The sequence below is a fragment of the Oncorhynchus clarkii genome, chromosome 13 (assembly GCF_045791955.1).
Source record: "Oncorhynchus clarkii lewisi isolate Uvic-CL-2024 chromosome 13, UVic_Ocla_1.0, whole genome shotgun sequence".
Classification (NCBI taxonomy): Eukaryota; Metazoa; Chordata; class Actinopteri; order Salmoniformes; family Salmonidae; genus Oncorhynchus; species Oncorhynchus clarkii.
In genome coordinates, this window is record NC_092159.1 from 34,172,730 (window position 1) to 34,461,087 (window position 288,358).

At 42.1% G+C, this 288,358-nt stretch overlaps 2 protein-coding genes across 3 annotated transcripts in view; both read left to right on the forward strand.

Annotated features, from left to right (window-relative positions):
• Positions 1-14,705: 14,705 nt before the first annotated feature.
• LOC139423892 (corticotropin-releasing factor receptor 1-like) lies at positions 14,706-170,293 on the forward strand. The gene is made up of 14 exons (XM_071175533.1): positions 14,706-15,431; positions 74,811-74,898; positions 88,933-88,986; positions 97,689-97,808; positions 112,791-112,873; positions 129,286-129,392; positions 147,544-147,664; positions 155,286-155,439; positions 155,558-155,618; positions 157,255-157,327; positions 158,432-158,517; positions 161,641-161,779; positions 162,044-162,085; positions 168,421-170,293. Exons 1-14 carry the CDS (start codon positions 15,408-15,410, stop codon positions 168,559-168,561), a joined length of 1,293 nt encoding a protein of 430 aa, XP_071031634.1. The 5' UTR covers positions 14,706-15,407; the 3' UTR covers positions 168,562-170,293.
• Positions 170,294-287,612: 117,319 nt separating this feature from the next.
• Positions 287,613-288,358, forward strand: part of LOC139364573 (cell division cycle protein 27 homolog) — a 24,621-nt gene continuing 23,875 nt past the window's right edge. The window contains exon 1 of one of the 2 annotated variants that reach the window (XM_071101415.1): positions 287,613-287,855. In XM_071101415.1, coding sequence (XP_070957516.1) covers positions 287,829-287,855 — 27 coding nt within the window. In that variant the 5' untranslated portion in view covers positions 287,613-287,828. The remainder of the gene's footprint in view (positions 287,856-288,358) is intronic. The other variant, XM_071101414.1, reaches the window with a different exon arrangement.

The window sequence follows — 288,358 nt, forward strand, 5'->3', positions numbered from 1 at the left end:
CATGTCTCAAGTTGTCCCAACACTTAAAAATGATTTAACCTGTCTCATCTACACTGATTGAAGAGGATTTAACAAGTGACATCAATAATGGATCATAGCTTTCACCTGGATTTACATGGTCAGTCTGTCATGGAAAGTGTTCCTAATGTTTTGGACCCTCACTGTATGTAAGAGTAGTAAACCAATTCAAAAATAGGCCATATCTAATGTTTACACACACTGCATAGCGTGTGTAACATTCAACCTGCACCTAAAGCTGAGAGAGCTTGTTAGGGTTAAGTTTAGGCATTCACTTTTTATTGCTGGATTTGAAGATGGACCATTTGGCACCTGAGGCAGATAGCAAGCTGTCACAGTCAGAACACATAGACACTATGGTTGCTAAAATGGAAAGAGGTCTGTCCACGACAGGGCGTTGCTCTGCCTTCTTGACATCTCAGTCAACCAGACAGGTCCTACAGGCCCTAGTGTAGTCGCACCTGGACTACTTGCCAGCTGTGTATTAATGTGCAGTAAAGGACATAGGTAAGTCGGTCCAGAACAAAGTAGCAAATATCGTACTTAGATATAGTGTCAGTAACATGCATGTCATTCCCTCCTGGCTCAAAGTCGCCTTACGGCGAGGATAGCTGTGCTACAGGCCGACAGAAACTTTCAACCGGTTTTCCCAATTAAGCAGCTAGTTGGAGTCAGAGGCCGAGCCTTCTCTTGTCTCTACTCCTCCTGTTACTGGGTCTGAGACGCCGAAGATTCCCACCATTAGCTCTGACAAATTGAAAACTCTAGTCATTGGCGACTCCATTACCCGCAGTATTAGACTTAAAACAAATCATCCAGCGATCATACACTGTTTACCAGGGGGCAGGGCTAAAGACGTTAAGGCTAATCTGAAGATGGTGCTGGCTAAAGCTAAAACTGGTGAATGTAGAGAGTATAGAGATATTGTTATCCACGTCGGCACCAACGATGTTAGGATGAAACAGTCAGAGATCACCAAGCGCAACATAGCTTCAGCGTGTAAATCATCTAGAAAGATGTGTCGGCATCGAGTAATTGTCTCTGGCCCCCTCCCAGTTAGGGGGAGTGATGAGCTCTACAGCAGAGTCTCACAACTCAATCGCTGGTTGAAAACTGTTTTCTGCCCCTCCCAAAAGATAGAATTTGTAGATAATTAGACCTCTTTCTGGGACTCACCCACAAACAGGACCAAGACTGACCTGCTGAGGAGTGACGAACTCCATCCTAGCTGGAGGGGTTCTCTCATCTTATCTACCAACATAGACAGGGCTCTAACTACTCTAGTTTCACAATGAAATAGGGTGCAGGTCAGGCAGCAGGCTGTTAGCCACTAGCACAGTCAGTGTAGTCAGCTCAGCTATCCCCATTGAGACCGTGTCTGTGCCTCGACCTAGGTTGGGTAAAACTAAACATGGCGGTGTTCGCAATAGCAATCTCACTAGGATAAAGACCTCCTCCGTTCCTGTCATTATTGAAAGAGATCATGATCTCACACCTCAAAATAGAGCTACTTAATGTTAGATCCCTTACTTCAAAGGCAATTATAGTCAATGAACTAATCACTGATCATAATCTTGATGTGATAGGCCTGACTGAAACATGGCTTAAGCCTGATGAATTTACTGTGTTAAATGAGGCCTTACCTCCTGGCTACAGTAGTGACCATATCCCGCAAAGGCGGAAGTGTTGCTAACATTTACGATAGCAAATTTCAATTTACAAACAAAAAAAAAGACCTCTTCGTCTTTTGAGCTTCTAGTCATGAAATCTATGCAGCCTACTCAATCACTTTTTATAGCTACTCATTGAATTCCCTGAATTCCTATCGGACCTTGTAGTCATAGCAGATAATATTCTAATCTTTGGTGACTTTAATATTCACATGGAAAAGTCCACAGACCCACTCCAAAAGGCTTTCGGAGCCATCATCGACTCAGTGGGTTTTGTCCAACATGTCTCTGGACCCACTCACTGTCACAGTCATACTCTGGACCTAGTTTTGTCCCAAGGAATAAATGTTGTGGATCGCAATGTTTTTCCTTATATTCCTGGACTATCGGACCACCATTTTATTAAGTTTGCAATTGCAACAAATAATCTGCTCAGACCCCAACCAAGGAACATCAAAAGTCGTGCTATAAATTCACAGACAACACAAAGATTCCTCGATGTCCTTCCAGACCCCCTCTGTCTACCCAAGGACGACAGAGGAAAAAAATCAGTTAACCACCTAACTGAGGAACTCAATTTAACCTTGCGCAATACCCTAGATGCAGTTGCACCCCTAAAAACTAAAACCATTTCTCATAAGAAACTAGCTCCCTGGTACACAGAAAATACCCGAGCTCTGAAGCAAGCTTCCAGAAAATTGGAACGGAAATGGCGCCACACCAAACTGGAAGTCTTCCGACTAGCTTGGAAAGACAGTACTGTGCAGTATCGAAGAGCCCTTACTGCTGCTCGATCATCCTATTTTTCCAACTTAATTGAGGAAAATAAGAACAATTCGAAATTCCTTTTTGATACTGTCGCAAAGCTAACTAAAAAGCAACATTCCCCAAGAGAGGATGGCTTTCATTTCAGCAGTAATAAATTCATGAACTTCTTTGAGGAAAAGATCATGATTATTAGAAAGCAAATTACGGACTCCTCTTTAAATCTGCGTATTCCTTCAAAGCTCAGTTGTCCTGAGTCTGAACAACTCTGCCAGGACCTAGGATCAAGAGAGACGCTCAAGTGTTTTAGTACTATATCTCTTGACACAATGATGAAAATAATCATGGCCTCTAAACCTTCAAGCTGCATACTGGACCCTATTCCAACTAAACTACTGAAAGAGCTGCTTCCTGTGCTTGGCCCTCCTATGTTGAACACAATAAACGGCTCTCTATCCACCGGATGTGTACCAAACTCACTAAAAGTGGCAGTAATGAAGCCTCTCTTGAAAAAGCCAAACCTTGACCCAGAAAATATAAAAAACTATATTGAATCTTCCATTCCTCTCAAAATTTTTAGAAAAGGCTGTTGCGCAGCAACTCACTGCCTTCCTGAAGACAAACAATGCATACGAAATGCTTCAGTCTGGTTTTAGACCCCATCATAGCACTGAGACTGCACTTGTGAAGGTGGTAAATGACCTTTTAATGGCATCAGACCGAGGCTCTGCATCTGTCCTCGTGCTCCTAGACCTTAGTGCTGCTTTTGATACCATCGATCACCACATTCTTTTGGAGAGATTGGAAACCCAAATTGGTCTACACGGACAAGTTCTGGCCTGGTTTAGATCTTATCTGTCGGAAAGATATCAGTTTGTCTCTGTGAATGGTTTGTCCTCTGACAAATCAACTGTAAATTTCGGTGTTCCTCAAGGTTCCATTTTAGGACCACTATTTTTCCTCTTGGGGATGTCATTTGAAAACATAATGTTAACTTTCACTGCTATGCGGATGACACACAGCTGCACATTTCAATGAAACATGGTGAAGCCTCAAAATTGCCCTCGCTAGAAGCATGTGTTTCAGACATAAGGAAGTGGATGGCTGCAAACGTTCTACTTTTAAACTCGGACAAAACAGAGATGCTTGTTCTAGGTCCCAAGAAACAAAGAGATCTTCTGTTGAATCTGACAATTAATCTTAATGGTTGTACAGTCGTCTCAAATAAAACTGTGAAGGACCTCGGCGTTACTCTGGACCCTGATCTCTCTTTTGAAGAACATATCAAGACTGTTTCAAGGACCGCTTTTTTCCTTCTACGTAACATTGCAAAAATCAGAAAATTTCTGTCCAAAAATGATGTAGAAAAATGTATCCATGCTTTTGTCACTTCTAGGTTAGACTACTGCAATGCTCTACTTTCCGGCTACCCGGATAAAGCACTAAATAAACTTCAGTTTGTGCTAAATACAGCTGCTAGAATCCTGACTAGAACCAAAATATTTTTTGATCATATTACTCCAGTGCTAGTCTCCCTACACTGGCTTCCTGTCAAGGCAAGAGCTGATTTCAAGGTTTTACTGCTAACCTACAAAAGCATTACATGGGCTTGCTCCTACCTATCTCTCTGATTTGGTCCTGCCGTACATACCTACACGTACGCTACGGTCACAAGACGCAGGCCTCCTAATTGTCCCTAGAATTTCTAAGCAAACAGCTGGAGGCAGGGCTTTCTCCTATAGAGCTCCATTTTTATGGAATGGTCTGCCTACCCATGTTAGAGACGCAAACTCGGTCTCAACCTTTAAGTCTTTACTGAAGACTCATCTCTTCAGTGGGTCATATGTTTGAGTGTAGTCTGGCCCAGGAGTGTGAAGGTGAACGGAAAGGCTCTGGAGCAACGAACCACACTTGCTGTCTCTGCCTAACCCTATTACAGGGGCTGAGTCACTGGTTTATTAGGGCTCTTTCATACCGTCACTTGAGTGGGTTGAGTCACTGATGTGATCTTCCTGTCCAGGTTGGCGCCCCCCCTTGGGTTGTGCCGTGGCGGAGATCTTTGTGGGCTGTACTCGGCCTTGTTTCAGGATGGTAATTTGGTGGTTGAAGATATCCCTCTAGTGGTGTGGGGGCTGTGCTTTGGCAAAGTGGGTAGGGTTATATCCTTCCTGTTTGACACCCCCGGACAGGGCCATCGGATGGGGCCACAGTGTCTCCTGACCCTCCTGTCTCAGCCTCCAGTATTTATGCTGCAGTAGTTTGTGTCGGGGGGCTAGGGTCAGTTTGTTATATCTGGAGTACTTCTCCTGTCCTATCCGGTGTCCTGTGTGAATTCTAATTCTCTCTTTCTCTCTCTCGGAGGACCTGAGCCCTAGGACCATGCCTCAGGACTACCTGACATGATGACTCCTTGCTGTCCCCAGTCCACCTGGCCGTGCTGCTGCTCCAGTTTCAACTGTTCTGCCTGTGATTATTATTATTTGACCATGCTGGTCATTTATGAACATTTGAACATCTTGGCCATGTTCTGTTATAATCTCCACCTGGCACAGCCAGAAGAGGACTGGCCACCCCACATAGCCTGGTTCCTCTCTAGGTTTCTTCCTAGGTGCTTCTACACCTGCATTGCTTGCTGTTTGGGGTTTTAGGCTGGGTTTCTGTACAGCACTTTGAGATATCAGCTGATGTACGAAGGGCTATATAAATACATTTGATTTGATTGAGTGTATCACTATTGGTCTTTGTGCTAGGCATTGATGTGTTTAAGGTACCGAAGTGTCTGTTCAAGCAGATGGCACACAGTTCAAACACTCATCGGTACAACACAGGACACGCAACCAGAGGTCACTTTACAGTCCCCGGGAAACAGTCCCCGCACAGTATTATGTAGAGCCATGACTACATGGAAGGCTCTGACACCCCAGGTAACTCAAGCTAGCAATAAAACCTTTTTTTTAAACACATAAAAGAACACCTGCACAAATGGGACTGTGATGAGACAGCCATTTTATATATACTGTATTGTCACATTCGATGTATGGAGGAGACCAAGGCGCAGCGTGAATTGAATACATGTTATATTTTAATGAAGACAGACACTAAACAAACAACATGACACTATACTGCAAACACAGGCAACTAGACATAGACAATAACCCACGAAATACCGAAAGAAGATGGCTGCCTAAATATGGTTCCCAATCAGAGACAACGATACACACCTGCATCTAATTGAGAACCAATCTAGGCAACCATGGACATATATAAACACCTAGATAGTAACCAACCCCAAAACCTACAAAACCCCTAGACAGAACAAAAAACACATACATCACCCATTTCACACCCTGACCTAACCAAAACAATAAAGAAAACAAAGAATACTCAGGTCAGGGCATGACATGTATTAAACCTAGATATTGTGTGTAAATCATAATCAAATCAAAAGCTATTTGTCACATTCGCTCGAAAACAGAGAAATGCTTACTTACAAGCCCTTAACCAACAATGCAGTTTTAAGAAAAACACCCCCCCAAAAAATAAATAAAAGTAACAAACAATTAAAGAGGAGCAGTGAAATAACAATAGCGAGGCTATATACAGGGGGGTATCGGTACAGAGTCAATGTATGGGGGCACCGGTTAGTCGAGGTAATTGAGGTAATATGTAGATTTAGGTAGAGTTATTAAAGTGACTATGCATAGATAACAGGGAGTAGCAGCAGCGTAAAAGGGGGGCGGGCAATGCAAATAGTCTGGGTAGCCCTTTGATTAGATGTTCAGGAGTCTTATGTCTTGGGGGTATAAGCTGTTTAGAAGCCTCTTGGACCTAAACTTGGCACTCCAGTACCGCTTGCTGTGCGGTAGCAGAGAGAACAGTCTATGACTAGGGTGGTTGGAGTCTTTTTTAGGGCCTTCCTCTGACACCGCCTGGTTAAAGAGGTGCTGGATGGCAGGAAGCTTGGCCCCAGTGAAGTACTGGGCCGTTCCCATTACCCTCTGTAGTGCCTTGCGGTCGGAGGCAGAGCAGTTGCCATATCAGGCAGTGATGCAACCAGTCAGAACCTTTTGAGGATCTGAGGACCAAAGCCAAATCTTTTCAGCGTCCTGAGGGGGAATAGATTTTGTTGTGCCCGCTTCACTTGGTCTACCTGCTGGGGTGGTAGGTATTCTAGTGGTTAGAGTGTTGGACTAATAACCGAAAGGTTGCAAGATCAAAACCCTGAGCTGACAAGGTAAAAACATGTCATTCTGCCCCTGAACCCCTGAACCCACTGTTCATAGGCCGTCATTGAAAATAAGAATTTGTTCTTAATTGACTTCCTAATTAAATAAAGGTAATAAAAATGTTAGTTTGTTGGTGATGTGGACACCAAGGAACTTGAAGCTCTCAACCTGCTCCACTGCAGTCCCGTCAATGAGAATGGGGGCGTGCTTGGTCCTCTTTTACCTGTAGTCCACAATCATCTCTTTGTCTTGATCACGTTGAGGGAGAGGTCGTTGTCCTGGCACCACACGGCCAGGTCTCTGACCTCCTCCCTATAGGCTGTCTTGTTGTTGTCGGTGATCAGGCCTACCACTGTTGTGTCATCGGCAAATTTAATGATGGTGTTGGAGTCGTGCCTGGCCGTGCCGTCATGAATGAACAGGGAGTACAGGAAGGGGCTGAGCACGCACCCCTGAGGGGCCCCTGTGTTGAGGATCAGTGTGGCAGATGTGTTGTTACCGACCCTTACCACCTGGGGGGCGGCCCGTCAGAAAGTCCAGGATCCAGTTGCAGAAGAAGGTGTTTTTGTCCAAAGGTCTTTAGCTTATTGATGAGATTTGAGGTCACGATGGTGTTTAACGCAGAGCTATAGTCAATGATTAGCATTCTCACATATGTGTTCCTTTGGTCCAGGTGGGAAACGGCAGTGTGGCGTGCAATAGAGATTGCATCATCTGGATTTGTTGGGGCGGTATGCAAATTGGAGTGGGTCTAGGGTTTCTGGGATGATGTTGTTGATGTCAGCCATGACTAGCCTTTCAAAGCACTTCATGGCTACAGACGTGTGTGCTACGGGTCGGTAGTCATTTAGGCAGGTTACCTTAGTGTTCTTAGGCACAGGCACTGGTCTGCTTAAAACATGTTGGTATTACAGACTCGGACAGGGAGAGATTGAAAATATCAGTGAAGACACTTGCTAGTTCGTCAGTGCATGCTCGCAGTACACCTCCTTGTAATCCGTCTGGCCCTGAGGCCTTGTGAATGTTGACCTGTCTAAAGTTCTTACTCACATCGGCTGCGGAGAGCGTCATCACACAGTCTTCCGGTACAGCTGGTGCTCTCATGTATGTTTCAGTGTTATTTGCCTCTAAGCGAGCATAGAAGTAGTTTAGCTCGTCTGGTAGGCTCGTGTCACTGGGCAGCTCTCGGCTGGGCTTCCATTTGTAGTCTGTAATGGTTTGCAAGCCCTGTCACATCCGACGAGCGTCAGAGTCGGTGTAGTACGACTCGATCTTAGTTCTGTATTGACGCTTTGCCTGTTTGATGGTTCGTCGGAGGGCATAGTGGGACTTCTTATAGGCTTCCGGGTTAGAGTCCTGCTCCTTGAAAGCAGCATCTCTAGCCTTTAGCTCAGTGCGGATGCTGCCTGTAATCCATGCCTTCTGGTTGGGGTATGTACGTACTGTCACTGTGGGGACGACGTCATCGATGCACTTATTGATGAGGCCAGTGACAGATGTGGTGTACTCCTCAATGCCATTGGAGGAATCCCGGAACATATTCCATTCTGTGCTAGCAAAACAGTCCTGTAGCTCAGCATCTGCATCCTCTGACCACTTTTTTATTGATCTCGTCACTGGGGCTTTCTGCTTTAATTGTTGCTTGTAAGCAGGAATTATGGTCAGATTTGCCAAATGGAGGGCGAGGGAGAACTTTGTATGAGTCTCTGTATGTGGAGTATAGGTGGTCCAGAGTTCTTTTCCCTCTGGTTGCACATGTAACATGCTGATAGAAATTTGGTATAACTGATTTAGGTTTCCCTGCATTAAAGTCCCCGGTTTATAGGAGCGCCGCCTATGGGTGAGCGTTTTCTTGTTTGCTTATGGTGGAATACAGCTCATTCAATGCTATCTTAGTGCTCACCTCTGGACTGATAAACAAATAAAAAACACAATCGGTCGGGGGCATGTAAAACGTCTGCCTTCTGCTCCGGTCCCATCTTAATCAATGATGTTCTGTACATTATATACCACGTCTAAGGGCTGTTCTTAGGCACGACGCAATGCGGAGTGCCTGGACACAGCCTTTAGCCGTGGTATATTGGCCATATATCACAAATCCCGAGGTGCCTTATTGCTATTATAAACTGGTTACCAACTTAATTAGAGCATTAAAATAAATGGTTTGCCATACCCATGGTATATGGTCCGATATACCATGGCTGTTAGCCAATCAGCATTCAGGGCTCGAACCACCCAGTTTATAATTAAGCAATAAGGCATGAGCGGGTGTGGTATATGGCCAATATTCCACGGCTAATGGCTGTTCTAAGGCAAGACGCAAAGCGAACCACCCAGTTTATAATATGTATTATGTCATGTGGACCTCATGAAGACTAGCTGATGCTTTAGTAGCAGCTAAGGAGGATCCTAATTATTTTTAAATACCGTCCACAACACCTTAGCAAAACCGAAAACTATTTGAAGGTAACAGCGCTCACTGTTGCTCATAGTGGCCAGTTTCCACAGCATTTCCCGACTTCCTGAAATATGAATGGACATCGAATACTGCCTCACAGGTGACCTGGTTGCCATGAGGGTTGGGGTGGCACAATAGGATCAACAACAGTGCCCCTGAGGGACAGAATGTCCTTCATTGTCCCCCCCAAAAAGTTCTAAAAACACTATACACAAAGAGACAATCATGATTCAGTCCTAGGTTAACAAAATGTGCAGATTCAGAGATACTATTAGGTAATGATGACCTTTACAGGACACACAAGTCAACATATAAGATATATTCTACCGACTGTGGTACAAGAAAATTATTTCAAAACCCTAACTTCTCCACAAGGTGCTTCTGGAAGTATTCTTATGATGATTATTGTGTTATTTTGGACATACAGTATACACAGTCACCTTATTCGCACCCTCGATAATGATGAGGAAAAAACACTACAAAATAAATAGTAACAATACTGAGCAATATTGTATGCTCATAAAAATTGGAAAATTATATTATTTTATACTAATACGGCATTCTTTTTCATAATAAAATAATACAAATGCATCTGGTTTCCAAGCCTTCTTCTCTTATTTGTTAAACTAACTTCTATTGTCCACCAAGAGTGGCTGAATATCCTCTTCTCTTCAGTTTGCTCCTCTACTGATGTTGGAGAGTGAGGTAGCAACGGTGTTCCTCTCCCCATGTCTCCATCTTTATATTCAGTGAGCTTCCCAATACCCTTGTAGAGTAGGCCATACATCATCACATGGGATATCATTGCTTTAGTGGTGCAATATGTCAGATGTCAGATAGACCTACTCTATTTGTTAAAAAAGGCTTTGTCATCTCATCAATCTTTCTAACTCCTCTAAGAAATAATTTAAGCCTGCCCCTTACTTTACCTCAGAGAGATAAAGGACAGGCTTGTGGCCAAAACTGTTGTTTGTGTATGCGGAGGCATAATGCCCATAGGGGGCACAGTGGCACATGCCCCCTCAGATTTGTCCTCTTTACATTTTTCTTAAATAATAATAATTTTTCCTCTCTGTCATACTACCAGCCCCCTATCAATTTCATGAAGTTGGCTTTAGCTAGCCCAGAGAGTTTCCCAACCTCATAACTAGCTACCAAGTAGCCATTTTAGTCAATCAATTAAATTAAATTTATATTTGTGCATTTTAGTCATTTAGCAGAGCAACTTACAGGAGCAATTAGGGTTAAGTGCCTTGCTCAAGGGTATATTGACAGATTTTTCACCATTTGCCGAGTACCTACAAGAGTAGCTAGCAAGAGAAAGAACAGTAGCTAGCTTGTCTAACTATGTTAGCTGGTATGCCTGCTGGCAAGGTTCGTATACTTTAGAAAAGTAAACAATAGCTAAATGTACAGAATAAGACTCCTATTCCTTTCAAACTTTTAGCCAGACTTTAGCAGAGATGCAGGCCTAGCCCCCTTCTGGACCAAAACTTTTCACGTGAAAATGCAATTTGGATACAATGGTGCCGGAGAAGATGACTACCATTTTACAGTCTCCTAACCAACTGTGCTATTTTGGGTGTTTCTTCACATTGTTTGTAACTTAATTTGTACATAATGTTGCTGCTACCATCTCTTATGACCGAAAAGAGCTTCTGGATATCAGAACAGCGATTACTCACCTCGAACTGGATAAAGATTTTTTCTTTAATGAGTTCGGCGCGAAGGATATACTGCTTCTCCGAGACCAGGCACAAATCCCTGTCATTCGCTTGAAGAAAATACGAAATACAGGGGGCAGAGATCGGGGTGCCTTGTGAGAATTCGTTGGCGAGTGTGTAACCCGTCTCTACCATCCATTCTGTTGGCCAACTTGCAATCACTGGAGAATAAACTTGATGATCTCCTATCCAAACTATCTTACCAATGGGACATTAAACATTTTAATATCTTGTGTTTCACAGAGTTGTGGCTGGACGATGACACGGTTAATATACAGTTGGCTGGATTTTCCGTTCATCGGCAGGACAAAACAGCTACATCTAGTAAGATGAAGGGTGGGGGTGTGTGTCTATTTGTCAACAACAGCTGGTGCGTGATGTCTAATATTAAGGAAGTCTCGAGGTATTGCTCACCTGAGGTAGAGTACTCATGAAAAGCTGTAGACCACACTATCTACCGAGATAGTTTTCATCTATATTTTTCATAGCTGTCTACTTACCACCACAAACTGAAGCTGGCACTAAGACCGTACTCAACGAGCTATATAAGGCCATAAGCAAACAAGAACATACTCATCCAGAAGCGGCGCTCCTAGTGGCCGGGGACTTTAATGCAAATAAACTTAAATCTGTTTTACCCAATTTCTACCAGCATGTTACATGTGCAACCAGAGGAAAAAACTGTAGACCACCTTAACTCCATACACAGAGACACATACAAAGCTCTGCCTCGCAAAATCTGACTATAATTATATCCTCCTCATTTCTGCTTACAAGCTAAAAACTAAAGCAGGAAGTACCAATGACTCGCAGATTACGGAAGTGGTCAGATGCTAAGCTACAGGACTGTTTTGCTAGCACAGACTGGAATATGTTTCCGGAATATGTTTTCATCCAATGGCATTGAGGAGTATACCACGTCAATCACCGGCATCATCAATAAGTGCATTGACGATGTCGTCCCCACAGTGGCCATATGTACATATCACAACCAGGAGCCATGGATTACAAGCAACATCCGCACCGAGGTAAAGGCTAGAGCTGCCACTTTCAAGGAGCGGGACACTCATCCGTACGCTTATAAGAAATCCCGCTATGCCCTCAGAGTAACCATCAAACAGCCAAAGCCTACATGTTTCAAGCAGACCACCACAGTACATGTGCAAATGAAAGTGAAGATAACCTGCTAAATGACTACCGCCACGTAGCACTCACGTCAATAGCCATAAAGTGCATTGAAAGGCTGGCTGCGGCTCACATCATCATCCCGGAAACCCTAGACGCACTCCAATTCACATACCGCCCCAACAGATCAACAGATGACGCAATCATACTCCACACTGCCCTTTCCCACCTGGACAAAAGGAACACCTATGTGAGAATGCTGTATATTGACTACAGCTCAGTACTCAACACCATCGTGCCCACAAATCTCATCACTAAACTAAGGACCCTGGGACTAAACACCTCCCCCTGCAACTGGATCCTGGACTTCCTGACGGGTTGCCCCCTGGAGGTGAGGTTAGGCAACAACACATCTGCTACGCTAATCCTCAACACGGGGCCCCACAGGGGTGCGTCCTTAGTCCCCTCCTGTACTCACTGTTCACCCACGACTGCATGGCCAAGCATGACTCCAAACCATCATTAAGTTTGTTGACAACACAAGTGTGGTAGGCCTGATCACCGACAATGATGAGACAGCCTATAGGGAGGAGGTCAGAGACCTGGCAGTGTGGTGCCAGGACAACAACCTCTCCCTTAACGTGAGCAAGACAAAATAGCTAATCAAGGATTACTGGAAAAGGAGAGCCGAAAACGCACCCATTCACTTTGACGGGGCTGTAGTGGAGTGGGTCGAGAGTTTCAAGCTCCTTGGTGTCCACTTCACCAACAAACTAACATGGTCCAAACACACCAAGACAGTCATGAAGAGGGTACGACAACACCTTTTCCCCCTCAGGAGACTGAAAAGAAATGGCATGGGTCCCCAGATCCCCAAAAAGTTCTACAGCTGCCCCATCAAGAGCATCCTGACCGGTTGCATAACTGCCTGGTATGGCAACTGCTCAGCATCCCACCATAAGGTACTACAGAGGGTAGTGCGTACGGCCCAGTGCATCACTGGGGCCAAGCTTCCTGCCATCCAGGAACTATATATTAGGCGGTGTCAGGAAGGCCCAAAAAATTGGAAAAGACTCATCACCCAAGTCACAGACTGTTCTCTCTGTTACCGCACGGCAAATGGTCCCAGAGCGCCAAGTCTAAGTCCAAATGGATCCTTACCAGCTTCTACCCCCAAGCTATAAGACTACTGAACAATTCATCAAATGACCACCCGGACTATTTACATTGACAGGAATGGGGGTTTTAAGTTACGTGGTACGCTTACCTTGAAAAAGGTGTTATAAAAAAGGTGTACAAATCAATAACAATATGATTACATTTGACATAATCACTTATTACTGAATTTTCAATATGATTCAACCTTGGATTTGAAATAAAAAAAACTCTGGATTTGGGTTACGCTGATCTATCTGCTGCACCACAAAGTCTGTAGCATTCTTAGAAGTCCCCTACAGATTCATTACCTATAATACATCTCTGCACTATTTTAGTTATCTGACTATTCTCTCATTGTTTATTTAATTTACTTATCTCAGCAAGTTGATGGTTTCTGTATAGTGTTGGTGGGGCATATCATTCCGTTTTACCGTACTCCTGAACCACTATGATAAATATAATAGTTTTTCTTGAACGTAATCTCAAAGCTGAGATTTACTATGAAGTCCAAATTGTGGGAATACAGGTGAAATCAGTCACTGGTGGTGTAGCAGGAAGATCAGAAAGCCATGAAGCAAGAAGTTATTCAAATCCCAGGTGAGTAAATGCTGAATAATAATGTTTAAATAAACATACATGTGTCTAATATGTACGTGTTAAAAACTGCAGCTATTTTGTGGCGTTCTGTGGACATCCTAATGACTTTTTGTTTACAGTGTATCATGGGAAAATGTTAATCCACATGAAACTTTATATGAAATCACATCACATGTAAAGGGTTCCAAAACCACATGTTTTCACATGAAATACAATTTTGCATGTGCAAAACATGTAGAAATTTCACATGTGAAATCATGTGTTTTTTCCGTAAGACACACATGCTGGGGCATCAGGAGAGATAATGCAGTGCAATGGAGAAAGAGAAGAAGGAGTAAGGGGATTATTGGAGTGGCCAGCCTAAATTACATTATAATTATTTATCTTTATGTTCCCATACAGTATATGACATGGGTATACCGCTTTCAATGGTGCTTCTGTGGCAAATTATTGCTTTCATTGAACCATATCACAGCTTCAGACACATTTTCCTGCTCCCTGGAGTTGTGTACCCTTGGCCATAAATCGAGAAGCATGTCTAACATGTTGTTTTGATAAAAGTGAAAGTAAGGTAATTTGCTCTCAGGAGGAAAAACAAAAGTGAAGAGAAGAGAGCCGTGAAGTGTGCAGTGACGTAGGATAGTCTATGCGATCGCATGCTGGAGTTTGTTCTATTTGCCTATGGAGGCTGAGAGAGACACACCGCAAACAAAATATTTCAAATTCTGAAAGCAGTCGGTCGGACTGAGTGAAGTGGAATCGGAGCTGAAACACCCCAAGAGCGATAAAGACTGTGGACCCGCACTGCGTTAAGAGGACACCGGTGTAGTTGTGCCAAACACATCATATTACGCGATTTCTGAAACTGAGCCAGCGAAGCACTCTTCCCTTTTCACTTTTTGGAGCGCAGCGGGCAGCTTTTAATTCATACTATATTTTCCCTCGGAGACAGGAGTGTGGTGTATGTTGCCTAGCAATTACAAGTTAAATGGTATTTTGGAGAAGTCAGCATTAAGAAAATAAATATTGGAGCACCGGACCAGTCGCACATCGGAAAAGCAATACTTGAGAGGACTGTTATGAAGAGGGGTTGAGAAAGGACGATGCAAAGGCTGTCAACGCTTTGAAGTTCGCGAGACCCGACCTCAATCTCTGACCGAATTTCAATCGGCCCACTGAATTAATTATTGGAACCTGTCATGTTCGTTTAATGTACACGGAGAAGAAGAGTTATTTACATGTAGGCTATTATTAAAACCACGCAAAACGCGGTACCCTGGAAAGTCCATTCACTGAAATATATAGCGTTGTAATACAGAAGGAAATAGACTACTGAACTACATAGTACAACCAATATTTCCGAAGAGACGTTTGAATTTCCTCTGAAATGGACTGACACCGATCAAACCAAACGTATCTCGATAAGATAATGATCGACAATTTAGAGGCTTATTGGGACTTCAGAGTTGAGAAAATGCATAACGATAAGTAACTGACTGACAGTTGGTGTTTGATGTGTGCAAGATTCATTCCAAAAGTGGTGTGATATCCTCTCTTGTGATTGAGTATCCCTACTCTGGTACCGGAGGCATCTCGTGGTAACACAGTAGCTGCGGCAAGGAAGGAGTGGAGTTTGGAGAAATCAGCAAATAAACGCACACAAAAAATGTGGCTGCGAATTCTTCCGCAGGTATGTCAGGTGCATGCGAGATGCTTTGAAAAGGATTGTTGTCGTTTCAGTTAACTGCTATGTTGTTTTGTTGGCTCAGCCGAGATTGTGTTTTAGACTCTCACTGCTTGGGACTTTGATTATTATTATTATTATATATATATATATATATATTCCCAGCGATGCAGAGTTTAGAAATAATAATACAAATAAAATAGTAACATGAGGAATAAAATAAAATACTCAAGAATGGAGCTATATACTGAGAGTAGGCTACCAGTAGGCCTACCAGATCAGTTTGCAGAGTTACGAGGTATTTGAGGTAGATATGTACATGAGAGAAGGGTAAAGTGACTAGGCATCAGGTTATATAATTATACGAGTGAAATAAAGAACAGAGTAGCAGCAGCAAATGATGAATGTAAAAGTGTGTGTGTGCAGTATGTGTGTGTGTTTTTCGTTTACTACTCCTGTAAAGAACAATATCTATTGAACAATATACTTTTTCAAATGCAGGTTATTTTGGCACTGGAGCTCTCGATCACTACTAACTATTATGATTAAAAGGGTTATTGCTAAATATTGTTATGTAATTATTTTGTTGATTCATTCACTTGGCTTGTATTCAAGAATCCCAATTCCAGGGTTCTTAAAATAGCCCAATGACAGAGAGAACTTGTCGTCACCTAAATCAAAGTTTAGCTATATTCTACAACAGCATTCTTAATTTAAAGAATGCTGTCAATTTAACAGCAACAGCATTCTTAATTTAAATGTATAGGCTAATAACAACAGATAATCCCTTTAAAAGCCCAACCCAGATACATTTCAGACAATCTTTCGGTGTTTTTGTGGCTCGCCTGATTTAGCCTAATTTAGGAGAAGATTATGCGTTGTCATTACACGTTTGAATGAGGGTCAAATCTAAATCGGTTTAATTAAATATGACTGTTTTCTTATACAATCATCACATCCGCATAGCCAACATTACCTGCGCAGATTGAAAGTGACGAAGGCAACAAAACACTTATTCAGCCCTTGCACAGGCCTACTTGCATGGGATTCTTCATTCTTGAATTCCAGGGGTGTGTATCTGGTGTATGCATATGATCATACCTTCTTTGTGCAGTATATTCAAAACAGTATCAACATAGACACCACAATGCATTGAGAATCAAACTCATGCAGGTGCAAGTAGGGGATTCATTTCTACACAGCCACGGCCTGTGAATCACACTAATCATATTGCTTGAGGTAAGTCTGGCATTTGTCCAATGGAGAGAGAGGAGGGAATGCTACCCAGGGCTATCAGGTGAAGGGATTGACAGTTTTAAATGCAGTGAGATTGGCATTCTAATTTAAGCAGAAAAGACAACCTGGACAATGACGAAGTGGAAATGCAAATAAAACCAACTATGCATATCTGATGGTAGATCAATCATCAACAGTAGCTAGACAACATGCACATTCTCAGATCACTTTTTATTTTTACTGGGCAACCATCCCATGTCTTTGATTTTCATGTTAAATTGAATCACCAACATAACATCATTTTTATACTCTAAATTTGCCAAACTGTCTGACCCTGTAGACATTATTTTCCTCTCCACCAAACAATACATTTTACGTTTTCGAATGAATCACCAACATAATGTTATTTTTATACTCCCAATTTGCCTTGCAGACAGACTCTGTAGGCCTACAACTTTTTTTCCAGTCTACCAAACTTTTAAGGACAGTCCTAAACAGGGCCCTCTTTCAGAGGCAAACAGATCCCTGTTCCTTCATCAGGTGTGAATGTCAGTGAGACTCCAGTCTGTTCAGCCTCTCATATAAACTCTTCCTCAATAAGATATCAATGTCTACTTCTTCAATTAAATATCTCAATGTCCTCCTATTTACAGTCTGGGTCTGTCTGTCCCCGCTGATCTAATTAACTCAACGCAGAGTCCTCAGATGGAAAGGACCAGACCACAGAGCGGACATTCCCATTAAATTCTACTTAATTCTAGTACATTACTTCTATTTCAATGGGCACAGAAGCTACAGAGATTTAAATCCTCCCACCCAACCATATCACATAACTGATCACCAATGGCTGCTTGGCTGACAGATGGGAAAATGGCTTTTGAGGAATAACAGTGTGTGCTAGCACTATACAACAAGGTTCCCCAACAGCCACCCCCATATGCCTCCCCATATTCGGCACGCAGGTGATTTTATTTGGCCCCCCAATTTTTCAGAGGAAAAAACATACAGTGGGGAGAACAGGTATTTGATACAGAAACCTTTGTTTGCAATTACAGAGATCATACGTTTCCCGTAGTTTTTGACCAGGTTTGCACACACTGCAGATCCTTCTCCAGATCCTTCAGGTTTCGGGGCTGTCGCTGGGCAATACGGACTTTCAGCTCCCTCCAAAGATTTTCTATTGGGTTCAGGTCTGGAGACTGGCTAGGCCACTCCAGGACCTTGAGATGCTTCCTACGGAGCCACTCCTTAGTTGCCCTGGCTGTGTGTTTCGGGTCGTTGTCATGCTGGAAGACCCAGCCACGACCCATCTTCAATGCTCTTACTGAGGGAAGGAGTTTGTTGGCCAAGATCTTGCGATACATGGCCCCATCCATCCTCCCCTCAATACGGTGCAGTCGTCCTGTCCCCTTTGCAGAAAAGCATCCCCAAAGAATGATGTTTCCACCCATGCTTCACGGTTGGGATGGTGTTCTTCATCCTTCTTCCTCCAAACACAGCGAGTGGAGTTCAGACCAAAAAGCTCTATTTTTGTTTAAGACCACATGACCTTCTCCCATTCCTCCTCTGGATCATCCAGATGGTCATTGGCAAACTTCAGACGGGCCTGGACGTGCGCTGGCTTGAGCAGGGGGACCTTGCGTGTGCTGCAGGATTTTAATCCATGACGGCGTAGTGTGTTACTCATGGTTTTCTTTGAGACTGTGGTCCCAGCTCTCTTCAGGTCATTGACCAGGTCCTGCCGTGTAGCTCTGGGCTGATCCCTCACCTTCCACATGATCATTGATGCCCCACGAGGTGAGATCTTGCATGGAGCCCCAGACCGAGGGTGATTGAGCGTCATCTTGAACTTCTTTCATTTTCTAATAATTGCGCCAACAGTTGTTGCCTTCTCACCAAGCTGCTTGCCTATTGTCCTGTAGCCCATCCCAGCCTTGTGCAGGCCTACAATTGTATCCCTGATGTCCTTATACAGCTCTCTGGTCTTGGCCATTGTGGAGAGGTTGGAGTCTGTTTGATTGAGTGTGTGGACAGGTGTCTTTTATACAGGTAACGAGTTCAAACAGGTGCAGTTAATACAGGTAATGAGTGGAGAACAGGAGGGCTTCTTAATTAAAGAAAAACTAACAGGTCTGTGAGAGCCGGAATTCTTACTGGTTGGTAGGTGAACAAATACTTATGTCATGCAATAAAATGCAAATGAATTACTTGAAAATCATACAATGTGATTTTCTGGATTTTTGTATGAGCTTCCGTCTCTCACAGTTGAAGTGTACCTATGATAAAAAATGACAGACCTCTACATGCTTTGTAAGTAGGAAAACCTGCAAAATCGGCAGTGTTTCAAATACTTGTTCTCCCCACTGTATATATATATATGCATTATCAGTCAAAAGTTTGGACACACCTACTCATTCATGGGTTTTCATGTTTTACTATTTTCTACCTTGTAGAATACTAGTGAAGACATCAAAACTATGAAATAACATATATGGAATCATGTAGTAACCAAAAAAGTGCTATACAAATCAAAATATATTTTCTATTGGACATCCTTCAAATGAGCCACCATTTGCCTTGATGACAGCTTTGCACACTCTTGGTATTCTCTCAATCAGCTTCATGAAGCTTCAGCTTCATCTCAATCAACTTCAGTCACCTGGAATGCATTTCAATTAACTGGTGTGCCATGTTAAAAGTTACTTTGTGGAATTTCTTTTCTTCTTAATGCTTTTGAGACAATCAGTTGTGTTGTAATAAGGTAGGTGTGGTATACAGAAGATAGCCCTATTTGGTTAAAAGACCAAGTCCATATTATGGCAAGAACAGCTCAAATGAGCAAAGAGAAACGACAGGCCATCATTACTTTAAGACATGAAGGTCAGTCAATCAGGAAGATTTGTGCAGTCGCAAAAACCATGAAACTGGTTTGATGAAACTGGCTCTCATGATGACCGCCACCGGAAAGGCAGACCCAGTTACCTCTGCTGCAGAGGATAAGTTCATTGGAGTTAACTGCACATCAGATTGCAGCTCAAGTAACAGACACATCTCAACATCAACTGTTCAGAGAAGACTGCGTGAATCAGGCCTTCATGGTCGAATTGCTGCAAAGAAACCACTACTAAAGGTCCCCAATAATAGGAAGAGACTTACTTGGGCCAGGAAACATGAGCATTGAATTTTAGACCAGTGGAAATCTGTCCTATGGTCCAAATTTGAGATTTTTGGTTCCAACCACCATGTCTTTGTGATACGCAGAGTAGTTGAACGGATGATCTCTACACGTGTGTTTCCCAACGTGAAGCATGGAGGAGGAGGTGTGATGGTGTTTCGCAGGTGACACTGTCTGTGATTTATTTTGAATTCAAGGCACACTTTGCCAGCATGGCTACCACAGCATTCTGCAGTGATACACCATCCCATCTGGTTTGCGCTTTGTGGGACTATTTTTTTTCTCCAACAGGACAACGACCCAAAACACACCTCCAGGCTGTGTAAGGGCTATTTGACCTAGAAGGAGTGCTGCATCAGATGACCTGGCCTCCACAATCACCCTGGCCTAAACCAAATGTAGATGTTTTGGGATGAATTGGACCACCGAGTGAAGGAAAAGCAGCCAACAATGCTCAGCATATGTAGGACCCCTTGAAGACTGTTGGAAAAGCATTCCAGGTGAAGCTGGTTGATAGAATGCCAAGAGTGTGCAGAGTTGTCATCAAGGCAAAGGGTGGCTACTTTGAAGAATCTAAAATCTAAAATATATTTGGATTTGCTTAACACTTTTTTGGTCACTACATGATTCCATATGTGTTATTTCATAGTTTTGATATCTTCCCTATCATTCTACAACGTAGAAGATAGTAAAAATAAAGAACAACCCTTGAATGAGTAGGTATGTTCAAACTTTTGACTGGTACTGTATATCCATTGATATCCATTAAAACTACTTTCAGTGCGCACCAATCCTGTGTCCCTGTCACTAGAGTAGTGAGTTCAACTAGCTTTGGCTGCCTTCTATTTGAAAGAATGGTAACGGCACTGAGCAGCTAGTTGGCAGAGTCAAAGTAGACTTGAATAAAATATGCCATTTAGCAGATGCCTTTATCCAAAGCAAACTGGGTACATGGTAGGGGAAACAGATCATAGAAACAGGCTTACATTTTTGATATCATGAATGGTCAGTCCTTGCATCTATAGCTCTGTCTATGAATTTGAAAGTGGTTACATTTCTCCAGCCCCATCCCTCAGTTTTTTACTGAAAGAGGAGCAGGCAGACACTTTGTTATTGTTTCTACTGCTGATTGCTACTTTAAGAAGTTAAGATGCAGATTAAATACACACCAAAATGTTACAGATACTATAAAAATGTCACTCAGACTGTTAGTGAATACACAGCATGCAGAACATCAAACAATCAAATATATTTTAGAAAAATATATTTTTACAACAGAATAATAACCACAGTGGTTATAGAGGGTGCAACAGTTCAACACCTCAGGAGCAAATGTCAGTTGGCTTTTCATAGCTGAGCATTCATAGGTTGAGAGAGAGAGAGAGTCGAAACAGCAGAACCGGGACAACGGGTAAAAATAAATCAGAGGAAAAACAATTCCACTTCGATTCCATTTATGGATAGGTGCATCTTTGAATTCGCTGTTGAATTGCCTGCTCCTTCTCCATTTTCGGGAACACCATCCCACTCCCCCAAAGGAATCGATAGTATATCTTGGCTCACACTGTGATTGTGATTCTGAGCTCTCAGGTTCATGGGTCAAAGTCAAATAAGGTTTTCAAAGTAACAATAAAATTAAACAGCAATTACAATTCCCTGAAATGCTTTTTTATGTTCATTGGAGAGTCACCTATGCCCTATTATTAGTTATAATCAAAAATAATAAATAATTTGTGATTCATATGAATGTACCTTAGTAAAATGTAATTCATAAAACTAAGTGTTATAATCACAAGGTTATATATCCATGCTTAGACGGGCAGAAATATAACTACCCAGAAAAACTGACATTAATTTATTTTGACTCCCTCATATTTGATGTGTCACAGGTTTTTTACAAAAACATCCTGCTAAAATCTATAAAAATATATTTCACTTAATCCTTTGAGATTTGTTTTTGTCTCTCTGAGTCAACAAAACAAAGTTATTGTGTTTTAATATAAAATACTGGTGTTATACTGTATGACAATGTTTTGTTACCCTGAATGACACATATCACTACGGGCCACAAATATGGATTAAATGTGATTCCTTTAGCAATAACAATAAGGATCCTATGAACTATTATTAGTAGCAGCAATAGCATTTTTCTTTTATCTATTTTTTAAGTTATAAAACTGTGTAAAAAACAGAACAAGATCTTTAAATTGTGCAAGCTAGCTGTACTTATAGTTGAAGTCGGAAGTTTACTTACACTTAGGTTGGAGTCATTACAACTAGTTTTTTAACCACTTAAAAAACTGTAATTTTGGCAAGTCGGTATGGACATCTACTTTGTGCATGACACAGCTATTTTTTCAACAATAATTCACTGTATCATAATTCCAGTGGGTCAGAAGTGTACATACACTAAGTTGACTGTGCCTTTAAACAGCTTGGAAAATTCCAGAAAATGATGTCATGGATTTAGAAGCTTCTGATAGGCTAATTGACATCATCTGAGTCAATTGGAGGTGTACCTGTGGATGTATTTCAAGGCCCGCCTTCAAACTCAGTGCCTCTTTGCATGACCATAGGAAAATCAAAAGAAATCAGCCAAGACCTCAGAAAAAAAATTGTAGACCGCCACAAATCTGGTTCATCCTTGGGAGAAGGTTTCTCCCAAGGCGTTCTGTCTCCTGGAGATGAACATACTTTGGTGCGAAAAGTGTAAATCAGTCCCAGAACAACAGCAAAGGACCTTGTGAAGATGCTGGAGGAAACAGGTACAAAAGTATCTATATCCACAGTAAAACAAGTCCTATATTGACATAACCTGAAAGGACACTCATTAAGGAAGAAGCCAGTGTTCCAAAACTGCCATAAAAAAAGCCAGACTACGGTTTGCAACTGCACGGGGACAAAGATCGTACTTTTTGGAGAAATGTCCTTTGGTTTGATGAAACAAAAATAGAACTGTTTGGCCATACTGGCCATCGTTATGTTTGGAGGAAAAAAGGGGGAGGCTTGCAAGCTGAAGAACACCACCTCAACCGTGAAGCACAGGGGTGGCAGCATCATGTTGTGGGGTTGCTTTGCTGCAGGAGGGACTAGTGCACTTCACAAAATAGGTGGCATCATGAGGACGGAAAATTATGTGGATATATTGAAGCAGCATCTCAAGACATCAGTCAGGAAGTTAAAGCATGGTCGCAAATGGGTCTGCCAAATGGACAATGACCCCAAGCATATTTCCAAAGTTGTGGCAAAATGGCTTAAAGACAACAAAGTCAAGGTTTTGGAGTGGCCATCACAAAGCCCTGACCCCAATCCTACAGAAAATGTGTGGGCAGAACTGAAAAAGCGTTGACGAGCAAGGAGGCCTACAAACCTGACGCAGTTACACCAGCACTGTCAGGAGGAATAGGCCAAAATTCACCCAACTTATTGAGGGAAGCTTGTGGAAGGCTACCCAAAACATTTGACCCAAGTAAAACAATTTAAAGGCAATGCTACCAAATACTAATTGAGTGTATGTAAACTTCTGACCCATGTGATGAAAGAAATAAAAAATCAAGTAAATCATTCTCTCTACTATTATTCTGACATTACACATTCTTAAAATAAAGTGGTGATCCTAACTGACCTGAGACAGGGAATTTTTACTTGGATTAAATGTCAGGAATTGTGAAAAACTGAGTTTAAATTTATTTGGCTAAGGTGTATGCAAACTTCTGTCTTCAACTATCGATCGGTTCTATGCTAGCGAGAGAGAGAAATTACCCATACGCCACACACATAAAGAAGATGGGATTTACTATGAGGTACAATTTAATTCACTTAGGATTAAATAAGAATTGAACATTTCAAACAAAGCATAAATTAAAAACATTCCATAAACATTCTGCAAAAAAATAGTTTTGCTTAAAATCATCATGAAACAGTGGATATCTTTCTCAAAGTAATATCATGGCATTTGAAAGAAATTATTCCACCAAAAAAACAAAAACATTTCCTTATTCTGAACATCAGAATATTAACCAAATCCATTGTCTGAACATCAAATGCAACTCTTGAATGTTCTCAAACTGAACTCATCATTCAATATCATCTTTAAAACATGGATTTATTTTATTGTGTAAGCATATGTAGTATTATGTAGCCTAACTGGTGTGTAACTTGTAATTTGGACTAATAAAGCTCTGTAAACTTTTCCCAGTCAGAGTTGCAGAGTTTTGAATTCCTTCGTTTTGTAGTAAACGGCTCTGGAATACCTTAAAATGCCATAAAATAGTTTAAAATGATGATATTCAGTATTCATAAAACAAGTAAATATGAATTGCATTATTAAATGTTGTAAACTAGTGAAAACATGGGATAACACAGCTACTGTCATTCAGTGTAATGAGTGACATTGTGGTATAACATGAAACTTTTGTTGTGCTGAAGCACAAAAGCGTGATACTGAAGGACGGATTTCATTCCTTCGTCACCTATATAAAGTAATGACCTTGACCTACAAAGATTATCCTTACTTTTCATATTTAATATAGCATTTTATAAAATAATAACATTAAAAGTATGTTTTCTGTGTTGTACTGAAGGACATGCGTTTTTTTACAAAGGTTATTTGAGGGTGAAAAGGTGAAATCATCAAATATTTCAGAGAGATTTACTCAGATTTGACCCCCGACAGAGATTTATGGTCTTCACTGATCTTACTCTCTGTCAGCTCCATCTGTGGCGTTTAGGGGCAGGACTCGGTTGTATACTGGTGGTCATGAGCGCAATCTAGATGGGCCCCGAGCTCTTTAGCGATGGTCTCGGTGGACTTCTTCTCCACGGCAGCACAGGCACCCAGGGGTCAGTTTGGCAAGCAGTACTAACCGTTCTTTCTTGTTGGTAGAAAACAATTATGGCATCTATTAGGCTATAGTTATATTCAAGAATCACAGCATATACTTGAAATAAACAATAGCCTTATAAATAATATGGATTTGCATGTACCACCTGCCTCCTGCACAGTCTCCCCCAGGATGAAAACGTTTTCAGGGATGAAGATGTCATCCTGAAAACAAACAAACGTTTTGTTAATACAACAGAACCCAAATATATCGGTTGGCATTAACAAGCTACCTGTCTTGTATGCTTTGTTAACACACACACACACACACACACACACACACACACGCACACACACACACACACACAGGGACATTTATTTTTCAGCAAACATTAGCTATGTCAACTTCAGTCTAGCTAAATGAGATGGACCTAACAAAACATTACAAAAACAAATCTGTCAGCAAAATGTATTACAGTACTTGACTATCTGAGGTGGAAGCTAACTACATTAACTAACGTTACCTAATAACAGGGGTACATGGATAAACTGTGTTGCAATTTTAGTTGCAGTTGAGTTGCTTACTAACGTTATTTGCTGGGGGGTGTTACACAAAGTTGTCCAGTGTCTGATACTAGCCTTGTCAACAAAAGTCATGACCGGTTAATGTTACCTCAGGCTCCATTGCATTGACTCGCATCACCTCCTCCGTTCAGTCGCTTTTGCTTGACTCCAAAGTCAGCGATTTTGATGATGGTCGTTCGGTAACCCCTACACCATAACATCGAAAGTGCCCTTCATCGCGAATTCTGCCTCCGCGAAATGCTGTATGCATATCCTGCTAGCTTGAGCTGGCACGTCCTTCCTCTTCAGGACATGGAGCCACTTCTATAAAAGTTGTAGGTCCTTGGGCAGCCAATGGTAGTTTACCGAGGGATTTTCTTTGAGCCAATTCATACAGCCTGGCGCTATACAGTTCATGTTTGAATCACTACTTGCTGTTGCCATCATCGTTGTCCACACCTAACCTCACTCTCTTCGATTCACTCCCCGCACGAAAACTCAATACCACAGACAATTTGCTGATTCCTGCCAGTGACGCACTGGCGTCAGTCTTTACTATGGCAATTTAAAATGGCGCTGACCTTAGCTCAAATAAACCTTGTCGGCGATCAAAATACTAAATATAGATATGTTTTTATGTTAAATGCACATGTTTAGTATTAGTGGATTGAATACATATCTTGCTTAGATATACTTCCTAAAGTGTTTCCATTCCCCTTTAATGCTGTGGGGAATATGATACATCTGTGTGACTGCGAACAGTTCCGGCGACCTTTACCACAGCCATGTGTCTCATTGACTACTTATATGGCATATGTGCATTTACACTATGGTTTGACCTTTCGAGACGCATGATGTGCGTGCTTCTCTCCCGACTCCCGTCACCTATAAAGCCGTCTATTGTCCATCACGGCTGCGTCTGAAATGTTACACTATTCCCTGTATAGTGCACTACACCAAGCGGCTGGCTTTACGTTGATGATAAAGTACAGTGGGGCAAAAAAGTATTTAGTCAGCCACCAATTGTGCAAGTTCTCCCACTTAAAAAGATGAGAGAGGCCTGTAATTTTCATCACAGGTACACTTCAAATATGACAGACAACATGAGAAAAAAAATCCAGAAAATCACATTGTAGGATTTTTAATGAATTTATTTGCAAATTATGGTGGAAAATAAGTATTTGGTCAATAACAAAAGTTTATCTCAATACTTTGTTATATACCCTTTGTTGGCAATGACAGAGGTCAAACGTTTTCTGTAAATCTTCACAAGGTTTTCACACACTGTTGCTGGTATTTTGGCTCATTCCTCCATGCATATCTCCTCTAGAGCAGTGATGTTTTGGGGCTGTTGCTGGGCAACACGGACTTTCAACTCCCTCCAAAGATTTTCTATGGGGTTGAGATCTGGAGACTGGCTAGGCCACTACAGGACCTTGGAATGCTTCTTACGAAGCCACTCCTTCGTTGCCCGGGCGGTGTGTTTGGGATCATTGTCATGCTGAAAGACCCAGCCACATTTCATCTTCAATGCCCTTGCTGATGGAAGGAGGTTTTCACTCAAAATCTCACGATACATGGCCCCATTCATTCTTTCCTTTACACGAATCAGTCGTCCTGGTCCCTTTGCAAAAAACAGCCCCAAAGCATGATGTTTCCACCCCCATGCTTCACAGTAGGTATGGTGTTCTTTGGATGCAACTTTGTCCTCCAAACACGACGAGTTGAGTTTTTACCATAAAGTTATTCAATTTTTTTCTCATTTTGTCTGTCATAGTTGAAGTGTACCTATGATGAAAATTACAGGCCTCTCTCATCTTTTTAAGTGGGAGAACTTGCACAATTGGTGGCTGACTAAATACTTTTTTGCCCCACTGTATATGTTCGACGCCGCAAGGCTGAAATCCTCGAAAGCGCTTGCATCAGCAGCTCCACTTGAACATATTAATCAATGGTAGCCAGGTTGCCAGCACACACATGTTTTAAAGCTCACCTTCCCCAAGCCAAGGTGACTGGACTGATTGCTGCTGATAGTGTGATGCTTGAACTTCAATCAGTCAAAGTTTGAAGCCCAGTAATGAACCAATATCCCACTATACAGTATGTCATATACTTTAGGTGAGGCTGCCAGGTGTATCAATCAGTGCAGTTAGGAGTCTATTACAGAAGATATGGGAATGCAGTGTTTGCACTCTGCAGGAGTGGAGTACAGGTTATCTCTGTTAAGGTCAGGATGGAGGAGTTAAAGGTCAGAGAGGGGAGCTCTTCTATCTGTTCAGGGTCATGTTCAGTAGAGCACATAGTTGCAAACCGTTTTCCAATGGAAAACAGAAATCAGCATTCTTATTGGAAATGTTCAGGTACAGTGGTACTTCTCAGTTTCACTCCATTTTGAAAAGTGTTCCCCCTAATGAACGGAAAACTGGTCATGCACAGCCCTGAACCTATCGCAGTGAAGGATAGCTCAATGTCAGGATTAGAGTGCTGCTGCAGATTTTATTAGATGTTTCCTCGTCTAGCCCATGAGAAATCTATGCCACTTCTGTGCAATTGGTCCCAAGGTATAGCAAGCAACTGGAGGAGAAATTCTAACCACTTGATTGATTGAGTCATAGGACATCAGGCATCTCTAGACCACCACATCTAAAATCCTTATATAAATAGATATAAAGTAGAAATTAGGATTTGGATTGCAATACATACATTCAGAGTTCCTCAAACCAATACAATGTGTAAAAAGAAATCGGAAAATGGTTTGAAACAAAAATATATGTTACGACACATCACATAGACTGATGGCTAGTTGCAGTCTTTGGTTAACTACATATTGGCTCCTTTGTAAATTCATTCTATAAAAAGATAACCAAATCGGAGAGGACAGTACCAAAGGTAATCAAATGCGGATGATAACAATAATAGTCGCTCAGGAAAGCCTTTGCTTTTCCTCTCCCTAAGCCCCTTACAACATGAGCCCTGTAAAATTCTCCGAAAATGGGTCTGATCAACTTCAAGTGAAACCTCATTACCTTGGCCTCATTACCGTGGCAGTGTTGACAGAGAGCTGGGTATTTAAAGGGGCAATCTGAGATTCAAACAAAAACAAAGTGGCCACCACTTTTTAAAATGTAAAAATGTATTCACTATTCCCAGATTGCCCCTTTAATAGAATGAAGGAAATAATTCCTGGCAAGCCAAACTGCGATCCATCTGCTGGCTTGCATGGCTGTTCTTTATTTTTCGACATCACACTATGCTCACAGACGCATGTATAGAAGCACTTAAAGACACTGTAGGAGCACTCACTGGTTGCGTCCCAAATGGCACCTTATTCCAAAAGGGTCCATAGGGCTGTGAAAAGTAGTGCACTGTGTAGGGAATTGGGTGCCATTTGGGACGCATTTTTCTCTCTCGTTTCCATAGGAGTGTTGTATGAAACTGATATGTCTGTCATAAGGCCAATCAGGGCTGTGAAAAGAGTTGGTGGTGTAATAACCCGGGTTACATAGAGATGATGGCTATACTGTAAAAATGTCTTAACTGTTGTTTGTAGGTATAGATTCATAGATTATACTGTATATGGGCCACACTGTATATTTGACCTTAGATACTGCAGCATTGGAAAATAACTGTTACATGCTGACCAGACCGGACCCGTGCACGAGCGCTGCAAAATAAATGTAGAAATCCTTGTTATTCAATTATTGCACCCACACTGCTCGCACGCGCCAACAAGTGTCTGGGCTAAAGGGCTAAAGTAGAACTCCTTTCTATTTCTGACGCAGATCGCGCTGCAAGTCCTGCCTCTCCCATCTCCTCATTGGTTTATAGAAGCAGTTACCCACGTGCCATCTCCTCATTGGTTATACCCACGTGGGTGATTGAAAGACAAACTGTTTTGCCGGTCATCGTGGTAATACTATGAAAGTGTAGATGCCAATCACCATATAAATTCAAAGATGAAAAAGCCTGGAAGGAGGAGAGATGACTAGAAACGATTCGGTTGACCGTTTTATGTGTGGATTAATTGTTGGAGTAGAGGACCCTGTGCATTTCAGGTAAAATAACAACTCAATGTTTATATCCCAGGACAAATTAGCTAGCAACAGCAAGCTAGCTAAATAGGACAAATTATCTAGCAAGTGCAAGCTAACTATCTAAATAGCCATACATCGTTAATGCTTTTCGAGCTGTCCCCAAATTAATGTTGGTTCAGAGTTTGTTTTGATATTTTAACCTGCGTATCGTGATCGCGTTTGGTGTAGGGGGACAAATTAAATTTATGCACGATGGCGCACACGTGCAGCCGGTTTGGGTTGCGTGTTAGAGATTGCATAGCACAGGGCTGAAGGGTATAATTCACAGACAGTGATATTGTAAGAACCGACGCTGGAGTAGAGAAGCAGGTACGGGGCGTCAACATTTAATTGGGAACAGACATGGAACAAAACTGGAACAGCGTCAGCACCGGGTAACATAACGACATACAAATATTAATCCTGAAGTGGGGAACAGAGCTTGGGAACAGAATGATATAGGGGAGGTAATGACACAGGTGATAGAGTCCGGGTGTATCCAATAATCGCGGATGCACGTGACGTGGGATGGCAGGTGTGCGTAATGATGGTGGCAGGAGTGCGTAATGCTGGGGAGCCTTGCGCCTTCAAACACCAGGGAGGGGGAGTTGGAGCAGGCATGAAAGTGCCTCCCCCCTCCCCCTTTAGGTGCGCCACCCGGCCCGACAAGCTGGCTTAGGCACCCCCGGTTCCATCGGCCCCCGGTTCCGACGTCACCACCAACTGGAAGGCCAGCACTCCCCGATGCTTCGTTTGATGGTTGCTGCGTTCTGTAAGAACCGATGCTGGAGTAGAGAAGCAGGTACGGGGAGTCAAGATTTAATTGGGAACAGACATGGAACAAGACAGGAACAGCGTCAGCACCGGGTAACAAAACAACATACGAACATTAATCCTGAAGCGGAGGGACAGAGCTTGGGAACAGACAAATATAGGGGAGGTAATGACTAGAGGTCGACCAATTATGATTTTTCATAAAGGACCAAAAACAGGATATACTGATTAATCGGACGATTTTTATATATATATTTGTAATAATGACAATTCTGTACAGCACTTTGAGATATCAGCTGATGCAAGAAGGACTTTATAAATACATTTGATTTTGATTTGATTTGAATTACAACAAAACTGAATGAACACTTATTTTAACTTAATATAATACATCAATAAAATCAATTTAAATAAATAATGAAATAATAATCTATTTGGTTTAAATAATGCAAAAACAAAGTGTTGGAGAAGATTGTAAAAGTGCAATATGTGCCATGTAAAAAAGCTAACGTTTAAGTTCCTTGCTCAGAACATATGAAAGCTGGTGGTTCCTTTTAACATGAGTCTTCAATATTCCCAGGTAAGAAGTTTTAGGTTGTAGTTATTATAGGACTGTTTCTCTCTATACCATTTGTATTTCACATACCTTTGACTATTAGATGTACTAATAGGTACTTTAGCATTGCCATCCTAATCTCGGGAGTTGATAGTCTTGAAGTCATAAACAGCGCAATGCTTGAAGGAGAGTGAAGAGCTGCTGGCAAATGCAGGAAAGTGCTGTTTGAATGAATGCTTACGAGCCTGCTGCTGCCTAGCACTGCTCAGTCAGACTGCTCTATCAAATCATAGACTTAATTATAATATAATAACACACAGAAATACGAGCCTTAGGTCATTAATATGGTCAAATCCGGAAACTATAATTTCGAAAACAAATCGTTTATTCTTTCAGTGAAATACGGACCATGCCTAAGTCTAAATATTGCTGTTACATTGCACAACCTTCAATGTTATGTCATATGGTCTTCACACAGTTTGCAACTAGCCAGGCAGCCAAAACCTGCTGCATATACCCTGACTCTGCTTGCAAAGAACACAAGAGAAGTGACAATTGATCTAGTTAAAATAAATTCATGTTATCAGGCAATATTAACTAAATATGCCGGTTTAAAAATATATACTTGTGTATTGATTTTAAGAAAGGCATTGATGTTTATCGTTAGGTACACATTGGTGCAACGACCGTGCTTTTTTCGCGAATGCTCTTGTTAAATCACCCGTTTGGCGAAGTAGGCAGTGATTGAATGATAAATTATTAACAGGCACCGCATAGATTATATGCAACGCAGGACAAGCTAGATAAATTAGTAATATCATCAACCATGTATTGTTAACTAGTGAATATGTTAAGATTGATTGTTTTTTCTAAGATAAGCTTAATGCTAGCTAGCACCTTACCTTGGCTCTTTGCTGCACTCGCATAACAGGTAGTCAGCCTGCCACGTAGTCTCCACGTGACGGGGGATAGGCAGGTGTGCGTAATGATGGTGGCAGGAGTGCGTAATGCTGGGGAGCCTGTCGCCTTCGAGTGCCAGGGAGGGGGAGCTGGAGCAGGTGGGGCCAAGCATGACAGATCTAATGTAAAGATAATTCTAACCTGTGCATTGACTATTACAGTTTAACTGGTAAAACTGGTAATCCAGAAACTCATGAAGTAACACGGACACGCTGCCCGATCATTGTCTGTCTCTTATCTATTCCTATTTTATTTTCCTATTTCTTTTCCTACTTTACTGTGACCGTCCCATAATCTGAATCTGATTGGTTTACTCTTCATGTTCTTAAGGTTTAGTGATGGGGTGTTGTCGGTAGATAGAATAATACAGAGATGATTTTGTCCAATATGGGCGTTGTGAAACTGGACATCACAGGATATTTGCTGTCTAGTCCTTACATAACTAAACATGACTAAATCAAATAAATACCAAAGCAATAAAGCGACTATTTCTGGACAAATATAATCCTTTATTTATTTTTCAAATGCCAGTCATTGTGTAGTCTATTTTCATTACAGTCCTCAATGGCTATAAACCTTAGAGTCTAAGGGATAACAGTCTCATAATGTCTGAATAGGAATCTATGGGCCAGTTTCCCAGACCCAGATAACCGCCTCATGCCTTTTTCAAAACAAAATTGCTTCATGATTCTTACATAGGTCTTGAGTTGGAGAGTGCGTAAACGCAATCAATTAGACGTTTGTTCATACTCTTGTATGTCCGTATCAAACCCTTCCTGCTTTGACAAAGCTATATGCAGTGTGCAGAGTGTATCGTCCAGTTTTTTTTTATCCCTTTAGAGACATACAGTTCCTTCAGAAAGTATTCACACCCCTTTACTTTTTCCACATGTTGTTGTGTTACAGCCTGAATTTAAAATGGATTCAATTGAGATTGTGTGTCACTGATCTAGACACAATACTCTATAATGTCAAAGTGGAATTTTTGTTTGTAATTGTTTGTGGATTTTTTTTTTAAAAGCTAAATTGTCTTGAGTCAGTAAGTATTCAACCCCTTTGTTATGGCAAGACTAAATACGCTCAGTAAAAATGTGCTTAACAAATCACATGATAAGTTGCGTGGACTCATTCAGTGTTTAGTAATAGTGGTTAAAAAGATTGTTGAATAACTACCCCATCTCTATACCCCACACATACAATTGTCTGTAAGGTCCTTCAGTCGAGTAGTGAGTTTCAAGCACAGATTCAACTACAAAGAAAGGCACCGATTGGCACACTTTGGTAGATGTGTAAAATAAATCGGGAAGTTATTAGGCTTTGGGTGGTGTATCGATACACCCAATCACGACAAAGATACAAGTGTCCTTCCTAACTCAGTTGCCGGAGAAGAAGGAAACTGCTCAAGGATCTCACCAGGAGGCCTATGGTGATTTTAAAAAAGTGATACTGATCTAAATGACAGACTGAAAAGAAGGAAGCCTGTACAGGATACAAATATTACAAAACATGCATCCTGTTTGCAACAAGGCACTTAAGTGAAACTCCTGAATACAAAGTGCAATGTTTGGAGCAAATCCATCACAACACATCACTGAGTATCACTCTTCATATTTTCAAGCATGGTGGTGGCTGCATCATTTTATGGGTATGCTTGTCATCGGCAAGGACTAGGGTGTTTTTGGGATGAAAAGAAACGGAATAGCATAGGCACAATCTTAAAGCAAAACCTGGTTCAGTCTGCTTTCCAACCGACATTGTGTGACAGGTGTGGAAAGCTATTAGAGTCTTAACCCAAATGACTCACAGCTGAAATCACCGCCAAAAGTGCTTCTACAAAGTATTGACTCGGATGTGTACATCTGATATTTCTGTATTTCAAAAAAAATTATCCACTTTGTTATTATGGGATATTCTGTGTAGATAGTTGAGAAAAAAAATCGATTTAATTCATTTCTGAATTCAGGCTGTAACCAAAAAAAGTGGAAGAATCAAAGGGTATGAATACTTTCTGAGGGACTTTTTTTTTTAGTCCCATGCAGCTTTGAAGCTTGTCAAGGTTTTTTATTAGTTGACTAACTATGAGAAGATTTCTTTCCCAACTACGCTTCCTTAGCCGATATAACTCAGGGGAGGACAAAGGCAGCGAATCTCCATACCTGCGCCGGGGTTTCACCTGAGCCAATTCTGTATGTTAATTCAATTCAACTGCACAGTCTACGGTGGTTTGAGAGCAGCAGGTACCGGGGATGGTGCCATAACAAAGCTTTGGGGAGCCAACCATGGTTTTGGTTGACTTTTCCGATGAGTTACTTAAATTAAGTTACTGTATGATTGTTTTGTTTTTGCAGAGTATATACTCAGTTTCCCGCTAACACAAACTCATCAAAGCAATTGTTTGCGGTTCCCAAAAGGGTTATCTTGTTTATTTCTCCTTTTTGTTTGATCAGAGGACTCGAGTGCAGTTGGGTTTATTTGTGGATATTTTGTATTCTTATTATCAGTGCAATTACATAGCCTCAAAGCAGCTCACAAACTAGCTAATTGGGAAAGGAAGTGGGAGATATCTATGATGTAAGGCGAAGAGACACTATAGCCGTGTCTCAGTAGTCTGTAAATAACAAGCCTTTTCACTCAATTGTTATTGATGTGAACTATATTGAAACAAAAATACAAATGCAACATGCAACAATTTCCAAGATGTTTTATTTAAATAAATAAATTAGGCCCTGATCTATGATTTCACATGACTGGGCAGGGGCGCATCCATGGGTGGGCCTGGGAGGGCATAGGCCCACCCACTGTGGAGCACGCCCAGCAAATCAGAAGGAGTTTTTTTCCCCATAAAAGGGCTTTATTACAGACATAATTACTCCTCCGCACCCCCACATACCCCTCAGACGATCCCACAGGTGAAGAAGCCGGATGTGGAGGTCCTGGGCTGGCGTGGTTACACATTGTCTGCAGTTGTGAGGCCAGAGGGACATACTGCCAAATTCTCTAAAAAGACGTTGAAGACAGTTTATGGTAGAGAAATTAACATAAAATTATCTGGCAACAGCTCTGGTGGACATTCCTGCAGTCAGCATGCCATTTTCACACTCCCTCAAAACTTGAGACATCTGTGGCATTGTGTTGTGAGACAACTGCACATTTTAAAGTGGCCTTTTATTGTCCCCTGCACAAGGTAATGTGTAATGATCATGCTGTTAAATCAGCTTCTTGATATGCCACACCTGTCAGGTAGATAGATTATCTTGGCAAAGGAGAAATGCTCGCTAACAGCGATATTAACAAATTTGTTCACAAAATTTCAGAGAAATTAGCTTTTTGTCTGTATGGAAAACTTCTGGGATTTTTCTTTTCAGCTCATGAAACACTTTACATGTTGCATTTATCATTTTGCTTAGTGTAATTGGGAACAACGATAGGGAGTAGCTAACAAGAGGTACTTTTACAAGTTCAATATGTTATTTTTGTTGTTCTTCTAAGTTACTTGCTTTTCAAATTTACTCCAACTTCTACTGTGGAAACCGGATGCACCTGAGCTCAGTTACGAGTCTCATAGCAAAGGATCTGAATACTAAATGTGATATTTCAGTTTAGATTTTTTTTATACATTTGCAGAAATGTCTGAACAGTTTTTGATTCATTCATTATGTGGTATTGTGTGTCCATTGATGATAAAAATAAAAACATTTTTTTTTAGAATAACGCAGTAACGGAACACAATGTGGAGAAAGTTAAGGGGTCTGACTACTTTCCGAATGCACTGTATATAGAATGGTTTATTTCAAATTCAACATTACAAAGTATCGATGGCAGCTGATGCTGAATTGTTTGACACAATTCATATAAATACAATGTGCACAAGAAATTCATCAACACAATTGAAACGGCAACTTTAAAATATATTTATTTTAGGTACTGTGTAAAGACAACGGCTTTCCCACACCACATGTCCCTGCAAGAATCACCTTAATGACCTTTTATATTAGTAGACAGCATTTTTACATTAGCCGAAATTGAAAATGAAAGGCTTTTAAAATAGCCACAAACGTTTGAATCGTTGCATTAATCAAGTGTGAAACATTATGTGGAATATGGTTTAGATAAGAAGCTCCTGTATAGTTTCAATTGCTATCCTTATTTTGTTTGTCTCTATACTATGGTATCTACAGTATGCTAGTAGCTGCAGTCACATACGAAGCAGGAATGTAGCTTTGGCCACACCACATCCAAGGCTAGTACAAACAGAAAAGTTGCAAATCTGATGTTGAAGAAAGATCTCACTAAACATTTTACTAATGTAAATGGCTCCACTATGCTACACATTCCCACCCTTTTGCTCTCTTTCTCTCTCCCTCTTTCCGCTTGTCCCCCCCCCCCCCCCCCCCCCCCTCCATCTCTGCTGTAATGTTTATGGTGCACTGTGGATTGTCCAGAGGCCTGATAACCCATGCTTGGCCAGGCTGTAAACACTGGCCTCCTTCCACGACAGAGTGACATATTTATGGTCCTGTGAGTGGGGACTGTTTTTATATCCCAGGTCTCCCGGTATCTGTCGCAGGCTCGAGGCGCCTGGGATATGCAGGAAGTCGAGTGGAAGCGTTTGACTCCGTGTTTCGTTCCCTCGTGTCACGAGCGTCTCAAAGAGACTGCAGCTTTCCAGATGAACGTCATCGTTTAGTTTCTCCAGAGGGAAGACATTAAAAATACAAAGGAGAGAATCAGTCTGTATGGGGCATGACCAGGGGATCTTATATCAACGTACCACTCCGACATCTGATTTATTTGAACATGTACTGGTACAATCACCTCCATTCCCAAACGTACAAATTCACCCATATGCAAGCACAAACGCAGACCTACACACACACACACACACACACACACACACACACACACACACACACACGACTGCCCGAGGGGCTGCACTAGAATTAGAGTAGGGAGATGTATGCAAGAGAGAGGTGCACTGTGTCGTTTTACCGCCATCCTTGATACAAGCCTGAGCATCCTCCATTAATTACCCACAGAGACAGCAGCTCCTCGCCGTGCCAGAGCTGGCATTAAATATATTGACTTGCTGGGCTACCGTAGGAGCTGGTGTCATTCTCATTTATCACAATTAGCAACCCTACAGCAACGATACCAGCCCAGAGTCAACCGCAACCGCAACCGCAAGGTCAAGTGAAAAGGCAAAGTCGAGAGGCATACTTAGGGTGTATCCCAAATGGCAACCTATTCCCTATGTAGTGCACTACTTTTGACCACAGGCCATAGGGGACGCATATTAATGATTTATCTGACAGTCCCCCCTCAGAGGGTATCAAAATTGGAAAAAATAGGGATAGGGTTCTCTCATAGCCATTTTTTCTCTCAGGGTTTTGATTCCCTGGTGTTCTCAGTAGCTATCCCACTGTGTGAGAGGACGTTTATTTTTGGACAGTAGTGTGTGTGGTGCAGTTTCCGCTGTCTCTCATGCTTGCACTCACTATCTCTCTCTCACACACACACACACACACACACACACACACACACACACACACACACACACACACACACACACACACACACACACACCCTCAGCTACTCTCTCATTCTCTCTCTCTCTCTCTCTCTCTCTCTCTCTCTCTCTCTCACCGACACACACACTCTCTCAATTCAATTCGCTTTTTTGACATGGCAAGTTCATTATTACTTACATTGTCAAAGTATACATATCAAAAAATAAAATATATTTATATATTAATATATTTATATATTAGATATATATATATAAATAAATGGTGGAACCAACAGCAATAATAATAGTAGTAGTGGACATGGGATTACAATTAACAACAACTACAACAACAATATTAATGAGAACAACAATACATTAAAGCAATGGTAGTGGACCAGTGTCAACATGACTGAGAAGACACATGACATGGTATGAAAGACAAAACAAAACAAGATGGGAAATATTATTGACATTACTTTGCACTTTTCACTTGCTGTCCCTCAGGTTGTGGCAGGAGGACACATATTTGGCTGCCAAAACTGCACATTTTGGCTTTTCACCCAATAAATATTTGATTTTTTCTTAATCTTTTATAGTTTCAAATTCTTTGTGTTGAATTATAATTTTGGGAAAGAAATATTATCTTAGGGCTGAGTATTTGCCACAGTGTAATAGGAAATGCAGCTTTGTCTCTACCTCTCCCTTGGAGCAGAGTGAGCACAGCCTGTCCTCTCTGGGCAGCCAGGTTTGTCTGTGACGACCAGTCTCTATAGCCAGACTGTGCTCACTGAGTCTGTACCTAGTCAATGTTTTCCTCAGTTTTCTATCAGTCACAGTGGTCCGATAGTCTGCCACCATGCACTGTCTGTTAAGAGCAAAATAGCATTGAAATTTACTTAGATTTTTTTGTGGTGTCTTTCCAATGGATGATTTGTTTTGTGATGATTTGGTTGGGCCAGATTTGTTGAGTGCTGTCCTGAGGCTCTATGGGGTTGGTTTGGGTTGGTGAACTGAGCCTCAGAACCATCTGGCTGAGGGGACTCTTCTCTTTTTTCATCTCTTGACATTGCAGAGCTGTGTGATGAAATGTTTTGGAGTCACTTGTTTTTAGATGGTTGTAAAATTTTATGGCTCTTTTTTCAATTCGAATGAGGAGGGGGTATTGGCCCAATTCTGCTTTACATGCGTTATTTCGAGTTTTTCTTTGCACTTGCAATACAGTCTTGCAAAACTCTGCATGCAGTATTTCGATTGGATGTTTGTCCCATTTGGTAAATTCATTATTAGAGATTGGACCCCATACTTCACTGCCATATAGAGCAATTGGTTCTATAACTGATAGAAAAATGTTGAGCCAGATTCTAATTGGAATTTCGATTTTGATGTTCCTTTTAAAGGCATAGAATGCTCTTCTTGCTTTGTCTCTCAGCTCATTGTCACGTTCTGACCTTAGTTCTTTTGTTATGTCTTTGTTTTAGTATGGGCAGGGCGTGAGTTGGGGTGGGTAGTCTATGTTCCTTTTTCTATGTTGTGGTTATGTGTTTGGCCTGGTATGGTTCTCAATCAGAGGCAGGTGTCGTTCGTTGTCTCTGATTGAGAATCATACTTAGGTAGCCTTTTCCCACCTGTGTTTTGTTCCACACGGGACTGTTTCATTTGTTTCGTTTATTCACGTTGTTATTTTGTATTTCAGTGTTCAGGCAAATAAACATCATGAACACGTACCACGCTGCGCATTGGTCCGATATTTCCTCAGACGAGGAGGACGACGATCATTACACTCATTCACAGCCATGTGAAAACTACCTGTGTTGCTGATATTTAGTTTATATTTGTCATCCTTATTTCCAGACCTTTTTTGGAATATCATTATATTTGGTTTTTTTAGGTTAACGGTCAGAGCCCAGGTCTGACAGAACCTGTGAAGATGATCTAGGTGCTGCTGTAACCCCTCTTTAGTGGGAGACAGCAGCACTAGGTCATCTGCGTATAGCAGACACTTGATTTCAGTGTTGTGTAGGGTGATACCAGGTGCTGCCGATTCTTCTAATGTTTCTCTCTCACTGACACTCTCTCTCTATCTCTCTCTCTCTCACCGACACACACACACACACACACACACACACTCTCTCTCAATTCAGTTCGCTTTATTGGCATGACGTAACAATGTACATATTGCCAAAGCTTATTTTGGATATTTACAATATAAAAATGAGAATCAAAATTGTCAACGGCACAACAACAACCAAGGGTCAAAATAAGCATACAGTAGAGTACATGTGCAGGTTGATTGGTCTGTCAGACACTGTCCCTCAACTTATGGCAGGCAGCAATGTAGTGCGCTGCCAACCCACAGCTCTCTGCGTCCTCCCCCAACAGGACGGGTAGCCTATCCTCATCAGAGAGGTCTTTGAAACCTTGAATAAGGAAAATTTGGGAAAATGACGCTCTCTAATTGTTTTATATTTTGTCAGGAAATGCAGCTCCGTCTCAGGTTCTGCTGTTGTGCAGTGGTTGCACAGCCTTTCCTCTACAGGGAGCCAGATTTTCCTGTGTCTACCCTTCTCAATACCCTTCTCTCTCTCGCTCACCGACACACACTCTCTCTCTCTCTCTCTCTCTCTCGCTCTCTCTCTCTCTCTCTCTCTCTCTCTCTCTCTCTCTCTCTCTCACCGACTCTCTCTCTCTCTCTCTCTCTCTCACCGACACTCTCTCTCACCGACACACTCTCTCTCTCTCTCACCGACACACTCTCTCTCTCTCTCACCGACACACTCTCTCTCTCTTTCACCGACACACACTCTCTCTCTCTCACCGACACTCTCTTTCTCTCTCACCGACACTCTCTCTCTCTCTTTCACCAACACTCTCTCTCTCTTTCACCGACACACATACTCATTCTCTCTCTCTCTCTCCTCCCTGCCTCCCTGTCTTCCCCTGTGATAATAAGGCAGGGTAAACAGTGGAGTGTCATAATGCCCTGTATGTGTAAACACCATTAGAGCCTTAAACAGAACAGAGCTGCTGCTGAGGCTGCAGCACCAGAGCATGCAGGCACAGTGCCCGAGACAACATGGCCGTCCTGCTGAGAAGAAAGGGAGGCAAACTCTTCATCCAGCACCCACCCTTATTGATGGGCATCAGTGACAAGGGTCCATCCTTGTTACTTACGCCCACGGAGCATCCTCTGTTCCTGTTAAGTTAGTTAGCTTGCCATGGCACTTGCAGGGCTGGTTGTTTATCTACCCTATAATTTCAGGTTGGTCGATGAACACAAATTACAGTACAGCCCAGCTTCGAGGGTGGAGGTAGCTGTTTTTTTTTTGTCAGGCGTCAAATTAATAGAGAGATGTGTGTGTGTGTGGTAGACAAAGGCCTACTAATAGTCTCCCTAAGTGTTTGACCATCATGGCCCCCATCATGGTGCTTGCCTGTCACTGAGGTCTGCCGAGACTCCATGGCTGAGGAGAACAGACGCTTGGCCAGTGAAATATGTACCCGGGAGAATGTCAGAACCCGGGTTCCACTTTCAGCTGGCAGTTTCAGGTTGTGTCTGCCATCCCCCGGCCCCAGCTTACCTCCAGATATCAATGTTGTTGTTTTTTGCAAGACAGCCGCCCTAGATTTACTCTAGCGTCCCTAGCTGTGCCTGTGAAAGCAATCATCAGTACAGGATGCAAAGCAGGCAACGTCTTTGCATTCTCCTGAAGCTCAAATACTTATGTGTGCTATTATTTCTCATTGCTGTGTGCTTCCTGTTCTGTTGGGGTACTCAACAAAACCTCTCCGAGGCTTGGGTTTGGAATGTGGGAAGTTGGAACAAACTTGGAGATATCTGATAGCTGAATAAACAAGGCATTCATCACGGTCTACTCGCATTGTTTTTCTTTCACTCCCTCCCCCCCCATTAGTTGTTATAAATTGTTTGTTGGGGTCTGGTAGAGGCAGAACAAGTTCTACATCCCATCACTCACATCGCAGGCCCGGCGAGGCTGCACGCTGTTTTTTTACGGGCTCGTTCACAATTTGTTGTCAGCGTAGTAGACGTTGTTGTCTTCCATATGTGCTGCAACGTGTCTGAATCTGAATCTCAAATGAGCCATTTGAAAAGCCACCACTGAGGCTGCACAACGCAACACAGAGATCACGGTGGGAAATGTATTCACGGGCGGTTGACTGTGCCGTCTTGTTCGGTATCCAAAAATTCAGTGTAATTCTTCTCCTGACTGTTGCATGATTGGGCCCCGAGTTCGCCTACTTTGTCACACACCATGGAGGAATTAACAGCTTACGTCCATGGCTAGCATAAGCCTAACGCTAGGCTGGAGTAAGATTTGTGCAGTGAACATGAAGATTTGATTATGTGCTAGGAGAGAGACAGAGAGAGAGGCAGAGATAGAGAGCGATGGAGGGACAGAAAGAGAGAGGGAGAGCGAGAGAGAGGCTGTTTAAAGTGACTGGAATGTCTTGTATTGTCAGGAGACTGAGACCAAGGCGGGAAGTTTTCATCCTTGTGGTAATTTGAAAGCACTTTGTCCCCTTCAGAGGTGTTTATAGTGGTTGTTAAAATCTGATCTGCCCTCACCATCACATCCTCCCCCAGGTGAACTTTCTCTCCCCTAGTGGGAATATCGACTAGGTTTTTTAGAATACATTTTGAGAAGATTTTTAGGAACCACAACCTCTTCCGGTTTGATTCATTTCAGAAGTTCTGCTGGTGCGCTGAATGTCAAGCAGGCACCCTTTTTCTGCTGGTCCCAGACTATCGACTCATTCACGGTGAGCAGCCTGCTCACTTTAGATAAGTGAAGCTCAGACACTGTAGCTAAAAAAACAGCCGCTCCTTATGGGCCACTAAGGCAGCCAGGCGCACCTTACCCTCAACAGCTGGAGGTAGTGGCTGTCAAGGTCTGCATCCCAATGGCCCCCTATTCTCTATTTATAGCACTATGGGCTCTGATTGAAAGTAGAGCACTATATAGGAAATAGGAAGCCATTTGGGACACAGCCATGAAGTCCCCCTCTCATCTCGTCTAATCCTTACCCCTTTGATACGAATGGAGAACAGAGTAAATGCTGAGCCAAGAGAGGAAACTAAGCTAAATGAAGGGAAAGGGTTGTCTGGGTTGATGGAGCCATTAGCCAGGGGTATGTGTTTGTGTTTGTTTGTGTGTGTGGGGGGGGGGGGGTCTCTAGCACCTGTCATCAGCCACTCAAAGATCTGCACAGTGACAGCAACATCCCCTTACAGGGGCCAACATTGGCCACGCTTTCACTCCCTATCAGAGCTATCAAGCTTCAAGAAGGCCCGGTCCCTGGCTCTGGAGATAAAGAAGGGGATAGAGGGTTTGCTGGGGGAGGAGGAATATGGGGATGGAAGGATAAGGGGGCTTAGCCGCCCTACAGCCACTGCCAGAGCGAAGACATATGGCGACAGAGACCTCCGTGGCCGTTTAACCAATTTGCTGCATCTTGAGTCCATTACCTTCCACTCTACAGCTGTATTGCATCGGCTTCCACCACTTTTTTCTCGCTCTCCTCATCCAAACATCATCATCCGGCATTACAGAGTAGTATGGCTGGAGGTGGTTGTTAAGACGTGTGCTCTTCTAAATCATAGGGTAAAGTGGAGATGAATCATAAAGGGTCTTTTGGAATCCTTTGTGGGTGGAAAGTAATTGGGTTCTAATGGGAAGATTAGGTATTTGGATTTCAAGTATATATATCAAAATGAGGTATTAAGTGTTTGGATGAATTGTACATAGCAACATATGCGACCATCACTGCCATTCGCTCTTCTACATCTTGGACTGTAGTGGAGCTGAGATATTTATTCAACAAAGTGCTTTTGGAATCTTTTGAGTTGGAAATGATTCTAATGGGAACATTATGTATTTGGATTTGAAGTGTACAGTGCATTGCAACATATAGGACTCTCTTTACTGCTGGTCTCCTAATGTCCATGTGAGGAAATTTATGAATTCCATTTGGGCAAATAAGGGAAGGGGGCATGGTTGCTACCAAACCCCATTGGTCGAAAGTTTGTTGCTACCACAATTGATCAGTGGAGGAAGATTTGTGCAGTGAACATGAGGAGCAATGGGAAACATTCAAATTCCAGACATATGCGTTGTTCGTGGCTATGGTGTAGGGTTCAGCCAGGAGTTGATGGACAGTCGGAAGAGAGAATGAAAGGGTAGGAGGGACATTCCAGCTTCAAGTGGTGTCAGATTTCACACAGGCAGAAGAATCAGGGTGTAACGGCTTTCTTCCGCTGAAGGAGAGGAGGACCAAAATGCAGCGTGGTTAGTGTTAAACATCTTTAATTTAGACGATAACCCGAGAACACTACAAAAATACAAAACAATAAATGTGTAAACCGAAACAGTCCTGTGTGGTGAAACAAACACAGACACGGAAACAATCACCCACAAAACAACAGTGAAACCCAGGCTACCTAAGTATGATTCTCAAAGACAACTAACGACACCTGCCTCTGATTGAGAACCATACTAGGCCGAACACAGAAAAACAACCTAGACACACAAAACATAGAATGCCCACCCAACTCACGTCCTGACCAACTAAAACAAACAATTAACACAATAACTAGGGTCAGAACGTGACAGTACCCCCCCCCCTCAAAGGTGCGGAATCTGGCCGAAAAAACCTGAACCTATAGGGGAGGGTCTGGGTGGGCATCTGTCCGCGGTGGCAGCTCTGGCACTGGACGTGGACCCCACTCCACCATAGTCTTAGTCCGCCTCTGTGGTCTCCTAGGAACGGCGACCCTTGCCACCGACCCTGACCTGGGAACCCTAAACAACAGGCCCACCGGACTGAGGGACACCTCTGGACTTAAGGAGTAGCTCAGGACTGAGGGGTACTCTAGCGGGAGACGGGAGACTCTAGCGGCTCTGGACAGACGGGAGACTCTAGAGGCTCTGGACAGACGGGAGACTCTAGCGGCTCTGGACAGACGGGAGACTCTAGCGGCTCTGGACAGACGGGAGACTCTAGCGGCTCTGGACAGACGGGAGACTCTAGCGGCTCTGGACAGACGGGAGACTCTAGCGGCTCTGGACAGACGGGAGACTCTAGCGGCTCTGGACAGACGGGAGACTCTAGCGGCTCTTGACAGACGGGAGACTCTAGCGGCTCTGGACAGACGGGAGACTCTAGCGGCTCTGGACAGACGGGAGACTCTAGCGGCTCTGGACAGACGGGAGACTCTAGCGGCTCTGGACAGACGGGAGACTCTAGCGGCTCTGGACAGACGGGAGACTCTGATGGCGCTGGGCAGTGCAAGGAACAGGACACACCGGGTTGTGAAGGTGTACTGGAGACCTGGTGTGTATAGCTGGCATCAAATCTTCCGGAACTCTAACACCAGTTTCAGGCTGAGTACGAGGAACTGACACAGGTGGCATCGGACAGCAAACACGCTCCTCAGGGCGAATGCCATGCATACTACGCCAAACCAACAGCTCTCTCTCTACTCTGTCCAATACCTCCTCAACATTCCCAGACGCACACCTCAACTTCGCCGACTGCTCTGATTCCATCCATGGCTCCATACGGTAAACAGGGGGAGTTGGCTCAGGTCTAACTCCTGACTCTGCCACACTCTCCCTTGCCCCCCCAATACATTTTTGGGGATGCCTCTCGGGCTTCCAGACGCTCTGCCGTGCTAGCTCCTCATAATGCCGCCTCTCTGCTTTCGCTGCCTCCAGCTCTGCTTTGGGGCGGCAATATTCCCCTGGCTCTGCCCAGGGTCCTTTCCCGTCTAGGATCTCCTCCCAAGTCCATTTTTCCAAATAGTGCTGCCTCTCTCACTGCTGCTGCCACTGCCGCTGCCGCTGCTGCTGCTGCCTCTCCTGCTGCTGCTGCTTACCACGCCGCTTGCTCCTTTTGTGGTGGGTGATTCTGTAAGCTGCCGGAGGACCAAAATGCAGCGTGGTTAGTGTTAAACATCTTTAATTAGACGATAACCGAGAACACTACAAAAATACAAAACAATAAATGTGAAAACCAAAACAGTCCTGTGTGGTGAAAGAAACACAGACATGGAAACAATCACCCACAAAGCAACAGTGAAAACCCAGGCTACCTAAGTATGATTCTCAATCAGAGACAACTAACGACACCTGCCTCTGATTGAGAACCATACTAGGCCGAACACAGAAAAACAACCTAGACACACAAAACATAGAATGCTTACCCAACTCACGTCCTGACCAACTAAAACAAACAATTAACACAATAACTAGGGTCAGAACGTGACACAGGGCTTCTGATCAATGTAAGCTATTTTCATCTACAGTGTCCACAGATACATTTATAAATGAAAATGTCAGTCAGAACCGATACCAGAACCACACAGGTCCCCTAAACAAGGGACTTTACATTTAAGATTCTTATTAATTTACTGCCACCGGGGCCCGCCAGTGTAACTGTTAAACTGCTTGCTGACTGTACACTGTACTGCATTATTGCATGAACGCGTTAGTTCCAGTAGCTATGTTGACTATGACGTCACCTAATATGGTGGCAACAATGTACTTTCATTCATAGGCTAGGTTGTAGCAGCCTCATGGTGTGTTAGGAAAATATGAGTATCATGTAGTAGGCTAAACCTATCGATGTTCCTTTGAGCTTGTCAAGTTCTGACCTTAGTTCCTTTGTTTTGTCTTTGTTTGAGTATGGTCGGGGCGTGAGTTGGATGGGCAGTCTGTGTGTTTTTCTATGTTGGGGTTTTGAGTTCAGCCTAGTATGGTTCTCAATCAGAGGCAGCTGTCAATCGTTGTCCCTGATTGAGAATCACTTTTGGTTTGTGGGTGTTTGTTTCCGTGTGAGTGTTTAGGCCACACGGTACTGTTTCGGTTTTCAATTTGTTCACATCGTTTATTGTTTTGTATTTCAGTGTTCAGTTCGTTTTGAATAAATCATCATGAACACTTACCACGCTGCGCTTTGGTCCGATCCTCCTTCCACCTCTGAATGCCGTTACAGAGCTGGGTGAATGGAATATGAATGACAGTCATCCAATATGCTGTAATAGAAATAAGGCCATTCTCATAAAAAAAATAATTGGCCTCCCTCATCTTAAACGGCACTGACCGCCACTGCATCTGGCGGAGGACAGAGACAATAGCAATCAATGTAAGATTGGCAGATCAATACCAAAGCTGAGAGAGACGTTTATCTCCATGACGGTTATGTCTAAAATGATCATTTGCCCTTAACCAACATCAGAGCAGAAAAACTGTAGACCGAAAGGAAGTCCTGTTTACCAGCGAACCAGAAATATCCATTTGAGCTTAGCTGGGGTATATGTAATATTGATGCCCTGTGGGCATTTCATCTTCGAGGAGGCTCTATTCGTCTTCGCTTTTCATTCTGCAGCCAATATATTCTTGTTACTTTAAGGTGCATCATCGGCAATTTGCCACTAGAGTGGATTAAGTGACTGCCCTATGCGTGAAACACTGACCCATATAAGCACTGAGGTTCTTTTAAGAAAGGCCTTAAACTGAGTTTGATACAATCGATCAAAAGTGAAATCCCCCTTTCATCTTAAAACCCTGTGCTGTCATTATTTTAGAAGGTAACAGATTATTTTACTTTAGTGGTTAAGATTGACTTTCATGGTGTTTATCGCCCCCTAGTGGAGCTTTCTGGTATTTATAAAGAATGCACGAAAACATGAAGTGGAGTAGAATAGTCATTCTGCACGCAGCCAGGCAGCTTAAAACAAAGCTACGGTACAGTTATTTCAGTGCAGCTATTTCTTATCACGCTTCAGCCTCGGAAATTTGTTTGTGAGTTCAATTCCAGCATATTGCTAGTGTTGATACTATTGTTATTGATAGAATTGCTTACTTATCAACGTTAGTTGGTTACATTTACTCACGCAAATTGCCTTGCCTTTCATGTACGCCGTCAGCTGTGTTAGTTTTCTCATGCAAATTGTTAAACATACTATACTATAGTTTTGTTACTGTTTCTAGTGTAAATGCTCTGTTATTGAACAGAGGTGTTTGCACATTATTAGAGTAATGAAAGGAGTTGGCTAGCAGCTACTCAAATGATTATTGTCTTCACGTGAGATACATGGTATCTTGGCACTTGCTTTGTATTTTTGCAACTTCAACTTGAAATGTATAATGTACAGCTACAGCAGCAATTCATGTGAATTGAATACTCAAGTACAGTGGCAAGAAAAAGTATGTGAACCCTTTGGAATTATCTGGACTTCTGCTTAAATTGGTCCTAAAATTTGATCTGATCTTCATCTAAGTCACAACAACAGACGAACACAATACGCTTAAACTAATAACACACAAACAATTACATGTTTTCATGTCTTTAAACACACCATGTAATTCACAATGCCAGAGTCTCCCGCCTGTCCTGAGCTGCCAGAGTCTCCAGTCTGTCCTGAGCTGCCAGAGCCGTCGGCCTGTCAGGAGCTGCCAGAGACGCCGGTCAGCCAGGAGCTGCCAGAGCCGTCAGTCAGCCAGGAGCTGCCAGAGCCATCAGTCAGCCAGGAGCTGCCAGAGCCATCAGTCAGCCAGGAGCTGCCAGAGCCGTCCGTCACGCCGGCGCTGCCAGAATCGCCCTTCACTCCGGAGCTGCCGGAGTCTCCCCTCCGTCCGGTGCTGCCGGAATCTCGCGTCCATTCGGGACCCGGGGCTAGAGTCCGAGGTCAGCAGCGAGGGTCGCCGTTTTTAAGAGGCCACGGAGGCGGAAAAAGAGGCAGAGAAAATCTATGATGAAGTGGGATCCGCGCCAGAGCCGCCACCGCGGACCCTCCCCTATAGGTTCAGGTTTTGCGGCCGTAGTCCGCACCTTTGGGGGGGGGGGGGGGGGGGGGGGGGTACTGTCACGTTCTGACCTTAGTTCCATTGATTTGTCTTTCTTTTAGTATGGTCAGGGCGTGAGTTGGGGTGGGCAGTCTGTGGTTCTCAATCAGAGGCAGGTGCCGTTAGTTGTCTCTGATTGCGAATCATACTAAAGGTAGTCTTTTCCCACCAGTGTTTCGTGAGTGATTGTTTTCTGTGTCTGTGTTCCACATGGAACTGTTTCCTTTTTTCCTTTGTCTTTCAATTTGTTATTTTGAATTTTCGTGTTCAGTGATTTTGTTCATTAAAAGATGACGAACGCGTACCACGCTGCATATTGGTCCGATCTCTCGTCGAATCCCGTTACACACAGTTAACTTAGTGTATGTCAACTTCTGACCCACTGGAACTGTGATAAAGTGAATTATAAGTGAAATAATCTGTATGTAAACAATTGTTGGAAAAATTACTTGTGTCATGTACAAAGTAGATATCCTAACCGACTTGCCAAAACTATAGTTTGTTAACAAGAAATTTGTGGAGTGGTTGAAAAACAAGTTTTAATGACTCCACCCTAAGTGTATGAAAACTGACAACTGTGTTTTGCAGTTTCACAACATAAATGTTTTCAATTTATTAATTCAAGAAAAGTCACACCTTGGGAGTTTTATTGAAGGCTCAGTTGTTAGCTATCTGTCTAGTTTTGCATGGGAACGCAATTCCAGGGCAGAATAAACCCCCAGAGTGTAATCAAAGTCTAAAGAAATATGTGTTTGTCATGCATGTCCTTTATTATAGACATCACAGACTCCACTTATCCCCCTAGCTTTGTCCCCATAGGAGAACCCTTTTTGGTGGTGAAAAATATTGTACCTTGCATTTGTGAAAAGGTTCCACTTGGATCCAAAAATAGTTATTTTCAGAGGGTTCTCCTGTGGCAACTATTGAAGAACCCTTCATGGTTCTAGGCTGTCCTTTTTTTTCTAAGAGTGTTTCATATCTACTAGATCCGGGACAGGGCAGGGGCTGAGCATCAGCTGATTTCTGTTCCTTAGTTCCTTCAACTCAATGACTGACCTTCGACAACCAGGTATGTAGGCTACACCTACTGAGCAATCATTGGCAGTAATGGATCACGATACCAAGGAAAGAAGAGATAGCCAGCAGACACTGCAGTCCCTCTCAGTTGCCAATTGTGGTCCCAGTTGTTTGGAAGCATGAAGCGAGATAGAAATCATGTAGGATGGTCCATTAATCACATCTCTCTAGCACCGCTTATAATTCAACATGTCACTTGGCCCTGATGCATTGATGTGTCAGGCTCATCTGCCATGCTAGCCTAATTGTAGCTAGCATGCATACTGGCGTGTGAAAGAAAAATTACACATTTAACTGATTTGTTGGATATTAATAGTTAGCAAGTAATACTTAACAAATAGGAAGACATTTCTGTATTTTCTGCTAATGCTGTGTTTTATGGTATCCACTCTAGTTCCCTGCAGCTAATCTGGGCAAATGGTCACTAGAGATGGCTTAAGATGACAAATTAGTTAAAGACTGCATTACATAGACAATAATGTGTTTTAGTAGAGATAGTTAGGAGTAGAACAATCTCTCATTGTCTCAAAATCATCCTTGCATCTGAGAAACTAAGACAGGGTGGGGTTAAGACAACACCCCCCATGCAGATAACGACATGATGAACCCAGAGTGACTTATGATGCCCCATGGGAGGGGTGTGACATTTTGTCACAGGGCAAATATGATCAGATATGATAAGGGTTTGTATGACGTCAGACTTTTTGCTGTCACATGCTCTCTGACAAACATCAAAGCAGTGAGTAAGCTGTTACTACAGGGTAGCTTAGTAAGCTAGCCATGGATGTCTGACCTTCAAGACTAGTAGCCTTTGCCATCACCAAGGACATTTTAACAACTACTGTAGCACTTGGCCCTTCTATTTTCATGTCTTATTGAATTTTGAATTGTTTTGGCTAATGACGCAAATAAGGCAAACAGCTTTGATTTAGTCTGCTTCTGAGCAGTGAACCATTTGGTAGTATGGTTCAAACTGGGCCCGGGACTCAGTTCTGTGTATTACAATTGCAAATATCTTCTAATAGGGAAGTAGTTCTGTTTGTATTGCAAATTTGCTTTCTTTTTAGCTATCAGATGGAGATGGAATACATTCTCAAAGCATGAGGCTTGTGTTGGTTATACACTTTAAATGCCTAAACAAAGGCAGCCTAATTATTCATAGGTTAATTTGTATTGGAAAGAGGCAAAAGCTCCATCTGTAATAGAAAAACTGATTAACACATTTGCTTTGATGTGCCTGACCTCGAACCAGCGGTAATATAATTACTGTTAGTCCACTGTAGATTTGGATGAGATCAAGGACAAAGACCTACCAAACTACAACAATGGCAACGCCAATACTGCTTTTGACAGTTAAGTTTTGAGCAATGGACATGAGGGCTTTATTTATATATAAAATATAACATGGGGCATCAGATTTGGTTTTGACCTTGACTAAACGATGCAGTATTTGCTCATATAATTTTTGTTACCTTTAATCAGGCTTAAAGTGGTGGAAGCAATTTAAAGTATTCATAACTCTGGGTCATATAGCACATTAATTAACATCAATATAATTCAATTGAGTCTCCGACAAATTAACTTATAGTGCCACACTAATAAGGTGTCTGTGATACCACTGAAGAAATCGTCGCTCGGGTGCTCCTTCAAGTGGAGGATCACACATGGGCATGTTACAAGTGAACACAACACACATACAACCACAAACACCAATGCAGTATACTGAGATACTAAAAAAACATTAAGAACACCTTCCTAATATTGAATTCTTAATTCTTCGGGCATGGACTCTACAAGGTGTCGAAAGCATTGAATAGGAATGCTGGCCAACGTTGACTCCAATGCTTTCGACAGTTGTGTCAAGTTGGCTAGATGCCTTTTGGGTGGTGGGCTATTCTTTATACACACGGGAAACTGTTGAGCGTAAAAAACCCAGCAGCATTGCAGTTCGTACCACAAACCGGTGCCCCTAGCACCTACTACCATACCCCGGTCAAAGGCACTTAAATATTTTGTCTTGCCCATTCACCCTCTAAATGGCGCGAACACACACACAATCCATGTCTCAATTGCCTCAAGGCTTAAAAATCATTCTTTAACCTGTCTCCTCCACTTCATCTACACTGATTGAAGTGGATTTAACAAGTGACATCAATAAAATCTTCTTGGGGGCAGTATTGAGTAGCTTGGATGAATAAGGTTCCCAGAGTAAACTGCCTGCTACTCTGTCCCAGATGCTAATATAAGCATATTATTAGTAGTATTGGATAGAAAACACTGAAGTTTCTAAAACTGTTTGAATGATGTCTGTGAGTATAACAGAACTCATATGGCAGGCGAAAACCTGAGAAAAATCCAACAAGGAAGTGTGAAATCTGAGGCTTGTAGTTTTTTAACTCAGCCCCCATTGTAGATACAGTGGGATATTGGTTATGTTGCACTTAAGGCTTCCACTAGATGTCAACAGTCTTTAGAACTTGGTTTGAGGATTCTGCTGTGAAGGGGGCCGGATGAGAGAGGAATGAGTCAGGTGTCTGGCAGATTGCCACAGGCTCTGAGGCGCGGTCATGAAAGAGTTAGCTCTCGTTCCATTGCTTTTCTACAGACATAGGCATTCTCCAGTTGGAACATTATTGAAGATTGATGCTATACTTAGTTTGACAAGTTTCTATGGGCTGTAACGGAACTTTTCCTCCAACGTTCGGCGGGACCTGAACGCGCTTTTGGATTTGTTTACCAAACGCCCTAACAAAAGAAGCTATTTGGACATAAATGATGGACATTGTGGAACTGCGATTCCTGGGAGTGCATTCTGATGAAGATCATCAAAGGTAAGTGAATATTTATAATGCTATTAATGACTAATGTTGACTACCCAATATGGCGGATAACTTTTTGGCTGCTTTGTTGTCTGAAAGCTGTACTCAGATTATTGCACGGTTTGCTTTTTCCGTAAAGGTTTTTTTAAAATCTGACACAGCGGTTGCATTAAGGAGAAGTATATCTCTAATTCCATGTATAGCAGTTGTATTTTCATCAACATTTATAATGAGTATTTCTGTAAATAGATGTGGCTCTCTGCACAATCACTGCATGTTTTAGAACTAAAGAACGTAACGCGCCAATGTAAAATGAGATTTGTTAATATAAATATGCACTTTATCGAACAAAACATACATGTATTGTGTAACATGAAGTCCTATGGGTGTCATCTGATGAAGATCATCAAAAGTTAGTGATTCATTTGACCTCTATTTGTGCTTTCTGTGACTCCTCTCTCTTTGGCTGGAAAAATGGCTGGGTTTTTCTGTGAGTTGGTGGTGACCTAACATAATCGTTTGTGGTGCTTTCGCTGTAAAGCATTTTTGAAATCAGACACTGTGGCTGGATTAACAAGGATTGTATCTTTAAAATGGTGTAAAATACTTGTATGCTTGAGGAATTTTAATTATGAGATTTTTGTTTTGAATTTGGCGCCCTGCACTTTCACTGGCTGTTGGCGAGGTGGGATGCTAACGTCCCACATATCCCAGAGAGGATAAGAGATCATAGATTTCACTCATCAAAGGGGGAGACTCTAGACCCAAACTGTTACAGACCTATATCTATCCTACCCTGCCTTTCGAAGGTCTTTGAAAGCCAAGTTAACAAACAGATCACCGACCATTTCGAATCCCACGGTATCTTCTCCGCTATGCAATCTGATTTCCGAGTTGGTCATAGGTGCACCTCAGCCACTCTCAAGGTCCTAAACGATATCATAACAGCCATCGATAAAAGACAATACTGTGCAGCCGTATTTATCAACCTGGCCAAGGCTTTTGACACTGTCAATCACCACATTCTTATTGGCAGACTCAACAGCCTTGGTTTCTCAGATGACTGCCTCACCTGGTTCAGCAACTACTTCTCAGACAGAGTTCAGTGTGTCAAATCGGAGGGCCTGTTGTCCGACCTCTGGCAGTCTCTATGGGGTGCCACAGGGTTCAATTCTCGGGCCGACTCTTTTCTCTGTATACATCAATGATGTCACTCTTGCTGCTGGTGTTCTCTGATCCACCTGTGTTAACTAACCTCCAGACGAGCTTCAATGCCATACAACTTTCCTTCTGTGGCCTCCAACTGCTTAATGCAAGTAAAACTAAATGCATGCTCTTCAACCGATCGCTGCCCGCACCTGCACGCCCATCCAGTATCACTACTCTGGACGGATCGGACTTAGAATATGTGGACAACTACAAATACCTAGGTGTCTGGCTAGACTGTAAACTCTCCTTCCAGACTCACATTAAGCATCTCCAATCCTAAATTAAATCTAGAATCGGCGTTGTATTTCGCAACAAAGCATCCTTCACTCTTGCTGCCAAACATACCCTCGTAAAACTGACTATCCTACCGGTCCTTGACTTCGGAAATGCCATTTACAAAATAGGCTCCAACACTCTACTCAGAAAATTGGATGCAGTCTATCACAGGGCCATTCGCTTTGTCACGAAAGCCCCATATACTACCCACCACTGCAACCTGTATGCTCTCGTTGGCTGTCCCTCGCTACATACAGTGCCTTGCGAAAGTATTCGGCCCCCTTGAACTTTGCGACCTTTTGCCACATTTCAGGCTTCAAACATAAAGATATAAAACTGTATTTTTTTGTGAAGAATCAACAACAAGTGGGACACAATCATGAAGTGGAACGACATTTATTGGATATTTCAAACTTTTTTAACAAATCAAAAACTGAAAAATTGGGCGTGCAAAATTATTCAGCCCCTTTACTTTCAGTGCAGCAAACTCTCTCCAGAAGTTCAGTGAGGATCTCTGAATGATCCAATGTTGACCTAAATGACTAATGATGAAATACAATCCACCTGTGTGTAATCAAGTCTCCATATAAATGCACCTGCACTGTGATAGTCTCAGAGGTCCGTTAAAAGCGCAGAGAGCATCATGAAGAACAAGGAACACACCAGGCAGGTCCGAGATACTGTTGTGAAGAAGTTTAAAGCCGGATTTGGATACAAAAAGATTTCCCAAGCTTTAAACATCCCAAGGAGCACTGTGCAAGCGATAATATTGAAATGGAAGGAGTATCAGACCACTGCAAATCTACCAAGACCTGGCCGTCCCTCTAAACTTTCAGCTCATACAAGGAGAAGACTGATCAGAGATGCAGCCAAGAGGCCCATGATCACTCTGGATGAACTGCAGAGATCTACAACTGAGGTGGGAGACTCTGTCCATAGGACAACAATCAGTCGTATATTGCACAAATCTGGCCTTTATGGAAGAGTGGCAAGAAGAAAGCCATTTCTTAAAGATATCCATAAAAAGTGTTGTTTAAAGTTTGCCACAAGCCACCTGGGAGACACACCAAACATGTGGAAGAAGGTGCTCTGGTCAGATGAAACCAAAATTGAACTTTTTGGCAACAATGCAAAACGTTATGTTTGGCGTAAAAGCAACACAGCTCATCACCCTGAACACACCATCCCCACTGTCAAACATGGTGGTGGCAGCATCATGGTTTGGGCCTGCTTTTCTTCAGCAGGGACAGGGAAGATGGTTAAAATTGATGGGAAGATGGATGGAGCCAAATACAAGACCATTCTGGAAGAAAACCTGATGGAGTCTGCAAAAGACCTGAGACTGGGACGGAGATTTGTCTTCCAACAAGACAATGATCCAAAACATAAAGCAAAATCTACAATGGAATGGTTCAAAAATAAACATATCCAGTTGTTAGAATGGCCAAGTCAAAGTCCAGACCTGAATCCAATCGAGAATCTGTGGAAAGAACTGAAAACTGCTGTTCACAAATGCTCTCCATCCAACCTCACTGAGCTCGAGCTGTTTTGCAAGGAGGAATGGGAAAAAATTTCAGTCTCTCGATGTGCAAAACTGATAGAGACATACCCCAAGCGACTTACAGCTGTAATCGCAGCAAAAGGTGGCGCTACAAAGTATTAACTTAAGGGGGCTGAATAATTTTGCACGCCCAATTTTTCAGTTTTTGATTTGTTAAAAAGTTTGAAATATCCAATAAATGTCGTTCCACTTCATGATTGTGTCCCACTTGTTGTTGATTCTTCACAAAAAAAATACAGTTTTATGTCTTTATGTTTGAAGCCTGAAATGTGGCAAAAGGTCGCAAAGTTCAAGGGGGCCGAATACTTTCGCAAGGCACTGTATTCGTCGCAAAACCCACTGGCTCCCGGTCATCTATAAGCATTTGCTAGGTAAAGCCCCGCCTTATCTCAGCTCACTGGTCACCATAGCAGCACCCACCCGTAGCACGCGCTCCAGCAGGTATATTTCACTGGTCACCCCCAAAGCCAAATCCTTCCTTGGCCGCCTTTCCTTCCAGTTCTCTGCTGCCAATGACTGGAACGAATTAGAAAAATCACTGAAGCTGGACACTCATATCTCCGTCACTAACTTTAAGCATCAGCTGTCAGAGCAGCTCACAGATCATTGCATCTGTAAATAGGCCACCTCATCCCCATATTGTTTTTTTTTATTTTCTCCTTTGCACCCCAGTATCTCTACTTGCACATCTATCACTCCAGTGTTTAATTGCTAAATTGTACTTACTATGCCACTACGGCCAATTTATTGCCTTGCTTCCGTAATCTTACCTCATTTGCAAACACTGTATATAGATTATTTATTGTTTGCTGAAACCAAACCTCTTAAGCCTTCCTCAAACCTGATGGTTAAGGGGATCATGACAGGGGGTGATGCTGTCTCAAGGGTTGGGGGTTGTTAGTCAGGGTTAGTGGAAGAACAACAATCCCTGGATATCAGTCTGTCCATTGCAGGGATCATCTGTCACGCCCTGACCTTAGAGCTTTTTATGTCTCTATTTTGGTTTGGTCAGGGTGTGATTTGGGTGGGCATTCTATGTTCCCTTTTCTATGTTTTTGTTTTGGCCGGGTATGGTTCTCAATCAGGAACAGCTGTCTATCGTTGTCTCTGATTGGGAACCATACTTAGGTAGCTTTTTTCCCACAGGGTTTTTGTGGGTAGTTAATTTCTGTTTAGTGTTAGCACCTTACAGGACTGTTCCAGTTATTCTCTTGTTTACTTTTGTTTTAGTGTTCAGTTTTAATAAAACAAGCATGAACACTTACCACGCTGCGCTTTGCTCCGATGGTTCCTCTTCTTCAGACGACGAATACCGTTACATCGTCTCCACTCTATTTGTATCCTCCAACTCTATTTGTTCTGAGAACCAACCCGTCAAAGAGCCAGCCAGGCACTGTATGATAACACTGATGGTTGTTCTTGCTGACTGTAGTCAGCAGCAGCGAACTCATTATTTCTACATGCTCCAGCCACTCGCTCCATGTCAGTGTCTCTGTGTGCCAGTCAAGCCTCTTGTTACGCAGCCTCTCCAAGATGGAGTTCGGCCAATCGTGGTGGATGGGGATGAGAATGGAGAGCGTGAGGACAGCATTGTCATTTGTAAGGGCCCAGCGTAAATATTGCATGTTGTTGGTGCCTGGTACCTAATTGTTAGACCTGGATTATCAAATTGTACAGCTGGCTGCAGTTGCTTCTCCCGCTGGTGTACTCAGAGAACCCCCTGTGTGTGGCTCAGTCAGTGACCACAGACACACGACGGAAACAGACACACACATACGTAGGCACGCACGCACACAGACATGCACACACACAGTAATTCTCTCCAATAAACACACACACACATGCATGCTATATCTAATTGAAGAGGATTTTATGAGATGCCATTCAACTTGCATGGAAAGGCTCTTGGCAAGGCATGTAGAACCCTGTCTGAAACTTTGGATAGGGTAATAATAGTCAGGGTTGTGCAATGTCAACGCCATTTTATGTAGTGCAATGTCAATACCATGTGCTAATGCTTTCTGGTATATAAGGAGGAACAATGTGAATCGCACAACAAGGCAGTTGAGATAAACTCATATTATTTGTCTCGAATTAAACCAAAAGTCCAAGAAAGTCTCCCCTGAAATCAGTAGAGACATTCTTGGACTCTCGGTTTAATTCGAGACAAAATGCACTTGCCTTCCAGCTTTGTCCCATTGTTTTCCGGATTTACTATCAAAAGTTTCCGGGAAGTCAGAGAGCCGTGAATTATGCTGAGAAGCCTGGGAGAGAGTCATGGGATTCCGTGGTGCAGCGGAGAAGGAGGGATTTCAGGCACTTGACTTCTCTACCCCAGCAGTTGTTCAGGCAGCTTAGAGCTGTGATACTCTGCCAAGACCGAATCACTTTCTTTTTTTCAAAACCTGTATCTGTATTCACTCACTAGAGTGTGTGGTCAGGTAATACATTTGTAGAACCCTGTTTTGTGTGAGACCTTTAATATTTTGTTGGGTTTTGATAAAGCCACAGAGTGATATCATGTTTGCACAGACAGTCAGACACTGTAAGGTGATCAGTGGTGGATACAGGAGTGAAGATTGCCTCTCCGGGTGTTCTTTCATGTCCTGATAGGCTGATTAAAAGGCTGTGACCTGGGCATGAACCTGGCTTCAGTCACCACACAGGTGCATTGCTGATTCGTTACGAGTGCCATGCCCTGAGCTGTAAAGGATGCCAGAGCTGAAATCCTACTTTATATTCAAATTAAGATACAATGCTGGTTTTGGTGTGATTCTAACCCTTTCTGTCCAAAGTGTACACTTGTACACTCATCCCACTCATGGAAAACAAGAATGGAAAGAATGGAAAACAACATTGTGTCAGTCACTCTGCCTTGATTGCAAGCCTGCTGCCAGCCAGTTGGGCCAGTGTTATCTGGTGAACTCCATTAGACAGATAGTCACCCCGGCACCAATACAATCCACTTTCATTCACAGTCAAAAGGAACTCGATAGAAGATCAAGAGCCATTTCCCTGTTGACCCCTTTCATCTTAGCAATTGCATTTTGACACGTACACTACCGTTCAAAAGTTTGGGGTCACTTAGAAATGTCATTGTTTTTGAAAGAAAAACACGTTTATTTTGTTGATTAAAAGAACATCAAATTGATCAGAAATATAGTGTAGACATGGTTAATGTTGTAAATGACTTTTATAGCTGGAAACGGCTGATTGTGAATGGAATAGGCGTACAGAGGCCCATTATCAGCAACCATCACTCCTGTGTTCCAATGGCACGTTGTGTTAGCTAATCCAAGTTTATCATTTTGAAAGGCTAATTGATCATTAGAAATCCCTTTTGCAATTATGTTTGCACAGCTGAAAACTGAAAACTGTTGTTCTGATTAAAGAAGAATAAATAGAATAAAACTGGCCTTCTTTAGACTAGTTGAGTATCTGGAGCATCAGCATTTGTGGGTTCGATTACAGGCTCAAAATGGCTAGAAACAAAGGACTTTCTTCTGAAACTCGTCAGTCTATTCTTGTTCTGAGAAATGAAGGCTATTCCAAGCTAGAAATTGACAAGAAACTGAAGATCTCATACAATGCTGTGTACTACTCCCTTCACAAACTGGATCTAACCAGAATAGAAAGAGAAGTGGGAGGCCCCAGTGCACAACTGAGAGGATAAGTACATTAGAGTGTCTAGTTTGAGAAACAGATGCCTCACAAGTCCTCAACTGGCAGCTTCATTAAATAGTACCCGCAAAACACCAGTCTCAACGTCAACAGTGAAGAGGCAGAGTTGCAAAGACAAAGCCATATCTCAGACTGGCCAATAAAAATAAAAGATGGGCAAAAGAACACAGACACTGGGCAGAGGAACTCTGCCTAGAAAGCCAGCAGATATTTCCCGCTGTTACGACTTCCGCCGAAGCCTCTCCTTGTTCGGGCGATGTTCGGCGGTTGACGTTACCGGTTTTCTAGCCATTGCCGATCCACCTTTCATTTGTCTTGGTTTCCTACACTCCTGGCTTCCATTCCCTCAGTATTAGACGTGTATATAACAGAGGGTTATGTCTGTGTGTGGAATTGTTTGTTGTTTCGTGTATGTGCACGCTAGACTGGTTTGCGCTGGGTTATGTCAACCCAATGTGTTTAGTGTTCTTAGTACCGTGTGTTTTGTTCGTCGAAATAAAAGGCTCCTTTCGCTACCCAACCTCTGCTCTCCTGCGCCTGACTCCCTTACTGCCAGTTAAGCATACCTAACACCCGCTACAATAGTCATTTACAATATTCCCAATGTCTACATCGTATTTCTGATCAATTTGATGTTATTTTAATGGACAAAAAAATTGATTTTCTTTCAAAAACAAGGACATTTCTAAGTGACCCCAAACTTTTGAACGGTAGTGTACATTTTCATTATTGAAGATTATTGTTAATTAATGGTTTCTGAAGCATCAATGCATGTTGTATACTGTACATGGTTTATAAAAGCTTCATTAATACCAAAGTTGTAGTTTGTTTAAAGGGAAACCAATAAGAATAGTTAATCACACGTACTAACTATGGACAGTCTGTCATGGTTGTCGTAAGAGCGGGACCAAGGCGCAGCGGATATTGAGTTCCACATATTTATTCCAAAGTGAAACTTAAGCCAAAACAACAAATCAAATAAATGAACAACGGAACGTGACTACGTGGTGCACATGCACAAATACAAAATAATATCTCACAAACACAGGTGGGAAAAATAGCTACTTAAATATGATCACCAATTAGAGACAACAATTACCAGATGCCTCTAATTGGGACTCATACAAAACACCAACATAGAAATTATAAACTAGAATACCCCCTAGTCACGCCCTGACCTACTACACCATAGAGAAACAAGGGCTCTCTATTGTCAGGGCGTGACACAGTCAGAATAAGATTATGTTTCAACCCTTCTGGCAACTGCAGAATGGGAGCAGGGCTATGGTGGCCTGTTGTATTACCATGTATTGTTCATTGTTTACAATTTTAGGCTAAGCTGTCAGGGGATTTGCTCATAAAATGAACACTGCTCTGCTGCCAATACAATCGTGCCTACAAAATGTGTTCTGTTGTTCTAGTTCTATTTTCCTTGCTTTGTGTAAGTTGATTTTACCCTTCTCTGTTCGATATTCTGTCGACTTAACCTCAGAATTCGCAACTCAGCATTTTCACACTTAAAACAGACCCTCACTCGTTTCACCCCCTGTCTGCAATAAGAAAACTGCAGAAAAGTCAAAGTGATCAGGACAGGACAGGGCACACCCTGTGATTGTGGATAATAGAACGGCCAAATAAAACTCCCCTAAATGAGGATGTGCAACAGGACCGTAACTTAGTCAGGGTCAGTTGAAACCCAAGTTTGCCTGATGATGAATCAAGGAGCAGAATTTTGTATTATTTTTATTGAATATCCAAAACAGACAATATACTTGCAGTGAAGCCGCAAGTCATCCAACAGACTCCTATTCTGAGCGACACACAGAATCATCCAGGGTCAACGCCCTGCTCAAGGGCACGTCGACAGATCTCCCACCAGGCCAAAAATGCAGGGACCCGAACCCTCCAAGACCCTCCCCCACAGTTCCCCAATATCTGTCCCTTAACCATCCGAGACCCCTGCCACAGTCCCCCCCCAAGAAAAAATAAAAAATACAATTAATTCCATTCCCCACCCCCAAGAACCCCCCCAATGCACCAACAACCAAGAAAATTAACTAATGAGAAAAAAGAAAACAGCAAACAACAATGCAAGAAAAAAAAAATTAAGGACAACTAACAGCAATGCCAAATGAATATGTTTGTGTGCATGTCTGGCACTATTACATGCGCGTGTGCCCGTGTATGTGAATATTTGAATGAGAGTGTGTGTATATGCATGTGTACAAACACCTGCATGGAATCAGCCTAAGGCAAACCGGCATTAGCTGTAAAAACAAACTTACTTTTTGTTTTATTTTGACTTTATTTTGGACTTTTATCTTTGACCATCATTGTATCTCCTGCACAGCAACTCCACTCCCATTTGTCTCTGATTCCACATCCAAACCCTCAGCCCATCCCACTATCTCTGCTGGCCACCCTCTTCGGAATTCTATGCAACATATATCATTCAACTATGCTGTGATGTTCAACGTACAATTTCAATCTATCTAATCGAATATAATCCACAGATTGCAAGTTGAAGATGAATACTTTTACAAAAAATATTAGTATATTAGTAATTGACTGACCTGGTCTCTCCAGATCTCCTAACAGTACTATTTCTAGGATCAATTTTAGATCAATGCTATGCATTTTCACCCATTCCTGAACCTGAGACCAGAAACAGGCTACCTGAGGGCAATACCAAAATAAATGGTCTATTGATTCGGTATACTCACAACAAAATCTGCAGAGATTCGATGATTTTATGCCCCAAGTATTAAACACATTTTTGGTGGCAAGAATTCTACATAATAATTTTAGCTGAAAAGCACAAAGTCTTGAATATTCCGTCATTTTATATATCAACTCATACACCCTGTACCATGGAATCGGTACATCGAAAATTGTAGCCAGCTCTGCAATGATTGTTTGAAAAAGAGAGATACTTTGAAAAAAGTATCATTTTCAATTAAACGTCAAAAAAAGGCAAAAAGGCCATTTTTAAACAATGGATGAGCTTTTCTTAGTAATCTACTTGAGAACCATATTGAGTTCAAGTAAAACTTTTGAGAAAGTGAAGCTTTTAGAGAGAGGTTTAGTGCTTTTATATTTAATAATCTCAACCCACCAATTCATATTCATTGTATAGATAGGCACGTTTTATTTTGTCTGGTTTAGCGTCCCAGATAAAGCAAAATATTTTTTGCTCAAATGATTTGAAAAACGAATCATCAGGCGTAGGCAGCTCCATAAGTAAGTGAGTTAACTGAGATATGACTAAGGAGTTAATCAGGGCAATTTTTTCCATAAATAGACAGGTATTTACCTCTCCATGGTTGCAGAATCTTGTCTATTATTACAAGTTTTCAAGGAGCAGAATTGGTACACGCAGTAAAACAGTCCATCACGAGGGAGACAAATATTAGCAATGGTATCTCACACAGACTTTCCAAAGCCTGCGAGAAAGCTCTCCCTGCTACCACATTTGGTTCATTGGAAGTTGTGGGAACGAAGCCATACAGTAGGTTTCCTGACGGGTAAAACATTTTTTAAATGTTCTGAGAACAGAAGTGAACATTTAGCCTGTTCTGGTTTTTAGGTTGAAGGCAGGTTTTGATAACATTTTACTCTGGTTCCTTGAAAGTTTTTATGGGAAGTTTTATTAAAAACACTCTTAGAATGGAAATGATAGGTTATTAAAAAAAAAGTTTATTGTGACTCGGCATCAGTGAGATTCAAACCTATAATCTTCTGTTCTTTATACATGGAATTAGTCCACTGCGCCACCAGGATGGAGCTAGCACGCCATGTTTTTTACGTATTCAAAACTTTTCAGTTTAGTCTATTCAAACAGACCCCATTTCATAGGATGCAACCTAAACAGGATAGAGAGAGTTTTGTTGATGCTAAAAACGGAATGCATATTTTTTTAAGTAACATTCTTCGAATGTTCTCTTGTGGTTTTTATGGAAGGTTTTCTTAACGTTCTCGGAAACAATTTCAAAACAATACTTTAAATAGAACTATGAGGAAACCTATAGGTAACGTTTTGCTGAAGTACTGAAATTCCCAAAGAAGAACTTTGCTTCTTAATGTTCTTGGAACAATTTGAGAACATTACTTTAAATAGAACCTAGAGGAAACCTGAAGGAACATGATTTCCTAAGTACTGAAATTCCTACAGTAGGACATTGGTTCTTAACATTCTCTGAACTAGTACATTCACAATTTTACATTCCTTAAACGTTACCAAATTGAAATACAACGTAACCATGTCTGAACTTTTAGGTAAAGTTCTGTTAAAGTAATGAAATACCAAGAAAAAATATATTTTTTGTCAAGTTACTTAATTGTGCAGAGAATGTTCCAAAGCCAAGCAACTATCCTGCACCATTCCCAGAAAGTTGTGGAAAGGTTGTAGCAAAATAACCATAGGACAACCACACTCTCACCATACGTTATGAAACATATGGTTCTCAGAACGTTATGTGCTAACTCAGTAGCTACCTTTAAAAAAAACTTCTCAGCCCGTAGAGTGTTATTTTGGTGATAGCTTTACTCATGGTTGGCGTATAGGTTCCATTTTCCCATAGAAAACTGCAGTCAGTTTCACTGAAGTGAACCAGAGCGAATCACATGAAGTCAGAGGTGACAACAGCCTCTGCTGGACACAGCACTTTTAGGTCATGAGTTGGACTCCCCCATGCCTCTGTTCTGCTCTGTTGAATAACTGACTGAGGGCAGAAGGCTGGCTTCCTGTGTTTTCCTTCCTCTCATCTCCTCTCCACTCTGCACTGTAGTACTCACTCTGGGCTATGTGTAACTCAGATGTTTGTTGGGGGAGTGTGTGTGTGTGTGTGTGTGTGTGTGTGTGTGTGTGTGTGTGTGTGTGTGTGTGTGTGTGTGTGTGTGTGTGTGTGTGTGTGTGTGTGTGTGTGCACGTGCGTGCGTGCGCTCGTGCCAGGGTGGAACCAAAAATTATTTGAATCGGTTCTAATAAAAAAAAAGTACAGGTTTATATTGATCCTTTCTGTTTCTTTTTTTAACCTATGAAATCAACAGTTTTTTACATTTAGCTCATTAAATTACTTCACTAATCAGTACGGATAGAGCAGGCAAGCTAGTTGTTTACATGCGTGATGGACAGATAAGTGTAGCCTATGGCGCAAGATGTGACTGAAATGTAGTGGGTGGGAAGAACGCAAGAGAGGGTTGGGGAGGAGGCTTGATGCGCTGTGCATCTTGTTATGACATGCATTCTCTGAATTAGAACCACAGAATTGTACCTAGGAGGAGTGGCTTCTATAGAGGAATTTTAAATCCTTTGAGCTAGTTAGCTAACAAGCTTGAGCTAGCTAGCTAACACGCTTGTGTGTGTAGACTGGCACCAGAATGAAAAGTCTTACCTATTTGTAGTTAATAAATCCAACGTGAAACGTTATAACTTGACCTATAGTAGTATAGTATCCTAAACTAGCTTTGAAAAAGGTAATCCATTCTTCTCTAGCTAATTTAAAATCTCTTTCTCTATTTTCTGAGTAAAGCTTGTAATGTTAGTACAGTAGCCTGTGCATTGGAGGGGGAGGGGCAAGTAGCCTAAACATGCACAAACACTGGCAAAGATATTCAGCTTGCAGGCAGACACCGGAATATGTTTCCGAGTGACAGAGTGAAGGCTTTGCAAAGGCGCTTTGTTGTGTTTTTTTGTATGGATCACTTTCGTTCCCGGTTCCATTTCTGTTCTTTGGATCACTTTCTGTTCCGGTTCTTGGTTCTGTTCCCTGAACCGATTCTAACCCCTGGTTTGTGCTCAAATTCATGAGTGATATGTGCCTTGAGATCTATTTGCTAGAGGTGCAGCTTGTGAGTGACAGAAGTTTCTTTACCCTTTACTTGCTGCAGCTCAGACATTCTTTCTAATTATGGTTTGAGCGTGATTGACAGATCATCATTTTCTGATTCAGCAAAAATCCCCTCTGGGATGGGTTCTTCTCAGGCTTTTGACATCACGAGTGGAGATTTCCATTCAACTCCACCCAAATTGAGATGAGCAGAAGTTATTTTTTTCAAAGCCAGCAGATAAGTGTCTCATTCAGAGTTGGCAGGAGACACTGTTGAAATATGAGGGAAAATTGAAAAATCGCAGTATTGAACCTTTAAACTGCCAACTGCACTTTTAAAAGTATACATTTTTAAACACATGCACACTCACTCCTGCCCACTTTGCTTTGGAGAGGAAGAGAGTGATATATGGGAATAATGAGTCAATGACCCCTGGATATATCTGCATGCCAACCTGCCCATGACCCCTAGGTATAAAGTATATCCGTGCCAACCCAAGGCTTTGGGGAGATTTACTTCACACTGTGCCACAGTGAGGCCTGTTGTAAAAATAGAAAAAAGACCAAATATCTCTCTCTCTCTCTCTCTTACCACCCCAAACTGCAATGTGTTGGGGCTTTGGGCAGAGACTTAATCATGCTTCTGGATCCTTTTCCAATCAGAGGATAAGGAAGGACAATGAATGTATAGGTACTCCAACAACTTGGGATATAGGGATAACAAAGACCACAAAGTCTTCATCATTTTGTCACCCTTACTTTTCTTTTTTCTTTTTACCAACCATGCACTTATTCAAATGGTTTATGAAGTGGGCATTGCTTAACACAGAAGTGTTATGCTTGGGAAAATATTCCTCATGTGTGAAAGATACCTGCTGTGCATCATCTTCACACCACACGGCTGTGTCTGAATTGGTTGAGTGAATTAAATGAATTGATGTTGTACTGTATTGGCCAGCTGCAGTGATGATGTGTGGTGATTATACGGCATTAGAGTGCATTACTATACAACCACGGCTAAGATGTTGCCAAACATGCCAATTATGTGAATGTCAGTCATAAGAAGAACTTTTCATGAATGTACGCTTGTGTTGCACTATCAAGGCTGACACAATTTTAGTGAAGACAGATTGGTCAAATATTCTGCCAGTTTATTACTATGGAAGACTGCATGCATTCTTAGAAAATTACCATGAAAAAGCAACCGGTTTTGTCAGACAGTTCCATTACTATCCACCGCAGAATAGTAATTTAACACTTGAGAAAGATTCCACATTTTGCTCATCCTGTGTTTAAGCTGAAGGTTATGCCAGAACATGCTTCTGACACAGAGTATCATTTTGTTGTGATAATGAATAACAGTTAAGAGACAGAGAGGATAAAGAATGTTTCAAGTGCAGCTCCGTGTGACACACTTTGAATTCTCCTTCCATCAACAAGGACACCAGCAAAGCAAACAAGCAAGCAGATGAGGTTACATAAAACCCCAATAATGTTCTTAGGCAGATGAGGCTATTTTGAGTGTACTGGCTCTACGCAAGATCAGGCTCCTGTGTGTGTTTTTTCTTTTAAATTCTTGCTTCTTCCTCTCTTCACGGAATATTGCTTTCCAATTTCAACACATTACGAAATGCAGGTCACAAATTTAGAGTGTCTCGTGTCGGAAACCTCAGAGGAGGGATGGGGGAGCGGGGTCTTAGATTAGTCTCCCCCTCTTCTCCTCTTCTCTGTGTGGGTGTGTGGGCCCTGAAATACCTTTTTTCCTCAATGAAGGGCCTCAGGGAGGACCTGCTGTGCTTTTCTAGTAGCCTGCAGGCTCTTCACACACAACCGATCACAGAAAGAATGGGCGGTTTGGGTTTTTGAAATACGGCCTGCATGAGTTTCATTTAGCCATCCTTGCAAAAAAAAATTCCGCCAACAATTTGGCTTGCGGGTGATTTTATGTGCCCCCCCACTAGAGGTCGACCGATTATGATTTTTCAACGCCGATACCGATTATTGGAGGACCAAAAAAGCCGATACCGCTTAATCGGTAATAATGACAATTACAACAATACTGAATGAACACTTATTTTAACTTAATTTAATACATCAATAAAATCAATTTAGCCTCAAGTAAATAATGAAACATGTTCAATTTGGTTTAAATAATGCAAAAACAAAGTATTGGAGAAGAATGTAAAAGTACAATATGTGCTATGTAAGAACGCTAACGTTTCAGTTCCTTGCTCAGAACATGAGAACATATGAAAGCTGGTGGTTCCTTTTAACATGAGTCTTCAATATTCCCAGGTAAGACGTTTTAGGTTGTAATTATTATAGGAATTATAGGACTATTTCCCTCTATACCATTTGACTATTGGATGTTCTTATAGGCACTTTAGTATTGCCAGTGTAACAGTATAGCTTCCGTCCCTCTAGTTAGCGCACGCTAACTAGCCAGCCATTTCACTTCGGTTACACCAGCCTCATCTCCGGAGTTGATAGGCTTGAAGTCATGAACAGCGCAATGCTTGACGCACAACGAAGAGCTGCTGGCAAAACGCACGAAAGTGCTGTTTGAATGAATGTTTACGCGCCTGCTTCTGCCTACCTCCGCTGAGTCAGATACTTAGATACTTGTATGCTCAGTCAGATTATATGCAACGCAGGACACGCTAGATAATATCTAGTAATGTCATCAACCATGTGTAGTTAACTAGTGATTATGATTGATTGTTTTTTATAAGATAAGTTTAATGCTAGCTAGCAACTTACCTTGGCTTACTGCATTTGCGTAACATGCAGTCTCCTTGTGGAGTGCAACGAGAGAGAGGCAGGTCGTTATTGCGTTGGACTAGTTAACTGCAAGATTGGATCCCCCGAGCTGACAAGGTGAAAATCTATCGTTCTCCCCCTGAACAAGGCAGTTAACCCACCGTTCCTAGGCCGTCATTGAAAATAAGAATGTGTTCTTTAACTGACTTGCCTAGTTACAGTGCCTTGCGAAAGTATTCGGCCCCCTTGAACTTTGCAACCTTTTGCCACATTTCCGGCTTCAAACATAAAGATATAAAACTGTATTATTTTGTGAAGAATCAACAACAAGTGGGACACAATCATGAAGTGGAACGACATTTTATTGGATATTTCAAACTTTTTTAACAAATCAAAAACTGAAAAATTGGGCGTGCAAAATTATTCAGCCCCCTTAAGTTAATACTTTGTAGCGCCACCTTTTGCTGCGATTACAGCTGTAAGTCGCTTGGGGTATGTCTCTGTCAGTTTTGCACATTGAGAGACTGACATTTTTTCCCATTCCTCCTTGCAAAACAGCTCGAGCTCAGTGAGGTTGGATGGAGAGCATTTGTGAACAGCAGTTTTCAGTTCTTTCCACAGATTCTCGATTGGATTCAGGTCTGGACTTTGACTTGGCCATTCTAACACCTGGATATGTTTATTTTTGAACCATTCCATTGTAGATTTTGCTTTATGTTTTGGATCATTGTCTTGTTGGAAGACATATCTCCGTCCCAGTCTCAGGTCTTTTGCAGACTCCATCAGGTTTTCTTCCAGAATGGTTCTGTATTTGGCTCCATCCGTCCCTGCTGAAGAAAAGCAGGCCCAAACCATGATGCTGCCACCACCATGTTTGACAGTGGGGATGGTGTGTTCAGCTGTGTTGCTTTTAAGCCAAACATAGCGTTTTGCATTGTTGCCAAAAAGTTCAAATTTGATTTCATCTGACCAGAGCACCTTCTTCCACATGTTTGGTGTGTCTCCCAGGTGGCTTGTGGCAAACTTTAAATGACACTTTTTATGGATATCTTTAAGAAATGGCTTTCTTCTTGCCACTCTTCCATAAAGGCCAGATTTGTGCAATATACGACTGATTGTTGTCCTATGGACAGAGTCTCCCACCTCAGCTGTAGATCTCTGCAGTTCATCCAGAGTGATCATGGGCCTCTTGGCTGCATCTCTGATCAGTCTTCTCCTTGTATGAGCTGAAAGTTTAGAGGGACGGCCAGGTCTTGGTAGATTTGCAGTGGTCTGATACTCCTTCCATTTCAATATTATCGTTTGCACAGTGCTCCTTGGGATGTTTAAAGCTTGGGAAATCTTTTTGTATCCAAATCCGGCTTTAAACTTCTTCACAACAGTATCTCGGACCTGCCTGGTGTGTTCCTTGTTCTTCATGATGCTCTCTGCGCTTTTAACGGAGCTCTGAGACTATCACAGTGCAGGTGCATTTATATGGAGACTTGATTACACACAAGTGGATTGTATTTATCATCATTAGTCATTTAGGTCAACATTGGATCATTCAGAGATCCTCACTGAACTTCTGGAGAGAGTTTGCTGCACTGAAAGTAAAGGGGCTGAATAATTTTGCACGCCCAATTTTTCAGTTTTTGATTTGTTAAAAAAGTTTGAAATATCCAGTAAATGTCGTTCCACTTCATGATTTTGTCCCACTTGTTGTTGATTCTTCACAAAAAAATACAGTTTTATATCTTTATGTTTGAAGCCTGAAATGTGGCAAAAGGTCGCAAAGTTCAAGGGGGCCGAATACTTTCGCAAGGCACTGTAAATAAAGGTAATACATTTTTTAAATCAAAATCGGAAATCGGCGCCCAAAAATACAGATTTCTGATTGTTATGAAAACTTGAAATTGGCCCTAATTAATCAGCCATTTCGATTAATCGGTCGACCTCTACCCCAAAGTTTAAAATAAATAAATACAATTGCATTGTTGGACAGCAAATCAGCTCCAAGGGATTTTAATTTTGGAAATCTGTTCCAAAGTATTCCTACTCATAACAGAGATACAGGTAACTTTTTTTAATTACATTTTTTATTTCACATTTGTTTAACCAGGTAGGCCAGTTGAGAACAAGTTCTCATTTACAAATGCGACCTGGCCAAGATAAAGCAAAAAAAATAAAATAAATAACAGCACAGAGTTACACATGGGATAAACAAACGTACAGTCAATAACACAATAGAAAAGTCTATGTACAGTGTGTGCAAATGTAGTAAGATTAGGGAGGTAAGGCAATAAATAGGCCATAGAGGTGAAATAATTACAATTTAGGATTAACACTGGAGTGATAGATGTGCAGATGATGATGGGCAAGTAGAGATACTGGGGTGCAAAATAGCCAAAAATAAATACAAATATGGGGATGAGGTAGTTGAGTATGCTATTTACAGATGGGCTGTGTACAGTCGTGGCCAAAAGTTTTGAGAATGACACAAATATTAATTTTCACAAAGTCTGCTGCCTCAGTTTGTATGATGGCAATTTGCATATACTCCAGAATGTTATGAAGAGTGATCAGATGAATTGTAATTAATTGCAAAGTCCCTATTTGCCATGCAAATTAACTGAATCCCCAAAAACATTTACACTGCATTTCAGCCCTGCCAGAAAAGGACCAGCTGACATCATGTCAGTGATTCTCTCGTTAACATAGATGTGAGTGTTGACGAGGACAAGGCTGGAGATCACTCTGTCATGCTGATTGAGTTCGAATAACAGACTGGAAGCTTCAAAAGGAGGGTGGTGCTTGGAATCATTGTTCTGCCTCTGTCAATCATGGTTACCTGCAATGAAACATGTGCCGTCATCATTGCTTTGCACAAAAAGGGCTTCACAGGCAAGGATATTGCTGCCAGTAAGATTGCACCTAAATCAACTATTTATTGGATCATCAAGAACTTCAAGGAGAGCGGTTCAATTGTTGTGAAGAAGGCTTCAGGGTGCCCAAGAAAGTCCAGCAAGTGCCAGGACCGTCTCCTAAATTTGATTCAGCTGCAGGATTGGGGCACCACAGGATTGGGGCAGGTGATTGGATTGGGGCAGGTGGGGCAGGTGTGAGTACATCTGCATGAACAGTGAGGCGAAGGAGGATAGCCTGGTGTCAAAGAAGCCACTTCTCTCCAGGAAAAACATCAGGGACAGACTGATATTCTGCAAAAGGTACAGGGATTGGACTGCTGAGGACTGGGGAAAAGCAATTTTCTCTGATGAACCCTTTCCGATTGTTTGGGGCATCCGGAAAAAGCTTGTCTGGAGAAGACAAGGTGAGCGCTACCATCAGTCCTGTGCCATGCCAACAGTAAAACATTCTGAGACCATTCATGTGTGGGTTTGCTTCTCAGCCAAGGGAGTGGGCTCACTCACAATTTTGCCTAAGAACACAGCCATGAATTAAGAATGGTACCAACACATCCTCCGAGAGCATCTTCTCTCAATCATCCAGGAACGGTCTGGTGACAAACAATGCCTTTTCCAGCATAATGGAGCCACTTGCCATAAGGAAAAAGTGATAACTAAGTGGCTCGGGGATCAAAACATCAATATTTTGGGTCCATGGCCAGGAAACTCCCCAGACCTTAATGCCATTGAGATCTTGTGGTCAATCCTCAAGAGGCGAGTGGACAAACAAAAACCCACAAATTCTGACAAACTCCAAGCATTAATTATGCAAGAATGGGCTGCCATCAGTCAGGATGTGGCCCAGAAGTTAATTGACAGCATGCCAGGGCGGATTGCAGAGGTCTTGAAAAAGAAGGGTCAACACTGCAAATATTGACTCGTTGCATCAACTTCATGTAATTGTCAATAAAAGCTTTTGACACTTGTGAAATGCTTCAGTATTTCAAAGTAACATCTGACAAAAATATCTAAAGTCACTGAAGCAGCAAACTTTGTGAAAATTTATATTTGTGTCATTCTCAAAACTTTTGTCCATGACTGTACAGGTACAGTGATCGATAAGCTGCTCTGACAGCTGATGCTTAAAGTTAGAGAGGGAGATACAAGACTCCAGCTTCAGTGATTGTTCCAGTCATTGGCAGCAGAGAACTAGAAGGAAAGGCGGCCAAAGGTGGTGTTGGCTTTGGGGATGACCAGTGAAGTATACCTGCTGGAGCGCGTGCTAGGGGTGGGTGTTGCTATGGTGACCAGTGAGATGTGATAAGACGGGGCTTTACCTAGCCAAGACTTATAGATGACCTGGAGCCAGTGGATTTGCAAAATAGGAAGACGATTCTAGATTTAATTTTGGATTGGAGATGCTTAATGTGAGTCTGGAAGGAGAGTTCACAGTCTAACCAGACACCTAGGTATTTGTAGTTGTCCACATATTCTAATTCAGAACGTCCAGAGTACTGATGCTAGTCTGGCGGGCGGGTGCGGGCAGCAATTGGTTGAAGAGCATGCATTTAGTTTTACTAGTATTTAAAAGCAGTTGGAGGCCATGGAAGGAGTGTTGTATGGCATTGCAGCTCGTTTGGAGGTTTGCTAACGCTGTGTCCAAAGAAGGGTCAGATGTATATACAGAACTGTGTCGTCTGCTTCCAAAACTTCCAAAATAAAGGAATCATAAAGTGTCTTAATGGAATGGTGGGCCACCACAAGCCATAACAGCTTCACTGCACCTTGACAAGTGTCTGGAACTCTAGTGAAGGGATGCGTCACCATTCTTCCATGGGAAATTCCCATCATTTGGTGTTTTGTTGACGGTGGTGGAAAATGCTGTCTCAGGCGCTGCTCCAGAAACTCAAGTGTTTAATTGCATTGAGATCTGGTGACAGAGAAGACCATGGCATATGGTTTACATCATTTTCATTTTCATGCTCATCAAGACCATTCATTCAAACCATTGACTTCCTATTGTGTTCCCATAGCCATGGTAGCCAAAATAATGGCCTGCCCAGCATGTTTATACATAATGGCATGTTAATTGCTTAGTTAACTCAGGAACCACACCTGTGTGGAAGAACCTACTTTCAATCAAATAAATGTTATTTGTCACGTGCCGAATACAACAGGTGTCAATCTTACAGTGAAGTGCTTACAAGCCCTTAACCAACAATGCAGTTAAGAAAAATATGTTTTAAGAAAGTATTTACTAAAATAAACAAAAGACAAAGAAAATGTGCAAATAGTCCGGGTAGCCATTTGATTACCTGTTCAGGAGTCATATGGCTTGGGGGTAGAAGCTGAAGCCTTTTGGACCTAGACTTGGCAGTCTCCCGAGGGGGAATAGGTTTTGTCATGCCCTCTTCACGACTGTCTTGGTGTGTTTGGACAACGATAGTTCGTTGGTGATGTGGACACCAAGGAACATGAAGCTTTCAACCTGCTCCACTTCAGCGCCATTGCTGAGAATGGGGGCGTGCTCAGTCCTCCTTTTCATGTAGTCCACAATCACCTCCTTTGTCTTGATCACGTTGAGGGAAATGTTGTCATCTCTGAGAACACACTGCCAGTTCTCTGACCTCCTCCCTATAGGCTGTCTCATCATTGTTGTTGATCAGGCCCACCACTGTTGTACCGTCGGCAAACTTAATGATGGTGTTGGAGTCGTGCTTGGCCATGCAATCATTGGTGAAGAGGAAGTACAGGAGGTGAAGAGGGAGTACCAGATGGGATTAAACACGCACCACTGAGGGGCCCCTGTGTTGAGGATGGAGGATGGTGGTCTGCTTGAAACATGTTGGTATATCAGGCTCGGTCAGGGACAGGTTGAAAATGTCAGTGAAGTGACTTGCCAGTTGGTCAGCGCATGCTCAGCGTAAATGTCCTGGTAATCCGTCACTGGTTAGTTTTTACCTGCTTTAGTTTTTGCTTTAGTTTTTGCTTGTAAGCAGGAATCAGGAGGATAGAGTTATGGTCAGATTTGCCAAATGGAGGGCGAGGGAGAACTCCCTGTGTCTCTTGGTAAATAGTTTGGTCTACAGCTTATCATGAGGTACTCTATCTCAGGCGATCAAAACCTCGAGACTTCCTTAATATTTGATTTTGTGCGGCAGCTGTTATTTACAAATAGACACAGACCCCCACCCCTTGTCTCACCGAAGCAGGTGTTCTATTTTGCCGATGCACCAAAAACCCAGCCAACTGTATGTTATCCGTAGTCGTTCAGCCACGACTCGGTGAAACATTTTTATTTTTGTATATATTTTTTTACCTTTATTTAACCAGGCAAGTCAGTTAAGAACAAATTCTTATTTTCAATGACGGCCTAGGAACAGTGCCTTGTTCAGGGGCAGAACCTTGTCAGCTCGGTGGTTTGAACTTGCAACCTTCCGGTTACTAGTCCAACGCTCTAACCACTAGGCTACCCTGCCGCCCCAAACATAAGATATTATAGTTTTTAATGTCCTGTTAGTAGGATAGTCTTGATCCATTTTATTATCCAATGATTGCACGTTGGCTAATAGGACGGATGGAAGATGCGGATTACTTACACACTGATGGCTCCTTACAAGGCACCCCGACCTACATCTCCAATATCTCCCTCTCTTCTTCGTGCGAATGACTAGGATTTAGGCCATGTCGGGGTCTGATGTAAATCCTTCGCGTCCAGCTCGTTAAGAAATAATCTTTGTCCAGTACGAGTTGAGTAATTGCTGTCCTGATATCCAGAAGCTCTTTTCAGTCATAAGAGACGTAGGCAGAAGCATTATGTACAAAATAAGTTACAAATAAAGTGAAAAAACACACACACAATAGCACAATTGGTAAGGAGCCCTTTAAACAGCAGCCATCTCCTGCGGTACCATCTCAGATATACAATACACTTTGTATCCCTCGTTTTCGCATGTTTCCATTATTTTGGCAGCTACCTGTATATGTGATTGTATACAAATGTAAGCAAGGTTTAAAATTGTGTTTTAGTCAAATATGTTTGGGCTTCTTACGGACAATTTGCAGTCTATAAATGATTTGTAATTATCTTCCGGCCCCCTGACCATTCGCTCAAGAACAAATTGGCCTGCAGCTGAATCTAGTTGATGACTCCTGGCCTATAGGGATATTTATGTGTCTACTGCATATGTTTCCCTAGGTATGTAAATAGCCAGGGTATTCAGAAGGGAAAGGGTGGAATACATGGGAATATATTCTTTATAGCCTACATGACATAATGTGCATTAATGTTTGTACTTCAGGTTCAATGGAACCAGTCCTGAAAGTTATAACTACGTTGGTTGTTCATTATACTGTACATCAGGGAATAGTGTATATAAATAACATGCAAAATATGTGCATAAAACCAACATATAAAATGAATGCAGTATTTTATGATGCTGAGACTGGGAGTATGTCTGATTGGTCAATTAATTTGATAAATTAACATCATTTTTTAAATCAGTGAACAGCATAGAAGGGCACTATTGGGAACTTGGGGATATTGTCAGCCTTTTTGTGTGGGAGGTAGGCTGACTGATGCTAGACACTAGATACAGTGTCTGCCTATGTTTCCCTCGTCTCAAGTCGACAGTGAAATTCACATCAGTATTAAACTTATGTCATCTGTCTTTCACATAACAATTGGTTTTACCCTAGTTCCAGAAATAGACTGACTAGACTTGTTTTCTCTTTATTTATTTCTCTTTTCCTGTTCAGGTGTTAACCATCTGGGCTGTGGTGATTTCCGGGACAACGGCTGACCTGACCTGCGATACACTGCTACTGCTGTCCACCAATCTCACTGGTGAGGCCCTCCTCCAATCGTATAAGGACAGTTTTCTTTGTGGGCAGGAAATATGGTGGAGGAACATTTTTGATGGTCTATCATGTTAAATAGGGAGTTTAATCATTCTGAGTTCTTCCCATCACAGAATAGGCACTGGTGGAATACTGTACATAGGCAACAACAGTCATTATTTGTCAGTCCACAGCATCAGTGGGAAACAGGAATGCAATTGGGCAAGAATGTGTTCCCAATCGAAGTCCATGTGCACTCTATTGTCCCAATCACCTATGATGACACAAAGCTTTCAAATATATATTTTTTTGGAATGGGGGGGCTGAACACACTGATTCTGCTTGTGTTTTTCTGCTTCTCATTAAGAAAAATAAGATTTGGTTCTTGTAGGTATGGTTTGAGGTGGAGGTGTTATGTTCACTATATTGTACCTTGGTAGTTATTGTTGTTTGTCCTTATTGAGTCATGGTAGCAAAACAATTCCCTCAGTGTAGTCTGAATTAATTAAGATAAATCAAGAAATATATAAGTAACTTAAAAGTTTTGGAGAAGAGGTCTTAGTCGCGCGATTTGACATCTAGCTAAGGTGTCTGGTGCAGTATTTGGGGCGGCAGCGTAGCCTAGTGGTTAGAGCGTTGGACTAGTAACCGGAAGGTTGCAAATTCAAAACCCCTGAGCTGACAAGGTAAAAATCTGTAGTTCTGCCCCTGAACAGGCAGTTAACCCATTGTTCCTAGGCCGTCATTGAAAATAAGAATTTGTTCTTAACTGACTTGCCTGGTTAAATAAAGGTAAAAAAAATAAATAAATCTCAAGTAGTGTTTTTTGCATGGAAACTAGAAGTGCACTGCAGTATCGAGTCAGCTGCTACTACGCTCGAGACTGATTTCTGAGAACATGTCTACAACTTCAGGAAGCTGTTGAACTATCGTGAAAAAAAGCACAAGCAACAGTACACACTGTTTACCAGTGCATAAAATCAGTAGCTAATTCCGTCTCTGTGGTTGTCTATAAAGCTAGCTAGTAGCTAGAAGGCACTTTGAGCAGGTAGGCAAAGTTAGCAAAATCAGCTTATCAAGCAAAAGCTTATCAAGTCACTGGCGAGTGTCAAAGTCTTTTAGTTTTTACAACTTTCTCACTATCTATTACCAGAGTGTGTGTCTCTCTGGCAGTGTTTCATAGGGAATCATGTTACTAAACATGTTGCGGTGGGACACAAGGTGCTCGCTAATGGGTTCTGAATTTTTGAATATTGAATCATGGCAGTTGGGATGCATGTGCGCATTGTCTCCATTTGTAATTTTGCCCAAAACAGTGGTAGACTCGAGTGATTACTATCAAACACATCAGCAAGTTTCCACACAATAAGTTTAGGGGCCAAGTGGTCTTTCAACATAACATTGGTGATGTGTTGTCTTATGTAAACAAGTCCCAGGCACTCTGTAATGTGGGCAGATCTGTCACTGTCTGTGGGTTCTATCAAATGATTAGATTGAGCGCAATCAGCATAGCTGTTTTTTCATGCATGACAATTCTCCGTAGGCGTTACTATCCGTGTGAATGGGCAAGTAGGCATGATCGAAATCAAAACCCAACCCTCAAATATCTAATACATCTAGGAACGTAACAGTTTCCATAAATCTCGCAAATCTCAGTTTTGGAAGATACTGACTTTATGACCATAATTATGCTATTTACACTTTGTAGTACATGTTTTGTACAATAATCAATGTTTCTGACTATTATCGATGCAACATAGGCCATTGTCAACCAGAGAATTTGTTTTATTTTTATTTCATATTTTTATGTCTAGTTGCTCTTTAAGACTTTCCTAGGGTGAGCTATACAGTATACAGTACAGTAGCTTTGTTCAGAGAGCACTTGAGATATTTCAGATGAAATTGTGTTGAGGTGAAAGGAAGACACTCCGAGATGAAATTGTGATGAGACGAAAGTACCCCGACATGCACTCAGATATAAGGGGTTGTTGTGAGATGTGCTATTACCTCTGTCAGTAGTGCCATTCTTATTGTACCCAGATGGTTCAATTGGCCCATCACAAATCGCAGTTCACCCTTCAGTTATAAAAATACATTGGATGTGTCTTCAATGGCACCCTATTGGCTTTAAAGTACACACATTTTGACTAGGGCCCATAGAGCTCTGGATAAAGTAGTGCATAACAGTATATGGGCTCCCAAGTGGTGCAGTGGTCTAAGGCACTGCATATCAGAGGCGTCACTACAGTACCTGGTTTGAATCCAGGTTGTACCACATCTGGCCGTGATTGGGAGTCCCATAGGGTTAGGCCGTCATTGTAAATAAGAATTTCTTTACTGACTTGCTTAGTTAAATAAAGATTACAGGAATAGGGTCAAAATTAGTGCACTATAAGGTGAATAGGGTACCATTTCGGACACAGGCATTGTCTGAAGTTGACTTGACTACATGACAAAGGTGTGGGCAGGAGATTTCCATAGGCTGTGGGATCTTTTTGCATGAACAGTTTATCAAGACTGTTTAATCGTCTGTGGTGGTGATGGGACTTAGAGTTGCACCTCAGTTACCCTCCATATCAATCTAGGAGTAGTCTGTGATGATTGCATATTATTTTCCATAAGGATTAGTCCTCCCACCCCTCGCACCCTTCACCCCTCACTTTCACCTCAAAGGCCAATCAAAAAGATTATGTGGAGTGATTGCTCTGTGCTGTATGTGTATACGCAGTGTGTTTGAGGACATTGGTGGAGCTCAGATCCGATAAGATCTATGATGGATTATCTCTAAGTTATCAGAGACTGCATGGGGAAGAGATGTCAGGTCATTGAGCACAATTCGTAGGCCCGTCTTTATGGCTTCCAACACTATGAGGGTTTGACTGACAAGATTCAAGACTCATTTGACCTGTAATGAAACAACAGTTTGACCTGTAGCACAAACCTTCAGACAGGTGTACAGTTGGCTATACAGAGGGCTATGAAAGGTGAAGAGCTTAAACATGGAAGCATCAAGAAAATCATGTCAAGCACATTATCCCGTCATATCAAGGATGAAATCATCCATATCTCTCACTCACCATGATAGTGTTTATAATGGGATTCAATGTGAATATTTATCTTTATCACTTCTTTGATTCCTTTTTACCCAGTCTGTTAAAAGATGGTTAGGAGAAAGGATGCCAAATATATTTCCTCTACAGTCGTGGCCAAAAGTTTTTGAGAATGGCACAAATATTAATTTCCACAAAGTTTGCTGCTTCAGTGTCTTTAGATATTTTTGTCAGATGTTACTATGGAGTACTGAAGTATAATTGCAAGCATTTCTTAAGTGTCAAAGGCTTTTATTGACTATTACATGAAGTTGATGCAAAGAGTCAATATTTGCAGTGTTGACCCTTCTTTTTCAAGACCTCTGCAATCCGCCCTGGCATGCTGTCAATTAACTTCTGGGCCACATCTGATGGCAGCCCACTCTTGCATAATCAATGCTTAGAGTTTGTCAGAATTTGTGGGTTTTTGTTTGTCCACCCGCCTCTTGAGGATTGACCACAAGTTCTCAATGGGATTAAGGTCTGGGGAGTTTCCTGGCCATGGACCCAAAATATTGATGTTTTGATCCCCGAGCCACTTAGTTATCACTTTTGCCTTATGGCAAGTGGCTCCATTATGCTGGAAAAGGCATTGTTTGTCACCAGACTGTTCCTGGATGGTTGAGAGAAGTTGCTCTCAGAGGATGTATTGGTACCATTCTTTATTCATGGCTGTGTTCTTAGGCAAAATTGTGAGTGAGCCCACTCCCTTGGCTGAGAAGCAAACCCACACATGAATGGTCTCAGGATGCTTTACTGTTGGCATGACACAGGACTGATGGTAGCGCTCACCTTGTCTTCTCCAGACAAGCTTTTTCCGGATGCCCCAAACAATCGTAAAGGGGATTCATCAGAGAAAATGACTTTTCCCCAGTCCTCAGCAGTCCAATCCCTGTACCTTTTGCAGAATATCATTCTGTCCCTGATGTTTTTCCTGGAGAGAAGTGGCTTCTTTGTTGCCCTTCTTGACACCAGGCCATCCTCCTTCGCCTCATTGTTCATGCAGATGCACTCACACCTGCCTGCTGCCATTCCTGAGCGAGCTCTGTACTGGTGGTCCCCCGATCCTGCAGCTGAATCAACTTAAGGAGAAGGTCCTTGCGCTTGCTGGACGCCCTGAAGCCTTCTTCACAACATTTGAACCGCTCTCCTTGAAGTTCTTGATGATCCGATAAATGGTTGATTTAGGTGCAATCTTACTGGCAGCAATATCCTTGCCTGTGAAGCCCTTTTTGTGCAATGCAATGATGACGGCATGTGTTTGCTTGCAGGTAACCATGATTGCAGAGGAAGAACAATGATTCCAAGCACCACCCTCCTTTTGAAGCTTCCAGTCTGTTATTTGTGTGCAATCAATCAGTATGACAGAGTGATCTCCAGCCTTGTCCTCGTCAACACTCACACCTGTGTTTACGAGTGAATCACTGACATTATGTCAGCTCGTCCTTTTCTAGCAGACCTGAAATGCAGTGGAAATGTTTTTTTAGGATTCAGTTAATTTGCATGGCAAAGAGGGACTTTGCAATTAATTGCAATTCATCTGATCACTCTTCATAACATTGTGGAGTATATGCAAATTTCCATCATACAAACTGAGGCAGCAGAGTCTTTGAAAATTCATATTTGTGTCATTCTCAAAACCTTTGGCCACGACTGTACACTTCATCATACTTAGGTTATAGGTTATTTTGTGTCTTTTTCAGAGGAAAAGGTCAGAAATATTGCTGGATTTAGAGTTCACAAATAAAGAAATGTAACGTTTTCTTTCTTCAACTGTCATTCTCATGTCATGGGGTCACCACCTTCTTCTAGAGAACTCTTGGGAAATCAATAATGAAAAAGTTCTGAGATGACACACGACGAATGGGAACATAGTCTGCCCGGCCCACCTCTGTCAGCCATCAGAGTTGTTTTTTCCTTGTCTTTTCAACTTCTACATGAAAGGGGAAAACACATCTTAGGGATGGGCATGAATGACAAATTACAATGACAAAATACTACTCCAAAATACCCTAAAAACCAATGTCTTAAAATAAAATATTATACTTTTGCAAAGTATTGTATTTAGTTAAAATACATGTATTCTGTATTTTTAAATACAAAATTACATCTGCAAGTAGCGAGCCAAACAGCAACAACATTCTCAGTAACAGTTACAGAAACGTCTTACTTGCTATGACTGTGATATGTTGGTGTTACTCTACCTTAGTTAAATGCACTGTTACTCTGGATAAGAGTGTCTGCTAAATGACCAAAATCTAAAAGGTATATGTGAAAAGTAACAACTGAAAAGCACACTGGGTATTGTCATAGGTCTAGTTTCAATTCGAATGTTTTAGATATACAGTGCATTCGGAAAGTATTCAGACTCTTTGACTTTTTTACACATTTTTGTTATGTTACTGGCTTATTCTAAAAAATGGATATAAAATCCTCATCTATCTACACACAGTACCTCATAATGACAAAGCAATTTTGTGGGGGGGGGGGGACATATCAAATGTTACTTAAGTATTCAGACCCTTTGTTGATGCACCTTTGGCAGCGATTACAACATCTAGTCTTTTTGGGTATGACGCTACAAGCTTTGCACACCTGTATTTGGGGAGTTTCTCCCACTGTTTTCTGCAGATCCTCTGAAGCTCTGTCAGATTGCATGTCGGAGCGTCACTGCAGAGCGATTTTAAGGTCTTTCCAGAGATGTTCGATCGGGTTAAAGTCTGGGCTCTGGCTGGGCCACTCAAGGACATTCGGGGACTTGTCCTGAAGCCACTCTTGCGTTGTCTTGGCTGTGTGCTTAGGGTCGTTGTTCTGTTGGAAGGTGAACCTTTACCCTCGTCTGAGGTCCTGGGCTCTCTGGAGCAGGTTTTCATGAAATATCTCTCTGTACTTTGCTCCGTTCATCTTTCCGTTGTTCCTGACTAGTCTCCCAGTCCCTGCCACAAAAAACATCCCCACAGCGTGATGCTGCCACCACCATGCATCACCGTCGGGATGGTGCCAGGTTTCCTCCAAATGTGATGCTTGGCATTCAGGCCATAGAGTTAAATCTTGGTTTCATCAGAGCATCTTGTTTCTCATGGTCAGGGAGTCCTTTAAATGCCTTTTGGCAAACTCCAAGCTGGCTGTCATGTGGCTTCTGTCTGGACACTCTGCCATAAAGGCCTGTAGAGATGGTTGTCCTTCTGGAAGGTTCTCCCATCTCCAAAGAGGAATCTGGAGCTCTGTCAGAGTGACTATCTGGTTCTTGATCACCTCCCTGACCAAAGCCCTTCTCCTCCTAATGCTTAGTCTGGCCGGGGGGGCAAGTCTAGGAACAGTGTTCTTGTGGAGCTTCAATGCTGCAGAAATGTTTTGGTACCCTTCCCCATATCTTTGCCTCGACACAATCCTGTCTCGGAGCTCTACGGACAATTCCTTCAACCTCATGGCTTGGTTTTTGCTCTGACATGCACTGTCAACTGTGTTGCCTTATATAGACAGATGTGTGCCTTTCCAAATAATGTCCAATCAATTGAATTTACCACAGGTGGACTCCAATCAAGTTAGAAACAGGAAACAGGATGCTCCTGAGCTCAATTTCGAGTCTCATAGCAAAGGGTCTGAATACTCATGTAAATAAGGTATTTCTGTTTTTAATTGTATTACATTTGCAAACATTAAAAAAACATGTCATTACACACTTTACACACTTTGTCATTATCGGGTTTTGAGTGTAGATTAATGAGAAAAAAAAGTAATTTCATCCATTTCAAAATAAGGCTGAAACGTAACAAAAGGGGTTTGAATACTTCCTGAATTTAGCAGAAAAAACATTTAGCAGACCCTCTTATCACACCATAGTGCCATCAGACGTTTGATACCAATGTAGGGTGAAAGGGGACAACAAATTGTGAACAGCTATATAAAAAATGGTATGGAAAAGTATTTTGAAAATAGAAATGACAGACTTCGAAAGTATCTTGTTAGAAAATACATTGGTGTGTAGTTCAGCCCAGTGTAATACAAAACGCAAAATACAAAATGTGACCATCTCTGACAAGACTAAAGCTTTGCAAATACATTGGGGTTCTAAAATTATTGACACGCTTGAAAAGATGTGCAAAAATGACTGTATAAAATAAATAATTGAAATACTGAGTTACATTGTATGTTCCAAAAAATGGTCGGAAATTCTATTATTGCTCAATTGCTCAGAGAAAGATGTTTTGTTTAAATATCTTCTTCTTTTTTTCAAAAACAAAGGTCAAAATTATTGACCCCCATGTTTTCAATACCTCACCTTGCGAAGATGATGACACTGAGCTGTTGTATGAGTTAGAGAACACACAGCTTAGACCATTCCTCCATACACAATCCTTCTCCATACAAACTCCTTCTAGATCCTTGGTACCCTTCATCTGTGTTTTTGCACCACCCTCTACAATTCAAACCACCAGTTTTCATTGGGTTTCAAGTTCGGAGACTGAGATGGCCAATGCAAAATGTTGATTTTGTGGCCAATTAAAATATTATTTGTGGATTTTGATGTGTGCTTGGGGAAATACAAAAAATGTATTACTTGTTAAACAAAATCTATTTCTATGAGTAATTGTATTAGCATAGAATAATATAACAAAATAAATGTTTGCACACAATATAGCTCAGTATTTTAATAACTTATTATTGCTGAAAGTATTTCTCTGCTACCTTAACTTTAGGTTATAGCCAGTTCAGCAGTTTACGTTGATACAGAAATATAGTACATCTGTGCAAAATTGCTGATGAAGCTGCAGTATTGATGTTGTCTCCCTTGAATAAGCCTGCTAATTGGATGGAAGCCATTCACTACTAATGCAATAAGCTATTTTATTCTCCCTTTAAAGATCAAAGGGTTCAGTAACAAGCACCCACACCCACACACCCACACACACACACACACACACACACAGTGCCCAGCTCTTTAATTAGCTACACGTGATTTTGAAGGGATATCGAAGTACGAGACACACATTAGCCACTATTTGGTTGCAATGAACAGCTTATTAGAAAGCAAGAATAATCCATATCCTTTTGATCCACAGGCTTTATGAGCACCCCTTTGACCTAGAAAGAGAAGATACTGTGATAAATTGTTATGAGCAGATAAAGGAGGTGTACATGGCGGTAGTGGCTTATAATTAAGGTTGTTGCAGTGCTGAGAAAGAACTCTCAGGATCTAATAGACAAGCAATTAATGCAGAGAAAACTCATCGACTTTGTTTAACACAATCGTCTCAGCCCACTTCAATAAACTGTTCTAAGAACTGCTGTTTAGAAGTCGGCGCATTGACGGGGGATGGCTGGCGTCAATAGACGTTGACATATCAAACTTGTGGGTGTGTGTGTGTGGGGGGGGGGACTTCAATGGGGTTATTTACAGCGGCACCCTCACATTATTACTTGCTGCTGTGTAAACGTAATGCATCCAGTAAGATATTAAACAGCCCCCATAATTGTATAATTGGTCATTTATTCTATAGGCTTTGTCATTCCATTCCCAGGATTCAGAGCATGTTTTCCTATGGATTTGATGTTCCTTTCCACCAATGCTCACCATGTATCCTGCTATCTGCAATAGAGGATGTTTCCTCCCTTTCACATGTCAAGAGAGTACTGGGTTGGCCTTTCTAGGGAGTTTTTCCTAGCCACCGTGCTTCTACACCTGCATTGCTTGCTGTTTGGGGTTTTAGGCTGGGTTTCTGTACAGCACTTTGAGATATCAGCTGATGTACGAAGGGCTATATAAATACATTTGATTTGATTTGATACTCTCTCTCTCTCATTCTCTCTCTCCCTGGCTCCATCCATCTCTGAAATGTGTGCCCATTAAACAGAGGGAAGCTTAGGGAAAGTATACGGATCAAACAGTGATTAACATCTCATCTCAGATTTCCTGAATCGGTGTCTACTCCCCTTAATGGGCCACTGAAGGCCAAGATGCCACCACAGCCATGATTTATCAATGCTATTACACCAACAAGTTGTTGAATTGGTTGTAGTATTGAACGTCCCCCTTAAAAAAAATCTGAAATGACCACCATAAGTAATTCCTACATTCTGGCCTATTTGTATTTATCCCTGATTTGTCTGGGTTAGATATCTTATCTTCAGAGCTTATCCTGTACTCATCACACAGTTACTAATACCTTTCAGTGTGTGGGAGAGAGCGAGAGCGGTACTGCCCAGCCTGCCTATCCATCAATCATCACAGTAAGCCAATTATTGAGAACAAAAAGCTTGATTTTACTTGAAATGGTGTAAAAAGATGATTGCAATTGTTTTAGGCTCTGTTTCTAACATCTGCGGTTTGCATGAGTCATGGTTTATTAATTGAGCTTTAAACTTATCAAATTGCATCTAGAACGTGTGTGTGGGTTAACCCGTCACATGAATGAATGCGTGAGCACAGCATGTATGTGAGTGGTATGTTTTTTATAACCAAGAAAGTTGACTGAGAACACATTCACAGCAACAACCTGGGGAAGTGTTACAAGCTGGGGATAATTAGGTGGCCATGATGGCAAGATTTGGAATTTAGCCAGAACACTGGGGTTAACCTCTTGAGTGTAGGGGGCAGTATTTTGATGTTTGGATGAAAAACGTACCCAAATTAAACTGCCTATTTCTCAGGCCCCCAAATCTAGAATATGCATAAAATTGTCAGATTAGGACAGAAAACACTCTAACCTCTATTTTGAAAGCTCCATGTTCCATAGCCTGCCTTTGCTCCATTTAAATGGATATCAACCAGATTTCATATGGCTTCCCCATGGTGTGAACAGTCTTTAGACATAGTTTCAGGCTTTTATTATGAAAAATGAGCGAGAAAGATCACATCGCGTCATTGTATGGCTGGGTGCCAGCAGCGTTTTGTATGCGCAACAGCTTGGAGCAGCCATTTTCTCTCTCTCTCCTATTGAAGAAGCTACATTCCCGGTTGACATATTATCGATTATAGATTGTAAAAACAACCTGAGGATAGATTATAAAAAATGTTTGAAATGTTTCTACGAACAATACAGATAATATTTGGAATTTCCGTCTGCGATGTCGTGACCTCTCGAGCCTGTGGATTTCTGAACATAACGCGCCAACCAAATGGAGGTATTTTGATATAAAAATAATCTTTATGGAACAAAAGGAACATTTATTGTGTAACTGGGAGTCTCTTGAGTGCAAACATCTGAAGATCATCAAAGGTAAGCGATTTAATTTATTGCTTTTCTGACTTTCGTGACCAATCTATATGGCTGCTAGCTGTTTGTAATATTTTGTCTACTGAGAGAGATGTCCTTACATAAACGCTTGGTATGCTTTCCCCAAAAAGCCTTATTGAAATCTGACACGCCAGGTGGATTAACAACAAGCTAAGCTGTTTTTCGCTATATTGCACTTGTGATTTCATGAAAATTAAATATTTTTAGTAATTTAATTTGAATTTGGCGCTCTGCAATTCAGCGGTGGTTGATGAAAATGATCCCGCTAACGGGATGGGTGCATCAAGAAGTTAACACCACTACTCTTACAATAGTTGCCATGGGATCTTTAATGACCACAGAGAGTCAGGACACCTGTGGGCTAGGTATTCCGCTAGCGTCCCACCTCTACAACATCCGGTGAAATTGCAGAGCACGAAATTCAAAATAGATAAATCGTAATATTAAGCATTCATGAAAATACAAGTGTCTTACATCGTTTAAAAGCTTAACATCTTGTTAATCCAACCGCTTTGTCCGATTTCAAAAAGGCTTTACGGCAAAAGCATACCATGTGATTATCTGAGGACAGCGCATACAACAGCATTAAAAACATTTTTCAAACCAGCAGAGGCGTCACAAAAATCAGAAATAGCGATGAAATAAATAACTTACCTTTGAAGATCTTCCTCTGTTTGCAATCCCAAGGGTCCCAGCTACACAACAAATGGTTGTTTTGTTCGATAAAGTCCTTCCTTATATCCCAAAAAAGTCAGTTTATTCTGTGCATTAGATTCTGTAATCCATCCGTTCCACTCGTTCAACATGCAGACAAAGGAATCCCAAATGTTACGGGTAAACTTCATCCAAACAAGTCAAACAACATTTCTAATCAATCCTCAGGTACCCTAATATGTAAATAAACAATAAAAGTTAAGACGCAATGTAGTATGTTCAATACCGGAGATAAATAACGAAGTGCGCGCCCTCAACCATGCGCGCCACAAGACTGGAGTCCTAACGAGGGACACGTTGGAAAAACTACAACTACTTGCTCATTTTTCAAAAAACAGGCGTGAAACCCTTTCTAAATACTGTTGACATCTATTGGAAGCCATAGGAACTGCAGTCTGGGAGGAATTCCTTTGAATATCACAGACTAGCTTTGAACTAGCCTGTGTTCTCAAAAAAAAATTCTAGATGGATTCTACTCGGGTATTCGCCTGTCATATCAGTTATTATTGTAACAGTTTTAGAAACTTCAGAGTGTTTTCTATACACTACTACCAATGATATGCATATCCTAGCTTCTGGGCCTGAGTAACAGGCAGTTTACTTTGGGAACGTCAGTCATCCAAACTTCCGAATACTGCCCCCTAGCCCAAAGAGGTTTTAACATCCCATCTGAAAGACAATAATAACTGTCCTGGGGTATTGGGATATTATATTTTAGACCAGAGGAAAGAGTGCATCCCACTGGTCCTCCAACACACTTTTAGCAGGAGCTGGTCTCCCATCCAGAGACTGACCAGGACCAAATCTGCTTAGCTTCAGAGGCAAGCAGGATGGTATGCTGTTGGCTATTGTTATGGTAGCTGGTTTAGAGGCAACAGTACCACCAGTGCACTGAGGAGTGGCGCCTGTCTCTCGTAGATGTGTGATGTTTGATTTCTTGATAGAGTTTTTGAGACCAGTGTGAAGTGTACACTCTGAGAGCTACAGTAGGGTGACTTTGACCTTTCTTCAGTTGCGTTCAGTCAGCCACACTGGTAGAATAGAGGGCATTGACCTCTGCTACTGTACAGAAGAACGTCATGAGATGGGGCTCGGTCTTTGGAGATGGGTAATCTATTAGATTTCCCATTGAATACATACAGTACTGTAAAATTGTTTACTGAGATGGAAAAGCAAATTCAATACTGTGTATCTCTATGGGTTTTCGATGTATCAGAGAGATCACAGGGATCAGCTTGCACTGTATTGGCTCTGAGCCTGTATAGGTTGCAGGGCATGTTATCTCATTGGCCTGGTCCTTTGACATAATTATTATCTACCCATGCAGAGATTCACTGAACCTGAAAGCTCCCTTAACCAAGGGGCCTGAAGTCTCTCTGGAATGATTGTCTGAATCCCAAATGGCACCCTATGTAGTGCACTAGTTTTGACCAGGGCCCATAGGGTGCAGCTTCTCTAATTATAACTATTTCTAAAGGATAGACTGTCACAAGCCATGTCCAGAGCCTGTTAGGGGAGGATGTTATGGTAATGTTTGTGGAGCGTGGACACAGTCAATACGAGTGAGTACGTCCCCGGGGAGTTCCTCTAGTATAGAATCATTCTGAGGATGGATTGTAGGACTTGTGTTATCAATGTAGTATCCCACATGCTGTGTGTGCTGTCTGTGTGACCTACCCTCTAACTAGTAGACCACATGTTCTCACAGTGCTCACAGCGTGTGTGCATGCGTGCTAAGTGCTTGGATACTTGTCTGCGTGTGTCTTTCTCTGAACATAACACAACCGTTTTATGCTGAAATCGTGTTCACGGGACAACTTGTTTTATGTCAGTGGATGGCAGCCACAGAGGCAGTTAGGGGGAACAGACTGAGAGCCTAAGAGACACCTTTTGGGGGCTGTGAAAAATGCATCATCCACCATCACATCAACATTTACGTGGCCATCTAGCAAGGCCAATGTACCAGACATGAACATGGACTCCCACCAAAATGGGATGTGAATACACCAAAGATACAGGATGTGTCATGGAAAACAGTTAGCGGAGTTTTGAGGATGAAATGGGTTGTGTGTTTGAGCCACTACGGTGTGCTGTGTGACCTCTATGTTTCTGCTCAGGACTTGAGGATGATCTAAGATGAAATGAAAGAACAGTCTGTCCATTCATGTGAGACTGCCTCTGACTTTTATCACCTTATTAAAAAACAGCCCAAACTGCCTGTACTTTATATATATTTGAATGTAAATTTGTTTCATTTACATAGACAGCGTCCAGTTGTCCTTTGATCTAAGTTTAGTGAGGGGAATATAGAAGGTAGACAGGCATGAAATTATGTTTGGAAGGAACTTTTTGGCAGTCATGAGTGCTAGGCTTCCTTCATGACGAGATGCGATGTGGGCCTGGCTCAAACGAAACATGCTCCATGGGTGCCAGGTACCCTGCACTATTTGAATAATGCAACTGTACATCAAAGCATATGCTGGAGAGAAAAAGGGAATATTTCCATGTATATATTATGCATAGCATGAAATGAAGTGCTGTGGAAATGTAAGGGGAGAGGAGTGGGATGAGGGTGTGGGTGAGGGATTAGGGGAATGGGGCGTAAGGAATGGTTGGTTACAGAGTGACGAGCATCATTTGCCTGCAGATGTTCATCTAAGACGATTCCGCTTTTTGTCTCTTGTGTTCCACCTTGTCCGACTGTTTAAATTATTTCACAAGTGTTGCGTTTTGGGTGCCAGTTGTCTATGTTGACTGGTAACACCTTTTTAAAGGTAAATGGGGGGCAGAATACAAAATAAGATCATTCCAAGACTTTTATGACATCAGTCTCTTTCTTTTTTTGTTGTCAGCATTGATCAGACACATATCCATCTTCGTGTCAAACCTGAATAGGACGATAAATGAATGGTAAATGTCATATGGTTTTATGGTTTTATTCATGCGTTTTCTGTATATTTTAGTGGTGCGTTAATATCTGATTTTCCTCTTGTGTTTCAGCACGTACGTTGGCACTGTGGAATCTGACCCTCACACCCAGCAATGTCACAGCCGGTGAGTACAGTAGAAGTGTTCCTGTGGTCCCAAAAGTGGAAGTGTGAATAGCCTGGTGTCGGTTTATGTGTCACTTTTTGATGCTTTCGCCAAAGATATGATTCACGATGTGTAACACCAAAGAGCTGCATTCATTTAGATAGAGAGAAAACGGGTGTCCGTCCGGGGCTTTATTTGCATTTTCGATCAGAATCCGTTTTGTTACATTTTGCTTTTGATTTTTTTGTAAAGAGTATAACGACAAATGTATTGATCATCGTGTTTCAACTTGAATCAAACTCTGGACATTTCATTTGTATCAGTCAAAACGATACAAATCAAATCAAATGTTATTGGTCACATGTTATTGCGGGTGTAGCGAAATGCTCGTTTTCATACTTCCACCACTCCCCATTGTGGCAAAATTATTAGGATGGAAATTGCATTGGGACAATTATATTAGACAATTTAGCCAGTACACTTTATTTTACGGTCCTATTTTTGTTTATATTTGGTTTAATGTCACAGCCCACTGTGCCCTTCCAAAAAAGAAAGATACTGTAATGACCTGGCTAGATCATAAAGGAAAAATTGTCCAGACAGAGGTTAGAGTTCACGAATTTACGTTTTTTTTAACCCAACTTCACACAGTTTGGCCGTAGCCCACGCCAAATAAATGAAAGATAAAACAACCGTGACATTCTCTTGTGAAGACCAGACGTAAGAGAGAGAACAATGGCTAAACATGGTCTTAACTTGCAATGCTCCATCGCCACTCCACCAACTGCCAGGATGCCCGGCATCAGAACATTTCAGGCATTCCCGTGATTGGCAGATAGCAGGTTGATTTGCATGTCAGACCCTGCGAACATTGAGTACTGGTAAGTACAACACAACCTATTAATAGCACAAGACATAACACACAGCTGTCTGTGCGGGTCACTACACAGCCCCCCCCCCCCCCCCACCACCACAACGTCCCTTGTCCCAGGGAACAAACAACGTTTCTGAACGAACTCGGAGGTCACCTTTGCCTGCGTTGCCGTGATGGTCACAGAGTGTCCAGATGTGAAACAAGGGGCTCAGTCTGTGGCAGGGGGCTGCCCCTCTGGGGCCCAGGGGATATAGGGGACAAGGATGTGGGAACGGGGAATGTAGTCTGTGGAACCACGCAGTGACACAGGGGGGGAGACTGGGGGAGTGGGCTTTCTGGAACCTTGTCTGCAGCATCTGGGGGTCGGTGCCTGGAGAATGTCATTGCCAGAGAGGGGAATTGTGGGGGTCCCTGGGGTTTGGGGAGAAGAGGCCCCTCTGTACGGGGCTAACCTGTCCCGGTGCAGTGCCACCTTTCTCCCACTGGGAGTACGCTGCACCCGGACACTGCAGGGCCCCACCCAGTGGCTGTCCAACTTGGGGCTTCTGTCTTAAGGGGCTGTAGACCTAGACCAGCTCCCCAGCCACAAAGTGCCTTCCCCGGGTGTGCACGTCATAGTTCCTCTTCTGCCTCACACCTGGTGAAGGTGTGGGCTGTATCCAGGCAGTCCTGGAGTCTCCGGGCATACTCCGGCCCGGGGGAACAGAAAGGCTATCCAGGGGCCAACCAAACGCCATCTCTGCAGGGGTGTGGATCTCTCTCCCAAACATGAGGAGGGCAGGCGTGCAGGAGGTGGAGTCTTGGACAGCGGAGCGGCATGCCATGAGGACCATAGGCAGGTGCTTGTCCCAGTCACGCTGGTGTTTGGCACTGACGATGGCCAGTTGCTGTCCATGCGTTTTGTTGAAGCGTTCCACAAGGCCATCACTTTGAGGATGGAGAGGAGTAGTGCGGTTCTTGTGCATACCCAGCCTCTCACACATGGTGACTCAAAGTTTCTGCCTTGGTCGCTGTGGATGGACTCCGCAGCTCAAAACCTGCTGAACATCCCCGCTGTCAGGGCGTCAACAATGGTTTCTGCCTCCTGGTCAGGCAGAGCATAGGCTCCGGGCCATTTTGTGAAATAGTTCATGGCCGTGAACACCCAGCGGTTTCCACTGTCTGTGGTGGGAACGGCCCAACTACATCCACTCCCACCCTCTCCATGGGAGCCCAAACTGGGATCTGTTGGGTGAGAGCGGCCTGGAGGGCCCTTTCTTACTGTGCAGTTGTCACAGCAGCTGCAAAAGTCCTCTACGTCCCTCTTGTGCTACCCCCAGTAAAAGCTCTGACGAAGGCAGTGGAGTGTTTATGTGACCCCAAAGTGTCCGCCCCCCCCCCCCCCCCCACATGAGTGCTCTGGAGCACAGCCTCCCGCAATGCTTTTGGGACCACCACCTGCCACCTCTCCTCTCACGTAGCTGACTCCTTCCAAGCCAGCCGCAGTCTCTCAAACTTTGACCCCCTTTGGTCGCGAGTGAGAGCGCTTGCGCCTTAACCCACTGTAGCACCGGCTGTAGGTCTGTGTCCCGTCCCTGCTGCCGTCCCCATTCAGCCACGTCGACACTCTGCAGCTCACAGCAGACAAGCCCATTCGCCCGACACACTGTGGTACTTTCCTTCCCTGCACACAGCTCTCTGTCACGGCCCTCTCTCCGCTCACAGTGGCGGCTCCGTTTGCAGTACAGGGCTGATGAGAGTGGCGTGCCCTTGCACTGTGCACCACTGTGAAATCGTATGGTTGAAACTCCCCCAACCAGCGTTGAAGGCCTCCTCACACTCCACTGTCCAAGTGAAGGCCTTGTTATTCGGTAGCAGGCGGTTCAGGAAGCAGCAACGCTTGAGAAGCCCCGTACAAACCTCCCGAGGCCAGGCCCAGGAAGCTCTTCAGCTAATGCTGGTCGGTGGGGGTGGGCCAGTCTCGGACAGCCCCCACCATGTCCTCCATGGTGCTGATACCCTCCTTCCCCACTCGGTGGCCCAAGAAGGACACCTCTCTCCTGATGAAGTGGCACTTCTTGGGGCGGAGCTTCAGGCCTGCGGCAGCCACCCTCTCCAGTACACGTCGTAGCACCCCTAGGGCTGATTGGAAGGAGCTGCCATGTGCGAGAATGTCGTCGAGTTATACCAGACACTGCTGTCGGGGGATTCCATCCAGCACGCTGTTCATCAAACGCTCAAAAGTAGCTTGAGCGTTGCACAGGACCTTGAACTGCCAGTGTCCTCTGTTAGTGGAGAATGCAGTTTTGGCTCTGGCCTCTGGGGAGAGGGGTACCTGCCAGTAGCCACTGCGGAGGTCTATTGAGGAGAACCAGGAGGACCCCCTAACCAGGTCCAGCGACTCATTGATATGTGGAATGGGGCTTGCACCCCTTCTTAGGAACCATGACGACTGGCGCCGCCCAGGGGCTGTCTAAGGGCTCGATGAAGTCTGCCCGCTGCATCTCGCCTCCTGGTGTGGCAGCGGGATACGGCGGGGGCATATCTTGATGGGCCAGCATCACCTGTGTCGATCTCTTGCTGCACCAGATGAGTCTGACCCACTTCTTCCTCATTCAGCGCAAAACTGTCTCAATTTCAAACAGTAACTGCCACAACTGTTCCTGCTGCTCGGGGTCAAGACCAACACAGTTCCTCACCCATATCTCCCTCACTGCAGACAGTGTCCTCTCCTCTCCCATCTGGGGTAGCTAGGCTGGGGGGGGGGGGGGGGGGCTCACGGACGGATGTGTCAGGGATGTGTCATGGAGGTAGCTGGGGGAATGTAACACACAGCCGCAGGTGACAGTGGGGCTGGAGAAAATTCACACACAGATGTTGGGAGGGGGGGCAGCCATGAGTCTCTGCTGCTTTAACTGTTGTAGTAAAGGGGTTGTTGAGTTGTGTGAATGTGACATTAGGGGGGGCCATGGTGACTGCCCAGTGTGCCCCCATTTAGGTCTCCTGGGATACAAGGTCCCTGCACAAACGCCACCCACACAGGATGACTCATAGTCCTGCCCCCTACTGTCAGGGCATTATTCCTTCCCTTTCATGTGTGCCAGCTCACCTGTGACTGTGTGGAGCTGCACAGTTGTTGGCTCAATCTGAATCCAACCTTGCACAATATACGGCCTCACCAGGGTTACTATGGACCCAGTGTCCACCAGGACAGAGCTGGGCACCCCTTCCACAGTGACAGGGACATGACAAAAGTCCCTAACACAGGTCTGGCCCACCACAACAACAGGCTCCATCCGCTTGCCCTCGTCTGCTTCTGGGGGACTTGGATCCTTGCTCCCCCATCTGTGTTGGTGGGATCCTCCTGAAGATGGTGGTGGTTGGGAAAGCGAGCCAGGGGTTCACACTGCCCCGTCTATGAGGACCCTGAGCCATTTCCCTGAGCTCTGGGGGACATGGGGAAATCCGGCGCAGATGGCCTGGCTGGCCACACCCCCAGCAGACCCTGGGACCAGGGCGTGTGACCTGGGACCAGGGCTCTCAATGTCATTAGCTAGCACCCTTAGTGGCTCTCCAGGCTTCCTGCGTCTATTACTCAGCTCTGAGCGCAGCAGCCCGGGCTGTACACACTGTCCAAAGCGCCTCCTCAGTGCTCCCAGTAAAGCCCCATAATCACGTCTGTCCACGGGGCAAATCAATATCAAACAGGACAGAGCATCATCCGTCAGGCATAAAGCCAACTGCAGTGCCCTTTCTTCATCCAACCACCCCCTAAATGAGCTAACAGTTCAAACTGAGCATGAAAAGCTTCCCAAACCACCTCACCGGAATACTTCTGGGTCTTAACAGATTCGGACACAGCCGGGAACTGGGTGCCGCCATGTTTGTTTACATCCTGAGCCCCAGATTCCTCTTCCCGCAGCTTCGACGTCACCCCTTCGGTCCGCCCACCAGAATCCTCACGAAGCACAGTCGACGAAGTACTCATGACCGCTTCAGCCGACATCATTCTAGCGGTCTCCCTCAAACGGCCTCTGTGCTCCAATGCCCTGGTGATCTCCTCAGCCAGATCCCCCGACGTCCATGCACATGCACCTCCTTGGCCATAGTCGTCCCCTACCTCCCCCTTCACTTTTGGATTCCCTCAAAGCATTTTCAACCCCCGATGTCACGTACGTTAGCTAGCTACCGGTAGTCAGCTAGCTAGGTGGCTAACTCTTATCTACGTTTTTACTTCTGACACCAATGTAATGACCTGGCTAGATCATACATGAACATTTGTCCAGACAGAGGATGGAGATTACGAATTTACGGTTACTGTTTGGCCATAGCCCACGCCAAATAAATTAAAGCTACCCTATAAAACAACCGTGACATTCTCTTGTGACGACCAGACGTAAGAGAGAGAACAATGGCTAAACATGGTCTTAACTTGCAATGCTCCATCCCATTGCTAACCCCCCATCCAAACACTCCACTACACCATCCACCAGGATGCCCGGCATCAGAACATTTCAGGCATTCATGTGATTGGCAGATAGCAGGTTGATTGGCATGTCGGACCCCGCGAACACTGGGTACAGGTAAGTACAACACGACCAACTAATAGCAATACACATAATACACATAGCCTGTGCTGGTCGCTACAAAACATTTGACCCCCCTCCGTGAAATTAAGGGGAGGATTTTCTCAAAGGCCAATCGCTATGCATCAGGGTTTTTTTTTTTGGCAGCCCATGATGCATAGCTGCCTGCAGTTGTAAAAATTGTGCAGGACAAATTACAGTCCCCTTTGTTTGATTAATAAGTAACACATTTTTCTCCCACAGCCCGGAGTAATGTTATCAGCTAAAATGAGGGCTGCCTGCTTGCCTCCTCCAATCTGACGTGCTCTAATTAGTTTTAAACTGCCTGCAGCTTCCCAACTTTGCGTTTTATCCCCGTTTTAGTTTATCAGAATCGTGTTTGGGGTTGTGCTAGGTTTTCAAATCCCTCCAGCATCTCTACCTCTCTCATTTGAGGATTGGATGTCTTCACTGAAGTTTTAAATCTTTGGGGAAGAAAAAAAAACATTAGAAAGTCTTCTCCCCTTAAGACTCATCGAATCACTAGCATATGTAGTCCGACAACGCTAAATGTACCCAGACAGACACCTCCTATTTTGCTTATGTGTTCCCTTCTCTTACTCCCATCTATTTATCCAACCATAACCCTTTACGGAAAAATCACATCATTTCATGTGAGATTTCACATGTGAAATCATGGTTTTGGAACACTTTACATGTAATGAAAGTTCACATCAAGTTTCACATGTGGATTTTTACATGTGATCACATATCCTTTCACATGTGAAACCATGTGGTTTTGGAACACTTCACATGCGATGGTATCTCACATGTCGTTTCACGTTTGAAGCATTTTCATTTTCATTTGAAAATCAAATTTGCAGTTCCACATGTAAGACAAATTCCCACGTGAAAAACTACCTCTCACAAGTATAATTGCATTTTCACAAGGGAAAAGCGTTCACGTGTGAAAATCGCATTTGCAGTTTTACATTTATTGTCACATTTATTCCACATGTGTATTTTTGTTGTTGGTATGATCATCATGGAAGGTCGCTGTGAGGTGTTAATCCCCAGGTACAGGTTTGCTCCTACCTGTAAGCATGTTTTCCACTAGAGTGTCGCTAGCACGTTAACACAGATGTTGCTAGTACGTCAGTGGCTCGCGCTGGATTACGGGTCCATAGACAGCCACGCAGATTGTGACTCACCTCTTCTGTGTATATCACATCTGCTTATTTTCCATGAATCGGAAATATTTGATTATTTTATCATGCTTTCATCTTTATGCACAGGCATGACAGGAATGAACAAACATCACAGGGGAAAACTGTCACCTAACCCTAACTGTAAATCCCTCTGCATAAGAGTGTATGCTAAATCACCAAAATGGAAATGGAAAAGACCCTAAAGGGAGACAGAGACCTGAGATGTACGCATGGTTATTGCTGGGATGATCTAAATACAACAAAAATCTAACCCAGTCACCTCCCACTATGTATCCAATGTACCGGCTTAACACGTAATGTCTGTGCGTAATAGAATGTCAGATTGTCATAGAGAAACTGCCTGCATCACTGCCTTCTTCACTTGTTGGCCACATACCCCATACACAAAATAGTGGCTAGCAAGATCGAGATCACAGAGGTTATTTTTAATGAGTGCATTTCGCAAGTGGCTAGTTTGCGTCAACTACCTTCACTAAAACAACTGCTGGCCTAGCAGGCTAGCATCCCGGATTCTCCTCTGCACTGTTGACATTGAGACTGGTGTTTTGCGGGTACTATTTAATGAAGCTGCCAGTTGAGGACTTGCGAGGCGTCTGTTTCTCAAACTAGACACTCTAATGTACTTATCCTCTTGCTCAGTTGTGCACCGGGGCCTCCCACTCCCCTTTCTATTCTGGTTAGAGCCAGTTTGCGCTGTTCTGTGAAGGGAGTAGTACACAGCGTTGTATGAGATCTTCAGTTTCTTGGCAATTTCTCGCAAGGAATAGCCTTCAATTCTCAGAACAAGAATAGACTGACGAGTTTAAGAAAAAAATCCTTTGTTTCTGGCCATTTTGAGCCTGTAATCGAACCCACAGATGCTGATGCTCCAGATACCCAACTAGTCTAAAGAATGCCAGTTGTATTTATTCTTTAACCAGACAACAGTTTTCAGCTGTGCTAACATAATTGCAAAAGGATTTTCTAGTGATCAATTAGCCTTTTAAAACGATACACTTGGATTAGCTAACACAACTTGCCATTGGAACACAGGAGTGATGGTTGCTGATAATGGGCCTCTGTACACCTATGTAGATATTCCATTAAAAATGAATACTTTTAAATTTAACCAGGCAAGTCAGTTAAGAACAAATTCTTATTTACAATGATGGCCAAAGAACAGCAGGTTAACTGCCTTGTTCAGGGGAATAACAACAGAGCTTTACTTTGTCAGCTCAGGGATTCGATCTAGCAACCTTTAGGTTACTGGTCCAACGCTCTAACCACTAGGATACCTGCCGCCCCAATCAGCCATTTCCAGCTAGAAAAATATGCCGTTTCCAGCTACAACAGTAATTTACAACATTAACACTGTCTACACTGTATTTCTGATCAAGCTGATGTTAATTTAATGGACAAAAAATGTGCTTTTCTTTCAAAAGCAAGTACATTTCTAAGTGACCCCAAACTTTTGAATGGTAGTGTACATTACTGCATAGTAACTGTAATCCTAGTTTGCACTTTGCACATTTCAAGTATTTGTAAACTTTCAATCAACATTATTCGTGTTATTTTAGGCATTTATAGATTGAGGGGTAGTCTAAACAAACCAATGAGTTTCTACTGTTTAGCTCAACTTCATATAAGAGGGATGGAAATGTCAACTGCAATGGGTAAACATGGTACAACTTTCCAAATTGTACAATGTTCAAACATGAGAAAAGTTAGGGGTTGTTATAATTGAAAACAGCTGGACAGGCCCTGAGGCTGTAGCTCCGTTGATGACTGGTGCCATAGTAATGACCTCTGTGACCATGTGTGTGTGGTCGACCCTACTGTCGCCAGGGCCAGTTACCTGTAAGCACTGCTAGGCAGGTTACGGTGGTCATGTCCTGTTCTTTATTTACCATTCTCGCTCTGTTAGACAGCTGCGACACTACGCTCTTTAACCTCTGTCCATCCACAATCACAGACAAAAATCCACTGGTTGTAATGCTGTATTTTTTTCTCTTGTCTTTCTCTCCCTTTCATTCCTTTTGTGATCCCCTTCTCTGTGTATGTCTCTCTATCTCCCTCCCTCCTTTCTCTGTTGCTCAGGCCTGTTCTGTAACATGTCCATCGATCCCATCGGTACCTGCTGGCCAAAGAGCACTGCAGGGGAGTGGGTGTTACGGCCATGTCCAGAGATGTTCTATGGCGTCAAATACAACACCACCAGTGAGTAGAGTCCCATTGACAATGCTTATTTGTGTGTGTCTGTCAATATCCAAGGTTGTACATTACCAGTCAAAAGTTTGGACACACCTACTCATTCAAGGGGTTTTCTTTATTTGTACTATTTTTAACATTGCACAATAATAGTGAAGTCATCAAAATTATGAAAGAACACATATGGAATCAGGTAGTAACCAAAACAGTTAAACAAATCAAAATATATTTTAGATTCTTCAAAGTAGCCACCCTTTGCATTGATGACAACTTGGCATTCTCTCAACCAATTTCACATGGAATGCTTTTCCAACAGTCTTGAAAGAGTTCCCACATATATTGAGCACTTGTTGGCTGCTTTTCCTTCACTCTGCGGTCCTACTCATCCCAAACCATCTCAATTCTGTTAAGGTCGGGTGATTGTGGAGGCCAGGTCATCTGATGAAGCACTCTCCTTCTTGGTCAAATAGCTAATTACACTGCCTGGAGGTGTGTTGGGTCATTGTCCTGTTGAAAAACAAATGATAGTCCCATTAAGCGCAAACCAGATGGGTTGGCGTATCGCTGCAGAAGGCTGTGGCTTAAATTCGAAAATAAATCACAGACAGTGTTACAAGACAGTGTTACCAGCAAAGCACCCCCACACCTCCTCTTCCATGCTTCACGGTGGGAACCACACATGCGGAGGTCATCCGTTCACCTACTCTGCGTCTCACAAAGTCATGGCTGTTGGAGCCCAAAAAAATCTCAAATTTGGAGGACAGATTTCCACCGGTCTAATGTCCATTGCTCGTGTTTCTTGGCCCAAGCAAGTCTCTTCTTATTGGTGTCCTTTAGTAGTAGTTTCTTTGCAGCAATTCGACCATGAAGGCCTGATTCACGCAGTCTCCTCTGAACAGTTGATGTTGAGATGTATCTGTTGCTAAGACTTTGTGAAGCATTTATTTTGGTGCAGTTAACTCTAATGAACATATCCTCTGCAGCAGAGGTAACTCTGGGTCTTTCTTTCCTGTGGCGGTCCTCATGAAAGACAGTTTCATCATAGTGCTTGATGGTTTTTGCGACTGCAATCTTCCGGATTGACTGACCGTCATTGTGATGTGGTGAGGTTGGACCCAGGTGCAGAGAAGAGACCAGATGAGAAATCAGTGGTTAAGGATAAACATAAATGATTTACTGAGAAACAGCCGCAGGATTACAGTACACTGGAAAAAACAACAAACACTAAGTCTTGAAAACTCACCCAGGAAACAAATGCACAGCTTAAACAAATCAAGCTTCTGCAAAGGAAACCATAAAACAACTCTTTTAACAGGGAAATCATAATGAGTAATTGGACGCACCTGTCATTAATGTCTCTAGGGCGGTCTCTGCCACCCTCTTGTGAAAGGTGGAACCATGGCATTACCCTCCCTTCTAGTAGCGGCTCCATCCGCGGAGCCAGGGCGACCACCACAGAGTTAGTTGAAAAGTCCTGAAAAGTCCCGGTTCCAAGATGTCCTGGGGCAGGCGCCCACGCCCACTCCTGGGGACCGTAGCCCTCGCAGTCCACCAGGTACTGCAGGGTGCCTCGGGCCCGAACCAAAACTGACATTCAACAGTCCAGTGCACGTGTTCGGCAGTGTGTTATGAGCATATTCCACCCAGACGAGGAACTTGCTCCAGTTGCTGGCCTGAGTGGAGACGAAACAGCGGAATAACTTATCCAGCTCTTGGTTGGCCATTAGACTGTAGGTGGAACCTCGAGGAGAGACTCACCGACGCTCCCAACAGGGAGCAAAATGCCTTCCAATAACGTGCGATGAACTGGGGCCCCACAATCTGAGACAATGTCCTGGGAAAGTCTGTGTAGCCGAAAGACATGGGTAATCACGAGATCAGTGGTCTCCTTCGCTGAGGTCAACTTGGGTAAGGAGGCGAAATGGGCTCCCTTTGAGAAACGATCGACGACCACCAGGATAGTGGTGCAGTGCCGTTGTATTTTGTTTGGCCTTTTTTTGTATGATATTTCTCCCCAAAGGTCTATTTTTTGTTTTGAATTCACCCGGAGGGAATTGGTAGTGTTTTTAAAAAAAAAATGAAAACCAGTTAGTGATGTAGTCATGGGCACGACAAACAGAAGGGGGTACATTATGTATGCCTATGCTCCACCTTTTAGCAAAATATATATATCCGCCTCTGGTTGTGTTTCTTTCAGTAGGTAGGGGATAAGAGGAGGACTGACTGGAAAGAAAACAGCCAGAGTTCTGAATATCCTTTAGTCCTACTTTCAGGCCACACCTTCACAGATTGTTATCTGAATATTGTTGAGGCATCAAAGCGGTACAGAATAGAAAGATGAGCCATGAATATTATTGCCTATATTCAATTCAATATGATTCGGCTGTTGGCCATGGGATATTTTATGACGGATCCTGTAAAGGTTTGAGCTCTCGTGTTCAGTTGGTTACTAAAGCCGACTGTTCACCAATTTCCCCCGTCATCATCCGTTTTCGGGGAGAAACACACTTAAGAAGTAAACGGAAACTGCAGTAACAGATACCTCTCTCTCTCTCTGAAAAATATTGTGGGAGCCCTCCCAAAAAGCTTGTGAACTTGAAGCTTCAATCTCAGGGCTCAGAGAACCAGTTGTCTTCCACACACAACCCCACACAGCACAGGATGAAACCAGTTAAGACCAACGTGTTACTTTCTGTGAGAGCTCTCTCTCCCTCTCTCTCCCTCTCGCTCGCTCTCTCACCAACACCAAAATCTGTTTTATTAATTTACAAAGTAAGATTTAGTAAACTCTTGAGACATCAGTGTGGATAGTTTAAGTAGCTGACGCTAGTTTGAAAGAGGACTGTCAATGATTTTTTTTTCACGTTGCTCCCATTCCAACAATAATCAACTATCACTATCAGAAACAAGCTTATCCTCCTTTTCTCAGAGGGTCAATGTGTGCTTCTCTGAAAATGATCAGTAGAGTGAAATTAATACTAGTGTTGTGTGGATGCACCCATTAAATAAATGAAAGTCTTCTGATTCTGTAGATAAAACATTTTGATGATTTTTTAATTGCTGGAGTAAGTGCTTAGGCATGTGTATGTGATATTCCCTCTAGCAATTAGTCATTAACCATTAAAGACGAGTGACGATGGCAAAGTGGAGGCCACACAAAACTACCCGCAGTACCACTATAGGACCAATTACTCTTGCTCTGTCCTCTTTTGCCCTAGGAAATTGACGAAAAAGCCATGTTAACTATTTAATACACCACTCTTAGAAGGCTACATTACAATATGAGAAACACACCACTCTAGAAGGCTAAATTACAATATGAGAAACACACCACTCTAGAAGGCTAAATTACAATATGAGAAACACACCACTCTAGAAGGCTGCATTACAATATGAGAAACACACCACTCTAGAAGGTTACATTACAATATGAGAAACACACCACTCTATAAAATTACATTACAATATGAGAAACACACCACTCTAGAAGGCTACATTACAATATGAGAAACACACCACTCTAGAAGGCTAAATTACAATATGAGAAACACACCACTCTAGAAGGCTAAATTACAATATGAGAAACACACCACTCTAGAAGGCTGCATTGCAATATGAGAAACACACCACTCTAGAAGGTTACATTACAATATGAGAAACACACCACTCTATAAAATTACATTACAATATGAGAAACACACCACTCTAGAAGGCTACATTACAATATAAGAAACATACCACTCTAGAAGGTTATATTACAATATGAGAAACACACCAGTCTAGAAGGCTGCATTACAATATGAGAAACACACCACTCTAGAAGGCTAAATTACAATATGAGAAACACACCACTCTAGAAGGTTACATTACAATATGAGAAACACACCACTCTAGAAGGCTGCATTACAATATGAGAAACACACCACTCTAGAAGGTTACATTACAATATGAGAAACACACCACTCTATAAAATTACATTACAATATGAGAAACACACCACTCTAGAAGGCTACATTACAATGGAAGAAACATACCACTCTAGAAGGTTATATTACAATATGAGAAACACACCACTCTAGAAGGCTGCATTACAACATGAGAAACACACCATTCTAGAAGGCTGCATTACAATATAAGAAACACACCGCCCTAGAAGGTTATATTACAATATGAGAAACACACCACTCTAGAAGGCTGCATTACAATATAAGAAACACACCGCCCTAGAAGGTTATATTACAATATGAGAAACACACCACTCTAGAAGGTTACATTACAATATAAGAAACACACCACTCTAGAAGGTTACATTACAATATGAGAAACACACCACTCTAGAAGGTTACATTACAATATGAGAAACACACCACTCTATAAAATTACATTACAATATGAGAAACACACCACTCTAGAAGGTTACATTACAATATAAGAAACACACCACTCTAGAAGGTTACATTACAATATGAGAAACACACCACTCTAGAAGGTTACATTACAATATGAGAAACACACCACTCTATAAAATTACATTACAATATGAGAAACACACCACTCTAGAAGGCTACATTACAATGTAAGAAACATACCACTCTAGAAGGTTATATTACAATATGAGAAACACACCACTCTAGAAGGCTGCATTACAACATGAGAAACACACCATTCTAGAAGGCTGCATTACAATATAAGAAACACACCACTCTAGAAGGCTGCATTACAATATAAGAAACACACCGCTCTAGAAGGTTACATTACAATATGAGAAACACACCACTCTAGAAGGCTGCATTACAATATAAGAAACACACCACTCTAGAAGGCTGCATTACAATATGAGAAACACACCACTCTAGAAGGTTACATTACAATATAAGAAACACACCGCTCTAGAAGGTTACATTACAAAATAAGAAACACACCACTCTAGAAGGCTGCATTACAAAATAAGAAACACACCACTCTAGAAGATGACATTACAATATAAGAAACACACCACTCTAGAAGATGACATTACAATATAAGAAACACACCACTCTAGAAGGCTGCATTACAATATGAGAAACACACCACTCTAGAAGGCTGCATTACAATATAAGAAACACACCGCTCTAGAAGGTTACATTACAATATGAGAAACACACCACTCTAGAAGATGACATTACAATATGAGAAACACACCACTCTAGAAGGCTACATTACAATATGAGAAACACACCACTCTAGAAGGTTACATTACAATATGAGAAACACACCACTCTAGAAGGTTACATTACAAAATAAGAAACACACCACTATAGAAGGCTGCATTACAAAATAAGAAACACACCACTCTAGAAGATGACATTACAATATAAGAAACACACCACTCTAGAAGATGACATTACAATATAAGAAACACACCACTCTAGAAGGCTGCATTACAATATAAGAAACACACCGCTCTAGAAGGTTACATTACAATATGAGAAACACACCATTCTAGAAGGCTGCATTACAATATAAGAAACACACCACTCTAGAAGGCTGCATTACAATATAAGAAACACACCACTCTAGAAGATTACATTACAAAATGAGAAACACACCACTCTAGAAGGCTGCATTACAATATAAGAAACACACCGCTCTAGAAGGTTACATTACAAAATGAGAAACACACCACTCTAGAAGGTTACATTACAATATGAGAAACACACCACTCTAGAAGATGACATTACAATATAAGAAACACACCGCTCTAGAAGGCTGCATTACAATATGAGAAACACACCACTCTAGAAGGCTACATTACAATATAAGAAACATACCACTCTAGAAGGTTATATTACAATATGAGAAACACACCACTCTAGAAGGCTGCATTACAATATAAGAAACACACCACTCTAGAAGGTTACATTACAATATGAGAAACACACCACTCTATAAAATTACATTACAATATGAGAAACACACCACTCTAGAAGGCTACATTACAATATAAGAAACACACCACTCTAGAAGGCTACATTACAATATGAGAAACACACCACTCTAGAAGGTTATATTACAATATAAGAAACACACCACTCTAGAAGGCTACATTACAATATGAGAAACACACCACTCTAGAAGGTTATATTACAATATAAGAAACACACCACTCTAGAAGGTTACATTACAATATAAGAAACACACCACTCTAGAAGGTTACATTACAATATGAGAAACACACCACTCTAGAAGGTTATATTACAATATAAGAAACACACCACTCTAGAAGGTTATATTACAATATAAGAAACACACCACTCTAGAAGGTTATATTACAATATGAGAAACACACCACTCTAGAAGGTTATATTACAATATAAGAAACACACCACTCTAGAAGGTTATATTACAATATAAGAAACACACCACTCTAGAAGGTTACATTACAATATAAGAAACACACCATTCTAGAAGGCTGCATTACAATATAAGAAACACACCGCTCTAGAAGGTTACATTACAATATGAGAAACACACCACTCTAGAAGGCTAAATTACAATATGAGAAACACACCACTCTAGAAGGCTACATTACAGTATAAGAAACATACCACTCTAGAAGGTTATATTACAATATGAGAAACACACCACTCTAGAAGGCTGCATTACAATATAAGAAACATACCACTCTAGAAGGTTATATTACAATATGAGAAACACACCACTCTAGAAGGCTACATTACAATATAAGAAACATACCACTCTAGAAGGTTATATTACAATATGAGAAACATACCACTCTAGAAGGTTATATTACAATATGAGAAACACACCACTCTAGAAGGCTGCATTACAATATGAGAAACACACCGCTCTAGAAGATGACATTACAATATAAGAAACACACCGCTCTAGAAGGCTGCATTACAATATGAGAAACACACCACTCTAGAAGGCTACATTACAATATAAGAAACATACCACTCTAGAAGGTTATATTACAATATGAGAAACACACCACTCTAGAAGGCTGCATTACAATATAAGAAACACACCACTCTAGAAGGTTACATTACAATATAAGAAACACACCACTCTAGAAGGTTACATTACAATATAAGAAACACACCACTCTAGAAGGCTGCATTACAATATGAGAAACACACCACTCTATAAAATTACATTACAATATGAGAAACACACCACTCTAGAAGGCTACATTACAATATAAGAAACATACCACTCTAGAAGGTTATATTACAATATGAGAAACACACCACTCTAGAAGGTTACATTACAATATGAGAAACACACCACTCTATAAAATTACATTACAATATGAGAAACACACCACTCTAGAAGGCTACATTACAATATAAGAAACATACCACTCTAGAAGGTTATATTACAATATAAGAAACACACCACTCTAGAAGGTTATATTACAATATAAGAAACACACCGCTCTAGAAGATTACATTACAAAATGAGAAACACACCACTCTAGAAGGTTACATTACAATATGAGAAACACACCACTCTAGAAGGTTACTTTACAATATGAGAAACAGCAAAGTGGTAATCCATCTGTCACAACCTGACCTAAGACATGTGATTTATTGCATGATCTGAGGTATCCTATATATCCTATTCAGTGATTTCATTTCTCTAGTCCTTCACTTTCATTGTAGAAAAGATAACTCCCAAACACATGAATGCTACATCTGCATGTTTATTGTGTTGACATTTAGGACAGAGAACTTTTTCAAGAAGATAGTACTTCCCCTCCTCTGTCATCCCACCCAATCCAAAGGGGTTTTAATTGAATCACTAATTGTCAGTGTTTTCATAAAACAAACGTAGACGTACTTGATGTTATAGAAGAGCTGGCTGACACCATCACGGAAATGATGTGCGCACACCGATGGGGCTGAAGGGTGTGTGATGTTTGGATTTCTGAAAGGTCAGACAGCTAGCAACTATGACATGAAGCTGCCATGTGGGGTATCGTAGATGGCTGGCTTCCGATAGTTTTATCTTGTTCTTGATGTCATGTCTTGTCTAGCCAACAACTGTGACAACGTACTTAAGAGACAATAAATGCTCATCGTGCAAACGTATTGATGTTTTCAATAAGTATTTGGGTGCAAAATATCGTTTCGGCCTACACGTCAGCCAACACAGTCTGTTTTGCCCATAGTTGTGCAGCCGTCGGTTTTATTGCTAAACAACCAACCTGTCTATAGCACTGACATATTTTTTGGCCTCTGAAGGTATTGGGAATTTTACATCAATTGAGCAGATAATTGTAATGGCTACAATATACTGTAGCTTCTTTTAATGATGATAAAGCTCCTGGTTCCTGGTTTCATTGGAAGCAACATTATCTTCATATAATGTAGAAATTATAATACAAAAATAAATAAAAGTTTACATACACCTTAGCCAAATACATTTCAACTCAGTTTTTCACAATTCCTGACATTTAATCCTATTAAAATGTGCCTGTCTTAGGTCAGTTAGGATCACCACTTTATTTTAAGAATGTGAAATTTTAAGAATAATAGTAGAGAGAATGATTTATTTCAGCTTTTTCTTTTTCATCACATTCCCAGTGGGTCAGAGGTTTACATACACTCAATTAGTATTTGGTAGCATTGCCTTTAAATTGTTTAAATTGGGTCAAGCCACAAGCTTCCCACAATAAGTTGTGTGAATTCTGGCCCATTTCTCCTGACAGAGTTGGTGTAACTGAGTCAGGTTTGTAGGCCTCCTTGCTCGCCCACGCTTTCTCAGTTTTGCCCACACATTTTCTATAGGATTGAGGTCAGGGCTTTGTGATGGCCAATCCAATACCTTGACTTTGTTGTCCTTGCCACAAATGTGGAAGTATGCTTGGGGTCATTGTCCATTTGGAAGACCATTTGCAACCAAGCTTCAACTTCCTCACTGATGTCCTGAGATGTTGCTTCAATATATCCACATAGTTTTCATTCCTCATGTTGCCATCTATTTTGTGAAGTGCACCAGTCCCTCCTGCAGCAAAGCACCACCACAACATGATGCTGCCACCCCAGTGCTTCCCAGTTGGGATGGTGCCCTTCGGCTTGCAAGTCTCCCCCCTTTTCCTCCAAACATAATGATTGTCATTATGGCCAAACAGTTTTATTTTTGTTTCATCAGACCAGAGGACATTTCTCCAAAAAGTACGATATTTGTCGCCAGGTGCAGCTGCAAACAGTAGTCTGGCTTATTTATGGCAGTTTTGGAGCAGTGGCTTCTTCCTTGCTAAGCAGCCTTTCAGGTTATGTTGACATAGGACTCGTTTTACTGTGGATATAGATACTTTTGTACCTGTTTCCTCCAGCATCTTCACAAGGTCCTTTGCTGTTGTTCTGGGAATGATATGCACGTTTTGCATCAAAGTACGTTCCTCTCTAGGACACAGAACGCGTCTCCTTCCTGAGCGGTATGACGGCTGTGGTCCCATGGTGTTTATACTTGCTTACTATTGTTTGTACAGATGAACGTGGTACCTTCAGGTGTTTGGAAATTGCTCCCAAGGATGAACCAGACTTGTGGAGGTCTACAAATGTTTCTCCAAATGATTTGTGATATCATTTCCCAGTGCATTATCAAAATTATGAACTATCTCCCGAGGGAATCAACGTTGGTCTGAAGCCAGCGCAAACACCATCGAGCTCCTCCAGTGGTATAGTCAGATGATCAGATCCCCCCCCCCCCGACACAGATTTTAATTTATGAAGTTTCCTGACAAGAATAGAACGATGATGATGGTCCCAAACCACACTTTAGCTGATATATTAGATTAGCAAAGGTAGATATCTGGACACATGCAATGGTCTGGTCCTGTTTTGTAATATTATCTACACACTGTCAAACATCTGTTAAAAGGGACATTTCACCCCAAAATCAAAGTTAGTCAGAACTCAAAAGTGGACTAATTGTCCCAGGTTGTTTTGTAACTAAAAAGTTGATAATTGAGTGTGCGTTTAAAAAGGCTTAGTGGTGGTTTGTCTTTTAAATGAGCCATGTGTAAGGGGTGCGTACTGGCGGCAGAGAAGTCAGACGCAGGAGAGCAAAAACTGTGTTTCCAACGGCGCAGTTTAATAATAGAAACCCACCGGAAACCAGAACAATCAATAAATGGCTACAAAACCCGACGCACACCAGACATAACAAGCACTTACATCAAACAATACCGGACAAGGACATGGGGGGAACAGAGGGTTAAATACACAACATGTAATTGATGGAATTGAAACCAGATGTGTGGGAAGACAAGACAAAACAAATGGAAAATGAAAGATGGATCGGCGATGGCTAGAAGACCAGTGATGTCGACCGCCGAACATCGCCGGAGGAAGTCGTGACACCATGGCAGTTCTGGAAGCACACCAGTAATCTCAATCTTTGTTGCAGAAACGTAAGAAGATCAACCTCCAGTTTCACAAAAATTTAACCACACACTCAATATTTATTGATGCTCATCAATGCTCATTAATGCTCATGAACACTGTTATTACAAGTTGATAAATGCCTTGATTACCCATCAGTGACATCGTAAATCAAATTACTTAAACTAAATGATGATTCATGTTTAGTTACTTAGAATCATTCTCCTGCCAATTTACATCACCATATTCTATTAACTAATCGATCCATGAGTCTGCCTTCAGCCCAGCACTTTGTCAGGAGCGTGTGTGTGTGTGTGTGAATGTGTGTGCGCGCGTGTGCATGTGAATGATCGTAGAGCTCTTTCATGGTTTGACAGGACCAATTAAGGAAACCCTTGGCTTTTATATGTCTAATCAATACAACTACCAAGTATAGGTAGCATTAGAGGCAGAAAAGAGTGGAAAGAGAGGGAGAAAATGGAAATTAGGGGAAATGGTGACAGGAACAATTACAACAGACATTGAGTTGTGTATGTGTGATCTAAATCACCTCAACCTCCAAGCAGGGAGGACTAGGAGGAAAAGGACAATAATAGTCCAGAAAGGATTCAAGTCAAGACTCCAGTAGAGTGATGGATATAAATTGGAAAGAAAGAGGTGGAAAGATGTCATCTCCTGGACTCTCTCTCTTCCCCCCCAGTCTCGCAGGTCTCTTCTATAACATGTCCATCAACACATGTCCATTTGGCCTACAGCGATGCCTATAGTCTGTCTGTCTCTGTCTCTCTCCTCTCTCACACACACCCTCTCTCTCTGTATTTCCCCCTTGTTATATCGACACAGTCAGTAGAGTCAGTTCTCCAACCCTGTACACCACCACCGCCACCCCTCAACGACTCAGCCCAACTCTCCAGTCACTGCTCTGTTGCATTCCACCTCTACATCCTGTCCAGAAACACTGTCTGGCCCCAATCTGCTCAGGCTTTACAGAAGCTGTTTTGGGGCCCTTCCTTAGTCCCTCTGGTCCAAGCTAGAGTGATCGACTAGCACAGTACTAGTCACATTACCGTTGGTGTCCAATGGAGCTTACACCTGCTAGGAGACAAACAGTTGGGAGGGAAGAGCTGAGACAACTGATGGCCAAAGTCCTTGACTACCCTCCAATTGCTTCTCTCTTGGCTAAGTGTACTCGTCATTATGGATAACCCAAGCGTGGATGATAGAAGGGTACAGGCCAGTCTGAAGCTGGAGAACTTTGGCAGAAAGTTTGGCAGAACGTTTCCTTCATACATGCTGCTGTATCATCATTTCAAAGCTGTGATTATCTTCCCAGATAGGTTACATTGGTATTATCGTTACACACCGCTTTAGATGTTTTATCCCTTATATTAGTGTTTCACACCCCTAGATCGAGTCTGGAATTATACCGTTCAATTGGGTCCCCACTCCTGTTCCTTCTTCACATATATCTCCTTTGTAGCTGGGTTTACTGATTGTAGGTGTTCAGTTCAGTTCAGTTCACTTTTTAACTGGGCTTCCCACTTTCTTCTTAGAGTTCCTAGAGCTCTTCAGACAGTGAAGATTGAACCCCATTCGTATTCACCAGATATATTCTTCCCTGTAACAAAGATTGTTCCTCAACGAATGGTAAACAGCATTCGCTATTCTGCGTTGCCATGCTTACTACATAGCCTGGCAGCTCGTCGATTAAGCCCACTTAAGACGTGCCGGAACACAACATACCCATCCCGTTTGAGGGGGCGAGAGAGAATGTTAAGCTTCTGGCGGGGGCTTACATGGGATTCAGCTAGATTTCGATTAATTATAGCTTAGAAGGTCGGCTGCGTTAATAGAGTGAGTCATCCAATACCAACGGGGGTTGCCGTGGCGGTTGGGAGGGCGGAAAGAGGGAATGAGATCACACTGAATAAGAATTGAAACTGCAGCAAAGCACAGGCACTCCGACGTCATTAAATGGCAATATGTCAGCTGTAGGTGTTGATAATTAGATAAGAGTTTAAGCATGAATGATCTTTGGAATTACTGTGTATTGAAAATGAGTGCCGGAGCATCTCAAGGTGGTTTCCTTGGCAAGAGTTGAAGTTTGGATTTTGCGCTGGCCTTTACACTGTTTAAATTATAGTCAGGAGGGGGTACATGGGAGCCTCTTCTTCAGGGTAGATATTGACACTGTTGGGAAAATGCAGAATGCAGATGCAGACTTTAAATCCTTCCCTCTCTTTCCTTTCCAATTTAAGTCTAGCTCTCAGCTGGAGCTCTACTTTAGTTGATGGAATTCCATTCTCCATTTTTATATTTATCCAGACGGTTGGAAGGAGAGGTGGCGACAGATGAGGGAGGATGTGAAGATTAGAAATTCCAGACTTGGAATTTACTGAACCTTCTAGACTCCATCTTGAGGAAGGAAGTTCTGGACCTGGGATCCCTGTCTCTGGAGAAAACGTCTACTCCTGAAATTGGAGTGTTCCCACTCCACCAAAATTCAGCATTCTATTGGGAGCTTTATTTGTGATATTAGTTGTTTACGATCGATACAGGGAATGATGGGTGTAAATGATTAGCCGCGGGAAAGTTGCTGTGAGTGAGTTAGCTTGAGTTCCTTGTCACATTGGCGTGATACTGGACATCATAGCGACCTCATTTTCAAACAAAGCTAAAAGAAAGAGAAACTATTCAGAAGGCTTAGAAAAAGGTCACCAATGACTGATTTTCAAAGTCAAAAAGATGAAAACTGTATTGTTTTTGTGGATCTTTTCATCCATGACAAATATGTCATCTTCTCCTCTCAGTTCAATGCTCTTTCCTCAATCTTTCCAAGAAAGCTTATTCCCAGGAACAGCAGTATGGCATTCTTAAACCTTCAGAGAAAGTGTACTATAGCTCAAAGTTCAGGGTAGAGTGAGGAAGAGGACCTTGCAGGGCCAGCTACTCTCAGCTGCAGTGGGAATGATTGAATCCCACTGATAATGCCTACTCAGCCTTAAAGATATTGACTTGAGGCCTTCCCCAATTCCCCCTACAACAGAACCCCACAATAGGGCTGATTCAGGTGGAAGAATGATATCATTCTGAAAGGTCCAGAGCAGGTGAGCAGAAATGTATTGTCAGCGGTTTGTTTCAGAAGACAATCCATCCTTTGCTTTCTGCAGGGTATGTGTGTGTGTGTGTACTGTCTCATTCTCTTTCATGTATGTACTGTATGCCATATGTTCAGTACAACCCAACCTCCAACCCAGTTCAAAGATCGAACCTTGTGTATGCTTAATTACATCATGTATACTGTCAACCAACTATTGTGGTGCTCTTGGCAGACAGTCATGGTATAATGGTAGCGACAAAGAACTAATCTGTCGGACAGATGTATAGGTTATTCCGACGGTGTTCAGTGATACAGACTATGAAGGTTAAAATGTTGATGTCAATGATCAATAAATGCGTGAGAGAGTGTGTTAACTAGTGTTTGTATTACAAAACCAACTCCCACGGATCAAGAACAGGTATGTATGTAGCCTACATAATGGTTGGAAATAACTACTTTAATACAGAACCCTTACAGCAAAAAAACATGACGTTTGAAAAATTCTGATAATCTCAAATATTTCTTATTTTGGGGCGGGGGGGGGTGTGTATAAAATGTCAAGAGTGTTATTGTTGAGATATCATGGCATCACACTTCTCTCGTTCAATTATAGTTATTGATTTCATACCTTTTCCAAACTTTTTATAATGATTCATCTAAGTCTATAAAAAAAATGTTTTTATCCTGTTACTTCGCGTTTGTACAGATCTCCATCTTGAGAGCATAGCAGGAAGTATACAACATTGTATGGCCTTTAGGTCGTGCTTACGTTTGATATGTTTTGTGTTTTGTCTGTAGGATTCATGTGATGTAACATAATGTAACATATTGAGAGCATGGCATGCCACCTACTCTGTGTCAATCAACTTAAGAACAACCAATTAAACCTGTCATGGGGTATCAACATGATGCTTCCTTTCTTGCACTTTGTCAGGTAATATTACGATGGTTCATTAGGTGTTAGTAGAGCGTAGCTGACAGTCTTTATTTTTAGGTTAGCTTAAGATCTGACTGCTTTTGATGTGTTTTCGGCTGTCTCCAACACTCTGTCGCTTACTCCGTCGCAACCTTGTGAACACAGCAGAGAGTCTTTTAGAAGTCTGTGCCTTTGATTCTCTGTTTGTCTCTTGCTTACTTCTGGAGTCACGTTACCTCCACCGTGTGCATGTAGCATGTACACCTGACATCAAATAAAGACACCTCTCAGCCGTGGGTGTTTTCTTTTTTGTTGCTTCACTTTATTCCTGGAGACTTTGTTGTATTTTTTTGTATTATTTAGAGAATAAAAAAGGGGCAGCACTGTCAAGAGTTCCAATACTTATTTGGAAATGGGTATGGCGTGCAACATTGCAACTTTGTCAAAGATTGGATCGCCCTGTGTGGTTTTTGCAGAATCTGAGTTTAAGGCTGCGGTTTATTTAATCCGCTTGTATGAAAGGAGAAATGGTGCATGTTTGCTTACTTTATAACATGGTTTTCAAATCTTTATTTCCGCAGACAATGTGTATAGAGAATGCCTTTCCAACGGGTCTTGGGCCGTGAAAGGCAACTACACCCAGTGTCAAGAGATTCTCAATGAGGTATGTACTGTATGTAGCATGGTTATTGGTGTATGGAAAGTTAACTGTTTAACTCGGAGAATACTGAGAATTTCTCTACAATGGATAGTAAAAGATATTCTTCCATTCCAGGATACAAGCACTGCTGAAAATATATTTACTATCTATTTGCAGAGAAATTCTCAGTATCCCTCAAACCGAAACACGCACATGATGGGCTGGATAGGGTCAGACACAGAGCAGCCCCCCTAAAGCATTGTGGGAGTTGTTTTTTAACAAACTTTTCATTTTTACAACCACATCTAATTTTTTAAAATGTAAATGGCACCTTTTCTATGATTTCACTTGTTTTTGAGAAACTTACCTCAAACAGCAAATCACTTCCTCACCCTCGTTGTGTAGTCTGGCATCCCGGAAAATACATGAGAAAAGGCTCCAAAAACAGCTCTCAATATTGTGACGCAGGTCATTAAGATGTTGGACACACAAAATTGTTTAATTCCAAACTTTATTGACAACGTTATATTCCCTTTTACTGCGACTCAAGCGATTCCTCTCCATCCATTCTACAAGTAACAGCCAAAATAAAGGAAACACTTGAGTAAAATATACAAAAGTATATTGAAAGCAGGTGCTGCAATACAGGAAGTTCCAGACTCTTGTGGAATCTATGCCAAGGCACAATGAAGCTGTTCTGGCAGCTCTTGGTGGCCTAACGCCCTATTAAGACACCTTATGTTCATTTTATTATAAATGCCAGTTACGTGTAGTAGCAAGCTACACAGATAATGGAACAGCTCGAGTTGCACAAAAGGGAATATAACATTGCGGTAATGTTCAGAATGACACAATTTCATGTGTACAACATCTGAAAATCTGCATCACTATACTGAGAGATGTTACTTTTCTAAAAGGACGTATGTGGGTGTTTTGGGAGAGTTTGTTCAAGTTTTTTTTCAGGGGCCCCATACTACACAACAAGGATAAGGAATTGATTTGTTGTTTGGGGTAAGTTTCTCATAAACAAGTGAAATCAAAAAAAAAAAAAAGGTGTCTGGACCCCTTCTATAACATGTAATTTTCATAAAAAATATAGATTTGATTGAAAAAACAAGGCTTCTCCTGTAAGTACCTTGCTCAAGGGCACAACGGCAGTAGCACCTGCGATACTGACGCAAGCAACCCTCCGGTACCAGCTCACATCACACCAGATTTTTTTCCCGTCGGTCCTGGTATTCGAAGCGAGTGGCTACCCTCAGGCTACTGGCCCTCTTCTCGAATCTTGAGGCTACAGCTGCCAATAGAAACATTCTGTGGTACAACAGAAATCAAACCAGCACCACCATGTGCCCTTCCAGCACACATTCTCTTAACAAAATTCCAGGACTGATGATGTGTCCTATAGAGTGGGTGTTCCAAGCTTCATCTCTCCAATTTGCTTTTCGTTGTCAATGAGCATCCTGTTGATGCTGGATGACTAAGCCGTCACAAGTGAATCCTTTAGGGCATACAGAGGTAACTGTATCCAAGATGGCGTAGCAGTGAAGACGTGTTTGTTTGTCCTCTCATGTACTTTTGTATTTTTCGTATTTTTTTGTATATATATTTCAATCTCTTTTCGATTTTTTATTTGATTATACCTTCCGGTAACCTGCCTCACCCAATGTGATACGGAATCGCTATTATTTTCAATTTTAGAACACATTCACTGCCGTAATCTCTGGACCACTACTTCTCACAGCTCACAGCTAGCTTGCACTCACCGTGGCACCCAGTACCGAAGCTATCCCTGAGGCCCACCTCCTGGCCTTCTCAGCTGTTCACCCGAACCCCATTCATACACGGCTAGAGCCCAATACTCCACCAGATCCTTGCTGTAAACTCAAATCAAATCAAATTTTATTTGTCACATACACATGGTTAGCAGATGTTAATGCGAGTGTAGCGAAATGCTTGTGCTTCTAGTTCCGACAATGCAGTAATAACAAGTAATCTAACTAACAATTCCAAAACTACTGTCTTGTACACAGTGTAAGGGGATAAAGAATATGTACATAAGGATATATGAATGAGTGATGGTACAGAGCAGCATAGGCAAGATACAGTAGATGGTATCGAGTACAGTATGTACAAATGAGATGAGTATGTAAACAAAGTGGCATAGTTTAAAGTGGCTAGTGATACATGTATTACATAAGGATACAGTCGATGATATAGAGTACAGTATATACGTATGCATATGAGATGAATAATGTAGGGTAAGTAACATTATATAAGGTAGCATTGTTTAAAGTGGCTAGTGATATATTTACATCATTTTCCATCAATTCCCATTATTAAAGTGGCTGGAGTTGAGTCAGTGTCAGTGTGTTGGCAGCAGCCACTCAGTGTTAGTGGTGGCTGTTTAACAGTCTGATGGCCTTGAGATAGAAGCTGTTTTTCAGTCTCTCGGTCCCAGCTTTGATGCCTTCCTGTGACATCGGGTGGTGTAGGTGTCCTGGAGGGCAGGTAGTTTGCCCCCGGTGATGCGTTGTGCAGACCTCACTACCCTCTGGAGAGCCTTACGGTTGAGGGCGGTGCAGTTGCCATACCAGGCGGTGATACAGCCCGCCAGGATGCTCTCGATTGTGCATCTGTAGAAGTTTGTGAGTGCTTTTGGTGACAAGCCGAATTTCTTCAGCCTCCTGAGGTTGAAGAGGCGCTGCTGCGCCTTCTTCACGATGCTGTCTGTGTGAGTGGACCAATTCAGTTTGTCTGTGATGTGTATGCCGAGGAACTTAAAACTTGCTACCCTCTCCACTACTGTTCCATCGATGTGGATAGGGGGGTGTGTTCCCTACTCTGGACCTTGGCACCGGATCACCGCTGCTACCTATTGGCTATAGTGGCTAACGCCACTGCCACGAAGCTAGCACCAGTTAGCCGTGAGCCAGGCGCATCTCCCGGCTAGCAAACTAAATTCTACAATACCTCTTTCCCCATCTGGCTTGGATTCTCTGTCGACACGGCATCCCACCGCACCACCATGACTGGTCTGCCGACGAATACTCCATCCGCTGTGCCTTCAACCGGCCTCCGTCGGAGCAGACTCTCCTACTAGCCCCGGGCTACTAACTTTAAACGCTGTGTCGCTAGCGTAGTGGCGGCTTCCCTGTTCCATCTACTGCTGCCCCCTGGACACTATGATCACTTGGCTACATAGCTGATGCCTGCTGGACTGTTGCCGCCTGCTACCGACCCCCCCCCCAGCTCCCAGCTGTGCCCTGGACACCATTTGTGAATTGATCGCCCCCATCTAGCTTCAGAGTTTGTTCTGTTAGGTGACCTAAACTGGGATATGCTTAACACTCCGGCAGTCCTACAATCTAAACTAGATGCCCTCAATCTCATACAAATCATCAAGGAACCCACCAGGTACAACCCTAAATCTGTAAACAAGGGCACCCTCATAGACGTTATCCTGACCAACTGCGAGCAGGCCTTTCTAATCGACCTGGCACGGGTATCTCATCCCGTCAGTTGAGGATGCCTGGTCATTCTTTAAAAGTAACTTCCTCACCATCTTAGATAAGCATGCTCCATTCAAAAAATGCAGAACTAAGAAGAGATATAGCCCTTGGTTCACTCCAGACCTGACTGCCCTCGACCAGCACAAAAACATCCTGTGGCGGACTGCAATAGCATCGAATAGTCCCCGCGATATGCATCTGTTCAGGGAAGTCAGGAACCAATACACGCAGTCAGTCAGGGAAGCAAAGGCCAGCTTTTTCAAGCAGAAATTTGCATCCTGTAGCTCTAACAGTTCTAAAAGTTCTGGGACACTGTAAAGTCCATGGAGAACAAGAGCACCTCCTCCCAGCTGCCCACTGCACTGAGGCTAGGCAACACGGTCACCACCGATAAATCCATGATAATCGAAAAATTCAACAAGCATCTCCAACCTCGGCCAACAGCTCCCCGCAGCTACTCGCCCAAGCCTCCTTTACCCAAATCCAGATAGCAGATGTTCTGAAAGAGCTGCAAAACCTGGACCCGTACAAATCAGCTGGGCTTGACAATCTGGACCCTGTATTTCTGAAACTATCCGCCGCCATTGTCGCAACCCCTATTACCTATTCAACCTCTCTTTCATATCGTCTGAGATCCCCAAGGATTGGAAAGCTGCCGCGGTCATCCCCCTCTTCAAAGGGGGAGACACCCTGGACCCAACCTGTTACAGACCTATATCCATCCTGCCCTGCCTATCTAAGGTCTTCGAAAGCCAAGTCAACAAACAGATCACTGACCATCTCGAATCCCACCGTACCTTCTCCACTGTGCAATCTGGTTTCCGAGCCGGTCACGGGTGCACCTCAGCCACGCACAAGGTACCAAACGATATCATAGCCGCCATCAATTAAAGACAGTACTGTGCAGCCGTCTTCATCGAGCTGGCCAAGGCTTTCGACTCTGTCAATCACCATAATCTTATCGGCAGACTCAGTAGCCTCGGTTTATCTAATGACTGCCTTGCCTGGTTCACCAACTACTTTGCAGACAGATTTCAGTGTGTCAAATCGGAGGGCATGTTGTCCGGTCCTCTGGCAATCTCTATGGCGGTGCCACAGGGTTCAATTCTCGGGCCGACTCTTTTCTCTGTATATATCAATGTTGTTGCTCTTGCTGCGGGTGATTCCCTGATCCACCTCTACGCAGACGACACCATTCTGTATACTTCTGGCCCTTCCTTGGACACTGTGCTATCTAACCTCCAAACGAGCTTCAATGCCATTCAACACTTCTTCCGTGGCCTCCAACTGCTCTTAAACGCTAGTAAAATTAAATGCATGCTTTTCAACCGTTCGCTGCCTGCACCCGCTCGCCCGACTAGCATCACCACCCTGGATGGTTCCGACCTAGAATATGTGGACATCTATAAGTGCCTAGGTGTCTGGCTAGACTGTAAACTCTCCTTCCAGACTCATATCAAACATCTCCAATCTAAAATCAAATCTAGAGTCGGCTTTCTATTTCGCAAAAAAAGCCTCCTTCACTCACGCCGCCAAACTTACCCTAGTAAAACTGACTATCCTACCGATCCTCGACTTCGGTGATGTCATCTACAAAATAGCTTCCAACACTCTACTCAGCAAACTGGATGCAGTTTATCACAGTTCCATCCGTTTTGTTACTAAAGCACCTTATACCACCTACCACTGCGACCTGTATGCTCTAGTCGGCTGGCCCTCGCTACATATTCGTCGCTAGACCCACTGGCTCCAGGTCATCTACAAGTCCATGTTAGGTAAACCTCCGCCTTATCTCAGTTCACTGGTCACGATGGCAACACCCACCTGTAGCACGCGCTCCAGCAGGTGTATCTCACTGATCATCCCTAAAGCCAACACCTCATTTGGCCGCCTTTCCTTCCTCTGCTGCCTGTGACTTGAACGAATTGCAAAAATCATTGAAGTTGGAGACTTTTATCTCCCTCACCAACTTTAAACATCTGCTATCTGAGCAGCTAACCGATCGCTGCAGCTGTACATAGTCCATCGGTAAATAGCCCACCCAATTTACCTACCTCATCCCCGTACTGTTTTTATTTATTGACTTTTCTGCTCTTTTGCACACCAGTATCTCTACCGGCACATGACCATCTGACCATTTATCACTCCAGTGTTAATCTGCTTTATCTTGGCCAGGTCGCAGTTGTAAATGAGAACTTGTTCTCAACTAGCCTACCTGGTTAAATAAAGGTGGGAAAAAAAATAAAAAAAATAAATACAAATCTGTACTCCAATTTAAATATTTCGAAGAGGGCTCAGCTCAGTCATTCACAGCAGAAGCTACCAGTCATACAGAGTCATACCTTTATATCTCAGTCCTCAAGCCAACAGGGCTTTTACCTAAACACTTTTCTTCCGTCTTTGGGAGGAGAAGAGAGTGGAAGGGAGCTTGAGCTTAATGTATAGGCTTATTTGTAGCTTGTATTTAACTAGGCATAAGTGGTTGTTTACGTCGACCAGATCGTTATGGAGCGTAATGGAGGTGATCTGGTTGGAGGGAAGGAAAGGTAGCGTGAGGTAATACTATATGCATAGTCTCCCAAGCATATACTGTACAGTAGCTCCAATCACTTGTTACACATACTGTACAGCGTGAGCTGAAAACACATTTTCTGTGAATTTTCTAACATTAAGCTATTCCAATGCCCATACCGTTGATTGTAAACTGGTCAATTAGATGACCTTATTATAACTCTTACTGTACATTGTCATTTTTCTCTGAAATACTTTTTAACCACAAATTTGACCAGTGACCTTTTTGCCCTCCTTTCCGTTCCCTGAAAAAAACACCAACCTTCATTTGAATGAGTCGGAAAGCTGCAGTATATGAATCACTTACAGGACTATGAATCATGTAAAAACAAATTAGCTCCCTTCCCAAAACCAATGGCACAGATTGATTGAGATGGCCATTGGCAAGCAGGCAGCTGATAGCTAGCAGCATTGTGAACGGGCGAACACGTGAGTCCTCTAAAGCTGGTGAGGACCCCCTTGCTACTGGGCAGACGGCTGCACACTGCCTGCTCTCCTCTCCCCGCCATCTGTTTCCTCAGGGACATACACATGCAAATTAATAAGTCCACTCACACAGGGGAGCACGCTGTTGCCTCGGACGCCCACTGCTTTGTGGTTTGGCTCATCCAGATCCAAGCATCGGGAAGGTTGGTGCTGCGCGTTTACAAAATCAAACCTTGTGGTATAGGGGAAATTAATAACAGTATGGGACTCAATGGCATGGTTATTCAAAGACTGACGACGGTGGCAAAGCAGTGCTATTTAAACAGTGTCACCTTGCAGACACAAAGGTCCGATGTACTTAATTAAAAGTAGTTCCAGTGACCTTTACTGATATTCAGAAAGTGTGCAATCCTTTAGGGCATAGCTTTTGCTTACAAATCTTTTTAACATCAAGTAGGGAAAAGGTTAGCTATATTACTCTTTCTTGGCATTCACTATATCTGACTACAGTGGTTATTTTGTTGGAGCTGTTTATGCCAGTATTTCACACATTTTTTGAGGTATGCAGTGACTGTTGAATTTGAACACTTAAGTCTTGGGTTTTATCACCGGTTGCATAAATAGTGGTAGACCAAACTTATATGACTAGGTTTTGTTGAGAAGGAATACAAGCCATCTGCTGCCAGTGTTGCTAGCATCAGCATTCAATATCACCTTTATGGAAAGACAGAATGCAGTGGAGCAAAGAAAAATCTGGCCTCATCTTAGAGCAGGAGAGTACAAAAGCAAGTTCATATTTTTTACCAGGAAGGTCTGTGCATTGAGCTGGCTCGTGTTGTAAATTATAATTTGCCCTTTCCACCTGTAGAACATTTTAATCCTCTTACAGCATAGTGGGCTACTGACAAGATGAGTCAACCACTTCTGTGTGGTTACAAAACGTTCAATTTGATCTCACAATTTGTTCCGTATACCAGCACAGCAGGAGGGGGCTGAGTAACTGCTTTCTAGGGCATCTTCCTGTCCGCAAAGCTTATAGCTGACGATAAACTATAATCTTCTCATTCCAATCACAAAGCTGCATTCCTTGAAATCCCAGCAACCCCTGAGTCTATTTTGGGTTTGCTCAGTTGGTAATGGTTGTTTAAGGAGGAATTGCAGTTGTCGCTAGAGTGCTTATTTCATTAAAATCATGTCTAGCTGTTGGTTTACGTTCTGTGGTAAGTCTCCTCCTGCCCAGGCTGGATGATTTGGGGTTATTTCCTCTTTAGTAGGCAGCCGAGTGAATGCTCCGCTCCTATGACTTTGCAGACTAAATCAGTGAGGAACAGATATGAGCTTTGACCCTGGAATACGTAGCTAGTTCACCCCTTTTAAGTTTCCTTTCCCTGGGCTAGGCTCCCTCTAGAAGAGAGGTCATGGGTTACGAGTCATGTTAAGGTTTCTTTTGTTTTAAAAGAACTTGGCAGAAGCAGAGGTCCTATAGCCTATGCTTTTCATGAGATTACCATGATCATGGACTTGAATGATTTATGTACTGTATCTGTTTATTCACTGCATGTGTTTGTAATAGAAAGAGGGAATTACTGTGAAATGTTTTTCATTCCAGTCCAGTGGCATATGTAGCAAGGATAATGAAGCCATGTCTTACAGACTTGACTACCCCAGTTTAAACGACCAATAGAAACGACCAATAGATGATTGCAAACAAACACCGGGAGAGTACATAGTGACAATTATTACAACTTACAACAATGAAGCCATTATGGGATACTTGTTTCTCATGAGGAGATGCATATAGAGTGGGGTCCGAAATTATTGATACCCTTGATAAAGACGTTAAAGTAGGTATGGGATCTTTTCTGGTCATGGATTCTCATTTTGATGCCATACCCAATACTGGTGTGCGTGGCCAAAGAGCTCTAAGTTCATGTCTATCATGTTTCAGGTAAGACCCAAATGCAGACAGTGTTGAAGTAACAATGTTTATTACAGCAACAGGGGCAGGCAAACGACAGATCAAGACAGGCAGAGGTCAGTAATCCAGAGTAGAGGCAAAGGCACAACATGGCAGACAGGCTCAGGTCAGGCAGAGGTCGGTTATCCAGAGTAGAGGCAAAGGTACAGGACGGCAGGCAGGCTCAGGGTCAGGTGCAGGCAGAGTGGTCAGGCAGGCGGGCTCAGTCAGGACAGGCAAGGGTCAAAACCAAGAGGGCGAGAAAAAGAGAGACTGGGGAAAAGCAGGCGCTAAGGCAAAAACGCTGGTTGACTTGACAAACAAGACGAACTGGAAACAGACAAACAGAGAACACAGGTATAAGTACCCAGGGGATAATGGGGAAGATGGGGGACACCTGGAGGGGGGTGGAGACAAGCACAAGGACAGGTGAAACAGATCAGGGCGTGACAATATAATCTGGCTAAAGCACCAGTTCCCATTCAAGTGCCAATACCGTTTAGCAAACTCAAGACGTCTGCATTTGTTGGATGAAATGAAAATAGAGCTCTTTGGCCATGCACACCTGTGGTGGGTTTGGCGTCCAAATGAGAATGCATAAGCAGAAAATAACGCCATACCTACTGTAAAATATGGTGGTGGATCTTTGATGTTATGGGGCTATTTTGCTTCCACTGGTCCTGGGGCCCTTGTTAATGTCAACGGCATCATAAACTTTACCCAGTACCAGGATATTTTATCCTTAAATCTTGTTGCCTCTGCCAGGAGGCTGAAACTTGGCCGAAAGGGGATCTTCCAGCAAGACAATAACCCCAAGCACACAAAATCCACAAAGAAATTGTTAATTGGCCACAAAATCAACATTTTTTAATGGCCATCTCAGTCTCTGGACTTGAACCACATTGAAAACCTGTGGTTTGAATTGAAGAGGGCAGTCCATAAGCGCAGACGAAGGATATCAAGGATCTGGAAATATTCTTTATGGACGAATGGTCTGAGATCCCTCCCAATGTGTTCTCCAACTCATAAAACATTTTAGAAAAAGGTTCTATGCTGTTATTCTCTCAAGGTAAGGTTTTGAAAGGTATTGAAAACAGGGGTGTCAATGATTTGCAGAAAATCTAATGGGCAAAGCTTATAGGTCCTTATGGGAAGCATGTTTCTCATCAGGGGGTGCATATATGTACAACATTTCATGCATGTAGCTTGGGCCAATCAGTGTAATTTTGTAAACGCATCATTCACCAGTGGTGTCTGCGATATCGTCTGCGACGAATGTACGGAGACAGATCCGTAGTCGCCCCCCCCCTCCTATTTCCTCATGGGGACAACAACTGGCTCAGGCAAGTTATCTTGTTGAATTACATCTTGCCTGCGTTGTCTGTTAGGGGGATGCTGCTTTGCCAGGAAAGAGAAAGCGATGCCTCAGGACAGAGTACTATCACCATGTCTCGTTATGCTGAGGCAGACGAATGAGCAATGAGGGATTCGTTTCCGAGTAAAAAAATACATCCCTATGTCTGCCCTACATGCCAGAGTTATTGTTTTGTACAGAACACAAGGTACTCGTTGGTTCATTTGTGAATGACAAAGCTAGCTCCCCCCAGTTAGAGCACAGCACAGAGAGAGAGAGAGACACAGGCACAGATAGCAGACAGGAGAGTGTGCTGTAGATTAAGCAGTGTTGTAGCCTGAGCTATAACAGACTCCCCCACCTGCGAGATCAAAATAGCCCTGCATGAAACAGCTGCTAGGGTGAATATAACATTTTTCACAAAGGGTAGTGGGGAAGACAGTTGGGCACAGAGCGAATTAAACTGTGAGTGTAACTGCTACCTCTGTATCTTAGAACTAAAACATTAAAGGTGGGGAGAGGTTAATGTTTTGCACATACTGTACTGCGGATTGTTAGCCTGCCCCACTAGAACTAGAGGGAAACTGCATGGAAACTGCATGGATAGTGTTTTAGTTTTTTTTCTCAAACCCACTTTTACTAATCATTACTGTATGTCCATGTACAGTTTCCAGGTGCTGGAATCTCCACTTGCAGATTTCAAGTCTATCAGTCAAATCTCAGCTCTAGAGATACTCTCTGCGATACTCTCTTGTGTACCAGTGGCACAAATGTTTTCTATAATCACAGATCATAGTCATCATCAGGAGTCATTGTACAACAGACGTAGTCATTCTTATGAATATCAAAGTAATATAGTAGTTGATCTAAACCAGCGCTGCACCGTTATAGGGTTAAGCAGAAGGAGAGTCAGGGGAGTCCGGAGAAATGAGACGAGGGCCCAGCCATCTCTACTGTTCACTGGGCTGGCGAGGCAGTCTGCTCCCTCTGTTTGGCTCTGCATGGCATACTGCTCCTCCATTCTCCCTGTCCTGTTTTATTGGCTCAGAGAGCTTTCACTGGCCTCCTTTAAGAGGGCAGGAGGAAATTGGTGACAGATTTGGCCGGCGGGAAGGCTGGCCTCTAAGAGTGGGAGGCGGCTGGGCACCGCCATCAAAAAGCATGTAATGTGTGTGTGTGTATGTGTGTGTGTGTGTGTGAAGCCTCCCCCTACCGTCCCCCTCCGCGGACCAGCTTTACTTGACAAAACATATGTGCCTTGTTCTTATCTATCAGGTTTCAGGGAGGTCAGACACACAACACAAGGCTCAAGCCTCCGATGTTTCAATAAACATTAACTATTGGACAAATACACAAACAACCTATTCTTACACACTGGCACATACACAATACACATGCATGTCCTGCTAAAGTGTGTAGATGGGTGGATAAATGGATACAAGCCTGTGTGCTCCATCGTATGCTAGGACTATCCGGTCTGTCCCTATTGCCTAATTAAAGAGATAGAGGCCAGGGAGGACATCCACAGAAGCACTTTGGATCCCTCACTGACATCTGTTTTCCTCAGACCCAACAAGAATATGAATATTTCTAAGAAACTGTAGCCAGTAGGAGAGTTAGGATCAGCGTTACCATGAGTGACACCCTATGAAAATTATCCTTATGAACCTGATAGTTGTTTTTACTATGGGTTGGTATGGTGGGATGAGTGTTGTCCTGTTGAGTTACGGCTTGCCTTCAATGTGTTCGTTTGGAGGCTTCTTCGAATGCTGGTACTGCTCAGCCAGGAAAGAGAAAGACATGACCTCAGTGCTGAGTACTATCACCACGTGAGTGACCACGTCCTGAGACCACCTTTGCTTGCTTTCCACCATTGACCTCTTGTGTCCGATGACTACTCAAGCCATGAACTTTCTCTTGGACCTTCCATCTCATGAATGACGTGGTTGTTTCCCAAATGGATTGTCTTTTTTGTGTTGCTTTTGTCACGCCTGTTGTAAGAACTGGACCAAGGTGCAGAGTGACGAACGTACATACAAGGGCTACCTAAGTATGGTTCTCAATCGGAGACAACGATAGACAGGTGTCCCTGATTGAGAACCCTACCCGGCCAAAACATAGAAATACAAATTATAGAACATAGAATAGCCACCCCAAATCACACCCTGACCAAACCAAATAGAGATATAAAAAGGATCTCTAAGGTCAGGGCGTGACTGCTTTAAAGCACTTGGAGATGTTTTATGTAATGAATAGCACTATAAAAGTTGTTTCGTTTGTGAATGACGAAGCTAGTTCCACCCAGTTAAAGCACAGCACAGCGAGAGAGACAGAGACAAAGGCAGAGATGGGAGACAAGAGAGAATAGATTAAGAGTCTCTAGGAGAGTCTTGGCAGTGTTTTCGCCTGAGGTAAAACAGACTCCCGCATTTGCGAGAGAGCCCTTGATCTCGCAAAAGTTGCGAGATTTTGGGGGCATGAGTTGGTGGGATTAGTGTGTTAGTGTATGTTTGTGCATGCTTGCGTATGTGTACAGCGTGTTCGAAAAGTTTTCAAACCCCTTTACTTTTTCCACATTTTGTTACATTACAGTCTTATTCTAAAATTGATTAAATGTTTTTTCCCCCTCAATCTACACACAGTAACCCATAATGACAGAGCAAAAACAGGGTATTCAGGCCCTTTACTCAGTAATTTGTTGAAGCGCATTTGGTAGCCATTACAGCCTCAAGTCTTCTTGCATATGACGATACAAGCTTGGCCCACCTGTATTTAGGGGAATTTCTCCCATTCTTCTCTGCAGATCCTCTCAAGCTCTGTCAGGTTGGATGGGGAGCGTCACTGCACAGCTATTTTTAGGTCTCTCCAAAGATGTTCGATTGGGTACAAGCCCGGGCCACTCAAGGACATTCAGAGACTTGTCCCGAAGCCACTCCTGCATTGTATTGGCTGTGTGCTTAGGGTCGTTGTCCTATTGGAAGGTGAACCTTAGCCTTAGTCTGAGGTCCTGAGCACTCTGGAGCAGGTTTTCATCAAGGATCTCTCTGTACTTTGCTCCGTTCATCTTTCCCTCGATCCTGACTAGTCTCCCGGTCCCTGCTGCTGAAAAACATCCCCATAGCATGATTATGCTCTGACATGCACTGTTGTCATGTATACTCCCTCTCCAGCCTCTAGGTCATCAGGCTGCTGATTATACCGCACACCTGTCACCATCGTCTCGCGCACCTGCGCCTCATGACACTCACTTGGACTCCATCACCTCCTTGATTATCTTCCCTATATCTTTCACTCCCCTTGGTTCTTTCCTCAGATGTTATTGACTCTGTTTTCATGTCGGTGCGTTGTTTGTATTTCGTGTTCATTGTTTGTTTTATTTATTAAAACACTCACTCCCTGAACTTGCTTCCCGACTCTCAGAGCACTCGTTACAGAATAACACCTCACCTAAAGGAAGCATCAGGGAGTGTTTAAAAAAAAATGTTTTGTGTCAGGGTAATGACGTCGGGTCTGAGAACTGCTTCAGGCTTTCATGCCTCAACCAGATCGTCAGGCTCCCCTGCCTCAGCCAGCTCGTCTGGCTTTCATGCCTTAGCCGGATCGCCAGGCTCCCCAGCCTCAGCCGGCTCGTCGGGCTTTCATGCCTCAGCCGGATCGCCAGGCTCCCCAGCCTCAGCCGGCTCGTCAGGCTTTCATGCCTCAGCCGGATCGCCAGGCTCCCCTGCTTCCACCAGCTCGCCAGGTTCTCATGCCTCAGCCGGATCGCCAGGCCCCCCTGCCTCAACCAATCTGTCAGGTTCCCGCGCCTCAGCTGACTCGACAGGTTCCCGTGCCTTAGCTGGCATGACAGGTTCTCGCACATCAGCAGGGGTGACCGGTCCGCTCCTGATCCCCGGGTTCGTCCCCTTTGTCGGTGTCCTGCGGCTGGAGCCGCGCGTCAGGGAGGGGGTACTGTCACGTATACTCCCTCTCCGGCCTCTAGGTCATCAGGCTGCTGATTATGCCGCACACCTGTTACCATCGTCAAGCGCACCTACGCCTCATGACACTCACCTGGACTCCATCGCCTCCTTGATTATCTTCTCTATATCTGTCACTCCCCTTGGTTCTTTCCTGAGGTGTTATTGACTCTGTTTTCATGTTGATGCGTTGTTTGTATTTCGTGTTCATTGTTTGTTTTATTTATTAAAACACTCACTCGCTGAACTTGCTTCCCGGCTCTCAGCGCACTCGTTACAACTGTCAACTGTGGAACCGTATATAGACAGGTGTGTGCCGCTCCAAATCATGTCGTAACAGTTGAATTTACTACAGGTGGAATCCAATCCTTTTGTAGAAACATCTCAAGGATCACCAATGGAAACAGAATGCACATGAGCTCAATTTCGAGTCTCATAGCAAAGAGTCTGAATACTTATGTAAATAAGGTATTTCTGTTTTTAATACATTTGCCCAAAATTCTAAACCTGTTTTCACTTTGTCACTATGGGGTATTGTGTGTCGATCGATGACGGAAAACGTTTATTTAATCTAAGGCTGTACCATAACAGACTGTGGTAAAAGGTGTGTGACCTGAGGTGGCTACAGATTGTTTCATGTTTTCCCCATCTGACTCATCAAGGCGTAGGTTTGTAATCTGCCAGTGGTAATCTATCAAAGTCACAGATTAGATTGGGGGATTACAGAGGAGATAATCCCATCAGGATGATCCGGATGGATGAAGATTCACATTTGTCTCTGGAGGGGGGGGGGGGTTGGAGTTTGATCTTTGTTTCTTTGTCTGTTAGTAGAGGTCTTAGAGGGGAGAAAAACAGGGAGATAACGGGAAGAGGAACATGTTAAAAGAGACACAACTAGAAGGTGCGCTCTGTGATGAAGTCATGAGAACAGGTACAGAACAACATGTCCAGAAAGAAGACAGGGAGGAACTGTAGAGAAGGAGGACATAAGACAGTTGAGAGACAGTTGCCCCAGAGGTGTTAACTGTACGGGAATGTAGTCGAATCTGAAACTCACATGGGTAACCACAATTTGTGCCACAATAAAGCTTCAAAATCAAAAGACTCGTCAGTTATCAAGAACACACTGCAGGCAGGGCAGCGGTCTGCTCCCCGCCGTCATTTCTAATTGACTTGTAATTTGCTGCTCCCACGTCGTACAGAGCAGCAAGTGCTGTGGAAGGCCGGGATTACAATACTCAAGTATATTCAGTTTCACCCTTGATTTCACATCCATTGAAGGAACACAAAAGTCTTCTGTTAAATTGGGGTGTGCTAAGTAGACCATTTAAATGCTGTAAAGTAAAAGATGTGATTTCAAGTACCAGTGACATATCATTTCCCTGTTTGATGTCAATGAAAATGACTAAATTACCAGCATGTGATATTTGACATCACAACAGTGATCGTCTTGTCCCCTGTGAAATGCCATCTGGTTTGGGTTATATGGGTCTTTTCCACAGATGAGGGGAACTCATATAATCCAGTGTCGACTCAAACCTCTGCACTTTGACTCTGTCTATCTATTCAACACCAGACTGTTCTAACAGTGCATAATACATGCAGACATATTAAACCATTTTTATAGATGAAATTCAATTATGTTACTTTTATAGATCCGTTGCAAAGTCTACTGTACATGATGACCTCATCAGTGAAGGCTGTAATGCATGAACTATTGACATATGTATGGACCACATCATCAAATGTAATTTTATTTGTCACATGCGCCAAGTACAGGTGTAGACTTTACTGTGAAAAGCTTACATACGAGCCCTTTCCCAATCAATGCAGATGTTAAAAGTGAGAAACATTTCCTAAATAACAAAAAGGAAATATTAACACAATAACGAGTCTATATACAAGGAGTGCAGGTACCGAGTCAGGGGTACGTGCAGAGGTACGAGGTAGTTTAGGTATTTTAGGTTATATATACACATGTAGGTAGGGGTAAAAGTGACTAGGCAATCGGGATAGATAATAAACAGAGTAGCAGCAGCGTGTGTGTGTGTGTCTGTGTGTGCGTGTGTGTGTGTGTATAGAGTCCGGTGAGTGTGCAGAGGGCCAGTGCAAGAGAGTCAGTGCAAAAAAAAGGGTCTCAATCCAAATAGTCTGGATAGCCATTTGATTAACTGTTCAGTAGTCTTATGGCTTGGGGGTAAAAAGCTATTCAGGAGCCTTTTGGTCCCAGACTTGGCACTCCGGTACCACTTCCCGTGCGGTAGCAGAGAGAACAGCTTATGACGTGGGTGGCTGGAGTCTTAGAACATTTTTAGGTCCTTCCTCGGACACTGCCTTGTACAGAGGACCTGGATGGCAAAGAGCTCGGCCCCATGATGTACCGGGCCGTACGCACTAACCTCTGTGGCGCCTTATAGTCAAATGCCAAGCAATTGCCATAACACAATTTATAGATGATGCGTTTTGCACTGTTTTAAACAGTAGGCAATAGCAATACGAAGGTGCAAGATATCTCTCATGAAGTTATTAGCTATCTTTTAACTTTGACAATGACGTACACTGCCAAGTATAGAATTGTGTGTCCATACTATTGTTTGCATATTACTGTAGTTTTTTTGTGTGGTATTATCTGGCTTTTTTTTGTCTCCATTCTGCAGAAAAAGAGCAAGCTGCACTACCACATAGCGGTGATCATAAACTACATGGGACATTGTATCTCTCTGGCAGCCCTGCTGGTGGCCTTCATCCTCTTTATGAGGCTGAGGTGAGTAGCACTGTCCTCCTTCTGTCATTCCTCCATCATGTCAACACATCATATAACAGAAACAGATAACAACACGACACCCGCCTGTCACGTTCCTCCATCATGTCAACACATCATATAACAGAAACAGATAACACCACGACACCCGCCTGTCACGTTCCTCCATCATATCAACACATCATATAACAGCAACATATAACAACACGACACCCGCCTGTCACGTTCCTTCACCATGTCAACACATCACATGACAGCAACAGAGAACAACACGACACCCACCTGTCACGTTCCTTCACCATGTCAACACATCACATAACAGAAACAGATAACAACACCACACCCGCCTGTCACGTTCCTTCACCATGTCAACACATCACATAACAGAAACAGATAACACCACGACACCCGCCTGTCACGTTCCTCCATCATATCAACACATCATATAACAGCAACAGATAACAACACGACACCCGCCTGTCACGTTCCTTCACCATGTCAACACATCATATAACAGATAACAACACGACACCCGCCTGTCACGTTCCTTCACCATGTCAACACATCACATAACAGAAACAGATAACAACACGACACCCGCCTGTCACGTTCCTTCACCATGTCAACACATCATATAACAGAAACAGATAACAACACGACACCCGCCTGTCACGTTCCTTCACCATGTCAACACATCATATAACAGAAACAGATAACACGACACCCGCCTGTCACGTTCCTCCATCATGTCAACACATCATATAACAGAAACAGATAACAACACCACACCCGCCTGTCACGTTCCTTCACCATGTCAACACATCATATAACAGAAACAGATAACAACACGACACCCGCCTGTCACGTTCCTCCATCATGTCAACACATCATATAACAGAAACAGATAACAACACCACACCCGCCTGTCACGTTCCTCCACCATGTCAACACATCCGATGTTCTGGTGTCACACCCACACAACCCCTTAGTCTCAGTTACGGCTAAGTGTTTCATACTAAATCCAATACAACATGAAACAGTATAGTACAAAACCGAGAAGAAAATACCATAAATCCATAGTTCATAACACTCTATAATAATCCTGCCAAGATTCATGTAACTTCATGGCTCAGTTGACAGGAGCCACATTCTTGTGCTCGATAATTGTCACTCACCGGGGGGAATATGTCTTGACGTATACCACCAGCCCGGCCCTCAACCCTGCAGACAGTGCATGGTCTGTCATGACCCATCAATGTCTAAATTGAATGAGGTGGTGAATATAGTGCAGCGCTGATTCGACCTAGGTGTGATGCAGCCCTGTTCGGTTCTGTCCTGTCTGTGTTAAGCATATTAGGGAAGTGTGTCCTGCTGGAGTGGGGTGTATTATTCAAATACATTCACACACACACACAGGCACGCACAAACGAACACACACACACGGAAACACACACACTGACACCGACAAATCCACTCAGACTCAAACCCGTGTTCACAAAAACCAACGTACGGGAATCAACGTAAGGGAATTTTGTATTTTTTTCCCAGCAATCTTTTAACCTCAATCCAATGACATGGTGATTTTTAAATTTTTATTTCACATTAAATTCACGTTAGTTGACAACTCAACCAAATGTAAACCAAAACTAGATGCTGAAATTACATCTGTTTGGGAAGGTGTTGATCAGTTAAGGCATTGTGTGGTGGTGGAAGCAGTAATAGGTGACAAACAGCATGTCGCCAAAAACCGCCCGTCTGTGTTTTCTCAAAGGCCACACCAACACAGATTATCTGGACTCTGAGATTAAACATATAGTGTAAGAGATTGTTTAGAACAGATTATCCCGGATTCATCTGCTCCGATTAATGTCAGCAAGATACTGTCTCACTGCTTCAATATCTCCAATCAGGAAGTCTCATTTGAGCTGAGACAACAGAGGCTCAATCTGGTTTGAATAGTTACATCTTCGACATCAGCTTCCTGTTTATTAACCTCTTACCCTCTCGGCTAATATAGCCAGCGCTGTGTCATGAAGATATTGTGATTGGTCGTACTGTATGTAGAAAATAGAGAGGAATGGCTAAAATCGTAAAGTAGCAGACAGGCCGGCCGGCGCTGGTCTACTGTTTACTTCCTTAACTGAAATGAAACAGCTAGCGGGAACAGATGTCTGGGATGGACACACACACACCCTGATACTTCATTACTCCCTCTCCACACATGGGCTGAACTCGCTGGAATCAGGGCCTGTTTTATATTTTCATTTTATCAGGCTGTGACAAAGGTGTCCTTTTTAATGTTTCATACACAAAAAATATATATATATTTGTCTCTAAAGCACCCCTAGCTACTTCATGGGTATAGACCTCTCACAGGAGAATGGTAGCTGTGTGAGTCATACATTGTACGTACTGTAACGACAGAAGAAAAGTCCCTGAAAGGAGTACTTTCTCATTCACATGCCTCGCTTTGATAGATTATAGGCCTTCAATGTCTTTTGGCGTAAAATCGAAAGACAAAGGGGCTGTTTTTTTTTCACACCCATAAAAACAGAGTTATTTTTATATATAATTTTATATCCTCTCTAATCTGCTCTTCAGGACTGATTACGGAGATTAATCTAAATAGCTTCACTGCCCGAGTGCATTGTACAGTTAAAAGACAATGCACATCATTGTCACTCATGAGTGTATAAACTCCTCTTTAATCATGGAAACCTTTGCTGTACAGTTTAAGTGCCTTCAATGCATGCAGATTGTTTGGGTAGCTCGGCCAAGGATGCCACATTTAAGAGGTTTTGTGTCTGCACATTAGCTTCGGTAACACTTTCGTTTGGATAGTCCTAAACCTCCTATTCAAACCCAGTGAAGACCCCAGGCCTAGTTTAGTGTGCGGACAAGTTTAGATTGAATGACTTATTTCCAGACAGGCAACACGACGGTAAGAAAAGGGTAAACACGTTGCCATGCCTACTTGTTCAAGCGTCACGCACTGTGAACAGTATTACTGAGTCTGAGTCGTAGGCAAAGCATCCACGGAAGGACCCTGATGCTTCACCTCTCCTTTTACTCACACTCGGTGACATTTTATTTGATGCTGCCGAGCACTGAAATATACGGACTCGTGTAAAAGAGGTAAAGGTGCTTTCGTATGGGACGAGGGCTTATAGTTGTATGTGTGGGAACTTCAGCGGACATTTATCTAATTATATAGAATTGGGGCGGACCTACATTACGTTCGGGTTACACGCATGGATATATAGTTGTGGAATTGCCACCACTTGGAGACTTTGTAAACTTCATCATTGGTCAATTATTTTAACACTTAAGTGATTACGAAAAAGGAGAAAAATATCAGGGAAACAACTCGCTTAGATTATCAGTGACTTTCCACTGATCCCTGAACTAGGAGGACCTGGTGGTTTCTATTCCCATCCATGCTGACGTAGCAGCAGGATGAAGAGACAGGGGATGTGAAGGACAGGAGGCTTACAGACCTCAGAGACACATGGTCTCAGTGTGAAGTGATGGCCCCTGGCCAGCTTCCTTCAGGTCCCCAGTGAACTGAGAAACGCACCGACAGCGAACAGACCCAGGATCCCAGCACTGCACTGGCAGGGTGTTACCAACGCAGTGATATGCCATTTGGACTGTGAAACACACCAGGGGGGATCTGCGTCAGTGGGAAAAGGACAAGCAGAGCAGCACTGCTGTCATCCACTAATGGAAAACCCCGTTGTGAAAACGACAGAGGCGTTATTCACGTAGCTAGCCAGTATCTTTGCCGGATCTTAACGGTAAAAGGAGCAGCAGGTGTTGATACAACCTGGTCTCTGAGAATTTCGTATTATGTTGTGTGTAAATCTGAGACTCTCTGTTTAGTATGATATGCTATAGTATGTATTCATTCGTCCATCACACATTTTGTATGATACGTTATGAATTACAAACAATTCTAGCTAGGTGGCTAATGTTAGTTAGCTCACTAACATTGCTAGGCTAGGGGTTAGGGTTAAGTTAAGGAGTTAGGTTAAATAATTAAACTAGGGTTAGGGGAAGGGTTAGCTAACATGCTAAGTAGTTGCAAAGTAGCCAAAAAGTAGTAAAACGCAAAAGTTGTACGTGATAATATTCAAACTCGCAACCTTTGAGTAGCTAGACATTCCCGCTATATGCCTACCTATCCACCCGACCAACCACCTTCCTTTCATTTTTGCCTTAAATAAACCCAACAGTCTTATGTAACCAAACCGAATAATACGAAATGCTCCAAGAGCAGGTTGGTTTGCAGCAAAATGCCCATGACGCTGTCCTAGTTCATTCACAGTGGGGAAGGGGTTTGAAGAAGAATAGTAACCGTCCTTGTGTCCTTAAACATTTCCCTCGGGCTGTGTAAAATTACTCTCGAGTTCCCAATGCTTTGGCTTTAAAATGGCATCCAAATCAAAGGATCAGTAGTAACTGCAAATGAAGGGAATGGACTTAAACAGTCTCTGCTGTGAAAGTGCCTAATTTCAAGCATGAAACAGGAAATGCTGCTGCTTTCAAGAATGTGCATAGTGAAGATACAGGACTCCCTGGTAGAGAAAAATTAACCAAGAGATAAGCCAGTAAGATGAAAGGCACTGGGGTGATGTGAAAGGGGTTTGCGGTCTACTGTACCACTAGGCCTTTGAGATCAAATGTAGTAAGGATCCACTCAGCACAGAGCCCAGGGCTGTACAGCAACTCAAACCCCCTCAAATATGCGATACTATTCATATAATAAAGTGTAAGACATAAAGCCACTGTTCTCCCTTGGAACAAACGTGGTGGAACTTTGGGATCCCAAAGCAGCTGCTCGCCCACTTTCAGAGCGAGCATCCTAGTGTGATGTGTGACAGTTGGAGTGGTGCCTGGCAGTGATTGTCACAGTTCACCTGGCGCTTGCTGGCATCCAACGCATCAGATGAAAAGTTGTCTAGCCTAGTGCCAATCAATGTTTCAGCATGGTCTGATTTTTTATATTAACTTTGCTTTAGTTCACTCCATTAGAGCCGGTTTGCAGAGGTCCACTCCATTAGAGCCGGTTTGCAGAGGTCCACTCCATTAGAGCCGGTTTGCAGAGGTCCACTCCATTAGAGCTGGTTTGCAGAGGTCCACTCCATTAGAGCCGGTTTGCAGAGGTCCACTCCATTAGAGCCGGTTTGCAGAGGTCCACTCCATTAGAGCCGGTTTGCAGAGGTCCACTCCATTAGAGCCGGTTTGCAGAGGTCCACTCCATTAGAGCCGGTTTGCAGAGATCCACTCCATTAGAGCCGGTTTGCAGAGGTTCACTCCATTAGAGCCGGTTTGCAGAGGTCCACTCCATTAGAGCCGGTTTGCAGAGGTCCACTCCATTAGAGCCGGTTTGCAGAGGTCCAAGTTCAAACACGTTGTTAAAGACCTTTGTTGCCACGGTGCGAGCATGAACATAACATCCGCGTTGAATCAAGCTGCAAATCATTGACATAAATACAGCTCCCTGTTAAAAGGGACAAAAGTCTGCTACCAAACAGGAAAAGCAAATAGCTGTAGAGATACTGTACCACAACATTTCTACCCAACTTAGCAATGTCCGCATTATAAACCAAGGCACTTTTGCGGTTACTTAAAGGGGACGATTACAGGCTCGTTTTAACAGCGAAATGGCATGTGTTTTTTTTCTCCAGAAGGGGGTCCCTGATCCTTCTTTCTTTTTTACAAAAGCTCAGAGATGTGTGAAAAGAGCCTTCAGCCCACTGCTTATTAGTACTTCAAAGGGCTTCCTGGGGTAGCCATGGTGCTATGTTCTGTCTTCATTTGGTTTAATGGATCTTAGCCAAGTGTCTGTCTAATTTCACTTTGCTTCACTAATGACTTTTAAAATTAATTCTACCCTGACCATAGTACTAATAACATGGTATAGGACTTCAAACTGTAGCACCTTCCAAAAGCGTAATGAATGTTGCATACAAACTACTTCAAGGGCAAAGCTGATGGCTAGAGAAGCGGAGAGGCTGAGGAGATTGAATTCATGCCTTTAATAATCCTTACAGCTCCATAAAGAGACTTCTTGATGATTAACGTGATGGGAGTAATTTGTGACAACCTTCAAGGCATCCTGGAACAACATGGGACCATTGATTATGCTACTTTGCTTCAATACCCGGGTACTCTTGCCCTTGAGGGCAAGGTAGTTTTGGGCATCGAGTCATTATAGAGAGACCATTTAGAGACCCAGTGACCCACCTAAGGCAAGTCATTATCTCAATGGGTAACCTGCACTCTCTCACACACACACACACACACACAAACACATGACTCACAGATACAATTCCCATGCCCCACGCACACTCCAGCGTTACCTCCTCCTGAAAAGGTCAAGTCCTATAGCCTGCTGTTGAGCAAGCAGATACACTAACCAATCACACAGATTGCTGACTTGAATCTAGTGCAAACAAGTGATGATTGTTCGTCAACGTATTTGACGTTGGGGGATTAAATAATACTTATTAATGGCTCAACAGACCCCGTATCTGCTATCTGGGTTAATGGTGTATATTGTAATACACATTAATAGAAATTGACTGAAAGAACCAGTCAATACTCGTTTATACTGATTCCATGATCACTTTATCAGGTAATGCACAATGGCAGAAGTGTGGTATATCATAAAGGACATAATTATTCTCTTCTTTACCAAGAAAATGGAACTTGCTGTAAGCCTAAATAAAAAAGCCAAGGAAGGGACAACTGCCTATATCTCTCTGCTGAGAACTGAACTCACATGTTCATCATCTCATTCTGCTGGAAGTTAGTGATTCAGAGAATTTCTGACCTTTAATTATTTGATTCCTGCCATGTAACACACTAGGGAATACATGTAGTTGTTCTACTTAAGTAAAAATACTATTATTTTTATTTTTTTATTTTACCCACTTTTTTCTCCCCAATTTCGTGGTATCCAATTGTTAGTAGCTACTATCTTGTCTCATCGCTACAACTTCCGTACGGGCTCGGGAGAGACGAAGGTTGAAAGTCATCCGTCCTCCGATACACAACCCAACCAAGCCGCACTGCTTCTTAACACACAGCGCGCATCCAACCCGGAAGCCAGCCGCACCAATGTGTCGGAGGAAACACTGTGCACCTGTTAACCTTGGTTAGCATGCACTGCGCCCGGCCCACCACAGGAGTCACTGGTGCGCGATGAGACAAGGATATCCCTACCGGCCAAACCCTCCCTAACCCAGAACAGTATGTTCTGATCTGGGTTTGAATGGTCTTGGTTTTACCACACTTGTGGCCATGCCCCCAAGTTTACCCAGCCCAGTGTGGCTTTAAACACTGCACTGCACCACACTCCAGTTCTTTTCCACGGTCCCCTTTAACTTCTTGTAAAATAATATTTTATTCTGCAGGTCCCTGCTGCTCAGCTATGCTTGGTGGTTAGAGCATGGAGGCTGGAGTTGGAAGTAAGAACGAGAAGTGTGTCCGATTTTGACAATGTGACAGTGGTTGTGTTGCCAGAGATTTGAACTTCGACTGAGCCCAGAGAAGAGAACTCAAGTGTGTGTGTGCAACCTTGTCTCAGGGCAATTAGTTTTATTCTGTGACAATCCATTTAGTAATATATGTTACGTTACGTTAAATTACATTATGAATGGAATAGCAGTCGTACAATATCATATGAATTAGAGGACCCATAGCAGGGTTCCCCAAGTTTTCAGACCCCAAACAAATATATGCTAGAATTTGCATTGTTGGACATAAAAAACACCAGCCAGTGATTTTAATTTGGAAAATTCTGTTCCCAAGCATAATAGAGAGACACATGAATGTATACAAATGTATGCATGGTTTGAAATTATTCTGTTTTAGTCTAATATTGCATCTGTTTGGGCTTCTTGCGGTCAATTTGCAGTTGCTGGTTAAATAAATCACAGACAGTCACCAGCAAAGCACCCCCACACCATAACACTTCCACCTCCATGCTTTAAGGTGTAAAATACATATGCAGAGATCATCTGTTCACCTCACACCACATCTCACAAAGACACGGTGGTTGGAACCAAAAATCTCCAATTTGGACTCCAGACCAAAGGAGAAATTTCCACCGGTCTAATGTCCATTGCTCGTGTTTCTTGGCCCAAGCAAGTCTCTTTGTCGGTAGTGTATATAGTACCATACGTCTTACCTGGTCATACAATAGCATCTGAATTGGATGATGTAAGTTATCATATGTCTTGGAGAACATATAGTATTATACATCTTTCTCTAAAACCAGGTTGCTTGTTGCGTCATAACAACAAAGGACATGTTAGGTGAACTAACTACAAAGGTTAGGATAAGTTCATTTACATTAAGGTTAGGGAAACTAAAGCGACAAAGGTTAGGTGAATTGACATAGCAGGTTAGTTGAATTGGGATAATTTTAGAGTAAGGGTTAGTGGAAGGGTTAGCTAAAATACTAGTTTTCCCTGACACGACTCGACACGCAACGTTTGGGTTGTGAGACATACGTAGTGCACTACTTTTTGGGGCATTACACTTACCCATCCTCTCTGACCAACCTCCCTACCTTTGTTTCTGTCGGAAGTAGCTAGACCATTAGTAGGTATCATATGTCTTGCAGGTGCTCAGAAATGGCTCTGAGGCCAGGCTGGTGTGTGTGTGTGCATGTTAATTCCACATTCTGAACCTCACCATGTAGCCTGGGACCCCATCCAGAAAAGCTTGTTTCTCCCAATCACCACTTAATTTAGATAAAGGCTACAGCACTGCTGGTGGTGTGGATGTGTCTGATGATTTAGTATGTAGAGTTACTCTCGTCATTGTGGCATATCGCACAAGCATCTCGCCACACCCGCCATAACATCTGGTAAATATGTGTATGTGACCAATACGATTGGATTGGTTCTTAATAGAGATAAATGGCCCCCATGTTCTGGTCAAAAGTACCTATTCCCTATATAGTGCACTACTACTAAAGAGGTTTGTTCGGATATGGTTTATATGGTGTTTTTATTCTCTTGAAGGCAAAAAAGGGGACTTATTGAAGTTGTAATATAGCCCGTTTAGCAGACGCTTTTAACCAGTCGTGCGTGCATACATTTGGTGTACGGGTGGCCCCAGTGGCATTGAACCCTCAACCCTTGGTTTTGCAAGTGCCATGCTCTACTGACTGGTCACACATAATCACTGTGTCACAGAATCAATGTGTGACCTAAAGTTACTGAAGCATCATATCTTTCTCCCTCATATATTTGTATACCCTGTAAATTGCTAGTGTGCTTACAGTCAGTACTCCCCAATGAATAAACCGTGCACTGGGCAGTCTGGCACATTCAAGAAACACTGTAAATATGTTTAGGCCCCTGAGATGAGAATCGCAAATTGAGTTTCTGCGTTTATTGTTCTTTTCATAATGTGGCTTCACTTTGTCCTCTCTCACTCCCTAACTCTCCCTTCTCCCACTTTCTCGTAATATTTATCTCTGTCACTTTTCTAATGACAAAAAGTTGAAATTGCCTGTGAAATGACATGAAGTGCCTTACTATTAATCAAATTAAAATTAAAAGAATAATGATAAAGTTCATCTTCAGGCCAATCTTTTGCTCTCACAGCTCCACACAGCACAGAGTTCCATCCAAGCCCTGTATTGCATTCCTCTTCAGGGCCATTCTGTTTCCCTTATTACCTACATTGATATGCAGAGGCAAATAAATCAAAGAATCACTTTGATGCCTCTTATATTCTAATTTGTTCCTCTGAAGCCTGCACTTTAAAATAAATAAATGTGCTTGCTCTAACGCAATCCCTCCGAGGCACTTCTGTATGGAGAGCTGTGACGACCAGGGGCTCTGCGTACAGTTTGCATGTGTGTATGCCTTTCAAGGTGTGTTCTATTTAAGATCATCATTTTGAAAGTATGTGTGTGTCTCTGTCCATGCCTAGATACTCTGTCAACAAGAGACTATCTACATATACTCCCCAAAAAAGGCACATTCTGAAACCTCAACCTCCTCAGTGTTTTGATTTCAGATTAAAAGTGACATTTCCTGTATGACACACACCAGATATTTTGGGTTTATGTGAGTGTCTATACTTAAAATATTAGTCCTCTAGAATGCTTTTAAGTCTCTTTAATTTAATAGGATTTGATGGGTCAGCCCCCGGACTTCTCAAATATCTACTTAATTGGAAACATAACACACTTGTATAACTCGGCATACCTACCAGCTATTCCAAAATGTTTTCTCCTCAAGAAGACCATCGCAGACCATCGCAGTCCAGGGCCCGTGGTCAAAAGTAGTGCACAACAAAGGGAATAGAGTGCCATTTGGGATCCTTGTTTTGGCTCTGAGATCTCCATGAAAGTGCATCTGTAAATAGAATTGAGGTAGATTTCTAGAGCTTCAGATCCTTTCTTTGGCTGACATATGAATAGTAAGACACGTAAGGTTATGTCTGAAGGGAACTGAGCCAGCAACCCTTGACTTGGACAACTCTTGTCCAGCGATACCTTGTCAGGGATAATTGCAAGAGAAGTGGGAGGATACGGAAACATGGGTCCGCTCTCCACTGCCTCCCGTAATTTAGTCCAGCCTGACGAAGAGAAAGGAAGAGTAAAAGAGACGGGGGAGGGGAGAGAGAGAGAGAAAAATAGAATGAGGTGGGTGACAGAAAGAGAGCGAGAGTGAAGAAGAGAGGAGTACAAAATGAGGAGTACAATTACAGTGGTCATTTTGAAAGAGGGAGAAGGAATGAGGGTGAATGAAGGAGAGGGTTAAAATGAAAGATGACACACAGGGGGGGGGGGGGGGGGAGTCAAAGGAATTAGTGAAGTTTCTTGTGAGAGAAAAATAAAGAGAGGGAAAGGTAGAGGACAATGTCTACATTGGCTGTACCCCAAACCGTCTCTGGTGGATTAGTCATTAATAATTTAGGAATGTTGTTTTTTCCCAAAGCTTAAAGGGCTTTGTTTTTGGCAGAACCTGTGTAGCTGTAGCTATGTCAGCCATGTGTGCATGCAATCGTGCTTACGTGCGCGCATGTGCCTCCGTGCATGTGTGTGCGTCTCTTGTACAACCACTTACTGTAACATGGTAAAAACAGGTCATCTAGCAGAGTGTGCATTCTGTCACATTTATTACATTGGTAGGAAAGGTTTTTGAATAAACACATGATGTAGTGAGCCATTCAAAATGTAGTATAAAGTGGGAGGAATGCTGTCAATACATGCTTTCAGAAAGTATTCACACCCCGTTACTTCTTTTCACATTTTGTTGTGTTACAGCCTGAATTTAAAATGGACAAAATTAATATTTTTTTGGTCACTGGTCTACACACAATACCCATAATTTCAAAGTGGAACAAAATTAATTAAAAACGAAAAGCTGAAATGTCTTGAGTCAATAAGTATTCAACCACTTTGTTATAGCAAGCCTAAATACATACATACAGGAGTAAACATTTGCTTAACAAGTCACATAATAAGTTACATGGACTCACTATGTGTGCAATAATAGTGTTTAACATATCTTTTTTTAACGACTGCCTCATCTCTGTACCCCTCAGTCGGGCAGTGAATTTCAAACACAGATTCAACCACAAAGACCAGAGAGTTTTTCCAATGCCTCACAAAGAAGGGTAATAAGAAGGGTTAGTAAATATAAAAAAACAAACATTGAATATTCCTTTGAGCATGGTAAAGTTATTAAAGTAAATCCCCTCCCAAAAACAATATTTGGGGGGGCGGAGCTAGCATGTTGGAGTGAACTGATGTGTGTGAGAGAGGCTCCTGCAACTTTTTTGCGAAACAATCTAACCTACTTTACAGCACTTTCTACAACAAACGTCTCTTTCTAATACAATATTAGTAACTTTCTATGTGAACATGCCGAGTAATAGGCGACCAAAGGACGACAATTCCTCATCGGAGGCCTCCTCCCCACCAAACAATGAGACGGACATGGCGGAAGGCACAGGTAACAACGTGACACTTGCAGAACTTACACAGGCTCTTGGAGAGCTACGTGTTGCTATAGCTGAGGATTTTAAGGCTACTATTGCTGAACTGGACACCAAAATCGAGAGCACCATTCGAACGGTTGCTTCACAGGGCCAGAGTATTGTGGACCTTGAGAAAGCTTCTGAATTCCACGCTGGTAGGATCGACGAGTTAGAGAAGCTATGCACGTCCTTTTGCACGATAGTGTGCAGAGGCTTTCTGAGAAAGTGATCGACCTGGAGGGCCAATCCAGACGTCATAACCTTCTCGTTGTTGGTCTGGCAGAGGGGGCGGAGGCTGGCTCTCGCCCCACCGACTTCTTCGCCAAGCTATTGAGGGATGCAATGGGATCGGATGTTTTGGCGTGGGATCCCCAGCTGGACCGTGCACATCGCTCTCTTGTCCTAGTGCTTCGCCAAGTAATCGTATGAAAACGTATGAAACTGTCTCAGCAAGGGATGCCGACTGAAGGTTTATTGTCGCTACCGAACATGTAAGATGCTGAGCCGACCAATGGACGGCAGTCAGAGCTCTTCTTTAACGTTCATTTCACTGTCATTCCAGCTGGACGACTGATCTCTCGTTGGAGTTCAGAGAGATACCTGTTTGAGTGGCCTTCCAGGTTTGATCATTGACACTTTCGGATGGATATACTTATATTCCCCCATTTTTGTTTAGTTTCGTTATTTATTTCTCAATTCTTACATTATTCTTGTTACCATACCATGTACAGTGCCTTGCGAAAGTATTCGGCCCCCTTGAACTTTGCGACCTTTTGCCACATTTCAGGCTTCAAACATAAAGATATAAAACTGTATTTTTTGTGAAGAATCAACAACAAGTGGGACACAATCATGAAGTGGAACGACATTTATTGGAAATTTCAAACTTTTTTAACAAATCAAAAACTGAAAAATTGGGCGTGCAAAATTATTCAGCCCCTTTACTTTCAGTGCAGCAAACTCTCTCCAGAAGTTCAGTGAGGATCTCTGAATGATCCAATGTTGACCTAAATGACTATTGATGATAAATACAATCCACCCGTGTGCAATCAAGTCTCCGTATAAATGCACCTGCACTGTGATAGTCTCAGAGGTCCGTTAAAAGCGCCGAGAGCATCATGAAGAACAAGGAACACACCAGGCAGGTCCGAGATACTGTTGTGAAGAAGTTTAAAGCCGGATTTGGATACAAAAAGATTTCCCAAGCTTTAAACATCCCAAGGAGCACTGTGCAAGCGATAATATTGAAATGGAAGGAGTATCAGACCACTTCAAATCTACCAAGACCTGGCCGTCCCTCTAAACTTTCAGCTCATACAAGGAGAAGAATGATCAGAGATGCAGCCAAGAGGCCCATGATCACTCTGGATGAACTGCAGAGATCTACAGCTGAGGTGGGAGACTCTGTCCATAGGATAACAATCAGTCGTATATTGCACAAATCTGGCCTTTATGGAAGAGTGGCAAGAAGAAAGCCATTTCTTAAAGATATCCATAAAAAGTGTTGTTTAAAGTTTGCCACAAGCCACCTGGGAGACACACCAAACATGTGGAAGAAGGTGCTCTGGTCAGATGAAACCAAAATTTAACTTTTTGGCAACAATGCAAAACGTTATGTTTGGCGTAAAAGCAACACAGCTGAACACACCATCCCCACTGTCAAACATGGTGGTGGCAGCATCATGGTTTGGGCCTGCTTTTCTTCAGCAGGGATAGAGAAGATGGTTAAAATTGATGGGAAGATGGATGGAGCCAAATACAGGACCATTCTGGAAGAAAACATGATGGAGTCTGCAAAAGACCTGGGACTGGGACGGAGATTTGTCTTCCAACAAGACAATGATCCAAAACATAAAGCAAAATCTACAATGGAATGGTTAAAAAATAAACATATCCAGGTGTTAGAATGGCCAAGTCAAAGTCCAGACCTGAATCCAATCGAGAATCTGTGGAAAGAACTGAAAACTGCTGTTCACAAATGCTCTCCATCCAACCTCACTGAGCTCGAGCTGTTTTGCAAGGAGGAATGGGAAAAAATGTCAGTCTCTCGATGTGCAAAACTGATAGAGACATACCCCAAGCGACTTACAGCTGTAATCGCAGCAAAAGGTGGCGCTACAAAGTATTAACTTAAGGGGGCTGAATAATTTTGCACGCCCAATTTTTCAGTTTTTGAAATGTTAAAAAAGTTTGAAATATCCAATAAATGTCGTTCCACTTCATGATTGTGTCCCACTTGTTGTTGATTCTTCACAAAAAAATACAGTTTTATATCTTTATGTTTGAAGCCTGAAATGTGGCAAAAGGTCGCAAAGTTCAAGGGGGCCGAATACTTTTGCAAGGCACTGTATTTATTGCCTGCAGGGGACTTGGGGTGATGGTTGGGGCGGGCCAGACGAAGACACCTGGATAGCAAGTTGGTGTTTTAGGCCGTTCTGCTTCTGTCATAGCCATGGTCCGCTCTCCCAATTAGATTCCCACCAGCCTTCTGTGGTGCTTGTGTCAGTGTGTGTACATATAATTATTATTTGTACTTTATTGTTATTATGTGTATATTTAAGTTAGTGTAGATTATTATTTTGGGGTATGAATGTTTGTGTATGTATATGGATGTATGTAGGTAAAAAAAAAATATATATATATACAGTATGTCACAAAAGTGAGTACACCCCTCACATTTTTGTAAATATTTGAGGTCATCTTTTCACGTGACAACACTGAAGAAATGACACTTTGCTACAATATAAAGTAGTGAGTGTACCTGTGCCTTCCGCCAAGCTTGTATAACAGTGTAAATTTGCTGTCCCCTCAAAATAACTCAACACACTGCCATTAATGTCTAAACCACTGGCAACAAAAGTGAGTACACCCCTAAGTGAACATGTCCAAATTGGGCCCAATTAGCCATTTTCCCTCCCCGGTGTCATGTGACTCGTTAGTGTTACAAGGTCTCAGGTGTGAATGGGGAGCAGATGTGTTAAATTTGGTGTCATCGCTCTCACACTCCCTCATACTGACTGGTCACTGGAAGTTCAACATGGCACCTTATGGCAAAGAACTCGCTTAGGATCTGAAAAAAAGAATTGTTGCTCTACATAAAGATGGCCTGGGCTATAAGAAGATTGCCAAGACCCTGAAACTGAACTGCAGCACGATGGCCAAGACCATACAGCGGTTCCACTCAGAACAGGCCTCGCCATGGTCGATCAAAGAAGTTGAGTGCATGTGCTCAGCGTCATATCCAGAGGTTGTCTTTGGGAAATAGACGTATGAGTGCTGCCAGCATTGCTGCAGAGGTTGAAGGGGTGGGGGGTCAGCCTGTCAGTGCTCAGACCATACGCCGTACACTGCATCAAATTGGTCTGCATGGCTGTCGTCCCAGAAGGAAGCCTCTTCTAAAGATGATGCACAAGAAAGCCCGCAAACAGTTTGCTGAAGACAAGCAGACTGACTTGCCTAGTTAAACTAAAATAAATAGCTCTGTCACCTTCCACAGATATCTGTAGATAAACTGATACATTTTTATTAGGATTTCTTTATTATTCTAAATATATTTCCGCGGTGTGCTGACAATTGACTCTAGGGGGTTTAAACAACTGCTTTTGTTAGCTTATTCTCTCACTGCATTGGGTTTAAGACAAGTGTTTAGTTATCTTGGAATTAAGTACATTTCCAAGACAAAATCCAATAATCTAATTTCTTCATAACTTTTTTAATAGGAAGAAACATAGGAAGAGCTAGCTACAAACTGGTTAGGGCTAGGGGTTCCGCTAGCGGAACATTCACATACACCAAATTAAAGCTTGACTTCTTGTTAATCTACCCACAGTGTCCGATTTCAAAAATGCTTTACAGTGAAAGCACACCATATGATTATGTTAGGGCAGAGCCTAGTCACAAAAACACATACAGCCATTTTCCAGCCAAAGAGAGTAGTCACAATAAGCAGAAATAGAGATAAAATTAATCACTAACCTTTGATCTTCACCAGATGACACTCATAGGACTTCATGTTACACAATACATGTATGTTTTGTTCGATAAAGTTCATATTTATGTCCAAAAATCTCAGTTTACATTGGCGCTTTATGGTCAGTAATGTTGTGCCTCGAAAACATCCGGAGAGCCACATCAATTTACAGAAATACTCATAATAAACTTTAATTAGAGATACAAGTATTATGTACAGAATTATAGATATACTTCTCCCTAATGCAACCTCTGTGTCAGTTTTTGGAAAAAGGACACCATGTAATAATCTGAGTACAGCGCTCAGATAACAAAACAAGCCAAACAGATATCCGCAATGTTGTGGAGTCAACAGAAGTCAGAAATAGCATTATAAATATTCACTTTCCTTTGATGATCTTCATCAGAATGCACTCCAAGGAATCCCAGTTCCACAATAAAATGTTTGATTTGTTTGATAAAGTCCATAATTATGTCCAAATACCTCCTTTTTGTTTGCGCATTTAGCCCAGTAATCAACATCCATGAGGCGCGATCACTAGGTGCAGACAAAAAGTAAAAAAGAGTTCTGTTTACAGTCCGTAGAAACATGTCAAACGATGTATAGAATCTATCTTTAGGATGTTTTTAAATCTTCAATAATGTTCCAACCGGAGAATTATTTTCCTTTTTTTTAGTCCTCCTCTTTAGAATTGCAATGGAACGCAAGCTACCGCTCATGTGAGCGCGCGTGACCAGCTCATGCCACTCTGGGAGAGACCTTACTCAATCCCCTCTCATTCGCCCCCACTTCACAGTAGAAACATCAAACAAGGTTCTACAGACTGTTGACATCTAGTGGAAGCGTTAGGAAGTGCAATATGACCCCATAAACGCTGTGTATTCGATAGGCAATGAGTTGAAAAACTACAAACCTCAGATTTCCCACTTCCTGGTTGGATTTTTCTCAGGTTTTCTCAGTTCTGTTATACTCACAGACATAATTCAAACAGTTTTAGAAACTTCAGAGTGTTTTCTATCCATACTAGTAGTAATATGCATATATTAGCATCTGGGCCTGAGTAGCAGGCAGTTTACTCTGGGCACGCTTTTCATCCGAACGTGAAAATGCTGCCCCCTAGCCCAAACAGGTTTTAAGAACATTTCAAATAACTTTACTGAGGAATAGCAACTTTTTGTAGTTTAAGTATAAGCTTAAGGAAAAAAATGGCGCTTACAAAGAAATGTATTCTTAAGAAGGTTTTGTGAATCCGGGCCCTGCTGGTCCTGGATGCTTTCCTTTGCTAGTGTCTTATTGCCTCCAAGTTTGTACACCAATTGTGTGAATTACAACCTTGACTGATCTAATAAACCATGCATTAGCTGGTCCAATTCGATCAGTCATTCCTGTGGGTTGAAGAAACTGCTGGGCTGCTAGTCATACTGAGGCCTGTGGAAAAGATTGATCAGCCTGCCCAACTGTACCGTTAGAGGGTAAAGGGAGATTATTGTGATGTGGTTTGCTTTGCCACTGGAGGTGGGATGAAGTGGTTAGAACAGAACAGAGAAAGTGATACACCACCTGCTGGAGGGAGGGGGTCTTGACTAGCTCTTCAGACTTACTGTAGGGAATATGTCAATTGTGGTACACACACAAAGCCACACACGGCCATAGTCCCACACACACACGCTCACAGACATACACATGCTGTACTAATAATGCCAAACACTCATCCAAAAACACTCACACACACAAACTTCCCCAACATCTCTTAACTTTCTCTCTTTTTATCATGGTCCTATTATTCATCATTCCATCATATGTATTAACAAAATTATACTGCATAGCATGAGGAATGTCGTGCTCGCCTCAAAATGTTGTAGTAAGAAAAAATGTTTTTGCACTAGGTCCAAAGGTCATAATTATACTGAAGTAGGAAAAACTGCACTCACTGCAAACACTGCAATAATTATACTACATACCACCAGCCCTTAACCTGGCCACTTTTCTCTCCTCTACCACCAGGAGTATTACAGTGCAACGTATTGACTTAGGCGTCAAGAACAGTGATACATATCTTTTTGCAAAAGATTCACAATGTGTTGGATAGCAATGATACAGTTGCACTGTACAGTATAATTAATAGGTACCAGTGCTTACCCTTTCCTCTTTTCCCCTCTCTTCCACCAGGAGTATCCGCTGCTTGAGGAACATCATCCATTGGAACCTGATCACAGCTTTCATCCTGAGGAACGCCACTTGGTTCGTTGTACAGCTCACCATGAACCCTAAGGTGCACGAGAGCAATGTGGTGAGTACTGGGAAGTTAACTGTACATCAATTTCAGGCCGCTTTATATGCAATAAACATATACAGTTGGGCAAAAAAGTATTTAGTCAGAAACAAATTGTGCAAGTTCTCCCACTTAAAAAGATGAGAGAGGCCTGTAATTTTCATCATAGGTACACTTCAACTATGACAGACATAATTAGGGGAAAAATCCAGAAAATCACATTGTAGGATTTTTTTATTTATTTATTTGCAAATTATGGTGGAAAATAAGTTTTTGGTCACCTACAAACAAGCATGATTTCTGGCTCTCACAGACCTGTAACTTCTTCTTTAAGAGGCTCCTCTGTCCTCCACTCGTTACCTGTATTAATGGCACCTGTTTGAACTTGTTATCCATATAAAAGACACCTGTCCACAACCTCAAACAGTCACACTCCAAACTCCACTATGGCCAAGCCCAAAGAGCTGTCAAAGGACACCAGAAACAAAATTGTAGACCTGCACCAGGTTGGGAAGACTGAATCTGCAATAGGTAAGTAGCTTGGTTTGAATAAATCAACTGTGGGAGCAATTATTAGGAAATGGAAGACATACAAGACCACTGATAATCTCCCTCGATCTGGGGCTCCACGCAAGATCTCACCCCGTGGTGAAAATGATCACAAGAAAGGTGAGCAAAAATCCCAGAACCACACAGGGGGACCTCGTGAATGACCTGCAGAGAGCTGGGACCAAAGTAACAAAGTCTACCATCAGTAACACACTACGCCGCCAGGGACTCAAATCCTGCAGTGCCAGACGTGTCCCCCTGCTTAAGCCAGTACATGTCCAGGCCTGTCTGAAGTTTGCTAGAGAGCATTTGGATGATCCAGAAGAAGATTGGGAGAATGTCATATGGTCAGATGAAACCAAAATATAACTTTTTGGTAAAAACTCAACTCGTCGTGTTTCCAAAGATACCTACTGTGAAGCATGGGGGTGGAAACATCATGCTTTGGGGCTGTTTTTCTGCAAAGGGACCAGGACGACTGATCCGTGTAAAGGAAAGAATGAATAGGGCCATGTATCATGAGATTTTGAGTGAAAACCTCCTTCCATCAGCAAGGGCATTGAAGATGAAACGTGGCTGGGTCTTTCAGCATGACAATGATCCATAACACACCGCCCGGGCAACGAATGAGTGGCTTCGTAAGAAGCATTTCAAGGTCCTGGAGTGGCCTAGCCAGTCTCCAGATCTCAACCCCATAGAAAATCTTTGGAGGGAGTTGAAAGTCTGTGTTGTCCAGCAACAGCCCCAAAACATCACTGCTCTAGAGGAGATCTGCATGGAGGAATGGGCCAAAATACCAGCAACAATGTGTGAAAACCTTGTGAAGACTTACAGAAAACGTTTGACCTCTGTCATTGCCAACAAAGAGTATATAACAAAGTATTGAGATAAACTTTTGTTATTGACCAAATACTTATTTTCCACCATAATTTGCAAATAAATTCATTAAAAATCATACAATGTGATTTTCTGGATTTTTTTTCTTCTCATTTTGTCTGTCATAGTTGAAAAGTACCTATGATGAAAATTACAGGCCTCTCTCATCTTTTTAAGTGGGAGAACTTGCACAATTGGTGGCTGACTAAATACTTTTTTGCCCCACTGTAAATACAGGTAACTGCCAATATAAAGGAAACACCATCATAAAGTGTCTTAATAGAGCGCCATCAAAAGTCGTTAAAACAGCTTCAATGTGCCTTGGCAAGTGTTCAAATCGGGTGACTGAGATGGCCAAGGCATATGCTAAACAACCATTCAGTTACCACTTGTGCTCTGTGGATGGGGGCATTGTCATCCTGTAAGAAACCACTCCCATCAGGATAGAAGTGCTTCACCATAAGGTTGAAGGTGATCATACGGAAGGGCTGCTGGCTGTGTATTTATTGATGTTTACCTAACCCTCTAAGGGGATGAGTGGACCTAAACCATGCCAGGAAAATGCACCACACACACACACACACAACTAATCCTGGTTCACTGTTAATTGCCCCTCAGCTCGCCTGCCTCGATGTTATTGCTTGTGCAAGCTGAGCGCGCTCAAAGCGACCCAGGGGCTTCCTGAGTGGAGCAGCGGTCTAAGGCACTGCAGTGCTACAGACGTCACTACAGATCACGGCTCGATTCCGGCCGCGACCGGGAGACTAATGAGGCAGTGCACAATTGTCTCAGCGTCGTCCAGGTTAGGGGAGGTTTGGCCGGCTGGGATGTCCCTTGTCCCATCGAGCTCTAGCAAGTCCTTCTGAGTCCGTACTGGAGTTGCAGCGATGGGACAAGACTGTAACTACCAATTAGATATCATGATATTGGGAAGAAAAAGGGGGAAAAGGTAAAAAATAAAAACAGTGATCCAGTCAGTCAGCCCTCCTCCTCCATCTATTCTTCTTCTATTCTGAGAAGAAACAAGATGGCTGCCGTCAGCTATTTGCCTTGAGAAGTTCTGCTTGTCAGTTGAAAGACGAAGGCTTGACGGCTCGTTTAATGAATTATTTGTGCTAGGTCGTGGAGCAAGTGACCTGCAGAGGAACACAGCATAGTACATAGTACATAAGTCAGGCCTAATATGTAAAGATCAATGACTTACTGATTAGGTTTCTTTCTGGTGTTTTTTCTTAGACCACATTCCATTGACATGAACATTTGGAAAATCCAAAATGTATGAAATGTTAGAAACTTTTTCCACATTTTGTTACGTTAGTCTTATTCTAAAATTAATGAAATAGTTTTTCCCTCATCGATCTACACACAATAACCCATAATGACAATGCAAAAACTAGTTTTTATAAATGTTTGCAAATGTATAAAAAATGTAGAACTGAAATATCACACTTACATAAGTATTCAGACCCTTTACTCAGTACTATGTTGAAGCACCTTTGGCAGCGATTACAGCCTCGAGTCTTCTTGGGTATGACACTACAATGCTTGGCACACCTGTATTTGGGGAGTTTCTTCCATTCTTCTCTGCAGATACTCTCAAGCTCTGCCAGGTTGGGTGGGGAGCATCGCTGCACAGCTATTTTCAGGTCTCTCCAGAGATTTTTGATCTGGTATCAAGTCCGGGCTCTGGCTGGGCAACTCACAAGGACATTCAGAGACTTGTCCTGAAGCCACTCCTGTGTTGTCTTGGCTGTGTGATAAGGGTCATTGTCCTGAGGTCCTGAGCGCTCTGGAGCAGGTTTTCATCAAGGATCTCTCTGTACTTTGCACATCTGTACATCTTTCCCTCGATCCTGACTAGTCTCCCAGACCCTGCTGCAGAATGGCTGCCGTCAGCTATTTGCCTTGAGAAGTTCTGCTTGTCAGTTGAAAGACGAAGGCTTGACGGCTCACTTAATTAATTATTTGTGCTAGGTTGTGGAGCAAGTGACCTGCAGAGGAACACAGCATAGTACATAAGTCAGGGCTAATATGTAATGTGTTAAAAGCAACAGCACAAGTCAACGGTGCCATTCTCTGACTCTCTCAATCCAAAGTAACTCCCTGTTTATCAGCTGTTGTCAGACACATGTGGGTCTCGAAAGAAGATTCTCGTCCTATTTTCAAAAGGGGAGTTGTCTAGGTCAAAAGCAACTCTCGAACCTAAGGAGAGTTATTTTTCACTTATGAAAGCTGTGATTGTGTTTTTTCTTGTCCTTGGTACACTGGGTTCACCCTGCGAAAATAGGACGGTAACGATATCACGCTACTACACTCGACCACGGCCCCACTTCACTAATCACACTGAGAGTCTCTCACCGATTAAAAATGAAAAAATTGAATGAACTGCAATCCTGATTTGACAGCTGCCCTGAAATGCCTTTAGACTACACAAGGGGTAGAGTGGAGGGAATTGGGATCTTAGCCCAAATACACTGAGATTGCTGGCTGTAGAGTCCCATTTTCTGTGTGATGATTTGATGGGTAGTACCGGGTCAGGGAGTCTTTCGGTATGTCCTTGAAGTAAGTGGGGAAGCAAGATAAAATGCGAGTCAAGATTTTTCAAACTCCTTACTATAGTACTGGGTACCATATGAATAACTACCTGAACAAATGCTAAATTCAAATATTTGTTCTTATTGTCGTGAAAAGCAGGTAAATAAGTAACACCTGATTGGGAAAAACTTATTTTGATTGTGACCCAAGACCACTCCCGACCTGCATGACAATAAGGAGTTCTCGTCTAAGCCTCTAGTCTTACGTTTGTTAGGGAATTTAAATGAAACTACTATAGTTCAACACTTAGACAACACATTCATCACAGGCCTTCAGAGGTGGACTTTGCTACTTTTGATCAAACGCCAAATGGGAGCATCTCCCCCCTCCTTCCGAACTGACATCATCTCCCAATGAGTTGTCTCTCGTCCGTCTTCAGAGAGAGATTAAAGACTGACAGATCTCCTGTCTTATCTCCCAGCTGTAGACACCTAGTCCAGACTCCCCCAAGTGCCATTCTCTGACTCTCTCAATCCAAAATAACTCCCAAGTGACTCTCAATGATCTGGTCTCATTATTTGTCAAAGAAGATAGGGATTGAAGTGTTAAAAGTGGCATACAGATGTGTACTATCTTAAATTGACTAGTTTCTCACAGCATGAAAATTATCCCGCAGAGAATGTGAATTATTATGTGGATTTTAATTCATGAACGTTTTTGTAGATGTTGATTACTGTTTCTTTAGGACAAATAGTTTTACATTTCAAAGTGGAAATTGCTAACTTTAGAACCATTTTTAATCCTCAAATACACTACAATTCGCATTTTCTGCTGCGCAACAGAGTGATTCAATTAAGATAGCTCATCTACATTGACTTTGGATTTGTTGAGAGGTACAGTGCCTTGCGAAAGTATTCGGCCCCCTTGAACTTTGCGACCTTTTGCCACATTTAAGGCTTCAAACATAAAGATATAAAACTGTATTTTTTTGTGAAGAATCAACAACAAGTGGGACACAATCATGAAGTGGAACGACATTTATTGGATATTTCAAACTTTTTTAACATTTCAAAAACTGAAAAATTGGGCGTGCAAAATTATTCAGCCCCCTTAAGTTAATACTTTGTAGCGCCACCTTTTGCTGCGATTACAGCTGTAAGTCGCTTGGGGTATGTCTCTATCAGTTTTGCACATCGAGAGACTGAATTTTTTTCCCATTCCTCCTTGCAAAACAGCTCGAGCTCAGTGAGGTTGGATGGAGAGCATTTGTGAACAGCAGTTTTCAGTTCTTTCCACAGATTCTCGATTGGATTCAGGTCTGGACTTTGACTTGGCCATTCTAACACCTGGATATGTTTATTTTTTAACCATTCCATTGTAGATTTTGCTTTATGTTTTGGATCATTGTCTTGTTGGAAGACAAATCTCTGTCCCAGTCTCAGGTCTTTTGCAGACTCCATCAGGTTTTTTTCCAGAATGGTCCTGTATTTGGCTCCATCCATCTTCCCATCAATTTTAACCATCTTCCCTGTCCGTGCTGAAGAAAAGCAGGCCCAAACCATGATGCTGCCACCACCATGTTTGACAGTGGGAATGGTGTGTTCAGCTGTGTTGCTTTTACGCCAAACATAACGTTTTGCATTGTTGCCAAAAAGTAAAATTTTGTTTCAAAGTTTCATCTGACCAGAGCACCTTCTTCCACATGTTTGGTGTGTCTCCCAGGTGGCTTGTGGCAAACTTTAAACAACACTTTTTATGGATATCTTTAAGAAATGGCTTTCTTCTTGCCACTCTTCCATAAAGGCCAGATTTGTGCAATATACGACTGATTGTTATCTTATGGACAGAGTCTCCCACCTCAGCTGTAGATCTCTGCAGTTCATCCAGAGTGATCATGGGCCTCTTGGCTGCATCTCTGATCAGTCTTCTCCTTGTATGAGCTGAAAGTTTAGAGGGACGGCCAGGTCTTGGTAGATTTGCAGTGGTCTGATACTCCTTCCATTTCAATATTATCGCTTGCACAGTGCTCCTTGGGATGTTTAAAGCTTGGGAAATCTTTTTGTATCCAAATCCGGCTTTAAACTTCTTCACAACAGTATCTCGGACCTGCCTGGTGTGTTCCTTGTTCTTCATGATGCTCTCTGCGCTTTTAACGGACCTCTGAGACTATCACAGTGCAGGTGCATTTATACGGAGACTTGATTACACACAGGTGGATTGTATTTATCATCATTAGTCATTTAGGTCAACATTGGATCATTCAGAGATCCTCACTGAACTTCTGGAGAGAGTTGCTGCAATGAAAGTAAAGGGGCTGAATAATTTTGCACGCCCAATTTTTCAGTTTTTGATTTGTTAAAAAAGTTTGAAATATCCAATAAATGTCGTTCCACTTCATGATTGTGTCCCACTTGTTGTTGATTCTTCACAAAAAATACAGTTTTATATCTTTATGTTTGAAGCCTGAAATGTGGCAAAAGGTCACAAGGGGGCCGAATACTTTCGCAAGGCACTGTATAGTGTAGGATCCTACAGTGTAGGATGATTCAGACTGCCGTAGGCCATGGGAAGTGAGAGCTATGATGCAGTTTAACAAGTAATGCAGGGGGTCAAATCTGCGTTTCTTAAACTGCTGCGGTGACCTTTGTTTGCCAAACATCTGCCTAAGAACCAGTTCCAAATTGGAAACATTCAAAGAGTCTTTTTGTCACTACTCAGTGCACGATAGAGACGCTCAAACAAGCTGCATATGTTAAATAAGGATTGCACGGTGGAGTTTCACTCGCAGGTTGAGTGTTTTTTAGAGAGACTACTAACTGGGCACACACTGGTTGAAATGTTGTTTCCATGTCATTTCAAATGAAATTCCATTGAACCGACGTTGAATTGACGTCGGGAAGAACAGGGTCAAAACTCACACTTTTCATATTTTTCCTAATTACTCAGAGATCGATAGAGCTAGAGATACCATATTTTATGACAAACAACATATACAGGTCCTCTACCGTTAGCAACTGTCATTTCATTTCTGTAGTAAATTAGTTTCAATTAAATAGACCAAGAATAGAAATACCAAAACGTTACTTTTTTCTACCTGCCCGTGGGAGTAACGCAACCTTGGGAAGGAAGTAACAGCTGGCGAGAAGTGCACAATATCTATCTTATCTCCATGTTTTTGGTTTGTAATGCTCATTACTTTCACCAAATGTATTATCAGACATTATTTATTGTTTGTGTCAATTTGAATAATTAATGCTGCAGGTTCATATTTTATGAAAATGAACCATGGGTCAACATCGCAATGTTGCACAACCACAATATTTTGCCCTACAATATTGATCAGATAATAGCTATATTAACCATAATTTTCTTAGCTCACTTTAATGGGAATGTAGTAGGAGATGTTCTTCACCATTTTCAAAGACTATTCAAGCTTAAATCAATGTGTCCATAAAGAACCAGGGCTGCATCCAGAATGGAACCCTATTCCCTATATAGTGCACTACTTTTGACAAGGGCCTACAGGGCACCATTTCAGACGCAGGCCAGATCGTTTTTCCAATAAGCAATAACCCCCTAAGGAGTCAGGAAAGGGAACCAGTGGTGCCTTTACTCTCACGTTTATATTTTTACTATCCTTAATCTTTTTTTGTTATTCTTTCCTTCCTCTCTATAAAAGTTGTGGTGCCGGCTGGTCACGGCAGCCTATAACTATTTCCACGTGACAAACTTCTTCTGGATGTTTGGGGAGGGTTGCTACCTGCATACAGCAATCGTGCTCACCTACTCCACCGACAAGCTACGCAAGTGGATGTTCATCTGCATCGGGTGGTGTGAGTAGCCTACACTTAGTTGATCGCAGGAAAGACGGATGTGCATTGATTTATTCATTCGACTGATCACAAAGAATGGAAGTCAACTGTAACAGAGACCATGTGTGATGTTTTACAGGCATCCCTCTTCCAATCATCATTGCATGGGCCATTGGCAAGCTTTACTACGACAATGAAAAGTAAGTACATTTTTTTTATTTCTCATTCTCTCCATCTCTATTTATGCCCCTGTGCAATCCATTTGTCTTTGGAATCAGGCAACAATCTTGTCCGTGTCTAGCTCCCCTCAGATCCATCAGAGTGATACTTGTAGTGGATGAGAGATGGATGTCACCCAATCATCTCCTTAACTTTCTGCATTAAACAATCAATTCATCCTCATTTTAAGGGAGTCTGTTACCTGTAACCTGTAATTGCTCTGCATACAGAATAGCAGGTTGACATTTATTGTCATGAGTCTTGTCTAGGTGGCAGAACATTGCAATTTCCCCTCAGATAGGCCAGCTGCAAAGTCAAAATTGGCTGTATTGTAAAAGTTTATGAAAACAATTGCCTTTTTGGTTTTAATTTTAGGTTAGGGTTAGGCATTCGGGCTATCAGTGTGGGTAAGGTTAGGATTAAGGTTAGGTTTAAAATCAAATTTTGGGAATTTGTGGCTGTGCCAGCTAGTGACCACTCTGCAGAGTTGCCTCCAGAACAAGATTCATGATGAAAAACACTATCCTGCTACAGAATATGGGATCCATTGACCAATGTGAATCCATACCCATTACCAATGTGAACGCTAATCTGAGAGTGACCTAGTGTGCCCAATAAATAATAGATGAATGTGTCGGTTATACCATTACTGTAGTAATGATCCATTGATGAGACCTTAGAAATGTACTATAGATGTGTTTTATGATGAGAAATAATGTCATTAGAGCATTAGTGTGTGAAGATCCCATGATGACACATCAGATAAGATAAATCATTTGCTCAAAAGATACGTACCTGCAGTCAAAGATATAACTCTGATTTAAATGCTTCTTTTATAGCAAGACACTTCATCATAACTCAGTGGCATTGTGGTTAGTGTCCACCCTTAGATTGGAAGGTTGGGAGTTTGATCATCAGCTGAATCATACCAAAGAGTTTAAAGATGGGACTTGATGCGTCTCTGCTTTGCACTCAGCATTAAGGAGATTTAACGGCCGTAGCCATGGGAAGTAGGGGTGCTGAGGGTGCTGCAGCACCCCCTGATAAGTCTGAAAAATAGTGCAGTGGGCCTTTAATAGTCCTGTATTAGCGGACCAATATAGCCAGTCTAACAGTCTGCAGCCTGGGTAAAAACGTGTCCCTCACCCCCGTCAAATAAAAAAATCGCAGCACCCCTACCCTACTTCCCGCTTCTATGGGTAAGGCCCTGCGACAGACTAGTGTTCTGTCCGGGGGTATATTTCATTATCGCCTCAACAGGAATCTGACAGTTTCCTCTTCATCACATCGGAGTGTCTCGCTTACACACGGGTTGCCGTGATACCCACCCTCCGAATCCTGTTAGTTTGTTTTTCATAATGCTCAGCGGGACAAAAACAAGCCTCTATCCAGACACAGTTCTCTCTCTCTCTCTAACAACAAGGTGAAGACAGAACAAATTAATAATTCACTCCACTGAATTGAGTCTGTAGAATGAGTGAATCTGGAGCTTCTCATCCCCTTGGAGTGTGTCTACTTTTCCAAAGCAGTCTGCTTTGTCATTGAAAAAATGTGATTGGTTGACCTTCTGACATCGTCCAGTATGATTGGCTCAATTCTCTGTGTTCTAAATTGCAGGTGCTGGTTTGGGAAGAAGGCAGGAGTGTACACAGATTACATCTACCAGGGCCCAATGATCCTGGTGTTGCTGGTAAGACAGTGTTACACAATCCTTTTCACATTTCTCCTCCTTGTATAGACATAGTGTTCTAGCCTTGTCGTTGAAAACTGCCAAAACAACATTACTGTTCACTCAAGAAAAAAATTGTGTTTCGAGGTCAAGTAATTGCTTCAAAACAAACAGTAGAAAGGTCGATGGTGTGTGAACTTTATACCGCAGCCTTCCAACGTACACCCTCACGCACATGTGAAGCTATTTGAATGACGTGACACCTACTACACATACGCAGAACTGACTGGGTCATTTGGAATGAATATGACGTATGAGGAATATATATGAATAGTATATGATTTGCAGAATGCTAAACTGTAACTGTTTTAGCTCAGCTTAACTATCTTAACACATATCCCCCCCTTAAGCAAGTTTAAATATGTGAGCTATTATCTCATGCCTTTTCCCTATATAACTCATCAGATACTCACACAGCGTTGGAACACGATTTAAAATATCGTACAACTAGCAGGCTATATTTCAATGTAAAAAAATGTATATGATTGATTTTCCCTTAAAACCACAGTCAATCATCCTAAGACCGTTACTCGTTGTTTGGCAGATGGTTTTCATTTGATATTTATTAGTTTGCTCAGAATTATGTTGGAGAATTCTGTTTGAGATGCAGCGCTCATTGCAAAAGTAGCACGATCAAAAGTTGAGACACCTACTCATTCCAGGGTTTTTCTTTGACTATTTTCTACATTGTAGAATAATAGTGAAGACATCAAGTCTATGAAATAACACATACATATATCATGTAGTAACCACAAAAGTGTTAAACAAATTGAAATGTATTTGAGATTGGAGATTCTTCACAGTAGCCACCCGTTGCCTTGATGACAGCTTTCCCCAAGTGTTTGTCTTTCCCATGCAGATTTAACAGATTTATAATCTATACCACTCAGTAAAAAATAAAAATAAATATTGATTTTATTTGGCACCGGTCTCCTTGCATCACTTAAAGCCCACTACAGTTATTTCCAGCGCAGACAAATATTGTTTTATTAAATGTTTCTCTCTCATAACTGACCAATTTAAATACTGACCAATTCTAAATTCTTATTTTCTCTCTGTTTCCAGATCAACTTCATATTCCTCTTCAACATTGTGAGAATCCTCATGACCAAGCTGAGAGCCTCCACCACCTCAGAGACAATACAGTACAGGTGAGCCAGAACCAGGGCTGCAAACTCCCTTTACAGTGCACTACTTTTGAACAGGCCAAAGTGGGGTTAACATGCATTTAATTGTTATTTTATTGTCAACTATCTAGACCATCTACATGTTAAAGGGGAATACGTTTTTTATTTTATAACAATAAAACACTAATATACCTTGATGAGATAAGTATTCCCCCCCCTGAGTCAATACCTGTTAGAATCACCTTTGGCAGCGATTACAGCTTTGAGTCTTCTTGGGTAAGTCTCATAAGAGCTTTGCACACCTGTACTGTACAATAGTTAACCATTATTATTTTCAAAATTCGTAAAACGCTGTCAAGTTGTTGGGGATCATGGCTAGGCAGCCATTTTAAAGTCTTGGCGCAGATTTAAGTCAAAACTGTAACTTTCCCACTCAGGAACATTCACTCTCTTCCTGGTAAGCAACTCTAGTGTAGATGTGGCTTTGAATTGTAGGTTACTGTCCTGCTGAAAGGTGAATTCCTCTCCCAGTGTCTGGTGTAAAGCAGACTGAAGCAGGTGTTCCTCTAGGATATTTTGCTTAGCTCCATCCCAGTCTTTGCCGATGTCAAGCATACCCATACCATGATGTAGCCACCACCATGCTTGAAAATAAGGAGCCAGTTATTGAGTGATGTGCTGTGTTGGATTTTCTGCAAACGTAAGGCCTTGCATTTAGGCCAAAAGTGTATTCCTTGTTTTGTATTTTTTTTTTTTTTATGACTTTTGTGCCTTGTTGCATACATATGCATGTTTTTTATATTTTATATTCTTTTCACTCTGTCATTTAGGTAATTATGGTGGAGTCACTACAATGTTGTAGTTTTTCTCCCATCACAGCCATTGAACTCTGTAGCGGTTTTAACATCACCAATGGCCTCATGGATGACATCTTTAAGCAGTTTCCTTCCTGTCCTGCACCTCAGTACAGAAGCACGACTGCGTCTTTGATGTGTCTGGGAGGTTTAATACATCATCCACAGCATAGTTATTAACTTGACCAATGCTTAAAGATATATTCAATGTCTGATTTGTTAGTGTTACCCAACTACCAATCATTGCCCTTCTTTAAGAGGCTTTTGAAAAGCTCCCTGGTCTTTGTAGTTGAATATGTGCTTGAAATGTAATACTTGACTGAGGGACCTTACAGATGCTGTATGTATGGGGACAGAGGAAGGAGTAGTCACAAAATATGTCAACCCCTATTAGTCCATATAACTTACTATACTATTTGTTAAGCCAAATTTGACTTATGAACTTATTTAGGCTTGCCTAAACAAAGGGGGTGAGTACTTATGCAATGACAATATTTTTATTATTACATTTTTATTAACTTCTAAACAGTATTTTCTGATCAGTATTTTCAATCCCACTTTGTAAAAGCAACAAAATGTGGAAAATAATTGAAAAGGGGTGTAGACTTTCTATAGGCAGTAGGGATTGGGATGTATAGCCAGGGTCAGCTGGGGCAGCCCCAGCTTTAAAGTAAACATCAATGGGCTGTTAATTAATGCACACCGAAAAAAAAACATCAATGGCCTCGCTGGAAGAAACCTAAGAATCGATACCTGTCTGGTTGAGTTGCAGTAATTGATTGTTGTGTGGAGGCAGGTGGGGTGGGAGTGTGTGTGCGTCTGCACGAGCACGTGTGTGTGCGTGTGTGTGGCTGCATCATCAGAAACCATCACACCCTTCACAGCTACTGTATACCAGCTCCTTAGATTTCCACAACTGGCTAACACACCATGCTGACTATTCATAAGCAATAATAACTTTCACACCTTTTATTGGTACAGTAAGATCAGACGGTTTGACTGACTCTTTGGATAATGAAACCAGAGTCACAGACACTGCATGGGGTCATCTGCCTGGAAAATAGCCAAGCAAACATCCTCGCTCATTGTTGTAATTTAATGGAGTCATTTGTCAATCACACTTCTTATTGCGCAAATTCAATTTGGCCTCAGCCTTCCTTACTCTTCAGTCAGGTTTCAGCCTGCCTTATTATCTTTATAGTGCAGTACTTTTAACCAGGGCCGGCCATGGTCAAAAGTAGTGCACTATGTAGGGAATAGGGTGCCATTTTGTGTCTCTTGTGCCATTGAGCCTCTGCTAGTGCTCCTCTATTGGACTCTGCTGGTCAGCACTTCACTTGTGATGAATAATATGCTGATGGATGAGAAGCCAGTGTGACCTAGAACATGACCTAGTCCTCATACATTAACCCCTTGGTGGGCCGTATCGCTGGTATGCACCACAGCAATGCACTTCCACTGTTATTCAACTGGGAGTTGGATGAGTTGAAAGAATTCGTCAGTGACACATTACTTTAGGCCATGTTAGAAATTGAAATTGTACATTCCTTTTGTGCCCAATTCGCATCAGTATAGATGAGATGGCAGTACGGCGACATGCTAGCTCTGACAGCGCTGGGTAACATTTTCAGCAGCTGACATCGGGGTCTTTCTGCATGCAGGTGATGGGCACAGCTGCCACGCACTCATTCACAGGTGCGAGAGCGCCATGGGGCGGCAGAGGATGACACACACGCACACAGGCGTTCACACGGCATACACATGGCATGCACGGCACGCGCACACACACAAAAGCCCAAAGAAAGCACAAAACAAACACACAGCACATCTATGTCTCATCATAGCAATTTTAAGAACATACATATGTTAACAGAATAATTAAATTGGGAGTTATTAATCTACCTGTTATAGCGGACTATGAGGTATTGCAATATGCATGTGAACTGGGAACTTTTGTCACGGTTTGAACATGTAATCCCACACCCAGTGTGGAATCAAAGTATTGAAGGAACTTGACAAACATTATCACTACCCTAGGTATGTTGACACCATAAATCCAAACTACACACGCCAGTATTGTGAGTGCTCTCATGAACCATACAATCACTGAACAGGAGAACCAAAAACTTGGCAGCCATTATCAAATTAGTATTGACTCACTAGTTGTCTGGCAGGTCTATTCTAGCCATCTATTTGTGTTGCTAGTACGACTCCGTGTCTGTGTCTTATTGACTCTAGTTGGCGGCCAAGTCTTTATTTAATAACGTGACTCTTGTGTTACTGTGTCCATCAGGAAAGCGGTGAAGGCCACTCTGGTGCTGCTGCCTCTCCTGGGCATCACCTACATGCTATTTTTTGTCAACCCCGGAGGGGAGGATGAGGTCGCCCAAATAGTCTTCATCTACTTCAACTCCATTCTGGAGTCTTTTCAGGTATGCCCAGGCCCAATGCAAAGTGTTATAAAGGGTTTGGGAACTTGTTTTACGCTGTCAACATTCTAAAGCGTACAACGATATATAAAACGTATAATGTGTGTGAAGGTGTCAAAGAAATATTTGTAGTACAATGTCGTGCTGCTCACACTGCTCATCTTTATCGTCAATGTTCAACACTCTTTCTCTCTCCTCCCCCTCTCCATCTCTTTATCTCTGTCTTCACCCCCTCTCGCCATCTTTCCCTCGGTCTCTGTCCTCCAGGGCTTTTTCGTGTCAGTGTTTTACTGCTTCCTGAACAGCGAGGTAAGCAGATTAACGTTTTGTCCCATGATCTCCCACCGCTCACACTGTATCCGTAAATGCTTTTTTCTTAACCAATCCCTTCCTCCCCTTATCCCCCCCTCCCTCTCATTCCTCCCAGGACTATTGGAAACATGTCCACTTGGCACCATTTCATGCAGAGCTAAAAAATGCCCTAAAAATGTATTGTGTCATCTAAAATGCAAGCCTTAGCAGCAGGGTTACCTTGGACATACAGATTGCCTCCACTGAACATCAGCATCAATAGGATCACAATGAGCTTCACCTCGGCCCAACTCATATATACACCCCCCATGTCAGAGGCTGCATGGTGCCCTGGTCAAAGGTAGAGTAGTATATTAGGAATAGGCTGCCATTTCCAATTTGCCTAAATGGATTTATCAGAAAATATTAAATCGGTGAGAAACCTAAATCTCGCATGAGTTACAAAAGATTGTTTGCCCTAAAACCTGACAAATCCTTTGGGAGAGCTGTGAATGTAGCCTTGCTACACAGCTTGATGTAAACATTGCAGTTACCTCCTTCTCAGCTCTCCCATTCTCCCTGGAGCAATCTGTCTCAACTGGAGACTGCCCGTGTCATGTCTCATGGATCACTCATCCGAGTATTTTGGTTTATAAATGCATTTATTTTACCTCAGCATTATATGGATAGTCGGGAAGGATGAAATGAAGCCTACACACTAACGCTGAGTAAAGATCAATGTACGTTAGCATGACGCCACTTAGAATGGCAGATATCTCCCACTGAGATGCAGTTACTTAGGGCAAAAGTGGCCACTCAATAGACGTGTGCTGGCAGTTTGCTTAGCCTATCAACCTCTGTGTCTCCTGTTGGGTCACTAATGTCGAGGCAGCTGCTAATTTGTTGCTCTCGATGGTATCATGGGAATACATCCAAAGGACAAATGGTGGAGTTCAGCGGTTGTTCAAATGTCATCATGAACAATCAGCGATCTGTGAAGCAAAGCCTGAGAGGACCGAATGTTTTTCTTCCTGCTTTTTTTTCATCAACGACAAGGTAGGGAGAACCAGAGTAGTGCTAACCTCAGACACACAAGCACGTGTTATTGACTAGCCTTCTCTGATGTTCTAGAAGAAGTGCTGTTACTCAAGCAGTAGGGATGAGAGTAGAAAGAAGTGCTGCTTTAACCGTACCAGTCAGCCGCGGCCGACTTTTAGCATTCCTATCTAGTACAGCTCTCCTTCACACTCACACAGTGGCTAATGACCTAACTGATATTAACCAACTGCACTGAAATCATGATGAGGGATTAACCTTCTCTCTTCTCCAAAATCTTATTTTAATAACTATGCTCCTATGCTGCTGGGAGACCCCTTGAAGCAATTACACACAACCCTGACTCGAATGACAGACTTAGAGCCTGCTGATAGGGGAAAATCTAGCCTAGCCAAAAACAAAGACGCACTCACCTTGTGCTAACCTCACTAGCAGGGAGAAAATGGATCTGTTGGGTATCTAAGCGTGTAACCCTGAGTAAAAACCCATGTGTGAAAAAACTTAAGCAATACCTGGATTGTGGTGGTAGTTATGGTGTATTTGTTGAATATTCCAGAGTCCGGACGGAGTCATTTTGTAGTGTGTTTCAAAGCCATTAGACCCCACAATCTGATGGACATATTGAATGTCATGACATGTATTGAATCCCATGGAAACTAAGTGGTGGTCAGAGTAAAATGTTCTCAGAACCTCCCTGCAACCTAAAAAAAATCATTCCCAGAACAGGCAAAATTTTCACTTCCATTCTCAGAACGTTTTAAAAAAACTTTAAGTTTTACCGGTCAGAAAACATATGGCTTCCTTCCCACAACCAGTGTGAAACCAAAAACATATATTCCTATAACACATGATTCCACATGTGAAAGGTTATGTGATCACTTATGAAAATCCACATGTGAAACATCATCACATGTGAAGCGTTCCAAAACCAGATTGAAATGTCACATTTGAAATCCTGTGATTTCCAGCGACTTCATAGCTTTACATAATTGCCTTCTCTTACAAAGGGGTTATTTTGAAATGTTAATGGTTTGACACTCATGGCAGGCTGTGTGTAAGATTGTCAACCTGTCAGGACAATAGGCTAGTTTATTTTTAACGCCCACCCACGCACAAGAAAAAGAGCAGGCCAAACTCCCAGCCTAGCCTATACTACAGTAATCACCTCTAACCTTATGGGAATAAATGTGAAACTCATATTTGCGTAGATCTGACATTTACCCACAGTAACCTGTGAATAATTATAGAGTAGAGCAAAACGGTACAAAGCCGCATACTGTTATTAGACCAACACGGGTTCTTAAACTTTTCCAGCCTAGGACCTTTTCCAAAGGGCTGGAGTACAGAGGCAAGACAAAACAAATGTGTAACTGTCCCAATACTTTTGAGCTCACTGTATGATATAAAACATGATTAGAATGGAAAGCACAGGAAACTGCAGTAATATTGAAAGTTTTATGTTCTACAAAATAACGGCATATCTCTTATGAAATTCTGGAATTGGTTACCTCAGTGAACTGAAGGTAGCAATTCATCTCAGTTTGTATCTGTTGTTCTGCTCATTTTCTTCTGAGTTATCGTTTATATTCATTCAACTCTACACCTTTTCACACATATTACCGCCTTCTTCTTTGTTGTCATTAAACTGACAACAGTAATAGACAAAAACACTCTGTGTTTTAGGCACTAGCATTGGAGTATACACAGTCACACACATTCACTTACAGATGCATTCACTAATGCCACAATCTCCGCCTTGGTTGGCATTTCTTTTAAATGGATCCATTTTCCATCCAATTTGTGACAGATTTTCATGCGGATATTCTAAAATCAACATAAAGATGCAAATTTTCCCATCAGAGCTGTGTTTCCATCAACGTGACTTGTTGCAGATAAAAAGCAATGCTTCTTGACATAGGGCACATAAAAACACATAGTCATATAACTTTTTATTTACAGAACAAAACCAAAAGTTCTATGAGTTTCCATCCTAGTTTTGGCACAAAAAGTGTGTGATAAACAGCAAATGTGCCCATGTGCCCATACACCTTAGCCAAATACGTTTAAACTCAGTTTTTCACAATTCCTGACATTTAATCCTAGTAAAAATTCCCTGTCTTAGGTCCGTTAGGATCACCACTTTATTTTAAAGTGGTGGTGCATTTTATGTAAATGTTAGAATAATAGTAGAGAGAATGATTTATTTCAGCTTTATTTTTTTCATCACATTCCCAGTGGGTCAGAAGTTTACATGCACTCAATTAGTATTTGGTAGCATTGCCTTTAAATTGTTTAACTTGGGTCAAACGTTTTGGGTAGCTTTCCACAAGCTTCCCACAATAAGTTGGGTGAATTTTGGCCCATTCCTCCTGACAGAGCTGGTGTAACTGAGTCAGGTTTGTAGGCCTCCTTGCTCGCACACGCTTTTTCAGTTCTGCCCACCAATTTTCTATGGGATTGAGGTCAGGGCTTTGTGATGGCCACTCCAATGCCTCGACTCTGTTGTCCTTAAGCCATTTTGCCACAACTTTGGAAGTATGCTTGGGGTCATTGTCCATTTGGAAGACCCATTTGCGACCAAGCTTTAACTTCCTGACTGATGTCTTGAGATGTTGCTTCAATATATCCACGTAATTTTCCTTTTTTATGATGCCATAGCATTTTGTGAAGTGCACCAGTCCTTCCTGCAGCTAAGAACCCCCACAACATGATGCTGCCACCCCCATGCTTCACAGTTGGGATGGTGTTGTTCGGCTTGCAAGCCTCCCCCTTTTTCCTCCAAACATAATGATGGTCATTATGACCAAACAGTTCTATTTTTGTTTCATCAGACCATCAGACTTTTTCTCCAAAAAGTACGATCTTTGTCCCCGTGTGCAGTTGCAAACCGTAGTCTGGCTTTTTTTTTTTTGAGCAGTGGCTTCTTCCTTGCTGAGTGGCCTTTCAGGTTATGTCGATATAGGACTCGTTTTTACTGTGGATGTAGATACTTTTGTACCTGATTCCTCCAGCATCTTCACAAGGTCCTTTGCTGTTGTTCTGGGATTGATTTGCACTTTTTGCACCAAAGTACGTTCATCTCTAGGAGACAGAACGCGTCTTCTTCCTGAGTGGTATGACATTTGCGTGGTCCCATGGTGTTTATACTTGCATACTATTGTTTGTAGATGAACGTGGTACCTTCAGGCGTTTGGAAATTGCTCCCAAGGAAAATCTTAGCTGATTTATTTTGATTTTCCCATGATGCCAAGCAAAGACACACTGAGTTTGAAGGTAGGCCTTGAAATACACCCACAGGTACACCTCCAATTGACAAAAATTATGTAAATTAGCCTATCAGAAGCTTCTAAAGCCATAACATCATTTTCTGGAATTTTCCAAGCTGTTCAAAGGGACAGTCAACTTAGTGTATGTAAACTTCTGACCCATTGGATTTGTGATACAGTGAATTATAAGTGAAATCATCTGTCTGTTAACAATTGTTGGAAAAATGACTTGTTTCATGCACAAAGTTGTTGTCCTAACCGAATTGCCAAAAGTATATTTTGTAAACAAGACATTTGTGGAGTGGTTGAAAAACTAGTTTTAATGACCTGTATGTAAACTTCCGACTTCAACTGTAGCTCTAGCCAACAGCTCACAGATACAGCTCGGAGGGTAGATTAGAAGGTTATGGATAAAACCAGGATCATTTTTGTTTTTCAACTGGCATCTAATTATGGATAATCATGTCCCTACCATACAAATTAAGACCATCAATAGTTATAGGAAAGGAGCTTCAAGCTCATTACCGTGCACTTTCACCACCCTGTGAAGTTCATAAACTAATAAACTGTGCATGCTTTGCCAAGTCGCAGTGGGAGGAACGCACAACATAGCATAGCGTGAATGCAAGTTTACTTCAAAATGATGGTAGTATGTCAATATGTGTGGATAAAAGCGTTTCTACTGCAATTATCACATTTTATTTCACAGACAAAAAAAAATATCCCACATATTTGGTTTTGTCAACAAATTAGATGTTTCCAGCATGCCTGACATTTTTTATCCAACAAACTTTACTCTAACAAAAAGTTTACATGGAAACCTGATTACAGCCTCTTATGTGTGAAAGGCTTCCAGTCTCTGAGAAAAGAGCGGGAAAGTGATTCCTTTTTCCTTTTTTCCATGAAATCACTCCAGCACTCCCACACTGTACTCCAACTGTCAGGCAGCTATTCTATCTATAATCATGAATATACAGTTATCATTATTCTGTACTCCCTAATAAACACTCAAGGCTCTATTCGCAGACATAAACAAATGTCTTTACTGTATTCACACCCCTACTGTACACAGTCCTCATCCTCTGTGACACAATTCCTTCAATTCCACAGCCAACTGTGTGAAGTGTTCCAAAGGACCCTGCAGGGTATCACATGATAAGATAAAGTGAAAAGATAGAGCTGCTTGTTACTCTAATTATTTATTATTTTGTTACTCTAATTCTTTAGAAGCGGGTGAAAAAACAAACACGTTGGCTTGAAATAAATATACTGGCATCTACACGCGGAGAGCTTCCCAGCCTGTGAGAATGTGATAGGCGTCTTACGTAATGCCTGCGTTTTAGTAGAATCATGGATACAAACATTATGCCTATGAGCGTTAATTGTCATAATCATAAACACTTTCCTGCTGAAGAAAGAGAATGGTATTCAAGATGTAGAAGCTCTATGGAGCACACCGTGTCATGAATATAAGTTTAGAAGGGGAACAACCCGAACTTAGATTTGGATCTTTTCAGCATACTTAAACCAGGGAGCCAAAGAACATAGTGCTTCTTCTCCTTTGTAAACTAAATTATTAGTGAGAAAAAGAGTCTGTAACACGTATCCTTTGATACATCCAGTCAAAGTTTAGGCTTCTAATGAGGTTAATAAGATCCGAAAGCAAATAAGGAAAGTAGTTCTCATCATGTCACTGACTTGCTATTCGAGAATACAGGGTGGTCCTCATGGTGTAGCACAAGTTTTAACCCCATGGCATTGTCCCAACACTGTCCTCCTCTTCTCCTTGGTTACCACAATTTGGAAGTATGGGATAAATATTTGAATTAGGTGAAAACAATGCAATGGAAACTCACTTAACCTGCCAGTTAACTTTAAGTGGTATTCAATCAAACTGACATTGCCGATTATGTAGTTTCTGCCCTGAAATGTTTCTTTAGTCAACAATTACACCATCAGACCAACCAAAATCCATTTTTATTTTCTCTCTTTTTCTCCTTCTCTCTCTTGCCCTCTGTGCTATCCTCTCAGGTGCGTTCTGCGGTTAGGAAGAGATGGCACCGCTGGCAGGACAAGCATTCAATCAGGGCTCGAGTGGCGCGCGCCATGTCCATCCCCACGTCGCCCACGAGGGTCAGCTTCCACAGCATCAAGCAGTCATCGGCTGTTTGAGGACCAACAAAACTCTTCTTTGGCTGAAAGCCCCCGTCTAACCTCTCACCGCCAACCACCCCTCCAACATGTCCACCACAGCAGAGCACCTCTTTCCCCTCTTCTCTCGAAACCAACCGAGGGAAACAGCTACCGCACCGTGATGGTTCACACAGGGTACACTTGGTCTGTAAACACCAACCTCACAGACCCCCTCCCAGGGGAGCGGTGACCTCTTTAGTCTCTCGCCTGCTGATATATTGAGGTACGTTCGCTCAGTGCGTTCCCTCCGAAAGCTACGGAGGCTCATGATGACAATGGCCAAACAAAGTAATATCAGGAGCTGACTTTTTGCCAAAAGGCAGCACAGGGTATTGGTACAATCCCTGTGGCGTTGGCAGATTCAGTTGAGAGGTGACGTTTGATGACAGATCTATTTTTTTCACCTGTTCGTCAGTATATTTAGTGTTCTCTTATTGTTTTTTTATTCTGCAAAATCCAGAAGTTGGAGTCCATATGGATGGAGTTGGAGTCCATAACAAGACTTTGGGGCACGTGCTTGTATCACTGTCAAATACATGATCCCTGTTGGACTGACCTGTTCAAGATCATAGACACAACCATTTGATTCTTGTTCCTTTGCATGTTTTTATTTTCTGTAGAAACATTTCTGAGCTTTGAGTTGGCTATGCTTGCTGGCGCTGCAAAGGGAATGACTGCCATGGACCATTCATTTCAGGTCTGTCCAGACTACTGTCTCTAGAAAACATTCTCCCTTTCCTTCCTGCTGTTTTTCTGATGGATCTTCATGGAGACCCTGTTCCGATGTGAAATCTTTGGCCTCCATTGAAGATGGATGCCTTTCCCATTATCCGTACAGCAACAACCAAGGCATTGTGCAAGCGGAAAAAGGGGACGTGACGTTATCCAACACTGTTGCTAATGTGAAGGAACTGTGAAAATTGGTACCCACCTGTCAAAGTAATGTTCTGTTGAGTGAGGTTGTAAAATGTGTTAATTTTCAACTGGATAAGCACTCTTTTATGAAAGCACTTTTATTTACTTCAAATTCCAAAATTACCAGCACCGTAGTAAGACACCGTCCACTTTAGCATAGCATTGTTAAAAGCCAGATTGGGAGAAATGCCAATTATTATATTTTTTTTAAAGAATTGGGCTAGATATGTTAAGGTCTGAGAGGAACGTGGATGCTTTGGTTGATTCATCTCTACAACTTGCGTATCTTATCTGTACTAAATCCAGTGGGTACTGGTAATACGTTTTCCTTTCATCTTGAGCCATCCATTATGAAGGACCATAAAAAAATCTGATCCTCATTCCAAATCATTCCAGAACATAAAATCATTTATCAGATATTGTCAGGCACATAGCACAACTTAATTTTTTAAATTACAAATTCATAAGTCAAAGTAACTAGGAAAAGATGAACACAAGGTCTGGAAGATGATTGAGTGAATGCTGACTTCTTGTGGTTTGTTCTGACTAAGGGGAAAAGTGTGATGCATATTCAGATAGACATTATCTAGACAGGACCTAGACAGGACCAGTCTCAAATATATTGCAGTAGGATGCAGTAGGAAAAATATTGTGGGAGCCCTCCCAAAAAGCTTGTGAACTTGAAGCTTCAATCTCAGGGCTCAGAGAACCAGTTGGCTTCCACACACAACCCCACACAGCACAGGATGAAACCAATTAAGACCAAAGTGTTACTTGGTGTTGTGAGGATAGCTCAGCCCAGTAGGTAGAGCTATGAGAGGACTGTGAGAGGACTGTCCCCACAGGGACTTCACATCTGCCCCCCCCTCTCTCTCTCTCGCACTACACTTCTCTCTCTCACCGCTAATTAGCTGTACCTGCAGGGAAGTCACAGCTAGTTTGGCTGACAGCTAAGAGCCAGGGACAATTCAGGAAAGAGAGAAGAGTACCAAAGCCTGTATCCTGACACTGTTCCCTGCTGTGCAACATCTCTATGAATGAGCAAGTGAATGGAAGAACTGGGAATGAAATGGAAAGGGGTTTTGTGGTATAGATAGAGGCAAGGATGGAAACTGGGACCAGCTGGGATTTGACTTAAAATGTTCCCCTGGCATAGCCTTGGGAAGTAGGGGTGCCCCCCCCCAAAAAAAAAACCATCTTCCTGCGGCCATGCCCCTGGGCCATAGTGCACAAACAGGGACAGAAAAAGGGATCGTTGATTCGCAGATTGTCAATCTTGTTGGTTGTGTTCGTTGTTTTGATGTTTTTCTTAAGGGTTTGAAAGGCATAGAGTGATGTTTTTCATGTATTTGTTCATACAGACCTTTGTGCTTTTTTGGAACACAACTATATACAGTATTTTCAACGTCATGTCAACCCAAAAATTTGGTGATGTTTAATCAACGTGGAAAACTGATTGGATTTACAAAAAGGGATTTATGTATTTTTTTCACCCCACTTCTTTTTTTTTTTTTTTTTTTTTTTTTTACCCCTTTTTCTCCCCAATTTCGTGGTATCCAATTGTTGTAGTAGCTACTATCTTGTCTCATCGCTACAACTCCCGTACGGGCTCGGGAGAGACGAAGGTTGAAAGTCGTGCGTCCTCCGATACACAACCCAAGCAAGCCGCACTGCTTCTTAACACAGCGCACATCCAACCCGGAAGCCAGCCGCACCAATGCGCCGGAGGAAACACCGTGCACCTGGCCACCTTGGTTAGCGCACACTGTGCCCAGCCCGCCACAGGAGTCGCTGGTGCGCGATGAGACAAGGACACCCCTACCGACCAAGCCCTCCCTAAATCGGGCGACGCTAGGCCAATTGTGCGTCGCCCCACGGACTTCCCGGTCGCGGCCGGTTACGACAGAGCCTGGGCGCGAACCCAGACTCTGATGGCACAGCTGGCGCTGCAGTACAGCGCCCTTAACCACTGCGCCACCCGGGAGGCTTCACCCAACTTTTAACCTAAATGATAGGGTGACATTTTTGGTTGATTTCACGTTGAATTCACGTTAGTTGACAACTCAACCAAATTAAAATGAAAACGAGATATTGAACTGACGTCAATACAGTGGGTATTCAGTTGAAATGCATCCTGAAGTGCTAACTGATATTAAAAACACCAAAAGAAACAAACTATTTGACACATGAACATCATGCTGGCAACTCATCGAAATCCAAAATGACGCACCCTGTCACAAGACGCTGTGATTATTTTGCAAAGTCATAAACAAAGCCAACCCTCCGTTGCCAGATATGTCTATAAACAACAACAAAAAATTGGTTGATCTGAATCCTTTTTTTCCTCCCAGACCCTTTTGATCATTGGCATAAAGCAGTCAGAATAAAATGTGTGATTTCATTGGCAATGTTGTTTACAGATCGCTTTCAGTGATAGTTATGAAACGTATTGTCAGACAGATGTATCCTATTCGCTGAAACGAATGATCACAAGAATCACAGACGCGGCTTCATCCATGTCTGCCTGTCACCTGTGGGCTCTGCTTTGTTACCCAGTCAGGGATGCTACAGTCATCTAACACATACCATGTACTCCTAAACAGCCAGGATACATAAGGTTATTACATGCATTAGATTGGAGGTTAGTCTGGAATGGAATTGCCAATGTATGATAGTGTTATGCATTCCAATTCCAGGTATCTGCCTCTGTCATGAAACTATGTTACCTCATACCAAAATGATTTACCTTGGAATTCAAAAGCCAGTTGGTTCTCTGTTATAATGTTACAAGGACCCTGTTCTACATCACTGTTTCCAGATTTTGGGGACTTGTACTCCAAACACAATGTAATTCTATTCTGAACACATATTCCAGTTATCATAACCAGATGCTATTGAAAACATTTTCAATCAAATGCAGTATTTGAGGAATTTTGTAGCAAATTGACTTTTTGGCTATTTTCCTTCCTTTTCCAGGAAACAGGAATATTTTCCTTATTATTATAGGTGTCTCTCAAAGTGTGTCGTAGTCAGCATACTTCTCTAATATAGTAATTACATTGAAAATGGCTCTCATTATCCAGTATACAGTACAGACGGCTTCATAATGAATTCCAGTTATTTGCACAAATGCTATTAGTGAAGTCAGCTGTCATACCACTGACTGTCAGCAACATCGGTGTGATCAAATGTTTTCTTGTTTTTCTTTGCCATTCCCCAAATAGTTTGTGGTCACAAACATCCTCCAAAGACACAAGCACAGCTATCTAGTCAATAGGCTGTTCTTATTTCTTCATTTCAATAAGAAATGCTGCTGCCCTTTCTCTTTTTTGATTGTTTGTTTTGTTTGATTTGTTTTCCTTAATTGTGCAGAGGGGTCTTGTCCGATTGCTCTCGATGCAGTTATAGTTACTATAACAACGATGTAAGTAAGTGTTCTTTCTCGGGTATGTACGTTGTGTTTTGTCTTTTGTGGAGGTCTAAGAAGCGAAAACATTTGTATTTATTTAAATGTCACAGAATTGTATATTTATCACATGATTTAAAGGGTACAGCTTTTGTTGAAGGACACATGCCAACATTACCTACAGTGCCTTGCGAAAGTATTCGGCCCCCTTGAACTTTGCAACCTTTTGCCACATTTCAGGCTTCAAACATAAAGATATAAAACTGTATTTTTTTGTGAAGAATCAACAACAAGTGGGACACAATCATGAAGTGGAACGACATTTATTGGATATTTCAAACTTTTTTAACAAATCAAAAACTGAAAAATTGGGCGTGCAAAATTATTCAGCCCCTTTACTTTCAGTGCAGCAAACTCTCTCCAGAAGTTCAGTGAGGATCTCTGAATGATCCAATGTTGACCTAAATGACTAATGATGATAAATACAATCCACCTGTGTGCAATCAAGTCTCCGTATAAATGCACCTGCACTGTGATAGTCTCAGAGGTCCGTTAAAAGCGCAGAGAGCATCATGAAGAACAAGGAACACACCAGGCAGGTCCGAGATACTGTTGTGAAGAAGTTTAAAGCCGGATTTGGATACAAAAAGATTTCCCAAGCTTTAAACATCCCAAGGAGCACTGTGCAAGCGATAATATTGAAATGGAAAGAGTATCAGACCACTGCAAATCTACCAAGACCTGGCCGTCCCTCTAAACTTTCAGCTCATACAAGGAGAAGACTGATCAGAGATGCAGCCAAGAGGCCCATGATCACTCTGGATGAACTGCAGAGATCTACAGCTGAGGTGGGAGACTCTGTCCATAGGACAACAATCAGTCGTATATTGCACAAATCTGGCCTTTATGGAAGAGTGGCAAGAAGAAAGCCATTTCTTAAAGATATCCATAAAAAGGGTCGTTTAAAGTTTGCCACAAGCCACCTGGGAGACACACCAAACATGTGGAAGAAGGTGCTCTGGTCAGATGAAACCAAAATGGAACTTTTTGGCAACAATGCAAAACGTTATGTTTGGTGTAAAAGCAACACAGCTGAACACACCATCCCCACTGTCAAACATGGTGGTGGCAGCATCATGGTTTGGGCCTGCTTTTCTTCAGCAGGGACAGGGAAGAGGGTTAGAATTGATGGGAAGATGGATGGAGCCAAATACAGGACCATTCTGGAAGAAAACATGATGGAGTCTGCAAAAGACCTGAGACTGGGACGGAGATTTGTCTTCTAACAAGACAATGATCCAAAACATAAAGCAAAATCTACAATGGAATGGTTCAAAAATAAACATATCCAGGTGTTAGAATGGCCAAGTCAAAGTCCAGACCTGAATCCAATCAAGAATCTGTGGAAAGAACTGAAAACTGCTGTTCACAAATGCTCTCCATCCAACCTCACTGAGCTCGAGCTGTTTTGCAAGGAGGAATGGGACAAAATTTCAGTCTCTCGATGTGCAAAACTGATAGAGACATACCCCAAGCGACTTACAGCTGTAATCGCAGCAAAAGGTGGCGCTACAAAGTATTAACTTAAGGGGGCTGAATAATTTTGCACGCCCAATTTTTCAGTTTTGGATTTGTTAAAAGAGTTTGAAATATCCAATAAATGTCGTTCCACTTCATGATTGTGTCCCACTTGTTGTTGATTCTTCACAAAAAAATACAGTTTTATATCTTCATGTTTGAAGCCTGAAATGTGGCAAAAGGTCGCAAAGTTCAAGGGGGCCGAATACTTTCGCAAGGCACTGTATAAACGTAGATTGATAAATACATCTAATTACGTCCACAATGTGTCTACTTAAGATTTTGTAATGATGAAAGTTAGGTTGATGTCATTTTTTCACTTTTGTTTGTTATGTTTGATAATGTTGCAATTCAATTTTCTTTCCTCTTTCAATGTCCAAGAAGGAACAATTATATTTATTATGTTTATGAATCTACTTGTTCCATGTTGGAAAGCGTTGAGGAGTTGTACAGAGTTTGTAAAATAAAATAAAATACATAGCAATCTAATCAGAGAAATGTGGAGAGAGTTCAAAATATATGGAACAGTGCTACTACATAAATTGTGCATTAAAATGTGTTTTTTAACAAACCAAAAAAATCTGTCCATTCCTCTCTTCCATATAACATAACTTCTCACTGAAATCATTGTGCAATAACATTTTACATAATTTTACATTTTTCACTTCAGAAAAGATACAGCAAGTTATTCTGAGTGACAATGAATGAGTGTTACCACACAGTGTAATGTCATTTAATAGAATATACTTGACACGAGTGAGACACAGATTCTTGTAGTGGCATACAGTGCCTTCAGAAAGTATTTACACCCCTTGTTGTGTTACAAGGTGAGATTCAAATGTAGGTTTTTGTCATCAATCTACGCAGAATACTCTGTAATTTCAAAGTGGAAGACAAATTCTAACATTTGTAAAAAATAAAAATAGAAGGAAAAAAACAAATATATCTTGATTACATAAGTATTCAACTCCCTGAGGCAATACATGTTAGAATCACCTTTGACCGCAATTACAGATGTGAGTATTTCTGGGTAAGTCTCTAAGAGATTTGCACACCTGGATTGTACAATATTTGCACTAAAAATGTATTCTTCAAGTTGGTTGTTGATTTATTGCCGTAGATTTTCATGCCTTTTTAAGTCAAAACTGTAACTAGGCCACTCAGGAACATTTATTGTTGTCTGGGTAAGCAACTCCAGTGTATATTTGGCCTTGTGTTTTAGGTTATTGTCCTGCTGAAAGATGCATTTTTCTGTTGGAAAGCAGACTGAAAAAGGTTTTCCTTTTACAGTAGCTCTATTCTGTTTATTTTTATCCTAAAAACAACTTGATAGTCCTTGCTGATTACAAGCATACACATAACATGATGCAGCTACCACCATGCTTGAGTTAGGAAGGACGTCTATCTTTGTCGTGACTGGGTGTTTTGATACACCATCTAAAGTGTAATTAATAACTTCACCATGCTCAATGTCTGCTTTTTTTATGTTTACCCATCTACCAATAGGTGCCCTTCTTTGCAAGGCATTGGAAAAAGTCCCTGGTCTTTGTGGTTGAATCTGGGTTTGAAATTCACTTCTCGACTGAGGGACCTTACAGATAATTGCATGTATTTTTGGTAGGACAGAACTACATACATGTGTGGGGTACCGAGATGAGGTAGTCATTCAAAAGTCATGTTAAACACTGCTATTGTACACAGAGTGAGTCCATGTGACTTGTTACAAAAATATTTGCTCATGAACTTATTTAGGTTTGCAAAGGGGTTGAATACTTATTGACTATGGACATTTCAGCTTTTCCTTTGAAATTAATTAGTAAAAAAAATTAAAAACATAATTCCACTTCACATTATTATGTGTAGGCACAAATTCGAATCAATTTGAAATTCAGGCTGTTACACTACAAAATGTGGAAAATGTCAAGGGGTGTAAATACTTTCTGAAGGCGATGTATCATAAAGATCCTATAATTAGGGCCCTGTGTTTTGTGCAATCATGGGAATTCCTGGATATGAACCTTTTATTTAGTTTTACTCAATTGAGAGACTTTTTGCCCCCTTTGTGTAACGCACTTCTATGAGTAGTGGGTGCGGAGTCAGGCGCAGGGAACAGAGGGTAAAGGACAATTGTTTTTTATTCTGGCGCAGGAAAACGGTCACGCCAAAACACCAGGTGCATAACAAAGACCGGCCCAAAAACAGGACCCAACCAGTCCGGAGAAAAACAAGAGAATCGCACAACCACCAACACGAACAGAGGAAATAAGCCCGCACAAAAGCAGGCGGGCATCACCAGCCTAAATATCCCAACTTTAACCTAAACAAGAAATAGGTGTAACCAATAAGACAAAACCAACAGAAAAGGGAAAAGGGATCTGTGGCAGCTAGTAGACCGGTGACGTCGACCGCCGAGCGCCGCCCGAACAGGAAGAGGAGCCACCTTCGGTGGGAGTCGTGACACTTTGCGTACACCTACGTATATATCGGTCCGCTAATACAGGACAATTGAAGGCCCCCTACTTATGTCAGAAGGAAATATATATAAACAATATATTTGAATTACTATTCTACATTTTTTTCAGGGGGTACTGCAGCAACCTCAGCACCCGTACCTGCAAAATGCCACCGAGTTTTGTTTTGTGGACTCTTTGTTCCAAAGAAATGCTTGCATGCAATTTGTCAGACGGTCAAACACCATCCTCAGACAAAATATTTCATTTTTTGGTGCAATTCTCATTACTGGATGAGGCTCAAATTACAGTATAAAATCTTACTATACCAAGGGATTGCGCGAAACACACGGCCCTGGCTATAATACATGCTCTATATGTTTACTGAACCAAAATATAAAACGCAACAGCTTCAATTGACTTCTCCTTTAATATACTTGTCCTCATTCAATCTCTTTGAAGAGAACCTGATTTCTTGATGGTAGATATATACTGTATAAATACAGTCAAGAGATAATTCTGTGTGGCATTAAGCCTTTTGTTTTTCTGTGCTGCCATGGTAACTGGTTGACACATGACACTTTATCTGTACTGTATGTACAGTACATTCATTGCTATCATCAACGCATGACTAAGAAGAAGATCAGAGAGTCTTTGATCCCTTCCACACGACAAGAAAAACATGTCTGTTGATATGGCAAGCCCATACATGCGGATTTAAAGCTAGAATCTGTAGTTGCTACATCCATTTGTGTACTTATAAATGAATGACATACCCTTTTGATTCTTGAAGAATATAACGTATGATGAATGCCTCATGAGCTCAGTTCAACTGTCGATCCCCGTCAGAACCCAAAATATAAGCGTACTCCAATGTTTGTAAACAACTTAAAATAAAAACAAAACACTGTATAGCCTCAAGACATAGTTAAAACTATCATTTTGATATCATAAATAGTCAGTCCTTGCTTCCATAGCTCTGTCTATGAATTTTAGAGTGGCTACGTTTCTCCAGGCCCATCCCTCAGCATTTTACCAAAACAGAGGCACGGTGTCCCTTTCTTTATTGTTTCAACTGCAGATTCTAGCTATAAGTAAGTAAAGTAATTAAGCCTTGTCCAAGCCAGAGCAATCCATACATGCACCTTTACAAATAAACAATACTTTGTTTTTGAAAGCCCTTTAGCTTTAGCTTGTGATCCCTCTACATGATTGCGATTCAAATGCTTTACTCAAACCCCCGGCAGCAAAATCCAGAGGGTTTAATGTGGATGAGAGAATCTCTGGCTAAGGAGAAGAATAGAAACTGACTAAACACACCTATCTCACAGCAACCCAGTTTAGAGAGCCATGGGTCAAGCCAACGACAAGTGAGAGCTTTACAAGTTATTAAAGTTGTGTGGGTGTGTTTTTGTTCTAACTAACACTTCATAGTTACTTAGAAGTTTGCTTAAGGCATTTTATCCTCATTGTGCTTCTTATTACAAACTATTCAGCCCAGATAAGGGCTGAGGGCTTAGTTATGTAGTCTGCTTTCATTGAGATCGCTCCCTTGCGTCACTGTGATTCTATAGAGCGAAATATGTCTTTCTCTGAACACATTACAGCTTCTTAGAAGAGGTCTCGGTTCAATAACACAGAGCATTATTAACTGAAAGCAGACATGTAAACAGGGAAAATAGATTACACTAAGAGTGTGTACCCCTGAAAGTTATGCTATCTTCAACCTCACCAAGACAATTTCCAAGTCAAACTTAATGGACTTGGCTCCTGTGTCTGTGGCAATGTTGTTCTGTCAGACTTGAATGTACGTTCATGCATGTGTAGACTGGTGTGTCCCTTAAGGAAAAAACATGTGTTTTTGGAACACTTCAAGTGACATTTCCTGAAGTTTCAAATATGGATTTTCACATGATCATAATCTTTCACTTGGGGATAACAATTTGTGATGCCCTGCAAACAAAAACAAGTCCTTATGATACACACATTATTTGTACATATTTGACATACATGGCTACATTGTGTATGTTTATTTCTACATAAATTATTATTCAGCCTGTGTTTACTTGGGATTTGAACTCACAACGTATTGGTTCATGGCATTCCGATATCCTTGCTACTCCCACCATGTCTGTGTCAATAACTGATTTCACCTGTATTCCTACACTTTGGACTTCAAAGTAAATATCAGTTTATTTAAAAATACAAATCAAGAAAAACTATTATATTTGTCATATGCCCCATTAGACAACTATACAGAAACCCCTAAAATGTCTTAAATAAGTCAATTAAATCAATGATGAGACAATAGTTAGATTAACTGATAACTAAAATAGCAATGCAGATGGAACTCTTTTGCTAAGTGCAGAGCTGTATTATAGGTAAGGGGACTTCTGCAAACTAACTCTCACGTGTGAAATTGCATTTTCACATGTGAAAAACTTTCACATCTGATAATCAAATTTTCAGTTTTACATGTAAAACAAACATTAAAATGGTATCACTTGTTGAAATTTTGCATCCCCATGTTGTCACATTTAACATGAGATCAGGTTTTCACATGTGCTCAAATGTGTAGCTTTATTTTATCACATGTTGCTTTTACATTTTGACATACAATGCCAGTCAAAAGTTTGGACACACCTACTCATTCCTGTTGTTACTATTTTCTACATAGCAGAATAATAGTGAAGACATCAAAACTATGTAGTAACCAAAAAAGTGTTAAACAAATCAATATATATTTCATTCTTCAAAGTAACCACCCTTTGCCTTGATGACAGCTTTGCACACTCTTGCCATTCTCTCAACCAGCTTCACCTGGAATGCATTTCAATTAACAGGTATGCCTAGTAAAAAGTTAATTTGCGGAATTTCTTTCCTTCTTAATGCGTTTCAGCCAATCAGTTGTGTTGTGACAGGGTAGGGGTAGTACACAGAAGATAGCCCTATTTGGTAAAAGACCAAGTCCATATTATGGCACGAACAGCTCAAATAAGCAAAGAGAAATGACGGTCCATCATTACTTTAAGACAGGAAGATCAGTCAATGCGTGAAAGTTTCTTCAAGTGCAGTCGCAAAAACAATCAAGCGCCATGATGAAACTAGCTTTCATGTGGACCGCCACAGGAAAGGAAGACCCAAAGTTACCTCTACTGAAGAGGATAAGTTAATTTGTCACACCCTGATCTTTCACCTGTCTTTGTGCTTGTCTCCACCCCCCTCCAGGTGTTGCCCATCTTCCCCATTATCCCCTGTGTATTTATACCTGTGCTCTCTGTTTGTCTGTTGCCAGTTCATTTTCTTTTGTGAAATGTGCCAGCATTTGTTCCTCTGCTCCTGTCTGTTCTTGCCCTTCCCGGTTTTGACCGTTCTGCCTGCCCTGACCCTGCCTGCCATTCTGGACCTTTTGCACCCTCTCTGGATTACTGACCTCTACCTGCCTTTGACCTGTCATTTGGGTCATACTGTCTGCCTCTGGGTCATACCTGAATCCTGATAGTGCGAACTGGCCATGACTGAACCAGTAGACCAGCTCCACAATGCTGTCTCCCTGCAAGGAGCCACCATTATAAGACACAAGGAGTTACTTCAAGGTCTTATGGAGGGACTCCATCCCCTGACAGAACGTCATGACCAGGCGTTCGATACCTTGGTGGAGCAATACTGCGGATTCCCCACTGGGTCACACCCGTGATCTCCCAGCCTACCCCAGTGTCCCGAGAATCCCGCTTACCTCCTCCAGAGCACTATGCAGGCCCAGACGGCATCCCCAGCCGCGCCCTCAGAGCATGCGCAGACCAGCTGGCCGGTGTGTTTACGGACATATTCAATCAATCCCTATACCAGTCTGCTGTTCCCACATGCTTCAAGAGGGCCACCATTGTTCCTGTTCCCAAGAAAGCTAAGGTAACTGAGCTAAACGACTACCGCCCCGTAGCACTCACATCCGTCATCATGAAGTGCTTTGAGAGACTAGTCAAGGACCATATCACCTCCACCCTACCTGACACCCTAGACCCACTCCAATTTGCTTACCGCCCAAATAGGTCCACAGACGATGCAATCTCAACCACACTGCACACTGCCCTAACCCATCTGGACAAGAGGAATACCTATGTGAGAATGCTGTTCATCGACTACAGCTCGGCATTCAACACCATAGTACCCTCCAAGCTCGTCATCAAGCTCGAGACTCTGGGTCTCGACCCCGCCCTGTGCAACTGGGTACTGGACTTCCTGACGGGCCGCCCCCAGGTGGTGAGGGTAGGCAACAACATCTCCTCCCCGCTGATCCTCAACACTGGGGCCCCACAAGGGTGCGTTCTGAGCCCTCTCCTGTACTCCCTGTTCACCCACGACTGCGTGGCCACGCATGCCTCCAACTCAATCATCAAGTTTGCGGACGACACAACAGTGGTAGGCTTGATTACCAACAACGACGAGACGGATTACAGGGAGGAGGTGAGGGCCCTCGGAGTGTGGTGTCAGGAAAATAACCTCACACTCAACGTCAACAAAACTAAGGAGATGATTGTGGACTTCAGGAAACAGCAGAGGGAACACCCCCCTATCCACATCGATGGAACAGTAGTGGAGAGGGTAGCAAGTTTTAAGTTCCTCGGCATACACATCACAGACAAACTGAATTGGTCCACTCACACAGACAGCATCGTGAAGAAGGCGCAGCAGCGCCTCTTCAACCTCAGGAGGCTGAAGAAATTCGGCTTGTCACCAAAAGCACTCACAAACTTCTACAGATGCACAATCGAGAGCATCCTGGCGGGCTGTATCACCGCCTGGTATGGCAACTGCACCGCCCTCAACCGTAAGGCTCTCCAGAGGGTAGTGAGGTCTGCACAACGCATCACCGGGGGCAAACTACCTGCCCTCCAGGACACCTACACCACCCGATGTCACAGGAAGGCCATAAAGATCATCAAGGACATCAACCACCCGAGCCACTGCCTGTTCACCCCGCTATCATCCAGAAGGCGAGGTCAGTACAGGTGCATCAAAGCTGGGACGGAGAGACTGAAAAACAGCTTCTATCTCAAGGCCATCAGACTGTTAAACAGCCACCACTAACACTGAGTGGCTGCTGCCAACACACTGACACTGACTCAACTCCAGCCACTTTAATAATGGGAATTGATGGGAAATGATGTAAATATATCACTAGCCACTTTAAACAATGCTACCTTATATAATGTTACTTACCCTACATTATTCATCTCATATGCATACGTATATACTGTACTCTATATCATCGACTGTATCACTAGCCACTTTAAACTATGCCACTTTGTTTACATACTCATCTCATTTGTACATACTGTACTCGATACCATCTACTGTATCTTGCCTATGCTGCTCTGTACCATCACTCATTCATATATCCTTATGTACATATTCTTTATCCCCTTACACTGTGTACAAGACAGTAGTTTTGGAATTGTTAGTTAGATTACTTGTTATTACTGCATTGTCGGAACTAGAAGCACAAGCATTTCGCTACACTCGCATTAACATCTGCTAACCATGTGTATGTGACAAATAAAATTTGATTTGATTTGATTTGATTCGATTATGCTGGAGATTCCCGGAACCTGTCAGGCTTTTCTCCCCCAGTGCTCCCTCATTTTCAAGCTGCAGCCTTCTTCCTTCCCCTTGGACCACTCGAGGATAGTGTACATCATAACGCTGATGTCCGGGAGGGCACTCGCCTGGGCCACGGTGGTGTGGGAGCAACAATCCGCCATCTGCCTCAGTCTAAAGTTCGCGGAGGAGGGTTGGAAGGTGTTTGATTCTCCATTGTCTGGGAAAGAGGCTACTCACAAGCTGCTCCAGCTACGTCAAGACTCCCGTAGTGTGGCAGACTATGCAGTGGATTTCCGCACGTTGGCAGTTGAGAGTGCTTGGAACCGGGAAGCGCTGTTCGACATGTTCCTACACGGAGTATCGGAGGAAGCAAAGGATGAGCTTGTAGCCCGGAACTACCAACAGACCTCGACTCGCTCATCGCCTTGACCATTCGGATCGATTGGAGACTACGGGAACGAAGGAAGGAGAAGAGCTTTGATTTCACTCGCCCATCCAAGGATTCCACCTCGCCTCCAAGGTATTCCCGGAAGTCCCTGATGTCTCCGTTGCAGAAAGAACCCAAGCCTACCCAAGATTTTCCGAGAGCCTCCGAAGACTGCCGATTCACCTCTTCCCAAGCCCATGCAACTAGGCTGCACACCAAGAGCTGGCTGTATTGCGGGACTAATGGTAATTTCTTCTCCACCTGTCCACTAAAATACCTGGCTCACAGATAGGAGCGAGTACTTTGGTGGGCCATACGGAGAACTTTTCCTCGCTGCAGGGAGTGTACAGATGGATCCTGGGAAGGTGATAGCGGTGGTGGATTGGCCCCAGCCTACGTCCAGAACACAGCTGCAACCTACTTTTATCACCGCTTTATCCGGGGCTACAGCACCCTGGCTTCCCTCCTGTCTGCACTCACCTCTCCCAAGGTTCCATTCATGTGGTCCCAAGCTGCTGACCGGGCGTTCCGGGATCTCAAACACCACTTCCCCACAGCTCCCATCTTGGTTCACCCTGACCCGTCCGGTCAGTTCGTGGTGGAGGCCGATGCTTCGGATGTCGGAGTGGGGGCTGTTCTGTCCCAGCAGTCTGCCATGGACCTCAAGTTAAATCCCTGCGCATTCTTCTCCCACCGCCTCAACGCCATGGCGAGGAACTACAATGTGGGGAATAGTAAGCTTCTTGCGGGGAAGATGGCATTGGAGGAGTGGAGGCACTGGCTGGAGGGGGTTGAACATCCTTTCCTTTGTGTGGACCGACCACAATAACCTGGAATATCTCCGCACCGCCAAGCATCTCAATTCCAGGCAAGCTAGGTGGCCCATACTGTTCACCTGGTTCAACTTCTCCCTCTCATACCTGCCGGTATCCAAGAATGTCAAGCTGGATGCCCTGTCACACCGCTATAGCCCCATGGCTACTACCCTGGAACCTGAGACCATCCTTCCCACCTCGTGCCTGGCGACGGCACTCAGCTGGGGAATAGGAAAGCAGGTTTGTGAGGCACAGCGTTCCCAGCTGTACAATGTGGGGTGCCCAGATAACCGGATATTCGTTCCTGATGCGGTCCACTCCTCGGTCCTGAAGTAGGCCCACTCCTCCAGGCTTGTCTGCTACCCAGGCTCCCATCAGACTTTGACAGAGTTTTTTTGTGTCCTACCATAGTTCCTGATGCCTCCGCATTCGTCGCCGCTTACACGGCTTATGCACTGAACAAAACTCCTCTACATGGGAGGCGTTCTGCACCCTCATTGGGTTGTCGGCCAGCCTGTCCTCCGGGTTCCAACCCCAGTCCAACGGCCAGTCGGAGCGAGCCAATCAAGACCTATAGACCACTCTGCACTGCCTGGTCTCCGCCAGCCCCACCACCTGGAGCCAGGAGCTTGTGTGGGTCGAATACACACACACCACCCTTCCCTGCTCTGCCATGGGCCTATCACCCTTTGAGTGTTCCCTGGGGAATCAGCCCCGCTCTTCCCTGAGCAAGAAGAAGAGGTTGACATACCTTCGGCCCAGATGTTTGTCCATCGCTGTCATCGTACCTGGAGGAGAGCCCGGTCGGCCCTCCTCAAGACCACCTCCAGATATCGACGACAAGCGGAAATCTTTCTTTTGGTCTGATGAGTCCAAATTTGAGATTTTTAGTTCCAACCGCTGTGTTTTTGTGAGACGCAGAGCAGGTATGATCTCTGCATTTGTGGTTTCAACCGTGAAGCATGGAGAAGGAGGTGGGTGGGTGCTTTGCTGGTGACACTGTCTGATTTATTTAGAAATCAATGCAGACTTAATCAGCATGGCTACCACAGCATTTTGCAGCGATACGCCATTCCATCTGGTTTGTGCTTATTGGGACTATAATTTGTTTTTCAACAAGACAATGACAAAACATACCTTCAGGCTGTGTGAAGGTGATTTTACCAAAAAGGAGAGCGATGGAGTGTTGCATCAGATGACCTGGCCTCCACAATCACCCGACCTCAACCCAATTGAGATGGTTTAGTATGAGTTGGACCGCAGATTGAAGGAAAAGCATCCAACAAGTGCTCAGCATATGTGGGAACTCCTTCAAGACTGGTGGAAAAGCATTCTTGGTGAAGCTGGTTGAGAGAATGCCAAGAGTGTACAAAGCTTTCATCAAGGCAAAGGGTGGCTACTTTAAAGAATCTAAAATATATTTCTTTAACACTTTTTTGGTTACTATATGATTCCATTTGTATTCTCTTTTTTTTCTACAATGTAGAAAATGTAAAAAACTAATAATAATAAAACTTGAATGAGTAGGTGTGTCCAAACTTTTGAATGGTACTGTATGTTATGTGTGTGTGTGTGTGTGTGTGTGAGAGAGAGACTAAAAGAGAGAGAGCGAGCGAAAGAAAGTGAGAAAGAAAGAAAGCACACACACAATGAGGCTTTGTTGGACCTTTATGCCCATGAGACATAGCAGGTTAATGCTTGTCCTGATTTAATCTAGGCCATACTCTCACCAAGCCGAGCCAGCACACCCTCACCCCAATATATCTGCTGTCTGCCAGGGCTGTTAGACAGTGATGCCAGGGGACATAGTAAAATGATTGGTAATGAAAGCAAGACACACTGTGCAGGGTTCAGAGAACTGACTTTACCTCAAATTAAGCACATGGGTATGACATGTACTGGCTCATGGGGGTGAATGAGAACGTCAAATATTCCATGAAATATTATATTTTGATTTAAAATAGAAAAGAGAAACTGCTATGATTAACATTACACATGGATTTATGAACCAATTGTTATTGTTAAACACATTTAAAGATCTTTAAGGTGAAAAAACAGTGTGTGTGAAAACAGTTTAATTGGTCAAAACAAGTGAAGGAAACGAATACAGTAACACGTAGCATTCATAGAAAGTGTGTACAGGCATGTTTAATATATTTGGGTCAAGTACAAAATTATTTGGTCATGTTTTGGCCCCACGCAACAAACATTTCTAAAGACATGTTTACACTGTTATTATGGGGTATTGTGTGTCGATGGGTGATAGAAAAATTATATTTAATCCATTTGGAATTCAGGCTGTAACACAACAAAATGTTGAATAAGTCAAAAGGTATGAATACTTTCTGAAGGCACCGTAGACGAACACAAAATATATAATTTGAGTGTTGAGTTGGATCATATGTGTGTGTGTGTGTGAGAGAGAGAGAGAAAACATGCATGTTTTATGTTGCAAAACCCTACCAAGTGCATTATCGCTCTCTGTGGAGTGTTTTGCAAATAGTAACTAAAAGGGTCTCAGATATAACAACAAAAACGATCAACAGCAATATGATGTAGCACAAACATGTTTCTATGAAACCATAGACGTTACCATTTGTAGAGCGTGTTCTTTGTGTCAACACTCTCACTGACAATAATGATGAGACTAATAGTATTTGGCATTATGTCATACCTGTAAACTGCAAATCACGTACCTTTTAACCTCAATTATTCGCTTTCACCATGATAAACAAACATCGATTTCCAGCTATCAAATCATGTACTGATCGTGTCTCACATTTATTGCTCTCATTCATGATTTGGGGCATCAGATCACTGCAGGCTAATGCATCGCAAACAGGAGAAATTCACCTCTGAAATACATTTAAAGTGCCATCGTTTTTAGATGAACCTGAACCGCTTTGTCAGTTATGGAGAAATGCCTTCAGGTTATTGTAGAATGAAGGAAAATGCCTTGATGCGTTGTGTTCAATCATGGTAGCTCTTGATGGCAGGTGAGGTCGTAATGGGAAGGTATGTTTCTGATCAAAGCTTGTTGGTTAAAGGCACAATCTTCAATTTCAACATTCTGACCCTGCCACTTTTTTTACTGTAGGTATGGCCTTTGAACAGCAGGATATTGTAGATTGTGTCTTTAACGTGCTTCAGACTGCTCACTGGCTGTCCCTGGTGTTTGGTAATGGCTATGACCTTACATTCCAGTTCTGCATTTTACCTCCAGTGTTACAGTATTCATGACTGGCTTGTTTGTTTAAAGGCAATTAAACGCTAAAATCCCTGTAAGCGAAATAGGGCAAAAAGTTAACGGATAATACATCGAACCAGGTCATTCGGAGTAGAAGCACCAGATGTATTTCAGATAGAAAGAGGATGATAAACCTGAACCTCCTGAGCACCAGTGATACAAGAACATAAATATTTTGTTCCCTAAATGAGATGCACACTGACAAAAACTTGAATGCACATTCTGTACTCATCCACTGATTTACTTTTTGTCTTCTGCTCACATTTCTTTTGATAGATACAAGGGAACTGATCTAACACCAAATCAGCAAAGTTTTCGAAGTCTTCGACGGTTGTGGAGGAGGGGATGAGAAAAAGACTTGGGTGGAATATTGAAATAATCCTTGCACATCTCACAGTGTAAAATACCTCGTCAGCCTTTTGACACATTGAGAAGATGTTGGAGATGCTTCCCTCAGAGTCGTCAAATGATGGTCTCTCTCTGTGAGGTCATTGGTGACAGACAGTGTGAAATGTCCTTCGTAATGATGAGACTTGAAGCGTTATGGGGCTCTCTCACTGACAGGTCTTCACACTTACATCCTTACAAAACCACACACACACAAATAGAGCTAAAACACCTGCTTTCTATAACAGAAAACTACATTCATATACTGGCCAGAAACTCTATTCTGTCAGCCAGTGGATGACTGTCAAATTTGTCAACGATGGCTTTTCCCAATAAAATCACAACCAATTCCCTTTTACATTAGTTTTATGCCAAGGGAGTGAGCATAATGTATACTGTAATGTAAAAAAAAGTGTTTTGGTCTGAGAATAATCCCAAAAGATGATCTTCTACACTAACATTAAAAAAGTATAAGCATGCCTGAATGGTATCATCAGTGGTAGAAAAAGTACCCAATTGTCATACTTGAGTGAAAGTAAATGTGCCTCAATAGAAAATGACTAAAGTACAATTCACACAGTAAAATACTACTTGAGTAAAGGTATAAAAGTATTTGGTTTTAAATATACTTCAGTATCAAGAGTAAATGTGATTGCAAAAATGTACTTAAGTAACAATAGTACAATAGTACAAGTACAAGTATAAATAATTTCATAATAAGCAATCCATACGGCACCATCTTGTTTTTTAATTTTACGGATAGCCAGGGGCACACTCCAACACTCAGACATCATTTACAAACGAAGCATGTGTGTTTAGTGAATCCACCAGATCAGACGCAGTAGGGATGACCGGGGTGGATCTCTTGACAAGCATGTACATTTGTCAATTTTCCTGTCCTGCTAAGCATTCAAAATGTAACAAGTACTTTTGTGTTAGGGAAATGTAGAAAGTACACTATTTTCTTTAGGAATGTCGAAGTAAAAGTTTTCAAAAAACATAAATAGTAAAGTACAGATACCCCCCCCAAAATACTTCAGTCGTACTCTCAAGTATTTTTGCCTAAGTACTTTACATCACTGCGTATCGTCCTGCTGAGAACTCCACCATCGGTGGAGCACTGAGGGAGGCGCCTCCACTAATAGTCATAGCATCGCAAAAGGTTGCGTGTTCATTGGTAATTTTAGCCCTAGAAAATGAACAGTGAGAGTTCAATTGTGACCGACCGCCTTGATTTGGTCTTTGGATAAAAGTAGAGACTAAGAGCTACAGGAGGACAAAGGAGCCTCTTAAAGAAGAAGTTACAGGTCTGTGAGAGCCAGATATCTTGCTTGTTTGTAGGTGACCAAATACAATAATTTGGAAATAATAATTTGGAAATAAATTCATAAAAAATCCTACAATTTCTCTCATCTTTTTAAGTGGGAGAACTTGACAATTGGTGGCTGACTAAATACGTTTTTGCCCCACTGTATATATACACACGTTACACAACTCACTTTGGACACGCACAACATCCCACTACATACACTTATGTTGGAGTCATTAAAACTCGTTTTAAACCACACCACAAATGTCTTGTTAACAAACTATTGTTTTGGCAAGTCAGATAGGACATCTACTTTGTGCATGAAACAAGTACATTTTCCAAAAATGTATTACAGACAGATTATTTCACTTATAAATCACTGTATCACAACTCCGGTGGGTCAGAAGTTTACATACACTAAGTTGACTGTGCCTTTAAACAGCTTGGAAAATTCCAGTAAATAATATCATGGCTTTTGAAGCTTCTGATAGGCTAATTGACTTAATTTGAGTCAATTGGAGGTGTACCTGTGGATGTATTTCAAGGCCTACCTTCAAACTCAGTGCCTCTTTGCTTCACATCATTGGAAAATCAAAAGAAATCAGCCAAGACAATCGTACACAAGTATAACCACACAGCTGTCATACCGCTCAGGAAGGAGACGCGTTCTGTCTCCTAGAGATGAACGTACTGTGGTGCAAAACAATCCCAGAACAACAGCAAAGGACCTTGTAAAGATGCGGCAGGAAAAGGGTGCAAAATTATCTATATCCACAGTAAAATGAGTCCTATATCAACAAGGAAGCAAGAAAGAAGCCATTGCTCCAAAACCGCCATAAAAAAGGCCTGACTAAGGTTTGCAACTGCACATGGGGACAAAGATCGTACTTTTGGAGAAATGTCGTCTGGTCTGATGAAACAAAAATATAACTGTTTAGCCATAATGACTACCGTTATGTTTGGAGGAAAAAGGGGGATGCTTGCAAGCCGAAGAACAACATCCCAACCGTGAAGCACGGGGGTGGCAGCATCATGTTGTGGGGGTGCTTTGCTGCAGGAGGCACTGGTGCACTTCACAAAATAGATGGCATCATGAGGACGGAAAATTATGTGGATATATTGAAGCAACATCTCAAGACATCAGTCATGAAGTTAAAGCTTGGTCGCAAATTGGTCTTCCAAATGGACAATGACCCCAAGCATAATTCCAAAGTTGTGGCAAAATGGCTTAAGGACAACTAAATCAAGGTATTGGAGTGGAAATCACAAAGCCCTGATCTCAATCCCATAGACATTTTGTGGGCAGAACTGAAAAAGCGTGGGCGAGCAAGGAGGCCTACACACCTGACTCAGTTACACCAGCTCTGTCAGGAGGAATGGGCCAAAATTCACCCAACTTATTGTGGGAAGCTAGCTACCCAAAACGTTTGACACAAGTTAAACAATTTAAAGGCAATGCTACCACATACTTATTGAACGCATGTAAACTTCTGACCAACTGGGAATGTGATGAAATAAATAAAAGCTGAAAAAAATCACTCTCTACTATTATTCTGACATTTCACATTCTTAAAATAAAGTGGTGATCCTAACTGACCTTAGACATGGAATTTGTACCAGGATTAAATGTCAGCGATTGTGAAAAACTGAGTTTAAATGTATTTGGCTAAGGTGTATGTAAACGTTCGACTTCAACTGTATGAGTGAGTCCAGTTTTTGATGGGCAGAGACGTTGCACTCTGTCACTGCTTGAGGGAGACTGCAAGTATTGTGTGACCTGTACAGTCAAGAGGATGGGCAGATATCCGACCTTCTAGTAACCTCCCTAGCAACCTTTCAGGGCACAGGTCATAGAGCATTTGAGAGGCAGGTTTATGCTACCCCATAGACTCTCAGGCTCTGGTCATGGGGGATGGGGAGTGGAGTGTGCAGGTAGCACTAATCAATAATTTGTGTCTTTGTAGCTAGCTAATGCATTTTTGGTTTGTCTAATCAACTCACTTTCAGTTATGTAAGCACAATGCCTCCTTTAGACCTGGTTAATCTTGCTTCATGGTATCATTAATATTAATTCAAACTAAGAACCCAGCTAACAAAAGGACGTCCTGGGGAAAATGGTAAGGGACCAACAAGAAACGTTGTGAACGTCCGTAGAATATCACTATCAGCTGGGTAGCTAGCTGGGCAAATTCCAACCATTTTGTAAATACCAATACTACATAACATAGCTAGATATCTAGCTAACAACTAAGCAAAAATTCACCCAATTGAAAATGTTGCTAGTTCCAAACTGTAGTTGCAATATTCAACACACCAGCAAGCATAAAAAAAACAAGTGGCCATTTTGTGCAACACAATCTCAAGCATGGGGAATCAATTCCTAGAGAAATGTCCAGAGCATTTGGTTTTGGATACACACAATTGTGCAAGCAAAGATACTATTACTATTGTCTGTACCATTGAGAAACTACGCACTTCTCAAATATCAAAAATATATCCAGGAAGTCATTGTGTTTAGAAAAACTGCTTAAAAATGCTAAAGCAAAGCCAGTCACAAAAGAGAGAAAGCAACTATTAGCATTCAAAAATGATTGTACACTTTTGAGACGACTTTACAATGCGAGGAAGTTCCGAGATGGAAACCTAGATTTGTTTTTCCTCTCGTGAGAATAACCCATGTCCTCCAGCCCATTCAAATAACATAATGCTTAACATGCAAACCCAAAAATCTGATCTCCTAGGCCTGATCACTGTAGATTCCTACCCACCTGTGCCCTCTTCTTTTGATGCCAAAATCAATGATGGAGCTGTCCTTGTCCATTCCTTGCCTACACACCAAGTTTCCACATTTGGCAAATATGGCAGTAGTGTAGAGCTAAAGTTGAAAAACTGCAATTGAATCGATAGTGTGTGACACATTCAAAGAAAATAGTCTAAAATACTCAATGAGAGAGAATCAATGAAAGTCTGAAAGAAGACAACCACGCTTCCATGTAAGTTCTCTGACTTTCTCAGAAATCATAACAACATACAGGAGCTTTTCAAAATGTTGACAAAGAAGGTGTCCCCCAATGGATTTGAAGATGGAAAAGAGAGCTCAAAGAGCTCTCCGACATCAATTACGGAATGTGACTACAAAGAGGCAGACACAGGAGTATGCCTTCATCTTAAAAATGCCCTTCAAAAGGGTGCATCAATCATTATAATTATGATCAGTGGACACAGACATTGTCCTCCTTGGGTTGTTCTTCCATCTTACCAAGGATTATCCTACCGTAAAGCTGTGGGTTGCTTTTGGTTTGGTTAAAACCTGCCAGCAGATTTCAATCAACGCAATCACAGGTTGTGATAGAACCTCAAAGTTTCATGGAAAGGGCAAAATGACAGCTTGAAGTGCATGGAAGTCATTTCCAGAGGTGACTGATGCCTTTGTTTCCATGGCAACAGAACCGTTTTAACAGCTTGATCTGGATTCATCCACTTTCACATTACTTGAGAGATACAGCTGTGTTATCTATGACAAGACAACTAGCCTAGATTGTTTCAATGATCTGAGCAAGGATCTCTTCTCTAAGAGGTCATTCTCAATAGGGAACATCCCCCCCAACACAGGCTGCACTGCTGCAACATTCAAACCAAGCACTGTGCCAAACCAACATTTGGTCAACAAGTCTGAAAACCATCCAATTGAAACCTTCACCAGAACGTTTTGGATGGGCTAAAACAGTTGATTGCTGGACACCTTTGTGAAAACTCTTACCAGAGACTGATAAAGCTTGCAGAGAACTCCTGAGGCATGGCTACATCCCAGGATGTTGGATTGTCATAAACATAACCATGGATTCATTACCATCTCCATAGGTGGCCATTTTGAATTACACTTCCTTTTAAATTTAAACTGAACACCCTAAAATGACATTTTGCTATAATCTCAGGAATGTTTGTACCATATTTCATGCTTTTATCTGCTTAACAGTTTTTCTGGTCAAATACCAGCTATTATGGCAGCCATTTTGAATTTTCACTATAACTCGCTTCCTGGTTAAGTTTGAAATGGGCACTTCTTATGAGATGTTTTCATACTGTATAACTAGAGGAATGTTTATTCCAAATTTCATGCTTGTATCCACAGGTAACATAGTGGTTAGAGCATTGGGCCAGAAACTGTAAAGGTTGCTAGATCGAATCCCTGAGCTGACAAGGTAAACATCTGTTGTTCTGCCCCTGAACAAGGCAGTTCCTAGGCTGTCATAAGAAGTTCTTAACTGACTTGCCTGGTTAAATAAAGATTTTGTTTATTTTTTCTGCTAAGGACTACTATGACAGTATGAAGTCTAACAGTACTGTATTTATTGTCTCCTCAATGGTTTTCTGCTGTCCTCCCTGCTGTGCCGAAATAGAAATGACATTGCCTTAAGGCATTACACTTCCTGGTTCCTGGGCAACCAGAGAGGAAGTGCAATTGTGTCACTTCCTGTAATCCTCATTACCCCTCCCCATTGGATCAATGAACATGGCTGTGAGCCATTAGGAGGATGCATTACTATCAGTCATTTCCAACTTCATTAGTGCTTGTTTACTTCAGTGGACTCGCCCAGTAAACTAAGTATCGCTCCAGGGGACACTCTGCTTCCTCATTATTAATATACTGTCACTTCTATTATCCATCACATCAACCAGTGGGTGCCTATGGATTTGACTATGCCCTCCTAAAACGTGTGCCTTCCCTTTGTAAACCTCCAAACATTGTGCCCCACTTGAAGAATTAGGACAGTTCACTTCCAGTGACATCCCCACTTTTCTTTCTACATAATCTCCATCCAGGGACAGATCAAGGTCCTGTTATTAATAGTAGCCCCCCCTGCTATCAGCATCTATATTCATGCTCCTCTGGCACCATCTATATTTATGTTGGAGTCAGACAGGCCCAGCCCAACAGGTAAGGGATAGAGGAGTCACCCCTCTAGGACACCTCAACCTGCCTTACTCAGGAGATGGGCAGCTAGAGTCCCTTTGAAATCAGTGCCAACTTCCATCACATCCTCACTGACCTAAATCATGTCCACCTGGGGAGTATAGAACCCAGCCACACCTGCGTTTCATTCAAAACACATCCTAACCTCCTGTGACTGGTTTGGCAATAATACGCCCCGTTTATCCCCATCCCGCCTTCACTTAAAACACAAATATTGCTACCCCACTGGTGCTCTGTTCTATCCGTCAACTGGTAGATGGGTTTGTAACCCCTGGGGCTGGCACTTAGGATGGGAGAGGATGGGATGGAAATGCACTGGGCACCGACACTCACACATTGACACAACTATACGGCTCCCACCAGGAGGTTGTTATTTACAGTTGTCTACTTCATCGATGGACAGCTGTGGCTGACATGGCACACAGAGATGAGAGGCTATTACACTCCATTGGATAGAGATTGTCCACGTATAGGGCCATGTGTGTGTGTAACAGAGAGGAAATAAAAAAGAAGGAGTGTGAGAGAGAGTGTGAGAGAGAGAGAAGGGAAGACCGAGAGAAGCGAGAGAACTTGATCGAAAGGCAGAGGTAATCAACTTTTCACTTTTCAGATAACAGTGAAGGCCACACACACACACACACACACACATACACCATGCTTCAGTTAAATTATATTAAACTGTGCTCTCTCCTGGGCCCAGAAAATTCCTCCCTCATGTCACTTCCATTATTCCACAGTACTGAGAGAAGAAAAAAATATGTTTAATCTCGACAGCAAGTGACACACTGATAATGTCCAGCGACCAGCTCTTTCACAAGGCTGGTGGCTCTATCTGTTATGTGTCTCTACGGCTAAGTCCCAAACGGAGCCCTACTTTTGACCAAGGCCCATAGGATGCAGGTCAAAAGTAGTGCACAATTTAAGGAATAGAGTGCCATTTAGGATGCACCGTCTGTCTTCTTTACAGGGCCAGGCTCTATCTGTTATGTGTCTACATCCCATCTATACAGTCAGGCAGGCTACTCCAGAAGGAGCTGTGCTGGTCTAGCCCACACATTAAATTACCCCTCCATACAGTCAATGACTATCGACGGGTAGAGATGTCACACAAGGCAGTACTGAGGGCTGGGCAGCAAAGGGAGTCTCACTTGGCTGCCCGGTGCAATTTGTTTATCCATCTCCCTTGCCCCTAAAACAGGGAATGTTAGTTTGAGGTTGTATGAGAGCAACACAAAAGGGGCTGACAGGGGCTTCCTTCCAGAGGAGGCTGGTGGGAGGGGCTAGAGGAGGATGGGCTCATTGTTATAGCTGGAATGGAATAAATGAAAACTGTCTGACTATTTTTTGAAACAAATTAACATATAGTAGAGAATAACAGGAAAAACAGCAGATGAACTGAATGAATAATGTAGCAAAAAAACAGGATAAACAACTTTTTTTTCTGTACAATGAGCTTGACATCCTATAGCTTCTCCTACCAGCCTCCACTGCTTCCAACTGGGAGATCTCCAAGGGCTTTTCTCTGACAGAGATTGGCTATTATGAAAACACTCTCTACTATATGTTAATGAGTTTCATAAACTCCTCAAACTAGTCAGACAGTTTCCAAAACATTATAACACCACAAGCATAAAGCATTTACTCCCACACTTAGTTATTTCCACGTTACCATTATCCTCCACTGTACAGTGCGCTAATGAGTGTCTTGCATGCCTCTTACCAGCAAACTATTTCCAAGTCAGTTTATAGTGTTTAATGAGGATAGACTCACTTCTACAATGCTAACTTTGGGTTCTCAAATGATCATGCACTTCAGCAGCCTATAGGTATAAATGGACCATTTGTAACATAAGGAAATACACATATCCAGGACAACGTTTGTCAACAAAATATAAGATCATTCAATGCATAACCTCTCTCACCCTGGCAGTAGGTGTTTTTTTAATGTAATTTTTTTTTTATGGGGTGGATCAGCTTAATATTGTGGAAGATCATTGCTTCCATCAATGCAACTGTCTGCCTCATTTCTAATCCCCCATATAATTTTTTTGGTAAATATATATATATATATATATATATATATCCATATACATACATATGAACATATATACATACTTTTTTTAGAATATGCCTTTATTATTCTCCGCAAACCCTACCACCCTTCCCCCAATTGGAGTAGACTAATAAACAATAACACTTAGGCTTCTACCTTCAGTTTATACATCTTATACACATTTTACAGACAATCTATTTTACCAAATGTCTGAACCTATATACATTTTACATACCCCGTATGTTTTACATTGGTTATCTTATTATTAGTCGCACCCTTCAGCGCCATTCAACCCCTCCCATCTATCTCTCAACATCATCCATTTTGGATTTCTATTTGCCATATATTTTTCAACTGTGCTGTGATGCGTCACAAAAGTACTAGGTGTTAGTACATACGTTATAGATCAAATTATATATCACTTGTAGATATTAAGATGTGATAAAACATAATGTGGATATGAATGATGCCTCCTCTGTCTACGTGTACAGAACAGCTTCTGGGGTCAAAGCTGACAGCAGTTTCCTGCCAAGGCAAGACCAGCTATCCATGACTCATCGTCCGGCCGGGTAGGAAGACAATACCATAAAAAAAATGTGACTTTGACTTCCTTATTTAGATTGGTTACTCTGTAGAGCAGAGGTGCTCGAATGACAAACAACGACGACCTCCAAAGTTTTTAGCCAGCATCTGAAATGCTGAAATAAGATACTGAGAAGATGGCAGAGTAAAGCTTCTTAATGTAGATGTTAGACTGTGAACCATGGACAACACTTGCCAGTGATATAATTTATCCTCCTTTTTTATTGATACTCAAACAAAATGCCAAGAAAGTGAGCACTCATACAAAATGGAGGGCTGCCAAAGCTAAACAAGTGGAGTCAGGTGTTTTAAGGCTTACCTGTACGATTACCTTGATTTATGGTCATAAAAAAACATGGTCATAACTGGGTTTCTAATTTTAAATGGAGGTGCTGTGAAGACAGGGAGGGTATTTAATCTTTTGGACCCTCTGAACTGCAGGTTAGCTGTTAAAATGAAGTGGGACTGTAACGTCTGCTTCCAACTCATAACCTCAAATACGTAGATCGCCTGAACGCAGCTCACTTTCCAGCCCACTTTCCAGCTCACACTCTCAAACACCTAGATCCCCTGAACGCAGCTCACTCTCCAGATCCCAATCACCTGAATTTTAATCACCTGTTCACACGCCTGTATGTCATCATCACACACTATTTAGTTCAGTTCTTTGCACCCCATCACTGTGAGGCATTGTTTGTTTTGTGACATGTTGTTAACTTCTTGTGGCTGAAATCCCGCTAACGGGATCGATTTGACAACAGCCAGTGAAAGAGCAGGGTGCCAAATTCAAACAGAAATCTCATAATTACAATTCCTCAAACATACAAGTATTTCACACCATTTTAAAGATAAACGTGTTGTTAATCCCACCACAGTGTCCGATTTCAAAAAGGCTTAATGACGAAAGCACACTAAACGATTGTTAGGTCAGCACCTAGTCACAAAAAGCAGAAATGGAGATAAAATTAATCAATAACCTTTGATGATCTTCATCAGATGACACTCATAGGACTTCATGTTACACCATATCTATATTTTGTTTGATAAAGTTCATATTTATATAGAAAAATCTCAGTTTACATTGGGAGTTATGTTCAGTAATGTTTTGCTTCCAAAACATACAATGGTTTTGCAGAGAGCCACATCAATGTACAGAAATACTCATAATAAACATTGATAAAATATACAAGTGTTATGCATGGAATTATAGATCCACTTCTCCTTAATGCAACTGCTGTGTCAGATTTTTTTTTAACTTTACGGAAAAAGCACACCATGCAATAATCTGAGTACAGCGTTCAGACACTAATACAAGCCATACAGATACCCCTCATGTTATGGAGTCAACAGAAGTCAGAAATAGCATTATAAATATTCATTTAACTTTGATGATCTTCATCAGAATGCACTCCCAGGAATCCCAGTTCCACAATAAATGTTTGTTTTGTTTGATAAAGTCCATCATTTATGTCCAAATACCTCCTTTTTGTTTGCGCGTTTAGTTCACAAATTCATGAGGCGCGAGCACTAGGTCCAGACGAAAAGTCAAAAAGTTCCGTTACAGTCCGTAGAAACATGTCAAATGATGTATAGAATCAATCTTCAGGATGTTTTTAACATACATCTTCAATAATATTCCAACCGGACAATTCCTTTGTCTTTAGAAATGGAATGGAACGCAGGTCGCTCTCACGGGCGCACACGAGACTGAGCTCATGGCATTCTGCCAGACCTCTGGTTGAAACAGCTCTCATTCTCTCCCCCTTCAAAGTAGAAGCCTCAAACAAGGTTCTAAAAACTGTTGACATCTAGTGGAAGCCGTAGGAAGTGCAATTTGACCAAATTTACACTATCTTGTATAGGCAAAGAATTGAAAAACTACAAACCTCAGATTTCCCACTTCCTGGTTGGATTTTTTCTCAGATTTTTGCCTGCCATATGAGTTCTGTTATACTCATTCAAACATTTTTAGAAACTTCAGAGTGTTTTCTATCCAAATCTACTAACAATATGCATATCTTAGCTTCTGGGCCTGAGTAGCAGGCAGTTTACTCTGGGCACCTTTTTCATCCAAGCTACTCAATACTGCCCCCCAGCCAGAAGAAGTTTTAAAAGCTGCGATTCCTGTGTTTTACGCCTCCCGTGTATGATAGTTTTTACCTGCCTCACAAATGATCCCTATTCCCTGCCTGTACTTTAGCCTATCAGGTTTCCTGTTATCTACTTATTGCCTGATCTCCCGGACTACGTCACTAGCCTTTTCCCTGCCTGTACTGTTGCCCTTTTGGACCCCCTGTGTATGACCTTCTGCCTGCCCCTGGACCCAGCTACCTGCCTCCTCCTGTGTATTACCTTCTGCCTGCCCCTGGACCCAGCTACCTGCCTCCTCCTATGTATGACCTTCTGCCTGCCCCTGGACCCAGCTACCTGCCTCCTCCTGTGGTCATTTGCAATAAACACCTGCTGCGCCCTGCGTTTGAAACCAGCTCTCTGTCTCTCCTCATGTTCATTACATGGACTTGTCATGGTTAAATCAATATCTTGATTAGTGATTCTACAGAAAAATATTGCCACATGAATACTGTAGGAAGTTTGTCCCTTAAGAGGTTTCAGTTAGATAGACATCTAGCTAAGTGGTACTTCGCCTACAGATTTTTTATATTTTTTTATCAGATTGATGAAAGTGTATGAAATTTTTATTATCACTTTAAAACAGGTGGTAATTATAAATTCAATCCCACACTTAGCGGCAGAGCCTGATCCATACTTTGACAAACGTGTGACATTAAATGACCTAAACGGTGTAACCAACCAAACAAGCAGGCTCTAATGAATGCTTGAGTTTTGACAACATTACTTAACTTAATTAACAGCACAGTTAGAAGTTAGAGGTTGGCTATTGAACATGTGGTTGTCGAAACACTTAGCAGAGGAAAGCTTTCAAAGATTTAACATTTGACACACAGTTCTGTTGTGGCTGCTCCTGTTTCATTGGAAACGCAAACAATGCATGACACTCTGGGTGTATACAGCGTACACATTATTAATATATTTTTTTAATGAACTCACAAGGTGAATCCAGAGTTTAAGTAAGCTCTGTTGATATTCTGTTCAGGGTGGTCTGAACAACAATAGATTGTGAAAGGTCCCAATGTCAGTCACAAGAGGACTGTTCAAATTTGAAACTGGACCATAGGAGATTCATGACTACACCGGCAATATAAACAGGGAGGAACTAATTCATTAATAATTAATATTGTTATGGTTGTGTTCTACCTAAGCCCTGACAATAATTTTCCAAGCCAAGCCACTCTGAAATACGTTGTTCACTAAATTACTATGTAGTAGAACATGGTTAATTGAATTCAGGGTTGAAATGGAATATTCCCTATGATTTCCTCCAGGTTTTTTCAAACACCATTAAATTGCTTTGGAGAATGAGTGTTTGACTCCACTGAGAACTTCTACCTTTCAAAAGTAAATTTTGCTAAGTAAATTTTCCTCTTTGAAGTAATCAACCATGCACGTTAAATGTAATAATATATCAACTTGTCACGTTTCTTGTAATGAGCGGATCAAGGCGCAGCACAACAATAAAGCCAACGAAACGTGAAGTCATGCCGTGCACACAGGCAACTAAACACAAAACACAGGTGGGAAAATGGCTACCTAAATATGATCCCCAATCAGAGGCAACAATAAACAGCTGCCTCTAATTGGGAACCATATTAGCACCAACATAGAAATAGACATACTAGAACACCCCCTAGTCACACCCTGACCTACTACACCATAGAGAACCAAGGGCTCTCTATGGTCAGGGCGAGACACAACTAATAATAAAAAAAAGCCAATTTAATGATGTCGGTTTTACTTTGAGACAGCGGATGCTTATCACAGGAAAACATCTGCATTAGTTTACAGAGAAGCATGGTTTGGCTTTGAGGAGAAGAAAAGGCAAAAAATGAAACATTGATTTCACGGTCAGTTTAGAGATAGAAGTCACAGTATAATAAGAACCAGGCCCTCAACTCTAACAGCCAGACTCCCGGGGTTGATTTTATTAACAAAACATAAAAAGCAACTACTGTCGTAATACCTTTTTAGTTTATGCCAGATTTTATTTAGCAAATCTTCCGAGACACACAGGGATGGCCTCCAATGGCTAAATGGCTAGAATGATAAATATCTTGCCATAGTGTGTCCTTGCATTGATATTCTCCACATCTCTGCCTTGGCCTGGTAACTCTTTGATAGCCTGGTTAAACCAAACACTGCACAGTGTTCAGTCTGGTTTACCCAAAATAGCTCATTGACACTAGTAATGCACCGGACAAGTGGAGGTCAAGGTTGACAGGTAGGCACTCTAAACCAACTTAAAGGGATAGTTCGGCCTTGTGTTAACTATATGGCGGAAAGTGTAGAGTTGCACTCGTTTAAATCAGGCTCTGGGTAGGAATTCTGAATGTTGGGTGGAATTTGGGTGGAATTGCTATTACTTTGAGTTGTGTCTGAAGGCCCATAGTGACAGAATCCACATTATAAACTGGGTGGTTCGAACCCTGATTGCTGATTGGCTGACAGCCGTGGTCTATCAGACTGTATACCATGGGTATGACAAAATATGTATTTTTGCTGCTCTAATTACATTGGTAACCAGTTTATGATAGCAATAAGGCATCTCGAGGGTTTGTGGTATATAAGGGCTTTGTCCAGGCACTGTGCGTAAGAACAGCCCTTAGTCGTGGTATATTGCCCATATTTGTATTTATTATGGATCCCCATTAGCTGCTACCAAGGCAGCAGCTGCTCTTCCTGGGGTCCAGCAACAAGACAGTTACATACAGTTAAAAATACTACATGACATTACATTTCATAACTCCTTACCCAAAACATTCAGTGTGTTCCTTCCCTCAGGCCACCGCTCCGCCACCAAATATTTACAATACAACATCCATGTGCACATGTGTTGGGGCTCCCGAGTGGCGCAGTGGTCTAAGGCACTGCATCTCAGTGCAAGAGGCTTCACTGAGGTAGTGGATGTTTGGTGTCTGGAGCAAGACAGTCGCCGTGAGGAGCGTGGGAATAGTCAGGTACCATGTTTTGCGGAGATATGCAATGTGTCTCCAGTGCGCATCCACAGCCCGGTGTTTTCTGTGCCAGCTCCTCGCACTTGCCGTGCGAAAGGGAGCACACAGCCAGGACGGGTTGTGCCGGCTCAGCGATCCTGGTCTCCAGTGCGTCTCCTCGGTCCAGGATATCCTGCTCCGGCTCTACGCACTGTATTGCCAGTGCACCTTCACAGCCCAGTGCGTCCTGTGCCAGCGCCCCGCACTTGCCGGGCTAAAGTGAGCATCCCGCCAGGACGAGTTGTGCCAGTGCTACGCTCCAGACCTCCAGTGCGCCTCCACGGCCCAGTATATCCTGCGCCGGCCATACGTACTGTCTCCAGTGCGCCTCCACAGTCCAGTACGTCCTGTGCCTCTTCGCAGCACTCACCCTGAGGTGCGTGTCATCAGCCCGGTCCCACGCATCAGGCCTCCAGTGCGTCTCCACAGTCCAGTACGTCCTGTGCCTCTTCCCTGCACTCGCCCTGAGGTGTGTGTCACGAGCCCGGTACCACCGGGTGCTGGCACAACGCATGAGGACTCCAGCGCGCCTCCACAGTCCAGAGCTTCCGGCGACGGTCGGCGGTCCGGAGCCTCCAGCTGACGGTCGGCGGTCCGGAGCCTCCAGCTGACGGTCGGCGGTCCGGAGTCTCCAGCTGACGGTCGGCGTTCCGGAGCCTCCAGCTGACGGTCGCGGTCGGCGGTCCGGAGCCTTCAGCAGGGGTTCTCAGTCCAGATCTTCCTGCGACGATCTACGGTCTGGTTCCTCCGTCAACGATCCACGGTCTGGTTCCTCCGTCGACGATCCACGGTCCAGAGCTTCCGACGATGATCCCTGCACCAGAGCCGCCATGGAGGAAGACGTATCTGCGAGCGGAGTGGGTACTTCGTCCCCACACCGGAGCCACCCCCGACGGTAGATGCCCACCCGGGGCATCTACCGTCGGGGGCGGCTCCGGAGGTGTTTTAATGTTTCACAGTAACAGATCTGATGGTGACGTGGGTGGTCACCGGGACATGATCTGAATTCCAATGAGATGAAAGTTAGACATTGTTTAGAGGGTAAAAGGGGACATTTGAACACTTCAAAAAATCAGTATCAAATCATTTCCAAGGGGTGGTTATGAGTTGATTAGAGATATAGTAATTGATATTTCATCAGCAAAATAAGTAAGTGTAAACAGCCGCTTTCCTATCTCCCTTTGACGTCCTTCTTAAAGATTAGATTATATTTTCTCAATGAAGATCGAAAGATAAGGATAATCAAGGTACTGAAGCTCAAATATATTCACTCTCAGCCTAAATTGTGCATGTTACTGCTGACATAATACTAATCTGAGTGCGAGTACCTTTTGAGCTCAACTAATTTACGCACCAGCCACCTACTGGCCTTGAAGCAGACCCTAACCCTGGTTCTCTAGTGGCTACATGGTGAAACATCCCCATCCACTCCTGTTGGCACATGTCCACTGCAGTCAGCCATCCTATCACCTCCATCCCATCAGCCATGTCAGCTCAACCATCACAAAAATTAGAGATTAAACTGTAAATAAACCTCAGCCCACTCGCCTGGAAGACTTTTAATCAAAGACACTGGCTAGCTCTCTACACCATCTCAAATGCTGCTATACTCCAGTGAATCAGTGATGTCAGGCTGCAATTGGACTGTGAGCTGTGGACGGCAGAGCAGGCCAGTTCTGATGCTGGATGCTGGAAGCATTCCTGGGTGGGAGAAGAGCCAAAAGTGGAGTCTCAATGACAAACACATGGCCATCTGCTTACCTCAATCTGCGCAGAATGAGATGAGAAAATCACTTCAGAATCGCATGAAGAAGAGAGCACTCTGGGAAATAAAATACACAAACTGATTAAAGTAATGTCAATAATGTCAAACGCTCAACCGGTGTCGCTCATTCAGCCGACAGAAACTTTCAACCGGTTTTCCCCATTAAGCAGCGGGTCGGAGTCAGAGGCCGAGTCTTCTCTGGTCTCTACTCCTCCCGTTACGGGGTCTGAGACGCCGAAGCTTCCCACCATTAGCTCTGACAAATTGAAAACTCTAGTCATTGGCGACTCCATTACCCGCAGTATTAGACTTAAAACGAATCATCCAGCGATCATACACTGTTAACCGGGGGGCAGGGCTACCGACGTTAAGGCTAATCTGAAGATGGTGCTGGCTAAAGCTAAAACTGGCGAGTGTAGAGAGTATAGAGATATTGTTATCCACGTCGGCACCAACGATGTTAGGATGAAACAGTCAGAGATCACCAAGCGCAACATAGCTTCTGCGTGTAAATCAGCTAGAAAGATGTGTCGGCATCGAGTAATTGTCTCTGGCCCCCTCCCAGTTAGGGGGAGTGATGAGCTCTACAGCAGAGTCTCACAACTCAATCGCTGGTTGAAAACTGTTTTCTGCCCCTCCCAAAAGATAGAATTTGTAGATAATTGGCCCTCTTTCTGGGACTCACCCACAAACAGGACCAAGCCTGACCTGCTGAGGAGTGACGGACTCCATCCTAGCTGGAGGGGTGCTCTCATTGTATCTACCAACATAGACAGGGCTCTAACTCCTCTAGCTCCACAATGAAATAGGGTGCAGGCCAGGCAGCAGGCTGTTAGCCAGCCTGCCAGCATAGTGGAGTCTGCCACTAGCACAGTCAGTGTAGTCAGCTCAGCTATCACCATTGAGACCGTGTCTGTGCCTCGACCTAGGTTGGGCAAAACTAAACATGGCGGTGTTCGCCTTAGCAATCTCACTAGGATAAAGACCACCTCCATTCCTGTCATTATTGAAAGAGATCATGATACCTCACATCTCAAAATAGGGCTACTTAATGTTAGATCCCTTACTTCAAAGGCAATTATAGTCAATGAACTAATCACTGATCATAATCTTGATGTGATTGGCCTGACTGAAACATGGCTTAAGCCTGATGAATTTACTGTGTTAAATGAGGCCTCACCTCCTGGCTACACTAGTGACCATATCCCCCGTGCATCCCGCAAAGGCGGAGGTGTTGCTAACATTTACGATAGCAAATTTCAATTTACAAAAAAAAAAATGACGTTTTCGTCTTTTGAGCTTCTAGTCATGAAATCTATGCAGCCTACTCAATCACTTTTTATAGCTACTGTTTACAGGCCTCCTGGGCCATATACAGCGTTCCTCACTGAGTTCCCTGAATTCCTATCGGACCTTGTAGTCATAGCGGATAATATTCTAATCTTTGGTGACTTTAATATTCACATGGAAAAGTCCACAGACCCACTCCAAAAGGCTTTCGGAGCCATCATCGACTCAGTGGGTTTTGTCCAACATGTCTCTGGACCCACTCACTGTCACAGTCATACGCTGGACCTAGTTTTGTCCCATGGAATAAATGTTGTGGATCTTAATGTTTTTCCTCATAATCCTGGACTATCGGACCACCATTTTATTACGTTTGCAATTGCAACAAATAATCTGCTCAGACCCCAACCAAGGATCATCAAAAGTCGTGCTATAAATTCACAGACAACACAAAGATTCCTTGATGTCCTTCCAGATTCCCTCTGTCTACCCAAGGACGCCAGAGGACAAAAATCAGTTAACCACCTAACTGAGGAACTCAACTTAACCTTGCGCAATACCCTAGATGCAGTTGCACCCCTAAAAACTAAAAACATTTCTCATAAGAAACTAGCTCCCTGGTACACAGAAAATACCCGAGCTCTGAAGCAAGCTTCCAGAAAATTGGAACGGAAATGGCGCCACACCAAACTGGAAGTCTTCCGACTAGCTTGGAAAGACAGTACTGTGCAGTACCGAAGAGCCCTTACTGCTGCTCGATCATCCTATTTTTCTAACTTAATTGAGGAAAATAAGAACAATCCGAAATTCCTTTTTGATACTGTCGCAAAGCTAACTAAAAAGCAGCATTCCCCAAGAGAGGAGGACTTTCACTTTAGCAGTGATAAATTCATGAACTTCTTTGAGGAAAAGATTATGATTATTAGAAAGCAAATTACGGACTCCTCCTTAAATCTGCGTATTCCTTCAAAAGTCAGTTGTCCTGAGTCTGCACAACTCTGCCAGGACCTAGGATCAAGAGAGACGCTCAAGTGTTTTAGTACTATATCTCTTGACACAATGATGAAAATAATCATGGCCTCTAAAAAATTCAAGCTGCATACTGGACCCTATTCCAACTAAACTACTGAAAGAGCTGCTTCCTGTGCTTGGCCCTCCTATGTTGAACATAATAAACGGCTCTCTATCCACCGGATGTGTACCAAACTCACTAAAAGTGGCAGTAATAAAACCTCTCTTGAAAAAGCCAAACCTTGACCCAGAAAATATTAAAAACTATCGGCCTATATCGAATCTTCCATTCCTCTCAAAAATTTTAGAGAAGGCTGTTGCGCAACAACTCACTGCCTTCCTGAAGACAAACAATGTATACGAAATGCTTCAGTCTGGTTTTAGACCCCATCATAGCACTGAGATGGCACTTGTGAAGGTGGTAAATTACATTTTAATGGCATCGGACCGAGGCTCTGCATCTGTCCTCGTGCTCCTAGACCTTAGTGCTGCTTTTGATACCATCGATCACCACATTCTTTTGGAGAGATTGGAAACCCAAATTGGTCTACACGGACAAGTTCTGGCCTGGTTTAGATCTTATCTGTCGGAAAGATATCAGTTTGTCTCTGTGAATGGTTTGTCCTCTGATAAATCAACTGTAAATTTCGGTGTTCCTCAAGGTTCCGTTTTAGGACCACTATTGTTTTCACTATATATTTTACCTCTTGGGGATGTTATTCGAAAACATAATGTTAACTTTCACTGCTATGCGGATGACACACAGCTGTACATTTCAATTAAACATGGTGAAGCCCCAAAATTGCCCTTGCTAGAAGAATGTGTTTCAGACATAAGGAAGTGGATGGCTGCAAACTTTCTACTTTTAAACTCGGACAAAACAGAGATGCTTGTTCTAGGTCCCAAGAAACAAAGAGATCTTCTGTTGAATCTGACAATTAATCTTAATGGTTGTACAGTCGTCTCAAATAAAACTGTGAAGGACCTCGGCGTTACTCTGGACCCTGATCTCTCTTTTGAAGAACATATCAAGACCATTTCAAGGACAGCTTTTTTCCATCTACGTAACATTGCAAAAATCAGAAACTTTCTGTCCAAAAATGATGCAGAAAAATTAATCCATGCTTTTGTCACTTCCAGGTTAGACTACTGCAATGCTCTACTTTCCGGCTACCCGGATAAAGCACTAAATAAACTTCAGTTAGTGCTAAATACGGCTGCTAGAATCCTGACTAGAACCAAAAAATTTGATCATATTACTCCAGTGCTAGCCTCTCTACACTGGCTTCCTGTCAAAGCAAGGGCTGATTTCAAGGTTTTACTGCTAACCTACAAAGCATTACATGGGCTTGCTCCTACCTATCTCTCTGATTTGGTCCTGCCGTACATACCTACACGTACGCTACGGTCACAAGACGCAGGCCTCCTAATTGTCCCTAGAAATTTTAAGCAAACAGCTGGAGGCAGGGCTTTCTCCTATAGAGCTCAATTTTTATGGAACGGTCTGCCTACCCATGTCAGAGACGCAAACTCGGTCTCAACATTTAAGTCTCTACTGAAGACTCATCTCTTCAGTGGGTCAAATGATTGAGTGTAGTCTGGCCCAGGAGTGGGAGGGTGAACGGAAAGGCTCTGGAGCAACGAACCGCCCTTGCCGTCTCTGCCTGGCCGGTTCCCCTCTTTCCACTGGGATTCTCTGCCTCTAACCCTATTACAGGGGCTGAGTCACTGGCTTTACTGGGGCTCTCTCATGCCGTCCCTGGAGGGGGTGCGTCACCTGAGTGGGTTGATTCACTGATGTGGTCATCCTGTCTGGGTTGCCCCCCCCCCCCCCCCTGGGTTGTGCCGTGGCGGTGGTCTTTGTGGGCTATACTCAGCCTTGTCTCAGGATGGTAAGTTGGTGGTTGAAGATATCCCTCTAGTGGTGTGGGGGCTGTGCTTTGGCAAAGTGGGTGGGGTTATATCCTTCCTGTTTGGCCCTGTCCGGGGGTGTCCTCGGAGTGGGCCACAGTGTCTCCTGACCCCTCCTGTCTCAGCCTCAAGTATTTATGCTGCAGTAGTTTATGTGTCGGGGGGCTAGGGTCAGTTTGTTATATCTGGAGTACTTCTCCTGTCCTATTCGGTGTCCTGTGTGAATCTAAGTGTGCGTTCTCTAATTCTCTCCTTCTCTCTTTCTCTCTCTCGGAGGACTTGAGCCCTAGGACCATGCCCCAGGACTACCTGACATGATGACTCCTTGCTGTCCCCAGTCCACCTGGCTGTGCTGCTGCTCCAGTTTCAACTATTCTACCTTATTATTCGACCATGCTGGTCATTTATGAACATTTGAACATCTTGGCCATGTTCTGTTATAATCTCAACCCGGCACAGCCAGAAGAGGACTGGCCATCCCACATATGCTCTCTCTAATTCTCTCTTTCTTTCTCTCTCGGAGGACCTGAGCCCTAGGACCATGCCCCAGGAATACCTGACATGATGACTCCTTGCTGTCCCCAGTCCACCTGGCTGTGCTGCTGCTCCAGTTTCAACTATTCTGCCTTATTATTATTCGACCATGCTGGTCATTTATGAACATTTGAACATCTTGACCATGTTCTGTTATAATCTCCACCCGGCACAGCCAGAAGAGGACTGGCCACCCCACATAGCCTGGTTCCTCTCTAGGTTTCTTCCTAGGTTTTGGCCTTTCTAGGGAGTTTTTCCTAGCCACCGTGCTTCTACACCTGCATTGCTTGCTGTTTGGGGTTTTAGGCTGGGTTTCTGTACAGCACTTTGAGATATCAGCTGATGTGCGAAGGGCTATATAAATAAATTTGGATTTGAAATTTGGAATAGCCATAACCCCTCTAGCGTTGTGTTACGAATCCCGTTTGGCCCGACAGTCTAGGGGAGATGGTAACGAGACCCGTAACATAACTCATGCAATTTATAATAGTGACAAACAGTGAGAACGAAATAACCACAGACAACTAAATTACCGTCAAACACATGGTTTATTAGAAAACACACGGTAATGGGGGGGGGCAGGAAAAGGGAAAGGGAAAGAAATAATAAATATTCAAAAACACCCCTAAGCTAGACTAGCCTATTTCAACAACAGCTAACTAACTAACCAAAAATACAGTGGGTGGTCTGCCCAGTTCTAACTAGTGTATTTAACAAAGTTTACCGACGGGTAGTGTATGCCCATGGGCGACTTGTCTTGTTTCCCCCTTTTCCCACCATCAAACAAACAAACACCATAACCAAAAACAATACTCACAGGTTAGGACAAAGTGATATGGAGGTGCTCAAACAAAAGATAGCTCAATACTTAAAGCACGATAGAGACATAGTAGGAGAGGGTGAAACAGCGCGATCTACAGACAAATGGCATTTTACAGAGAGATTGCGCTCTAGAGCAAACAACTGACAGGGTTTTTAAACCAAGGGAAAGGAACTGTGATTGGGTAGGAAACAGGAGGTGTGTCTTCTGATTGATGAGTGATTGGTGACTGATTGGGGAGTGATGATTTTCACCTGTGAGGGGAGAAGGAGAGAAAAGAACACAGGATACACACACACACAGGATACCTGTATTCGTAACACGTAATAATGCCGCTCTCACTACACTGGAAGTTAATAGGAAGATTACTTTTAGATCGCGAAAACGTCTATCATACATGTCAGATTTCAAAACTGATCGATGTCATAATGTGGGAATTTGTCTTCTCTCAAAAGAGCCATTGATCATATTTTAGCGATATCCCTACCTCAAGAAATTTGTAATTTAACAGAGGGTCCACCACATTTCTCCTATTTTTCTGCCGCTTCAGTCCGGGGTGCATAGCATGGTGCCGTTGCGAAAGTCAGACTCTCTCTGCAAAGCAAACAATCTGCAGGTTGATCATGGAGAGATTGTAGACTCCTAAGTTGATAGTGCAGCTTGTTTAGGTGATTTTACAGCTAACTAGCTACTTCACATGCTGATATTGACTTTGGTATTATTGTGTGTAACTACGCTTGCTAGCTAGCTATCCAGCTAGCCAGCCAGCCAGCTGCATTGCATTGTGGGTTTTGTAGTCGACTTGAGCTGCAACAGCTTTCCAAAACGATTTTCATATTGTTACCAACCGTATAACACAATTAAACATTTGTTCACAAAAAATATTGTTCTCACATATTAGCAAATTATAGCAATTAGTGCTTCTTTGTGGATTTTACCTTTTATATATCAGCCATTTTCAAAGTTTCCAATGATTCTTTTGTGAAGGCATTGTTATTATGTAGCATTAACAAAAGGCATGACACTAAATGCACACAAGGAATGGACGAGATTCAGTGTGTATGTGCTTATGTAGGTTGTGTCAATTTGAAAAGATAAAGTACAGTGTTTTGAAAGAAACCCTGGCCTTGTATTAAAGTTTCAATGGAGTAAAGGAAATTGAGACAATGCGAGGGTTGAAAAGGAGAACTGTTGTTTATTAGAGTAATTCTTTAATTTCATTAGTTTCTCTCTTTCATTTTTTTCTGCCTCTCAATAACTTTGCTGTCGTCTGCCCAAGAGTGATACTGTTGAATTCCTCACCCTGCTTGTCTCCACCCCCTCCAGGTGTCGCTTATTATCCCCGGTGTGTTTATCCCTATGTTTCCTGTCTCTCTGTGCCAGTTCGTCTTGTTTGTCAAGTCAACCAGCGTTTTTGTGTCTCAGCTCCTGCTTTTTCCAGTCTCTTTTCTCGCCCTCCTGGTTTTGACCCTTGCCTGTCCTGACTCTAAGCCCGCCTGCCTGACTACTCTGCCTGCCCCTGACCTCTAGCCTGCCTACGTCTTGTACCGTTTGGACTCCGACCTGGTTTATGAACTCTCGCCTGTACCCGACCTGCCTACCCCTTTGCTATAATAAATATCGGAGCTCAACCATCTGCCTCCTGTGTCTGCATTTGGGTCTCGCCTTGTGCCCTTATACACCCATAAGTTAATGTAGTCACAATAAAATAACATTTCCTGGAGTTGCATCCAAGAATCTCCATGTGACATTGTCTGACAATTTGACAAGTGTCTACATTCTTTCCACAAACAAGATGTGACAAGGTATATTATAATGTAAACTAAGCACTAGTACTATTCATCTTTCATGTTGGGTACATTTCAAACCCTGTTACTTGAGTCTTGTTTACAGTTTTCCAAGACCACAAGTATTTTTTCTCCCTTTTGACAGGCAGGGAAAACACACATGGTTGTGGAAAAGTGATATTCTGACAAAAAGTTTGATCCTCTGTGGCTTGACCCCACTTAAAATCTGCCAATTCTAATTTTAAAAAACATGGCCAAAGGACACATTATGCTCTGTTCTGAAGTATATCGGCCTTGTGTTAACTATATGGCGGAAAGTGTAGAGTTGCACTCGTTTAAATCAGGCTCTGGGTAGGAATTCTGAATGTTGGCCATGGGTATTCTGACACTACACTTGACATTATACTTGATCTAAAGTCAAGTATACTTGACTTTACAGTTGTATTTTTCTCTGCGTCAACAAACCTAAAATAGCAAAAGACTGACAAGATGTCAAAAAATATTTTCCTTTATGATCTGGAGTGAATAATGCACTGGGAAAATAAATCATGGCAGCTCAGTGAAGGTCTCTGAACAGGCCATAAAAACATTTTGGTAATGTATCTCTAAGATGCAATATTCCCACTGTTTGATAATTAGGGATAATGCCTCTCAATGGAAATATTTCCACGAATGAGCACGAACCATGACTGTTTTTCCCACATTTGAAAATGTTGAATAGTAGCAGATTCGATGCTGGGGATCTAGAGACAAACAATGACTGAAGCCAATGCTAAAACAACTTCCATATTGTTTTAATCTGCAAATGGAAGACAACAAAGAGATCCAAACTCCAATTGCACAACAGTACAGCTGGGCACTTAAATGTTAGAAGCAGCAGTTAGCGAGGCAGTATTAACTGGCTTGCCCTCAGGTTTGGAACAGAGAGAATGTTGTTTATTATGCTGTCAGCACGTAGCTTACAAATGAGACCATGTTCAACTGGAGGTTTGAATCCCATTGTTCAAGAACATATTTTTCTAGTGAAAAGAGAGAAAAGCGAGAAAGCATCTCTAGGCACACAACTGTCGACACCCACTGAGAGATGGACAAAAGCATACTCAGAGTAATGGAAAAAAACATGTTTCTGAGGACATCTGCAAAGGTTACGATTAAAGAACCCACTCATTAGTTTTGTTCACTGACTTTATCGTAGTTTGTGTGTGTGTTGTTCATGCAGACGCAGTAATGACGTAATGAGATAATGAACGATCACAAAGGAGAGAAGTTGATTTGAGGAGAAAATGAACAGTGAGAAGCAGCCTAGCTGATCGGTCTGGGCACAGGACCTTGACTGTAAGGCTATGACTAGTACTGTGTAGCAGCCTCAAACTCATCCAAAACTCTGACCGGACAGCAGTAGGCTGGAAAACAGACTCAAAATCAATGCTATAGGACAATTACAACTAAATTGCCATAAAATGAATTTAAGATTGGACATAATCAGGTATTTTGAACACAGATGATTACTGTTGTGAGAAAGTTTGTAATCCATTGTGAGACCTTTTGATCAGGGCGACTTAAAAAAAATGCAGAACTTCAAATGCTGCAAATACTATAGCTAATCAAGTTTTCAAAACTCATTGACATAATTCGCAAACAGCTTGCACACAAGGGACAAGTAGCATGACAGTGAGTGAATTAACCAGGCGTTTTCACTGTTTAAAGAGGCAATCTGCAGTTGCCACATCCATTTTTGGACTTATAAATTAATGATATTTACCCATTTGATTCTTGAATAATATAACTTATAAATGCCTCATGAGCTTATGTCAACTGTCGCACCCCTTCAGAACCCAAAATATATGCTAACAAACACTGTATAGCCTCAAAACATGGTTTACTATAATATAATTGTGTATCATGGATGCTCAGTCCTTGCATCCATAGCTCTGTCTATGAATTTGAAAGTGGTTACATTTGTTCAGCCCCATCAGTCAGTTTTTTACCGAAACAGCTGCGGGTAAGACGCTTTGTTATTGTTTCAACTGTTGCTTGCCCAGTTAAGATATTACATTACTGGAGTTATTGGGTGGGTTATTATTCTGTTGGGTGGAGCTGGAGCCTGGACGTCAACAGAAGAGGTGGACGTGGGCCAAGTTCTAATACTCTTCAGTGGCATCCTCTAGTATGTCCTGCTTCACGTTTCCTCCCTCTTGCCGGTCTGAGTGGAAGGACAGGTTAAAACAATATGGCAGCTACAGGAAGGTCTACTACATTACATAGCACGGGTGTATCAATAGACTCTTAAGGATTTAACTTTCATATATAAGCATGAGATAATCTGCCAAAATGAAGACAAAACGCTATGCAGACATATAATTATTATGATGTAGAAGAACAGCGTACATGCAGTGGTGTAAGTACTTAAGTAAAAATACTTTCATGTACTACTTAAGTCGTTTTTGGGGGGTATTTGCTTAACTATTTATATTCTTGACTTTTCCTTTTATTTCACTCCATTCCTAAAGGAAATAATGTACTTTTTACTCTGTACATTTTCAATGCTTAGCAGGACAGGAAAATAGTCAAGTGGTCCAATTCACGCACTTATCAACAGAACATCCCTGGTCACCCATACTACCTCTCATCTGGCGGAGACACTAAACGTAAATGATGTCTGAATGTTGGAGTGTGCCCCTGGTTTTCCGCAAATTAAAAACAAACCAAAAAATTGTGCCATCTGGTTTATTTATATGAGGAATTTGAAAAGATTTATACTTTTACTTTTGATACTTAATTATATTTTAGCAATTACATTTACTTTTGCTACTTAAGTATATTTAAATTAAATACTTTGACTTTGACTGAAGTATTATTTTACTGAGTGACTTTTACTTTTACAATTTAAAATGGAAACTTAAGAAATCAATTTTACATTTCGAATACACTATCAGTTTTGCAATTCCTGCAACAACAGGGTGATTTAAATTAAGAAACTGCATCTGTAGTCCTCTCATCTGAGATTATGAAATAAATGTAACAATTAGCTAATGGCCAATGTCAGACTGGTTCTGTAGCTCTATTTGGCACATTCCATAATACAAAATAATGTTCATTTGTAACAGTTAACAGGCTTGCTCGTAAAGTGGCTAATTAAAGTAGCCTAGATTTTTCCTTTCTAGCTAGCTAGGTAGTTTACAAAGCTCAAATTTTAATACAACTTTATTTATCTAGCCTTTAGTTTATCATGTGACTTTGACTTCATACATTTAAATTAAATAATCAACTTTGCCTGTGGTGACTGTGGTGGTGAATAAATAGATTTCTTTCTTTTTTGTTCCATACTCCTCATTCACTTTTTTTTCAGGTGGGGAAAAAGGCTGGGCCTAGTCATGCCAGGGATGGTGGTGTAGATGAGGCTGGGCCTAGTAATGCCAGGGATGGTGGTGTAGATGAAGCTGGGCCTAGTCAGGCTAGAGATGGTGGGGTAGCTGAGGCTGGGTCTAGTCATGCTATGGATGGTGGTGTAGCGGAAGCTGGGTCTAGTCAGGCTAGAGATGGTGGGGTAGCTGAGGCTGGGTCTAGCCATGCTATGGATGGTGGTGTAGCGAAGGTTGGGTCTAGTTAGGTTATGCTAGTGGATGAGGAGAGTATAGTGGGGAAGTGTAAGAGAATAAGGGGGAGGAGGAGGGTGTCAAGCGGAAAAGGAAAAGGGGTGTGGTCTAAGGCACCATGGAACCCTTGCCTGCTGCTGGGGGGAGGCCCTGACCAGAGAGGAAGGGCAGGTGGTCAGGATGGGATATGAGGAGGAAAGTGAGTCTGAGGAAGAGGACGTTGAGGAGTTATTTTTTTCAGACTCCTCTTCAATGGGTCCGGAGCTGACAGCCAGTCAAGGACAAGGGTCAAAGTACACGTTGAGGGAACTGACAAGGTTCCTGAATGAGACCAAGGGGAAAAAAGTTCATCTTGAGGCTTCTTTTTCTGATCCGAGAAAGTTTGTAAGATCAGCACAACATGCTATGAAAAATGAGGGGCATGGTGTCCTCTCACCCAGGAAACGATTAAAGTTGAGAAAGTGGGTCACAACAGTGTGTCTACCTTCAAACATTGTTTAGATGTATTGTTTCTTTCTGGCACTGGGGCCTTTTGAGCTTTGCTATTGGTCTCCTTCATTGCTGGCTTTTCTCCCTCTTCTTATGGAGACTCGTCGGGTAGGCTCACTCAATATAAATGGTGACAGAGATGTGGGAAAGAGGAGTGTGTTGGGTGAATATGTAAAACAAAAAAAGTACAGGTGTCGTTTCTGCAGAAGACGCATAGTGATGTGTTGAATGAAGTCCATCGGGGGCTCTGGTGGAAAGGGGCAAGTGTGTTGAGCCATGGGACAAATTTTAGTGCAAGGGTGGCAGTCCTTTTTGTACCGGGTCTGACTGTAAAAATGTGCTCCTCAAAGGAGGTGTGTAGGGGTAGGCTGCTTGTTGGAAAAGTAGAAATTAACAATATGGATTTTGTCTTTATACATGTCTATGCGCCTAACACAGGGAGAGAGAGGGGGGATCTATTTATGTGTCTTAGACTGAAACTCTCACAGGTAGCGCCTGAGGAGACGCTGGTGGTCAGCGGGGACTGGAACTGTACAATGGATTTTACGAAGGATAGAAATGGGAAAGAGCCTCATTCAGTGTCAGGGAAAGTGCAAATTCAAAAAACAGAAATCTCATAATTAAAATTCCTCAAACAAAGTATCTTATACCATTTTAAAGGTAATCTTGTTGGTAATCCCACCAAAGTGTCCGATTTCAATAGACTTTACAGCAAAAGCACCACAAACGATTGTTAGGTCACCACCAAGTCACAGAAAAATGCAGCAATTTTTCCAGCCAAAGAGAAGAGTAATAAAAAGCACAAATGGAGATAAAATGAATCACTAACCTTTGATGATCTTCATCAGGTTACACAATACATATGTTTTGTTCGATAAAGTGCATATTTATATAAAAAAAATCTCAGTATACATTGGCGCGTTACGTTCACTAGTTCCAAAAAAATCTAGTGATATTGCAGAGAGCCACATCATTTTACAGAAATACTCATTAGAAATGTCGATGAAAATACACTTGTTAGACATGGAAATATAGATACACTTCTCCTTTAATGCAACCGATGTGTCAGATATTTTTTTTTTTAAATAGCAAAAAAATTTAAAAAGCAAACCATGCAATAACCTGAGTACAACTTTCAAACAAAAAAGCAGCCAAAAAGATATCTACCATATTGGGTAGTCAACAGAAGTCAGAAATAGCATTATAAATATTCACGTACCCTTGATGATCTTCATCAGAATGCACTCCCAGGAATCCCAGTTCCACATTAAATGTTTGATTTAGTTTGATAATGTCCATCATTTATGTCCAAAGAGCTACTTTTGTTAGCACGTTTGGTAAACAAATCCAAAGTCATGAAGCGCATTCCCTAGTTGCAGACGAAATGTCAAAAAAATGTGTTACTGTCCGTAGAAACATGGTAAACGCTGTATGGAATCAATCTTTAGGATGTTTTTAACATAAAACGACAATAATGCTCCAACCGGAGAATGCCTATGTCTGTAGAAAAGCAATGGAACGAGAGCTAACTCTCTCGTGACCGCGCCTCAGAGCCTGTGGCTCTCTGCCAGACACCTGGCTCATACAGCCCTTATGAGCCCCCACTTCACAGCAGAATCCTCAAACATGTTTATAAAGACGGTTGACATCTAGTGGAAGTCTTAGGAAGTGCAACATAACCAATATCCCACTGTGTTTTCAATAGGGGCTGGGTTGAAAATCGACCAACTTCAGATTTCCCACTTCCTGTTTGGATTTCTTCAGGTTTTTGCCTGCAATATGAGTCCTGTTATACTCACAGACATCATTCAAACAGTTTTAGAAACGTCAGAGTGTTTTCTATCCAACACTAATAATAATATGCAAATATTAGCAACTGGGACTGAGGAGCAGGCAGTTTAAGAAGTTAAGGGACATCATTAATCAGTTTGACCTAGTGGATGTTTGGAGAACTAAACAGCCCGACTTGATCGGTTTTACATGTCCAGGTATCGGAGCAATAGGCTGTTGGGCACTACCACTATCTTGTCGGGTTTTTCGGATCACCACATAACCAGGCTAAAAGTTTAATGTAAAGCTCTTACAAGATGCCACTTTTTGCTCAGGTTTCCAGACCTTTTGGGAAAGGTGGTGGCAGCAAGGAGAGGAGTATGAGTCTCTGAGTCAATGGTGGGATGTGGGGAAAACTCCTCAGAGTCTAGGAGAGTATTGGGGGAACTAGAGCGTTATATTAGTGAGATGGAGGTAGAGATGGTGGGGCAAGGCAGTGTAGGCCTCCAGGCTAATTTAGCTGAATTACGTAGGGACCTGGTAGTTTTTTCCAGGTTAAAGCAAAGGGAGCCCTTGTAAGAGCTAGGTTCTCCATGCTCAAGGAGATGGATGCTCCCAGCTCCTTCTTCTTTGGTTTTGAAAGACAGAGTGGTGAAGTCAATGGTATGCATTGTCTACGGCTGTCTGGTGGGCAGGTGACCTCAGTGGTGGGGGAGATGCGAGAGCGGACTGTGGAGTTTTATACTTAGTTGTATAGGGCAGAAATGTGTGATCAGGTCTTGTTCGTAGGACTCCCTAAGCTCTCTCTGGCACAGAGGGATAAAATTGACATTCCTCTGTCGTCCCATGAACTGGCAGAGGCCTTAACCCAGATGTCCCCTGGTCGTGCACCCAGTGGAGTTTTCAAAAAAATTCTGGGGAATAATTGGACAGGACTTCTTTTGCGTGTTGCGTGAATGCGCCGGGGTAGGAGAGTTGCCGATGAGCTGCCATCGGGTGGCTCTGACTCTCCTGTCCAAAAAAGGGGACTTGCGTGAATTGGAGGCCTGTGGCATTACTCTGTGCGGACTACAAGATATTTGCCAAGGTCCTCTCTAACAGATTGAAGTCCCATCTGGACTCGATAGTACATAAGGACCAAACATTGCGTACCAGGACACTCAATCACGGACAACTTGTTCTTAATCAGGGAACTGTGCTGCGCATCAGGTTCTAATGTGAACTTTGGACTGTTCTCTTTAGATCAAGAAAAGGCTTTTGATAGAGAGGACCATGAGTATCTGTTTAATGTGAAATTGGGAAGAGTTTTTTTTGACCTGTGTGAAGCTGTTGTATGCTGGGGCGTCATGTATGGTCAAGGTGGGAGGGGGTTCAGTCGGCCAGTCTGGGTGAGAAGGGGAATTAGACAAGGATGCCCTCTATCAGGGCAGTTAAATACACTACCCATTGAGCCTTTTTTGGGCCTGCTACGCAGGAGACTGCAGGGAGTGTGCTGGACAGGCATGGGTGTGGTGACAGGCATAGCAGTGTCAGCATATGCAGATGATGTTACTGTGATGGTCAGGATATGCAGGCACTAGAGACCAGTCTGAAAGTGTACAAGGGAGCTTCGTCAGCTAAGGTAAACTGGGGCAAGAGCAAAGCTCTGTTATGTTCGACATGGGGGGGATAGGGGCCCTCTGCTCCCAGGGGGGTTGCAGTGGGGTTGTGAAGGGCTTCAAGTGTTGAGGGTGTACCTGGGCTCAGAGAAGTGGGTCAGGAAGAATTGGGAGGGGCTGTCACAGGCAGTGGTGTCAAGACTTGGCAGGTGGAGGTGGCTCCTGTCCCAAGTGTCATATATAGGGAGGGTGCTGATAATCAACAACCTGGTGGCATCTTCCCTGTGGCATAAACTGGCTGTCCTCAACCCGTCCCGTCCCCTGTCTCAACCCCCCGTCTGCACGCAGACCTGCAACGCAAGCTGGTGGACTTTTTCTGGTCGGGCCATCACTGGCTGAGGGCGGCAGTGTTGTACATGGCCGTCCACGAAGGAGGACAGGGCCTGGTGGAACTGGAGAGCAGGATGGCTGCTTTCTGACTAAAATCAGTGCAGAGACTGCTGTACCATACTGATGTTGGCTGGAAGGAACCGGCATGCGCGCTGCTGAGGAGAGCTGGCAGATTAGGGTTTGACTGCAGCTATTCCTCATGAAGCTGGAGAGGCTGAGTACAGCAGGTCTCTCAGATTTTGCTCTACAGTGCTGAGGGCCTGGCAGCTGCTAAGGCCCACATGAGAAGGGGGTTGTGGAGCCTGGGCTGTGGTTGTGGGAGGAGTCTATTTTCCACAACCCAGCCATCCCTTTGAGATCGGTTCAGTTGGCCACCCTGCAGAGGCAACTGATGGCAGCGGGTTTACAAAGGCTGGGTGACCTGCAACTGCTAGGAGAGGGGGAGTTTGAAGGGGTGGGAGGTAAAGCCCCCTACAACCTCTGCGTTAAGGGGAGGAACATTAGGAGCCTAACAGGAGTGAAGGTACATCAGTGGAAGGGGGTATGTGGTGCGGAGAGCATGGTGGGTTTTAGATGGAGGGCGCTCTACAAACCCCCAGGACCAAAGAGGTCAGGGGACCTCCAGTGGAGGGTTCTTCATGGAGCCCTGGCCACTAACAGCTGGTTGGCACGGGTTGAACTGGGAATCGGGCAGGGGTGTCCTTTCTGTGTTATGAAAGAAACTGTGATTGTGTTTTCAGTGTGCGCCAGGTTCATGCCATTAATGTCTGTGTGAGAGGTTGGGGGTGGTTTTTACTGTTGGGATGTTTATAATGGGGTACAGGTATTTGAATAAGGAGAAAGCCAAATTCAACAAAACACATTTGGCCATTTGGCTAACAAGGAGGAACAGGGTCAAAGTTGGGGATAACAGACCCTTTTCTATTATTTAATAGGATGGTCTCTGCGCGCCTTAGGGTTGAATTTGAGTTCTATAGAAAGATAAAAAGTGTGGAGATGTTTCAGGAGATATGGTGTGTTGGTGGGCTGTCTGTATAGCTGGGGAAGATGTTTTGGATGTACGGTCGTAGAAGTGGTGAGGTTTTTTGGTTATTGTGATGAGGTGATATTGTTTTGTATCGTGTGGTAGAGGGAAAGGTGAGTATGGTACATGTATGCTCTACAGAGTATATTTTGGTGTTTTATTTTTAAGGAGGGGGGGTTAAATTAAATGAGTGTTTCATTAAAGAAAAACCCAAAATTGGTCTCTTTCTCTCTCTAACAGGTGTTAACATTTGGATTTCTTCATGCTCAATGAATTTCCACTCTGACTAAGAGACGACTCTATGAGAATGTATATCTCTCTCTCTCGTTCTTTCGAGGAAAAAAGTATTTGATCCCCTGCTGATTTGCCCACTGACAAAGAAATGATCAGTCTATAACTTTAATGGTAGGTGTATTTGAACAGTGAGAGACAGAAAAATGCAAATTTTGTAAATTGATTTGCATTTTAATGAGGGAAATAAGTACTTGGTGGCAAAAACCTTGTTGGCAATCACAGAGGTCAGACGTTTCTTGTAGTTGGCCACCAGGTTTGCACACAACTCAGGAGGGATTTTGTCCCACTCCTCTTTGCAGATCTTCTCCAAGTCATTAAGGTTTCGAGGCTGATGTTTGGCAACTCGAACCTTCAGCTCCCTCTACAGATTTTCTATGGGATTAAGGTCTGGAGACTGGCTAGGCCACTCCAGGAACTTAATGTGCTTCTTCTTGAGCCACTCCTTTGTTTTGGGTCATTGTCATGCAGGAATAACCATCCACGACCCATTTTCAATGCCCTGGCTGAGGGAAGGAGGTTCTCACCCAAGATTTGACGGTACATAGCCCCGTCCATCATCCCTTTGATGCGGTGAATTTGTCCTGTCCCCTTAGCAGAAAAACAGCCCCAAAGCATTATGTTTCCACCTCCAAGTTTGATGGTGTGTATAGAGTTCTCGGGGTCATAGGCAGCATTCCTCCTCCTCCAAACACGGCGAGTTGAGTTGATGCCAAAGAGCTCCATTTTGGTCTCATCTGACCACAACATTTTCACCCAGTTGCCCTCTGAATCATTCAGATGTTCAATGGCAAACTTCAGACGAGCATGTATATGTGCTTTCTTGAGCAGGGGGACCTTGCGGGCGCTGCAGGATTTCAGTCCTTCATGGCGCAGTGTGTTACCAATTGTTTTCTTGGTGACTATGGTCCCAGCTGCCTTGAGATCATTGACAAGATCCTCCCGTGTAGTTCTGGGCTGATTCCTCACCGTTCTCATGATCATTGCAACTCCACGAGGTGAGATCTCGCATGGAGCCCCAGGCCGAGGGAGATTGACAGTTCTTTTGTGTTTCTTCCAATAATCGCACCAACTGTTGTCACCTCACCAAGCTGTTTGGCGATGGTCTTGTAGCCCATTCCAGCCTTGTGTAGGTCTACAATCTTGTCCCTGACATCATTGGAGAGCTCTTTGGTCTTGGCCATGGTGGAGAGTTTGGAATCTGATTGATTGATTGCTTCTTTGGACAGGTGTCTTTTATACAGGTAACAAACTGAGATTAGGAGCACTCCCTTTAAGAGTGTGCTCCTAATCTCAGTTCATTACCTGCATAAAAACACCTGAGAGGGGGTCAAATACTTACAGTATATCCCTCATTAAAATGCAAATCAATTTATAACATTTCATAGCTGGCACTCTGGCCGCCACTTGGGCAGCCGCTCAGTCTGGCCCGTAATGGCATGGCCATGTCTCATATCAACATTGCATTCATTTTATCTTGCTGCATTTAGCCCCATTTACAGCATATAAGATCAGGAAAAATTCTCCTTGATTCCCTTTTTCAGACAGACATCTAGTTCTTTGATCCCCTACAGAGAGGGAATAGAAACATCATGACTGATCTGACGTCAGCTACTTGGAGAAAAGCAGAGCATGTTGAAGTTGTAAAATAAATACTGCCGTGATAAATTCAATCTGACACATTGGAGTCTGCAGCCCTTTGCAACTCTTTAATCCATGCTTAACTGGCTCTAACCAGAATAGAAAGAAGAGTGGCAGGCCCCGGTGCACAACTGAGCAAGAGGACAAGTACATTAGAATGTCTAGTTAGTGAAACAGACTTCTCACAAGTCCTCAACTGGCAGATTCATTAAATAGTACATGCAAAACACCAGTCTCAATGTCAAAAGTGAAGAGGCGACTCCGGGATGCTGGCCTTCTAGGCAGAGTTGCAAAGAAAAAGCCATATCTCAGGCTGGCCAGTAAAAAGAAAAGATTAAGATGGGCAAAAGAACACAGACACTGGACAGAGGAACTCTTCCTAAAAGGCCAGCATCCCGGAATGTACCTCTTGCTCAGTTGTGCACCGGGTCCTCCCACTCCTCTTTCTATTCTGGTTAGAGCCAGTTTGCGCTGTTCTGTGAAGGGAGTAGTACACAGCATTGTACCAGATCTTCAGTTTCTTGGCAATTTCTCACATGGAATAGCCTTCATTTCTCAGAACAAGAACAGACTGATGAGTTCCAGAAGAAAGTTATTTGGTTTTGGCCATTTTGAGCCTGTAATCGAACCCACAAATTCTGATGCTCCAGATACTCAACTAGTCTAAAATAAGGCCAGTTTTATTGCTTCTTTAATCAGAACGAGTTTTCAGCTGTGCTAACATAATAGCAAAATGGTTTTCGATAAACTTGAATTAGCTAACACAACTTGCCATTGGAACACAGGAGTGATGGTTGCTGACAATGGGCCTCTGTACGCCTATGTCGATATTCCTTAAAAAATCTGCCTTTTCCAGCTACAATAGTCATTTACAACATTAACAATGTCTACTACACTCTATTTCTGATCAATCTGATGTTATTTTAATGGACAAAAAATGTGCTTTTCTATCAAAAACAATGACATTTCTAAGTGACCCCAAACTTTTGAACGGTACATTTATGAATTTATATAGACATTTTAAATACATGTTTGAATGTATTTCAATATGTTTTTATACAGTCTTTGCCAAATGTTTTATATTTCACATGTATCCTAAAAAATGTATCTCAAAATAAATGTTTCATGCATTTTTTCCCTTAGGGGGCAAAGAAAGGCCAGTGTACAGCTTTTTTTTTTTTTTAAATTTTACCAGTTTTTTTCTCCCCAATTTCGTGGTATCCAATTGTTTAGTAGCAACTATCTTGTCTCATCGCTACAACTCCCGTACGGGCTCGGGAGAGACGAAGGTTGAAAGTCAAGCGTCCTCCGACACACAACCCAACCAAGCCGCACTGCTTCTTAACACAGCGCCATCCAACCCGGAAGCCAGCCGCACCAATGTGTCGGAGGAAACACCGTGTACCTGGCAACCTTGGTTAGCGTGCACTGTGCCCGGCCTGCCTCAGGAGTCGCTGGTGCGCGATGATACAAGGATTTCCCTACCGGCCAACCCCTCCCTAACCCAGACGACTCTAGGCCAATTGTGCGTCGCCCCACGGACCTCCCGGAGGGTACAGCTTTTTACTGTGCTGCGCACAATAACTTTTGAATACGATGAAGAGCAAAGTCGACGTGGTACTGAGATCAGCTATCAATCACTTGTCTGATTAGGTTCAGTTCAGGGTGGTCACAAGCTTTAAGGGCTGCTGCCAAAGTAACAAGCTAGCACCTCCTCAAAGATAACACAGGTTCACCTTTACTAGAGTGGCATTTCAATTATCAGCTGATATCTGTAGCTCGATTCTGATAGGTGGGCTCCTGTCATAATACATAGGATTGACTTTTACGTTAATCCAGCACAGATCAATAGCTCAACATTAATCAATAAATAGAGCCAACAAATCATTTTGACAACTCAATCGGACTTCCTTGCTCATGTGGACTTCTGCCAGCCGCTCAATGCTCCAATCAGATCTGGCTGTAATTTCTGTATGTGTGTCCAGAAGCCAATCACCTTTCATCAACAGTCTCTACCATATCAATTTGCATAAGGGTGTTGCAATGTTTTACACACATTTACAGTGTAAGTGCACGAAGCCCCTGTTTTGGAGCCAATTATCTTTATTTGTATTGGATAGCTCTTGATATTTTAGTGGACCAATTCGAAGTATGGCCTTGTCTGGTATGAGGGGAATCTCTGCACTCTCAGATGTTTCCCAAATTACATGACAATGAATGACCCGATGACATTCACAAACAGTTTTCTACTGGCAGATCTCACCGTTTGCCTGTGTTGTTCATTGTAAAGGGAAGACTGGGGATGCCGATCTGGTCAGAAACTATTTACGATCAGCTTGTCACCCCGGGCTTGTTTGGAAAGGATTCTCTTTCTCTCTCTGCTTTTCAAATGCAACAATCCAAGGCGTTGGATAGCAGCCTTCACGAAATCAAATAGGAAAAAGTGGCTAGACTGTTGTGTGATTTTTGAGCTTAAAAGGAAATGCATCTCTTTATCTTCTTTTACCGTGACAGAAGCTATTGTGAGAAAAGGAGCGTTTATCCAAAGGACTGAGACGTTGGATGAAACTGGTTGAATATTTGCATTTGAAAAGCCAATGGAAGGGTGGTAGAGAGGTGGCTCCTGTCTTAGAGGAGAACTGACCACACAACTAAACATGTTCATATCATTGCGGAGTTCAGAATATGCCCATAGTGAAGGCAGGGGCCATAGAAGTGTCCACACACTCCCATACATGATTGGCATTCATGACAGTAAGTATCAAGAGTCTGAACACACAAACATAAAGCATTGGCATTTCCATTACTCCATCCATCCTCCATTATTGACATCCACAAAGATGGGGGAAAATCCATCACTAGCTAGGTTTCCATCCAAAATGCAACAGATTTTCATGCAAATATTAAAATAAAAAATCATCTGCATATTAACAACTTGCTAATTTTTCCACCAGAAATGTACAGTGCCTTGCGAAAGTATTCGGCCCCCTTGAACTTTGCGACCTTTTGCCACATTTCAGGCTTCAAACATAAAGATATAAAACTGTATTTTTTTGTGAAGAATCAACAACAAAAATTTCAGTCTCTCGATGTGCAAAACTGATAGAGACATACCCCAAGCAACTTACAGCTGTAATCGCAGCAAAAGGTGGCGCTATAAAGTATTAACTTAAGGGGGCTGAATAATTTTGCACGCCCAATTTTTCAGTTTTTGATTTGTTAAAAAAGTTTGAAATATCCAATAAATGTCGTTCCACTTCATGATTGTGTCCCACTTGTTGTGGATTCTTCACAAAAAAATACAGTTTTATATCTTTATGTTTGAAGCCTGAAATGTGGCAAAAGGTCGCAAAGTTCAAGGGGGCCGAATACTTTCGCAAGGCACTGTATATCCATCAAACGGACTTGTTGTGGATAAAAGGCTTTGCATGATTACATAGTACACATTCAAATAACTTTTGTGGTTAAATTCCCATGTACTGTGTACAGGATAAAAAATACAAGTTAAGTGGGTTTCCATCGCATTTTCCACTCTACCGATGGTTTTGTCTCAATTTTGTGTTCGTTATAGTGAATGTGTCCACTGGTATTGGCATTTGCTAAAAACTCAAAGATACAGTGTGGCTATAACCTACATGATGAGATTATTATGGACAAAAGAGCAACGTCATAAACGGCAGCCAAGCATTGACCATCATGTCACCAGAACAAGCCCCTCAAAATAAACTGCATGCTTTCACGAGTCGTAGTGGGAGGACCACACAGCATGTCATCGTGTGACTCTGAGAATAGGCGAGCCTGGAGAAGCTCATCTGATGCAGCAGGACAACAGGTTTGGGTAAATAGCAATGGGCCAGGAAGACAACCCGATGCAGAGATAAACAAGTCATAGGCATCTGTCCTCATCAATACCTGAAACGTGACATTGAGTTGCTGTGTCTCTGTGTCTCTGTCACCAGATCTCAACCCAATTAAACAATTATGAGAGATTCTGGAGCAGCACCTGAAAAAGTCAGTGAAAGCAAAGGCCAGGGTAACAACCAAAGATAGATAAGATTCTCACGTGAATGTTTTTAACATGTTTAACCGCAAATTTCACATGTGAAAACATGTTGTTTCTCCTTACATGTGAAAAGGTGGTGTTAACATGTGAACATGTTATTTTATACAAGTGAAAATTTGGTTTCACATGCAAAATGTAAGCTTGTCATGTCAAAACAGCAAATACACATGTGAAACTCAGAGCCGCCAACTATCACGCATTGGCCCTGAGACACACGCATTTGGCTCTCGTCTCATGCTCTTACGACACACCTCTAATATTTCAAGCATGGAAAAGTAACGATTTTAATTTTCTAATTAATACATTGTATAGTCAGCGAGTTTTCAACTGTGCACCAAATTGTTTTGAAATCAGAGCATCTAGGCTTGCAATTTGACATCACGAAAGGAACCTGTATCATTGTCCTGTTTTGCCACAGCACTGTGAACCGCGGCACATTGAAGCATATGATTGGCTTAAGTATGTAAGGGATCAAGAGAGCAGTTCACACCAGTCATCCCAAGAATATTGCTGAACTGAAACAGTTTTGATAAGGGGAATAGTCCAAAATTACTCTTGACTGTTGTGCAGGTCTGCTCCGCAACTACAGAAAACGTTTGGTTGAGGTTATTGCTGCCAAAGGAGGGTCAACCAGTTATTCAATCCAAGGAGTCACTTACTTTTTCCACCCTGCACTGTGAATGTTTACACAATTTCTCTGTAATTAATATTACCTGATTGAGCTAATCATGTAAATGTAAATAACTAGAAAGTCGGGGCACCACGAAAGAATGTTTATAGAGCTGTTATCTTCCGAACAAACTCTTAAGACCTAGAAATCTTTTACATATGTAGCAGTCAATATTTAATCGTCCCTTTATTCGTCCCTTTATCGTCCCTATAGTCTCATCTGAAAGTTGTAAATTCTTGGTTATCTTCATGAACCCTGGCTAACAAGTTGAATCAGCAATCCGAAATTTTGATTATTTATTTACTAAATACCTAAATAATAACACAGAATTACATCTACACACAATGTATCATGCATTGAGTGAAAGAGCGGGAAGACTGAGGAGCAGAAAGGTTTTGTCTCTATCGCGTCGTAGGCAGCTATGCTATCGTAAATACAATATCTTATGCAGTCTAAACAACCGCCCATTTGAAAAAGGAAAATGCAATAAATATTTACTCTGAGCTGCGCTTAGGTAGATTGGTCGTAGATAGAAGGCGGGGAGGTCCAGCATGGATCTCTGGTCCTCTGAAGAATGTCTAGTGGTGAACTGGAGCATGGTAGAATGGATACTCTGTCCGTCCTCTCCAAGCCCACGTCTACAGTAGCTGCGCTCACGCAACGGCTAGAAGGTATCACTTCTTTAGTGAATAAGAGATCAAAGTTCATACCAAGTTGCCATACTTTAAGCTCATGCTATATTCTGGCTGGTATAGTCGAAATTCATCCTTTCGGCGTGTGGATCGTCATCTTCACATTGAAATTCAATGATCATTTCGTTAGGAGCCTATCTCCTGTTTCGGTAGCGTGAGGCAGCTTGATGGACAAGTACACCCCATGGACAGGATGCTAGTCTATCGCAGGGCCTTACCCCCAATCTATCTCTTTAGTAGGCATAAAACACTTGAATATTTGTATTTTCATAAAGCTTGGGTGATTGAGAAATTATTGTTATAACAAGAACCTTTTCAAACACCCAACACATGGGAAATATATATCAGGGGTGGCAAACCCTCCTGGAGAGCCAACAGGATTTTCTTGTAGCCCTATTTTAACGAAAGAGTTCACTCAAATTACAACATGTTTGTGTCCTTACCTTGAAATCAGTCTATGGACAATGAGACTGCAATCTATGATTTGGTTACCCACTGCGATCAACCTTTCATTTAAAAATGTCCTGTGCAGAATCTTGGTGTATTGGTAACACTCCCTGGCATGTGTCGCATACGACTTTCCACCTGAGAATAGGAATCAATCCCTGCTTCCAACCTTTCCACTGTCTTATAGAATTTGCCTGTCTATCCCATTTAATTACTGTTTGAATAAAGTGTCAAACCACCTAAAAATAGGTTTAAAAAAACATTACACGGAACCCAAACCAGCAGCGCACATGCACCATCATGCGCTATCGTACATACATTTATTTTGTCCCCCTACACCAAACACGATCACGACACGCAACTTAAAATATCAAAACAAACTCTGAACCAATGACATTAATTTGGACAGGTCGAAAAGCATTAAACATGTATGGCAATTTAGCTAGTTGGCTTGCACTTGCCAGCTAATCTGTCCTATTTAGCTAGCTTGCTGTTGCTAGCTAACTTGTCCTGGAATATAAACATTGAGTTGTTATTTTACCTGAAATGCACAAGGTCCTCTACTCCGACAATTAATACACACATAAAACGGCCAACCGAATCGTTTCTAGTCATCTCTCCTCCTTCCAGGCTTTTTCATCTTTGAACTTATATGGTGATCGGCATCTAAACTTTCATAGTATTACCACGACGACCGGCAAAACAGTTTGTCTTTCAATCACCCACGTGGGTATAAAGAATGAGGAGATGGCACGTGGGTACCTGCTTCTATAAACCAATGAGGAGATGGGATAGGCAGAACTTTCAGGGCAATCTGCATCAGAAATAGAAAGGAGTTCTATTTTAGCCCTTGGCATCACAGACGCTCACGAGCAGTGTGGGTGCAATAATTGAATAACATGGATTTCTACATTTATTTTGCAAAGCTCGCACGTGTCCAGGCTGGTCAACATGTTAGTGTTCGTTACATTTCATTCCCCCAAAATCTCAAAGTAAACAAGTTGAGTTTTGAGTGTTCATGTATTGTTCAAAGAATCCTGAATACACCTAACCTGTAAAAATGTCCACCCTGGTCATAGGCCTAAGCTATGTCAAAATACATAGAATAGCAGGAAATTCGCTTTAAAATAGTAACATTTCCCCCCCGTCTAAGGGTTGTGCCAGGGAGCAATGGAAATTCACAAAGAAAATCTTACTCCAAGCTTTCTTCAAAAGTTGACGGCCCTGAAAACTGCACACATGCGAACCCCCCAACAAAAATGATCCCCCCCGTCGACAGCAGCCCCACCCCAAATCATCTTCCTGCGGACATGGGCCTGGTCAACTGTCTATAGAAGCTTCATTGCCTATGTCCTCATCTGCCTCCTAGCCTTAGGGCCTGGATGAGATCAAAATATTATATTTATCCATTATTCCCATGATTCTTTCATATCAGAAGACAAATAAGTGAGAGTTTTGTAGGGTATTCAGAGAGCCTATTTATGAAGTGATTGAAATGGTCAGTTTGTTAAGAAATATAATCACATTTGATATACTGCAAAAATAAAGGAAACATTGTTACATCGTTTTCAGGTTCACCAAACCATTCAGTGACCACTCGTGCCCTGTGGATGGGGGCATTGTCATCCTGGAAGAGACCACTTCCATCTGAATAGAAATTATTCACCATAGGTTGAAGGCGATCACTCAGAATGGCTGTGTATTTATTGGTGTCTACCTTACCCTCTAAGGGGTTGAGTGGACCTAAGCTATGCCAGGAAAATGCACCCCACACCAAAACAGAGCCGCCAGAACCCTCATTTACTCAAATGTTGGCTTTATTTTGGCAGATAATTGTATGTACACACCATTTACCCCCAACCAATCATATGGTCGAACTGGTCAAAACTAGTTTGAGTTTCCCAAAATCTTTCTTGCTAATGTGGTACTTTGTTTCTCTCAAAGACCCAGACCAGCGCTCCATTTGAATAATTTTGTTCATTTACGATTGTCTTGCCATTTTGCTACTCTCTTGTGGCTGCAACGTTGAGAGAGATTAAGTGCCACATAGCTTTTGGGAATCTCACCCCAGAACATTTCCAACACTGTTTTCACCAATAATTTTAAAATTGGAGAAAACCTTTCCCCTACATAATGTTGAATGGGCTGAAGCCTCTTGTTTTCCCGTCATGATCCACTCTATTCACTGTGGAGGGAAGCAGTCATCATCCGTTTTGGATATCAAACAATGTCATGCAGAAAACGGAAAAGTCACTGTGAATGCTAAATCCTGGTTGTCAACCGGCCAAGTAACAAAACAAAAAGTACCGACAGCTGAGACGGCACTTACATCATCTGGCGACAGCACTCATATCAGTCATATACGACTGTCTCAAGATCAAGCACACTGTCAGAAGATACTGTATACCATTATCTCGAGGCTGAATTGCGCAAGGTCGGTTGGATGATTGAAGCAAGAGCGTAAGATCGATGATGTTAACATGGGAATCTAAAGCTGGCGTCACTCTTTCTCTATCATCCGCTCCTCCCCGCACCCTTGAATTATTCATTTTCAATGTAATATATCATATTTCCAAGAAATGAGAAATACTGTGTATGCTTGTTGGCCATTATCAACCTTTCTGAACCTCTTTCAGAAACGTATAATTGGTTGCAAAGCAATTTTGACTCACACTGATTTTTCTGAAAGGGTGAATTGAAGCGAACAACACTCTACAGCACCATCCTATGATGGATCTCTCACAGAGATGTCATAATCTTGTCAAAAACATATACACTGCTCAAAAAAATAAAGGGAACACTAAAATAACATCCTAGATCTGAATGAATGAAATATTCTTATTAAATACTTTTTTCTTTACATAGTTGTGCTGACAACAAAATCACACAAAAATGATCAATGGAAATCAAATGTATCAACCCATGGAGGTCTGGATTTGGAGTCACACTCAAAATTAAAGTGGAAAACCACACTACAGGCTCATCCAACTTTGATGTAATGTCCTTAAAACAAGTCAAAATGAGGCTCAGTAGTGTGTGTGTGGCCTCCACGTGCCTGTATGACCTCCCTACAACGCCTGGGCATGCTCCTGATGAGGTGGCGGATGGTCTCCTGAGGGATCTCCTCCCAGACCTGGACTAAAGCATCCGCCAACTACTGGACAGTCTGTGGTGCAACGTGGCGTTGGTGGATGGAGCGAGACATGATGTCCCAGATGTGCTCAATTGGATTCAGGTCTGGGGAACGGGCGGGCCAGTCCATAGCATCAATGCCTTCCTCTTGCAGGAACTGCTGACACACTCCAGCCACATGAGGTCTAGCATTGTCTTGCATTAGGAGGAACCCAGGGCCAACCGCACCAGCATATGGTCTCACAAGGGGTCTGAGGATCTCATCTCGGTACCTAATGGCAGTCAGGCTACCTCTGGCGAGCACATGGAGGGCTGTGCTGCCCCCCAAAGAAATGCCACCCCACATCATGACTGACCCACCGCCAAACCGGTCATGCTGGAGGATGTTGCAGGCAGCAGAACGTTCTCCACGGCGTCTCCAGACTCTGTCACGTCTGTCACGTGCTCAGTGTGAACCTGCTTTCATCTGTGGGCGCCAGTGGCGAATTTGCCAATCTTGGTGTTCTCTGGCAAATGCCAAACGTCCTGCACAGTGTTGGTCTGTAAGCACAACCCCCACCTGTGGACGTCGGGCCCTCATACCACCCTCATGGAGTCTGTTTCTGACCGTTTGAGCAGACACATGCACATTTGTGGCCTGCTGGAGGTCATTTTGCAGGGCTCTGGCAGTGCTCCTCCTTGCACAAAGGCGGAGGTAGCGGTCCTGCAACTGGGTTGTTGCCCTCCTACGGCCTCCTCCACGTCTCCTGATGTACTGGCCTGTCTCCTGGTAGCGCCTCCATGCTCTGGACACTACGATGACAGACACAGCAAACCTTCTTGCCACAGCTTGCATTGATGTGCCATCCTGAATGAGCTGCACTACCTGAGCCACTTGTGTGGGTTGCAGACTCCATCTCATGCTACCACTAGAGTGAAAGCACCACCAGCATTCAAAAGTGACCAAAACATCAGCCAGGAAGCATAGGAACTGAGAAGTGGTCTGTGGTCACCCCCTGCAGAACCACTCCTTTATTGGGGGTGTCTTGCTAATTGCCTATAATTTCCACCTGTTGTCTATTCCATTTGCACAACAGCATGTGACATTTATTGTCAATCAGTGTTGCTTCCTAAGTGGACAGTTTGATTTCACAGAAGTGTGATTGACTTGGAGTTACATTGTGTTGTTTAAGTGTTCCCTTTATTTTTTTGAGCAGTGTATTTTAATTGCCTGGGGAGTCAGAACAACACAGTATTGTGTATTCAAGCAAACGAAAGAAAGCAACTTGAGTAGAGGAAGTTTTTTCAAAATTTGTAAAGATACACAAATTACATGATTGACTTACTAATTATGCTAAGTTGTCATGGTGATGCTAGTAGAGTGCAGCTCTCAATTCTCCTTGTTTAAATCTTGACTACTTAGTATAGTAGGAGTGAGAAGAAAACAACAAATCAATGGAGGAAGTCAATAATTGTGACGTAAAGAGATGGCAGACCCTCACTGATATCCCGACTTTTCCTCACCACAACTTCTGAGAAACGTACAAACAGTTCTGTTAAGAGCTACGCAGGAGGGTGTTTGTGCTGCCAAATCCATACATCTAATTCCTTCCGTTCCAATAGGAATGGAAAAAGCCTCTCAGGTAGTCATTGGCATCCCACCCAGATCATCTCCTCACCTCTGATTGCGTTTGGTTTAAGATGAAAAACATCTTAGATAAAAGGGGAGAGTTCGATTCTGCCTCGAGCCTGGTATAACTACACTAATAACAATTAGCAGAGAGGGTGGAGTTGAGTGGGTACAGGGAGATTAGTCAAGCCAGAGTTTGCAATTAGACTTTATTACACAGACTCTCGAGGGGTTGCTGTGTGTGCATATGTGTTTAGCAGTGCCAAAGCAGCAGGTGAGCTAACTTAACCCTTGTGTAGTCTTAACGTTCTGTAAACTCCCCTTGTCCTAAGGGTAAAAAAAAATACTCACCTTCACTAAACCCCTAAAATATAGCAGCTTGATTAAATTTTAAACCCAAAATCTATTTTGCATGAATAAACAACCTGTCATTCATCACAAACTTTGTAAATATCTGGGTTTCCCCTCTTCACAATACAGAAAGACTGCATTTAATCAGTGGACACCACTCGTTTTTATTACAACACACCTGTCATAGTTGTTTTCTTTACTAAAGTAGGTCATTTTTATTGCTAAAGATACTGCATAGGTGTAAACTATTTTTTTAGCAAGAGAGGGCACTTGTATAGCTGAAGAAAGTAGCAGAAATAAGCAGAAAGTAGTTTCATGCATTTTATTGAAGGGAAACAATAAGAGTTACACATGGAATATGTCACGCCCTGGTCTTAGTATTCTGTGTTCTCTTTATTATTTTGGTTAGGCCAGGGTGTGACATGGGTGATTTATGTGGTGTGTTTTGTCTAGGGGTTTTTTGTAGGTTATGGGATTGTGTTGAGTGAAGTATTCTAGGTACGTCTATGGTTGCCTGGAGTGGTTCTCAATCAGAGGCAGGTGTTTTTCGTTGTCTCTGATTGGGAACCATATTTAGGCAGCCATATTCTTTAGGTCTTTTGTGGGTGATTGTTCCGGTGTCTGTTGCACCAGAGAGGGCTGGTTCTGTTTTTCACGTTACTTGTTTTGTATATTGTTCATTTTTTCATCTTTTATTAAAGATGTATAAAGATAACCACGCTGCATTTTGGTCCTCCTCTCTTTCACCAGAAGAAAACTGTAACAGAATAAACAAACATACAGCCAATAATACAATTGAAAAAGTATATTTACAGTGTGTGCAAATGAGATAGGATAAAGGAGGTAAGGCAATAAACAGGCCAAAGTGGCGCAATAATACAGAAGATGAATGTGCAAAGGAGCTAAATAAATACAGTGGGGCAAAAAAGTATTTAGTCAGCCACCAATTGTGCAAGTTCTCCCACTTAAAAAGATGAGAGGCCTGTCATTTTCATCATAGGTACACTTCAAATATGACAGACAAAATTAGAAAAAAAATCCAGAAAATCACATTGTAGGATTTTTTATTAATTAATTTGCAAATTATGGTGGAAAATAAGTATTTGGTCACCTACAAACAAGCAAGATTTCTGGCCATTCCAGGATTTAGACACGACTAGGACATCAGGGTTGGCAGAGTGTGCTAAAGCATTGAATAATACAAACTTAGGGAGGAGGCTTTTAATGTTAATAACATGCATGAAACCAAGGCTTTTACGGTTACAGAAGTCAACAAATGAGAGCGCATGGGGAATGGGAGTGGAGCTTGGCACTGCAGGACCTGGATTAACCTCTACATCACCAGAGGAACAGAGGAGGAGTAGGACAAGGGTACGGCTAAAGGCTACAAGAACTGGGGGGACTGTCATCTGCAGCACCTTGGTTGGGTTGTGTTTCGGAGGATGCACGGCTCTCGACCTTCACCTTTCCCGAGTCCGTACGGGAGTTGCAGCGATGAGACAAGACTGTAACTACCAATTTGGATACCACAAAATTGGGGAGAAAAAGGAGTCAAATAAATAAAAGTTAATAGTTGCAAGATAGCGATATCTTCACCATCCGCCCATTTAAATCAGTAGACCACATCGCAATTCCATTACACAATTTATGTGCCACATAGTGGAAGTTCTGTTGATTGGTCAATATTATACCATTCACTTTAAGTTAGGGGTCTTTTGGATAGGAATTGGAGTGTATGATGATAAAAAAAACATCACAGGAGGTTGGTGGCACATTAATTGGGGAGGACTAGCTCATGGCAATGGGTGGAATGAGTGGAATGGTGCCAAATACATCAAACCCTTTACTCAGTACTTTGTTGAAGCACCTTTGGCAGCGATTACAGCCTTGAGTCTTCTTGGGTATGACGCTACAAGCTTGGCACACCTGTATTTGTGGAGTTTCTCCCATTCCTCTCTGCAGATCCTCTCCAGCTCTGTCAGGTTGGATGGGGAACATTGATGTTAGATCGGGTCCATGTCCGGGTTCTGGCTGGGCCACTGAAGGACATTCAGAGACTTGTCCTGAAGCCACACCTGCGTGGTCTTGGCTGTGTGCTTAGGGTTGTTGTCCTGTTGGAAGGTGAACCTTCACCCCAGTCAGGTCCTGAGTGCTCTGGAGCAGGATTTTAACAAAGATCTCTCTGTACTTTGCTCAGTTCATCTTTGCCTCGATCCTGACAAGTCTCCCAGTCCCCTGCCGCTAAAAAACATCCCCACAGCATGATGCTGCCGCCACCGTGCTTCACTGTAGGCATGGTGTCAAGTTTCCTCCAGGCGTGACGCTTGGCATTCAGGCCAAATCAATCTTTGTTTCATCAGACCAGAGAGTATTTAGGTTCTTTTTGGCAAACTCCAAGCGGGCTGTCATGTGCCTTTTACTGAGGAGTGGCTTCCGTCTGGCCACTCTACCATAAAGACCTGATTGGTGAAGTGCTGCAGAGATGGTTGTCCTTCTGGAAGGTTCTCCCATCTCCACAGAGGAAATCGACAGCTCTGTCAGAGTGACCATTGGGTTCTTGGTCACCTCCCTGACCAAGGCCCTTCTCCCCTGATTGCTCAGTTTGGCCATCCATGCTAGCTCTCGGAAGAGTCTTGGTGGTTCCAAACTCCTTCCATGTAAGAATTATAGAGGCCACTGTGTTCTTGGGGACCTTCAATGCTGCAGACATTTTTTGGTACCCTTCCCTGGATCAGTGCCTTGACACAATCCTGTCTCGGAGCTCTATGGACAATTATTTTGACCTCATGGCTTTGTTTTTGTCTGACATGTGGAACTGTGGAACCTTACATAGACAGGTGTGTGCCTTTCCAAACCATGTCCAATCAATTTAATTGACCACAGGTGGAGTCCAATGAAGTTGTAGAAACATCAAGGATGATCAATGGCAACAGGATGCACCTGAGCTCAATTTCAAGTATCATAGCAAAGGGGTCTGAATACTTATGTAAATATGTTATTATTATTATTTTTCCCTAAAACCCTGTTTTCACTTTGTCATTATAGGGGATTGTGTGTAGATCGCTGAGCATTTTTTTAAAATCCATTTTAGAAAAAGCCTGTAATTTAACAAAATGTGTAAAAAGTCAAGGGGTCTGAATACTTTCTAAAGGCACTGTATATTTTATGGGTGATTTAAATTTTGACTGGCTTTAATCAGGCTGCCCACTCGAGAGAGCTTCAAACTAACTAGTGCCTGCAACCTGGTTATGTCAACCTACCAGGGTAGTTAAACACAGGAATGAAATCATCAACATGTCAATCACATCTTTACTAATGCTGCAGAAATCATCTCTAAAGCAGTATCCAAATCCATCAGATGGGGCGATCACAATATAGTAGCCATATCCAGGAAAACCAAAGTTCCAAAGGCTGGGCCTAATATAAGCTATAAGGGGTCATAACATAAGTTTTGCAGTGATTCCTATGTTGTTGATGTAAAGAATGTGTTGGTCCATGGTCTGTAATTAGGATATTGCAATGCACTTTAATGATTTTGTCATTGGCAAGATTAGGCATAACATGCCAGCAACAGACGCTGATACTACACATCCAAGCATGTCTGTACAAATTATGAAAGACAAGTGTTGTAATTTTGAATTCCTTAATTAATGTGAGTGTGGAAGAGGTGAAATTACAAGTCACCGTGGTCTGACAACTTGGATGGAAAATTACTGAGGATAATAGCGGACGATATTGTCACTCCTATTTGCCATATCCTCAAATTAAGCCTACTGGAAAGTGTGCTCCCTCAGGCCTGGAGGGAAGCAATTCCTCTACCTGAGAATAGTAAAGCCTTCTTTACTGTCGTCTCAAATAGCTGAACAATCAGCCTGTTACCAACCCTTTAGTAAACTTTTTTTTTTTAATTGATTGACCAGATATGCTTTGTGGTCATTTACTGTTTTACAGTAAACAAATTGACAACAGACTTTCAGCATTTACAGGGAAGGACATTCAACAAGCATAGCACTTATGACAGATAATTGCCTGAAAGAAATTGTTAATGAAAATATTGCGGGGGCTGTTTTGTTAGACTTCAGTGTGGCAGTTGACATTATCGGTCATAGTCTGCTGCTGGAAAAATGTATGTGTTATGGTTTTACACCAGATTTTACACCCTATTGTGGATAAAGAGTTACCATCTAAAAGAGTGTGTTCTTTAATGGAAGCCTCTCCAACATAATCCAGGTAGAATCAGGAACTCCCCAGGGCAGCTGTCTAGAACCCTTACTTTTTTCAATCTTTACTAATTTGAGTAAAGCCAGTGTGTCTATGTATGCAGATGACTCAACACTTTACACGTCAGCTTCTACAGCGACTGAAACAACTGCAACACTTAACAAAGAGATTCAGAACGAGTGGCAAGGAATAAGTTAATCCTAATATTTCAAAAACTAAAAGCATTGTATTTGAGACAAATCATTCACTAAACCCTAAACCTCAACTAAATATTGTAATGAATAATGTGGAAATTGAGGTGACTAAACTGCTTGGAGTAACCCTGGATTGTAAACATATTGATACAACAGTAGCTAAAATGGGGAAAAGTCTGTCCATAATAAAGCTCTGCTCTGCCTTCTTAACAAGGCGCTAGTTTTGTTGCACCTGGACAACTGTTCAGTTGTGTGGTCAGATGCCACAAAGAGGGACTTAGGAAAATTGCAATTGGCTCAGCACGGGGCGGCTTGGCTGGCCCTTGGATGTACACACAGTGCTAACATAAATAATATGCATGTCAAGCTCTCCGATTTCATCACTACTTGTTGAACGCACCGAGCTGTCTCTTTGAACTACTGGCATACAACTTGGTCACCCATGCACATGCCACCAGAGGTCTCTTCACAGTCCCCAAGTCCAGAACAGACTATGGGAGGCGCAAACAGTCAAATTAGATTTAAAGAATAGATAAAAATACACCTACTGTTACAGCAGGGACTTTGAAGCAACACAAACATAGGCACAGATACATGCATACACACACACAATAACATACACACGTGTACACGTGTCGTAGAGTCGGGGTCTGAGGGCACAGACTTAATGTGATATTATTTTTTATCTTTGAAACAAGAGAAAGGCCTAAATGAAATATTCAATTTTTTTCACCTTTATTTAACCAGGTAGGCCAGTTGAGAACAAGTTGTCAATTACAACTGCGACCTGGCCAAGATAAAGCAAAGCAGTGCGACAAAAACAACAACAAAAACACAGTGTGCTATTTAAGATTGGCCGTGCCATGACGTTGGCCTGGGGGTAGGTTTATGACAGTCATAAATACCTCTTCCCCCCCCTTTTTCCTCTCTCTACCCTACTAATGTTACATTTGCAAAACCTTTGGTTAACATAGAGATTTTGGGAATATCGGAAGGTGGGGGGAAATGAACTATATTCTGGTGATCTGACCAATTGAACATATGCGGTGGTGCTTAATGAATATGATGTCAGTTCAGTTGTCATCTGAGACATTCTCATCAATGATAAGATGACAAACTCTACAGTGGAAAGTCTACACATCAGAGTTATCAGATTCACATGGAATTGTTGTTCAATTTAAATGTTTGAATATGAAATTATTCGTGATGGGATGAAATGTGATTTTAGCTTCTAAAATGTGAGATTTGGGTTTTCATAAGGTAGGGGCTCTGCTCAATCAGTGGCCCGCCCCTGTGAAGGGACATGGGCTATAAAACTATTCAAACACGCCCTCCTCTCCCTTCCTATATAAAGCCTTGATGAGAATTGAACCTCCTGTTCCGAGGACGTGAGGACAACGGTCCGATATCAGAATGGTTCAGATAATAACTACAGAACGAAGCCAACATCAGCGTGAGCTTTGGTCGCGAATGGTATGAACTTTGAACTCCTATTCACTACAGAAGTGATACCTCCTAGCCGTTGAGTTAGCAACCGCAACTGCAAACGCAGGTTAGGAAGGAACAGACAGAGTATCCCGTCTACCACACAACGACGTTACTACAACGTATTTAATTTACCAGCAGATACATTCTTCAAAGGACTCGGTTGGGCAACACGGCCTTCCATCTACCACCAACCTACCGAAGCGCAGCTCAGAGTAAATATTTATTGCATTTTCCTTTTCCAAATGGGCGGTAATTTAGAATGCATAAGATACTGTATTTACGATAGCACAGCTTCGCCCTTTGTTCATCAGTCTTCCCGCTCTTTCACTCAAACCTGTTCCGCCCACTAGGGACGTTTTCCTTTATTACGTAATTTGCAATCAAGTTATGATTTAATTATGTGTATGTGTGATTAGTTAGGTATTTAGTAAATAATTAAACCCAATTTTGTATTGCTGATTCAACTTGTGAGCCAGGGTTCGTGCAGATAACCAAGAATTTACAACTTTCAGATGAGACTGAATTAAGATGATGATTAATATTGACTGCTATTGATGTAAAATATTACTAGGTCTTTAATAGTTTATTCGGAAGATAACAGCTCTATAAATATTATTGCGTGGTGCCCCGACTCTCTAGTTAATTACATTTACATGATTAGCTTAATCAGGTAATATTAATTACGGATAAATTATTTTATAGAATAGCATGTCATATCACTTAATCTGGCATAGCCAAAGACTCAACATTATTGGAGCCCCCTGATAGGAATCTAAAATAGAATGAGGCTTTCATTTTTATTCAGCCTCTATAAAATTGAAAAACAGATTACATAAGTGATTGTACACATTTTTGGAGTGTTAAAGACAAGCATTATTGGGTGTGTGTGTGTGCTGAAGATTTCCCGCCTCGGTGTTGTTCGCTGAGGTAGTCAGTGGGTAACGTAAGCGAATACATTTCTGTATGAGGGCCGAGAAAGCTAATTATAGAAATCTGAGAAATATAATTTTTGCCTGGCGCGTTTCAGACGTGGGTAGGCTTGGTCATTATTAATTTCTCGAGCGAGGACAAAGAGCCAGCCGATTGAAATTCAGGAGATATAAGCTTGACCAGCGAGATATATATATATATATATATATATCCTGGGCACACGTCAGCGGTCAATGATTTCACACACTGAAATCAAGCGGAACTATCCGGTATATGTATATGTGTGTCTCTTTCACGAGTAGACCAAGGTGCATTTCGTTGTTGCCGCGTTTTCCGGTTAAAACATTGTCAAAAAAAACTCCGAAAAGGGTTTGAACATAATACGTTCTAAGTAAAACCTTTCCCTTGCCAAGGGAATCCTATGTGCTGCATTTTCAGGCACAAAGGAGGGTTTAGCTTGCATGCAAAAGCTAACAAGGGAAAATAGCCATTTTGTTTTCTTGTGCTATGTGGAACGGAGGTCCCGCCCCGGATAGTTCCGCTTGATTTCAGCGTGTGAAATCATTGACCGCTGACGTGTGCCCAGGATATTCGTTCATGAAGAATTATTCAGGTCACACTCAAGTGATTAATCATTGGCATTGATTAATTAATTCAATTTGCTTTTGCAAATTCATTCACGTCCAACTTCCACATTACTGGTACAGTACTGATAGTTCGTCAACATCTATAAATGGATTAAACTTGTCTTTGCAGCTTCCAATGAATTCCAAACCCAAACGTTGAAAGAAAATAGGAACATTTTTCCTTAAAATTTGTCTAATAATGTGCAAGCTATCAAAGGAGGTGGTCACCACTCCTCCGCTAATTAGTGAATTTCCACCCATAAAAGGATTGATCTCTGATTGACCTCAGCAGCGATAACAACCCTAATTTTGCCATTTAGCGAAAAAAAACAGCCGAAATTGCGAACGCTCTCCAAAATCAACCATCAAACACAGGCTTTGTGACGGTTCTCCCCACTTTTTGCACTGATGTATCGCCATAAAAATGTGGCATCGGTCCAATACCACAGTGCACAGCTGAAGCTCGTGCCAGACATGGCTAACATGAGGGGACAGGTGGAGAGAACTGAGCAACTATTGACAAAAGCAGGAAATGAAAACATTCTGCTAGTCGAAGAACTGCGTTTGAAATCTGAACAATTAAAAGTAATTGCAAATACTTATGATGATGAACGAGCACAAACTCTTAAACAAAATCGTTGTCTCCAGGAACAACTCAATTTAGCCAAAACTAAATCCGATGTAGTCCACTCCAAACTAGATAAATCTGTTGAGTTATCTACTAACAGGAGCGCGCAATTTGATAACATGCAGGCAGTTTTGTTGAACGTTACTCAGAGTAACACGGTTCTACTCAAACTTCTGCGGACCAAAGACAATCAATTGATGAACACAATGACTAAGTTGGATGACAAATCAGCAGAACTCATTGAAGTCGCTGACCAAATGAATGATGAGAGAACTCGGGTGATGAAGATGGAAATCTTGATTTCTAAGCAAGCGGAAGAAATCTCCTCACTGAATCTCTAGCTCTGTACTCAAGACCTCTATCTGCAAACCATGACAGATAAGTTTGAGACCGAAAGGAGCAAGTGCAACACTCACGTGTCCAAAATCAGTACTCTAAGCGCTCAAGTGGATTCTGCAATGCAGCAGAATACCACCCTTAGGTACCATCTGGAGGAAGTACAGAATGGTCACGCTCTACAGCGTGACTATCCATCCAAGCAACCCGAGCCCTGTACTCAAAAGGAGTGAAGACGATAGGTTTCAGACATTGCCTCCATTAAGTGTCCCTCAGTCTTCTCCTCTTGGCCATTCGGCACTGAGTAATATGGCGCCTCTTGGCCAACAATGTCAAAGCTCCATTGATTTCAGAGTGATTAGAGGGACAATGGATTGCTTAGTACCAGGCAGTTAGCAAGTTTATTAGGCTACTAATGACCATAAGCAGCATCAAAGCTTGGAGAAGCCTAATTACAGTGTCTACACAAGTCACATGAAATTTGACTGCCTTCATGACTCATGATCGCCGGTGTGGCGGTAATACAGTCAACGCAACAGCCCTAGTCACTCAAACTTATTCCAATGTCTGCCCGCCTGCCAGCTGAAAATCTTTGCCAGTCAGTGTGTATGCACATGTAGGCGACCTAGTAGCTTACTGATATTACAACCGTGATTCTGAAATTCTGGCCAATATGTGGTTGCTTAAGTCCGATTTGAATTTATTTAGAATTTTTTTTCCGCTGCATAACATTTAGAAGGTATCCCTTTTCAGGTTTAGAAGAAGTGACTGCTAAATGCTAACTCCCGTTCATAAGTAATAATTTGGTTAAACATAGCAAACATACAGAAACTGTGATGCAGTTGATTGGTGACATGAACATCATGTTGGGGTTGACATCCATACAAGCATTATACTCCAATTCTTACCTTAACATGGTGTGAAATACATATAAACAATTATTATCAAACTGTGAACCCAGTCCAGGTCCCATCTTCTGTTATCAGATCTGTCAGAGGCTCGATGCACTCCATTGAACCAGTCACTGGGCTATGGGGAGTGGATTCTTCATTCATGGTTTCATCAAGTGGATTTTCAAGGAACTGTGTGCGAGAGAGTGTTTGAGTGCACAACAGAAATGTTTGACCCTGACACTGCTTTTGCGTACAAATCCATGTCTATTACCTATCTAGCGAGAACACTCCTGAAGTACTGATTAGCTCGTTGCTCTGGCCTTGTAAGAGCCAATTTTAATGTGCCCAATAATGCTAACCACTACATGTGAACTGTTCACATTTATTCTGCTATCTGAGCAGCTAACCGATCGCTGTACATAGTCTATCGGTAAATAGCCCACCCAATTTATCTACCTCATCCCCATACTGTTTATATTTATTTACTTTTCTGCTCTTTTGCACACCAGTATCTCTACCTGTACATGACCATCTGATCATTTATCACTCCAGTGTTAATCTGCAAAATTGTAAGTATTCGCCTACCTCCTCATGCCTTCTGCACACAATGTATATACACGTTTTTTCCTTTTTTTTCCTACTGTGTTATTGATTTGTTAATTGTTTACTCCATGTGTAACTCTGTTGTTGTCTGTTCACACTGCTATGCTTTATCTTGGCCAGGTCGCAGTTGTAAATGAGAACTTGTTCTCAACTAGCCTACCTGGTTAAATAAAGGTGAAAAAAAAGAATAATAATAATAATAAAAATTCCAACCTCCCTTAGGCATTCTCCCATCTGTCCAATACTAAGAACAGTACTGTCCTCAAGGTGGAAAAATGAGGTTTGATAAATAATATTAATGATAAATAAAGCTTAATGAGGCAAAACCATTCACTGACAAACAGATATTGTAATAGTTACAGGATAATTGAATAATAACATTTATATTGGGATAAGTCCAAAGATCTTAAGCTATAGGACCTGTTATGTTTCCCAGCAAGAAAAATGTCACTCAAACAGAAGGGCCAACTAACAAAGTCACTGACAACAACCAAAACAAAACAGGTGGGGTTTTAGGAGGGGTTCTGAAAGATACACATGGGGGTGTCCACTGAAAGTTGACTAGCAACAACAACTGGGTCCTAAAAAGACACCCACCATGAGCGCAAACTACATTTGCCCACCTTGAGTCAAACAACAGACAAACCCATGGCAAATTTAAAGACAGGAAGCATACCAAGAAGCACCAACTAAAGGCATTAACCCTCCACCTCTCTGAAGACCAATGGAACACTGGGCCAGCCACTCTTACAGTGCCTTGCGAAAGTGTTCGGCCCCCTTGAACTTTGCGACCTTTTGCCACATTTCAGGCTTCAAACATATAGATATAAAACTGTATTTTTTTGTGAAGAATCAACAACAAGTGGGACACAATCATGAAGTGGAACGACATTTATTGGATATATTTTTTTAACAAATCAAAAACTGAAAAATTGGGCGTGCAAAATTATTCAGCCCCTTTACTTTCAGTGCAGCAAACTCTCTCCAGAAGTTCAGTGAGGATCTCTGAATGATCCAATGTTGACCTAAATGACTAATGATGATAAATACAATCCACCTGTGTGTAATCAAGTCTCCGTATAAATGCACCTGCACTGTGATAGTCTCAGAGGTCCGTTAAAAGCGCAGAGAGCATCATGAAGAACAAGGAACACACCAGGCAGGTCCGAGATACTGTTGTGAAGAAGTTTAAAGCCGGATTTGGATACAAAAAGATTTCCCAAGCTTTAAACATCCCAAGGAGCACTGTGCAAGCGATAATATTGAAATGGAAGGAGTATCAGACCACTGCAAATATACCAAGACCTGGCCATCCCTCTAAACTTTCAGCTCATACAAGGAGAAGACTGATCAGAGATGCAGCCAAGAGGCCCATGATCACTCTGGGTGAACTGCAGAGATCTACAGCTGAGGTGGGAGACTCTGTCCATAGGACAACAATCAGTCGTATATTGCACAAATCTGGCCTTTATGGGAGCGTGGCAAGAAGAAAGCCATTTCTTAAAGATATCCATAAAAAGTGTTGTTTAAAGTTTGCCACAAGCCACCTGGGAGACACACCAAACATGTGGAAGAAGGTGCTCTGGTCAGATGAAAGCAAAATTGAACTTTTTGGCAACAATGCAAAACGTTATGTTTGGCGTAAAAGCAACACAGCTGAACACACCATCCCCACTGTCAAACATGGTGGTGGCAGCATCATGGTTTGGGCCTGCTTTTCTTCAGCAGGGACAGGGAAGATGGTTCAAATTGATGGGAAGATGGATGGAGCCAAATACAGGACCATTCTGGAAGAAAACCTGATGGAGTCTGCAAAAGACCTGAGATTGGGACGAAAATTTGTCTTCCAACAAGACAATGATCCAAAACATAAAGCAAAATCTACAATGGAATGGTTCAAAAATAAAGATATCCAGGTGTTAGAATGGCCAAGTCAAAGTCCAGACCTGAATCCAATCGAGAATCTGTGGAAAAAACTGAAAACTGCTGTTCACAAATGCTCTCCATCCAACCTCACTGAGCTCGAGCTGTTTTGCAAGGAGGAATGGGAAAAAATGTCAGTCTCTCGATGTGCAAAACTGATAGAGACATACCCCAAGCGACTTACAGCTGTAATCGCAGCAAAAGGTGGCGCTACAAAGTATTAACTTAAGGGGGCTGAATAATTTTGCACGCCCAATTTTTCAGTTTTTGATTTGTTACAAAAGTTTGAAATATCCAATAAATGTCGTTCCACTTCATGATTGTGTCCCACTTGTTGTTGATTCTTCACAAAAAAATACAGTTTTATATCTTTATGTTTGAAGCCTGAAATGTGGCAAAAGGTTGCAAAGTTCAAGGGGGCCGAATACTTTCGCAAGGCACTGTAAACATCAACGGAGCCAGCACAGGTGAAACACCGTCCCACTAACAAGATGACAAACCAGCACAGGTGTAACACATACTGACTAACGAGGTGACACCAATCGGTGCGCCCCACATGCTAATGTCCAAACTCAAAATATAAATGGAAAAACCAACGCCTGTAACAGGAACATATCTGTAATAAGAACATCCTTTTGGAAGTTCAAAGTCAACGAATACTCCACGATATCAACGACCATTGTACTAAAAGACAGCCCCCTATAAAGACTTTCCAAATAGGCTTATTAAACCCTATGCTTTGATTCATGTACTTTTAATATGTCTGTTTGAATTATTTTTTACATCTGTCTATTACATCAGTAAAAACTAATAATAATAATTAATACTGGTGTACACTTCATCTTTGGCACATCCGCATCATTCCTTTTCATCGCGTCCCAATCGAGTGATGATTTAATTATGAAATTATAATTGTTATTGAATCCCAAAGTACATTGTAAATTAGAAAAGGGTGTTAACTCTGGAAGAGTCAAGGCAGGCAGAGGAGGATAGGGTGCTCAGTCAGATGTTTAATTAAGCAGTCAAGTTGAACATTCATTTCAAGTCAAATCAAGTTTTACAGTGCTTGCTTACTTACAAGCTTCTTTGGGATCGGTGTCCCTTCCGCGGGACGGTTGAGCTACCGTAGGATAATGTGATTAGCATGAGGTTGTAAGTAACAAGAATATTTCCCAGGACATGTAGATATCTGATATTGGCAGAAAGATTAAATTATTGTTAATCTAACTGCACTGTCCAATTTACAGTAGCCATTACAGTGAACGATTACCATGCACAATTTTGAACATGAAAAGTTATTAATAAACAAATTAGGAACATTTGGGCAGTCTTGATACAACATTTTGAACAGCAATGCAATGGTGCATTGGATCAGTCTAAAAATGTGCACATACACTGCTGCCATCTAGTGGCCAAAATAATACATTATGGCCTTTCAAAGATGATGGTACAAAAAAATACAAAAGAACAGTTGTTTTTCTCATTGTGTTATATTTTCCTACATTACTTTCACATTCCTACAAACTTCAAAAGTGTTTCCTTTCGAATTGAACCAAGAATATGCATATCCTTGCTTCAGGGCCTGAGTTACAGGCAGTGAGATTTGGGTATGTCATTTTAGGCGAAAATTTTAAGTAAGGAGCAAATCCTTGAGGTTTTAACCAACAATTTGGAACTAGCGAAGCGTGATTGCTTAAACACAGGGCATGAGAATATACATTTCCTCAAAATATTTCAAAAGGGCTGAGCAGGTAGGTTATGAATAAAGAGCAAAAGAGGTGGTTAAACTGAAATCCGATGAGGAGTTCACAATTGTGTGTAAGTGTGGTTTAAGAACCCTGGCATATTGTGTGATAGAAAGTGATTACTGATGCAAAGTGTGGCTGATGTGCTACGTCCCAAGGGCTACGACTCAAGCGGGAGGAATAATGGATGCATTCAGGACGCCCCCCTCTGAAGAGTCCACCTCCACCCTCAAGGGTCGCGTAGGATCTGGGTGTTGAGCAATGGGGCAGAGGTGATATGTCCCTTCAGTAGGCAGAAGGCAGTAGAAGTTGGAAAACCCCAAAAACTGTTGTAACCCCTTTCTGGTGGTTGGGACTGGCCATGACCTGACCGCATCTACCTTCTTACCATCCAGCATCATTCCATGCAGGCTGATCTGGTAGCCTAGAAAGGAGACAGCTTCCTGCACTCGGCAGGTCAAATTTGGTAAATAACCAGGCCCCGCAGAGCTGTTCGATGGCTGCCGGCTCCAATGGAAGAGTGTAACAGTACTTGGTGTTCTCATGCAGTCCTCTGTAATCAATACACGGGCGTAATCCTCCATCCTTCTCGCCACAAAGAAGAAGTCTGAAGACACAGGAGAGGTGGACATGCAGATGAAACCTTGTTGGAGCGCCTCATGGATGTACTCCTCCATGGCCTTATTACTTAGCAACACCTCTCAGGTATGTTTGAGACGTTGAAGACTGCGAAGAACCTCTTCCATAGCCGTTCCCAGTTGTGCCAGCTGATCGTGGTGTTGACGATGTAGGTATCACTGTTCGTCAACCATTTGGGAGATGTCCTGATTTGCTTCTGCTTCCATTTGTCGAGGCAGTATTCTGTAACTGAGACGATGGGAGTCGAGAAGCAGGTGGTGCGTTTTAATAATACAATGAACATGGACCGGTACAAACCAAGAGTAGTGTCTGGACATGAAACATAATCAATACTGCCTGGGGAAAGATACTAAGGGAGTGACAGATATAGGGGATGTAATCAATGAAGTGATGGAGTCCAGATGTGTCTCATAATGAGGTGCAGGTGCGTGTAATGATGGTGCCAGGTGTACGTAATGATGGTTGTCAGAGCCAGTGATTAGCAAACCGGCGACGTTGAGCGCCGAAGAGGGGGAGCGGGAGTAGACGTGACACTAATTCTCTACTTTTCACACGGACATGATACAAACAGCTCTACAGGCTTCACTGTGATGATGCTCAGTCAGCACATAACACTATGCTCATCATGTCTTAGCAGGATCAGATGGTGATCCTGGTCTCATCAGGGTCAGGCAGCCAGGGAAGACCAATCTGTGACAGCGCAGAGAAACTTTTGCAGATACACTTTATTTTCTCTGTGCTGCAATCACTGGACAAGCAAGAAGCTTCACATACTGAAACAGTGTATCAAGGGTTGAAAGAGGCTTTTCCCAATGACACAAACCATTTAAAACATACATGTGAGGAAGACATGGGATATGCTATTGATGATGAATACCCAGTCATGTTCACATAATCGCAAGACAAATTACTGCAGGTTAAGACCACCCATAGAACGTACTATATGCTGGTGAAACTGAATATCATGCACAAAGAAATGTATTTATTCTGCTGAAGGTGTAAAACTCAAAAGGGGACATACTGTTTGTGATGGTCTTGTGAAGGCTGGCTGAATTCTGGCAAAGAGTACGTTTGTTTGTCTCAGCATGTCTACAGGGTCTCTCTTCTCCCTGTTTTTGTTTGCTTGGAAATGTTGATACTGGAGACTGAAAATGTAAAAACTAGAATTGATAGCGGCTAAGAAACGCATTGCCATTAATTGGAAAGTTATACTCCCACAATGGAAGGTAGAAGAAATGTCAAGTTATGTATCACTAGATTTAATTTATTGCAAGATTAAAGGTATACAGTGCAACTTTCACAAGGTCTGAATGCCTTACATGGAATACTGTATGAGAAAATTAGTCTGTATTAAAAACATGCCCACGTCAGGGGAGATAGCTATTTAGGTCATCCCTAGCTTCTGGGCTGCCCAGTCCTGACCCTGGGGATCTGCAGTACTGTTGCTTGTCACTCTGGCATTGGCCGAACACACCTAAAACTAATCATACATTTTTGACTAAGAGTAAAACGGTCCCAACAAAACCACGCCCATCATTATCATATTTTCCAGCATGCTCTACTGCAGGTAGTTTTTTTTGGAATTGTTTAATAAAAATAATTGATTACTCTTATGCTAAACAAAGATAAATAACTTAGATTTATTGCACCCGTTACTGAAATGTTTGTTCCAGTTTAAATGTTTAGGTAGTCTCCTTTTATCAATTTCTGTTATCCTGATAACCATTCTGAATGCGGTTTGTGGGTAAGTAGAAATTCCATTTGTTGGATATCTTAACTCTGTCTGGATTCCAATAGGATTTACTCTTCACTTTGCACACCAGCATGATGTGACTTCAGTGCTGTTTATGATGAGGGACATTGATTTTTTGTTGTTGTTCATGAACATGGTCTTATTTCTATCACAGCATGTTGGATGACTGTCATTCATATTCCATTCACCCAGTTCAATCTAACATCAATAGGTTTGGTCTACTTCGTGATACTCAAATTTTCCTTATACCCATCATGATGTTGCTACAACGTAGCCTATGAATGAAAGTTTACAATATAGTTGAGAGGACATTTTTAGATGACAGTGTGTCACGTTCTGACCTTAGTTCTGTTATTATATCTTTGTTTTAGTATGGTCAGGGCGTGAGTTGGGTGGGCAGTCTTTGTTTTTCTATGTTGGTTTTTGAGTTCAGCCTAGTATGGTTCTCAATCAGAGGCAGCTGTTAATTGTTGTCCTTGATTGAGAATCATACTTAGGTAGCCTGGGTTTCACTTTTGGGTTGTGGGTGTTTGTTTTCCGTGAGTGTTTGGTCCACACGGTACTGTTTTCGGTTTTGTATATTCACGTCATCGTTTGTTGTTTTGTTCGAGTGTTCTATTGTCTTTATTAAAAAACATTATGGACACTTACCACGCTGCGCATTGGTCCTCCAATCCTTCTCTCTACTCCTCCTCAGAAGAGGAGGACGAGAAACCTTACACAGTGACACATTTAAAACCGCCTTGCACACGCTTGCCTGCATCTAGCTTATCTAGGGTGTAATCATTAGTCCAACAGTTGCAAATGAGAGTTTCTATTGGACAAATTCAGGTATTTTTATCCCTGTTTCGTTTGCTTTCGTTTAAGAAACTTTTTTCAACAGAATTGTCGGAATGAATACACCCCTATTCACGCATAAACACAGTTCACTTTCATAACAGCCCTGTTGTATTCATTCTAGCCTTTATGCGCTCTTTTCCTCTCACCTTTCCTCTTTGTTTGTGGACTTAATTGAACAACACCACCTGTATGTGACAAGGTGAGAAAAAAAAATCCAAGCCAAACCATATCAAAACCGCTACACACAGCCTACATCAGTGTCCCCATATTAGCTAAAGTAACATCCTAGTCAACATAGCTAATAGAACGAATGCATTAGTAAACCTGCTACAATCATGCAGTAACGTTACAGTGTATAGTCAGTAAGCAGTTACACTGGCGGGCCCAGGTGGCAATAAATTAATAAAACCAAATGCTTACCTTGACTTGGAAGAGTTCCAGTATTGTGTTTGATAGTCATAGCCAGCTGGCTGCTCTGTTTGAGCCGGGTGTTTGAGTAACTAAACTAGCCAGCTGCTTTTGCTAGCTAGGTAAGTGAAACTAAAATTGGAAAAAATTATAATCACTCTCTTGCTTCCCTTAAATTTTTTAAAGAAATTAATTTGTTGAAACCTATTCAACTATTGTCTTTCTCTTTGAGTCAACTACTCACCACATTTTATGTACTGCTAGCTAGCTGTAGCTTATGCTTTCAGTACTAGATTAATTCTCTGAACCTTTGATTGGGTGGACAACATCTCAGTTCATGCTGCAAGACCTCTGATAGGTTGGAGGATGTCCTCTGGAAGTTGTCATAATTACTGTGTAAGTCTATGGAAGGGGGTGAGAACCAAGAGCCTCCTAGGTTTTGTATTGAAGTCAATGTACCAAGAGGAGGACGGAAGCTAGCTGTCCTCCGGCTACACCATGGTGCTACCCTACAGAGTGCTGTTGAGGCTACAGTAGACCTTCTTTGCAAAACAGTGTTTTAATCAACTAAGTTAGGATAAAACTATGCCATCAAAGTAAGGCCTTATGATATGTAATGTATATAGTCATAGTTTCATTTTAATAATAACATTCGCCTAGGAACTCACCTAGTGAATGCCACAGGCCTTTTAAAGGAAATAATCAACAACCATGTCTGTGTCACTAACAAATACAGTCATGGGTGGTAACTCTATAATTCACTCAAAGAAAATAGCCCCTAGGAAATATGCATAATAGGCTTTACACCATTACATTATATTTCACTCCACTGTAGAGTGAAATACAAATTAGTTCACTCCAGTCTATTGTGAGTTTCACAGAGCCAGTGTTCATTTTCGACTCTGTATAGGGTTACAGAAACACTGTCTAATGTTAACATTTTAATACTTTTGAAAGTGTGAAATTCATTCTGTTGAGACTGGACGCATATACATACTGCAAATACTGCAAACACTGTAGCAAGTTAACAAAATCGGAAGTGTTGAACAGTCTATTGACTCAAATCAAGATCAGCCACTACACTTAATTTTCCTCTATTCAAATAACAAAAGTTGTCTACTGTGCACTTCCTAATATATGATAATGCACCTCAGCAGTTCTAATCTACTCTCTCTGTCTCTTTATCATACAAAAAAATCTATACCATGTCAGCATCTCCTTGTTATTGATGTGCTTTATCACAGAAGAGCAACAGCATTAAGGTGTTATGCAATACAAATTAGTGATGTGTATCACAGATGCTAGCATGACAGTGTTATGTAACCTAAGAGGCTGTAGCCTAGTGTAGCTGTGCAGGCAGGCAGAGGTTATCTATTGAAATCCTCCCTGAGGGACCCTGCTGCTTTTAGTCTGATTTGTCGCGCAAAGGTGGTAGGCTTTCAAAAAAGTTACCGTTTTCATATGGCATTACCACAAGCCCATTAGATTCTTTCACTTAAACGACCAGTAAGATTGCAGGCGTTGCTCCCCGAGTCCCGAGCATAAAACGCTAAAGCGTCTTTTCAGGAATTGATTCAATGACATTCACTCCCCATTTTAAGTGTTTTATAATCCCCTTTTTCTTAGATGAGATGGCTTTCACACATGTTCACTCTTGTCCTGTACTACCTTAATGTTTTTAGGGCTAGATCACAGTGTCTCCGACTCTTTCATTAACAGAGGGTATTCTATTTAAACGGCCTCCATTCAAGCTCAGCAATTTAATCGGCAGTCCTTTCCGAGCCAAGGCTCTTTTGGTCACTATAAATCGAGTCTGGGAGAAGATTGCTATGAAACGCCAATGCGTTTCCACTTTCAGAGTGTCTCTTGTGAGAGCGCTGTGCAGCTCTCCAGAGTCCTGTTCTCCTAGCTCACTTGAATCGAGTGGTAGGCGGGCTATTTAGTGGATGCGGAAGGGACAGAGGCGGCAAGGGAAGGGTGGATGTGGAGGGTCGAAAGGGATGCACACTGGGAAGAAAGGGTCAAATGGACCAATCGATATGTCTGGAAAACAGTCTCTCTCTAAACACCCTCTGCTGCTACTTAGTCTGCATGCTCAGGGCTTACAAGCCCCCAGTGTTTGCCAATGAGCTCCTCCTCTGGTGTATCAGTGAGTAATGAGCTACTGTCTGTCTGCTACAAATTCCGTCTGTAAGTAAGATTAGCAGTATATTCAAAACACCAGACAGGCCTCCATCTCAATTTAAGCATCAACAGTCCAAACTCACTCCAGTAATGACTGAACCAACACAGTGTTACTTTATGGGGGGGGGGGTTGCCTACTCTTTTCTTACAGTGTAGAATGTATTCTAAAATTACGCACACACACACACACAACCACACACATGGCAATGTTTTATTGAATATATTTATCTATTTCACTGATCATGACCCTCCTATCAATAGCCAATTTTTTTATTTGACCTTTATTTAACCAGGTAGGCTAGTTGAGAACAAGTTCTCATTTGCAACTGCGACCTGGTCAAGATAAAGCATAGCAATTCGACACGTACAACAACACAGAGTTACACATGGAATAAACAAAACATACAATCAATAATACAGTAGAACAAAAAGTCTACATACAGCGAGTGCAAATGAGGTAAGTTAAGGCAATAAATAGGCCATGGTGGCGAAGTAATTACAATCTAGCAATTAAACACTGGAATGATAGATGTGCAGAAGATGAATGTGCAAGTAGAGATACTGGGGTGCAAAGGAGCAAGATAAATAAATAAATACAGTATGGGGATGAGGTAGGTAGATAGATGGGCTGTTTACAGATGGGCTATGTACAGGTGCAGTGATCTGTGAGCTGCTCTGACAGCTGGTGCTTAAAGCTAGTAAGGGAGATGTGAGTCTCCAGCTTCAGAGATTTTTGCAGTTCGTTCCAGTCATTGGCAGCAGGAACTGGAAGGAAAGACGACCAAAGGAGGAATTGGCTTTGGGGGTGACCAGTGAGATATACAGTGGAGCAAAAAAGTATTTAGTCAGCCACCAATTGTGCAAGTTCTCCCACTTAAAAAGATGAGAGGCCTGTAATTTTCATCATAGGTACCGTTCAACTATGACAGACAAAATGAGAACAAAACAAATCCAGAAAATCACATTGTAGGATTTTTTATGAATTTATTTGAAAATTATGGTGGAAAATAAGTATTTGGTCACCTACAAACAAGCAAGATTTCTGGCTCTCACAGACCTGTAACTTCTTCTTTAAGAGGCTCCTCTGTCCTCCACTCGTTACCTGTATTAATGGCACCTGTTTGAACTTGTTATCAGTATAAAAGACACCTGTCCACAACCTCAAACAGTCACACTCCAAACTCCACTATGGCCAAGACCAAAGAGCTGTCAAAGGACACCAGAAACAAAATTGTGGACCTGCACCAGGCTGGGAAGACTGAATCTGCAATAGGTAAGCAGCTTAGTTTGAAGAAATCAACTGTGGGAGCAATTATTAGGAAATGGAAGACATACAAGACCACTGATAATCTCCCTCGATCTGGGGCTCCACGCAAGATCTCACCCCGTGGGGTCAAAATGCACTCTGGACATGCGTTGGTAGTACCCAACTCACTAAGACAGTCAGTGTCACGTCCTGATCTGTTTCACCTCATCTTCCCATTATCCCCTGTGTAGTTATACCTGTGTTCTCGGTTTGTCTGTTGCCAGTTTGTCTTGTCAGGTCTTACCAGCGTGTTTTCCCGTCTTCCTTGTTCTCAAGTTCTGTTTCCTAGTTCTGACTATTCTGCCTGCCGTCCTGTACCTGCCTGACTCTGACCTAATTACGAACCTCTGCCTGTCCTCGACCAGCCCTTTGCCTGCCCCGTGTTTACAGCAAATAATCTGAGAACTATACTATTCGCCTCCTGTATCTGGGTCATATAGTCAAGTCACTAATGGCCTTGTGCTCAGCATTCTATTGTATTGTCTCTCTAACCACTCCAACGTCAATGCAAATTAAATTGAAAATCACATCAAAACACTTGTATCATGCTTTTAAAACTCACCTCACTGTGATCAATCATTTTGAAGAAATGGTTGAAACTGAGTGAAAAACATGGTCACTGTGGATAGTGTTTCAAAGCTAAACACAACAAAATGGACAGAGCTTTCCAAGGTGATGATTAATTCAAAACACCCATACTTATATTAGAGATTATACAGTGCCTTGCGAAAGTATTCGGCCCCCTTGAACTTTGCGACCTTTTTCCACATTTCAGGCTTCAAACATAAAGATATAAAACTGTATTTTTTTGTGAAGAATCAACAACAAGTGGGACACAATCATGAAGTGGAACGACATTTATTGGATATTTCAAACGTTTTTAACAAATCAAAAACTGAAAAATTGGGCGTGCAAAATTATTCAGCCCCCTTAAGTTAATACTTTGTAGAGCCACCTTTTGCTGCAAGTCGCTTGGGGTATGTCTCTATATGTTTTGCACATCGAGAGACTGACATTTTTTCCCATTCCTCCTTGCAAAACAGCTCGAGCTCAGTGAGGTTGGATAGAGAGCATTTGTGAACAGCAGTTTTCAGTTCTTTCCACATTCTCGATTGGATTCAGGTCTGGACTTTGACTTGGCCATTCTAACACCTGGATATGTTTATTTTTGAACCATTCCATTGTAGATTTTGCTTTATGTTTTGGATCATTGTCTTGTTGGAAGAAAAATCTCCGTCCCAGTCTCAGGTCATTTGCAGACTCCATCAGGTTTTCTTCCAGAATGGTCCTGTATTTGGCTCCATCCATCTTCCCATCAATTTTAACCATCTTCCCTGTCCCTGTTGAAGAAAAGCAGGCCCAAACCATGATGCTGCCACCACCATGTTTGACAGTGGGGATGGTGTGTTCAGGGTGATGAGCTGTGTTGCTTTTACGCCAAACATAACGTTTTGCATTGTTGCCAAAAAGTTCAATTTTGGTTTCATCTGACCAGAGCACCTTCTTCCACATGTTTGGTGTGTCTCAGGTGGCTTGTGGCAAACTTTAAACGACACTTTTTATGGATATCTTTAAGAAATGGCTTTCTTCTTGCCACTCTTCCATAAAGGCCAGATTTGTGCAATATACGACTGATTGTTGTCCTATGGACAGAGTCTCACACCTCAGCTGTAGATCTCTGCAGTTCATCCACAGTGATCATGGGCCTCTTGGCTGCATCTCTGATCAGTCTTCTCCTTGTATGAGCTGAAAGTTTAGAGGGACGGCCAGGTCTTGGTAGATTTGCAGTGGTCTGATACTCCTTCCATTTCAATATTATCGCTTGCACAGTGCTCCTTGGGATGTTTAAAGCTTGGGAAATCTTTTTGTATCCAAATCCGGCTTTAAACTTCTTCACAACAGTATCTCGGACCTGTCTGGTGTGTTCCTTGTTCTTCATGATGCTCTCTGCGCTTTTAACGGACCTCTGAGACTATCACAGTGCAGGTGCATTTATATGGAGACTTGATTACACACAGGTGGATTGTATTTATCATCATTAGTCATTTAGGTCAACATTGGATCATTCAGAGATGGAGAGAGTTTGCTGCACTGAAAGTAAAGGGGCTGAATAATTTTGCACGCCCAATTTTTCAGTTTTTGATTTGTTAAAAAAGTTTGAAATGTCGTTCCACTTCATGATTGTGTCCCACTTGTTGTTGATTCTTCATAAAAAAAATACAGTTTTATATCTTTATGTTTGAAGCCTGAAATGTGGCAAAAGGTCGCAAAGTTCAAGGGGGCCGAATACTTTCGCAAGGCACTGTACATAGGCATAAGCCTATATGAGCCATCCATAAGAATCACATCTTCTGCAAGTTCATATTTAAGCAGTGAAACTGTTTGTTCAATTGCTGTTTCTCTGAAATGCATGCTGGGCATTAGACAGGTGCACAAATATATAATTGTATTCACACTTATAGTTGCCTCATCAAACCAATTATTCACTCTTTATTTGAGCACCTTCCAACAACACTGTGTGAACAATTCGATAATTGCAGCAACAACATGATATGTTAGAATTTGGAAAGCCAGCTTGGACGCTCTGTGCTACGCACAATGCTGAGCTGACACCTTCAGTACATTCAACTGTGGAGGCACTTAAACTATACAAATAACATCCCTATCACCACAAACACAAAACAGGACATTCCTCGCTACGGTAGTGACAAAACAACACCTGTTGGGGAACTGCCTTCAGAAAAACAGCTGGTTGAGTCTAATAAAAAAAAAACACTTGCACCATAAGCAAACTTTTCACAGTTGAACACACACTGGTGAAAGGGCCCTACTTGTTCAAACATTCGTTTTGGTGCCAACAAGGAGGGTAAAACCAAAAACACACACACATGTACATTAAGGCTGTCAAAGTCGTACTGAGTCAGTGACTGTTTGGTATTGCGATTTCCTACCCACCTGTATATCTGGCCAATCAACACACTAGGTTAGCTAGGCTATGGGTTATTTATTTATTTTTATTGAACCTTTATTTAACTAGGCAAGTCAGTTAAGAACAAATTCTTATTTACAATGAAGGCCTACCAAAAGGCAAAAGGCCTCCTGTGGGGACGGGGCTGGGATAAAAATATATATATATATATACATATATATACAAATATGACAAAACACACATCACGACAAGAGAGACAACACAACACCACATAAAGAGAGACCTAAGACAATATCATAGCATGGTAGCAACACAATATGACAACAACATGGTAGCAACACAACATAGCAGCAGCCAAACATGGTAGCAGCACAAAACGTGGTACAAACATTATTGGGCACAGATAATAGCACAAAGGGCAAGAAGGTAGAGACAACAATAGATCACGCGAAGTAGCCACAAATGCCAGTAAAATTGTCCATGATTGAGTCTTTGAATGAAGAGATGGAGATAAAACTGTCCAGTTGGACTGTTTATTGCAGCTCATTCCAGACGCTAGCTGCAGCGAACTGACAAGAAGAGCGACCCAGGGATGTATGATCTTTGGGGACCTTGAACAGAATGTGACTGGCAGAACGGGTGTTGAATGTGGAGGATGAGGGCTGCAGTAGATATCTCAGATGGGGGGAGTTAAGGTTAAGGTTAGGGTTAGAGGTTAAGATTAGGTGACATGCTAGCTAACTAGTGAAAGGATTAAGGTTAGGGTTAGGAATTAGGGTTAAATGGTAAAGGTTACATGAAGGGTCAGCTAACATGCTAAGTAGTTGCAACAGAGCTAAAAAGTAGTATGTAGTTGAAAAGTTGCTAATGGTGTCCATAATTAGATTCGAACACACAACCTTAGAGTTGCTAGATGTTCGCATTATGAGCCTACCTGACCAACCTCCCTTCTATCATTTCGTTATTAAGTAACCTACTGTCTTCATCTGTGATTGAAATTCACTGTATACAAAATTGTGTACTGCGCACGAAAAAATAAGCAATTGGTGCCTATTTCACAATAACCTGTGATATTAAGTTGGGACAAGCCTCCTGAAGGCTGGACGATTGATGATCTATCAAGGTTGACATACAAATAAAGATGCCCACAGATACAGAGCCCAAGGTTTTTACACTTGGTTAAACCTGAGAATTCCGTTGGAAACTGGAAAAATAATTTTGAGGATAGACAATCATCTTCCCTTTCATCTGAAGAATTTGAGCAATTTAGCCCGGAACTAAATAATTCCCGACATGCAATAGGATGACTGATGATTCCTGAATAAAGTGTCAACCACTTACAGGGACATTTCAGCACTGCTCTATTTCACAATATATGCCCATTAATGAGTGTAATAAAAATGTTGAATTTCCTCACTATGTGCAAATACAAGAGTTTCTGCTTCGCTGATCTCATCGGTAGAAACGGGACAGCTACATTTCCTGGTTATAAGCAAGTCACAATATCCAGAATTCATAGATTTCAGGATGTGGTGGACCGCCCCGTGGAGGTGTATGTGAGAGATATCAAAATGTCTGTTTGTAGCCAGCACTTTCAGGAAGTCTCAATTGATGGGGTTCCTATGTTGTCGAACGTTGAAAAGTGATGCTAATTCCATCGATTTTCCCCTTCACTTCAAATATACTGAGCGAAAAAATATAAACGCAACAATTTCAAAGATTTTACTGAGTTACAGTGCATTCAGAAAGCATTCAGACCCATGACCTTTTCCCCCAAAACAAATCTACATTTACAGCATTATTCTAAAATGGATTACACTTTTTTTCCCCTCAATCTACAAATGAATAAAACATTTAAACAAAATATCTTATTTACATAAGTATTCAGACCCTTCGCTATGAGATGTGCATCCTATTTCCATTGATCATCCTTGAGATGTTTGATCATCTTTGAATGGCCTTCTAGGCCGACTTGCAAAGAAAAAGACGTATCTCAGACTGGTCAATAAAAATAAAATATTAAGATGGGCAAAAGAACAGACACTGGACAGAGGAACTCTGCCTAGAAGGCCAGCATCCCGGAGTTGCCTCTCCACTTTTGACGTTGAGACTGGTGTTTTGCGGGTACTATTTAATGACGCTGCCAGTTGAGGACTTGTGAGGCGTCTGTTTCTCAAACTAGACACTCTAATGTACTTATCCTTTTGCTCAGTTGTGCACCGGGATATCCCATTCCTTTTTCTATTTTGATTAGAGCCAGTTTGCGCTGTTCTGTGAAGGGAGTAGTACACAGCGTTGTATGAGATCTCCAGTTTCTTGGCAATTTCTCGCATGGAATAGCCTTCATATCTCAGAACAAGAATAGACTGACGAGTTTCAGAAGAAAGGTCTTTGTTTCTGGTCATTTTGAGCCCGTAATCGAACCCACAAATGCTGATGCTCCAGATACTCAAGTCTAAAGAAGGCCAGTTTTTATTGCTTCTTTAATCAGAACAAGTTTTCAGCTGTGCTAACATAATTGCAAAAGGGTTTTCTAATGATCAATTAACCTTTTAAAATTATAAACTTGGATTAGCTAACACAACCTGCCATTGGAACACAGGAGTGAAGGTTGAGGATAACGAGCCTCTGTACACCTATGTAGATATTCCATAAAACATCTGCCATTTCCAGCTACAATAGTCATTTACAACATTAACAATGTCTACACTGTATTTCTGATCAATTTGATGTTATTTTAATGGACAAAAAATGTGATTTTCTTTCAAAAAACAAGGACATTTCTAAGTGACCCCAAACTTTTGAACGGTAGTGCATTTATTTAATTTACAATTGCAAAACAAATGTTTTTGCTTTGTCATTATGGCAGTATTTTGTGTAGATTGATGAGGGAAATTTTTTTTTTTAGAATATGGCTGTAACATAACAAAATTATGAAAAAGTCAAGGGGTCTGAATAATTTCCGAATGCACTGAATATCACGGTCGTAAGGCTTATTAATGAATAAAAAATAAAAAAATAAAAAAAATTGGCAACTCAGTAATAAACAAATAATTTTTTACAATGACAGCCTATCGTCAGGTCAAAGAGCAAACAACACAATTGTCACAACACAGGTTGTAATATGTGTTTTTGGGGAGGCTTGGCCAGTGATTTTACCCATACACCGCTACTAGATTTATACATGGTTTATGAACTAATATGCTGGATTCAAAATGTAGCGTTTTTCAATTTAAAATATTATGCAAAACTAGTGCAACCAATATAATGTTGTATTGGTTGCAATAATTATTTAAACATTTTCTTAGAACTTTATTTAATTACTGTCCCGCTCCTCCCCGGAGTTTGACGTCGCCAGTATACGAACCACGGGTCCTGGGATCCGTCATTACGCACACCTGCAGGTCATCATGATACTCGCCTGGACTCCACTACCTTCCTGATTACCTACCCTATATCTGTCACTCCCTTGGGTTCCTTCCTCAGTCAATATTGTTCCTGTGTTCATGGGTAAACGTCACTTTCATGTTTGTTGTTTTATTAAACGTTGCACCTGCTTCTTGACTCAGTGTCTCTGTTACAATTGCTTTAAAATAACATATAATTTTCATTCTCAGAATGTTAATAAAACCTCCCAGGAAAACTTACAGGGAACCATAGTAATACTTTCTCAGAACTTCGCTGCAACCTAAAAGTTTAGATTCAGAGAAAAGGCAACATTTTTACTACCATATTCAGAACGTTTAAAAAAAAAATCAGTTTTACCTGTCACCAATCTTATGGCTTCATTCCCAGAACCAATGGAAAATCAAAAACGTAGGTTCCCAAAACTTCCAAGGAACCGAATGTGCTAGCTGCAGCATGCTTGGCCAATTACAAATTAGAGCCGGACGTGGCCAGGTGGTGTGCCGGGTAGATTCTTTCATTATATACATTATTTTTCACCTCATGAGTAAGGATCTTAGTGATTTCATTACAGGTGCCGATTCACATTCTAGATTTTAAACACTGTGGTGTTTCTAGAACATGTATTGTGTCATTTGGGATGAATGAGGAATATGCGGTAGAAGGGTGTTGGCTGTGTCAGTTGCTCTCTTGACTTCTGTCTCTTCTATGTTACACCACATTTACTGTATACATTGGAAATACATGTTATACTGTATGTGCTATGAGTATAACCAGGTTTTTAAAACCATACAGAAATTCCTAACTAGCTAATGTTAGCTAGTTAGCTACTGTAACTGTTATTGAAGCTTTCTGTTTGTATGTAGCTTGCAGTTGCATCCCTCGAGGAGATTTTCTTTTATCTTTCCAACCAGGCGAACTATTGTGCAGACACCCCTGATCTTGACAAGAGGTGTAACATTCTGAGAAAATCACAATTCAGGGTAATGGCAGTTAACTTCTAGTGAGAGAGAAAGGATGAAAGTGAGAGAGGTGGAAAGAGAGTGGGAGACAGACCGAGAGAGAAAGACAGCAGTGCAAATGAACTTAGATTATTTCAACAAGTCCTCTCTTCCAAATTGTTAGGCAATCATATCTACTGTTAGGTTGTAAATATCAGTAAGAACTCGATGGACACTGTGAAAGCTTAAACCAAGTTTATTCACCCCAAAGGATTGAACAGCTGAACAGGAAAAGACATGGTTCCACCAGTAGTAGTATATACAGTTGAAGTTGGAAGTTTACATACACCTTAGCTAAACTCAGTTTTTCACAATTCCTGACATTTAATCATAGTAAAAATTCCCTGTCTTGGGTCAGTTAGGATCACCACTTTATTTTGAGAATGAGAAATGTCAGAATCATAGTAGTGTGGATAACTTATTTCAGTTTACATACACTCAATTATTATTTGGTAGCATTGCCTTTAAATTGTTTAACTTGGGTCAAACATTTTGAGTAGCCTTCCACAAGCTTCCCACAATAAGTTGGGTGAATTTTTGCCCATTCCTCCTTACAGATCTGGTGTAACTGAGTCAGGTTTGTAGGCCTCTTTGCTCACACACGCTTTTTCAGTTCTGCCCACACATTTTCCATAGGATTGAGGTCAGGGCTTTGTGATGGCCACTCCAGTACCTTGACTTTGTTGTCCTTAAGCCACTTTGCCACAACTTTGGAAGTATGCTTGGGGTCATTGTCCATTTAGAAGACCCATTTGTGACCGAGCTTTAAATTCCTGACTGATGTCTTGATGTTGCTTCAATATATCCACATAATGTTCCTGCCTCATGATGCCATCTATTTTGTGAAGTGCACCAGTCCCTCCTGCAGAAAAGCACCCCCACAACATGATGTTGCCACCCCTGTGCTTCACCGTTGAGATTGTGTTCTTTGGCTTACAAGCTTTTTCCTCCAAACATAACGATGGTCAACGATGGCCAAACAGATCTATTTTTGTTTCATCAGACCAGAGGACAGGTGAACTCAAATCAAACTGTCGAAACATATCATGGATGATCCATGGAAACAGGATGCATCTGAGCTCAATTTTGAATCTCATAGCAAAGGGACTGAATACTTATGTAAATATTTCCAAACATGTCTTAAACTATTTTTGTTCCTCGTCATTATGGGTTATTGCTGAGGATTTTTTATCTATTGAATACATTTTATAAATAAGGCTGCAACGTAACAAAATGTGGAAAATGTCAAGGGGTCCGAAGGCACTGTAAACTGCGTAAATCAGTTGAAGAATAGTGAATATTATTTTAGGTCATGTTTTTCAGAATGGAATTGTTAGTCCTACCTACTAAGTTATTAAACCCATCTTAAAATAATATGAAGTTGGCCTCCCGGGTGGCGCAGTGGTTAAGGGCGTTGTACTGCAGCGCCAGCTGTGCCATCAGAGTTCCTGGGTTCGCGCCCAGGCTCTGTCGTGACCGGCCGCGACCGGGAGGTCCGTGGGGCGACGCACAATTGGCCTAGCGTCGCCCGGGTTAGGGAGGGCTTGGTCGGTAGGGGTGTCCTTGTCTCATCGCGCACCAGCGTGGCGGGCTGGGCGCAGTGTGCGCTAACCAAGGTGGCCAGGTGCACGGTGTTTCCTCCGGCGCATTGGTGCGGCTGGCTTCCGGGTTGGATGCGTGCTGTGTTAAGAAGCAGTGCGGCTTGGTTGGGTTGTGTATCGGAGGACGCATGACTTTCAACCTTCGTCTCTCCCGAGCCCGTACGGGAGTTGTAGCGATGAGACAAGATAGTAGCTACTACAACAATTGGATACCACGAAATTGGGGAGAAAAAGGGGTAAAAAAAATGTTTTAAATAAATAATAATATGAAGTTAAACATAAAATCAATCTACAAAACATCTGTTTAAAGGCATTGTTTTATCCGCCAGACTCCTTATCTGTAATACAAGAGGAAATCACTGACAGAGAGATGGAACACAGAAAGAACAAAGTAATTCCTTGTCCGCATAAATTGAATAACCATTTGAAAGGAAATGTAATTGAGATCGACAATTCAAGCTCGGTAAATGAAGGTATGGTTCCCACTGGTTCCCAAAACAAGCTCCAAATTGGCTATGGTTCTATTTTGACAATGCCGGCAAGGTACAATAATTGCTTTGAGGGCTTTCGACAGGGAACAAGTATTGCTTTTGTATCGTCTGAGATTCCTAAAGATTGGAAAGCAGCTAAAAGCTCTTCAAAGGGGGTGACACTCTAGACCCAAACTGCTAGAGACCTATATCTATCCTACCCTGTCAAACAGATTACCGACCATTTCGTATCCCACCGTACCTTCTCCGCTATGCAATCTGGTTTCAGAGCTGGTCATGGGTGCACCTCAGTCACGCTCAAGGTCCTAAACAACATCATAACCGCCATCGATAAGAGACATTACTGTGCAGCCGTATTCATCGACCTGGCCAAGACTTTCGACTCTGTCAGTCACCACATTCTTATTGGCAGACTCGACAGCCTTGGTTTCTCAAATGATTGCCTTGCCTGGTTTACCAACTACTTCTCTGATAGAGTTCAGTGTGTCAAATCGGAGGGCCTGTTGTCCGGACCTCTGGCAGTCTCTATGGGTGTGCCACAGGGTTCAATTCTCAGGCCGACTCTCTTCCCTGTACACATCAATGATGTTGCTCTTGCTGCTGGTGATTCTCTGATCCACCTCTACGCAGACGACACCATTCTGTATACTTCTGGCCCCTCTTTGGACACTGTGTTAACTAACCTCCAGACGAGCTTCAATGCCATACAACTCTCCTTCCGGGGCCCCCAACTGCTCTTAAATGCAAGTAAAACTAAATGCATGCTATTCAATCGATCACTGCCTGCACCTGCTCACCTATCCAGCATCACTACTCTGGACGGCTCTGATTTAGAATACGTGGACAACTGCTTCACAGTAGGTATGGTGTTCTTTGGATGCAACTCAGCATTCTTTGTCCTTCAAACACGACGAGTTGAGTTTTTACCAAAAAGTTATATTTTGGTTTCATCTGACCATATAACATTCTCCCAATCTTCTTCTGGATCATCCAAATGCTCCTAGCAAACTTCAGACAGGCCTGGACATGTACTGGCTTAAGCAGGGGGACACGTCTGACACTGCAGGATTTGAGTCCCTCGCGGCGTAGTGTGTTACTGATGGTAGGCTTTGTTACTTCGGTCCCAGCTCTCTGCAGGTCATTCACTAGGTCCCCCTGTGTGGTTCTGGGATTTTTGCTCACCGTTCTTGTGATCATTTTGACCCCACGGGGTGAGATCTTGCGTGGAGCCCCAGATCGAGGGAGATTATCAGTGGTCTTGTATGTCTTCCATTTCCTAATAATTGCTCCCACAGTTGATTTCTTCAAACCAAGCTGCTTACCTATTGCAGATTCAGTCTTCCCAGCCTGGTGCAGGTCTACAATTTTGTTTCTGGTGTCCTTTGACAGCTCTTTGGTCTTGGCCATAGTGGAGTTTGGAGTGTGACTGTTTGAGGTTGTGGACAGGTCTGTGAGAGCCAGAAATCTTGCTTGTTTGTAGGTGACCAAATACTTATTTTCCACCACAATTTGCAAATAAATTCATTAAAAATCCTACAATGTGATTTTCTGGATTTTTTTTATCATTTTGTCTGTCATAGTTGAAGTGTGCCTATGATGAAAATTACAGGCCTTTCATCTTTTTAAGTGGGAGACTAAATACTTTTTTGCCCCACTGTATATGCATGTCCTAGCTTCTAGTCCTGAGTAACAGGCAGTTTACTTTTGGCACGTCAGTCATCCGAACTTCCGAATACTGCCCCCTAGCCCAAAGAGGATAAAGGCCTTCATTGTTTGTAAACATTTGCTGCATTTTCTTTATTATCTTATTCTTGTTCTCTCACTCATGCGCATGCACGCACACAGACACACAGACGCACACACACACACACACACGCAGATACACACACACACTCACACAGACACACACTCACTAAGTGGCAATGGACCAGTTCTTCTTTTTGGCTGAGGCAGGACAAGCCAGAATAAACATAAACAACCTTCTGTCAATTCTCTCTCACTGACTCCCAGCAGCGCCATAAACAACTAAACAAATGAACTGAGATCAAATGAACTGAGAGAAATTCCTAGTGGCCAAACCACTGCCCATCCTCTTCATGCTTTGTGACTCTCGATAGCTCTCTCTCTCTCTCCCTCTCTCTCCCTACCTCTTTCTGTCTCTCGCTCTCCCTCTCTCTCCCAGAACATCTGAGGAATGAAGGCAGCATTGGCAGTGCTGTCCATGGACTCTAACAGGCCGTGAGAAGACCCAGGTGTGTCAGAGCAGTGATCCACTAAGTGCCCACTAGTGTGTTAGCTAGTGCTGATGTTTTCCTCCTACACAATATCTGTCTGATACTCACACACAATCTAAACCTCAAGTCTTTCAATGATTTCTCTGTGAGGAAGAGCCGCAAAAACATCTTATTGTTAATCACAGGTTAGGCTTTACAGTTTCTACACATACACAGGGTCTATATAATTGTAATTTCAGATGTGACGATATTTCCCAACCTCTACTATTGGCCAATAAATTAATTAATGTGCCGAGCAACATCAGCGAAAGGTTGAGAATTGATGATCCGTGCTTATACACTCTTAGAAAAAAAGGAGCTATCTAGAACCTGAAAGGGTTATTTGGCTGTCCCTATCCCCAAAGGAGAACCCTTTGAAGAACCCTTTTTGGTTCCAGGTATAACCCTTTTGGTTACAAATAGAACCCTTTTGGGTTCCATGTAGGACCCTTTCCACAGAGGGTTCTTCATGGAACCCACAAGGGTTCCACATGGAACCAAAAAGGGTTCTCCCTGGAACCAAAAAGGGTTCTCCTAGGAACCAAAAAGGGTTCTCCTATAGGGATAGCCGAACCCTCTAATAATCATTTTTTTCTAAGAGTGTTCTATTTGTATAAGATGCAATCTCGGGTTCATGTAACAGGGGGAAGTTGAGAGAAATAAGCATTTTCATTCAATAAGCAGGTGAACTGCATAATGCTGAGAGTCCTTTTGGCAGCCATCCGTTAAACAAGTGGTTTCTTCTATTCATGCCATCTTTTTTTAACATCCAAGTTTAACAAGTTCACCCTTAGCAGATTGAGCGTGGGCAAGATCTCTCAGGGGGCAATACATTACATTTTACATTTTTTTCTTAAGAACCAACATGACAATGAAAAATATTAAAGGGAAGGGAGGTCCCCTGCGTTGGCTCTGAATGCGTGGAGAAAGATGCTGTGTGTTTCTGTGTCACCTGCGTTGGCTCTGAATGCGTGGAGAAAGATGCTGTGTGTTTGTGTGTCTGTGTTCGGGTAAGTCATTCGTGGTGAGTATCTGAGAATGCATCATGGCACCAGATGGTGCCATGCATGTTTTTGCTCAGCTCAGCCCTGCCTGTTTGTTTTTTCTCATCCATAAACAATCCACACTCAAGCCATGTTTTCTTCCCCCTCTCTTCTTTGTTGGCTCAATGGACGCTGGTTGGAAGGTGAACTTTCTTGTTTAACTGGCACAGTCATTCCATCGTTTCTTTTTGAGGTTTTCTGTTTTCCTTCATGCCCTCTTTCATTTTAACTCATTTGTTTCTTTGCTACACACTGTGGTGAATGTTTTCTGTTCAGATTTTTTAAAATTAAGGTTTCCTCACCTTCTCCATTATCATATGAATAAAAAAAAACTGTCAATTTGTATGAACATGGCCAGAAACTGGGTCCATTTTTTTTGGAACGCATACACAACACAACACTTTCCCAAAGTTTTACTTCCTATTTGGGGATTCACTTTCAAGCAAACTTACATGCCCTAAAATAAGAACACTTGAGTGTTGTTTTGAAAAGTTGAACATAAGGTCAAATCCTTGTGAGAAAAAAATAACTACCTTGCCCTTGGAAACCACTTAGATACATAATTGGATGAGCAAGGTGAGCTACTTCTGCACGTTGAGAGACACAACCACAGAAGTGCTCATACAGCATACCACTAATCCTAAACCATTATCACTCAACATGAACAACAGACTTTAAACCAGCCTATAATGGCTCCTTCAGTCTACACCACTATAGCTTTCTGTTGGTGTTTTGTCCCAGTGGTTAGTCTAGTCCTGTCTGTTTGCCAAGATTAAAAGATGTGAGAGACAGATCTTGGCCTTAGCCAATCATCAGGAAATCAATGGTCATGGCCCTCTACTCCATCTCTCCTGTCCAAAAGTAAAGGGTTCACAATTCACACACACATCTGTACATACACACACACACTGCAGGTTGAAGTATTGTGAAAGGGATAGAGCTGAACTTATTTTATATACCCCACATTAAAATTAGAACGCTTAGAACACAACCTATTATTTTATTTTTTTCCAGTCTGATGAAAGCAGACTAGAATCAATGAGATGAACTTCTGTTTTATGTAATCTGAATCTTGCGAGACTAGTCTGACATAAGTCTACGGACTTGTCAGACTTGCATTTTCTTGTTTTCTAAGAGCGCACACACATTCATCTATTGTCTACTTTCCTCCCCATGAATAGGGATGTGTTAATCTCTATGTTGTTGCTGGTTTGTTTCGGGAGCAGCCTCCTCATTGTTTTAAGACTAATTCAGCCTGCGGCACTAGCACATTAGTCTTGTTGAGGTACCCCTTTAATCCACACGTCAGAATCTTAACAAGGGTGGAATTTCAGCAAGCCTGGAAACAAACACGGAATAGCTCTACTCTCCCTGTGGGCAGAACGGGAATAGGAAGTGTTTAGAATCACTCCCATTAATGCCACATTGCCTGAAGATCTCTACCCAAAGGCTCTGCAAAAATACCACTGGCCCCTTGTTCAATTATCCTTTCATAACGTGCCAATTGTTGCCTCCTTCAAGGTCTTCGTGGCGTGTTGTTCTGGTGGTGCTTGTGAGGACACAGTTGTTGACTTCAACCCTTTCCTCAGCCCACAGGTATTAACACAAGACACTTTCCAAAAACTCTACTCCTTTTAAACATCTGTTCTTCAAAGACAAAAGATGTCCCTTTTAGACGAGTTGATTAGAATCTTCTCACATAGTAGCAAACTCATACATAAAACAATACTATCAACCAAACAACAGGTGTAGGATTTAATTTGATCACTCTTCAGAGAACAATAGATCCATCATCACTTGCTGAGAATCTTTCTACACCACAGGAAATGCAGCTGAGCTTCATGATTTACATCAATTCATTGAAAACCTATATTAAAACATGGTTATATTAACAGTATTGCACTTTTCATGTAGCCATACTTTTGTCCAGCTAATAGTCTAACCACCGATCAAGCCACATTATGGACTAAACATTAAAATCCTGTTGCTGCAGAATTGTTTTGCTACAACAATACTGGTCAAATGTAAGATCCTACATCTGTACTTTATTGCTAGACCCATCTTATGATGCTCCAATAATACCCTGTCCCAACCTCACCCCTTACCCACAAGTAAAAGCCAATGTATAAATAATTCAAGGTGGGCCTAAGATTCGAGCCCATGCCACAAAGATGCAACAATGCTACGACAAAGTGGTTTGGTGCTCTGCTTTTTCGGGTCGCTCTCGAGGTTCAGCAAACTGCCTCCATTTATTAGCTTTTTTTCAGAAGAAATTCTAATATAAACAGCATTAGTGTTGGAGGATGGTAGGCAGGCCAGGGGGCTGTGGGATTGGTTATGGTGTAAAAACATCCTGCTCTCCCAAGCTTTTTCTCCGCCCGAACGGGATGGAAAGAGAGATTGAGAGCCGCCTTGTGGTACTGAGGTGAATATGGGAGTGATCTCCATTTTCGCACTTGGGAGCGATCTCTGCATTACGAAACCCCTTGTAGTCTGCATGGCCTTGGTTATGAGGTACTGCGATTTGTTAAGGATAAGAGAGCTGGGAATCGGGGCCATGGGGCGACAATTTAAATCTAAACCCATTTTGCAAATACTGTGCTATGGTGCTATATATACAATCTAAAAAAACGTTTCAGCTGTCCCCACAGCAGAACCCTTTGAAGAACCATTTTTAGAATCCTTTCCACCTTTTCCCTTTCCAAACACTTTTCTTCTCCTTTTCCCTTTCCCTTTCCCAAAAGGGTCCTACCTGGAGCCAAAAAGGGTTCTACCTGGAACCAAAAATGGTTTTCCTATGGGGACAGCCAAAGAACAATTTTGGAAAAAAAAAAATTCTGAGTGTGGATTGGAAGCCATTAAAATAGGTAATATGAGGTAAATCTCATCCACTTCCAGTATCTCATTTGATTTGGGTATAATGTATAGTAATAATCAAGTAGAAGAGATTGATGCTAGTCTATTGTGACAACAGGCCAGGTTCAAAAGGTAAAAGACAGGATTTTTAAAACCAGGGTAATGGGTCAGTGGCGCTGGTATTTAAAGGTCTTGAATTGGAGCGATTCGCAAAGATGTGGCCCCATTTTTCAGTGTTCTATCCTTTTGCTGTGTTATGACAACTTTCATATTCAGTTACATCTCTTGGTGAATTCCCTGCCATCCATAATAATTGTATTAGACTTGCACTAGTAGAAGAACATACTAGAAACTCTCAAAAAGGAAATTACTATGTTTCATCAGCGCGTGAAACACCTATTCTAAACTTTTTCTCTGTCAAAGGTTCATTATCAACTCCTTGAAATTTCAAATAGTGTATAGATGTTGTCAGACGTAGCAGGTGGCATGACAAATTACTGATCAAATAACAAAGGATGAAGAGAAAATGGAAAATAAATGGCAAAACACATAAGCAGCCTGATTTTGTCAAAAAGGAACCTTCTTCCAAATCCAAAAGAAAAACACCCACTACTAGCTGGGGGAGGGAAAGAGCCCGAAAGCACTAAAAAGCTCTGTTATTCTGACAGTCTTTATATAATTTTTTAAAATCTGAAATGACAGTGATAGAAAACGGTTGAACAGTTACAATTTCTTCATTTTGCTTTATAAGTATGCATATGAAGCATTTGATTTTTGAGTTGTTGGATAGAGACCAGAAGAAACTTGTCTTTACAAGCAGAAAATAAAAGGGAAGTAAAATCGGGTCAGTACAAGTAGGTTGTTTCCCAGACTTGAAACGCTACTTGAATAAGTAATCTATTGGGGTTGACAAAGATCCTCCTATTCTTTAAATTCCTGTCACTCTGGAGGGGTCAAATGCAGGGAATTTAATTAATTTATCTGAGATTCTCAAAAGGTTCTACAGCTGCAACATCGAGAGCATCCTGGCGGGTTGCATCACTGCCTGGTACGGCAATTGCTCGGCCTCTGACCGCAAGGCACTACAGAGGGTAGTGCGTACGGTCCAGTACATCACTGGAGCTAAGCTGCCTGCCATCCAGGACCTCTACACCAGGCGGTATCAGAGGAAGGCCCTAAAAATTGTCAAAGACCCCAGTCATAGACTGTTCTCTCTCCTACCGCATGGCTAGCGGTACCGGAGTGCCAAGTCTAGGACAAAAAGGCTTCTCAACAGCTTTTACCCCCAAGCCATAAGACTCCTGAACGGATAATCAAATGGCTACCCGGACAATTTGCATTGTGTGCCCCTCCCTAACCCCTCTTTTTACGCTGCTGTTACTCTCTGTTTATCATATATGCATAGTCGCTTTAACTATACATTCATGTACATACTACCTCAAATGGGCTGACCAACCAGTGCTCCCGCACATTGGCTAACCGGGCTATCTGCATTGTGTCCCGCCACCCACAACCCGCCAACCCCTCTTTTACGCTACTGCTACTCTCTGTTCATCGTCTATGCATTGTCGTGTCTTTGGCTATGCCGAATTAAGTGATATAACATGCTATTCTCTAAAATAATTTCTCTGTAATTAATATTACCTGATTAAGCTAATCAGGTAAATGTAATTAACTAGAAAGTCGAGGCACCACAAAATAATGTTTATAGAGCTGTCATCTTCCGAATAAACTCTTAAGACCTAGTAATCTTTTACATCTGTAGCAGTCAATATTTAATCGTCACTTTATTCAGTCTCATCTGAAAGTTGTAAATTCTTGGTTATCTTCATGAACCCTGGCTAACAAGTTGAATCAGCAATACAAAATTTGGTTTAATTATTTATTTACTAAACACCTAAATAATCACACAGAATTACATCTACACAGAATGGATCATACATTGATTACAAATTATGTCATAAAGGAAAACGTCCCTAGCGGACGGAACTGATATGACGGCTGGTTACACAAAGAAAGGGGGTTGGGTTTTGAATGAAAGAGCGGGAAGACTGAGGAACAAAAATATGCTGTGTCTCTATCGGCCCGTGGGAAGCTATGCTATCGTTAATACAGTATCTTATGCATTCTAAATAACCTTTGACAAAGGAAAATGCAATAAATATTTACTCTGAGCTGCCCCTTTGGTAAATTGGTCGTAGATAGAAGGCCAGGTTGTCCAGCATGGATCTCTTGTTCTCTTAAGAATGTCTTTGGTGGTAAACTGTCTACGTTGTAGTATCGTTGTGTGTGTTAGACTGGATACGTCGTCCGTCCTTTCCTAGCCCACGTTTTACAGCGGCTACTGCTAACCCAAAGGCTAGGAGGGATCACTTCTGGAGTGAATAAGAGTTCAACGTTCATACCAAGTTGCCATACTTTTAAGCTTGTGCTATATTCTGGCTGGTATAGTTGAAATTCATCCTTTCAGCGTGTCGATTGACACCTTCACATTGAACACGATGCTAATTTCATTAGGTTATTATCTGAGCCCTTTTAACGTAGGACCATCATCCTCACGTTCTCGGAACAGAAAGTTGAATTTTCGTCAACGGGTTTATATAGTGATGAAAGAAGGGTGTGTTTCATAGTTTACAACCAATGTCTGTTCACTTGGGAGGAGCCTCTGAGTGAGCAAAGTTTCTCTATGACAAACCGTTCTCTCATTTAAGAAGCTAAAATTACATTTCATCATTTCACAAATAGTTTCATATTTAAACATTTATATTGCACAACAATTCCATGTGAATCTGATAACTAGAATGTGTCGACTTTCCAAGATACAGTTTGTCATCCTGTCATTAGTAGTAATGTCTCAGACAACAACTGATCTGAGATCATATTCATTAAGTACCAATGCATATTTTCAACTGGTTGGATTATCGAAATATGGTTCCGTTTCCCACCTTTCGATGTTACCAGACTCTCTATGTTACAAAGACTTTACAAGAGTCAACTCTATAAAGTTGACTTACCTACTACTTACCTATTGTTCATCTAACACCTTTTTTGCACTATTGGTTAGAGCCTGTAAGTAAGCATTTCACTGTAAGGTCTGGGCCCCAGGTGGTAAGGGTAGGTAACAACACATCTGCCACACTGATCCTCAACACGGGGGCCCTTCAGGTGTACGTGCTCAGTCCCCTCCTGTATTCCCTGTTCACTCATGACTGCACGGCCAGGCACGACTCCAACACCAAATCAAAGTTTATTTGTCACGTGCGCATTTGGCGCACATGAAAAGGGGGTCTAAAGGTGGTCTAGAATGTTTTGCCCACTGGTTGCACATTTAACATGCTGATAGAAATTAGGTCAAACTGATTTAAGTTTCCCTGCATTAAAGTCCCCGGCCACCAGGAGCGCCGCATCTGGATGAGCATTTTCCTGTTTGCTTATGGCTGGATACAGCTCATTGACTGTGGTTTTAGAAACTTCCTTAGATATTGTGCACCAGATGTACATATATGCATAGGCCCCCGCCCCGTGTCTTACCAGAGGCTGCTGTTCTATCCTGTAGGAAGACATACTGAGTAGTAATTGTCAGTATTGTATAGTACTGTATAGAGAATTACACAGTAATATACAACCCTGAGCCGTTACAGGCATTTGATTCTATATTGAACAAAAATATAAATGTAACATCCAAAAATTTGAAATATTTTACTGAGTTACAGTTCATAAATTGGAAATCAGTCGATTCAAATAAATTCACTAGGCCCTAATCTATGGATTTCGCATGACTGGACAGGGGTGCAGCCATAGGTGGGCCTGGGCCCACACACTGCCAACCAGAATTAGTTTTTCCCCACAAAAGGGCATTTTTACAGACAGAAACACTCCTCAGCACCCCCTCAGACGATCCCACAAGGGAAGAAGCCGGATGTGGAGGTCCTGGGCTGGTGTGGTTACACGTGGTCTGCGGTTGTGAGTCCGGTTGGACGTACTGACAAATTCTCTGAAACGACGTTGGAGGCAGCTTATGGTAGAGAAATTAACATAAAATTCTCTGGTAACAGCTCTGGTGGACATTCCTGCAGTCCGCATGCCATTTGCACGATCCCTCAACTTGACACATCTGTGTCATTGTGTTGTGCAACAAAACTGCACATTTTAAAGTGGCCTTTTAGTGTCCCCAGCACAAGTTGCACCTGTGTAATGATCATGCCGTTTAATCAGCTTCTTGATATGTCACACCTGTCAGGTGGATGGATTGTCTTGGCAAAAGAGAAATGCATTTCAGCTCATGAATCATGGGACCAGCACTTTACAGGTTGTGTTTATATTTTTGTTCGGTGTATTATGAATGATTTGTGGTAAAACATCATCAGCCATTATGCTGTGGTGCTTTCAGTGAGTATTTCCCCTTACCCCTAAAGAGGGGGGTACAAGAACTAAGAACAAAAAACATGTAGAGAAAGAAAGATATGAAGATAACTTCAACAAATTGGGAAAATATGGAGGGAGAAGGAGATGATCCATTTAGTGTCTTACATAAGGAAACCTCTCCTGCCACCATCCGTATTGTACTAATAAGCATAGTGACCATAGCATCGTCAAAACAACTCTAACATGCCTGAGGTATTTTTCTATCTAGGTTGTTTGTGTGGGGGTGAAAAGACCTACAGCCATTGACACACCAGACACTCCTGTCTGGCAGGCTGGCCCCTGCTCTGCAGACAAGGGGTAGCTGGTATCTCTGACCTCCAATACAAAAACATAAGGGGGCACTGAAGTGAGCCCTGGGGTGTGGTCTGAGGTGAGTTGAATTTGAGTGTGTATGCATGACAAAGAGAACTGAAGCTCTCTCTCTCCTCTTGAGTGACACAGTGTTGACATTCGAAGGACACTTGATGACAATGTACCCAGGCTAGAGGGTACCCACTCAGTCCTACATCTCACTCATCTCAACCACTTCAACCATTCAGCACAGTGCTGAATGAGATTACTAGCTGTGGGGGAGATAACATAAAAAACACTTGAACATGTCCTGCTGTAGCTAACATAAGGTGAAGTGAGACATTGAATAGAAGTGTCCTTGCTACATGAAGGTTGACAGGAAAGCAATGAGTGTCATTGTCAAACTTGTAATTTGTGTGCGGGCGTAGTGACACATTTATTGGTCAGCCATCTAGAGTAGAGCGGCAGGTAGCCTAGCGGTTAACCGAAAGTTTGCTGGTTCGAATCCCCGAACTGGCAAGGTGGAAAGATCTGCTGTTCTGCCCTTAAGCAAGGCAGTTAACACCCAACAACTGCCCTTGGGCACTGATGATGTTGATTACCCCCAGCCACACACACACATCTCAGATTCAGAGGGGTTGTGTTAACTGACACACTTCAGTTTAATGTAGTTAGTTGTGCAGGTATCCGCTTTACCTTACACAACATTGAATTTGGAAGGTGAAAGTAAGCCTTGTCCTATTTGTTTGTGCAGTCAGCCAATTCCACTGGTTGTTGACAGACAGCACCAAAAATCTGGGACCAGGCTATAGGCCAAAGTGTATGTTTGTATTTGTGGATGGAAATTAAACTATGGCGAGAGCACTAGCCACTGCCACATGGCCACATTTAATACACTTTGGTCCATTGGCGGCTAAAGAAATGAGCTAATAGAACTCAGAGATAGCCTATACCTTCCATCAACAACTAAGTAAAATACATAGGCCTAAAGCCGACAAATAAAAACAGTAGAAAATATCCTGATGAAAATTCTGGTTCTTTCAATCACATTCATCTCTCTTCTCCGCCTGTCTCCCTCCCTTTCCATCTGTCTTGACTTGAGCTATTGCTAGTGAAGTTCAACATTGTATCAAAATATCACAGGGTCCAGCCATGTCACATCTGCTCCCGCTCTCCCTCCCTGGCGCTCGAGGACGCTTGGCTGCCCAGCATTACACACTCCTGCTTCCCTCGGCACGCGCATCAGCGAATCATTGGACTCAATCACCTGTGTTATTACCTCCCTATATCTGTCTGTTCCCCAGCTCTGTTCCCTGCTTCTGCTTTTGCTTCCCTGCTTCTGCATTTATTGTCGTCATGTTGTTTTGTTTCCCCTTGTTCTGACGCCGGGCGCCGCCGGCGATGGAACCGGGGGTGCTTCAGCTGACTCGTCGGGCTTCCACACACTAGCTGGCTTGAGAGGTTTCCATACCCCGGTTAGGACTCGGCAGGCGCCCATGCCACGTCAGCCGGAACGTCAGGTTTTTACGCCTCAGCCAGCTCGTCAGGTGTCTACGCCTCAGCCGGTTCATCGGGCTCCCACGCCTCAACGGGACCGACAGGCTTTCATGCCTCCGACAGATCCCAAGGCTCCCACGCTTCTGCCGGTTTATCGGGATGTTACGCCCAACCGGCCGGCCCATCAGGCTCGTCCAGGTGGGACTTTTCCACTGGACTTTTCCACTGGATATATGGGATCATCAGATCATGATATTTTGCTCTTTCACACCAAGGCTAGTTGATTATCGAGGCTGGGAGTGTTGGAAGGGTTTTTCAAATAGGCAATGGATGTCACATTCACAATGTTACAATCACCATTTTTTCATTCACAATGGATGTTACAAAAGCAGACTTTATTGACTTGTGTGAGGCAAAGAATAAATGTGTTGTGTACGTGGTGAGTTAACCTCTTGAGACTAGGGGGCAGTATTTTGATGTTTGGATGAAAAACGTACCCAAATGAAACTGCCTATTTCTGAGGCCCAGAAGCTAGAATATGCATTTAATTGGCAGATTATGATAGAAAACACTCTAAAGTTTCCAAAACTGTCAAAATATTGTCTGTGAGTATTACAGAACTGATATTGCAGGCGAAAACCTGAGGAAAATCCAACCAGGAAGAACTGTTTTTCTGAAACCTCTGTTCCATTGCATGCCATCCCTCCATTTAAAGGGATATCAACCAGATTCCGTTCCCTATGGCTTCCACATGGTGTGAATAGTCTTTAGACATAGTTTCAGGCTTTTATTCTGAAAAAATGAGCGAGAATGATCACATTGCGTCAGTGGATAGCTGGGTGTCCTTAGATTGTTGCATGCGCGAGCAGCTTGGAGCAGACCTTATCTCTCTCCCTCCTATTGAAAAAGCTATCGTCCGGTGGAAATATTATTGATTATTTATTGTAAAAACAACCTGAGGATCGATTATAAAAAACGTTTGACATGTTTCTACAAACTTTACGGATACTATTTGGAATTTTCGTCGCCCGTCGTGACCTGCACGAGCCTGTGGATTACTGAACAAAACGCGCCAACCAAATGGAGGTTTTTGGATATAAAAATAATCTTTATAGAACAAAACTAACATTTATTGTGTAACTGGGAGTCTCGTGAGTGCAAACATCCAAAGATCATCAAAGGTAAGTGATTTAATTTTATTTATTTTCTGACTTTCGTGACCAATCTACTTTGCTGCTAGCTGTTTGTAATGTTTTGTCTGCTGAGAGAGCTGTCCTAACATAAACGCTTGGATAGCTTTCGATGTAAAGTTTTTTTTAAATCTGACATGCCAGGTGGATTAACAACAAGCTAATCTGTGTTTTGGTATATTGCACTTGTGATTTCATGAAAATTATAATATTTTTAGTAATTTAATTTGAATTTGGCGCTCTGCAATTCAGCGGATGTTGACCAAAATGATCCCGCTAAAGGGATCGGTGCACCAAGAGGTTTTTAAGGAGCAGTTAGTTATCTCTATGGGTCTAACCCCAAGAATTTCTGGAAAATGGTAAAAGACCTGGAGAATAAACCCAGCTTCCCATGTCCCTTAATGTTGATGATGTGGTTGCTACTGACAAGGAGCAAATGGCTGAGCTCTTTAATCACCACTTCATTAAGCCAGGATTTCTATTTGACTCAGCCATGCCTCATTGCCTGTCCAACAGCTCCTCATCTCCCACCCCTTCTAATGTGATAAGGCCGATGCTCCTCCCTCTTTTCCCCCTGTACCAATACAAAGTTTCTCCCTGCAGGCTGTCACTGAGTCTGAGGTGCTAAATAATCCCAGCCCTCGTCCCAGCAGGAGGCCTTTTGCCTTTTGGTAGGCCGTCATTGTAAGTAAGAATTTGTGTAACTAACTTGCCTAGTTAAATAAAAATAACATTTCTACATGCGCTACCCAAATTGCGGGCTTCCCAAACACACTTGTGATTTGAAACAATTCACAGCAAAAAATTATCCTCTGTGGCTAAGTCAAGCTCCCTGGTGAAGTATTTTGAATGGTTTTATTTAGACGGCAGTAATTATATCATTTTGGCGAAACTTCAATTTCATTTCGGGAAATCCAACATCCTTACAGTGCGCTGTGCACCTGCCAACTTTCCTTTCCAATTTCCAAGAGGCTGAAACCAGAGATATGTATATAATGATGAGATGCTCATGTCTCCACCCAAACAATAGGAGTCTTTGTCCCGAAAGCAAGTGACAAGCATATTATTCCCATGGAACTAATTGGGCTTATATTGGACAGATGTTGGCCTCTTGCTTTGCCTCTTCCTCTCTACAGAAAATATATCACCAGAGATAGAACCCGAGCGAGCGAAACAGCGTCCCTCTATATTTATTTTTGACCTTTTATTTAACTAGGCAAGTCAGTTAAGAACAAATTATTATTTTCAATGATGGCCTAGGAACAGTGGGTTAACTGCCTTGTTCAGGGGCAAAATGACAGGTTTTTACCTTGTCAGCTCGGAGATTCGATCTTGCAACCTTGCGGTTACTTGTCCAACGCTTTAACCACTAGGCTACCTGCCGCCCCCTCTATATGTCACCCATGTATCTGCTGTTCTGGCCCGAAATAGTATGACATGCCGTACTCTTTTGGTCCAGACAGCATCAGATACTGTACATTGTCTAACATACTGAGGCGGCCTGTGTCATGACACTGTATCATCCGTCAGTCTTCACTTGCTGCAACATTTCACTTATTCAACAATACTCCCTCAATGGGCCAGAAGGTTATGTCACAATGTGGAACCTTAACTGGTCTGAGAGGAACCGAGGCTAATGTGCCTTTGGCTTAGGCCATGTGGCTCTGCTGGTGCTGGTATTATAGTGCTTTAGCCACACCGTGGGAAAACTGAGGATAGTTTTATAAACCTCAGAAATAGCCTGCCCTGTGCTAACAGCAAACGGATTTGTGATTAAAAGACAAGCTCGTATTACTGGTAACAAAAATATCCAAAAGCATGCACACACAATGACCCAGTTTTTAGTCGGGGAACAACACTTTTTAAAAACATTTTTAGATGTGGTGTAAGCTAGGACATTTGAATCTATTCTGGAGATTTCATTTGACAGGATTTGATTACAGGTTTGTGTGCTTTAAAAAAAAAATTGACATCTGGTCAATCTAGTCATAATTCATAGATGTAAGTGTTGTTGTTGAAATGTCTCTTGGCAGAATAAACATGAACCTGGGGCATGTTAATCATCCTAGTTTAGTGCTGTGTTTTCCCTACAATGTGACATAAAAAGTAAAAATGGATTGACTACATTAATATAAGGAATTTGTGACTCTTCATTTTGTCAAACACGCATGAATAATTTCAGACATGGGTTTTCAACCTGAACAGCAATAGCTCTCCTCTACCATCTAGAGGACATACATTAGAATATATGTCCAGCAGTACGGTATGTGCCTCTCACGCTTAGTGTGATTATTATTCGGCTACCCTTTTCACTCTGTGACACTGGACAATCATTTAAAAACATTCCTCATTCCCTTATAGCATTATTCTCCAGCAGCTGTGAAGAAAGTATATGTTGCCAGGACATGATGGGCCTGATGTGTGCTATATGTCGTGACCTTTGGGTTGTGTTATCTCTGGGGGATAACTGCAAGATGGCTAAGAGAGAACAATGGACCCTGCTCTTCTGGCCTAATCACTCATCTATTTTGAATGTCATAAGCACATTTAGAAGTTACGACTTCAAGAATAATATGTATGTTGCTGTATGTGGATATTATGTTTGTACGTGAAGAGCAAGGGTGTGGTTATCTGCATATGAAAAGTGTATAGCAGCAGGGGGCCAAATCAGATCTATAGGAATGCTACATGGAAATACAAGCTGCATATGTTGAGTGGAGAGAGGTACAGTAGTAGTAATAGTAGTAGTAGTAGTAGTAGTAGTAGTAGTCGTCGTCATTGTTCTAATCCCGACAGTCTTTTGGCGCCATCTAGTGTTTCATGACTGATACACTGCCTCGTGGAGGAAATTAATGCCATTGTGCTGCAACTTTATACATTTCCTCACTCTCCTCAAGAAAACATCACAACTGTACATCCTGGCTTTCTATGCTTACATTGTTTAGATGTTTACATTAACATATCAGTGCCATACAAAATGTTTAGAAATAGTTCATGCTTTACTTTATCAATAATTTTGGTCAATGGTCATCAACCATAAATACATGTATTGATAAGTCCGGGCCCTTAGTGAGGATAAAGAGGATAAAAACATGAAATTTGGTACAAACACTCCTCAGGTTATATGAAAACATCCCAGAAGTGGTGCTAATTAAAAAATGTACCTCTATCGGTCCCCCCGAACAGAAATGTAATGGTTCATTGAATCAGTCTAAAACTTTGCACATACACTGCTGCCATCTAGTGGCCAAAACCTAAATTGCGCCTAACCTGGAATAGTACATTATGGCCTTTCTCTTCCATTTCAAAGATGGGACAAATATATTTTTTTCAACACTTTTTTTCTTTATATTTTACCAGATCTACTGTGTTATTCTCCTACATTAATTTCACATTTCCACAAACTTCAAAGTGTTTCCTTTCTAATGGTATCAAGAATATGCATATCCTTGCTTCAGGTCCTGAGCTACATACAGGCAGTTAGATTTGGTATGTCATTTTAGGCAAAAATTGAGAAAAAGGGTCATAACCTTTCAGGGAAAAAAGGGTGGTTGGTCAGGGTGGATGTATAACGCGAACGTCTAGCAACCCAAAGGTTTGAATCTCATCATGGACAACTTCAGCTTTTTAGCTAAATAGCAACTTGAAGTACTTACTACTTTTTAGCTACTTAGCATGTTAGCTAATCCTTCCTCTAACCCTAACCATCTATCCAGGGCCTTAGCATCAAAAAGTGATGTAACCGTGTCACGCCCTGGCCTTAGTTATCTTTGTTTACTTTATTGTTTTGGTTAGGCCAGGGTGTGACATGGGTGATTTATGTGTTTTGTCTTGTCTAGGGTTTTTTGTAGATTTATGGGGTTGCGGTTGTTCTGCCTCAGGTTCGAGGAGCCATGCCATTCCATTGAACCTGCTCCAGAGATGGTTCCTTTGCCACTGAAGAGCCTCCCCTGTGGTCTCTCGGGACAAAGGGTTGTAGTCTTTGGCTGGGTACAGGTCCTCCAATGACCGCACCTGGTTGGGCATGGCTGGCTTCCTCCACTCACATTCCAAATCTATACAACCAATATTGTGAACCGCAAAATGCCGCATGGAGGGCACTCACATGTGGTAGAGAGAATCCCCTGGTTACCTATTGAGACCTGTCAAGAGGAAGGATGTTAAGTGCCACATGCCTTGCAATGTATGACTTTGAACACCTGGAAATGCATTTGTTGTAAGAAATGTGCTATATAAATATAAACTTTGATCTGTAATTTTCACATGAGGACCAGTGCAGTTTTTCAATAAACTTTTAATTGATCATTTGGGATTTTATCACTTGACATATCAACCATATAGTGGGCACGATCCTATAAATCAAGACTGTGTGAATGCATCTACCACCCCGAATAAATAAATACTGTGCATTTGAAGACTTGTCTCTGGTGATGAAACTACAATAAAGGCTGGATGTCTAAACAAAGTCAATTCTGAAAGTCAGTAGATTTTTAGATTAATTCTCCTCAATGACTACATTCTACGTCTGGTATCCGGGGTAATCTAGTAAATGATTATATAATTGATTAGGTGGCACTTTCCTTGTAGAATGTTGACAGCTGTATAGAAAACATTGAATTGCTAAGATGCTCAAACTTAACTTAATAGCTACACTCACTGACACAGGATAAACTATCCCTCATGTTGGCCCTGACCAAACAGGTAAGTAAATTGCTCCTCAGTTTAGCTGCACTTCTCCACAAGATAGCGCCATTGAGGGCTTCCACCATTTTAAAGTAGTCAAAGTTTTGAACTGAGTGAGGATTCCTATGGGTTATAGCCTCAATGGTATTGCCCATGCTGTCACAGACACTATAATGGCCAGCCTGGTCTCATAGACTAGACGTAGCATAGTACATTTTAATCTGGGACACTCAAATTAGTATGATATGTTACTTTTGGTATGATTACATAAGATTACATAAGACAGCAGGTTACTTAAGCAGGGCTTGACATAAACGCATTTATAGCAGGTAAAATAATGAAATAAAATAATAACAGACTAAATAGATAGTCAACTCTAAACAGAGTAGTTTGGCTAGTTATATCGCTTGTTTAACTATTTAGCTATTAGCTTGCATTAGTGTAATTGTCATGTCTGATGTCCTAAAATAACTTTCCGCTTGCACTCATGTATAACCGCAAATGGCCAACACCCAGTTGATGAAACCAATGCTGCATTTTTAGTTGTAAAACCAACTCTCAAGCGCTAAACATTGGCTAGAATTCTCCTCTCTTTAATACTGGCCATGTAATTCTGACAATAAAAATATATAAATAAATAGTAACTCCTATGCTGTCAAGATTAGAGGTTGACTGATTAAATCGGCATGGCATTTCATAACAATCAGTAATCGGCCTTTTTGGATGCGGATTACATTGAAATCCACGAGGAAACTGCAGCTTCAAAACGACCTCCAATTGTGCAAGCTAGTATTAAACTTATCTTATAAAAACCAATCTTCACAATCACTAGTTAACTACACATGGTTGATGATATTACTAGGTTAACTAGCTTGACCTGTATTGCATATAATCAATGCGGTGCCTGTTAATGTATCATCAAGTCACAGCCTACTTCAACTTCGCCAAACGGGTGATGATTTCACAAAAGCGCATTCGCAAAAAAGAGCAATCGTTTCACAGATGTACCTAAGCATAAACATCAATGCATTAATTAAAATCAGTACACAGAAGTATATATTTTTAAACCTGCATATTTAGTTAGAATAAATTCCTGTTAGCAGACAGTATTAACTAGCGAAATTGTGTCACTTCTCTTGGGTTCAGTGCAAGCAGAGTCAGGGTATATGCAATAGTTTGGGCCGCCTGGCATGTTGTGAACTGTGTGAAGACCGTAATTAATTTGCAAGAATTTTACATAATTATGACATAACATTGAAGGTTGTGCAATGTAACAGCAATATTTAGACTTAGGGTTGCCACCCGTTCGATAAAATACGGAATGGTTCCGTATTTCACTGAAAGAATAAACGTTTTCGAAATGATAGTTTCTGGGTTTGACCATATTTATGACCAAAGGCTCGTATTTCTGTGTTGATTATATTATATTTAAGTCTGTAGCTCCCTCCAGTAACCACGAGCACAACCGTTCCTTGATTTTACCTGGCGGCTTTATTCTGTAGTTTTAGTCAGAATTATCACCTTCCGTGAGAACTATAAAGTTAATGAAAATACAGTTAAGCACACTCTTAGAACCTTCTTATCTTACGAGTGACTTATTAGCTTGGTATAACTCTGAAGTGCTTACATACAAAAACAGTTTAGTCGGAGCTATAACAGTATCAGATTAAACACATGAATAAAGGAAAAATACCTAATTGGCTGCTTATTACAGAAGGGAGGAAATCAAACTTCACACTTAGTATTCCTGGCATTTATTCACACTTCATCCTTAATCATTATAATGTTTCTATCCTAACATACACACTTCAACCTTTACGAACTACACCCGATGACATGAAAATTTACCTAACACAGCGCGGGATTGCCTTCCCTCCGAAGGTGTGTTGGTACAATAATGAACCCCGTTACAACAGTTATTACCTACGTAGTTTCGCTTGTCTTATCATTTCCCCCGCATAGCGAACACGTAAACAATTAAAACAAAAAACAACGACATAGACTTACATTTGAACTGTCAGTTACAAAGTCTATGATTTGATAGACCAGTCTGACTGAGCGGTGGTAGGCATCAGCAGGGTCGTGAGCATTCATTCAAACAGCACTTTACTGCATTTTGCCAGCAGCTCTTAGCAATGCTTGAAGCACCGCGCTGTTTATGACTTCAAGCCTATCAACTCCCGAGATTAGGCTGGCAATGCTAAAGTGCCTATAAGAACATCCAATAGTCAAAGGTATATTAAATACAAAAGGTATAGAGAGAAATAGTCAAATCGTCATAATTCCTATAATAACTACAATTTAAAACTTCTTAACTGAGAATATTGAACCACCTGCTTTCACGTGTTCTCATGTTAAACGTTAGCTTTTTTACATGGCACATATTGCACTTTTACTTTCTTCTCCAACACTGTTTTTGCATTATTTAAATCAAATTGAACATGTTTCATTATTTATTTGAGACTAAATAGATTTTATTTATGTATTATATTAAGTTAATAAAAGTGTTCATTGTTCATTCAGTATTGATGTAATTGACATTATTACATGTGTGTGTGTGTGTGTGTATATATATATATATATATACACACACATACAGTGGGGCAAAAAAGTATTTAGTCAGCCACCAATTGTGCAAGTTCTCCCACTTAAAAAGATGAGAGAGGCCTGTCATTTTCATCAAAGGTACACTTCAACTATGACAGACAAAATGAGCACAAAAAAAATCCAGAAAATCACATTGTAGGATTTTTTATGAATTTATTTGCAAATTATGGTGGAAAATAAGTATTTGGTCACCTACAAACAAGCAAGATTTCTGGCTCTCACAGACCTGTAACTTCCTCTTTAAGAGGCTCCTCTGTCCTCCACTCGTTACCTGTATTAATGGCACCTGTTTGAACTTGTTATCAGTATAAAAGACACCTGTCCACAACCTCAAACAGTCACACTCCAAACTCCACTATGGCCAAGACCAAAGAGCTGTCAATGAACACCAGAAACAAAATTGTAGACCTGCACCAGGCTGGGAAGACTGAATATGCAATAGGTAAGCAGTTTGGTTTGAAGAAATCAACTGTGGGAGCAATTATTAGGAAATGGAAGACATACAAGACCACTGATAATCACCCTCGATCTGGGGCTCCACGCAAGATCTCACCCCGTGGGGTCAAAATGATTACAAGAACGGTGGCTGACTAAATACTTTTTTGCCCCACTGTATATATATACACATACATATATATATAGGTCGACTGATTATGATTTTCCAACGCCGATACCAATTATTGGAGGACCAAAATGTTGTATTTTATTTTTAATAATGACAATTACAACAATACTGAATGAACACTTATTTTAACTTAATATAATACATCAATAAAATACATTTAGCATCAAATAAATAATCAAACATGTTCAATTTGGTTTAAATAATGCAAAAAAAGTGTTGGAGAAGAAAGTAAAAGTGCAATATGTGCCATGTAAGAAAGCTAACGTTTAAGTTCCTTGCTCAGAACATATGAAAGCTTGTGGTTCCTTTTAACATGAGTCTTCAATATTCCCAGGTAAGAAGTTTTAGGTTGTAGCTATTATAGGAATTCTAGGACTATTTCTCTCTATACCATTTGTATTTCATTAACCTATTGGATCTTCTTATAGGCACTTTAGTATTGCCAGTGTAACAGTATAGCTTCCGTCCCTCTCCTCGCTCCTACCTGGGCTCGAACCAGGAACACAATGACAAAAAAAACAAAAAAACGGCCAAATCGGTGTCCAAAAATACAGATTTCCGATTGTTATGAAAACTTGAAATCGCCCCTAATTAATCGGCCATTCCGATTAATCGGTCGACCTCTAATATATATATATATATATATATATATATATATATATATATATATATATATACACAGTTGAAGTCAGAAGTTTACATACGCTTAGTTTGGAATCATTAAAAGTTGTTTTTCAACCACTCCACAAATTTCTTGTTAACAAACTATAGTTTTGGCAAGTCAGTTAGGACATCTACTTTGTGCGTGACACAAGAAAGTTTTCCAAAAATTGTTTATAGACAGATTATTTAATTTATAACACACTGTATCACAATTCCAGTGGGTCAGAAGTTCACATACACTAAGTTGACCGTGCCTTTAAACAGATTGGAAAATTGCAGAAAATGATGTCATGGCTTTAGAAGCTTCTGATAGGCTAATTGACATCATTTGAGTCAATTGGAGGTGTACCTGTGGATGTATGTCAAGCGGGACTAGGAGTGTGAGGAAGGAATCAGACGCAGAGAGTTCCACAGGGAAAAAGTGCACTTTAATCCGGCACAAACAAACAAGCCCACAACACAGGGCCCGGAAATAATATGGACCACCCAAAACACAGGGTGCCTGGTCCAGAACACAAACACACCTAACTAACGCACACACGTAACACAAAATGAATCCCGCAAAAAACAAGGGCGGGTAAACGTACTTTAAATAAGGAAGCCCATCAAGCACACACAAAAGGACACAGGTGCAACTAATAAGACAAAATAAACGGACAACGAAAAAGGGATCGGTGGCGGCTAGTAGGCCGGTGACGACGACCGCCGAGCACCGCCCGAACAGGCAGGGGAGCCAACTTCGGCGGAAGTCGTGACAATGTATTTCAAGGCCTACCTTCAAACTGAGTGCCTCTTTGCTTGACTTCATGGAAAAATAAAAAGAAAGCAGCCAAGACCTCAGAAAAAATTGTAGAGTCAGTCTGGTTCATCCTTGGGAGCAATTTCAAAACGCCTGAAGGTACCACGTTCATCTGTACAAACAATATTACGCAAGTGTAAACAACATGGAACCACGCAGCCGTCATACAGCTCAGAAAGGAGATGCTGGAGGAAACCAGTACAAAAGTATCTATATCTACAGTAAAACAAGACCTATATCGACATAACCTGAAAGGCCTCTCAGCAAGGAAGAAGCCACTGCTCCAAAACCGCCATACAAAAGGCAGACTACGGTTTGTAACTGCACATGGGGACAAAGATAATTTTTGGAGAAATGTCCTCTGGTCTGATGAAACAAATATTACTGTTTGGCCATAATGACCATCTTTATGTTTGGAGGAGAAAGGGGGAGGCTTGCAAGCCGAAGAACACCATCCCAACCATGAAGCACGGGGGTGGCAGCATCATGTTGTGGGAGTGCTTTGCTGCAGGAGGGACTGGTGCACTTCACAAAATAGATGGTATCATGAGAAAGGAACATTATGTGGATATATTGAAGCAACATCTCAAGACATCAGTCAGGAAGTTAAAGCTCGGTCACAAATGACCCCAAGCATACTTCCAAAGTTGTGGCAAAATAGATTAAGGAAAACATAGGCAAGGTATTGGAGTGGCAATCACAAAGCCCTGACCTCAATCCTATAGAAAGTTTGTGGGCATAACTGAAAAAGCGTGTGAGAGCAAGAGGCCTACAAACCTAACTCAGTTACACCAGCTCTGTCAGGAGGAATGGGCCAAAATTCACCCAACTTATTGTGAGAAGCTTGTGGAAGGCTACCTGAAACGTTTGACCCAAGTTAAACCATTTAAAGGCAATGCTAGCAAATACTAATTGAGTGTATGTGAACTTCTGACTGGGAATGTGATGAAAGAAATAAAAGCTGAAATAAATAATTCTCTACTATTTATTTATTTCACATTCGTAAAATAAAGTGGTGATCCTAACTGACCTAAAACAGGGAATTTTTACTAGGATTAATTGTCAGGAATTATGAATCTGAGTTTAAATGTATTTGGCTAAGGTGTATGTAAACTTCCGACTTCAAAACATTAAAAGTATTTGTTTGTAATTGTAATGTTGCAAGGTGGTCAACCCTCCTCCTGGAGTTCACGAGGGCTGGGAGTGCAGGCTTTTGCTCCAGCCCTGCTCAAACACACCACATTAAATATATATATATATATATTTAAAAAACGGGTACCTTGATAAGCTAAATCTGGTGTGTTTGAGCAGGGTTGGATACAAATCCTGCACATCAAGTAGCTCTCCAGATGGAGGGTTGAAGGACCACATGTGTTTTATACAGTAGCCTCTTTGTGTGTGTGTGTGTGTGTGTGGGGGAGCTTAAATGCTTTGCTCAAGCAGAAAATATAATACATAGTATCATAGACCAGAAGCCTTCCATTATCAATACCAGTGATAACAATGAAGGTTATTTTGTGAAGTGGTCCCTTGCATCATACAACACAATTTTCAGTTACCTTTTTGGCCCCTGGTATTACAGAACTTTTTTGAATTGATCATTCAGACAAGTAAAAAATCTGTCCTACATACAAGTGGCTAAAAAAGTTAATGTCAAGCCCTGTTAAGGCAAAAATGAAAGGAGTGTGTTTGGTAACGTGAATGTCTAGCAACCCAACGGTACAAGCATTTCGCTACACCCACATTAACATCTGCTAAACACGTGTATGTGACAAATAACATTTAATTTGAGGTTGTGTGATCGAATCTCATCATGGACAACTTTATAATTTTAGCAACTTCACAATGACTTTTTAGCTACTTTGCAACTACTTAGCATGTTAGCTAACCCTTTTAGCTAACTCTTAACTCCAACCCCTATGCTGACTAACGTTAGCAACAACAAATTGGAATGCACAACATATCATACATTTACAAATGTACAATTTGTGACATATTGCAGGAATTTCATTTCTTAACATAACATATGATGGACATCACAAATTAATACATACCATATGAAACGTAACATATCATACTAGAAGTAGTGTCTCGGTTTTACTTACAGACAGAATAATACGAAATGATCTGACACAAGGTTGCAATGGCACAGCTATAAAAATGAGTTTCTATTTTGGCTAACGACTGTTTCGGTTATTTACGCTTGTCTTCGATTCTATTCGTAAGCTGATACTTTCGCATCTGTTTCGGGTATGTTCGGGAGCTTTCGGAAAGCTCGGTAACGGTCGTTGTGTTCAAATCTTCAGAACTACTTCTGGCCTGGATACTGAACTAAGAAAGGAACTGAAGAAAGAGGGAAACACAAAACAGTGGACGAGAGAAGGAGCCTGACAACGGAATGACGGTGCTGCAGGAACCTGTTCAGGTAACGAAGCAGTTTGCTATACCAAGAAAACTGTCACATGCAGGACAAGAGGGATGTATTGTGGCTTGCACTGTTCCCTCCCTACCAGAAAGATCCACTACTGCTACACCGAGGCCTGAAAACAAATGTTTGGCCTAGCCAGCTAGCATTCCCCGAATAGTTGCTTCGTTGTCAAAATCGGTTCGTTGTCAAAAACTAGTGCCTGTTATTCAATATATAACGTTACTACACAGGGGGTACTCTTTCGAACTGCCACTGTCAGCCAGGTATCCGAAATTAGAGGGCGGTAGATGCCAGGTAACTTAACTGAAGTAGGTGCTCAGTCATTAGCCATATTTAGCTAACTATCTACGTTAACGTTAGTGAGTTAACGTTAGTTATGCAAGGTTTGTTTTGAATTATCTTGTTAATTTTAGCAAACTAGTTAGCTACTGGCAAACTCTATTAGATGGTTAGACTAACATAACTTGCTAACGTTAGCTAATTACTAACTTAAACTATGA

Excerpts from the sequence above, each read along its gene's own strand:
- LOC139423892 (XM_071175533.1), top strand. The coding sequence starts at position 15,408 with ATGTGGCTGCGAATTCTTCCGCAG. Across the intron at positions 147,665-155,285 it reads AGGTGCACGAGAGCAATGTG|TTGTGGTGCCGGCTGGTCAC; the intron begins GTGAGTACTGGG and ends TCTCTATAAAAG. Across the intron at positions 157,328-158,431 it reads CAATGATCCTGGTGTTGCTG|ATCAACTTCATATTCCTCTT; the intron begins GTAAGACAGTGT and ends CTCTGTTTCCAG.